Genomic DNA, 288,358 nt, shown 5'->3' with positions numbered 1-288,358 from the left:
ATAACCCACACACAAATTAAGCCCATCCTCCCGTCCTTCACCCTGAAACCTCTGATTGCACAGTCCCCAGCATTGCCTAGTGGCACAAAAGTAATTTTACTAAGTAGGGAAATTTGTTGTTTTTTGTTTCATGAAAACTGTTAATTTGCTATTAAATCTCTTGTTGAAAGACTAATAGCTTAATGAATGCATTAAACATGTGCAAATTAGGGCTTTTTTAAAATGCATTCTTTAGTTGCAGATTGAAAGGGTATGATACATCATCATTGGCTCAGTGGGAATTAATGAAGCACTAGGCCATCTTCTGTCACGGAGGCCAGACTTATGAGTGATCCCCTGAATTCCACATGCAAGCTTCATCCCAGGTCCGTTTCCTGCCTGCAACATATATCTTTCTCCCACCCTGCTCTTCCCGGTTACCGCTAATGCTCATGAAATAAAAATGCAGTTTCCAGATCAGTTTGATAATGAAAAGTAGCCCATTGCTGATGACAAATGTTGTTTACGGTCACTAGAAAAGAGGCTGGAATGGTGAGTGAATATATTAAAGGAGGAGAGGATAGCTTTTATATTCGTTATAGTGCCATTTTAGCCCACAAAGACACATAACCTTTATCTTTCGTCCTCCATCATGCAGTCAGTTTCAGATATCTACATTAAAATAAAAAAAGCTGCAGACATTGTGCTTTGCATTAGCTCTTATCAGCAAAGACGACATTTTCCACCAGTCAAATGGCACTTGTCATGAGAATACCATCGCTCTAAACATACCTATCTGTGGTCTCTGGGAAGCATCCTCTGTAATGATGGGCTCACCACTGTTCCCAACAAAACTGAAGCTGCCTAGGTCATTGGTTGAAAACCAGCACAAGGTCTTGGTCATACAAACACTACAATAGGTTGCTCTGTCCACGTTAAGGGCTGTGGAGGCACAGTGGCCAGCTCACCATATTCCAAGGCATGGCCCCTTTACAAAGAGAGTAGTTCCTAGTAGGGTCACTAGACCAAGGTGAGATGGAGGTCTCAGGGGGCCAAGTCATGTGACTCGCTATTGAGGGTTATAAAGGAAAGGTTCTTCGCTCAGTCAAGGGGGAGCCTAGCATCAGGAGATACCTGTAAGGGAGGCTCTCCTGTGGCAGAGCCAGGATGATGGTGGGCTGGGGAAGCCTGCCAGGATTCGAGCACACACCCAAGAAAGAGGGCGGTGCCCTAAGAGAAGGAGGAGTTTGAGCCCAGGAATCCTGGCTAGGAAAAGGCCTGGTGGAAGGTCTCTCCAGAGGGGTCCAGGAGCAGCAAAGCTCCCCTGTTCAGAGAGAACTGGGGAGCCAAAACTTGAAGTTTTAAAGGAGGAAGGATTTGAGCCAGCAGAAGCCAAAGGAACTGTGTTTATTTGTGAATTGTTAGAAACTGAACTCCAAAGAGAGGGAGTGTTATTTTTAAATTCCCGTGCATGTGTGACCTGACTGGAGAACCAAGAGGGGTAATGGAGGCAGGATGGCACACTCTGGGATGGAACCCTTCAACCAACCCAGAGTCATGTAATCCATCACCTTACCCTCCCTTCAATCTCTTCCTAAAACTTACCCCTGCCATGATGTCTACAAACACTATCAGGTGCTAACAGAGAGGCAGGTGGTAGATCCAAACAATTGCCTACTGTGCCAAACGTACTACCGTGTCCTCCCATTCCCTGACCTCTCAATTAGTTTGTTTCATCCACCGTTGTGCCATGTCATATACCTAGACTGGGATCTCTTTGAGGCTGGGATCTTCTTGTTACTTGTTTGAACAGGAATTAGTGCAATGAACTTCTAACCCTTGACTAGGGCCCCTGGATACTGCCCTGTTACAAATAAACAACAACAACAATCAATTGGTAGTAGCAATATTGTAGTGCCCAGGAGTTCCAGACTCTCCATACAGATCACATGGAAAACTCAACATTGCACGGCTAAGAGCAAAAAGGAATGTCAAACACCTGATGCTAAGAGAACTTTTCACCAGGGTTTCTTTGCTCGATGCACATGGTGAAGAAGAGCTCCAGAAACTTGGAATTGCTTTCCCCATCATTCAGGTGATGAATTTGGACTAACCATCATTCTAAAGAAGACAACGATTATGGCATATGGTGTGTTGACTGCAGCAGAAATGTGACTTGCTATTGCAAGACGTTGCTATCTAGGATCAACTGTACCTGGTAACTTATTTCTCGACGGTGGGCTTAATTCTTGCTACAGAAAGGCATCTGACTAGCCAAGTGTATATGGGAAAACAGGAAAATAACATTGAACACCAAGAAACGCGTCTACGAGATGTGCATTCTGAGCACTTTGCTGTATGGTGGCGAGACCTGGACCACCTACAGCAGGCATAACAGAAGGCTAAACACCTTCCATGCCCACTGTCTTTATCATATTTTAAATATCAAGTGGGAAACCAAACTCCTGACACTGAAGTACTTGAGAAAGCAAAATTAGCCAGTCAAATACTGTTCTCAAACACAGACATCTGTTGGGTTGGTTATCTGCACTGGATGGATGATGGACAGATTCCGAAGGATCTCCAGTATGGAGAAATTGTTGAGGTTCCAAGGCCACTGGGCTGACCTAGACTCAGGTTTAGGGATGTTTTCAAGAGGGACTTGAAAACTTAACATCAACCTTGCAAGCTGGAAAGATGCAGCTAGCAACAGTCCACACTGGAGGGCTGCGCTGAGCAAGGAGTCAAAGAGGCTGAAGAGAGTTGGTTGAGAGAGAGAGAGAGAGAGAGGAAAGCAAAGAGACCGAAGAGGAAAGTGCAGCAGCCCTTCGGTGCTGGTAGAGAGCTGACTTCACCTTCTGGCCCCAGCTGCACATGACACCTGCATTATCTTTGGCAAGGACTGCCGCTTGAGAATTGGACTTTCTAGCCACTTCCGCTGCTGCAGCATGACACACAGGAACAGAACTGCTTTGGCGCTTACCCAAGGGCTTTTCGAGATGAACAACTTCCATTATTATCATATCAACCAGGAGCCACAGTCATGGACCAGGACCCAGGTGTGCTGGCTACTGTACAAACACAGCAAGAAAAGATGGTTCGTGTCCCAAAGAGCTTACAATATTCCTTGCTCACATAATCTGTTTTATTGACTCCAGCAAGACCACTCCTAAGAGTAACGGCTGGCGGGCTCAGCACAAAGTTGAAAGGGAACTAAAGTTGTAACCATCGCTCTTTTGTGGCCTCGGTGAAATGTGCTGGAACATCTCAATCTAGTGCCTAATTGCGCAGGTGCACATAAATCACGACCACCACTGGCACCTCCAGTGTCAATCTCAAGCCAAGGACAGAATGGGTTACAGGATCCAGAATAGCCTCTAGCAGGCAACTATGGGAGAAATTGTGCCATACAGCCTCTGCTCCACAATGCTGCCAGTCTTGGACCTTTCCCCAGCACTGAATTACTAATGTGGACTTGATCATGCTCTTGGTGACATCAGAGAGAGTTTTGCCATAGTTTTCAATAGGAGCAGGAGCAGTCCCTAACCAGCTAAGGCACGAGTGACCAGAGAGTCTGAATAGCAGGGAGCGGACTCAAAGCAAAACGAGATTCTGCTGCCTCGTCCCTGCACCGAGGTTTAATCTGTGGATGAGATTTCTGTGGACGAAATGTGGGAACTATTTATGGATGCTTTAAAAGACCCCAGGGCAGTCTCTGTGGCCATTCAGACATCGGCAACGTCTTCATTTTTTAATTTACAAATGAAATAAAAATTTAAGTAGTAAGTGACTCCTCCTCGGCTTGAGCTGTCTTTTGCATCAAGGTGAAAGGATAGATCCTCATGCCACAAAGTCCCCTTTGGGATGCTCCAGTGGGGCAAAAGTGACTCGCAGCTGGACGTTCCCTCCAATGTCAGGCAATCTCTAGCTGGTGTAAGATCCAATGCTAATCTATGCCACCTCATCGCACAGTCCCCTCACTCCCAGCACAAGGGGGGAGGCAGGAACATGCCAGGGAAAGGAGCGTGTGGGAGGACGGGTGGATTAACTCCGGCAACCCCTGCTGCCATAACAGCCACTAAAGGGGCTGTTACAAAGTGGTGCCATTAATTCTTATTAATAATAGCTAACTCGGACGCAGCACTTTTCATCAGTAGGTCTCTTAGCATGTCACAAAGGAAGGAACTTTCATTATCTCCATTTTACAGATGAGGAAACTGAGGCACAGACAGCAGAAATTAGAGCAACAAGGCAGCACAGAAACAGGCCCCTTATTCCTGCAGCAGAATGAACAGGGTGCCTTTATGTCCTGTCATTTGTGATGAATTCAGCTTCTCCCTTCTCCCATTCCCTATAATACACATACACGATATGCTTCATCCTATGACAACTGGGATCACTTTAGCCATCAGTTTCCATTGCCTCAGATTCATGGGTTAAAATCCTGGCTGTCTTGAAGTCAATAGGAACTTGGGCGGGATTTCACTCATGGTGTTTTGCTTACAAGTGGACATGGGAGGGATCTTCTTTTATCCTGCACTGAAACCAAAGCATGGAGTGAGATGGTGAGGTAGGTTCTGACTATGGGTCCGTGTTCTTTGGCAACATTTGAGAGCCAGAAGACAACCAAGCTTCTCTTCAGGGATCCATCTACATTTCTCCAAGACCTAAGACCCAGATTCCCCAAAGGGATTTAGACTCCTAACTCCCATTGAAATCAATAGGAGTTAGACACCTAAATACCTCTGGAGAATCTGGATCTGTGTTCTTGCCTGATGTTACACCTGCCTCTAGTAAACAGATCCATTGGCGTATTACTGCTTAGTTAGTTAGGTGGTGGAGAAGCAGAGGAAAGCACTGGTCTGTGAGTTAGCTGGGTTATTAGCATATGGGACATTGCCACCCTTCTGCCTGCAAGGGGACTAGATGAATAGAAGGTTGCAAAGTGCTTAATGGTGCAGCTACACAGCGAGCTCCAGAGCCCAGGTCAACAGACCATGCCTCATGCTATGGCATTAGAAATAGCTGTGTAGGCCCCGTGGCTCGGGCTGGAGCTCAGGCTTCCAACCACGAGCTCCTGCTTGAACCTGAACATCTACTCCGCTGTTTTTAGTGCCGGAGTCCGAGCATGAGTCTGTTGACCTGGGCTCTGTGACGTGCTGCCGTGGGTCATGTAAACGTACCCTTATCAGAGACCACATCACCCAAGCACTGGACACAGGAGCATTTAGCACTTATACAGCAGTTTACACCTTGAAAGCTGTAACTGAATTATAGCTATTTCTGGTGGGGAACAAGATAGCCCTTGCACGGTACAACACAACACAATAGCTGTATAAAACAAAACACACTTCCAATAAAACCTATAGAAACGACTTGAGGGGCGGGGATTTGTCTAAGGCAACAGAGCTCTCACACGTGTTCTTCTTAACCTTTAGTAAATATGCTTGACCCAGCCTTGGATAGTGGCACATGTTGGTGCATTATTAATAGGAGAAAATGATGTAACCCTGGAACTCAAATGTAGTTTTAACGTTGCCTATTGTCTGGGTTGCTTTATTTCCTTCGGTACAGCACAGTAAGGAAGCACAAGGCCAGGGTTAGATTGTGATGCCACTTCTAATATGTAAAGAGGGAACACTTATCATTCAGAGGGTGTCTGCATATAGGCTACTGAATGAAATATAATGACCACGCTCCACTACTTTGTCCATTAGTTGGATGCTGTGTGGATGCCTATGAGGGAAAAAATATACTTTAGACTTATACTTTCCATTATGGATTATGAAGAAAACAAGGCACATCCAGGCGGACAAGTAGCATCTGACTGCAAAGGCTTGAATGCGTTTTGCAGTGTCCAGGTATCAAAGGTGCATGGCCTTCCCACTATCATTACTGTGTATTAGAATTACAGCAGTCCCATTTTGCTAAGCGCTGCACAGACATATAGTGAGAGAGCAGCCCTGCTCCAAAGTGCTTACAGTATAACTAAACAAGGAAGATGAAGGGTAAGAGGGGAAACAGAGGCATAGAGAATGGACATGACGTAGCCAAGGACACACAGCTGGTCAGTGGCAGAGCTGGAAATAAATCCCAGGTCTGCTATCTCCTAGTGCAGTATAATAACCAGTAGGAAATACTGCCTTCCTTCTTCCTCACCTGTTACGTGTGGGGGTCCCTGGAACCAAGTTGTTTTGACACTGCTAATCTCAAATTGGAAGCCCTACTTTGCCTCCTGCAGGGCATAAGTGAGGGAGGTTATTAGGAAGAGCTGAGTGTTAGTAAGGCACAGACAGGGGCGGTTCTATGTTTTTTGCTGCCCCAAGCAGGGCAGCCAGGCGGGCTTCGGCGGCGTGCCTGCGGGCGGTCCGTGGTCACAAGATTCAGCGGCGTTTCTGCGGGTGGTCTGCCAGTCTCGCGGCTTCGGCATACTTGCTGCCGAATTGCCGCCGAAACCGCAGGACCGGCCGCCGGAGGACCTCCCGCAAGCATGCCACTGAAGCCCACCTGACTGCCGCCCTCACAGCGACCGATACGCCGCCCCCCGTGACTTGCCGCCCCAGGCACACGCTTGCTGCGCTGGTGTCTGGAGCTGCCCCTGGGCCCAGAGCACTTCTCAGCCCTAGACATTAGACTAAACAGCTATTGCTGCACCGGAAGTAACATGCTACCAGCTCCTGTGGGTTATGCATGGCTCCTCCATCTGATGCAATGGAGAATGAGAATACTGCAGCCTGTCATTCTAGTCCGATGACTCCCTGCATCATTCACAATATTCACAATTGGGATCTATTAGGTAATAAGGCAAGAAGTTTCCCACTGTGGAAAGGGATAAAATGCATGGGACTTTGCTTTGCTTTTCCTAGCATTCTCTCGCTCCCAGATTCTGCCTGTGAGACTCTCTCTTGCCCCTCCCCTCCCCCCAGCTCAACCTTCTGCAGCCATGCAGAAAATGCTGAAGCTCGGGTGAAGTTTTAAGGATGCAGCAAGAGTTGAGGGGTGCTGACACAGAAATCATGTTTTATTTTAAGCAGGCCAATGCACACCCATTCCCCGGCCGCAGAGTTAGCAACCCAGCCCTTTCTGAGTGCCGTGACTCAGCATAAACAGGCCAGGCTGGGCTGGGTTCTGTCCTCCAGCCTTTGCTGTGACAGGCTGGAAGGGGGGCATTTATTCCTGGCTGGGAAGATACTAAGGCCGGCTTGATCCCTGAGTTGGAACAACCTGAGGATACTCTGCAAACTAAGGGCATCGTGGCACTGCCTGGCCCAGATTAGGGGAGGAATCCAGAGAGCAGAGTTTCTGACAAGTGGCACAGACGCGGCACGAGCTGATGGAGTCTCTCGCCAGGGTGAAAATTGTGGCGGGAGGGCTCAGGGTTGCAGAAAGACATTGAGGAAGAGAGAGCTCCTGTCACAGGGCTCTATTTGCAGCTAAACACTCATCCTTCTCTCCCGTCATGACTGAGCTGTGCCTTCTCAAGATAGGACAGGCCTGAATTTGACCTCATTCGTACCATGTGTAAGGCCCCATCCCTGGCTAGGTTATCGGCAGCAGGGATAGAACCCCGGACCTACAGGTATAAAATGACAAATTTGTATTGTCTCAGTTAAAAGATTCAGCTGCAAGCTTGAGGCAAGTAGCCCGCTAATAAACCTCTGAGATCCCACCAGCACGGGGACAGAAAGCCACACTGCCCATGGCCAAATACCATCGAATCTCAGTTATGAACACCTGGGAAATGGAGATTGTTGTTAACTCTGAAATGTTTGTAACTCTGAACAAAACATTATGGTTGTCTTTGAAGAGTTTACAACTGAACATTGACTTAATAAAGCTTTGAAACTTTACTGTGCAGAAGAAAAATGTTGCTTTTAACCTTCTTAATTTAAATGAAACGAGCACAGGAACAGTTTCCTTTCCTTGTTAATTTTTTTTTAAAAACTTTCCCTTTATTTTTTAGTAGTTGCGTTTAACACAGTACTGTACTGTATTTGCTGCTGCTTTTTATTATTATTATTATTTTATTTTTGGTCTCTGCCTGATTCCATACTTCTGGTTCCAAATGAGGCATTTGGTTGACTGCTCAATTCATAACTCTAGCATCCCTAACTCTGATGTTCTACTGTACACTGACATCAATACAGGTTAGTTAAACAATCAAAGCAAGAACAGTGATCTGGCCAGCAGCTCCAGCCACAGAGCAGCTGGTTGGTCCCAACGATTTTATCCTCAGTCCCAGAAGAGATCTCTGAAATCCTGCATTGATTCAGCTCTTGTGCTTTTTTGGGGGGGGATCCAGATAGCAGAAGGTGGGAACTGGGGAGTGAGGGACACTAATGTAGTTTCTACGTATTATACAGCAGTATTGATGTACCTACACTCCAGACTCAAACACCCCTAAACGTGGAGGCCGGGGGGACTCAGAGATGAATCCACAGAGAAACTTTGCAGACACAAAATGCAAGAGAGACTTCTCCTGAAAATGCGGATGGTCCCCATAATCTGAGATTGTTTCTATCACAGGCAGGAGACATAAAACAAACCAAATGTCATCGGTTCCAAACCAGAAAGGCTTGAGTGGCATGCCCCATACCGAGACACAAATTCCCATGAATAAGGCACATTATATGTCGCTGAGACGGCTCAGCCCATTTGCATGTTTTCAAGGCTAAACCAATTAGGACACAAAGCAGGTAGAGGCAGGAGGCAAACCCAGTGTTTGTTTATCAGACCTAAGGAACATGTAGTCTTCAAATTATAGCTTGGCTCTCTGAGTGTTCCAGCCTCCCAGTCCTTGTTTTAATAGCAGGCTATACTAATAACAGGCTGTTAGAAAACAATACAGCAGAGCACAGGGGCGCAGACGCATCCAGGTCACAAGGCAGGAGGCAGGGATCCCACAAGCTAGTCTTGGCTTTGAAGCTAATGAATGCAGTAAATAGGGAACCGCTGGAGCATACAAAATACACCTTCCAACTGCCACTGAATTAAATTCCCTCCCACTGCCATACAGTCAAGCAAAGCCCATCTGATTGCACCTGAATCAGCTAATCTCTCAATGACCATGAATCAACTGGCCATTTAAATCCTCTTCCTGCAGCTCTTAGCCATGCAAAAAAAAATCTCTCCAGCTGTTCTTGGGTCAAGCAAAACTCCTCTCTTTGCACCTGAATTGACTAGCCATCTAATGCCCTTCCAGTGCCCATGAATTAACCAACCGCCTGACGGCCAGTCACTCCTACTGCCCCAGAGTCAAATGCGGTATCTCCTACTCACTGACCCATCAAAAATTGCCATCCAAAGATCCTTCCTTTGGCTAAGTCAAGCGAAGGCCTTTTTCACTGTCTTTGGAATCAGATCTCATTGGCCACAGTCTCTCTTATGCCCCTGAATGCAGTCGCTATTCAAAGCCCTTTCTCCAGACTTGGTTCCCCCTGAAAAGCCTTCCCCACTGCTTAGGGTGACCAGATGTCCCGATTTTATAGGGACAGTCCTGATATTTGGGGCTTCGTCTTATATAGGTGCCTATTACCCCCAACCCTGTCCCGATTTTTCAACCTTGCTGTCTGGTTACCCTACCACTGCTTCAAAGTCAGTCAAAGGCCCTTTTCCTGCCTGACTCAACTCACCATTCTGAGTCTGTTCCCTGAATTGGTCAACTCAGGGCATCAAAATCAACTTCAATCCCACTGCCCCTAGTCAGCTGGTCCTGTGAAGCTCCTTCCACTTTCCAGAGGCCACTCTCCATTCAGAGCTACGTCTCCAGCTACAAATTCAACCAGAGTCCCTCCTACGGTTTCCTAGTCAAAGCTGGTGACAAATGGGGCAGAAGGAAGGGTGATTTGTGGTTATGGCACTGAACTGGGACTCAGGAAATCTGGGTTCAGTCCTTGGCTTCCTTGGGCAAGTCACTTTGTCTCAGTATAATCATAGAATAATATTTCCTTTTCCTGTCATGTTTAGTTAGACTGAAAGCATATTAGGGGAGGGAATTTCTCTTACTCTGGGAGTGTATATTGCCTACCACAGTGGCCCTGGTTTCAGTTGGGGCCTCTTGGCACTACCATATTACAAACAATAGTAACAAGTTCCTTTCCCTGTGAAGCATCCAACAGTGATTGTTCCAGACATAACTGTCAACAGTTCTGATAGACTGAAAACAAATTGTGTAGGCGTATCCCTTATAAAAGGGGGGGAAATTCTGTTTTTTTCTTCCAAACTCTAGTTTCCTTGTTGATTCCTGTAGTGAGTCGGTGTGGCTCCCCTCCTGTCCGGAAGAGGGAGCCCACGTGCAGGCACCAGAGTGGGTGGGACCACCACCGCCTGTCCCCGCCCCCCGGAAGTCAAGGGGCGGGACAGGAAGTATAAAGGCGGGCCGCCAGAGCTCAGTCGGCGGCCAGCCACCGCAGGGAGCAGACGTGTGGCCGGGAGCTCCCGGCCAGGAGACCGTCGAAGACCGAGGCCTGGACCCTAGCTGGCCTGAGCTACCCCGGGCCCGCTACGTGGAGGAGCCGCCGGAGCCCGTTCATGCCCGCCACTGGGAGAATCCCTGGGAACCGCACCCCACTAACCCTGAGGGTGAGACCGGACCCGAACCCCTTCGCCCCTGCTGCTATCCAGAGGAGCCGCCTGAGGACCATTGGCCGGACTTCCCGGCAGAGCTACCGGACTTGCCGCCGAGCCCGGGCAGAGAGGAGCCCATGCAGGTGGACTGGCCCGATCCCAGCGCGACGACCGAGGTAGGCTTTGAGGGGGGTCATGGAAGCAGCCCGGGGGTAGCCGACCCCGGTCCGGCTGTAACCGAGTGTGAGCCTATGTCAGTGTGTTGCGGTCTGGATACCCCACTGACCAGCAGCGGCAGCAACCGCTGTTAGGGCCCCGGGCTGGAATGCAGTGGAGTGGGTGGGCCTGCGTTCCCCCCTGCCACCCCCGCTCACGGGTGGCAGGCATCCCCCTCACCCAACGCTCGGCTACAGAAAGCCTAGGCGTGCCTTGCCTGGGCTCTGAACTATTTGCTCGCTCAGCCCCTGCCAACAAGGGCCTGAGCTTACCTGTGTTTGCCCCGCCCTGATCCAGGGCCTGGGCTTTGAACTATTTGCTCGCTCAGCCCCCCTGCAAACAAGGGCCTGAGCTTACCTGTGTTTGCCCCGCCCTGATCCAGGGCCTGGGCTTTGAACTGTTTGCTCGCTCAGCCCCTGCAACAAGGGCCTGAGCTAACTGTGTTTGCCCCGCCCTGAACCAGGGCCTGGGCTCTTGAGCTTTGACTGTGGTTGCTCCGACTCTGCACCAAAGAGCCGGAGTTTTGGGACTAAATGACTGCTTGTTCCCACCGTAGTGAGTCGGTGTGGCTCCCCTCCTGCCCGGAAGGGTCGAGCCCCGGCTAGGACCTACTACAATTCCTAAAGCTCTTTCAATCTTTGTTTGCTGTAGAAACAGCCATGACATCACGCATGGGAGCTGTGACATTGTTGCATGAATAATCACATACTAGAGCAGATAACAGGGGGGGGAAAAAGAAATCTTGTTCATCCACAAATGTTTCTACCATCAGAAACCAGAGTCTCTAATGGTAATTTACCACACATCATTAGTATGTTTGTTATCTTTTTTGGGGGGGGGGAGAGGGGGATGGGGAGGGCTAAATATGGAAGTTCATCGGAGCTGGAACAAACAGGGGAAGCATACTGAAATGAGCATTACAGATCTGTTGTGCTGTAGTTTATGGGCTTTTCTCAGCAATACACAGTAAGTAAAACAAGCACTGATTGAGTCAGCTGCCTCCTGGGTGTTCATTTGCTGCGGTGGTGCGGAATATTAATGCTAAGTACATCCACGTGCATCGGGAAAGGCAGGAGGAGGCAAGCAGATTACCCCGGCTTAGGGGTATTATACACGCGACCGCAACTTCCAAAGATACAGAGAGGAAACAGTCTTGTGGGTTTTTGTCTCTTATCTTCTTACCGTCTTATAGATTTTGGAGATGCAGTGCCCTGGAGTTTTAATACTCAGGGTGTTTTCTTTTTTGTTTGTTTGTTTGTTTTTCCAAATCCTCCTCTTAAAAAAAAAAAAGTGTGTGTTGAATTGATCAGGATAAAGAAAAAGACAAGAAAAAACAGATTCCAATAGAAGAAAGACCAGATTAAAAAAGGAAAGTTTGATTAAAATCCCCTCTTGTTCCATGTGATTGATGTAAATATCTTCACACCTTCCCCTTTTCCTTTGCAACCTCGACAGAGGGTTCAGCCCATCCCCGAGGGGCTGAATTCCCATCATAAGGCTTTGTAGCGACTGTTGCTCTCGCTGCTGTTGCCTAAAGGGATTACAAGCCTTTGTAAAGCCCATGTTAACATGCTAAGAGGGGAAATGACTTTCCAAACAAGCTTCTGTGTGCCTCCTTTCTGAGGAACCTAGCAGAGGGAAACTAGGGCATGGCTCATGCCAAACAGGAACAGGAAGTTCATTAGAGGGGCCATCTGTCTCTCATCCAATCTCTGTTGGTGTCAATTGGTGATATTCATAATGCTAATGAAGCCATGGCTGGAGGGCCAAACCATGAAGACAGAGCACCCTAAGTCACAGACAGAGGGACAGCAGGGCTCACCAATGAGTGACAGAAGGGTGCCTCAGATGTGGATGGAGTTAATCCCCAGAGCAGCCAGGAGCAGGCGATATAGAGGTGAGTGAACCTTGTTATACTGTGACTTGTGTTCTTGGTTATTAGGAACCTATATCCCCAAGGAACAGATTCAGACCTGGACTAGTATTTTCAAAAAGAATGGGGAGCCCAAATCTCATTGAATTTAAATGAGATTTGGGTACCTGAATCCCAGTACTAGGATCCAATGCCACAGCATCTGACTCTGTGAATCTAATGAAACAGGCCTTTCTTAAGTGGATTCCTAGCTGCCTCTCTCCACTTTCCTTTTACTTGATATTCCAGGAGTATATGGCTGTGGGTCACTCAGTATTCTCAAGGTGTTGCAGCTGTGGATTACTCAATATTCTAGTGTGTAGCCGTGAGTTACTCAGTATTCCAGGGGCAGCCTACAACTCTGCCACTCCGTATGCCAGAGGTGTACAAGCGTGGGCCTTTCAGTATTCCTACGGTGTGCGTCAGGTGTTCAGGGTTGTCACGGAGCCATTGGGTGTTTGCCAGGATGAGAATATTTTGGTATGCACATATGTGCCTCTAGTGAGGCCCACTGATATTCATTTAGTCTCTCTACTCTAGTAGGTGTTGAGAGAGTCAGAGAAGTGATGGGGACCAAGAAAAGGAGAATGAAAAACAGCAAGGTGAGAGGAGGAATGTGAAAGTGGAGGTTGTATAAAATTGCACAGACTGTTTGGAGTACCTCACAAGGTTACATTCTATTGGGGATGGGTTAGGTTCATGTTTAAAGGTGAAGGTAATGTTTCCTTCATGTGAGCACGACAGGAGGACATTGGATTACAGGTAGAGCCAATCTAATTTTTTTTTTTTTTTTTTTTTACTATATTCCTCACCAGAAAGTGCCGATTCATCAAAGCCAAAACTGTTTGTGGGAGACGGTCAGTTTTGTCAAATTTCTCATCACCCCCCCCCAAACGAGACATTGAAAATATCAAACTGGATCACTGACAAAGTAAAAATCCATTTTTTTTATTCAAAATGATTTGTTGGTTTGAAATTTAAGCTAATTATACTAAATTTAATTTTTTTAAAGTTATCACTACAAAAGGGGGCACTTGCCTCCCCCCCCCCCCCCAAAGATCTTCACAGGGCCCAAAAATGATTGTCAGAAAAATATGTGCAAAATTATCAAATGTTAAGCAGTGGAAGTCTTCATCCTTTATATAAATTAAGTCACAGCAAAATACCGATACAGCAGCCTTTATTTTATTTTTTTTAAATCTCTTTAAAATCCAAGATTTTCCAGAGATCTAAGTAGCCCCTGGACTCCTAGAAGACTGTTTTTTAAATAGCAACATCCAGGGTTTCTTAAAATACCCACTTACCCCCCAGAGCCCAATAACAGGACCCTAGAACCAGTGCTGCCTGCAAGCCTTTTCTGTATGGGATCACTTCAGTTTTTCCCCTTGTCCCTGCCTCATGCTAGGTGGTCAGAAATATCTGGAATGTGCAGTCTTCATCTCCTATCCTAACTCCATTGCTCCCCATTCTTTAGACCCTTAAAGCTTAGATCAGAGCTACATGTCTACTTTAATACCAAAAACATTATGGACCCCATTTCCCCCTGCTCCCGTCTTAGGGGATCTCTTCTGGCGCGCCCTGCAGTAAGTTAGCTGTGGAAATTCATTTACCCCATCCCAATGGCTTTCACAATGCAGGAAATCTTGCAGGCTGCTTAGAAATGCTGCGCTGCACTTCTCAATAGCATTTTATGACATTTTTCAAATCAAATTTAAAAGCATAACTGAGTGGAATTAAATTAATGCTGTCTGGTAATGTCAGCAGCACCAGAGCTGGGCATGGCTGGCTTAGTTTCTAAACCTCTTGCAGCTTATTGGGACTTATATCTGACTGTGGGGGACCAGAGTGTGGATATGTAGGTATTTGCCTACATGTGTGGGAGTATGCATGTGTGAGGTCATGAGTGCAGATGTGAGGTTTACGTCTGTGTTTATGCAGAGAGGCTTACGTGTAAAGGGGTGAGTGTGGATGTGAGCTTGGTGAAATATACGCCCAGGCATGCGAAGAGTGAGGGCTGTATGTACAGGGAGGTCTATGTATCTCCTTAAATTACCCATGTAGGTTTTATTAGAGCTATTTTCTCTATTACAGCTGCTAAGTTGTGGTCTTGCACAATGACTGCCAGAGGGAGATGCACCGCAAATAATAGTTATTAGCACTGATAAAGCAGATTACATCCTCAAAGCACTGTACAGAACTGATAGGTAAAGTGAGTTCTGTGCATAGGCTTGGGAGGATTTTGAGAACCTTCTGAAAGAAAAGGTGCTCTATAAGCATAAGGCAATAATATAATAATGTGTGTGTGTGTGTGTGTGTGTGTGTGTGTGTGTGTGTGTGTGTGTGTGTGTGTGTGAGAGAGAGTGACTAGGTGGCTGGGTAGATGTGGGTGTATTTTTGTGGCTATCTGTGTGGATTCATGTTCAATGTACCTATTGGTTGATCTACTCTGTATGTGTGGGTGTATTTGAATGGTTGTGTTCTTAGGATAGTGTAAGTGGGGGTTTGGGTATAAGTGGGCGTTTAGGGGGTGTATCTGGATACAATCCGGTGTGTATGTGAGATTTTTTTCATCCCTGTTCTCTCCACTGTGAACACGGCAGTTCTGTCATTTTCGCTGCCTCACCAAGACGTCTCAAAATGGATCCCACTCGTTCAGAGAAATATAGTACACAAAGTATTTCCTAAATGCTGAGTCAGGTTTATTACTCACTGGCTGCATATTTGTCCATCCAATTCAAAGACAGATGCCTGAACACAGTCGCTCCCACTAAGCCCCCACTGTGAGTGCTTCCCCACCAGTGAGCTATGGAGAGAAATGCTGTCACCAGCATGGTCTGGCCACAGCATGTCTTATGACTCACTCCTCCCCAAAGCACGTCACATGCCAGACAGTGATAAACCAGGAGCAGACACAGCCAGTGGTCACAGGACATTGACACAGGAAGGGGGCTCTCCCTGCAGCCACCAAGGACAAGGAGACTCCGTGGAGGAGACTGATTACCCAAGTAAGGAGAGGACAGGGAGCTGGAGGAGAGGAGAAGCTACTTACCCAAGCCAGGGGGAGGAAGAGCGAGCTCTTTGCCACTTTTAGTAGATGAACTGGATCTCTGCTCCCCTCCTCCACTCCCTCCCTCCTTGCTTTACCCTCCTGGGCACAACCGTGGCAACTTCTTACATGCAGAGAGCCAAAACCTCCCCTTAGCTGCACCCTGGCACCCAAATGAGTTATAATAAAAGCTTAACAGCAAGTGCCTCACCTGACTGGTTGTAAAAGCTCCAGTAAGTGGGTGTTACCCTCAGCTCCAGCCATGCTGCACCTCAAAGCCATTCCCCCTTGATTTCCTTGTGCCATGCTCATCTTCATGCTTTCTCCCCTGCTGCACCCACTACACAACACTTCCACCCTCTCCTCCTTCAAGTCTCAACTCAAAATGCACTTCTTCCATTGGGCCTATAAATCTTAATCCTCCCCTTCTTAGGTTAGCGTGAAAGGGTGCACTCACTATAGGCGTGCACCTTGGGTGTAACGTAGCAACTCATTCATCATCTAACATCCCCTGACAACAGCTGCTGTGGCCCCTTGGTGGTCTCTTTTCTTGTGGCTTGGTTCTCCAGCCAGGTAACCTTAAAGTCATTCCCTTTCCAGGGTATCCATGTCCTACATGATATAGGTCACCATCAATCTGCCACTTTCCACCCCTCTTGGGTTCCTCTTCCATCCCACTTTTCTGTAAGAGTAGCAGCCCCAGGCTTTCCAGGAGCTGCTTAACCAAACCACAATGAAAGCCACTTCAGCCCCTCCCATGGGCTTCAACTTTTAAACCATCCTGAGTCCAGCTCCGCTCTCTGTGCATCAACAGAACACTGATCTCAGGGACTACCTCCCTGGAGTCTTGCCCTTGTTGAGATCCAGAACTGCAGTCCCCCATTCCTCCAAAGGCTTTCTGATTGTGGACTGGCCTTCTCTCAGACTCACTTGGAGTTCCCTTCACCTGCTCCTCTCTCCCACCAGGACCAGGGTATAAACTCCCTCCTGGAGCTCCTCTACTCACCACTATGCAGACACACTAGAGGTTTCTTCTCCTCTGTCTTCTTGCAGCCTCTTCTACTCTGGACTTTCTCCCTTTATAAAAACCACCCAGCTTCTCCCCCAGCTGGGACTCATCTTGGGCCTGACCCACCCTCCAAGTGCAACCAGGTATTAATTGGCCTTTCAGGCCCACATTATCCCACACAAATGTTGAACATTAAAGTCTGGAATGGACATTCAGAAATCAATCCAGCAGATAAAGCAAAAGAGACATTCAGTTCTGGAGTAAACTGGAATAGAGATACCAGTTTACACCCCATCTAGATTTGGCATGGGGAAAAGAGAAATTGTCCCTTGATCTGGCATACCTAACATGCTGAGTTATGGATCTTGTGAGTAATGCAGTAAATATTAATACACATTTGGTTTGTTAGCATGGCTTCCTGTAAATATTAAAACACAAGAGAGCTGTACAGAGTAATGGGATGGAAGTGCCTACAATTCATCCATGCTAGCTGAAGGTGACCACCCATGGCAGGATCCTCAATGGAGCTCTCTCCTTGGGCCTCTCCTCAGCTATTTTCCACCTTTCAGGATCTTCATGAACAGAATGGGAACTCTTCCTGGCCCAGCTGCAGTTTTCAAAGATAGAGCTCCGAGTCAGTGGCTTTCTGGCTCATGGCTAAAGAAATCATCGGTTTGATTTGTCACACCAAGTTTGAGGTCATTAGGCTACATTGAGGGCGAGTTGATCTCCCTGCCATTAATCATTTATTCACAGCTAACCATACTGTTCCATGTGTACATGGTGTTCTTCTGTGTTCCATAAGCATGCTGTCCCCCTGCCACTGCCTTCTGAGTCTCCCTCCTTCCTGGCTTTCTTCTTTTCACTTTTCCCTCCTCCTACTCTTTTAGCTCACAGCTGCCCTGTAAGGAGTTTGCAGTGTTTCTGATTCCTCATCAGATGCTAATGTTACTCCAATCACCGTTTATTTGTTTTAAATCACTGATACTTGATTGAAGGAACAGAGGGTCCTGTGGCATCTTTAAGACTAACAGAAGTATTGGGAGCATAAGCTTTCGTGGGTAAGAACCTCACTTCTTCAGATGCAAGGGAAGAAGTGAGGTTCTTACCCACAAAGTGAGCTTGCATCTGAAGAAGTGAGGTTCTTACCCACGAAAGCTTATGGTCCCAATACTTCTGTTAGTCTTAAAGGTGCCACAGGACCCTCTGTTGCTTTTTACAGATTCAGACTAACAGGGCTACCCCTCTGATACTTGATACTTGATTGCTAAGTCAACGAAGCTGCATACTACTGGTGAGGCATTAGTATTACCACTGCAGAATCTGGCCTTTCTGGAGAGTCTCTTCCATAGGCCTCCTCCCTGCTCTGGTTCCTGGACTCACAATTCCTCCATCCACCTGGTTAAGGGATTCCACCGTCCTCTTCCATGGGGCTGGGCACCGACCAAAGAAGTTTTCCCTCGCCTACTAGTATCCAGGCCCACACGACAGGACCTCCCTTCTCTCTTCCAGAGTCAACTAACAACTGGGTTCTACCCTAGTCAGACGTTGCTTCCTAATTAACACCTGGCCCCTCTTCCCCAGCATATTTTCTCCCTTAAGTCCGTTTCCTTACAGGGCCTTATCCTGGCCCCGAGTCCCACTACTCCTTAAAGGGGACAGACTGCCCTGTTTAATTTCCAAATGCATTTCCAAGTCATAGGCTGGGATTTTCAAAGGAGCCAACATGAAGGAGTGACTTTTCAAAAAGCCAGGAGAGATCTCTGCTCCTGCAGCAGTGACCTCATTATTGCACCGCTGAATGGGAGAGCTGCCTGGATTGTCTTTCCTGATTATTGTGAACAAGAAAACAGTCACACATTGGATTGCCTGCCTGCTGAATGCATGACACGAAAGGAGGCGGTAAAGAGGTGGTTGAAGAATTGAGTAGGAAAGGTAAAACAATGACACACATAAAAGCCTCAGGTACCCAGATTCAAAGTAGTTCAGATAAGAATGACTAGACAGTCAGCTGAGGGAGAACTTTTCCAGCTGGCTTCATCCAGGCTAGAATGTTCTACCATTTTGAAGGATGAGCCTAGCATCACAGGGTTTTCTAAATAAACCCTTTGAGGTTAGCTGCCAGAAAGTGAGATTGAGTGAGTGACTAGAGGCAACCTGCTGCATCAGTGTACCTTTTGGTGATAGAATAAATAATGCTTTGTCTTGAAGGTGTTGTCTCTGAATCACTTTAATCAGTTGCTCTCACAGGATCCTGAAAGAATACTCCTCCAGAATCCGGACCCACTTGGCCATATTGAACTAGTCCTGGTGGGTAATCTAGGGTCTGGTTAAGTTCAGAATTCCACCCCAGGAGAGGTAAAGGCCTGAGGCCTCTGTAGGGGGCACTGGGTGAAGGTCCCATGGAGGGACAGCAGAACAGCTAGCCTGGTAATTGTGACCGATCGTATTGTATTATTTAACTAGGGACCGTGTAGAGGCAAACGCTAGATACAAATATTTGTATCAGCAAGCCATCTGGAGGCTGATGATGGTAGATGTACTGCATATCAAGGACTTGGGAATGGGGACCATATGGCCACAAAATCCATTTCTTCTGCCATTGAGTTTATAATGCCAATTTTCATAGGTGATTTTTAACAGAAGCTCACTCCAGCACAGGCAAGATTAACTGAGTGTCCTTTTTGCCGGGTCCCTCTGGTGTGACGTTTAGAGCACTTAAGATTCCCTCTAGGAAGCACAGCCAACAAGGTCTCTGTTTTTTTGACATCAGCTTTTCGAAGACCCATGTCACCTCTTGCAAAAGTTTTTGCACCTCACTGCAAGTCCATGTTATATGGGTAAGTAGCAGTCATGGATCATTACATTTCAGAAACCAGTAAAGCAGCTTGGCTCTTACATTCAATATGTGCATAAGGGGAGGCACATATACAGAAAACCCATTAAAACTGTAGCGCATGGACAGATACAGAACCATACATACATGCATTACAACTTGTGTTCTTTACAATATTGTGTTTCTGAAATGTCATCTTAAGTCTTGTTCCCAATTCAATAACATCTAGGGTGACCAGATGTCCCAATTTTATAGGGACAGTCCCGATTTTTGGGTCTTTTTCTTATATAGGCTCCTATTACCTCCCACCCCCATCCCGATTTTTCACATTTGCTGTCTGATCACTCTAATAACATCATAAGAACATAAGAACGACCATACCGGGTCAGACCAAAGGTCCATCCAGCCCAGTATCCTGTCTACCGACAGTGGCCAATGCCAGGTGCCCCAGAAGGAGTGGACCAACAGGCAATGATCAAGTGATCTCTCTCCTGCCATCCATCTCCATCCTCTGACAAACAGAGGCTAGGGACACCATTCCTTACCCATCCTGGCTAATAGCCATTAATGGACTTAACCACCATGAATTTATCCAGTTCTCTTTTAAACGCTGTTATAGTCCTAGCCTTCACAACCTCCTCAGGTAAGGAGTTCCACAAGTTGACTGTGCGCTGCATGAAGAAGAACTTCCTTGTATTTGTTTTAAACCTGCTGCCTATTAATTTCATTTGGTGACCCCTAGTTCTTGTATTATGGGAATAAATAAATACCTTTTCCTTATCCACTTTCTCCACATCACTCATGATTTTATATACCTCTATCATATCCCCCCTTACTCTGCTCTTTTCCAAGCTGAAGAGTCCTAGCCTCTTTAATCTCTCCTCATATGGGACCCATTCCAAACCTCTAATCATTTTAGTTGCCCTTTTCTGAACCTTTTCTAGTGCCAGTATATCTTTTTTTACATGAGGAGACCACATCTGTACGCAGTATTCGAGATGTGGGCATACCATTGATTTATATAAGGGCAATAATATATTCTCAGTCTAATTCTCTATCCCCTTTTTAATGATCCCTAACATCCTGTTTGCTTTTTTGACTGCCGCTGCACACTGCATGGACATCTTCAGAGAACTATCCACGATGACTCCAAGATCTTTTTCCTGACTTGTTGTAGCTAAATTAGCCCCCATCATATTGTATGTATAATTGGGGTTATTTTTTCCAATGTGCATTACTTTACATTTATCCACATTAAATTTCATTTGCCATTTTGTTGCCCAATCACTTAGTTTTGTGAGATCTTTTTGAAGTTCATCACAGTCTGCTTTGGTCTTAACTATCTTGAGCAGTTTAGTATCATCTGCAAACTTTGCCACCTCACTGTTTACCCCTTTCTCCAGATCGTTTATGAATAAGTTGAATAGGATTGGTCCGAGGACTGCCACTTGGGGAACTCCACTAGTTACCCCTCTCCATTCTGAGAATTTACCATTAATTCCTACTGTTTGTTCCCGGTCTTTAACCAGTTCTCAGTCCATGAAAGGACCTTCCCTTTTATCTCATGACAACTTACTTTACTTAAGAGCCTTTGGTGAGGGACCTTGTCAAAGGCTTTCTGGAAATCTAAGTACACTATGTCCACTGGATCCCCCTTGTCCACATGTTTGTTGACCCCTTCAAAGAACTCTAATAGATTAGTAAGACACGATTTCCTTTTACAGAAACCATGTTGACTATTGCTCAACAGTTTATGTTTTTCTATGTGTCTGACAATTTTATTCTTAACTATTGTTTCGACTAATTTGCCCGGTACCGACGTTAGACTTACCGGTCTATAATTGCCGGGATCACCTCTAGAGCCCTTTTTAAATATTGGCGTTACGGGCTCTCTTATTCGCGCCATGTGTATTGTCAGAGAAAGGGCTATGGATGTTGCCACTAAAAAGTGGGAAGATACCACTCATGTTTACTAATAATGGGCCATATTCTTCTTTCACTCACCGTGGTATTAATCTAGAGAAACTCCATTGACTTCTCTGCAGCTACTCCAGATTTACGTCAGTGTAATTGAGAAAAGAATTTGGCCCCCCTTGATGTCTTAAGGTCTCAATGCAAAGCCTTGAAACTAGGGAATAGATTCTCAGCTGGTATAAATCGGCACAAACTCTATTGCCTTCAATGGAACTGTAATTTACGTCAACACAGCAGCTGGCCCTGAGTCATTACATTAAGCATCTGAACCTGGTGTAAAAAGTTTGACTGTGCCAAGTAAAGGGTCTGACATGGTCTTATTTTTACACTTGTGTAAACTCCATAGACTCTAATGAAGTTACTCCTGACAATTGCCAGGGCACAGCAGACCCGAATCAGGCCCAATAGTTTCCAAAGGACTTTTAGGTCCTGTTTTCTCCTAGATCACACTAACTCCACTACAATAGAGCTGGACTTTTACATGGTTACATATGTGCAGCCCGACTTTACAAAGAGCTGAGAGTCAAACGTCCAAATGCTCAGCATCCACCTTTGCAGAAGATGCGAAGCTTCTACTTAGTCAAGTAAGGGTCTGGTTTTCAGAAGTTCTCAACTCCTAGCAATCTTCCATTGGGACACTTATAAGCAGGTAGTCAACAGGGACCAAAACCCCAATATGCTGCCTCCGTCTGAAAATCCTGGACGGGGAGGGCCAGTTTGACAACAGCAAGGTTTCTGCCTTGTGCTAACATTTTGCCAGAAAACCGTGTAGTGAGGGATAAATCATGTTGTACTGCAAAGGGTGTTGCATTTTGTTTCCAAATCAAATACCAGGGAATAATATAGGAAAGACTGCTGCCTTCTCAGGGAGAGGGACTGGAAGTTTCAATATGCTTCTTCCATCTCTGACAGCTGTGATTCCAAGGTTCTATGGAAGAGGTGTGTGGCAGAGACACCAAAATCTCGTGTGTCCAGAAGTTTGGAGCCAGCTCACCACTGGGGAGAGGCTTTGTTCTCATGTTCCATCTTTAATATAAATATTTCCACAAAGCCTACCTGATCTATTTCAACATCTTTCACTGCAGTCATAATGCTCTGGGATACTGTACAGTCAGTCTATAGGCCACATTGGTGATCAAACTCAAACCTGACCTCTGTTCTCTCAGCACCACTCAGAATAGAACCTGGGAGGCAGATAAACCATGTAGGAAGCCCTAAGAGTCAACAAACATGGGTTTTGTCAGGCCAGTGCTGGGGAGGTTCCCAAGTGAAAGGCCTTTCGCCCTGCAATCATCCCCACATGGTCTGGGAGCAGCTGGCTTGAGTAGCTTCTCATCCACAGCATTTCCCAGCTCCGCTAATGTCAGCCATTGTCCCTGCAGTCTGCTGAGCCGTTTTATATTCCATGTAGGAAATCCAAGTCCATTGTGGGCGTTTTGTGAGGCAGTTGGCAGAAGGAACCTCTCTCTTTCTGTTGTTTCTTGTCAATTTATGTCTGATTTGCTCAGAAGGTGAGTGAGTTGTTTGTGAGCAAACATCCAAAGACTCCATTACTCCATGTTCTGCATGAATGTGCTCCTCAGAAAGGTCTGTTTCCAAAGACCCCACTTCCCCATGAAAACACTATTTGTTGCCACTCTCTTTATGAATTATCCTCATCCCCTTCATCCATAAAGTGGAAAGCATGTCCTCTCTTTAAGCGTAAATCATCCCTTTAATTGGTGATCCGCTGTCGTGCAAGACTGGCCCAATGTTCCCACCTGGCAGGTGTCCGTTTCATCACAGTGTAATTCGATACAGCTTGCTCTGATGTACTGGTGCCCCAAGCCTCTGCAAAACGTTACAGAATTAATGTGAGCCTTAAGTGTAACTTACAAAAGTAAAGGAAAAAGGAAACCCTGCAAATTCAGAAATTTATCTTCCTCCACAGCAGTATTTGGGTGACAGCTGAGGCAGCTCGAGTTGAAAGGAATCTTAGATGCACATCAGGATGGTTGCCTGACATCAGAGGAGCTCCAAGTCACTGGCTGTCCTGCCTCATCTCTGTCAGCAGCTGGATGGAAATGGGTGAACACAGGACTTACCGCTACATGGGCTGGGAAAACAGAAAAGAGGAGCTTTTGTGATAGCTTGTCATAAAGCATCCCCAACTCACTCTATTGATCTAATGTCTATCCACTTTATCTGCTTGTTCTTTCTTTTCTTTCCCAGTCACCCATCTAGTGTGTAAATCCAGCATTCCGTACTTTCAGAGAAACGCAATTGGAGAGAATTACACTGACAAAAGCATTCAAGATTAAAAGTGAAGAGCTTTCTTCCTGTTACATTGGTACTTAATAGCTTCCAGTTCTGGGACCTACTCATTGCTCCATTGGTCACCAGCCTTCAGACCACTCACCAGTGATTCTTTAATGCAGTATTTCTTCCCACCCACTCCTCCATAATTTTTTGTCTCTGATACTCACACTGTGACTCATCAATGGATGTTACATAGAGATCCACCCACTATGGTAATTCACAATTAATACAACAGAAAAAGAGTGCTGAAAATGAAATACTCCTTGAGTCTGTAGAGGATTTTGTACCTGTAGCTGAAGAACGACTGTCCAAGAACATTACCTATTCCGTTGTTTATCTAGAAAGCAGTACCACAATTTTAAATTAAATTAGTCTAATCATCCCATTTAATAAGAGAACTCTTCTGTTACTACCACTCCCATAGTTTCCTGCATTTCCATCTCCTTTGAGCGTAAATTATCCACTTCTAGGCTTTTATTTTTTATTTAGCTGGAAAAAAATATCCTTGGAGGTATAATTAACTTTTTCATTCAGAATCCTAATTTCCTCTCTTACATATTTTCTGCAGTGTTTAAACTATTTATTATGCAAACTTGGAGAAGTCAAACTATGAATTATGTACAAATCTATGTATAGGAGCTCTCTCCTAATCACTATATCTCTGTCTGGTGGTTCAAGGTAACCCAAGTGCACAGAAAGGAAAGTATACTCAGCAGAAGGATTTATATACATATTTCCTCCTGTTAAAGACAGTTTCCCCCAGACAAGAGATTTTTGGAGTCCTTAAAGTTGGAGTCAAATTAACACCTTCTTCTCTTGTCTATCCATCTTAGGGCTTCATATTAGCAACCATCATTATACTTGTCTTCCTTCAAATCGCTCCTCATAACTCACCACTTCCATAATTAATTCAGGAGTCTGATTCCTGATAGACAGGCGAGGAGTTGCAATACTGTCCCTGATTGGATATGAACTGTACACCTCCTATTATTTTTGTTGCTTTATCAGTCCTGGGTCGCTGATTTGTCTCATCTGTCCGGTATGTCTTGTCTTTTAGATTGTGATTTCTTTGGGGCAGAGAATATCTTAGTAGAGTACTTTGCATAATATATACCCCTGATCTGTGAGTATTTTGGTACTACCATATTATTAATCATTCTTATTATCTATAGAATAAGATTCCAGGATTGTTACTCTCTGTGTGTCACTGTGAAGCTAGAACGTCTGAGTCAGTGTAAAGTGGTGGAGATAGCTACAAGCCGAGATGAGAGCTCTTTTTGTTCAGAATATCACCTACGTTCGATCACCCCTGGGCCCTGTGAGAACCAGATGGAACGTTGGAGTCCAAAGGTTCTGTGATGTTTGGAAATGTAACAGATCAGAGGAGTCAGGAAGGACAGCTCAGCAGGGTAACAAAGAGCTGGTTGTGCTACTAGCCAGGGGGCAGCTCTGTGCACAAACTTTGGGAAACATGTACAAACAGTAACATTGTTCACTACACCACAGCCTATGGAAACGAGAGCCCCCATTTTTGGCTTTTTTGCACACACGACTTTACAGATTACACCCGGCGCAACAGCACGGGCTTTCACCTACTAGTGTTTTGCAATCCGTGAACATCTACGAGCCCCAGTCATGGAATAAGAACCATTGTGCTAGGTGCTGGATAAATCCAGAACAAAAAGATTATCCCTGCCCCCAAAAGATTACAATCTACTATTACATCGAATAATTAATAACTGTGTCATAAATGTTGGCTCTAGATTGACGTATGGTGTAGAGGTTTACCCTGTGTGTGTGTGTGTACATACACACACACACACACACACACACACATTCTTGTCAGCATTAAAATGTTCAAACACCACTGGCATATTTTTCTTTTATGCAAATCTTTCAAAAGCAAAACAAAAAACACCCTATGGAATTATATTGATTAAAGATGCCTTTGCCTCCCCCCCCCCCTCCCCGCCACATCCAACATGAAGAAATAAAAGAAAAGCTTTGCTTTTTGATGCTGGATTTTAACAGCCCATTAGCGCAGAATGTGGGCTGGCACTTTGGGGCTATTTGAGAGAAATAAAAATGTAAAAGAGCTGAATTACTGGGCCAAATCCTCATCTGGTGTCAATCAGCCTAGCTCCATTAAAGTCTGGCCCATTGGGTTTAAAATGAAAGCTCTCCAAACATGCCGTCTTGTTGTTTATTTTGTCTAAAGAGAGTTCCAGAGGGGTTTATAATGGGCACTCTTAATCAACAGGAATGATAGCTGGAGAGAGAGCTAAATGTGGCCCTGATTCAGAAAAGCGTCCCTAGTCAGCAAAACACTTAAGCATGTGTGTTACTTTACCCACACGTTTAAGTCCTATTGAAGTTAATGGGATTTAAGCCCACCCTGACTTAGAGCTGTAGATAGTATCACTGAGGCTGTTTCCTTGTCAAAAATGGCGGCGGTCTTGGGCTGAAGTTTATTATAAAAGAGAAATGCAGCTACATTTCTGTGCTCATGGGATGGCAACTCCAAGTGGGTGTCTGGGGGGATCAGAAGAACTGGCTGTTGTATGGCCTGCCGCTGTTTGAACTCACTCATTTACCCCTGGGTTTGTAAACCCGGGACAGCCCATGCTTCGCAACAGCTGGCGGGATGTGGAGGCCTTCTGGAGGCCTTCTGCCAAGGTGGAAAGGTGCGAGGACTGGAGTGAGTGAAGCTGTCTGATAGCTATTGTGAGTCTTCAACATTGGCATAGACCTGCGGGGACAGGGATATTGGCTGTGTGATAAAGCAGTGCAAGAAAGGGACAAATTGGCAATGAAATTCTGTGGTGGCACTGTGGCAGTCTACCTCATATTGGAGAGCTAGGGCTGGATCCTGACCTGCTCTAAATTGGTGTAGCTTCATTGAAATCAATGGCGCTATGTCAATTTATACCAGCTGAGGATCGGGCTCAAGCACTGAGGGTGACCCAAGCAAGGGACTAAGAAGGGAGGTTAATTACCCATATAAGACACTCTGGAGTTGGTTTCCCATTGCCTTGCACCTTATTCACCATTGACACCTATGCACAGCGAGTGTGCAACGGGCGTAGGCCACTACCGGTCTGATTAGCCTTTTACATCTGCTTTGCACAAGTGTTAAAGACTCAGCACACAATCCAAGGCAGTGGAGAAGGAAGAGCCCTTTTCATACCCACTTGAGAGAAGTTGCCAGATCTCGTCATTGCAATGCCAAGCTCGAAGAGGGTCAGCAAGCAGCATTAGCACTTTTAAGCAAGCAACCTGTGCTAATGCTCAGACCTTTAATGTAAAAAGACAGCTGCTGCGTGAGAGAGAGAGTTTGGCAGTTAAACTGACTTGAATAAAATCTTGGTGGACACCACTTCTGGAATGAGTTGGGCTCTTGATGTCCTCTCCTGAGCAAAGTCTCCTTGATTAGGTCCTGGGCTGCTGGAAAGTCTATGCTTGGATGACGTCAGCACCCACTATCAAACAAAAGCAAAATAAGACCATTTTTTAAAACAGTTAGAAAAACAAGTGACCTTGGCACTGGGTAACTCAGGTGGCTCTTAATGCATGATAGAGGCTTTCAAGTCTAGGTCATGTGCTCAAATCCAGTCAGCCATAGACATGGCCAGAAATCATTGCAATCCAATGGTGGCCTCCATGAAAGTGACGGATGGTCCCAGCCTATTTCCTAGTGAAGTGTCCATATTGAAAAGCGGCTATCACATGTAGCACTAACTAATCCCTTTGTTGAGTGATCTCAGCACAGAGACCAAATAGTGAATGGGCCACGGGGAACGAACTCCACCCTAGAGGAGGTCATGGTAGAAGGGCATGGTGAAGGGAAGGGGTGAGGGAAACGTGGCCTGCCCCATCCATTTTTTCCCTGTGCTGTAGAGAGAGGAGTTCAGGATGTGTCAGTGTGGCACCTTTCACACAATGTTAATATTTTCAGGGGAATAATAATGCTGATATAGCACCAGCTGGGACACAGCATGAGAAAAGGAAGGGGAAGTTATGGCCAGGGATACTTGGCCAAGCCCCTAATCCCCTACTCCAAGGCAGATGGATTGGATAGTTTTATAGGGTTTTTTCAACAAAACATCTGGGGAAAGCATGATGGGAGTTTAGCATCCATGGTGTTAAGGTCTTGTTTTTAAGGCCCCTGCATCAGGGTTTACCTGCCTTGTCCTAGGTTGAACCGCAAAGGAATTAGAACCTCTTCACAAAGCTAAGAAGAAAAACCCATCCCATAAGCTTGGAGACAGAGGCTGGCAGCTGTGGCCATCAGTCAGTTGAAGGGTGGAGCCAACACAGAGGCCATAAACAAATGCAGCGACTTTCCAAAGGGAGTTAGGCGGTTAGCTCCTATTGAAAGTCCATGGAATTTGGGCACCTAACTCTCTTAAGCCCCTATGAAAATGCCAACCAAAGGCTTTCGGGGATTGGAAAAGTTTCTCCTGTGAAGGAATAGAGCTTCCTCCCTGGCAGACAAAAGAGGACTGGAACCTGAGAAAGGGATTGTGGCCATCTCCTTCATCCCCCTTCCCCATGACACAGGGGAGGGCAAAGATTCTCTGTTGTTCAGAAGGGTTGTTTACTGATTGCCTCTCTGTTTCCTTTTATTTGGGTTTCCCTCATTGTCTTCAGTGGGAAAGCAGCCTGGAGTGCTAGTCTCTCTGTGTGTGAGAGGGACAGTTGTTTGTTTTAGTTTGCTTTTCTACCTTAGCTTAAAAGGCCTGATCACCACAAAGCAATGGGAGCGACCCTACTGGAAATGATGGGGCACTGGCAGTGACCCAGTTACAACCCCAGTGAGCACCATTTATCTGCATCAGAAAGATAAAGAGCTGAGCGAACCCTGATGGGATTCAGGCCTGTTTCAAGGAGCCTAGGCATTTTGGACCTGTGTCTTGGGTTCTTAAGCCATCCTCTTGGTCTTAAAAGTATAAGCAAGCAAGTAACTAAAGGAAGAATAATTTCAGGAGATGTCCCAAGCTCATGCATTAACGGGGGCTGGAGGGAGGGAGTTAAAAATACTCTCTGCAAAGGTACCACAGGCCAGCAGTTCTGAAAAGCCAAATTCCTCATGTGGGATTTGCACTGTTATTTTTCTTTATTGCTTTTGACACCTGGCCCATCACGCCATGAGTTCCTGTGATCCCTCAGCCTGCTGATAGATGCAGTGTGCTGCAAATGCCTTTCCAAAGCAAGCTAACCGGTGACTAAATCAGGATGCCACCAAATCCCACCATGACAGGGGGCAGAAATGCTGAGGGAGGGGTGCAACAATGGCTGCTTGGATCCCCAGGCTGAGACCTACCTCTGGGAGACTTAAAAGATTGCCCACATTAAATAAAATACACATGGCAAACAGATCTGATAATGCCAGCGCAAATCTTATTTATCCCATCAGCAGCAACTCCGTGCTCTTTTTTTAAAAAAAAAAGTAGGCTCTCATTAACCTGCTTTTCTCTGGCTTTGTTTGTGCCTCTCTATCTGGCAGCTGGCCAGTAGAAATGAGAACTTGATTTCCACAGACCGGGTAGTGTCCCAGTTATTAAACCAGCTTTATTTCCCTGTTTCAAGTGAGTTTTTTCTCTCTCTGTGATCTTTCCTCTAGCTCTCCTTCCCCTCTACCTCTCCACCCCCAAGGAAAGCATATCATCAGATTTAGCTGTTTGGAAGCTTAAAGAGCAAGGCGCACAGTAAATGCTCCATTGGTGCCCTGATTGATGGGACAGCAGCTGCACTGGAGGGTGTCCCAGTGGAGTACTAAGGGACATTGTTGAGTGCTGTACTCAGCACTGCACTATGCTAGATGCCATACTGGGCTGACAGGTGCTTTGGGCTGGACAGTGCCCTAGCTGGGGTTGTCTGTGGTGTATTGCATGGTGCATTGGACAATATGCTGGATGGTACATTTGTTCAGGCAGCGTTCTGGATAGCACAGGAGGCAGTGTGCCAGGAATTAACACAGGGAGCCCATTTTGCAAAGGTAAGTGTCTAGGATAAATTGTCCAGTTCTGAATCTAGATCAAATTAGGACGTAGGCATCTTAAAATACCGAATTTAAGTATCTTAACTGCCAGTCTGAGTATGTGTGTGCAGAAGTGGGTGGCCTAATCTACTTGATCGTGTCTGAAAAGGGCTCCCTACTTTTATTAACAAGTCACCAGCCTGTAGAACCCCAATGCATTACGGTGGCAAGATACCTCAAGCGTCTAGCTATTGCATGGGAAATGTGCTTCCCTTCTGCATTGTTCCTGTGTGTATGTAGCTGTGCCCAATAATACCCTTTCCCTACAATGGGAGCATTACAGAATGTGGGCAAAAGGAATGCAAGGTAAAAGGAAGTGGTTCTGTCTTGTTCATGCTGCGATCCACAGGGAGATATAGCGAGACAGACTTGGTAGGGTGAGATCAATGTGACACTTCATTATGAAATCCCTTTAGGATTTTGGATTAGTCTTTTCTATGTATTGTTTAACATTTTAAAACTACATAATGTCTGAAAACATTGGAAAACTAACCACCTCCCGCTACCAGGGACAATGAAACAATCCATTACATTTCACCTGCTGATGTCTCTTTCCTAAATGGAGGTGTTAGGAAGGCTCATTCAGTCAAGAGATATTACTTAGAAATTTACTATCCATCAACCTGACACCAGGAAGATGGATGGCAGGTTCTTTTTAAAGGCATGTTAGTTACACAGCTACTCTGAGAACTGTATTTCAAATCCCGCCATTGGGAAAAAAACAAACAGACCTTGTTAGGAACTAAAATCATTTTTTTTTTTTTTTTTGCTTTTCAAACCTTTCAGTTGCTACCCTACTTAAGATCTATGGTGTTTTACAAGTAGAGCTAGATTGACACCTATCTATGGCACCCATTACCTGAGCACTGCACAATCTTTAGTATATTTATCCTCAGCAACCCAGGGGGGGAAGGGAAGGTCATTGAGCTCCATTTTACAGATGGGGAACCAAGGCACAGAGAGACTTATTGGTAATGCATTTTCCAGGAGTGTAATTTCTAAAGCACACGAAGGTGTTGCACATTAATTGGTCTGTGCAGACCCTGCTGGTGCACGCTAATGGTTCTCTAGGGTGCTTCAATGTAGTGCTGTTGGAAACAGCAACACCTTTGTGCACTTTAGAAATCAGCCCCCACCCCCTTCATGCATCTTGCCACATCCTGTAGACAAGCTGTAAGTGACTCACTCGAAGTCACACAGGAAGCATGTGGTAGACTAGGGAAATGATCGGGGCTCTCCCAAGTTCTAGGCTAACAGTCCAACCACTGGACCATCCCCATGCTACCAAATGTCCCTTTGTCCTTTCTAAAACATAAACATTCATTTGGTTTGTCTGTGTTTGCTCATTCTTTTCCTTCGCTTTCCATGTGAAACCATCCCGGTGCAGAGGGCCAGCACAAGGCTTATGCACCACTTGTGTCCTTTCAAAACAGAACAGAAGGGAGACTTAGATGGTGCACGGCCCTGGGGCTGGCCCTCTGCATGGGGGTGAATTTCCCAAATCCTGTTGAGTCCAGGATGCAACTGCAGGAGCCCATCCTGTGCATCGGGCACCTATCCCATGAATTATAATCACTATATCGCACAAAAGGGACTGCCCATCTCTGCTCTATGCAGCCTCGTGAAGCGCAAACAAAGAATTCCCTTCCCACCTGGTCCATCAGAACCCTGATTCATTAACCTTCCCGACATGTGGCAAAGCCCGACTGCTACAAGTGGCTCCCTCGCCTTTATATTAATGGGGCTCCAGCACCTGTCAGCTGATCTGATCTTTCTGCTATCACCCCTTTGAGGATGAACGCTTAGGCTTTGACATTATGTGTGTCGCGCACTGCTACCAACATGAGGCTCCAGCAGAAGGCCAGGGACAACCTACAAAGAGGTGCCACCTCACCTGAGAGCTTCCAATTGTAACCACCTTCCTTTCTTCAGCATCCATGCTTTTAAATGCAGATAAATAATGATCCTCGAGCTGCATTTCTGTGGCTCAGCGGTGACACCCAGTGACGGGTCGGTTATTCCCAGGTGTGCATTCTTGTTTCCCGGCGCTTAGCATAGCGTGTCTCTGGCAATCATGTCACATTCAAACTGGAAAATGCTTTACAACAAAATCCCTCTTTCGATTTGCATAATCACTTAATTGCTGATGCTCTGATGTCTTTTCTTCCACCTCACGCTGTGCTTTGTGCAGGAGACGATGGGTCCGTGAGCCCAGCTCTCAGTCCTAACGCACCCGGTAAGACTCTTGCCTCCTTGACAATGGGATTTAATTCCTTGGGCCTGAATTTCACAGCCAGTGGCTCTTTGTCTTTCCCAGGCACGGAAGAGATTTGAAATGTTTGATAGCCCAAGTGTGGAAATGCATTCCTGTCTGACAGAGCCAGGGTTCAGTAATGCTGTCCTGAGCTATATGGATGGAGACGCAATGGGCAGGGGTGGGCAGGTAGAGAGAAAGGAAGGGTGTGGTGGAAAGCGGGAGAAAGAGAGAGGGAAGGAGAAAAGAAGGGGAGAAAAGGGAAATAAAGGAAGACGAAGGGAAGGCAGGAAATAGATGGAGCAAGGGAGACTTGAGATGAGGCAGAGGGAGCGAGTGAGAAAGCAAGCCATTAAGAAATGGCAGTACAGTGGAGATGGCATGAATTGAATATACTCTGTCAGCACAGCAGCAACCATCTTTCCACCTTGATAAATGTCATACGCCTTTGCTGACACTTGATAAAGGTTCTGTCTATCAGCAATGCCAGCCAGAAGGAGCAACTGGCGCAATTTTAACCTTTGTCACTCTCCTTTCAAACAGAGGCACAGGAATTTTGCTCCATCTATTTCACCGCTTCCTCTTCTCAGACACGTCTCTTTTTCTCCAGCTCGTTCACACAACCGCTTTTCTCCACTTAGCTTTCAAAGGAATACAGTAAGCAGCTGAAATAAGACTCTTAGACATGGCCAGCCTTGGAAAGACAGCTGAGGGTCTGTTCTTTGGCATCCCCATGTAGAAAACTCATCTGGGATTAGCCAAGCAAGCCATTCAATAGGGAGGAGGGCATGGAAAAAGTCACGGGACTGTGAAAAAAAATTCAACCCTCCAACTTAAAATTTAGTTAGTGACTCATACTAAAGGTCAGATTCTCTGCAGATGTAACTGGAGCACGGCTGATTTACAGCAGGAAGACGTGGTTGTATATTGGGAGGTGTTCGTGTTGTGAGTACCAATGAGGAGAGATAAACGCTACTACAAAGGGATCTAAAGGCCTAGTCCAAAGTCCACTAAAGCCAAAGGGCGTCTCTCCATAAATGGGCTTTGGATCAGGCCCTGAGAGAGTTTAAAAATCTCATGCTAATTGCATAGCACAGCCCGTTTGGAGATCTCAGAGCTCTTTACAAGCATGAACTCAAGAAGCCTCCCAACCCCGCCTGTGAAGCACACCCTGTCAGTATTATTATCTCCGTTTTACAGATACGGCAAAGAGAGAGGAAGTGACTTGCCCAAGGTCACACAGGAAGTCAGTGACATGACTGGGGGTAGAAGTAATGAAATCAAGCTCAACTTGGAGCAATGCGGTGAATATCTCTGTCAATAAAACAACATCATGAAACACAACTAGACAAGGAACAAATGATACCAAAAGAGACTAAGGGGTAAAAGTGAATAGCAAATTAGTTATACCTTTGAGCTTGCAATACAAAATAGTGGCACACAATGAGAATATAACGCTATTTGGGGGATCTGGATTTAGTCACAGGCCAGGCAGTTTAGGGTCTATTTCTCTTTGGGCTTGATGAGACAAAACAGAATTCAGTTCTGAGTACTTCAACCCCAACTACATATTGACTAATTGGAGGGAATTCAAAGAACATCATTGGAACTGATTAAGCGACTGAACAGATTGATTTTTAAGAAAGATTAAATTATCGAAGTGGGACAAATTCATCTCTGGTATAATTCTATTGACATCAAAGAGACAAACTCTGCCCTCAGTTACATGGGTGTAAATCTTGTGAAACTCCACTGAAGTAAAAACATAAGGTCAATGTCTGATTTTTTCCCCTTGAAAAGTAAGGTTGATTAGTCTATGAATGTGTCTCCCAGGGGAAAGGGTGGACGCTTCAGTGCTCGTGTCATTTATAAGTAACCTAGATATACTAATCTAGAATATTAAATAGTGAACAATCCTGCAGGTGCAGGGAGAGGAACAAAATTATCTAAAGGAATATTTTCCCTTTTGATTTGTTATTGTTCTATGAACAAAGAATCCATGCCTAGAATTAACTTCCTGGTCACTGTAACAAGAGCAAGTAGGAAACAGGTTAATGCATCCCCAGAGAATAAACATCTGGATATACCTTTATTAACGAAAGGGAAAAAAGGTCCCTTTCCAGTGCTGTTAATTTTCTTTCCCAGATGTACTTTACACTAAATAAATCCATGTTCTGTAGGTGGATCTGTTATAGCACACGTATGCTTGAATCAGTGGATACTGGTGTTTGGTTTTAGGCTTTCTGGGTGCTGAATGCTGGATGGTCCAGTTATAGGATGTATCAGATGCAGCACGCTCTCTAGAAGAAGCTGGTTGATCTAGGCTTGGAAAGGAAAAAGAGGTACCACTGGCTGTAGATTTTACAAGGGGTGAAATCCTGGCCCCATTGAAATCAGTGGGGCCAGGGTTTCACACTTGATCTTGGAAAGAAGGGGCGGTGTCCCAGTGATAGTAGGGTGCAAGAGAATAAGCAGGTTCCCCAGGCTTGGTGTATTCCCTTTGGTACTGAGGGCGTTCAGGAGGCTTATTTGCTGGAATATTCCCCCAATACACTGGAGATAGCAGCCAAAGAATAACCGCATGCCTTCCTAACTCATGTCTGGTTCCTAGCCTGGGACCCACAGAGCATGTGGGAGTGATTGTGTCTATGGTCAGAGGTGGGCATAGAATATACTTGGTAGAGAGCCACCCACAGCTGTTCTATACACATGCAACGAGTGCATCCACCCAGAGGCCTGCTTTTCTGGGGGCTCTACCAACACACGGAGAGCTGGCACTGTGTACCATGCAAGTGGCCATGAACTGGGAACATGCAAGTTGCAGACATTGTGTGCTGCCTCTTCCCTTTCCCCTTGGGTCATGGTGTGATGTTAAGCGCATCTTCCCCTGCCTGAATCCTGAACCAGCAGCAATTCCCGTCACCTGCTGCTTACTGTAATTTCAGAGCCACCTTTCTGCTGTCTAGTTTGGATTCCCAAGAACCCCGCCTTAATCCCGGTCATCCAAAAACAGCCTGTCTCTCTCGCCGCTCCCCTTTAGCAATTGTGTTTGACTCCTCATAACCGTAGAGCTTTGGTTTAGACCATTAAATCCTAGAGCGCTCTCCCTTTATTCTCCAGCTGCATGGCTAGTTTTAGATCATAAACCAAGTAACTCTCCAAGCTAAACAACTGAAACAAGCTGTTATTTTCCTGAGCTCAAACAATCAGGGACCTCTGCAAGGCTCCCCTCCACCCCCACTTCTTTGTCATCCCAACAGATCTTTGTCAGCTCATATAATAAACAAAATCCCAAAGGAAAAGAGGTGCTTACGTTTCTCCCCGACACAAAAACAAACGGTGCATTTTTAGTGCACTTAGTGCTCTAGACTTATGTTAAAATCTACCAAACATATCCTGTGCTGCTCTTTCAGGAAAACTTGAAATTGCTATTTCAGGGCTCAATTCACTGCTTGCCTCATTCTGTGATAAAAGGACTTAAAAGTGCTGTTTTAGAATAGAACAGGCTTGGGGTTTTATATAGCCTCTTTCATGCTCAAGGTATCCCAAAGGGCTTTGCAAAGCCATGATTTAGACACTGGAAGTACAGTAAGTGTACGTAAATGCAGCAGCCATTATGTGCTCGGCCTTAGCTCATATATACACATCCCAGGTTTGTGCAACAGCCCTGATGAGGGACTGGGATGTTAATGAGGACATCAGGATTGCTTTAGATGGGGCATTGGGATGGGAAAGCAGGGGATTCTGTGAGACCAAGAGAGTGAGCAGGGGTGTGAGTAGGTAAAAGTCTGTGTGGAGAGGTAATTGTGGGGGACTGGTGTGTAGGTGGATGGTGGGAGAGGGGATGGTGTCTGGGGGGTGTATGTATGCAAGTAGATGATGGGTGTGAGTGAATCTAAGCATCTCTTATAGCACAAAAAAGCACGAAAGGCGAGCAGATGTGTTCAATAGCATGATGGGGAGAAAGATCACTGCAGGAGAGAAACATTAGATCAGCGGGAGTGGTTAATTTCAGAAAGCGTTCAGACTAGAGCTGGTCTGGAAATGTTCAGTGAAACTTTTTTGTTGTCAGAAAATGATGATTCTCAAAACCAATTTTTTTCACAAAAAAATGCAGCTAGAGACTAAGGGGTAACTGTGTGGGTCTTGCCCAAAGTTGCTGTTCCTCCTGGGGACATGGCACACAGCACAACCCTATGGCACACTTAGCTCCGTCCTTGATTAAAGCTGCTGGTTGCAACCCTCTGGCTTGTTCACACTTGTGTAAAGGCCAAAACGTGCAATTTGTGGTTGCCTCGTGTAGTTTCACTTTGCACTTCGTGTTGCTGTGCATTGCTGTGTATTGCATGTGTCATAACAAATCTATCTGCTGTTGATGGGACTAGAACACTGGTTTTAACAGCTCCAGAAACATAAGCATTTGCCCCTCTGGTTAAAGAAGAAGGACTTTAGATTGCAGCAATAGCAAGTCCCTTATCTTTGAGGGTCAGCCACTAGAGGGCAACATCACTCATTAACTTGCATGGTGACAGGTTTCAGTGGTAGCCGTGTTAGTCTGTATCAGAAAAAAATAATGAGGAGTCCTTGTGGCACCTGAGAGACTAACAAATTTATTTGGGCATAAGCTTTCACAGGCTAGAACCCACTTCATCAGATGTGGGTTTTAGCCCACAAAAGCTTATGCCCAAATAAATGTGTTAGTCTCTAAGGTGCCACAAGGACTCCTCGTTGTTTTATCACTCATTAATACACTCAGGTTATAGTGTATAATGGACCAGAACCTCAGTTGGTGAAACCATTGACTTCGATGGGAGTTGCATCAATATATACCAACTCTGGACTTGGCTCAATATGGGATACACGTTACTTTCCCTTTGTCAGGCCTTCTCTTCCAAGTGTGCTTTTTATCTGTATGCAGCATGTGCTCATGGAAACAAAGCTCACACACTTGCTTGGCTTGCATTGTTTTTCTCCATATCAGGTATCTATCATGTTCTTTTCTCCAGATGCCCCACAACAGAACAGATAGACTGATCATGCCCTGCACGTGTATCTGGCGACAGCAAAGGGAAATGCCGAACAAAGGAAGGCGATTACATAGGAAGAAAACAACCATTTTCCTACTTAAAAGAAGTAGTGGCCAGAAAGTAGATGAGCCATACAAGCCTAGAAATGTCTCCAGACTAAAGTATATGGTAAGCTTTGAAAATCTACCTCTGAGAGATTATGTAGGTGGAACTTTACAAAAGAAATCTCTGGGGTTTACCCCAGTGCAAGCAGTTGCTTTAAATCATTTGCTAGGCACTTGAGAATTTAATATCAGCTTTTGATATAGTACTTTTCTAAAGTGATTTTGGAGATTACGTGTGGGGGAGGAGGGAGGAGTTAAAAATAAACCTGAATGGGAGGGCTTGGTTCCAATACCAGTCTGTGTCGGAAGGGAAAGTCATGAATATCTTGTTTCAGAATGGAACCCTGACAGCACAGGATATCATTTCCTGGCTTGAAAGCACACAGCAAAGTTTTCAGTGAACTGTCCAAAAATACTGACACACTGATTCAGAGATGGGGGATGGAAAACAGCTGATAAGCTGTAGACAAAGGGAAATGCTTTTAAACATCCTTCCAAACAGATTTTTTTTTTTTTTTTTTTACATGGTGGAAATGTAGAGATGCTCTGAATCAACCCCTGGATCCAAATATCCCTCGACTCTGGGGAAGTCAATGCTCCGCTGACGGAGATCCCATCCTGGAGCCAGATCCTCAACTGCTGTAAATCAGCGTAGCTCCCCTGAATCTGAGTCTCCATAGCTGACTGAATGCAAACCCTGTGGGCCAGATTCTTAGCTAGTGTAAGTCAACGTAGCTCCATGAAAAGCAATGGAGCATCATAGGTTTACATCCAGTGAGGAGCTGAGCCTATAGCTAAACACTCATACGTCCTCATTTAAGAAAAAAAGACTACATTTTGCCCTAAATACTGTGGACTAGATCCCCAGTGGTTGTAAATCAGCGTAACTCCCTGAAGTCCATAGAGCTCCACTAATTGACACCAACCAACGATGAGGTTTAAGCATATCAATGGGGCAGTACCTGCATGAACTGCATTAGGACCTCCCTCAAGCTCTTCATTGCACTGGATAGTCCTGTTTCCCCAAAACATCTCTTGGAAGTGGTCCACAGCATTTGGTTGTGACGGTGCACCCCATAAGGCTCCCTGGGAATATGCTTATGAATGTATTTATGATATAACTGGAATACGTTTTATGCTACATATGCCATGTAACACATGCATACAAATAGGAGGATTGTATTCAGTAGATCATAACCTCTACATAGATATATTATTTTTGTACTTGAAATTAGGAATATTGGCTGTATACTTGCTTGATTTCTATTGAGAAAGGAATGTGCAAATTAAGTGCCCAGTCAAGAACCACTTAAGCCAACAATGAACTCGAAGACATCAATCCACATCGGAGCTTTCCCAGGAATGTGGCTTGGTTGGAAAGAAACTCAGTCATGCCTGGACATGTGACTTGTCCATGTGACTCCAAAACTCCATCTTGGAGCTGGACTTTGCATAGGAGTGAGGAGGGGGTCTCCACCCATAAGAGAAAGTCTACTTAAACTCCTCGGAGACCCCTCCATTTTGGTCTTCAGCTGGCTAAAGAGAGAGCCTCTCCACCCCCAAGGATACCTGAAAGAAACTGCAACAAAGGACAGTAACTACAGGGATGGGAGTGATTGCTGGACCCAGGCTAGAAGGAGACTAGTCTGTAAAAGGAAGCTTCCTGGAATTCCTCTAAGGGTGAGGTTTTATCTGTATTCAGTTTTCTTAGACACAGACTTGCGTGTTTTATTTTATTTTACTTGGTAATTCACTTTGTTCTGTCGATTACTACACCTCTACCCCGATATAACACAACCCGATATAACAGGAATTCGGATATAACGCGGTAAAGCAGTGCTCTGGGGAAGCGGGGCTGCACACTCTGGTGGATCAAAGCAAGTTCAATATAACGCGGTTTCACCTATAACGCGGTAAGATTTTTTGTCTCCCGAGGACAGCGTTATATCAGATGTTCAGATGTACTTGGAATCACTTAAATCCTACTTTCTTTATTTAATAAAATCACTTTTTACTTAGTAATTAAGCCAGAGTAAGTATTAATATTGGGGGGGGGGGGCAAACAGCTGTGCATACAGATGTTGCCTTTGAAACTATCTTGGTATGCTGGTCAGCTGACAAAGCATCCTAACTATGAAGAAAAGTGAAGTGGATGAAAGTATGGAGAAACCCATCCTCTCTGTACAGAGACAATCTTCACTTCCAAGAACAGGCAAATCTCCACTCTCCTCACCCTTTATGCAACACTCCAGCTGCCCTTCAAAATAAAGTAACACAAATTCAAATGAGATTTGTAAAAAAAAAAAAAAAAAATCTGGGAAGGCGACACATCTTTTATCACTGCAGTAACATGCCAGGTGAATAATAGCAAAGCACCAGAGGCTAAGGAAATGGCAATGGAAATATTTAAAGCCAAACACTTTCTTCTGACTTGTGACATGACTCTCAAGTAGAACGTTGAGTTGGAAGTCGGAGTTGAATGACTAGGAGCAGGGATCCTCATTGTGGTCCATAGGGACCGGTCATTATGCAAGGGGTAGGCTTCATATTTAAAGGTCATGAAATACATTAAAAGAATCAAAGCGTATCCAAATCTGGAAGTGATTCTAATGCTGGTGAAAAGATGCATAACAGCTCTGGAGACTGGAATCCTCTGTTCATAATAAAACAGGTGCAGCACAGATAGGAACTGGGCCAGCTTCCAACCCACTGCCCTGCCAATGGACCAGATCCTCAGCTCAGAGACGGCAGAACCGGGATCTATTGCCCCCGCAGTAGAAATATCATGGAGGGCTCCTCCCCTGTGTAAACTTGGAGGTGAGAGCAGGGCTGCCCAGAGGATTCAGGGGGGCTGGGGCAAAGCGATTTTGGGGGCCCCTTCCGGGCCGCCCTGGGTGAGAGCGAGAGCCAGAGGGGCTGGAGCACCTGCAGTGATACCCAGGATTAGGCCGAGCAGCAAATAGGCACGACCGGGACTTCGCTTCCTGACTCGGATCTGACTGCCCCTGACCCCCGGCTGAATCTCATAGCTCTCCTTGCTCCCTCTCTTATACCTTCCCCCTATTCAGCTGATATAAATAACCATAGCTCTATCAAAGTCAGTGTAGCAGTGACGATTTACATAGGATGAGGATCTGACCATATGCATCTAATCTGACCATATGCAGTGGGATAGCTCAGTGGTTTGAGCATTGGCCTGCTAAACCCAGGGTTGTGAGTTCAATCCTTGAGGGGGGCCACTTGGGGATCTGGGGTAAAACCAGTACTTGGTCCTGCTAGTGAAGTCAGGGGACTGGACTGGACTTGATGACCTTTCAAGGTCCCTTCCAGTTCTAGGAGATGGGATATCTCCATTAATTAATCCACAAGCTGGTTGGACCACGCCTTGGGATGAAAGGTGATTCAGTCTCCATGGCTCATTCAGTCCATGTCCGCTCTGCTGTGGCGGGCTGCTACTGCCATGTGGGACAGTAGTTGTTGCGATGTGGACACCTGTGCAGTAGAAAATTGACGGAGATCAAACTCACATGCTGCTTTACACTAGTCCCTGGTTAAATAAGAGTGATTCTTGGGGGCATTTATTGTACATTACCCCAGGATTGTATCCAAGGCATCCAGGTGTGTAGAGATTGGATAGGTTTCATGGTTTTGATAATAGGAGAAATCCCAGATGCAACTGGGTTTTGTTTGGTGTGAGCCGCGTGTTGATTTCAAAGCTGGATTTTTTTAAGAAAGTAAAATTGATAAAGTCTATGTTAGCGCTAATACTTGTAGCAACAATAGTGACATGTTTCCAGCTGAATTTTCAGATCATTCTATTATCCAGCTCACAGTGAAATTCAGTTCAATTCAAAGACTCAATAGTAATTGGAAACAGGCTCTGGAAATTGCCTAATCCACTCCTCAAAGCCCCAGAAATTAGCAAACAAACAAACGAGAACACACACAAAAATAAAGTAACCAAATTCTGTAAAGATGTAAAAAAATCATTTAAATTCATGCACAACACAATCGTTGGCTGATGGGAGAACACAAAGCGAGAGGTCAGATCCTGTTTTCAGAAAGGAGCTTCATGAAAAGGAAAACAAATGGAAATGTGATTATTGAGCATTACGATGAGAGATGAAAGGGTTCTCGTCCAACAGGCACCAAGGGGGCGAAATGTAAATTGTGTAGAAAGGAAGCAAATGAAAAGGGATGGGATAAAGCCAGTGATGGGTAAACACAGGAGGTGTGGGGTTGAGAGTCACATGATAATGGTAATGCATAACAATGGGCCTGATCCTCAGTTTGTGTACATTAGTATAGTTCCATTGACTTCAATGAAGCTGCAAGGATTTACACCAGCTGAGGATCTAGCCCAACGATAATACATAATTCTTTCATCTATACATTTCAATCACCAGACATGATCATTTCCCATTCTACAGATGGGGCAGTTAAGGCACAGAGGGGTACAGCTACATTCTGCAACAGCAGCAACTAATTTTGGGTGCTTCGAGATATGGGTGTCCAACTTCAGACCCAGAGTCTGGCTTTCCACCAGGGTTGGGCGTGCTTGGCCCCTCTGAAAACTACTCCAGAGCTTATCTCAGAACGGACACATCCAGATTGCAAAGACAACTGCAAAGGTGAGCCTGAGGGCTCAGCTGCGTGTCCAAAATTTCTTGTCTCTGAAAGACAGAGACGGAAGTTGAGAGAGAGGGAAATGATCCTATTTTGAAGGCAAAAAAAAAAAAAAACTATATCTAAACTGGGATATGTGCCAGTAATGGCTACTGAATGTCTATCTTCTAAGGGGAAATAGGGTAAAGGGAGAGTGGTAGTGATGGTAGTATAGTATTTAGGCCTGCTTATTTGCCTGAGATAGAGTTTTGGGTTTTGTTTGCCTGCTTGAATTTTGAGATTTTTCAAATACAGTTATTGGTGTCCTTATTAACACATGTGAATAAGGAACAAAGACCCTGTGTTGCTTCTGCTCACAGCCTGATGGGGTTTTCAGTACAATGAGAAAAGTTAAGAAAGAGAGTTAAAGTCTTGCTGGATATGGTGGGAGTTTAATAGACAAATGTACAATTGAAAGACAGTTCTGCCTCGACTCCCCTCCCCAGGCAAGATCAAGCAGTTGGGAGGGGCAAGGGGCGATGGGGTGGAGGGGATAAGAAACACGAAGGCCAAAGAAAAGGTGACCCTGACCAGTACAATCTCACTCCCTACCCCTGCCATGGGTACAAAAGAAGTGGTACCGAAGTCCCCAGACTCAAGACCCTCCAAAATGAATATAACCATAAATGGTAAGGGGTGGTACCAGGGGAAAGCACTACAGGTATAATTAAGCCTACAAAGGAGGAGGAGGAGGGAAGGAAGCTCTACTGGTGTAAGAGCTGTGATTATGCTTGCTTGTTAACCCCAATCAACATCGCATTGCCTGCGCTTTGGACTCTAGTCTTCTATTTTTGGTCTGTAGAACAAGAACCAGGAAGGGCAGGGGAGCTGTAAGAAAGAGTGAATGTCTCTAACCACTATTCCATTCCTGCACCATTACGTGGCTCTCACTAACAGACAACGCACAAACCGAAATGCCCTCAGAGATATCACTTTCTTCGATACGTTTATCGTTCGTGAAAAGTAGGCCACACTCCCTGCCATGAACTCTTGGGTTGCGCTGCTGGGTGTTACTAAACAGTTGCTGTAGAAGTGGCTGCCTGTCCTTTGTGAACGAAGTGATCCCCAGGCATGGCGGATGTAGGTTTATTACATTTTGTTAAATGCGGTGGGATCCATTGTGATGGAAGATGCTACATAAATGCTCGTCATCATCAAAACGAGATGGGTGAGTTAATTAGCTTTAATGGCTCTTGATAGCTCAAGACAATAGTCATTTATACTTGACAGAGAAGACCAGCTTGAGAAGTTGGGAGTCCTGATAAAACATAACTCCTAGTAAGGACAACCAGACAAGAGAGGTGATGGATGAGTTGTGTGAACTCCAGATTTGACTCTTGGGGAGAGAGGTTCCAAATCCAAGCATTGCTCACATAGCCCTTTATCCTTCCAAAGTAGGCAAATTGAGGCATGCACAAGTTACTGCCATGGGTCTTTCAGGTGAGACTTTAAGAGCAGATGAGCTGCCTGCATTGTGTGGATGCAATGAATCCCATGATGGTTTTTCATAAAAGTACCTGTTTACCCTAATTTCCTTGGCCAGACTTTTGCTCCCCTCTACCCCATAAAAAACTGTTAACCAGTATGTTCAAACTTGGATGCCTAAAGCGAGGCACCCAAAATTAGAGACCTGATTTTCACATCTACTGAGCACCTACAGATTACTGTGTCTTCAATGGGAGTTGTGAATGCTCAGCATCTCTGAAAGTTTAGTCACATATTCAATTGCCTAAGTATGAATGTAGATGCTTATCTTCTGGCATCCATTGTTTAATATTATGCCATGGTGTATTGCTGTCCTACAGTCCAGAAGATGCTGCATTTCAGTGATGCTCAGCCAATAGGCTCCAAGTCAGAAAAATCTCCCAAGCACATGCTTCAATCCATCCTTGACTGCCATGGGAATGAGGCACCCGCTTAAAATTATACACATGCTCAAGTGCCACCATGGGTAGAGACGTTTTCCTGAATCAGGGCCATCCTTTCAGAAACCCGCTGAGTTGAAAGGTGTTTTGTAAGGCATCATTATTATTTATAATTTCATACAACTGTGAAGGTTATTATTGCACCAGATTAGGTAGAAATGTTTAATTATGAGCTGCAAGAAGCTTGCCTGGCCCTTTCATAGGACAGAAGCCCTTATTGATTTTTATTAGTCAAAGAAGGTGATAATTTTTATATTAACAACCGGAGACCAATTCCTCTGTTAAACAGTGATTATAAAATATTAGCTGAAATACCACTGGAAAAGTCTGGGGAAGGTCACTCTTTTTCTCATGTCTTGTAATCATTCTTATGCCATCAAAGGCAGCAGAAATATTGCAATAATCTGAACTTGGGGAGAGATGCGGCAATTCTTTCTCTATTAATTGAGCCTGGATCAAACAAAAGACTTTGATCGGATGAACCGTAATTGCTTGCTCAATATCTTCAAACATTCCTGGCTACCTGATGTGTTTGCTAAATGACTGTACGCCTTATGCAAACATGTTTGCGGAATGCCTTGGATAAATATGTAGATGGGGGATGGACAGGAGGGATTTGAAATCAGCTGGCTTGTAAGGCAAAATTGTCCTCACGTTCCTCTGAGTTATTGGTCCAAATTCTTCTCTTGGTTTCACTAGTGCAGACTTAGGAGAGTCAATGGAATTGCGTGGTGTAAAATGGAGTCGAATTTAGCTCACCCTGTTTAGAGGTTTGGGTATAAAAGATTCAAGGGTAAACACAGGAATCACCACACTGAATAAGAACAGTAGATCATCTATTCCAACTGTAACAGGGTGACTTGCCCCAGGGGCTGGAGAACCTGGGCCTAAACCAGACCTGATTACAGGATGAGCCATACCTTGATTGAATCAGGCGATCCATGGATAAAAAGGGCAGGCAGTTGCAATAAAGGGGAAAGCTCTGGAGACGGCAACTATGTTTGTAGATGCTGCAGGGAGCACGGAAGCTCCTGCAAGGCCCTGAGCAGGCCGTGGAAAAGCTGCAGAAGCAGCAAGGAGTGGGAGAAAGCTCTCTAGGCAGGCAGGCAGGCCTGGGGAAGACCCTATAAAACAGAGGAGAGACTGTAAAGGCCAGCGGGGCTGAAGACTGTGAGTTTGTTGTGTGTTATTTTGGACTAATTAGGAGAGAGACACTGAAATGAGCTTGGGGCTTATGGGCCCAGTATGTACCAGAGGACTAAACAAATCCACCCCGTGCAAGGTTTGTTTGAACCACCTTTGATCAGTGAGTTCCTACAGGGCCCTGAAGAGGGGGAAAACAGGCAAGGCAGTGCTGAGGCAACCTAGTCTCGAGGGGGCATGCAGGAGGCAGCAAGCGGCTACCGCGCTACCCCAACCAATGCCAAATGCTACAGAGCAAGGTGCAGGACTCCCCAGAATGGAACAGCTATAGAATTACTTGCCCATAGGAGGAAGTTTCTTCCTAAGCGTCGTCGGTTAGTGGCTGGCTTATGCCCTGAAGCATGAGAATCTCTATCCCTTATACATTTGTTTTATTTTCTCTAATAGCATTTCTTATTATTCAAATTAACATCTAATCCTCCTGCAGATTCATTCTCTTGGCCTCAGTAATGTCTGTTGCAGTGAGCAGCGTACATCATATGTTGTGAGAAAACAATATATTGCCTTTTGCCAGTTTTAAATCAGGCGCCTTTTAATGTCATTGTTAAATATAGTCTGGCCATATATAGCACACTTCATCTGAGGGACGCATATTACTTTACAGTTATTAAACACATTTTGAAAATAGGTAAACTGAGGCACAGAAAGGTTGTACTTTGCTTGTGGTTACTCAGTGGTAGATATAAGAATATAACTCAGGAGTCCTGACACTTCTCTTTCATTAGGTAGAAGAGCATTCTGCCTTCCCATACACTGAAAGCTGATTTAGACATCTCAAGGTTTCACATTCATTTTCAGGAACAATCTCACTGGCTTGGCACTCGGGGGGAGGGGGAGGGAGAAAGGGGAAGATATTCCCAGCTGATTCGGAGACTGTATTAAAAGAAGAAATGTCAAGGATCAGATTCTGCCAAATCAAGTTTAGTATGATCCATTGGGACCCAAAGATAAACTTTTGCAAAACAAAAGACTAACAAGTGGAAGCAACTGGGAGTTCTCTCTACTGGACAGGATTAAAATCATTCTGACTTTTCTATTGCCAATAATCTCTCTGGGGAAATTTGAATTTTCCCCCCTCCCTATAAATAACGGTGTATGTTTTATTTGCTAATATTGCAGGGACACTGTAACAAACAAAATTGTGCACAATATAACCGACTTACTGAGATGTAAAGGAGGGTTTTGTGATGAGATTGCCCTCCTTGTGTGGGTGTAAGAAAACTGAATACAGGGAATTACCACCCAGCCTGCATGCTGTATAATGGATGTTATCATTTAGGCTTAAAAGGAGATTGGAAATAATCATTCTTATCTATCTAAATACAGTACTTATACTGCCCCCCCCCTTACCAGAATAACTGACAGTCTTTCATGCATTTATCCTCAGAACGCCCCACTGAGGTAGGGCAATGCTATTATCTCTATTTTGAAGAGGGGAAACTGAGGCACACAGTGACTAGCCTAAGGTCACACAGAAAGTCGGTGCTAGATCAGGGACTTGAACAGAGTCCTTTCAAGCTCCAAGCTAGCATCTTAACCACTGGCCTATCCTTCTGCTGTTGTGAAAGTGGTGTCAAGCAGCCCGCAATGGAACTCAAATCAGTCCTATAATGTGGTTCTTTCTTCTTTTGTATCAACATTGTAATGAACCCAACCTCCTATCTGGTTTGTGTTTTTGTTTTTAATGCTTCCGCCCCCAGCCAGACCTCCTCACTGAGCTTTTCCCGATAACTCTTCCATTTTTATCCAGGCGTCTCATCCTCCTCTTGTTTGCAATTTAATTTAAATTCGTGTTTTAATTTCTCAAATAAACAATGGCCTCTCTTATAAATGCAGTGGCTGTTGCCATTCCATTCCAGCCTCGTTGAATGGAAGGAAGGAACTAATATCACTTGAATATCAATTACCCTAAACAGTTCTTGCAGAATATACTGGAGAGTCAGCACGGTACAAAATCCTTTCCAGTGGGAAATTAGCAACTGAAGCTATAAATTTCACTTTCTATCCAAGAGTTACACTGCCTAATAGAATATAAACAGTGCATGTGTTGTCCATATTGGTGGAGAATACATTTAATTAAAAACCTAATCCCTGCTCTTCGGGGATATGCTAGGGACAGACTGTAGACAGCCCTTATTCACACTGGTGAATGTTTACTCACAAGGGTAGTGCCACTGGGCCAGTTGCCACACCCTTCACTAGCCCCGCATGCAGTTGTGGATCAGCTTGGAGCAAAGCCACTGGTGTAAGATCCCTCAATGGACCGTATACTATTTGTATCACAAGAACATCTAGGAGCCCTAGCCAAGAACCCCAGTGCGCCAGGTGCTGTACAAAGATAGATTGTGAGCTTTGGAGCAGGGGCCATCTTTTATTCTAAGTATAAGAACAGAGACAACAGATGCATACAGTATGATGGGATGTACCAGGCGTTTGCTGCCCCCTGCTGGGGACCCCGCTGCCTTGGCTCACCTCACCCTAAGCAGCTGTTTTTTAAGAAGAGAAGGGAAGCAAATCTGGGCCTCCAGGGCTTGCCCAGAGAGGCCTTCCAGGATCAGCTGTGGGTGGAACCAGAGAGACTTGGTCCTCCAGCAGGCAGAGGCCAATCAGGGCCCAGCAGGCCAAATAAAAAGGGCAGGCTGTTGCTGTCAGAGGGCAGTTCTGGGCGAAGCTGGGACAGGGGAGAGAGGTTCCTCCCTCTGCCTTAACCAAGAAGCCAGGCCTGGTCAAGGCCTGATTCCAACTGCAATGAAAGACTTTTGTTTCCCTTGTGGAACAAGGCCCACGTGGTCCTTCTTGAGTTAAACATTCATTGGCCTGCTGTAAACCTAGACGAGCTCTCTTTCCCAGAGGCTCCCTTGTCTCAAGCGAACCCATGACAGACAGACAGGGACGTACAAGGAAACAAATTGACGGTATTGATCAGCATGTTAGGCAGTGGGATCCGTGCCCCAGCAGCCTAACGCTGGGTGTGTCACAGCCAGAATAAATAACCCTGCACATTCTCACAGGTGCCAGATGAAACCCACCGTAAGGCCTACGCATCCCCGATCTATCCTCTTTACTATGATTATTACTGTAGTGCCTCAGAGCCCTAGTCCTGGAGCAAGACCCCATAGTGCTAGGTACTATACACACAGAGAACAAACAGACAGTCTCTGCCCCACAGTGCCTACAGTCTCAGCACAAGACAAGAGACAACCCATGATACAATATGGACAGATGGGGGAGTACAAGGAAACAGTATTGGTCAGCATGACAGGCAGTCGTCTCAGCACAGCAGTGCCCTTCCTAGTGTCAATTTTTTTTTGTAGGCATCACAGAAAAGGGGAGTTTTAAGGAGGGATTTGAAGGAATCTGGATGTCTATGGGGAGCTCTTCCGGGGAAGGGGGCCCAGCATGGCAGAAGGAACAAAGGTCTGTGTTTCAAATTTTAGCACGTGGGCAATGGAAGCTGGGATCATGGGCTGACAGTATGCAGGAGTCAACGCCTTGATAGTGATAGCTGATAGCTCATGAAGGCCCTTGCGAGGGAAGAGTTGTCCTAGTGCCTTGGGAAGGCTTCCCCAGGGAGAAAAGTGACACAATGAGCCAGTGTCATCTCCTGTCGCCCCCTCTCCAAAACAGCTCTGAGAATGGGATGAAGGCGCGGTGCATTCCTCCTGGATGGACCATTCAGTAACTCCCCAAAGAGGTTCTTCTACCTCAGTTCTTGCTGGCTACCTGACGCTTCACCACGCGGTGAACAGAGGCACATCCAGGTTGACTCAGAGAGTACATGTCAGAAAGCTCATGTCCCCTGGGCTGTTGCCTGCCCTCAATCCTCAGCTGCAGCTCTGAGAGTGGAAGCCAGGGGTTTGTGCCTGCGGCTCGGTTGCAGCACGTAGCCCTCAGAGAGGCTTTTCCATCTGTTATGTCCAAGCACGCAAGCATGTTTGCTGCAGTTTCCCTGCCAGGGGAGTACCAGGGGCTCATGCAACCTCTCAGGCCTTAGCCACAGAGCAGCACAAAATAAGGAGGCTGGAAGTTGGAGCCCGCGGATGACACCACTGCAATCCCAGATAAGACCAGCTCATTAAATCCCACTTCCAGGGAGATGTGCTGTGACTACTTCAGCCTGCCTCATGGGGTCTGTTGTAGCGAATGAACACTGCAATATTTCAATCAATAAAAGACAAAAAAAAGACCTGAACAGCAGGGGAAGGCAGAGACATAATTGATGCACCTATTACCGTCTGAAATTGGTCACTGTGGAGAGAAACAAGTAGCCACAGAGCAGACCCGGCCTGACTTTTCACCCTTCCACAGACAGCAGATTGGCCATTCTAGTCATTATTAGTGAAAAATGACCCTGGAATCTTCTTCCTTTGGAGCAAATGAAGCACCGTTCAGATCCCATAGCAGGACAGGAATTCAGGGGTCAAGGATGAGGCTGCAGACCTCAACCAGGGCTGTTATTGACGAGCAAGCCGAACGGGAATCTTTAAGAGCTGAACAGGCTGGTGGAGAATGAGGTTGACTTGTACCCACAGTGGGTGGGGTGGTACAGAGCAGACTGGTAGAAAGAGGAGCAGTGATACCAGTGAGCCACAGCTCATGATGGAAAGTGTCACATTCCTGTGTGTGTGTGGGGGGGGGGGGGGGGAAATGGAACAACTTTTCATCTCGATCTTATTTTAGAATTTCTTTCTAGGATACATACGCATTTAACAGAATACATTTATACACACAGACCCCAGTGTATTCTCTATCTTAATGTGCCTGGGTTCCTGTGTGTGATAAGCTTCAAGGAATAGCAGTTACCTTCTTATTACCATCCAGAGTGGACCTGGGTGGTGAACTCTAATGAGGAACAGACGTCAGAAAAGTGCTTAGGAGAACAGGTCGCAAACATTCGTAATAAATCTGTTCTGATGCACTTTGGGGAATGTAAATCGTTTAAATCATTAAAGCGTCAAGCTGTCGGGACACCGATGAGCTGAGAGTTGCTGTGGGAAACTCACAGCGGCCAGACTGCAGCAGAGGAAGAAGAGTTGAAAACCATTTTAAAATTCAAGCTGCTCTCCTTGCATTGTGGGTTATGACAGCAATTCTCCAGCTGCGCCTTTATGTATTTACTGATATGAGATCAAGCTGGAGAAGGCTTGGGGCAGGGGAACTGAGGACTGGAAACTGTGAAAGTGAGGGTGAGGGAAGGAAAAAAGCACATGATAGTTAAGTGGAGGGTGGGAAGGATTTAAGCTGCATCCTGCCAATTAGATTTTATTTTCCATCCATTGATCTTAAAACAATCAGATGTTATTTTCATTTTGCAGATGGGGAAACTGAGATAAACAGAAGTCTGAAGTGACTTGCCCAAGCACCTATATGTGAGTGGCAGAGCCAGGAATAAAACCCAGGTCTCCTGAATCCTACCTAGTTGTCCCATTCACTGGTCCACACATAGATAGAACAAAAAATGAGCATGTGCAACTAACTGAAAAAAAAGCACAAACATTTTCACATATACAAGTAGTTAGTCTGATTCATCGTTACACATCGGCTTATATTATTTGCCATTAACTAGTATTCAGACAACTACCAAAGGTTGGCAAAAAAAATGTTTGTTAATCTTGACTCTCTCTTGTCTCTTGGCATGAATGATTGATTATTCAGCAAAAGTGCACACCAGAGTGTGCTTCCTTTGCTGTTCATCATTCCGTACTTTCCTGGTTTTAAAAATTCCAGTCAAACATTTTCATGATTTTCTTGTCCCTGTTTTTGGTTAAAATTAGGAAAAAAATAGATCAGTTTTGAAATTTGAAAACTGTTGACCAGCACTGCCAAGCAAGGAACAACGAGCATCATGTGACATTAGCTGGCCAGTAACATGTCATGAATAGCAAACCGTGTACAATCAACCCATCAATCCATGTGCCTCTTCCAGAACTTCGGCAAATTCTTACAAATACATTTGTAGGAGTCCAGATCGGTTTGTGAGGGATTCACAAACAGAAAAAAGAGCTAAGTTCACAATCAATATTATTGGGGACAAATAACTTCACCAGCTCTAGAATGATCGTGTTCTAAAATTTTTGCTCTAACGTCACAACAATCTAGTGCAGAGGTCTTCTGAAAATCTGTCCCAAAGAGCGCTGCCAAACTGCAAACTTTATTTATTTATTATGAGAAACTGCTCACAACCTCGTTCCATGGTAATTTCACATTCCCGGACACTTGGAACGCATTTCACAAAACGGACTTTTTCACAAATTCCTTTTGGCTGAAAATAGGGTAAATTTCACTCAAAATGTTATCTATTTTGAAGAGAACATTTAGTCCTTTTCTTCTTGCGGGAGGATCAATTTACTTAAAATGTATTCATTTTCAAGTGAAACAAACATACTGATTTTTTGAGGCAGAGAGAGAAAAACAGGCCAGATGTTTTGATTTCACATCCTGAGAAACAGTCAAATTCCAGTTGTGTTGTGACCATTCCACACTGCTTTAATAGCAGGCCCAAACAGCTGGAAAAATAAGAGCAAGGCAGGATGACCTTGTAGTTAAGACGCTAAACTAGGATTCAGGAGATTTGTGGTCAATTTCTAGCCCTGCCAAAGACTCTCTGGGTACCCTGGGGTAAATCTCCTGGCTGTGCTTCAACTTCCCATCTGTAGAATGTGGGTAGGATTTCCACAGCTTTTCTTGTCTATTTAGATTGTAAGCTCCTTGGCCTGTTTCTTGCCGTGTGTGTACAGAGCCTAACACAATAGGGCCCTGAATGTGGTAGGGGCCTCTTAGGGCTACTGTAATATAAATAATAAGCTAGCTGTCTTATTAAAACAGCTGGATTGTGCCTCTAGAAGCCAGTGCCCCATTGAGGCAGGGGGCGCGCCGATGGGGATGGTAATGGCTTTCTGAGCCACGGAGGAGAGAAGAAAAGTACTCTTGCCCTTTGAGACGCTTATGCAGAAGCAGCAAGCACTACACTTTAGATGCACATATTCCCCCTAGTGGAGAATGGGAGCAAAGCTAGGCCTACTCCCTTTGTCTCCTGTTAGTGTTCATGCTCTGACTTCTGTCTGCCTCTTATCTAATGCTTAGGTTGTGCAAGGTGCAGGCTTCTTGCTGCCCACCTATGCTGGAGCACAATGGTGGGAGAGTCCTTGCACCTTTACTCCAACCCCCTGTTGCCTGTTGGCGCGTGTGTGTGTGTGCTCTCGCCGCATGCTGCCCCAGGCCTGCGCAGGTAGTTGGTTCAGCAGACCTCGATAGTACTACCCAGAAAGAAAGACCATGAGCACAGTTCAGTGACAAAGGCACTCAGCCAGGTTTATTGACCTCAAGGCACAGTACTAGTGCCTTGGCTCTGTGGTTACTGGTACACTAACACATGAGTGCCCAGTGGCAAGGAGGGGCTCAGTCAGCAGCAGGAGTCTTTGCTGTCCCCTCAGCCACACAAAGGGTTAAGGCCAAGTACCCTGACATTTATAGACTGAGACAGACAACTTACGTACCACCTTACGTGTTTCCTGACATCTGCTTGTTACCTCCTCGTGTATCTTGCTCCAGGTGTCTCGGGCAAAACCTCCCTATTCATCACTTCTGTCAAACCCTCTTATCTTGTGCTAGGTCAGGATGTCCCTATGCTAATCTTTCGGAGTGCGTTCACACACATGCCCAGTATCTCTTGCTTCTTAGGAGTGTCAGTGTTCTAGCAACACTAACAATACCTTTGCCAAGGTCGTGTATCGGACAGCAAACTTGTAAACAGCTGCTTTAATACTGGTCTGACTTTGGTTCACGGCATGGCCTAACATTACTGACTATGGTTTAGGCCTCAGATCTTAAACTTGGCCCAGTGCTTCAGGCTCTCTCTCTCTCTCCTACGTCCCCTTGGTGGAGAAGACAGAATGCAGTCCCTGGCCTCTTGTTTCTTTTAAAAAGACACTTTTGGTGCCCTGCGATAAGAGGCTTTGCCACTGCAGAGAGAACAGCCACCCGGGCCTGTTTGATATCTCCGATGCAATCACCTGCTTTCCATTGTCTGTGTTGCCCTGCAATTAGTAGAAGTGAGACTGTACGACTGCTTCCCCACTGGGACGCTGATGAAAAGGAGATATGTATCTCACAATGATCTCCCAGGGAGCACAACTGAAATGTCTCTGTGGCCGCTGCAGCTCTCTAATGAATGAATTAATTGATTTCATCCTCAGCTTCTTCCTCACAGGCCTGATGGCCCCGCCCTAGGAAAGAGGTTTGTTCCAGTTCCACTCCGCCTCACTGCATCGTTATGTTTAGCAGCAGACGTGGTGGCTTCTTGGTCTGATACATACAATCGATACAAGAGCTCCTGGTGAAGACGCGCACCGCCAACAGAAGGAGCCAAAGGTGCGTGCACACAAGCCGTTTAACAACTGTGGTGGCCGTATGCCGACATAAGTTCGGTTGACAATTTTGTTATGTAGACTTGGCCTTGGTCTTTCTGTGCCTCAGTCCCCCGTCTGTAAATGGGGATAATAGCACTGCCTTGCCTTCCTGGGGGGAAGGGGATTGAGAACATGCATTTATTAAAGAGTGTGAGATGACTCAGATATCGTGTGTGGGAAGGGTGGGCATATAAGTACCTAAGACATAGAGAGGAAGCAGGCTGCCTGCCTTCCCCCAACTCCTTTCTACGGTGATGGGGCAGGATAGGATGCTGTGCCAAGCCTGGGACCAGAGATGCTGGAGCCCCTGAGGTAGCATGGCAACTGAAGAAGACCAGGGTGGAGTTGAGGTGTTAATGTCCGAAAATAGGGCTCCAAAGAGCTAAATACTGCTCTCAGTTGCACTTACACAGCTGCTACTGGAGTCAAACTCTGAGACCATAATCTCGGTGCGTCTCGTACTGACCTTGGGCAGCACAGTTATTATCAGCTTCTTCTGCTATTGGTGTATTCTCCTGGTTGGGACAACCGTGCACAAAACTGTAACAACAAAAGGGTGTGGGACTCACAACAATGGGGACTCTCATATAACAGGGGACTCTCACCACAAAGCAAATGAAGATCCTGCACAGGGCATGAACATCTTCTAGTTGGTGCATTCTCATTGACAGAGCACAGGTCTGGCAGCTAAGAACTTGTATATTTTAACCCTAATCACATCAGCCACACCATCAGAGGCTCGTTTACCTGCACATCTACCAATGTGATATGTGCCATCATGTGCCAGCAATGCCCCTGTGCCATGTACATTGGCCAAACCAGACAGTCTCTACACAAAAGAATAAATGGACACAAATCAGATGTCAATAATTATAACATTCAAAAACCAGTCAGAGAACACTTCAACCTCCCTGGTCACTCTAAAAGTCGCAATTCCAACAAAAAACCCCTTCAAAAACAGACTCCAACGAGAAACTGCAGAAATGGAATTAATTTGCAAACGGGACACCATTAATTTAGGCTTCAATAAAGACTGGGAGTGGATGGGTCATTACACAAAGTAAAAACTATTTCCCCATGCTAATTTTTCCCCTACTTTTACTCACACCTTCTTATCAACTGTTGGAAATGGGCCATCCTGATTATCACTACAAATTTTTTTTTCCTCCTGCTGAAAATAGCCCACCTTAATTGATTAGTCTTGTTATAGTTGGTATGGCAACACCCACATTTTTCGTGTTCTGTGTGTATATATATCTTCCTACTGTATTTTCCACTGCATGCATCCAATGAAGTGGGTTTTAGCCCATGAAAGCTTATGCCCAAAAAATTTGTTAGTCTCTAAGATGCCACAAGTACTCCTGTTCTTTTAACCCTGGCTCTGAAACTTCTGTGCTTTGGGCAAGTCACATAACCTCTACCATGTCTCAGATCCCCTATCTCTAACATAGAGACAGTTCTATTTACTAAAGCTGATCAACATTTTTTACTAAAAACTTTTCCCGAGGAATACAAAAATATGGATTTTTGTACATTTTATTTCTTTTTTCTTTTTTGGATGAGAAGATGTTGGACTCAGTTTTCCAATGGGAATGAAACATTTTAGTTTTGAATTGACATTTCAGCATTTGAAAATGTTAACACACTGAACTGTCGAAAATGTCAGTGGTTCATTTCACTTGGAAACGTTGACATTTCTCATCTCGACAACTGGAAACTGGAATTTTTTAGAATCTTTGACTTCGTGCAAATTTTCAGCATTTCAACTTTTCAGCATGTCGCAGGACAAAAACAAATGTTGAACTATCAGGATTTCCCGTGGGGTGGAAATTCTGTTTTCTGAACATCTGTAATATTTACCCACCTTTGTGAGGTGCACTAATGAAAATTGCTAAATGGTATTAACCACTAGCATGATCCTTTTACGTGCTAGTTATTATTGTGCCTGATTCTGAATCCTGTACAAGCAAGATTCTCATTGTCTGGGAATTCTACATGAACAAATACTTCAGGATTGAGCACTTTACTATTAGCAGATGTCTCACGCCTGAGGACATGACGTTTAAAATACATAGCTGTGATGATGTGGGGATTCCGTGTGTACAACTTATGAATCCTTGCTGATATTACGAAGTTGTTTCTATGAAAATTACTGTAGCTCTGAATGCCTCTATGAAATTTGGGATCCTCTATTGCTAGTAGAACCTGCAACAGGTACACACCATAATGACAAGGGGGCGTACGTAACTTTTATGAGTATGATTTGACTGAACGATAGATGTGCTAAGGGGCATTGCTTGTGCTGGGGGGAAATACTCCATCCTCCTGGCTGAAGGGACCCTAAGCTGGAGTGGTGAGGAAACTGAGACAGGGAAATGCGTATAGGATTTGTTAGTTTGTATAGCTCTGTGTACTTCTCATTTGATTAAGTAAAGCGCACTAGAGTGTTAGGCTTCCATGTAAAGTGTCTGTGTGTGTGATATGCTATGCCTACCCCGTGGGCCCTGGACAAGGTAACCCAGAAGGCTCACACTTATAGGTGAAGATCTAGCAGAGGAGAAGAGTCCTGCACTTAGGACGGAAGAATCCCATGCACTGCTACAGACTAGGGACCAAATGGCTAGGTAGCAGTTCTGCAGAAAAGGACCTAGGGGTCACAGTGGACGAGAAGCTGGATATGAGTCAATAGTGTGCTCTTGTTGCCAAGAAGGCTAACGGCATTTTGGGCTGTATAAGTAGGGGCATTGCCAACAGATCGAGGAATGTGATCGTTCCCCTTTATTCAACATTGGTGAGGCCTCATCTAGAACACTGTGTCCAGTTTTGGGCCCCACACTACAAGAAGGATGTGGAAACATTGGAAAGAGTCCAGCGGAGGGCAACAAAAATGATTAGGGATCTGGAGCACATGACTTATGAGGAGAGGCTGAGGGAACTGGGATTGTTTAGTCTCCAGAAGAGAAGAATGAGGGGGGATTTGATAGCAGCCTTCAACTATCTGAAGGGGGGTTCCAAAGAGGATGGAGCTCGGCTGTTCTCAGTGGTGGCAGATGACAGAACAAGGAGCAATGGTCTCAAGTTGCAGTGGGGGAGGTCCAGGTTGGATATCAGGAAACACTATTTCACTAGGAGGGTGGTGAAGCACTGGAATGTGTTACCTAGGGAGGTGGTGGAGTCTCCTTCCTTAGAGGTTTTTAAGGCCCGGCTTGACAAAGCCCTGGCTGGGATGATTTAGTTGGGAATTGGTCCTGCTTTGAGCAGGGGGTTGGACTAGATGACCTCTTGAGGTCCCTTCCAACCCTGATCTTCTATGATTCTAGGATTCTAAAGGGGAGTCAGGAATCAGCACTGCTTCCGGGGGCTGGGTAGAGGGAGCCTGTTGTCTGAGCTCTCAGGATGGGGTGCTAGAGAGAGGATCTGCACTACAAGCCTATACCTAGGGATTTTAACACAGTAACGGTGCCTGGACTCTGTTTAGACTCCGGAGGCTTAAAACACAATGGCTGGATCCCCTCACAGCAATCTGGTGAAGCCCTAGCTGGGGGAGCCTGACCAGATCTATAGCAATATTCACATGGTTATTCATTATTCATTATTATTCTTTAATATTGATTCTTTATTGATTTGTCTGATGGTAGCGCCTTGTAGTCCCTGTCCCAGACCAGTGCTCCATTGTGCTAAGTGCTGTGAAAACACAAAACAAAAAACAAAAAGATGGTCCCTCCCCCAAAGAGCTTATATAAGTATGAGACAAGAGACAACAGCCGGAGACAGACAGACCGACAGGGTATACAAGGAAAGAATGCAACAGCACTGGTCACTGTGGTAAGCAATGATCCTAACACACTGGCTGCATAGTGGCTGTCAATTATGTAAAGCATCATTGTGTAGTGTGAAGTCTAGACTCTTGGGGCCCACCTCCGCAGGTGCTGTGCAGTTAGCGCAGAATGGAGCAGCGCTACTAGCTTCCACCTGAAAAGACTAGTGTTTATCACCAATAATCCTGTGGGCACCAAGAGCCGCTGCACGACAGCGAACAAGTTCCCAGGGATGCCTGTCGTGTGGCATGACAGATACAGAAGGAATATGAGTCTCAAGATGCCGAGTCTCCTCAGCCACCCTTGAACAGCTGATAACACCTGACCCGCCCCAGTGTCCTCCTCCCCTCCACTGCCCTCCGTCTCCCACCTACCCTTATCACGTCTCTTTCTCTCTCTCCCCTGGAGACGGCCTTGCTGTACGTGTGGTAGAAGGAGTTTGGCTAAAGATATGACAGATTTATGATATTTACATTTAAAAGCTGAATAAGGTAAAATAAAAGGGGCATTTGTGTGAAATAGGAAAAGAAAAGGATCTATACAATTAGCTTCCTTGAGTCCGTTCAAAGATCCAGCAACTTTCTTCCATTTCTTCATCCACTTCCACCTCTTCTCCCCTCAGCAGAGTTTGAGTTCAGCTTCCAGAACTCGATCAGCTGGGCCAGATACTCAGCTGCTGTAAATTGGCGTAGGTCTGGATCTGGCATTGGGTCTGGGCTCCCACCCTGAAAGGCAGGGAGAGAGGCACTTCATAAATGTGGCGTTAGTTATCCCAGCATTGCTAAACCCATCCCTGCAGTAGGGAGCGGACACCCTCCTACCCTGAGCAAAGAGGTGCCTCCAGGCCCTTGGGCAGCTTGAGATGCAAGTGTTCGGAATTTCACTGCACCACCACATGCACAGTTCGTGCCACATGCCCTGCATTGGCCTGTAATCTCCACTGCATGATTCCTACAGTCATATAAAGTCAGTCCAACCCAAGTGGGCGCAGAAATCTGCCTTGGGATGCATACTGCACATGGACACTGAGGCAGAAAAACAAGCACGGTTTGCACTGTGTACAGAGCTTATTCCAGGTGTGGCCCTGAAATCCCGCTCGGGTTCTTCTCCTCCTGGGAGCTATAACCAGATTCACTTCAAGGAGGGCTCAGAAATTTAATCTAAAATGCCTCATTTGGATACTAAGTGAATACATGGACCAAGTGAGCCCTCTGCCTGCCAGACACACCAAGCCCTCAGTGCTGTCCGTCGCCGGTAAATCCTGGAGCGGATGTCTGTGTGCCTCTCTGAGATTTCTAGCTGCACCCATTTGTTAATGTCTCCGAGGGAAAATGATGCATCAGTGGCATCAAGACAGTGAGGAGAAAAACAGCCTTGAAACAGGAACAGCTAATGATCTGTGGCAGAGAGACGGGGCCCGGACAAACTGCCGCATGGCACTGTACATGCCAAGCAGGTTCTTGGCAGCTGGTTCATCTCCCGATGTCACATCTGATGTTTGAATAGAGAAACACACACGCGTTTATTTCCAGCACCGTTCCTTGTTAGATGGGTGACCTTTTCATCGCTCTGGAGGGCAAAGGAGGATGCAGCCTACAAAATGTTCAGAGGATGCTTGACAAATGAAGATATGTAAACGAGGCAAGGCATGGCAGGGCAGAGGGAGATGATGGTTCTCATACAGAGAGGCCTGTCTCATTAGTGGCGGGGGTGTTTGCTTTGGCTTCCATGTTTATAAACGCCGGCAGGGGGGAAATGGCTGTGTGTGGGTTCAGATGGAGCACTTGGGATAGATCATCCCATTATTCAGGGGGAATTAAGCCAACCTGGCAGTTCTCCCTTTAATTGGATCACAGCTTTCCACATAAAGCCATTCCTGTTTCCTACAGTCATGCTCTCGGCCCTTTCATTCACTCCCTGCCGTTTCAGCACCAATCTCAGAGCAATCTTCCCCTCTCCTTTAAACTAGCTCACTCTGCCTTTTTGCTTTCTAATAATCACCCACTACCCCCCCTCCACCCCCACTTGTTTCAGATCTTAGGGAGGGGATAGGGTTGCACTGAAAGTAGATGTCATGGGGTCTGCCTGGCACCTGGGATGGATGGTGGGAGACGGGCCTGATTCAGCTGGAGTCAAGGTGGGGGAGGTGATATCTTTTATTGGACCAACTTCTGTTGGTGAGAGAGACAAGCTTTCGAGCTTACACAGAGCTCTTCTTCTGGTCTTTTCAGCTTGTCTCTCTCACCAACAGAAGTTGGTCCAATAAATGATTTTCCCTCCCCAACCTTGTCTCGCTCATATCGTGGGACCAACATTGTTACATTGACACTGTGCAACTCACCTGGACTCACCATTTACCCTTGTGCAATGTGAGTGTAGAAACCTGGCTGATATGAGCAGCCGCATTTTACACCACCTTGCCCACCCCTTGCTGTGGTGTAAATGTCGGCCCACGGTCCCCAGTCCAGGGTGTTCCATTTCCAAATCACACGATCCAATCTATTGCGTCCCATGGAAATCAATGGCAAAACTCCTGTTGGAGCAGCATCTGCTCCTGCTTGAGATGAGACTTCCCACAGCAGGTGCACAGCCCTAGAGCTGTGACAATTCACCTTTTCACGGGTCCCAGGTTCTGCTAGCCAATAGGAGCACGGCGATTTGAATTAAACCTGCATCGAGTTCCAAATTCATTAACCCGTTTGTTGCTGGATTAACTCTGTGAGCAGCATGGTCTAGTTGGTGGAGCGGGTTCTGGGCTAGGAGCCAAGAGACTGAAAAATCTCTTCCCAGCTCTACCCATGACCTACTGTGTGACTTTAGGTGAGTAACACACATTTGAACTTCAAGTCACCCGGATTGTAAAATGGAGCCAATGATACTCCCTTATGGGCAGAGTTTTGAGATCTATGGACAATACGCTCTGCATACGAGCTAGGTGTTATTATTATTAAAGCACATCAGCAGAAAAGCCAAGGAGCGAATGCGCTTTCAAATGGGTCACTGCCTTCGCAACCCTTAGAAGTTGCACCTCCGGGTCAGGTCTGAAAGACATCCAGGCAGTCGGGAGAGCTTGCATCGTGGCTGAATGCACTCTCTCGGTTCTGTAGAGCAATTCATTCTCCCGGGCTGCCATCTCACGCACTCTGTTAATTCCAAACACTATTTAAAGAAACCACAGAGGCAGCGGGTGCTAATCTCATGGGGAAAGGCATTCGGGGAGGAGAAGGGAGCCAGGATGTGAGGGGATAGAAGGGATGGGGACAGCTTTTGATTCAAAACAGCCATCAGCATGTGTGCTGCCAGAATTCAGCCGCCAACGCTCCGGGGGGGCGGGGGGCACATGAGTCTCATTTAAGTCTGATCTATTATCATGGGAAGTACCAGGGGATTGAGCTGTCAAAGCTCCCCTCAGCCAGCCCTGCCCTGCAACTAGTGCTGACCAAGAAGTTGCTCCTGCTCCTTGCAATGCCAAAGTCATTATCAGAGCCTACAAGTCAGGGCTGGCAGAGAGTCACAGGAGTACAGGACTGGGGTCAGGAGGAACCAGACCTTCAGCATGGCACCAGTATATTTCTCTAGGTCACAGCTGCTCCATACTTTAGAGAACCTGGCTCTAAATAACCTTCCCCCTTTTGTTTCCAGCTCAAAACCACATGCCTTTCTTGCAGACTCTGTTTCCCCTCAAGCTCTCTCAGCCCATATAGTTCATCCTTACTCCTTCTCACGCATCCACCTGCAGGTTGATGCCTCGTAACCATTTGCATGGGAGTCCATGCTAGAGGTGAGCCTCCGAGGTCTAGCAAAACCTTGTCTCAAAGCAGGAACAGTTCAGAGCGGGGCTCCCTTTTATCCTAACCACCAGTACTACAGAGGGGAAAGGAGATACTGGTCTAACTGGCCCCACTTAAGCCCACAGTGACATTTGAACCGTGGGGAAAAAAGCGTGAGCCTCTCTCACTTCTGCTAAAAGAGATGGAAGCGGTCGCTTGCATGGGTTATCCTAGATAGCAGGTTTGAGGGTTGTCTGTGATGGGCAAATTGGGCTGGTTTTGTATAGTAACTATGGGTTCTCTTTCTTCTGAACCACCAAAAGTTCTGGGAACATTCAGATACATTTAAGGCTAGTCAAAATTTTTCCATTGGGTTTTTTTTTTGGATGGAAAATTGAGTTTCAGATTAAAGGCAAATGGTGGAAAGTGCCTGCTTGCCTCCAAAAAAATTGTCAGAAAAGACTCAAAAAATGGTCAGCCAAAAATCGATTTTGGTTTCAGATTCCATTCCCCCCATAGCTTTAGTGAGAAATGTTCCCCCCATATATATCTTCCTACTGTATTTTCCACTGCATGCATCCAATGAAGTTGGGGGAACATTTCTCACTAAAGCTAGATCAAATCTTTTCTAATGTGCACATGTGGCCAGCGGAGCAGGTGGAAGCAAGACAAAGTCACGCCCCAAATTGGAACCAGACTTGCAGAGCCACAGGCCTTTTTGCAAGTTTGCAAACGTTCAGCTAATTGCCTTCCTCTCTCTCACTCATTGTTCTGTCTGTGCCTTTTGGGTCCAGCCAGGACCAGAAGGGGAACAAAATAGAATGAAAAAGGCTATTTTAGCTCTTGCCAGCTCAATTGGAAACAGAAAGTACTGGAAATCTCCCAAAAAAAGCCTGTTCTTGGAAGACCTCCAGTCTAGTTTGTCAAGCCCTACAGCTATGGAAGTTCTGTTAAGTGGCTGAACTTATGGGTAGAGCTGCGTACCATTCTGGGATCCCAGTTTGTAGGGGTACTTGCAACCCTTTTGGGGCTGGGACATCTGTTCATGTGGGGATGCATGCCAAGTTATACATTCAGCAAAACAGAGCTGAAGGTACCGCATTTTGCATGTTTCCCTAGGCTCAGGCTTGTCAAAATGATCGTGAACCTCGGTGAGCCTGGCTTGACTTTTCAGTTGGGTAAGAAAACTCCAACGCAGGTAAAAATTCACCTGGGTTAGGTTTCATCTTGAACGTTTTCTGCCATCCTGTCTGTAATCTTGGGTGATTTGGGCAGGCCGGAGTGTGTACCCCGATCTCTATTGGATGGGCTCAGAAACTGTACAACAGTGTATGATTGAGACCCAGATAACCGGCAGAACTAGACAGGCTGTCATTTAGTCCAAGAGATTGGGCTTTCGGACCAGGTGGAACTATGTGGCCTGCCAACGTTCCAAATGACCATGATGTGCAGCACCAGGGCCACTACACATTTCCTAGGTGGTAACAGCTTTTTACGGTTTAGAGATGCTCAGAGACTCCCAGTATATGGTGCTTAGGGACAATTAGGATTTGCAGCAGCATTTCCAGTCTGTTTCCTTTCTCTTCTGGTACTGCCGGGCTCTGCTGATCCTCCTCTGTGTTTCTAAACCCATTTGGAATCCCCCTGTCAGCCAGCCTGGTAAAGTGTGGAAGGCTCCAAAGCCACCCCCCATCTACGTCTGATGGCCGCCAACAAACAGCAGCCCTCGACCCAGATCAAGATCATGGAGCTGACATGAACTGCACATGCACCTGATGAGTGGCCTCCACACCAGTTCGTTGTCACGAGGAGGTGAAATTGCTCCCGTTCTCTGGAGCAGCACTGTTTAGTGCTGGGATAGCTTATTATAGTAATGACTAGACACAGTATTCTCTCAGCATGACAAATGGAAGCCACGTGTGTAAGGCCTCCAGAGCTCCAGACTGATTCCCGATGCAGTTAAAACTTTGACGCAAGTGGAATTATTCTTTGCCAAGGCTGACTCAGCTGCGACTCCATGTTTCCGTCCTCCCCTCCTGCGGGAGGTTTGCTCCCGGTCCCACGCTGTGTCCATGGTAACAAACAAAGGCCTCCTTACCAGGCGCTCTCCATCTTATTGATTCCCTGGGAGATTTATGGCAGAGACCTGATCTCAGTGAAGGAACTAAATCCAATTCACTAAGGAATTACAAGCCTGTTCAATCAATAATCTATTTATCTTCTTCACTTTGCCATTTTTAAACACTCCAGACCTGTCAAAGGAAATTGAAAGCTTTTAAAAAATGAAATTATTGAACTCTGGAATGGCTCGCTGGTGCGTCTCTAAAGGCTCTGGAGTCTGGGAAGTATCAGGCATGGCCTCCGGTGCCTGGGACAGGTCTGATGCAGGCTCCAGTGCCAGGGAGGTGTCCAACGTAGGCTCTGGCTCCAGCAATTGGCAAGAATCCAGTACCTGGGGGTATGCTGCCATCTGCTTCGTTACCCAGGAGGAATCCACCATGCAAAAAGAATCCAGCATTTGGGATAATCTGTGATGTGGGCATGTGGTGCCCAGAGGATAATCTGTTTGGCACTGGAACTCGTGCCCAGGAGGGCCCTATCTGGCACCTTGGAGGAATCCCGTATGGGTTAGTGTGGCCAGGTGGAATCCAGCACAAACTCAGCACCAAGGAGGAATCCAGTGTGGGCTCTAGTTCAGGTTCCTACATGTGGAGGGATCCAGTCCAGACACTAATCGTTGGGAAGAAGCTGGAACTTCCCAAGTTAGTCCCACCTGGAAGTCAGCCAAGAAGAGTGACTGGGAAATGTGGGGGAAAGTCCTGGGAATATTTCAGATCCCTCCCCCCAAAAGTGATTGAATGTAAATGGAACTGGCTGGTTGATGGCTAACTACAGGGTGACCTTTTGAAGGCAGATGCTGAGCCTTCCTGGGGAGAAGGAGTTGTTCTGTACCTCCATAAATAATAATAACCAGCTGTAATCGATCAGTTTTCATCCATAGCTCTCAATGAACAGTACAAAGGAGGAAAGTATAATTTACCCATTTTTACAGTTGGGGAAACTGAGGTATAGATGGTAATTGGTAACATGCCCAAGGTTATGCAGCAGAGGCAGAACTTAGAACTCAGGTCCTCCTGATTCCCACACCCATCAATTCCCCAGCTGGTTTGCTCTCTCTCTCTCCCATAGTGACACTTGCTTATCTTTTGTGGATTCAGGCTGTTCAGCAAAATCAGTTTGCTCGTATATGTGCATTTCTGTAATTGATCAGCAACAAACTCCTTAGGCACGTGCTTAATTTTAAGTACCATTTAGAGCTGTGCAAATAAGGGATTTTTCAGTTTGGTGGCCAAACTGGAAAAAGCAGCAATTGTTTTGGGGTCGATCTGAAATGACTTCCCCTCCCCCCCAACCAAAACAAAGAAAAGAAAACAGAATAAAAATGTTTTGGATCAAACTAAACCTTTTTGTTTGTTTGTTTGAGTGAAACATTTTGGTTCATTTTCAATTGTAGTTTTACCTTTTGGGGGTTTTTAGCTGTATCTAGATGAATTTTAAAACTAAATGTTTTGCCTTTAGCAGAATTCTCTCTCCTCCTTTTTTTTTCCAGATGAAATTCAACTAGAATTCACAAACAGTTTCAGTTGACCTAAAAATGCATTTTGGGGTGAATAAAGTGTGCTTAAAAAAATCACCCAACTCTGTGCCTAATGGGATTTAAGTACGTGCTTAGATGCTGCCCTGAATAGGGATGTGTTCCATAAAGGGGGCCTTAAGAGATTTGGAGGAAAAGTAATCAAACCCCTCCCACCCAATATCCTCTTTGCTGGAGAAAAATGGTGCAAACCTTTCCTACTACAGCTTTCAGAGTTGTAGAGGTCAATCAGAAGAAGCTCCATTGAGGTCAATGGTATCACAGGGATGCCTGTGAGAGGAGCATTAGGCCCCCAATGTCTTACCCAGATCCACCTAAGGAAGGGAGAGATTCTGCACCCAGATCATCCCATTTGAAACACTTCCCACCCATACGCTTCTATACCAGAAGCTCTGTTGCAAAAGCTGGCAGGGCGTGAGGTTCCTCTGGGAAACAGGGAGGCTGGTTCCTCTCACTTCCGAGGTTAATGAATGGAGTCATTAGGACGATTAATGTTTGCTGATGAGTTAATCATCCTCGCAAACAGATTCTCCCTTCCCCGGCTCAGAAAAGCAGGCTCCCGTTCAGATCAAATGCACACTTGGCTAGTGCAGGTGCTTTCTCCTGATGCCCCCACATGTTCGGAATGGGGTTCTGTGGGTTTGCCCCTTAAGTGGGGTGTCTCACTTCCTTGGGGGTGTGGCTTCCTAAGTGCCAAGGGATATACTTGCATTTTAAAGATTACAAATGTGGGGCTGGTAGGATTTGCTTTTTTCCAAACTCTGCCAATGTGTCTCAGCACTGCGGCAGCCTTTGCTGTGCCCATCTTGGGCTCCTTATGCAGCTCTGCCAATGAGTCTTGCACCTCACCTGCCAAACCCCCTAATATTTCTGTCTTGGGCCTCCCACCCAACTCTGCCTATGCTCTTTTGTCCTGACCAGCAGCCCCCTTGTTATTCCAGCCCTGGGCCCCTGACCCAGCTCTGCCTATCCATCGCAAGCATGGCTTGAGTCATGCTTTCTGCTTCAGCTCTTGGTCCTCCTCCCACACAGCACCACCGATGCCCTCGGTTAGCACTCATGACCTGCAAGACCCCTGCTATCCCAGCCCTAGTTAAAGTATGAAAGGAAAGTGCTGGTCATGACTAAACATGTTGGGTTTTTTTTGTGGTAGTTTGTGAGGTGGTGAAATGTCCACAAAGCTGACTCTGCTGGAAAATTTTTGCTAATGACCCCACACTGGAATCCTGGCCTGCAATTTTGCTCCCCTGAGTAGTCCCAGTGAAGTCAAGCAGGCTTGGGCGGGTGCAGATATTTTTAAGGCACAAAGGACAGTTTGACACTCAACTCTCTTTAGTGCATTTGAACATCTCCCCTTATATCATTAACTCTCTGCATAACAGGAGGTGGCAATGGGGTCCACTAGGTAGGTCACAAAATTAAGGGTCAGGAGATGTGGGTTTGATTTTCTGCCTTGCTACAGTCAAGTGACTTGCCCAAGTCACTTCACCCCTTTGTGACTCATTTTCCTCATCTGTAAAATGGGGCTGATATTGCTTCCTCACCTTTGCAAAGGACATGAAGATCTACAGAGTAAAAATAGCCTAGAAATGCTGCAAAGAATCATGCTTATTAAATTCATATTGGTATAATGACCAGCCCCCATGGTTTTGCATGCATATGCTCTTACGCTTGTTTGTTTGCTTTACTTACTATAAATCTCTCCAGGTACCTCCATAGTGTCTATGTCTGACAAGAGAAGAATTTGACACGTAAGTGGTTTATCACAATTGTGTAATCCAAAAGATAATAAAGTTGCAGAACTTAATAAATATCCCATAATGACAGGCTGTGGAGGAAAGGGAATTCAGATGGGGATCTAGCTACCCACTTCAGGGTCTTGTATAGCTCCTGTCACAATAATTTCTAAGCACTTTTTGAACCCTCCCTCAAATTCAGAGATGTTTTGATCTGGGGTTTCAGTTCAGGCTCAGCTCTCCCTTTGGAAAGTAATGGTGCTGAAGGAACATTGAAATGTCCAGGACAGTCAAGACTATTTCATGGTGCAGATTAAACTTGCCATAGTCGTACAAAGTCTGGAATCTTTCACCGAACCCTGCAAACTGCCTTCACATTTCTATCTATCCAGAAGCTGGGACAACAGTGAATGGATCACTCAAAATTGCCCCGTTCTATTCATTCCCTCTGAAGCATCTGGCACTGGCCACCGTCAGAGACAAAATACTGGGCTAGACAAATCATTGGTCTGACCCAATATGACCATTCTTATGTTCTTATCCAGATTAGACCTTTTCTCTCAGAGCTGCATATTCCTCTAGCTTGTTGGGTGATGAGTAGGGCATGTTTCTTCCCTCCTCCCACAAATGTATCATTATGTTGTTCATGTCCTATTCAGTACAGCTGCAATGCATAAGAATTGCCATATTGGATCAGACCCATAGTCCATCTAATGCAATAACCTGTCACCAACCAAATGCTTCAGAGGATGGTACAAGAAACCCTGCAGTAGCAATTATGGGATAACTTACACTCAGGGGAAGTTTCCAACTGACCCCCAAATACATAAAGGTTGCCTTAAGCCCTGAAGCATGAAGTTTATATCTCTCCTCCCCTCACCCCCCAAAAAGTTACTGATATAAATGTGGCTATTTTTGTTATCCATATCAATGTCTAATCCCCTTGTGGATTCTGCTAAGCTTGCAGCCTCCGTGTATTATGGCAATGAGTTCCACAGGCTCATTGTGCACTATGTGAAAAATATTTCCTTTTCCTAGGTTCTGAATTTGCTATGTTTCAAGATCATTGCATGTCTCCTTGTTCTTGCATTAGGAGCTGGGGAAATAGATGTTCCAATCTACATTCTCTATACCTAAGAGTACAGCTGATCAGAACATTTTCAACTAAATGTATTTTCGTGGAAATATGCTATTTTATCGAAGCCGAACAGTTTCGTGGACAAGTATAGATTTTGATGAAGTTGTCACCCAGAAGGTCTCTGATGTCCAGGGCTCTCTTGGTCACTGCTGACCAGAGAGAGAGATCAGAATCGAAAACCTGACCCTTTCGCGTGGAAAATGGATGTTTTGAGAACCATTGGGAAAGCTTTTGTTCCATTCCAAAGTGGAACTAAAACAAATTTCAGAATCGTGAAATGGAATTGTCGTCCTCTGGCCAGCAATACTGAAGCCATTGCATTTTTACGCTAGATAATCCCCTGATTTTTCCTATGAGCTTCTGTCTCTGCTCTCACGACCGAGACTTGCTCCTCAAGTCCTAACCCTCTGCCCCTTTTGCTGTCTGATGGTGAGTTTTGTTTCTGACTGCCCCCCAGACAGTCTCCACATTGGACATCCATGCATCTTGCCATAGACTTTCTTCTCGGTTTAAATGCTCCCCATGATTTACAGTGTGGCAGCAACCTGGACACTTCCCCGGCATATTATACGGCGCTAGCAGAATGCTAACGCTTTGAAACCGCAGAGGAAGCAAACACTGCTAATTTATGCCCTGCCTGTTTTATTCCCCAGCATAATTCTGCTTTTAATGTTCCGTCTACACCACATCAATATCCTTTCACCACTGGCAAGTTAAAACAAAAAGTAAATATTTCATTTCCCGTTCGTCCCCTTAAAAGGCTCAACCGAAAATGACTCACCCAGTGCGCCCTGAGGTTACACAAATAGGAAATGACTGTGGTATACCACTCGGGTGCTTTATGGCAGTGGTGCTGCCCACAAGTGTCGGTGCTAGTGGGCTATTTACAATCTACTGGTGTAGGAATATAATAAACTAAAGCATCCTCGCATCAAGCTAAATTACTAGCCTAAGCTAATACGAGGCTCTAATACATTGCTAATTTATCAGTACGGTATTGCCATTTACTTTATGTAGCTATATTCATAAAGCACATCCAAGTGCTTGGCAAAAGAAATAAATAGATAAAACCATGTTTAACAGACCATTATGCAAAGACGCTAAAAGGCTGAGATAAATCGCTTGCCGGGGCACCGAGGATGTGACTTTTGGACGATGGAGGGACAGACATGTTGCTGTTTCCTGGACTGTCCCAGGGGTCTTGTCTGCACAGTGGGTCACAATGTGAGAGGAGGGGTCTCTAGATTATTAGTATTTATTTGTATCATGGTCATGCCTAGCGGTCGCAACCACGATCAGGGCCCCATTGTGCTGGGTCCTGTACACATACCTACTAAGAGAAAGTCCCTGCCCTAAAGACTTTCCAGTATAAATCAACAAAGGAAAGATTATGATTCCCACTTTACAGAAGTGGAAAGAGAGGGAGTGTGATTTGTCCAGGATCACACAGGAAGTCAAATGCTAGAACCGGGATTTGAACACAGCTCACCCAAGTGCCAGTCCAGCACCTTATACGCAAGACCATCTTTCTTCTGCTTTGGTGATAATTGGATCTACACTGGTATCCAATGTGGAAGAGGACTTGATGTGTCTGGGAGTAAGGGAGCTTTGCACGGATGGTTGCTTTTGTGTTTCTCTCTGGCGCTCTTAATTTGCAGAGTGACGGATCTACTCTGTCACCACACCACACCCCCAGTCCTGGGCTGGACTCAGCACTCATGGGAGGGATTGCTGTGTGTGTCCCAGAGTAGATCGCCATAGGTACTGCTCGCTGGAGTAGAGGGTTCTGAGTAACTCACAGGGGTGCTAGCATCACGTAGCAGGATGAGGTCCGTGATCCATAGCTGCCTGTTGCTTGACATTCAACCGAGAGCGTGCTCCATCAGAGATCAGGTTCCTACCCTCCAGCGACTTGAGATTATAACTCGCTTATACAAAAATGAACTGCTGCAAGAGAAATACTCTGTTAAGACAATTGAAGTAGGCCACATTAGCCAGTGCTCCTGAGAGCCTGAGTCTGATGGCTTTCCATCAGCGGTGAGAATTGCTTTGCTCCTTCACAACCCTCCCCCTAGCCCTTGAAAGGGGAGTTCCATGAAGGGGAAACATCTCAAGCAAAATCTGTGCTCTGTTTTGACAGCTGGAAGAATCAATGCCAGCGAGGCCATGATTGCAGACAGCCAGCTGACATTGGCAAAGAAGCATTACACAGGAGCACTGAACAGGGGGAGGCAGCTCTGTGTGGGGATAAAGCTGCACAGGCCCCGGAGGAGCTGGCTGTGCCGTAGCATTGGGTCATGCATCATGTCATGCCAAGCACTGAAAACCAGGGCTGCTGGGGGATTTTACTAAGACTGCCAAGGGAACGGCTTTAACTTGCACAGCCACTCCAAAGGGTGCTGTCCATCACCATCCTCTAGGAATCCCGTTACTGCAGCCTCCCTGCTCTGTGCTATTCATCTCCCACCTCTAGGGGGTGCTCTGATTGCACAGCCTTTATGCAGCATGTTATCCATCCCATCTCTAGGGGAGACCTTATGGCACAACTGCCCTGGGATGTGCTGCCCATTGCCTCCTGGCAGTAATTAGCACAGCGCCACCTGCAGGCAGCTTAGGGCTATAATACTGCAGGATGGTCACATCCTGCCAGCCATATTGGAAAGGTCAAGTGAACGGTGCTTTACCTTAGTTACGCATTTTGTTTTAGAAATTAGCAGCAGGCTCCCCTAAACCCAAGCGCTGGGCACAGAATGCAAAGTGCACATCGCCAAACGTCAGCTAATAAATGGGCCACCCAGCCATAGAGTTATAACTGTCCACAGTCCATTGGCAAGAATAAGGAGAGAGGAAATATATTGCTCTGTTGAGTGAAAAAAGACACTCCCTTCCTGCAGGACTGACAGGTGGGATTTTATGGCTCCAGAGCCATAATAAAGCCCTTCTGCTCCCCTCAGTTCTCCTGAGTTCTCCTCAAGTGCCCCAGTGAAATGAAGGGCCACTGAAGAGATGGATTTCAGAGCTGAGTGGCCTTGCCTGAGTTTGCCCTACCATCAGCTGCCTCTTGTTTGTAGCAAGGGGGTGTCAGCGGCTCTGGTGAGCTGAATGGCATGGGGAGAAAGTGAGACTCTCATATAGGAAGATCTCAAGTCATCTAGAGCTTTATAGGATAAATCCAACCCCCTGATCTCCACCGACAGATTCACTGTCAATGAACAGGTCATTGAGACTCCAGCACTTGGGCAAACAGCAGCCCAATCAAACTACTGAAGGACAAAATTAATTCCCTAGTTTAAGCATTGTGTAACTTCAAACTGCTGTCTACACAGTTATTTTTAAAATGTTATCCCAGGCCCTGCTGGGAGGTTTATTTCAATGGGCTGTGTAGATGTACCCCCAGTCGCTTATCATTACTCCTAGATTTAAGGCCAGAAAGGACCATTCTGAATTGTGGAGACTTTTTGTGCTGCCCATTTATACAGCCCCTGTAAGCAGCAGTAGAGCTGTGCAGGGTCTGGAATTTCCCGTCCACTAAAAATTTGGGGATTTTGACATTTGTTTTCATTTTGAATTGAAACAACTTTTTTTAAAAGAAATTTTCTGATAAACAGAATTTTAAAAAACAAAACAAAACTTAGCCGCTGGGCTGTTTTCTTTCTTTCTTTCTTTCTTTTTCTTTCTTTCTTCTGGTTCAAGGTGGCCTGAAATACTGCCCTTCCATCCCCCCAAAAGTGTTTTCAGATTCAGTTCCAATATTACTAGGTTGGGCCCAACATTAGTTCTGGTGCTGAATTTTCTTTCATTAAAATTGGTTTTGTTTTGCATTTTAATTTTGTTGCTGGTGAAAAGTGTCAGACTGACAAGCCTGGAGCTCTCTGCCTACAGGATAGCTACAGCACAGGCAGTGGCAGTTTACTAATGTGTTTCAATCCTGTCCTAAAGGTGTTTCATGTCCCATGGGTTGGGTAATAGCATGAGATGACTGAATGTGTGTAATTCTAAACCACCTCTTTATTAAGAGAGCTATTCATAGAGGTGCTGCAACTGCAGCTAGCATTCCAGCCATGTGCACACAGACTGACTTCCTGTTACCTTGACTAAACTCTCCCCTCCTGCAACCTATGTTCCTCCATCTAAATTCTGTACCTGTTGCTACAAGAGGGAATACCTCTTGGAATGAGAGGAGCTCTGTAGTTCTGGTCCATACAGTCCTTGCCTTCAGTCTACAAATTAGTGTTGAATTAGGTGGTGCTTTTGTAATGTGGACAGTGCTCCATTTGGAAGTGAAGACCACCCCTCCATTCTTAAAGCCAACATTTAATGCTTCTCTGAAAGTGTTTGATGAAGAAATCAGCCTAGAAAGCTCACAACAGGAGATCTCCTGGACTTCTTGACTACAAAGAGTTCAGAAGTACTTCAAAACCAGCCTTTTTTGCAGTATGAGCCCAATCACGTACCACTGAGATCAGTGGAAGCTTAGCCGGTGATTTCACAGGGCACCAGTTGGATCATACCCTGTGTTTGTATTTTTTTCTGCTGCTCACCCCTAGATGCAACCAGGAAGTGCAGAACAGCATGACAAGTGTAACAACAAAACTTTTTCAAGTACCTCCCAAAAAAGATCTGTCTGGAATTTAGTTCAAAGTTTGGATATTTATTTCAGCCAAGCCACTTCACTTATTCCTAGCAATAGCTGGTGATAGCAAACTCCTCACTTGATTTTCCCTTCCCATTTGCGTCAGACTATGACAGCCATTATGGGTTATTTTTTATTACCAAACGGAGATAGGTCTGAACCAATGCCAGGATCCAAACACACAACCCCACCCCAAAACCATGGAGGAGTTTGGATCCAAACTCTACCACGCAAGTCCATCTGTGGTATCACAAAGGGTAGCCAGGAAAGGATTTTGGTACAATCCTAATCCAGAAGGGCCTGCCTCAGTTGATGGCTAACTAATCCACAGCGTAAAACCTTCCATGAAACTAAATGAAGGACTTAGTTCCCAAACTCATCCAATTAAATTAAGCATTAAGGTCAGTGGTGAGGGTGAAGCCAGAGAACTAACGCTGATTGTAGGTCTCCGAGGGACAGTTGGGGCAAGCTCAGTGTTTTGCTGCCAGTCGATACCTCTGCCAATGTGAAGCACAGTGGCGGCATTAGCAAAACATGGCTTGTGTTGTTCAATTTCATCTCGGTGCATCTGTTTTCATTAGGACTGGGGAATGCTGTTTGATGAGTATCTTGGAAAGCTGGAAAGAATTTTTCTTCACTCCCCCCGCCCACCCTTTGCCCCCCCCCTTCCCCAAAGAGCAGAGGGTAATTTGTGTACTAGTTGAAATAAAACCCGTTTAAGAGATGAAGTCCACAACTAAAGCCTGTGGACATCAGCGCACTTTAATGAAATTTCTGTGCCTGAAACACATTAGTAGGCAACAGTTGAGATTGGAAAAAGATTAAGCTACTGAATAGCTGGCAGAACTGGAGTCAAGATGACAGAGTGGAAATCAGAATGCTCAGTGGAGAGTGAGAGGGGAGAGAGAGAGAATCCTGGGAATTGGGTTGTAGCCGTGCTGCTGACCTCCTAAATTACTGACCCTCAACTCTCCTCCAGCTCCCCTGCTCCAAGAACACTCCTTCCCACTTACATGCCCCAATTTACCCTATAAAACAGTGATCTAGATCCCATAAACCTGCTCTTCCCCACTTGAATATCCCATCCATGCCACCTGACTGGAGACTGATCCAGTGTCCACTGAAGTTAGGGTGAGCCTTTCTGTTGATTTCAGAGAGGACTGGATCAAGGCCTTCCTCAGCCCACAGATATCTGGTTTCATTTAAAGTGGGGGATATGATTATTTGCTCAGGAGGGGATTTGTGTTTTTTTTTGGGGGGGGGGGTCAATTTTATTTTTTCAGCAGCAGAGACACCCCCAGAGTGAAGTGAATGTTGGGAAGCAGCCAGAAGGAAATCAGGCTGTTTAAATTCCCTTTATAAATGGGTACATTCAGTAAGCAGGACCCCAAAGCCTAGAATGTGGTCACATCAGCATGTTTCAAGAGTCTGGATTGTTTCATAGGCAACATCATCATTTAAAAAGGGCTCCAGAGGAGATCCTGGCAATTACAGGCCAGTAAACCTGACTTCAGTACCAGGCAAACTGGTTGAAACTATAGTAAAGAACAAAATTGTCAGACACACAGATGAACATAATTTGTTGAGGAATAGTCAACATGGTTTTTGTAAAGGGAAAACATGCCTCACTAATCTACTAGAATTCTTTGAACGGGTCAACAAGCATGTGGACAAGGGGGATCCAGTGGATATAGCGTATTTAGATTTTCAGAAAGCCTTTAACAAGGTCCCTCACCAAAGGCTCTTAAGCAAAGTAAGCAGTCATAGGATGAGAGGGAAGGTTCTCTCATGGATTGGTAACTGGTTAACAGATAGGAAACAAAGGGTAAAAATAAATGGTAAGTTTTCAGAATGGAGAGAGGTAAATAGTGGTATTCCCCAGGGGTCTGTACAGAGCCCAGTACTATTTAACATATTCATAAATGATCTGGAAAAAGGAGTGAACAGTGAGGTGGCAAAATTTGCAGGCAATACAAAAGTACTCAAGATAGTTAAGTCCAAAGCAGACTGTGAAAAGTTACAACAGGACTTCACAAAACTGGGTGACTGAGCAACAAAATAGCAGATAAAATTAGTGCTGATCAGTGCAAAGTAATATACATTGGAAAAAATAATCCCAATAATCCCCAAAATGATGGGGTCTAAATTAGCTGTTACCACTCAAGAAAGAGATCTTGCAATCATTGTTGGTAGTTCCCTGAAAACATCTACTCAATGTGCAGTGGAAGCCAAAAAAAGCTAAGAAAATATTAGGAACCATTAGGAAAGGAACTGATAATAAAACAGAAAAATATCATAATGCCACTATATAAATCCATGGTACACCCACACCTTGAATATTGAGTGCAGTTCTGGTCATTTCATCTCAAAAAAGATATATTAGAATTGGAAAAGGTTCAGAGAATGATTAAGGGTTTGGAACCAGCTTCCATACGAGGAGAGATTAAAAAGACTGGGGCTGTTCAGCTTAGAAAAGAGAAGACGAAGGGAGGATATGATAGATGCTTAAAAAATCATAAATGATGTGGAGAAAGTAAATGGGGAAATGTTATGTACCCCATCACATAATACAAGAACTAGGGATCACCCAATGAAATTAAAATAGGCAGCAGTTTTAAAACAAACAAAGGGAAGTACTTCTTCACACAACACATAGTCAACCTGTGGAACTCATTGCCAGAGGATGTTGTGAAAACCTAAAGTATAACTGGGTTCAAAAAAGAATTAGATAAATTCATGGATAGGTCCATTCATGGAGGATGGTCAGAGATGCAACCCCATCCTCCAGGTGTCCATAAACCCCCAACTACCAGAAGCTGGGATTGGATGAGAGGAGATGGATCACACCAAATTGTCCTGTTCTTTTCATTGCCACTAGCATTTGGCAGTGGCCACTGTCAGGAATAGTATATTGGGCTAGATGGACCATTGGTTTTGCCCAGGATGGCTATTCTTATGTTAAATAATCAAAATAACATTTAAAATAATTTTCTTTTTTACTGGATTCTCTCTTATTTTAAATGGAATAATAGTAACACATTGTTTTAAAGATTTTTTTTAAGCTGGATATTTTGACTGTTCATTGAAAAACCAACTTTTTTTTTTTCAATTCTTGGCAACAGAAAAATGAAATGCTGGGGCAATGGGCTTAATGAAACTTTGAAAATCAAAGCCAATGAATGTTAGTGGGAGTTAGAGACTTAAGCACCATTTTTGCCTTCATAAATCTCCCTGTTATTGCCTGTGAGCCACAGTTCTCCATCTGTAAGAGGAGGAGAATATTTATTTCCCTCACAAAGGCTGGGTGGATAAACTCATGAATGTTTGTGAAGCTTAGATATCATGGCGGTGGGGCTACAAATGTAGATAGACAGCTCCTACGATAAACATAAGGGTCCATGTGCTAAGTTTGAACCCTGGTTTGTATCTCATTCCTCCATAAATTCTGAGCCCATATCTAGGAAAACAACCCAATCCTTTCACTGCTGCTTCTGTAAATAATCACATGACCCCTATGGTGCATTGGGAAAGAGGAGTTGGGGGGGGGGACTACTTTTCCTCTTTCTTCAACAGTGGAAGAACACTATTCTCCAAATTGTAGGTAGAAGCAGAGGCACTAACTTGTTCTACACTGAGGGCAGGTCTTCACTACGGGGAGGGGGGGTCGATTTAAGATACACAAATTCAGCTACATTCGACCTATCAGAGCCGACTTACCCCACTGTGAGGACGGCGGCAAAATCGACCTCCGCGGCTCCCCGTCGACGGCACTTACTCCCACCTCCGCTGGTGGAGTAAGAGCGTCGATTCGGGGATCGATTGTCGCATCCCGACGAGACGCGATAATTCGATCCCCGAGAGATCGATTTCTACCCGTCGATTCAGGCGGGTAGTGTAGACCTAGCCTCAGACAAATAGACTCTGCACTTAGAGTTCAGGCTGAACAATCAAATGGGATTGTTGACAGTTTACAGTGAAAAAGAAAATAGTAAAAACCCTGAAATAATACCAAACCCTAGTCCAAACGCCAAGCCCTAAGGGCTGTGAAGGCAGAGGATGGAACCAGCAGTGCTAGGATACATTTTATGCTTTATACAACAGGGTGGGGCTGTCATATAGCCTTTCATCTCCCAACAAAGCAGGAGCTTAGAAAACAAAGGGTGTTGGCAAACTCCACTGCAGCCTCAGATGGCCGCTTTGTGGTTCTCACTGTTCTTTAAAGGGGAAGGAAGCCATTTTCTCTCTCTCTCATATGCAGCCAGGCTTGGCTGCTATTACTGCAAATTATCATCCCTACAAAGAGACAAAGGAAATTTTCACAAGGGCTGCCTTGTCCCTTCGCTGTTTCTCCAGCCAGAGTCTGTTCAATGTCAGACCTGTATCTTTGCATCTTTCTATCTGGTTATCTTTTGTCCTTTCAGTAAATGCATCTCTCTCTCTGTCCCTCTCTCTGACCTCCTTCCCACCCGCCCACCCCCCCGCAACCTCATAATAGATGCCTCTTTCTTATCTCTTTCAGCTGATTCCATCTCCACTCATCATCAGGTAGGATCAGAAATTACCTGGAAGTTACATGAGGCATTTCTGACAGACAGATTGACAGTAACCAAACCCTGCAGCCTTGGATTCCACTCTTGAATACAGATCTTTACTTGGGGTTAGATTTTGGCTTGGACTATGTGTTTACACATGGGAGTAATGAGCCCTGCCATTAAGTCCCTATGTAGGCTACCCAGACCTTGGGTCTAGGAGCAAGAGACTAAGCACTTATATCCTCCCTGAAGCAAGTGAGAGGTGAGTGGATGAGAAGGGACAGGAATTGGGCAGAGCCTTGCCTCCACTCCATTCCATAGCTGACCTGCTGGCCAGAGTAGCTGCTCCCTATAGCTTGCCTTTACCAGCATGGAACTTAGAGGGAGGAGTACAGGTTGCAGGAAGGACAAGTTCTGAGGTGGTACCAGATAGTCAGTCTGTGTGCACATGGCTGGAATGCTAACCGCAGTTGCAGCACCCCTATAAATAGTTCTCTTTAAAAAGAAGCAGTTTAGTTTTACAAGCATGGAGTCCTCTTATATTTTTACCCAGCACGTGGTACATGAAACATAAGTAGCAAATTACAGCATCCCCTGTTCCCTCACAGAAACTCAAGATACAGACAAAGATCTGGGCATTTCCCTCCCACCTGCTCAGGGTGGGTGTAAACAGGTCTACAACGCCACTTATTCTTTCTTGCCTAAACCCAGGGTCTGGGTACCCCATGCAGGGATGTAAAGGCATTTCTTATTCCCTCTTACTACCTTGTACAATCATGCAGTCCAAGTCACAATCTAGCCTGCAGATCCAGGCATATTCCTCTTTTTAGAGGCATGATCCTCAGTGCCTCTAACTCTACCAAAGACTGACGTGGGCAGGTTGCAAGGAGTTCACTTGCCAGGAGATGAAGCTGCCCCCTTGCTGTGCACATTTCCAACCGTAACTCACTCTCTGCTTGAGACAGCTTGAAAAACACAACTGGGTAGGTTTGATTTAGGAAAGAAGCCAGTGATTTAGCTCCCCTCAGGATGCCTGATGTGCAGCTGCCAACTGAGTTGGGTGCAGATGCCAATGTAGTCAGGGTAGGTAAAGGGAATGCTGCAGAAAGGAGGGAGATGTGTACAACTTATAATGGTGTGGTGGGGTGCAGCTCTGCTACTCATCTTGTGCTCTCACAAATAGAGGAATTGATGCAAGAGCACTGAGCCAGATTCTGCTCTAAGTTATACCAGTGTATATCCCTTGGGCTAGACCATAGCTTGGGTTGAGCAGCCACAAAGGAGGATGGAAGATTTGCCTTTTAACCCCTGCACAGCTTCCCTAGAACTTGTGTCCAGGTGGGCAGAGATAAATAGATGCTCCGTGTCTGCTGCTCTTCTACCTCCTCAACCAGTGCAGGAGGGATTGTTGTTTGCTACTCATCAGGGCTTGTGATAAAACCACACTTTGGCCCATAGTAACTAGAACTAGAGGGAAACAATTTTCCAATCCTGCAAAAATTTGAGAGATTTTGCAAATTTTGCCTGTCCTAAATGGGGATGAAAAGTTGAAATCTCAAAAATTTTCACAAGCCAAAAATCTCCCCATCTTCCCTCTAAATTTTGACCTCTTTTTAATATTATAATTAGCTTAAATTTCAAAATAAAAAGTGATTTTGAACCAGAAAGTGGGATATTTTGACAATGTCAAAACTTTTTTTTAATTGAAAATATTGTTCAAGTCAACCCTTTCTGCAAAAAGTTTCAGTTCTGATTAATCAGAATTTACCAGCAAATACATATTTCATTGAAAATTCCCAACCAGCTCGAATAGAAACTGCGCTGGGCCTGGGCCTGCCACCACTCCCAGCAGTGTGAATCACAAGTAATTCCATGGCTTTCACTGCAGTTATACTGGTATAACTGGTGTGAATGAAATCAATCAGGCCCATTTCCATGCTGGTGTTAAACCAGAGTAACTGAGAGCAGAATGTCACCTAATGTGCAGTTAAAAAAAAATATCCAAGATTCTTTTCACAGGTTAGCCACTGGACTACCTCACATTAGAGATTGGGTGCTCAAATACTATAGTGATAAGGGCCATACAAGTATTTAAGATAGATGGGCACTATTATATCTTATATTATATCCTATATAATATATACTATTATATTATATTTTTTAAAAGCCATTTTTGTCAAACTTTTGTTTTCAACCAATTTTTCCAACCAGTCCTGCTCACGAGTTTTGCTTTGCAACAGGGGTTGGTCCAACATATGTTTTGGTTTTGATCCTCATTTGTTCACTCTCGAAGTTTCCCTTTGAGTCCAAACAATCCCATAATTCAAAGTCAAGTTCAGTCAATACCACAGAGTTTCACTTATGTCAGAGCTAGAGCTGAACAAAAATTAGAATTTACTTCCAGTGGAAAAATTCCAATATTTGGAGAGGGTTTTTTTCATCCTGAATGGTACTGAAAACTCCATTATCCACATTTGTCACAGAATGAAACATTTTAATTTGGAAATATTGGACTATTTCATTTTGAGTCAGTTCAATATTAAGCATCTCTGCATGGGAGCACAATGCCTCATAGGAGTCATTCGTCCAGTTAGTCTCATGCCGTTATTTTTCCTATTGGCTGGCTCCATGGTTGGACTACATTTCCCATGATGCATCATGTGGTTGGGTCAGAAGGGAAAATACTAGCTTCACTTTGCAGCAGGGCTTCTGCCAGCACTTCGTTAGAGCTCCTCACATTCATGCTTCAAATTTCCCTTTGAGTCCAAGTGATCCCATAATTCAACGTACAGCTCAGGGAAAACCACAGAGCTTCACCTAGACCAAAACCACGGGAAACTGCAAAATCTACCCACCATAAACCAGCCCGATTTCTCTCACATGGGATTGTGAATCTCAGCCACACTGAACCTCTTCTATGTTTTGAGTCTGAAATACAACATTAACGTAATAGTTTTCATCACGGTTTGGGGGATTTGTTGCACATAATTCCCATAACACTGGTTAATCTCTCCCATGACAACGAGGTTGTAGCTAAAAGCTGAGGTTTTACTGAAAATCTTTACTTTTCAAGTAATAGCTGACTCTCATACAGCATTTTTCATCAGTAGATCTGGAAGCACTTTGCAAAGGGGGTCAAGTATGTTTATCCCCATTTCACAGATGGGGAAAGTGAGCCACAGAGAGGGGAAGTGAGTTGCCCAAGGTCACCCAGCAGACCAGTGGCAGAGTCTGGAATAGGCCCAGGTCTTCTGGGTCCTAGGCCTATTGCACAACTTCCTACTCCTATAGAGTTCACACCCAGCTGGTTATACACCCAGAAACACCAATTATACACTATAAGCTTCCTAGAGGTAAAAGTATGAGTCATGAGCCTATATTGTTTCTGACTATCATATATTCAGTTGACCACCAGATATTCATGAAGACGTTCAGTTGGCTCATGAATCTAAGCATGAATGGCTGGCCATCGGAAAAGGCAGCGTTAGCTATTTTTCTGTTTGAAATGTTTCAGTCATCCAACCAGAGCAGAAAGAGTACCATATGATGGAGGTGACCAACCGCAGAACCCAAGCGGAGAACAGCTGAGGTAAACAGTTCCCAGAGTCAACAAATCATTTCCCTGTGCTACTCAGTGAACATGTGACAATAACAGAAACACAAATCGGGATTGGTTAAATCTGTGCTGAGTATTATTTGTAACAAATAGCTTGACCAGCTCTAATGATGGGCTTGGTGCATCTCAAGAGACGAGTTGCAAAGGTGGTCTTTGATCATATTTGGGTGATCCTTGGCACCATGCTGACACCACTCCATTCCCCAAAGCATAAGGGAACCCCCAGCATGTCCTCCACACCACTGGGCAGAGAGAAGGATGGTGTACGATCTGCTATGGCAGATCCATGCCAGATGAGGAGTCTCTCACACTTGACTGCGGGGCAGCTTTATATGGCAGAGTGGCTCAAAGCTAGCCAAGCCTATAGGCGAAGCAGGTCCCATTAGCCCTTGAAGAGTGTTGTCATCGTGAGGAGCATGACATCACATCTTTGAGAAAGCCGTCCTGCCTTGGCTGGGTCCCTACCTTCCAGTTCCCCCAATGCTTCCCCTGGCAGAAGACAGATCCCGTTCACAAAGTGAGCATCTTCATGGACCTGAGCTGTCTGAGCACGAGGAGGTCAGAGCCGAAGTGTCGGGAGCAGCAGAGGAGTTCTTCAAACCTCATTTCCTTCCACAGCAATTACTGGATGGAGATTTGTTGAACGTGACACCTGGCTGCCTCGCATTGCAGACTCAAACAAGGAGATAAAAAAGGGAGCTAATTGTTTCCAATGCATTCAAGTTTAATTCAGTGCATTTTTAATTAGGGCTCTAAAGGGGAAGGGAATCAATTACCTCTGGCAAAGGCAGACACTGCTGGCAGGTGACAGAGAAAAGGAATTGTACTTTGTGCCAAGCACCCTGGAGGCAAGGGGACCTGCACATTCACTTGAGGGGCCACATCCTTCCAAACTTCTGGGTGGCTCCAGTGAAGCTTGCCACAAAGTTGCACTGTGACCCTATCAAAAACAAAAGGTCGGCAGAAAATGGCATTGGATTTACCAGCTTCCTAGCTGCCCTCTCTCTAAGATTCACCAACACCCCCTAACGTGGACCCTGGGAGCTCCAATTCAGTGGGTTCAGGGTGAGACAGACACAAGGCAATAGAAGGATACAATTACATTATGTCGTTCCCTGGTCGTAACAATAGTGAGAATCTGGATCCTTTTCTCTTCTAGGACACACCATTTCAAATCGGACCCAGGTCACTCATGTCCAAAAGACGCTACCACTTCATAGGTGCTTGTGGCCCATGTGAAAGGAACTGGGGGTCTCCGTTCAATTCTTAGTAGGTAGGTGTGCATATCAAAGTCCTCCATCACAGTTGGCATGGCCTGGCTCCTTGTTGGCCGACTCCGGAGAGGGATCGAAGAATGAATGAAGCTTACACACACATTCATCTCTTCCCTGACCCGAAGAAGTGACCCCTATAGAATAGAGTTGAGACACATACATAGGGAAAACTTGCATGGCTGAAGCTGATGTTCTAACTCTCCTGCCGACAGAGTACTTCACTTCCCAAAGATCTCAATCTGATGTTTTAGTCAGAATTAGATTCACTTAAAGAAGAAGCCAAGATCCTTCAATTCAATATACAATACTTAATGGCCACAGATAACTCTCAGGATATTTGATTCGCAGAATACTGGGCATTTGAATTGTCCCAGACAAAAATCAAATCTACACTGCCCCCAGTGCTTTCACCTCTTTCGTCCAAAGGGCACTTTACTTTCTTTGGGATTTAATCTATGTTATGCTATTGGTTGAAGGCACCTTTAGCTTCACCCCTGAAACTTGTCCCGGACCAATTTCTCTGCAGTGCGCAGGTAAGATGATGAGTCTAGTATGGTCTGCGCATGTTCTAACTCATCTGTAACACAAGATGGTGACTTCAAGGTCGGGCCATTATGCTCTACCAAGAGTGAAGACAGGATTTAGCTACTAAAAATAGTTGGGAACATTGATTGTGATGCTGGAGCAACCTGAGCAGAAGGCACAGAAACTCCTGAAAGGGTAAAATTAAGCAAATTCCTATCAAGATGAAACTGTGTGTGAATCAGATGAGCTGTTCAAGGAGTAAATCTGACTGTGAAATTCACCTCGCCGAAGTAGAAGGCTGAGATCAGGACCCTTAATAGGAAGAGTGGGGATTTTCACTTTCACTTTCTTCCCCTGACTTTTCTTTTCCGTGTCTTCATGTTGTCTTGTTGACTCTCTGGAAGAAAGATGCTGTTTACAGAGAGAATGGAATACGCTTCATGAAAGATTTATTCTTAATCAGAACTGCCAAATTCATAATTACTTTCTGGGCCCTGAAATTGTTTGGCCTTATCAAATAAATGAGACTATACCACTGATCATTATTTCTGGAGAAAGGAGTAGCTGGTAATATGAAAGAGAGAAAGATAGCCTGAATGGATTTAGAGGTGCACATATGTATGCATGTGTCTCTGTGTGACGTAAACAGATCAAAGCTCAGACGTCACACCTGTCCTAAATGGAAATGTGATTTGCATATCATGATGCATTGAAACAATCCGGGACTTGCATTCTGCCTCACCATGCATAGGGGTTCAAACCAGAACTTTTTACTTGACCCTCTTAATGGTAAGTTTATGAAAAAGATTATAGGCCAGGGTTGCCTGTGACAGCAGGGACTGGACTCAATTACCAGGAGGTCCCTGCCAGTACTAGGATCCTAAAGCAAAGTCAAGCTTTCCGGGTTCAGATAAAATAGGACCATCCCTGTCAAGGCTGAATCCCCAGTCACTCCGAGTACAGAAAGTGGGGCCCCACTAAAAATTAATACTGGCCACTCCAGGCTTATATTAAACTCCCAAGGTTACAGCTTCTCTCTGACCTTGACTTGGTAAACGCTGCCACCACCCAAATGCAAAAAAAACCCTTGGATCCAGGAAGGAGCACTTGGGAATTCCTCCCTGTGGGGTACCCTCAAGCCTTTTCACTCCCCCTCCGGGGAAGAGCTGAGAAAGAAACAAAGGAAATTAGCTGTGGCTACCAGCTAACCAAACAACATGCACAAACCTGTTAGGACACCAATAATCCAATCCTGTTCTTAAAAAAGGAAATTTTATTTTAAAAAAGGAAAAAATACATTTGGAAATTAGGCTTTTGCTAGATTTTAAAAGAGCACTTGCAAAAATTAAGCACCCAAAATAGCTTTCTTAGGGGTTCAGCTTAAAGGTTACAAGCAAACAAAAGCATCTGGGGTTAGCACAGAGGAGATCCACAAGCCAAAGTAAAGAATAAACCTGTTCACATTTATCTAAACGTTCCCTAGCCAAATGATTCCTTTTAGGTATGGAAGATAATTTTTCACACCTGGTTCAAAACTTACACAGCATTCCTGCTAATAGCATTGCTCCTCTGTCCCTCCTTCTTAGGCCAGGTCTACACTACACCCCTAATTCGAACTAAGGTACGCAACTTCAGCTACGTGAATAACGTAGCTGAAGTTCGAAGTACCTTAGTTCGAATTAGTTCGAACTTACCTTGGTCCACACGCGGCAGGCAGGCTCCCCCGTCGACTCCGCGGTACTCCTCTCGGCGAGCTGGAGTACCGCAGTCGACGGCGAGCACTTCCGGGTTCGACTTATCGCGTCCAGACTAGACGCGATAAGTCGAACCCAGAAGTTCGATTTCCAGCTGTCGAACTAGCGGGTAAGTGTAGCCAAGGCCTAAGGAGAACAACAGACCAAGGGACAGTTTTTTTCCCATTTTAAAAAGTTTTAGCCTTCCCATTGGCTCTTTTGGTCAGGTGCCCACTCCTTTTCTTTTACCTGTGGGCATGTTAACCCTTTACAGGTAAAGCAAGTAGAGAACAGCTCCCAAGAGGGATTTTACAGCCAACTGGCTGGCTGGGTGTCTATCAAAGGGAGCTACCCCCCCGCACTCCCCCCCCCCCCGATTTGGGATGTGCAAGACCAAACACTAGCCTCCTCAGTTCATTGAGAAGTTAATGTCAGCCAACTAAATCTTTAAGGCTTGAAAACTTGTGAGGTTCTCTCATCTCTAGCAGTCCATTTCATTGATGCAGCCTGACTGAGATTTTAGTCAGTGGAGTCTACTTCTAGTAATGTTGTGCAGGCACGTAACCTTCAGCTGGAATGCCTCCCTCAGGCCAGGAGCTGAGAATAATAATAATGCTTTGCAGTTAGGGTCTGATCCAATACTCACTCATATCAGGAGAAGGACCACAAACCAGCATAGGTTCAAGCCCTTGCATAGCACCTTCCACTGAAGGATCACTGTGCCCTTTACAAATATTAACCCTCACAAAAGCCCTGAGAGATGCAGTATTATATTATCCCCATTATAAAAACAGAGGGTGAAATCCTGCCTCCACTGAAGTCAATGGCAAAACTCCCATTGACTTTGATGGGCCCAGGATCCGCCCTAGAAAGGTGAAGGCCAACGTTTTCAGAAGTGCCTAAGAGATATTTTCAAAAGTGACTTTGGACCAGATTTCTAAAGGTATTTAGGTGCCTTAAGCAGGTTAGGTGCCTAATTCCCATGTGAAATCAACCAACCTGCTTAGGCACTTTTGAAAATCTGCGTCTTAAGGTGTTTAAATACTTTTGAAAATCTGGTCCTAAGTCCTTTTTGAAAATGGGTCTTAGAGACTTAGAATCCCGAGTCTCATTGTGACATTCCCAAGGTCACACAAGTCAGGAATCAAAGCGCTGCACTAACCACTGGACTGCATTTCCTCTTCTGTTGCTGCTTCCCAGTGCTTACTGTGCTCACCAAGTACCCCCAGAACAAGAAATCAGGTCAGCCAGAGCTATGATAAACCTTCACACCAGTTTGCTAAATCACAGAATCTTTCCGGCTTACTTTCTCCCTGCTCCCCCCACCCCCAACCATGGTGATTAAAAAAAAAGAGTATAATTCTAAGAATGAATAATTGATATTCCTTCGAAGCTATCTCTTTTACTCTACTTGTTCTCTTAATTTACTTGGTTTATACCAACTGATGACAGAAGCCTATTGTTTTGCTGAAACATTAACTTCACAAAGTCATTCCGCTCCCATCTGCAGCACTAAAATTAATGATTCCCTCTGCAACATCTGTTTAATTAACTATCGGCACCATAGAAGAGGCATCCAAATACCCCAGCGACTAAATCAGCCTCAAATTAGGGAAATACGATGTTAAATTGTATCAGAGAGAAGCAGAGATTATCCTTTTGAGCACTGACATTCATTAGCTACCAGCCACCCCCATGTATCTTCATAATGAAAAAGTGTCAGTGGCTCATCGCCGTCAAGTTTTCATTTAAGGGCTGCTGCTCCTTTTGCCATGGTGATTGGGAAGAGGAGGAGGGAAGAGAGCCTGGCTTCAGCCAGCATTCCATCATCTTCGCTGATGGATCTGTTGCTGGGAAGAAAGATAAAAGTAAAATAGTGCCGCCGTTGAACGTTCTTTACATTGTCGTTGTGTCTTCTGGAGACCGGCACCTGTTACCCCTCTCACCATAATTTTCCCATCAAGACAGCAGGATTTGTGGCCATTGCCTCCATAGTGAAAAACAATATCTCGAGGTGAAAGCCGGTTGATGGCTGTCCTCAGAGAAAGGGACTGAGGACAGCAGCAGTGGGGAAAGTGCTCTCAGGCTCTGGATGGGTCTCCAAAGCTCCTGGGGGAATTTAGAAGTCCATTACAGACTCTGCTGATAATTCAGCCGCGTGTCCAACTCTGTTCAAGCGAGACACAAATCAAGGGGCTGATTCAACAGATTTTCCTCTTTTAGGGCCTCTCCCCCTGCAGTTACCATGGCAACAAATACAGTGTGAAATCGCAAGTTTGCAAAATGTACAAAGTCAGCAAGCATCCTAAAAGCATGGTTCCAGTGAAGGAAACAAGGCAGCAGAGGGAGGTAAAGAGACCGAGAGAGAGACACATGTTGACAATTGGGAGAGCTGGGCTGTGGAGAGGCAGATGGACAGAGGGTGGGAGAACAGGAGTTGGGGGAACATGTCTAAGCCTCGGTACCCAGCATGTATTTGCACAGGGCAGTAACATATGTTACCTGGCATGCGCTTGCTGCAGAGGGAGATTTTAGTCTCCTTTTGAAGAGCCATCAAAGCATTGGGATAGTTGCTTTTGGGAACTGTTAACTCATGGAAAGTGGTGAAAGAACCTGGAAGGTTCCCTCCCTAGTGCCTGGGACACAGCTCAGCAGACACCACCTCTCTGGGAGAGCTCACAGAGTCCTGCAGGGTCTGGAGTTTCAAAAGACCCCCAGTCAGATTTCAGCCTTTCAGATGAACCCAGAGCCCAGTTATCGGCTCCTTCAACTGTGATCCTGCCCTGCAAAGTGACTGTGTCTAAATCCTGACGTCTCACTCCAACAATCCATGCCCTCGCTGCGTTGAGCATCAGATCAACTGTCTTTACTGACAAATCATTTTGACTACTTTTTTACACCCGTTAGACCCACAGGCCAACCCAGGTCTGGGAGAGAGAACTGAATTCTATGCTCTCCGGTATGTCCTCCATAACATTCCCGTTGCGTGGTTAAATCCTGGCCTCATTTGCACCTGTGCAGCCACATCGGCGACAACGGAGTCGCACAGGTGCAAATGGGATCAGCAGCTGAATACAAAAATGGATAAAATCCGTTCTCCTTTACAACCTTGCAAATCCCATGGGCTGTAAGAGAGGGGAGAATCTAGAGCAGGGGTTCTCAAACTGGGGCTCATGACCCCTCAGGGGGTAGTGAGGTTATTATGTGGGGGGTCGCGAGCTGTCAGCCTCCACCCCAAACCCCGCTTTGCCTCCAGCATTTAGAATGGTGTTAAATATATTAAAAAGTGGTTTTAATTTATAAGGGGGAGGTTGCATTCACAGGCTTGCTGTGTGACAGGGGTCACCAGGACGAAAGTCTAAGAATCACTGATCTAGAGCAGAAGGCCAGGTATCAACTGAGGGCACGGTTAATATAGATAATGTGGCTGAGAGTAACCAGAGGCAGAAGTTGGCCTGTGGACACTTCATTACTAGCAATGAATAAGTCACAAAGAAGCGTACGTCTATACTTACCTCTGGGTCCGGCGGTAAGCAATCGATCTTCTGGGATCGATCCCAGAAGTTCTCGCCGTCAACGCCGGTACTCCTGCTCGGTGAGAGGAGTATGCGGAGTCGACAGGGGAGCCTGCCTGCTGCGTGTGGATCTGCGGTAAGTTCGAACTAAGATAGTTTGACTTCAGCTACGTGAATAACGTAGCTGAAGTTGCGTATCTTAGTTCGAAGTGGGGGGTTAGTGTGGACCAGCCCAAAGAAGTCATAGCTCGACTTTCAGATCCTGGGGTGAGGTCGCAGGCTTAGCAGTTAGAAATACCACCCCTTTATTGTAAACAGAACAAGCTGGAACTGAATTTATGGAGAATAAATAAACACAGCATCCCACCAGGCCTAGGCTAAAGTCGCTTTCTAGAACAGTAAACAGCAGTTAATTGAAAAAATGAGATTTCTTATGGGGGGCTGTGATATATTGGAAACTGGTTCAAAATGACAAGCTATCGGTTTAAGAGTGAGGGATTTCCTGGTCCTGTTTGCAGGCTAGGGGGCTCTGAGGGAAGCCAGGTGACCTGGGTCATCTGTAGGGTTGCCAACTTTCTAATTGCACAAAACCAAACACCTTAACTCTACCCCTTTCCCGAGGCCCCACCCCCACTCACTACATCCCCCCTCCCTCAGCGGCTCGCTCTCCCCCACCCTCACTCACTTTCACTGGACTGGGGCAGGAGGTTAGGGTGTGGGAGGGGGTGAAGGTTGTAACTGGGGCTGCAGGCTCCAGGGTGGGGCTGGGATTTGGAATGTGGGAAGGGGCTGTGGGTTGAGGCAGGGGGGTGGAGTGTGGAAGGGGGTCTGGGCTCTGGGGTGGGGGTGTGGGCTCTAGGGTGGGGACTGGGATGAAGGGTTTGGGGGGCAGGAGAGGGCTCCAGGCAGGGGGGGTGGGGCCGAGGGATTCTAAGTGCGGGAGGGGGTGAGGGCTCTGGGCTGGGGGTGCACGCTCTGCAGTGGGGCTGTGGATGAGGAGTTAGGGGTACAAGAGGGGGCTCTGGGGTTGGGGGGGCTCAGGGCTGGGGCAAGGGGTTGGGGTGCGGGCTTACCTTGGGCGGCACCCAGTCAGCAGCGCAGAGGCGCTAAGGCAGGCTCCCTGCCTGTCCTGGCTCTACCCTGCACCCAGGAATTAGCCAGCAGGTCCGGGTCCTAGGTGGGGGGGGGCAGGAGGCTCCACACGCTGCTCTCGCCCACAGGCACTGCCCCCCCAACTCCCATTGGCCGCAGTTCCCAGCCAATGGGAGTGCCGAGCTGGTGCTCAGGGTGGGAGTAGTGCGCAGAGCCCTGTGGCGCCCCCCCGCCTAGGAGCCAGACCTGCTGGCCACTTCCGGGGCACAGTGCGGTGCCAGGACAAGTAGGGACTAGCCTCCCCTAGCCCTGCAGCACCACTGACCAGACTTTTAACGGCCCGGTCGGCAGTGCTGACCGGAGCCACCAATGTCCCTTTTCGACCGGATGTTCCGGTCGAAAACCAGACACCTGGCAACCCTAGTCATCTGAGTTATTCAGAAGACAGCCAGTCTGGAAAGAACCATCTTAAACAAGGTAAGGTAAATTGTGCTTCCCTGCCTTAGGGAGCAGCCTGTTTTCTCTCTGTGTGTGTTTTTGGGGTTCTTGTGTGTTATCATTCAAAATGCTATGAAATAAAGTAGCATTACTTTGCAACCTTCCTGCAAGAGTATTTATGTGTTTTATCTAATTTCTCTCTGTGTATGCTATGAACATAACAGGGGCAGTCCCTCCACCTGGGCTACCAGCGAGTGCTCCTTGTATCCCTGCTACTGGTCAAGCCTATTTACTACAGGACTTTAATTAACAGTCACTGACTTTTCCTTAAGTTGGTTTCCTCCACTGTAGTCTCATCCCCTCCTAAAAATGCACTAACAAGTCTTTTGTCTGGATGGAGGAGAATAAGACACAAGTTACCAGCAGCTGCTGGAGGTGGACTTGTTGTTTGATCGGGGAAGGAAAATCCAATGTTGCTAAAAAGGGGTTGCCTGTGCAGTTCAACCAGGATGCGATTTCCTCCCATGTGGAACGTATCTACATTTGTGATAGTCACTAGTTTTGACATGGATGGAAGCAGAGTCTGCAATGCTCTCAGTGCCTGGGTGCTCTGAGGTTATTGGCAGAACTCCACTGACAGGCCATGTAAAGAATGTACCAAACTCCATTTAAAAGTGTGACATAAAATTCAAAAGCAGCCTGGGGAATTACAACCCTCTGCAGCAGGATAAGATGCTTAGGAAGCATGAAACACACACCATGCTTAACGTGATTTTTTTTAAAAGGCTTCTGTTTCCAGCTACAGGCAGGCCATGAAGCCTTCTGCAGTCAAGAGTACAACACTGGACTTGAACTAATACTGGCAATAGGAGTGCAGCTGGGTATGAATAAGGGGATAGCACTGACTATGGTGGTACTTCCATATACGGGAGTGCCTCTAACATAGGGTACAACTGACCATGCAGCGACCACTGGACATGGGGAACAAACTAGGAATGGAATTATACTTCTAGGCACAGAGGTACTATTAAAGACTGTTTCCAGCTACAGGCAGGCCATGAAGCCTTCTGCAAACAAACTAGGAATGGAATTATACTTCTAGGCACAGAGGTACTATGTATGACTGTTTGAAGGACCACAGTACTGGGTTAGATAATTTAAGGAGATAGAAGGCATGAGATGTCCTCTGGCTATAGGAGGATCACCCAGAAGTGGGCTACCACATCTGGCTACCCCACAATGGGTCAATGCAGTGAAATCCAATGGCTTTGGAATTCTGAAGCTAGGAACATTGGATATGGAGATTATTTGTATTGCAATAGTACCCAGAGACACCAATTGAGATCAGATACCCAATGTGCTAGGAGCTGTACATGCACATAATAAGACAGTGTCCAGGCCCTGGAGTGCTTCAAAACTTAGTAGACAAGACAAACAAAGAATGGGAGGAGAAACAAAGGCAGAGAGAGGACAAGTGACTTGCCCAAGGTCACACACCAGGTCAGTTGTAGCGCTGAGAACAGAACCTGAGTCCAGGGTAAGGCTTACCACTAACCATGGGGTGCACAGCAGTACACCTTCATCTTCCCCACCAATCCCCTTTAGCCTCCATACTTTGGGTTATTCCATTACTTTTTTTAATGCTGACGAACGACAAACATGGTGAGAAATGCAGAGTGCACGAAAAGGCTCATAAAATCGTTTTTGTATCTTTAATCAATCATGACTAGCATGTCTGCTATACATTCTCCAAGTTTAAAATAGAATAAAGTCATACCCTCACATCATAATCTTTCTCCAGGCAGCCGTGCTCCTTACATCAGCACAATGACCCAAACAGGATGGCTGTATTAACAGATACAATCTATTCTTTAATGGAGCTCAGCGGCTGGGATTAGCTACCTGTAATGTAGTTTGGACTGTCAGGCACTATACCAAACTGCTAACATATTACAAGTTATAGCATCAATTCTTTCTAAGTGAAAAGGCATTTCAAATTCAAAACACTTCAAACCTAATAACGGCAAATTATCTTGATGGATCCCTTTCAGCTGGAAAAAACGTAAAAAGACAGGGAGAGAGGGACAGGCATCCAATCAAAAAATTCATATCAATTCTTTTTCATCTACCTGGGGCAGATGAAGTAGACAAGTGGATATGGATGTCAGGGAGGAGAAGGAATAGTGGAAACCTAAAAATGAATAGAAGAGGGAGCTAGTGAATTCCATTCTGACTGGACGAATGGGGACCTACCTCCAAATCAGAGTTTGGGGCATCTATTTAGGAGTGATATGGGTGGGATCAGCATAGCATGGAGAGTGAATCTCCTTCCTAATAAGCAGGATACAAAGGTCCCACTAGGATACAAGAGTATCCTTCTTAGAACGATGTCAGGAAACCTAGGACAGAATGAACATGGAGTGAATTAGCTCTGAATGCCAATGGAGGCATTGAATGCCAATCCTTCCCAGTTGAGTTTGATATCCGTTGGGGAAATGGTTTAAGGAATGCCAAGACTGAAGGAAGGTGGAATTTTCAAAGCCATCTTGTGGATTCAGATGCTGAATTCCCATTAGAATCGATAGATATTGGGCATCACTATCCTTTAGATGGCTCTTGAAAATCCCAGCTTTGATGACCAAGATTTTCAAAATTAATTAGTGACTTTTGGATGCCCAATGTGAGAGTTCTTAAAAGGGCTTGATTTTCAGAGGAGTGACTGCACAACAGTTTCTGAAAATCAGGCCCTTTTAAGGTGTTGGGCACTCCAAAATTGGGTAGCTTCTGAAAATCTTGGCCAATCACTCCGTTTATCCATGGTAAGGGTTCAGGTCCCTCTCTGATAAACCGGACACCCTCTGTCTGGTTGGAGTTTGGAGTCAATGGCTGAACCCTGACAGAGTGAGTCATTGATGAGTTGGATGCTATAATCCATCACTTTTAAACCTAGCCTGTCTGAAAGCTTTCTCTGTTGTCATTAGCTCAGTCATTTCTGATCATCTAAGCGATATCTTCTGAGAGACACCTACTTGATCCTTTAAAATAGCAACATACTCCTCCCGATGTTGTCCCAGTTTCACCACGCGGTCTCTCTGTCTCACGAACTGGCTGAGCTGCTGCATAACATTGACAAAGAGCGGGAAGGATAGCTCAGTGGTTTGAGCATTGGCCTGCTAAACCCAGGGGTGTGAGTTCAATTCTTGAGGGGGCCTCTTAGGGTTCTGGGGCTAAATCAGTACTTGGTCCTGCTAGTGAAGGCAGGGGGCTGGACTCAATGACCTTTCAAGGTCCTTTCCAGTTCTAGAAGATAGGAGATCTCCATTAATATGGTGGTGAAGCACCTGAATGCTTTACCTAGGGAGGTGGTGGAATCTCCTTCCTTGGAGGTTTTTAAGGCCCGGCTTGACAAAGCCCTGGCTGGGATGATTTAGTTGGGAATTGGTCCTGCTTTGAGCAGGGGGTTGGACTAGATGACCTCCTGAGGTCCCTTCCAACCCTGATATTCTATGATTCTATGAAAGAGGGAAAAAAGCTTCCCGCGGCTGGTGAAAGATCCCTCCCTGCCCCCTCCCCCCCCAAAGGAAAGAACAGGGACTAAAGACAAATCGAAAAGAAGGCAGACACACCAATAGGCAGATTTCCCTTTTAGCACATTTTCAAAGAAATCCTTGTGACCAAAGCGTTGGTGACGGTTGGATTTCTGGCTCAAGTCAGAAGCCTGAAGGAAAGAGGGTACTCTACCACCTGTCAGAAAGAATTGCAAAAGCAAAAGAATATTTAATCAGAAAACAGTGTGGGATAGTCTTGCGAGACTCCCGCATGAGTCATACAATATTTGCATACGTTGGTGGCTGAAGGCAAAATTTGACCTTCGCTTGCATTATCATACTAAAGATGATGTCTCTCTTTGGGGAGGGGGAGGAATAGGATAGAGTAGAATTAAGGCAAATGTGAGGAATGGGGCGCGGATGACTATACAATGCCACTGCAGCAATAAAAAAGGAAGACGATTATTATTTATACTGTTGTAGTGCTTGGGGGGGCAATCAGGAATAAGGGCCTCTTTGTGGTAGGTGCTGTATAAACACGGAACAAAAAGGAGTGTACAATCTAAGTATAACATGAGAGAGAGCAGGTGGATACAACAAAGAGACAAGGAATACAAGGGGACAAGGAGATGATTCCACCCACATATTTGTTAGCCTAATTCTCCCGAATAAACTCATGGCAGAATCCAGCCCTGATGTGGAACAATCATCCCGCCCTGGGTGGAAAGGAAATGCAGGATCTGATTTCCAAAGGTGCCGATACCCGTCTGAATTCAGCTGGATTTGTAGGGGCTCTGCGTCTCTAAAAAACAGGCTCTCCTTGTTCATTCAACCTGAAGTCCATCTGCGTGCAGACGGGGAGTATCCAAGGTCTATACACTGTTTGAGCTAGAACAGGCGAGTGGGTGCTGTATAAGCCTTGTGCTGGCCCTCTTTAGGGGGATGAATTTCATGCTAAGTCCTCACGCTGCTTCAGAAATGGGGTCAAACACTGACCTGGATGGGATGAGTCTGGGGGTGAAAAGAAAATTGAAATTTTGGGCTTCCCTACAGGCTTCCATTGACTGACCCCAAAGCAAGGCACATCTTGTCCTTAGCTAATAAAAAGACTTCTTTCCACTCAGAATTAAAGCTAGGGCTAAGTTCTCAAAAGTGCCTAGGTGAGTTAGGAGCCTAAGTCCCATTTTCAAAAATGACTTAGACACTTAGTGGTTTGAGCATTGGCCTGCTAAACCCAGGGTTGTGAGTTCAATCCTTGAGAGGGCCATTTAGGGAACTGGGGTAAAAATCTGTCTTGGGATTGGTCCTGCTTTGAGCAGGGGGTTGGACTAGATGACCTCCTGAGGTCCCTTCCAACCCTGATATTCTATGACTCTATGACTTAGCCCTAAGCCCTATTGACTTTCAATATGTCACAGGGATTTTTGAAAACGTCCCTCATTTTGAGTGACCTCCCATATTCTGATCTCAAATTTCCTTGCAAATCCACATGTAGTCAGTGTCTCCTCAAGTTTATTATTGAAGACCGTTTATATCAGAAATAAAGAATCATGTAACTGTGATTATAGGGAGAGGTTTTACACCACAGGAATGAATCCCACAGCATTGAGGGAGTGTTATCGAAGAGCGAGATGCTCAACTCCCATTGACTTCCAAAAGGAAATTACCTGGGCCCTAATTGCCCTTTGTGCATTTGAAAAATCTTCCTCTTTCTTCCTCAGTAATTTTTGAGTGTCGCTCATTTCAGGTTTGTGTCACACTTTGCATCCCACATTTGGGCTTTGGCAAATGGGGGTGCATGAGCTCAACTTGTGACCTCCACAGTAGAGCCAGGTGGGAACTACACTTTCTGATTTGTCGGAAAATTCACAAATTTCACATTTTTTTTCTATTCTGAAGGAACACCAAAAAAAATCAAAAATTCCTGTGAAACGAACCCCACTCCCCAAAAGAAATAATTCATTTGGGGTTGATCAAAATATTTAATTTAAATAAAAACTGAAACATTTTGTTCTGGTTTTGACCTTTTTAACTTTTTTTTTTTTTTTTTTACATAGAAAACAATGAATTTCACTTTGAAACAAAAAACATCTCAAGGATCCATTCCAAAAAGTTCATCATTATTGAAATGCTTCAATTCAGGGTTTCCCTTGCCCCCCACAAAATGTCATCAAAACCGACACTTTTTTACAAGCTTTTGAGTTTGACAGAAACAACATTTTTTTGGCCAAAAACCATTTCAGTGAAAAATTTCTGACCAAATTCAACAGGGGCCGACATCCATTTGTTCACAAGGATACTTTGGTGGGTTAAGTCCAAGTGAGGAGGGATTGTTGGCGTGTTCTCAGACCCAGTTCCTTTGGCACTGAGGAAGATTTAGCACATTCAGATATCCATTTCCTCTACAGCTCTAATCTTACACATCCACATAGTGCATGTTAAATGAACATACCGGCACCTCATAATGGAGACAGGAAATTAATTCCTCATAAAGTCCCCCCCCCACACTCACTTATTAAGACTCTCCAGTATTGTCAACAGCCACCTAGGCTTTCTCATGCCTTAACGGTGCATGTCGGCAGATTCATTTCCTCGACACCATTACTTGATGGATTATTCCAATTAATAACCTTCATATTGGAGAAGAACAGTTTCCCGGCATTAGCGAGTCCCAGTTAGCTTCGCTTGGACTGTGTAACCCTAACATAGCTGAGCAAGGTGCTGGGAAAAGTTGAGGCACAAAATGGGAATAGATTGGTGTCTCTCCCACTCTGGCCTGCATGGTCCCTTACAGGTATCTGACATGGAGGAGAACTACTCACGTAGCTAATGCTCAGTTTGAAAGATGACGCTCTGATCTTGTCATCACTGAAGCCAACGAGAGCTTTGCCATTAACTTTAATGGGGCGGGATCATGCTTCTAGGCCCCAATCCTGCAAAGATTTATGGCCTTGTAAGTATTCCCATTAACTACAGTGCTTAAATTTAAGCACATGTGCAAGACTTACAAGATCTGGGCCTTCCTATGTGTACCTTTAACATCCGTACATTGGAAAACAACCCCCTTCCTTGTAGTAACTTACCAACTTCGGATGAATGGTGTCAGCCAAATCTCTGATGGGCCTCGGAGATTCCCCAAATGAGTGGAAAATTTGGGTGACTTCCCTGCCACTGGTAGGGTCACCTCTTCTCTGCATATTGCTAACTCACCTCCGTTGTGGATGACAAGAATAAATCTGAAGGGCCATCTTTTGCCATTAGAATGGGGGAAATCATATGTACACACACACACACACAGGCAGATTTTTTTATATGTTCCTGCTTTTCTAACTTTACAAGCTCTTTGTCTCAACTCTCTTATCGACCATGTGCATGGGACTAAGATCATACAATATTATGTGGATTTCTTATTAGATGTCCTATGAATATATTCAATATATTTGTGAGGAACAAAGTGGAAACGTAGAGCTGGGGCAAAATGAGGAAGGGAAATTTACAACAAAAACCTTGTTTTTCCTTTTTTTTAAATTCAAAATTTCAAAATGCAACATTTCATGGAAATTTCAAAATTCAAAGCATTTTAAACAGCTCCAAAGTTGGTCAAAAACCAGGGAAAACATGCTGTGAACATTTTGTAAGACATTTTCCTGACTTCTTTTCCCATTTAACAAAATGTGAATTTTGAAATTTCATCAGAAAAGTTAATTTCCAAACAATTGCAACCAGTCCTAGCTGAAACATTTGTAGCTAAGTGCTGATTTGGTATCAGTTTGTTGCCTCTTTCCCTATAGATGGTTGATTTCTCAAAGTTCTGTATGTATAATGCAAAATGTGTAAGGTAGCAGTGGTAGGCTCTAGACCAAGGATCTGAACCTGGATGAGTGCTGTGCAAACGGGACAGGGGGGAGAGGAACTAACAAACCCCTCCCCCTCCATTTTGAGAATTGAGACCTTCATTGTCTTTGCTTTTATTAAAAAGGTTACAAATGCTCCACTTGAAATCTTTTGTTTGACCTGGAACCATTTGTTTCAATTTGCTGAAACTTCAAAAAAACAAAAAAACAAAGGATTTTGATTTGATGCAAGCCAAAGTTTGATTCTGATTTTCTTGGAGCTGCCAGTGAACCAGAAAATCAGCTATTGGCACAGCTCTGCTGCTGTGTAAACCCTGCTGATGACGCATAAGTGGATCAGTTAAACTCACACACATGCAAAGACACAGTAAAAACAAGTGTAGAATGTGCAAATGTCCTAATGTACAGCACCAGACAGGCATGTTCTTATACTTTAACCCCTGGTGTTGTGCCATGAACTGGATTAAAACAAACATGGACACACAATAAGAGCAGGGCTAACACGAGTGGGTAGCATGCATGTAGCATACCAACCGATATACAGTATTAACATATTTCATTGTATTTTTTCTGTCTCCTCCCTTTCCTGATCCATTTCCCTTCACAGTCTCTGGTTTTCTTCTTTTCTCAGTCTCCTCTAGAGGAGAGCTGCTGGGCAATTTTTTGACAAAATGTTTTTTCGTTGGAAAATGCCTCTTTATTTAAACCAAACTGGTTTGTGGGACAGGATTGGGTGTGATAAATTTCCCCTTTTGAAAAAAAAAAAAAGAAAAGAAAGAAATTGAAATTGTTTTGAAATTGTGCAAAGATCCTATATTGACATTTTACTTAGAAACCTTCACCTTTTAAAGTGAAAATAACTTGGTGTTTTGAAATTAAAGTTCATTTTTTTTAATTTAAAAAATAGTGAAAACTTTAAAAAGGTCAAATTTGAAATGACATATCTTGAAATTACCAAAACAAAACATTTTGATTGACCTGATCTGAAATAGTTTTTGGACTTCTGGTTTGCAAAATATGTTTGAGATTTTTGACTTTTCATCATGAGATGGGCCAGATTTTTTTCCCCTTCAAAATCTCAAAAATTCTCACAGGATTGGGGAGAAAAAACCCATAACCTGATCACCCATACTCTTGGGGGAGATTTTCAAAGGCACAAAATGCAGTTAAGAGTCCGACTCCCATCAAATGTCAGTAGGAGAGGAGTGTCTACATTCCATCCATGCCTCATGGCTGGGTGCTTCAAGTCTGTCCCCAGATGTGTGCAGACAGGGCTGGTGCTTCCATTTAGGTGACCTAGGTGGTCGCCTAGGGCACCAGGATTTGGGGGGGCAGCATTTTGCCGCCCTTGGCTGCAATTCGGCGGCAGGGGGGTCCTTCCGCGCTCTGAGTCTTCGGTGGCAATTCTGCGGCGGGTCCTTCACTCGCTCCGGGACCCGCCGCCAAAGTGCCCCGAAGACCGGGAGCGTGGAAGGACCCCCCCTGCCGCAGAATTGCCGACGACGACTGGGAGCGCAGAAGGACCCCCCTGCCTAGGGCGCCAAAAACCCTGGCGCCGCTCCTGTGTGCAGAGCAATGGCAGAGGCAATATTGCTGTGTCTGTGGTCGCCCTGGCAGCTATCGGTACAGAGAGTGGAAGCTGTGTGAACTGGTTTCTTAATGTGCACTCTTGCTTTATTAACTTCAGGGTAAGGGTTTTTTTTTTTAAAGGTCTGCTTTAATAGTTTCTGTGAACACAGGATCTGTAATTGCAGGGGGTTGGGGGTTGTCCATCTTTCTGACCTGTCACCGGGCCAAAATCAATTTGTGAGGAGAAAGGGCTGATTGTGTGTCTCTGCCCAGCGACGCCGATATATTTACCGTCACTAGCTTTGATCTACATCCTCCCCGCAAACTTCTCCTTTTGTGGCTTCTTCATTCTCCCTCCGCTTAGCCCACTGTGCATCCATCTCCCTGCTGACTTTGCCCCTAAAGGTTTTTCACATCAGGGCCAAATCAAGAGGAGAATACGGCCTGATTCACAGAACCCTCCCCTTTTTAAGGCCCTGGCTGCCTTCTCACAGAATGAGATCAGAGGGAAGACAAACAGCTCAGTAATTAAAAAAAAAGCCTTCTAACAAGTGTTTGAGCCACTGTAAACTGGTATGTGAAAGCAACAGCTGGAGAAGAGAATTTCCGACTCAAGGGTGTTGGATTATAGAGCATGCGGCGCTGTGCATCAGCCGTGTAGGCTGGAGCCTTTGCAGTTACTTTTAAGACTAGCACTGGCAGTTACAACATGTACACTAAAAAAAATAGGAGCTACCACATCTCAAGCCTCCAGTCACAAATCCTCAGTTGGGACTCAGGCAGAAACTTCTCCTCTCCCCCCTCTGCTCTGCTGACACCTACCCCAACTAGCAAAATCTGCCATCACTAGGTGTGTGGTGCTTGTGGTGGGACGTGTGTGTTTGTGGAGGGAAAGGGGCAGAAGGCCCGTCCTGTGAAGCATCCAGAATTGGCCATTGCCGGAGAGAGATTTCTGGGCTAGATATACCATAGATTGCGACAATTCTTATGTTTTTAACCTAGACCTTCTCTTTGAATCCATTTGGCTGATTCTAGAAACCCTCAAACCTCCAGTCTTCCTGCACCAATGGCTCTAGCACCTCCAGTTTGGAACCAGCGCTGGGTACTTTGTATTATATCAACAACCACCCCCGTACAGTCCCATGTCACACTTTTCTGATTAGTGTCATCCATCTTTTTGCCAGAGCAGAGAACAGGAAGAGCTCTCCCCATGCAGAGATCAACTCTCTGCCCCTCTCTCTAGAATGTCCTTCCTGTGATCTCGCTAAACTCCATGCGGGTTGATGGGCTAATTAGCTTATTAGCTTCCTAACCCCAGTCTGGCCTAGTAATCAGGCACATGCTGAATAAATTAGGCCTTCTCTGGGGGAACCTAATTTGTGCTAATAGTGACCAGAGTGCTGGCTCACGCGCTGTCTTTCAGCACTCTCTCACATCCCCATGAATTCACCTTCTATTCAGTACATTCCTGAAGCTCAGAGAGATAGCCCTGATCTCCCCACCTGTCTCTCGGACTTGGTGTCAGACAAACCTCCCCGCTTGGCAGAAGTGGGCTCTCCCTCACTAGCCAATAGCTTGTGGGTGGAGGATCAGGGGGAGAAATTTGAAGTTAAAGAATCCTTCATCTCTCGGATCGCAATAACCCTTGACTAATCCATCACGCTCTATAAGACACTGCAGGGGAAGGATGGAGCCTTGTGTGAGATATAAAAAGGATGAGACAAACAGACAGCAATGGAAGATAGTGAAGAGAGAAAGGAAACAAGGACTTAACTGATGTGCAGCAAAGAAAAAGAGAACCCTGTGCAGTCTGCAGCCTTGAGATCCTGGGAGATTTTCACTAATGGTCTCTGCAAGTCTTATTATTTCATACATATTCTCACATCTCTGACAAAGATATCGCATAAATCACTTCTCCTTGTCCCGGGCTGACCTCTTAACCTCCAAGAGATAATGAGGCACTGAACCTAGCATCTCTTAATGCTGCCAAGATCTATATCAAAGGACATTAATTTTCCACGATAACATCTCTATTTATTAATTCAAATTCTTTTAATCCTTCCCCAGTCTCCACTCAGCAGGCCGCCTTTACTTTTATTGCTAAAATTTCCTTGGAATTAGGTAAATTGGCTGACTGTCCCCAGAAGGTGGATATCATTGGGAACTGAAGTCTAAAGTGTTCCTCTCGGCACTAGCAATCGCCTCCATGCTCAGATTAGCTTTCAGACCGTTACTGTTGGCCGGGGCTACATGCTAGCGCATACCAGAGGTGCTAGAGGGTTTGAATTTTCCATACAGCCCAGCAAATCATTTGTAATGAATAATTTATTTGGCGCATTTTGCCTTTTTTGGGGGGTAATCTTTGCCAGTTTCCGGAGAGCAGATTGTGATTTCCCAAATGCATGTTATTCAGAATTATTTGCCAGATAGTTTCTGATAATAATTATTGGGCTGTAGGTGGACTTGTTGGGAGAATCCCAAACTCAAGCGGTTTCAGCTGGGCATTGGGTGCACCAGGGATTTTGGCTCTGAGGGCCAGATTCCCAGTTGGTGTAGATCAGTGCAGTGTCAATGCAGTTGGTGTAGCAATGTCAGTTTACACCAGTGGAGAATCTAGCCTGTAGTGTAAATTCCCAAGGGTTCCAGTGATCTGAGGAAGAAATATGAAGCTCCCATAAACAGGGCAACAAAGGTGGTCCGTCTTGTTTGGGATGGAAATGTTAGTCCCATGCAGTGGGCAGAAGCTGCTACTCAAGATGAGACTCTGATCTCACTCCAATATACGTCAGTAGATTTGCCATTCCACTCATCAATAGACGGGGCCTGTGTCTGAGCGTGCTGGGGCTTTTTAAGATTTGGCCAAACCCTACTCAAGCAGCAAAGTATTCTGGGGTGACTCTAAGAATGATAGGTCACAGCAAGGAATGCTGGGAAATGGAGTCGGCGTATACATAAGCTCCCTTCTCCTACAAATAGGAGAGATCGGCAGTTGCTGTGGGAGCTTGCCAGTGGCTAATGCTTGGTTGCCTTCACTGCTGTAGCACCTCCTTATACCCAGTCGTGGCATTGAAGGGTTGCTCGGCTTTAGCCCCCTGGTGGCCACTGCCTTACCCTGTGATGGCTTGTCAGATCTCATTAATATTCAGTCCAGTCGCCATCGGGGATAACCAGAAGTCCAATTAAACAGTCAAACTCAACATCCTGTAACAAATCCTGCTTCTGCCTCTCTTGGGCTGTTCGTGCTGCTTCCTGCAGTGTCTTCTCAGGGTTTTCCACGTTGCTGTCCCTCCTGGGGTCTCCAGCAGCCTCTCTCAGGGATCTCCCTGCTACCAACAAACCTACCTCAGGGCCTCCCACAAGAGCCTGTCCTTCTGCCCATGGTTCCCTTCAGCCTGCCTTTCACCAGGCCCTTCCCAGAGACAGGGGGCTCCTCTCTGCAGCTCTTCTCACCCTCGACAGAGCTCACAGCTCTCTTTACGTGGTCCTCTCTCTGATCCCCCTCAGCCAGGGTGAGTCCTTAGAATTAAGTCCCCATCACAGCTGGCTGGGGGAATAGGTCTAGTTACAGGTCAGGCTGAGCCTGGCTTGCCTTAAAGGGCCAGACAGCCTGTGATCCTAGGCAAGGTCTGCAGTGGGGCTGCAAGCTGATAGGGAGCCTGGAGGGGCTGGGTAGGAGGCAGGAAAGGCAGGAAGGAGAATAGGGAATCCCAGGGAGGGAGTTAGGATTGCCTGCACCAAGCAGTGATCATTCACTCTGGGAGCAGGTGGAGGAAGAAGCCCTGGTCAAGAAGATGAAGAGGGATTTGGAGAACGGGACCAGACATTCATTTATTTTCTTTGGGCGCAAGGCCGGCGCGTTCAGCAGGGAATAGGTCTTCAGAACCAAAGAAAAATTATTATTATTGCCAAATTTCCTGGGGTGGGATGGAACACAACATTCTCCAACCAGTTCCAATCTGCTGATTAAAACACTGGACTGGGCGTGATCTTAGTTCAGTTCCCACCTTTGCCACACAATCCCTGTATGCCCTTGGGCAAATCTGTGTGTCCCTCAATTCCCCATCTGTAAACAGGAGATTGTGACAGACCCAGACCAATGGGGTACAGGAGTCTGGTAGAGGGCAAATATACTGGTCACTGGATGAGTAATTTTCTGTTCCCTGAGTGACCAGAGCAGGGGCTGCACTAGAGTAATCAGGAACCTGCTAGAACCAGCTAAGGCAGGCCGGCTAATTAGGACACCGGGAGCCAATTAAGAAGAAGCTGCTAGAATCAATTAAGGTAGGCTAATTAGGGCACCTGGATTTTAAAAGGAGCTCACTTCAGTTTCTGGTGAGTGTGAGGAGCTGGGAGCAAGAGGCGCAAGAAGCTGAGAGTGAGAGGGTATGCTGCTGGAGGACTGAGGAGCACAAGCGTTATCAGACACTAGGAAGAAGGTCCTGTGGTGAGAATAAGGAAGGTGTTTGGAGGAGGCCATGGAGAAGTAGCCCAGGGAGTTGTAGCTGTCATGCAGCTGTTCCAGGAGGCACTATAGACAGCTGCAGTCCACAGGGCCCTGGGCTGGAACCTGGAGTAGAAGGTGGGCCTGGGTTCCCCCCAAACCTCCCAATTGACCTGGACTGTAGGTTCTTCCAGAGGGGAAGGTCTCTGGGCTGTTCCCCAACCCACATGGTGAATCTCTGAGGAAGAAAATCTGCCAATAAGTGCAGGACCCACCACGATAGAAGAGGAACTTTGTCACAAGATTAGAATTATTCCCTTTTGCTGCCCTCTTTCCTGTCTGTTTAGATGGGAATCTCTTTCGGGGTAGGGAATGCTACATGTCGGTATACCCACTAGCACAGTGGGGTCCTGATCTCGGATGTGGTTTCTAGTTGCTACAGCAATATAACTAATAAAAATTAGACAATGAAGAGAAAATGTTTTCCTCTTATCACAGGCCATTATGTCCCAAAAGATATTTATCACTTGCTAACCTGACAGCTAGAAGTGGAGAATCAAGATAAAAAACAGAATATCTGAACTCCGGTTTGTCATGTGACTGGATCATTTCTGCTCTGGGGCCTTTCTCCTCTCTCGATTCAAACATAACTCCTGTTGACATCAATGGATTTTTTTTTCAATTAGAGGTGAGAGAAAACCCTCACAAGACTGCAGTTCTATGACCTTTTCCTTCCTTGTCCATCAACTGCTGAGTAAGCGTGACCTTGTTTTCATTAGAAGAACACCTTGTGAGTGAATGCAGGATGTTGGATAGAAACAGTGGTAGATAGGGCAAGGATTTCTTAGACAGACTGTGATCCAAGTTTCAACTCCAGAGAGGTAGCTGTTCAATATTGTATAACTAGAACCTGCAATTTTAATTAGAGAGAGACCAATGAGTTTGTACACAATATACACCAAACCTTTGTCTCAAATTCAAACAAAACCTTTTCTGAGGTTCAAAAGAATTCAGTTAATTACTTGTTTTATTGCTACACTTTTCCATGTGTCCTGTTCCAGCTAGAAGGCTGGAAGAGAAAGGAAGCCTTGGAAGCTGAAACGCCGTGAGAAACACCTGTTCTCGAGAGACTCCCAGCCCAGTTTTGCAACTTCAAGAGATTTGGATAACTCAGAACATCTATCAGACTTTTGAGTGCAGAAATATATGCACTGAAATCCTCAAACACTAGGTTTGCTTTTACTAGTGGTGATATACTATGAGTTGTGTCAATACTGATCAATGAAACTGTTCTCTTGTCTGGAGCATTGGATGTTGGAGCTGGATCTCAATGCAGATTGTAATTTTTGAAATACTGGGACTGATTATCCTCTCACTAATACCAGTTAGACTCTATTGCCTTCCAATGAGTAACTCCTGCGGGGGGAATTCCATTGACTAACAGTGAGTTCCTGTGGGGGGAAAAATACCTCCTTTCCTGCAGGACTGGAGATGTTTGTGTTTTCACTATTACATGCTGGAGTTTGTCCTTGATGTGGGATATAAGAGTGAAATTCACCTTGTTGCAGAAGGAGAGCTGGTTGGGTCTTGTGTAGGAATTGAACTCAGGACCTCTAGAGTTAAAAGCACAAGTGTCTCCTGCCTGAACTAACGAGCCAGATTGCTAAAATGTCTATGTATGTGATCTAGCCACTAGAGGGGGACAGAGCCACTGTCAGCGAGAGTTAGCCGCTTAGTTTTCCCGTTGATTGTAAATTATGGCAGTGATTCTGCAACTGCTGCCAACAATGAGTAATACTTACTCATGGGCCTTCCTCAGGGTGAGAAAGGGGTGCACAACTGGTGCCCTATGTTTTTTTTGTTTATTTTGCAAAAGGATCCAGACGCTTTTTTTTTTTTGCCATAGGCATCTCTAAAGTAAATATGATGATATCTCTGTGTCCGTATGCCTCTGCATCTCCGTGTCTACATCTGTGTCTGCATGTGTGTGTGCCCGTGTGTTTGTCTTGACTGAATGAATCACTCTACCTGCTGTAGTGTAAAACAGCAAACATTAGTAAAACTGATAATAAGCCTAGTGGTGGTGATTCAACCAAAGCAAGCACATCTGTCACTGAGGAACAGGCTGCCAGGTTTTTCATCAAGGGAAATACAATTGAATAATAATGTAGTAAAGGTAAAGCAGCTTCAGCGGAGCTTTCTGCCAAATGAAACCAAGCAATGAAGAAATAGATAGATAAATAAAAGTGATATAAATACAAAACCTAACACCCTCCCTGCTGCCCCCCGAATACAAATTCCCTAATAATGGGCAGGGGGTGGCTCGCCTGGAGCCTGAGCTCCTCATTTAGATGGTGGGGAGATCAAATGTTGGGGAGGGGGGTGGGAGAGCCACCAGGGTGCCAGCAAGAACCCGGTTCTGGGAACATGAAATCTTCTCTGTGCCAATACTAGCATAAGAAATTGGATGGGAGGGGGAAGTGCTTTCATCAAATGTGTAGGGCCTGATTCTCCAGTGCCATCTGGTCACTTTGCAATGCTCTGGCCGGGAAAAGCAGCCATAATCCTGTCTGAAATGGGTCAGACAGAGCCTCGCTCGCTTATGTAAGAAAATCCTCTGGGTTCTCTCTCAGGGGTGTATCTGGGGAAGGGGGAGCCTGAGTGAGGTGGCCGAAATCTCCAGCAAGCCCTGGCTGCTACAATAGATCCTTCAGGCCGTTTGCAACCAGTATAAGAGAGAGCACCTCAGCTTGCGCCACAGACAGGGTTGGTGCCTGCTGGCCTCTTGACCCGAGTAGCCACACAACGGGCTTAGAGGCACCTTCGCTGTCCCCATCTTCTTCCATCTTCTCACGCCGTCTGGGCCATAATGTTTTACGATCGCCCCAGAGCTGGAATTCGTCTCATAAATGACGCCAGAGAGGCCCTTCATAGCTAGAAATCACCTATGTTAGGGGATTGTACAGATTATGCGTACATCTACACGGCAATAAAAGGTCCGCAGCTGGCCTGGGTCAGCTAAGTCGGGCTCCCAGGGCTCAAAGTTTCAGTGTAGATGTTTGGGCTTGGGCTGGGGCCATGGCTCTGAAACCCTGCAAGGGATTTGGGTCTCAGAGCCCTGGCTCTAGCTCGAGACCCAATGTTTTCATTGCCATTTTTAGCACCGCAGCTTCCGCCCTGCATGCCCGAGTCAGCTGATCCGGGCTCTGACCCTCAGTGCTGCTGGGGTTTTCTTACAGAGTAAATGTACCCGAGATGTCTCAGAAATGTGGTGCCATTATCGGGAGCCCTTAACTTTAGAGGTGAAATCCTGTCCCTATTGAAGTCAATGGCAAAAATCCCTTTGACTTCAACAGAGACAGGATTTCACCTCTAGGCCATGGGTTCAACTCTTGCCCACATGAGCTGAAGACCATGTAGAAACAGGAGTCTCCATCCATATCATAAATCCAATCCCACCGCAGATAGCCCTACCTGGAAGCCTTGTTTCAGGAGAGAGAAACCAAAGATTGAATGGGGCCCAGACTCAGAACCAACACTTCACTCTTCAGATTTGTCCCTTCAGGCTGGCCTTGGGAAAGTCTGTCTAATACCCTCCCCCACGGGCCACTAGTAGAGTGTGAATCTGGGACTTTCAGCACCAGAACACCGACCGCTCTCCCACTCAAGCTGAACAACGTCAAGGCTGGGCCCCAGACCCATTGAGTTCAGTGGAAAGACTCCCAGACTTCAGTGGGTTTTGGATCAGGCATGGAATCAAGCAGAACCAATCCTTTATGGACCGGCCACAGTTTACAAGTATGTTATAACTTGCATTGTCCTTTCCCACAGAGGCTGTGGGGCTGGTTCTCCTTTCACCAAGGGCTCTTTTACACTGCTCTGGCTGTATAAAGAGCCCTTTGGGGGGAGTGGGAGGGGGCATATATGTAAGTGACTCCCACTTTCAAGCCCTCCCTTTTTGCTGCCAGAGTATAAACAAAATCAGAGCCCATCGGTCTCTAAGGCTGTAATTCTAGCACCTTCTCTTAACCCTAAAAAACAGAGACTAAGTGCAAACTTATATTTTTCTCTCTCTGTGTGAGCTGTTCGGTTGGGCGAACGCTTTTGGTACATCACGTCTATTACTTCGCACAGACCTCTTTTTCCCTTGCACACTGGGCGGCTTTCTTCTCTTCTCTTCTGTTTTGTTCCCATTTGAATTACTTTTACCAGAGGGGCAGAAAAACACCTTTTAAGCATTCATGTTTAGCATTCGCTTGGCTTTTGAAACGGCTGCCAGGCTGGAGATAAAACACACACACACACACACACACACAAATGTTCAGACCCCTTCTGGCTGGAGCGGGGAGGGTGAAATAAACCTTTAGAATATTTGTAGTTGAGCCGGATTTGCAAAAGCGGCCCCACGAAACCAGAACGGCAACAGTTCTGCCAGGTTGAAAAGAAGCCCTCCTGGAAATTTCATTTTAAAACACACCTTGCCACTGCCTCTACTGAACACATAAACAACTCCTGCAAGCAGCTCACAGAGTTACCAGAGCAGGCCAGCTGACCCCCTTTCCTCCCTCTCTCCCACCCCCGCATCCTCGCAGCAACAAGATCAATACATTCTGCCCAGGTTATCAAACATGCTGCAAATATTCAGGCTGATAAATAGCCTTAGATGGAAATGGAAGACAATAAAGCTTGCATTGTTAGCACAGCAAATGCTTTTTAATTTCCCCCAAACAGAATGATAAATGACACACAGTGGTAAGGACGTGGTGTGTATATGTGTGTGCGCGTGCGGGAGTGACTTGACTGGGGGTGTGCTGGACTGAAACTTTTGATCAGCAAAAGAAAATGAGTGACCAGGCATAAAGGTGAAGAAAGGACTAAAAGGAAAAGCCAGACCAGATTGTGGGGATGTCACAGCTCTGGGTGCACCTGCTGGGAGCTTGCTGGTTATATTTACACATTACTGTGCGTTACCATTTCATACACACATACATTATCTTTTACAGCCCCCACTAAATCTGCAGGTAGTAAACCTCTCAGCTGTGCTTTGATTCCAAGGTGCTGCATTCCTCTTCTGCCACAAGCCCAGCGTAGGAGTACATCCCTTACTCCCTTTCCCAGCACGCCACATCTGTCATGGTTACAAACACTGGCCCCCACATTTTGACCAGTCCGGTCATACCCACCTACTGTTTTATAAAAACAATAAGAAGAAGAAGGGGAGGTTAGAAACGGTTCATTGATAGTTGCTAGGGAGCTGCGGGATGCAGCGGAATGGTAGGAAATGTAGAATTGGCAATGCTGAATAAGGTCATTGGTACATCATGTCTGGTATCCTATGTCCAGCCACGGCCCCTATCTGATGCTTTAGAGGAAAGTGAAAATAAACCCGTAATGTACCTTAGCCAGCTGGGTGATGCCATACTTGGGATGGGAAGATTTTTCTCTGGTAATATCCCTCCAGGAGTCACAGTCCTAGGAATCACAGTACCCCCTGATACTTGAGTCCTAGGAAAGTGATCTTCAGGCAAAAGTGGGCAATATATCCACTTTGAGAGTGTCTGCATCATGTATTGAAGTGTCCTTCCCACCAACGGAGTTACTTGCCCCTGTTACAAATGTAGAACTTCTGGGAAGCGATGTTTCTGGGAAGCGATGAAAAATTATGATAAAAAACAAATTTTGTTTTCATTGTTTTGACTAAATTTCTCTTCAAATATTGTGGGTCCTCGTCAAAACAAAAACCTGAAAATAATTTTTTTTTTTGGAAAACAAAACAAAAATCTTTTTTTTTTTTTTTGCAACAATGTCCATGTTCCAAAGCCATATGCCATCGAAAACTGTTTCAATGGTAAATGTTTCACCCACCCTAGTTACAAATGGTAAATTCATTAAAAGGAGTGAAAATGGGCACAGGGCTGAGAGAGGGGTAGTTATGCAAAAATATAAGAAAAGTTGTGATTTTCTCCTACAATTCTTCCCTAGGGGAATTTTGTGAGTTTGAATGATTCTGGATTACTAGCTTTGGAGACAAAAGTCCTCTGTCTGTCTGTTGATTATCTAATTCATAACACAGCAATCACCACAGTATCTAGGATATAGCACTGTGAAAAATTCTCAGCCCTACCTGCTAAGGTGCTTAATCTTTAAGTATAGAGACCATATCCAGGGGAAAGCAGGTACTTCAGATTCCACATACCACTTGCAGTCCTCAGCTTCTGTTCTGTGACAGCATATCTACTGGCAACAGGGTTATGACTCACTAGTTTATTTCACAGACTACCAAATATACTTCAAACACTCTTTGTCACTGCAAACCTGGCCTAGATTTGAACCAGGAATGCTGCAAGATAGAGGGAGAGTCCAGCTAGGGAAAAAAGGTCTTGCCTCTGCTTCTAGCTCGTAGAAGCCAGTGTGGGAACATTTGCAAACTAATATTTCTGCTGTCGGACATATGGCTGCTCAGTGGAGCTTCTGGACCATTGGTCCTGCCCAACTAGTTTGCAGGTGCAAAGACCTGTCTGCAAACCACCTGGGAAATAAATGTTAAAACATAGTCTTGCTTGCATCTTGACATTTGCAAGCACATGTGCACATCTACTTTCTCATGCATGCTCATAGCATCTGTGTAAAACAAATCCCTCATTCATGCACACATATTTGGCAAGTGCTCATGCAAAAGTGGCCTGCTCTTATGATTTCATCGGAAGTCTTGTGATTTGAAGTTTTTCTTAAAGCCCCGGCTCCTGCAGTCCTGCGATTAGCTGAGAATCTCAGCTTTCATTTGAAATAGGGTGCCCAGATGTCCCAATGTTATAGGGACAGTCTCGATATTTGGGGTTTTTTCTTATAGTGGCAATTACCCCCCACCCCCATCCCGATTTTTCACACTTACTGTCTGGTCACCCTAATTTGAAAAGATAAAATAGCAATGTTTCTAGCAAAAAGCAACAGAGGATCCTGTGGCACCTTTAAGACTAACAGAAGTATTGGGAGCATAAGCTTTCGTGGGTAAGAACCTCACTTCTTCAGATGCAAGATGTTTCTAGCCTTCATGATTACAGGGAAAAGCTTGAAAATGTGACTCTTAAGAGCAAAAAAAGTCAGAGGGCAAATTAGAAGGACCCAACATTTAGTTAAATCCCATGATTTTGGGGCGCCTGTATCATGATTTTTGAATGCTTCGGGTTGGTGATTCTTCAGAATGCATCTGTGATTGTGGGCTCAGATCACAAGTCTTGCTTTGGGCCAGATTTTGTTCTGTTGTCATGCCAAGCGGTACCTTGCTCCATCAATGGCCTCATTGAAATTGATTACTGGTGAAATACGTTACTACTCAGCGGGAGTGAGCATATCAGAATCAGGCCCTGTATGAAATCAGGCTGCTTGGTGTTTTTCCATACAGTTGTAGCACTGTATCTGAGCAGCACTGGGACTGTGCAATTCTGCCTTACATGCCCTTAGTGCATTTTAAATATTAAGGCACGTAATAAAAATATGTATAAGTAAAGAGAACACCCATAAATAAAGTAAGTGAATTAATTATTATTTCATTACTAGAGGCCTTTTTCTCTGACAGAGTAACTGAGGGCAGAATTCTCCTGACTTTGCTACTGGTTACTAAATTCTACCACCCATCTCTTGCAGGTCAGACCCCTTTTTTGACTAATACTTTCTGGCATTAATTTCATGTATGTGCAAGTGAGTTTTTCTTTGACTCAGGCCTTTCAGGCTGTGCATTCAGCGTATTCACAAACTCAAGGATGTACGTCTTTCTGCATCTTAGCCAGCTGAGTAACGTAAGCTCAGCCTGTTGACACATGTACAGTTTGCATCTACAAAGCACAGCAGTAGGTAATGTCCTTGCTCTTTTCCAGGAAATCCTGATAGACTTTTGTGCTGTGTGGTTATTCTTAGAGGTGGATGGCTTGCAGCTTTCTCTGTCACTGTGTAATGCAATACACTGTCTGACAAGTTGCCATAAAAACGGAGCGTTGAAAATAACGGCCGACTTTTGCAATTCTCCAGTCAAAGGAGCAAATCCACTTGAAGCCGTTGTTTTGACAGCAAGAGCAGCAGTCTCTAAATATAATTTATATAATGAAGACAGGTGTAGAGGAAGGTTGGTCTTGTGGTTAAAAAGCCGAATGACAATTCAGGTGAGGTAGGGTCAGTCCTTGGTTCTGCCCTTTGTGACTTTGGGCAAGTCAGTTTATCACTCTGTGCCTCTGTTCTGTTTCTGTAAACAAGGCATAAAGATCCTTCCTTTCTTCCAAACTTTGTCTGGCTTGTCTATTTCGATTGCAAGTTATTGGGGTCAGGGAATGTCTATTGCCCTGTGTATGTGCAGTGCCTAGCATAACAGGGTTCCAATCCCACCATGGAGCATCAAGGCACAAGTTTAAACAAACAATGAGAATTACATATACATATATTTGTCTTCACGCACACACCCCATAGCCTCATCCTGTCCTTTATGTTTGCAGAAGGACAACAATTAAATTTCTATCAATCTCTAACTTATTGAACAGGTTATTCCAGAATACTGATCTGAACAGAACATCCGAAATACAGCTGGTCAGAAAATGGAATTCAGTTCCATGGAAAAATTAACATTTCAAGTGTTTAGTCCCAATCAGAAAGAAAAGCCAAAGTTCCGAAATTTCCTGTGGAATGAAAATTCCAAAAAATGTCAGTTCAGGTCTACTGAAACATAGGTGTTGTATTGTTTCATTTTGATATGTCAAAATATTATAACATAACAACATATTAAGTACAATATTGAACATTAAATATAATTTTGCACTCAAATATATTAAATGAATATTCCCTGTAATATGAAAGTCAAAATGAAAATACTCAAAACAGGAAAGTTGAAACAAAACATTTTTACCTTATCAAAATGTTTCAACGTTTTTGAAACAAAATGAGAAAGTCAAAAACAATTCCCTCCAGCTTTTTCCCATTGAAAATTTCATTGAAATCAACACATTCACGTGAAATGTTTAGATTTCAGCTGAACTGCTTTCCAACAGAAAACTCTTCTGTCGGAAATGTTTTGACCTGCTGTACTCTGAAACATCTGGTACTAGCCACTGTCCAAGACTGGATACTGGACCATTGGCCTGACATTTCCCCCATTAATTTAAATGAGAGCAAGGTCAGGCCTTGATGAACCACATTTCCGATCCAATACAGCAATTCCTATGTCTCAAGAAGAAGGATGCTTTGGTTTGTGGCAGGTGGAGAATCAGAAAACTTCTCTCAAACAGCATTCCATTTCTACTGTCTCATTGCCCCCAGTTCAAACCCTGGCAGAATCACAGTACTCGCTTATCTTTCCGAAGAAGATGAACCGACTGCCATGTTAATGCTGTGTATTTGACTCTCTTGGATGTTCCCATGCCCGTGTTAAGGCACAAGAACCAGTCTCTTCTATTCCTCTCTGCCATTTCCTGCTGCTTCCATGTGCTCTGTGGGGTCTCCTCCCTTCTAAGGGTTCTTCACGTTTCTCTTGGCTGCCCTCATTTCCTCACACCAGTTGGTTTCCACTTGACAGTGTCTGTGTGTTGGAACCTGGAGTACATACCCCAGATCTGTCCAACGCTTCCTTCTGATTCTAGTGGAAATGAGCTGTTGGTGGCTGATTTCTTGGATCTCTTCATTGGTGATGACTAGGGACCCGTGTTTGTCACGGAGGTCGCGGAAGTCATGCCCCGGGGCCAGCCACACCAGCTGCTGCTGGAGCAGCCACGGGCGGCTGGCCCCAGGGACCACCTGAGCAGCGGCCAGTGCGGCTGGGGACTGCCCGAGCAGCGGTCCTGAGGGAAACCAGAGCAGCCCCTGTCAGAGGACCCCAGCGACAGTCCCTGTGAGCAGGGAACAGTTGCTGCCCCGCCCCCCCTCAGCAGTATTTTAAATGTATCTGGATTTTTTTTTTTAAGTATAATTAAAGGAAATTTTGAAACAAAAAACTGTTTCAAACCAAAAATTCAAAACATGTTATTGCAAAAATGGTGAAACTGGCTGTTTTGATTTTATGTTCAGCATTTTCTTAAAGGTTTGATTCAAACCGAAAAATTTGGTGAAATCAACACATTTTCAAGAAATATTTTGGTGTAGCCAAATCTGAATTTTTCACCAAAAAAAAAGTTGTGTATAAAAAAGTTCTTCCCATAACAGTTCTTATGTAATATGCGGTGTGTGGCTGCCAGCCTCTGTCCAATACTCTGTGTGTGTGTGTGTGTGTGTGTGTGTGTGTGAGGATCCTTTAGGATGAAAGGTATTATAGAAATGTGAGACTGTTGCAGCCAGAGTGCCATCTATTGTAAAGGCTGCCAGTATATCTATTCTAAACCTCGGTTTTGCAGCTCTCACAACTGTGTGTAACCCCGAGGTGACCTGCTAGAAGTTGTATCGTCCTGGGTGATCTGTTTGAACTGCGTTCTCTCATCCCTTTACTACTGGAGTGCCGCTTGTGAGGGCAATTTTCCTACCTGGTAGAATCAGCTCATGTCCACAAATCTGGGTGCATGCATGTGTGCCCTGGCTAGCTGTAATGTCTATGCATAGGGCCCTACCAAATTCACAGCCATGAAAAACGCGTCACGGACCATGAAATCTGGTCTCCCCCCATGAAATCTGGACTTTTGTGTGCCTTTACCCAATACTATACATATTTCACAGGCGAGATCAGCGTTTCTCAAATTGGGGGTCCTGACCCAAAAGGGAGTTGTAGGGGGATCGCAAGGTTATTTTAGGAGGGTCATGATATTGCCCCCCTTACTTTTGCACTGCCTTCAGAGCTGGGCAGCTGCAGAGCGGCGGCTGTTGGCCGGACACCCAGCTCTGAAAGCAGCGTCCCACCAGCAGCCGTGCAGAAGTAAGGGTGGCAAAACCGTACAGTGCCATCCTTACTGCTGTGCTGCTGCTGGTGGCGGCTCTGCCTTCAGATCTGGGCTCCTGGCCAGCAGCTGCCGCTCTCCAGCTGTGCAGCTCTGAAGGCAGCGCCGTTGCCAGCAGCAGCGCCGAAGTAAAAGTAGATGTCCTGCAACACCCCCACACACACAGTAACCTTGCAACCCCCCCCCCACACACACACACACACACAACTCCCCTTTGGGTCAGGATCCCTACAATTACAACACCATGACATTTCAGATTTAAATAGCTAAAATTATGAAAAATATTATTTTTAAAATACTCTGACTGTGAAATTGACCAAAATGGACTATGAATTTGGTACGGCCCTATCTATGCAGAATAGCTTTGGAATCCCGCTCCAGGTTGTGTATATGCACGTGTGTGCCCGCTGTGATGTGCTCATCGGATGCTTGTTTCATATGTTTGAAAATCACCAGCATTCCAGGAACAGGCTTTAGATCACAAGGCAGAGCCTTTGGTAGGGAGGGGCCAAGCAGGGCAGCCTGGTGCAATGGAAGGGAGAGTTAATAACAGAATAAATATCATAATGCCTCTATATAAATCCATGGTACACCCACCCCTTGAATACTGCATGCAGCTCTAGTCACCCCATCTAAAAAAAAAAGGAAGGGCAGATTATAGTTGGAAATGGTACAGAGAAAGACAACAGAAATGATAAGGCATATGGAACAGCTATATGAAGAGAGATTCAAAAGACTGGGATTGCTCAGCTTGGAAAAGAGAAGTCTAAGGGGGGATATGATAGAGATCTATAAAATCACGACTGGTGTGGAGAAAGTGAATAAGGAAGTGTTATTTACTCCTTCTCCTAACACAAGTACCAGGGGTCACCCGATGAAATTAATAGGCAGCAGTTTTAAAACAAAGGAAGTGCTTCTTCACACAATGCAGTCAACCTGTGGAACTCTTTGCCAAGGGATGTTGTGAAGGCCAAAACCATAATGTTGTTAAAAAAGGATTATATACATTCATGGAGGATAGGTCCATCAATGGCTATTAGCCAAGACGGTCAGGGACGCAATCCCATGTTCTGGGTTTCCCTAAACGTCTGACTGCCAGATGCTGGGACTGGGTGACAGGGGATGAATCACTCAATTTCCCTATTCTATTCAGTCTCTCTGAAGCACCTGACAGTGGCCACTGTCAAAATACAAGATACTGGGCTAGATGGACTAATGGCCTGACCCAATATTGCTATTCTCATGTTCTTATGTCTCTGTATCCAAAGTCCATTGAGGTCAATGGGAGTCCTTCAACTGACTTCAATGGAGTTTGAATCTGGGGCTAGGGTTATTGACTAGAAATCAACATGGAACATCTGGGTTGGAGTGTAACCAGAACCTGGAGATACCCAGTGCAGAAAGGTAGGGACTTGGAAAGTGCACACTTCCAGGCCCTGGATAAACAAGAGAATACCAATTTCCCTCCCCTCTCTTCTCTGAGCCAGGGACCATGCCTGGAAAAGTTCCTGTCAGGCAAGGACTTATTATTCCAGGCTTGTCACAGGTGGACACATACCGTACTAACTGAAATCACTGAGGCTTTACTGCAGGAACAGATTTTTAATAGGTCACTGCTGTCATGGGGCAGCACCACAGGGCAGGAGCTAAGCAGATGCCATTTTACACCTGATCAATTACTGTTTATAAAGCACTCGGAGGATGTAGAGCACTTTATCAGGGCTAAGCTGTGGTAGTGAAAACCACTAAGAGGCTCTGTTAGCTGGTCATACCTTGTCTAGGTAACACTGCTCTACAGCCAAAATGCTTCTGAAATAAATGTCGTCAAACTTTACTAATTCTGGGTCACTGAGAATGAAAATGATGCTTAAAATTGTTGATTGGCTCTAGTTTTCAAGATATGCTATTGGGTCAGTATATACGACCCTTGACTTGGGAATGGCGGAGGATACGTGAGTTATAAAGGGAAGGGATCTCAATTTAAACCAGAAATGATTAAAATACATCTTTGACTGGATCTATGAATAAATCTATGACTGGGTTTGGACAGTACTTGCTTTTTAGGCAAAACAATGAATGATGCAATCTGAAGCTGGTATTGTGTCATACATGATATGAATTGCATCATGTTATTCCTAGAAGTCATGGATGATGCAATCATAACGAAGCTTACATCACTCTGCTGAACAAATTGCCCTATATCAGCTCTAGAAATCATACAGTGTCGTGCTCTCTTATTTGTCAGTGTTTGATTTTGCAAAGGGACACATTTCTGTTTAGCCAAAGTGAGCAGAGATGCCTCGTACTTATGTGAACAGTGCAGATAACTTCTGCTATGTTTGTGGTGAAGTGACTTTTGCATCACAAAAGCGCAGTATAACCACTATGGTTAAGAAAGCCTATCACCTTTATTTTGGCTGCAAAACCAAAAGAGGTGGGCCCCACACTTATGCTGCAACACTTGTGCAACAAATCTTCACCAGTGGTTGAACAGGAAAAGGAAATCTATGCCTTTTGCAGTGCTAATGATTTGGAGAGAGCCAACAGATCATACCAGCAATTGTTACTTCTGCATGGTGCCTCCAGTTGGGAAAGGTGTGTCAAAGAAGAAAAAGTGGACTGTGCATTATCCAAACATTCCATCAGCTATACCTCCGTGGAAAACTTCCAAGGTTAAGTGAAGCTAAGATAAAGGAAGGTGTCTTTGTTGGTCCTCAGATTCGTGAACTTCTTCGAGATGATGCATTTGACCATGCACTGCGTGGCAAGGAAAAGACAGTATGGAAAGCCTTCCAGTTAGTGGCAATAAATTTTCTCGGAAACAACAAGGCAGACAACTACAGGTTGTTGGTGCAAAACCTCCTCAAAGCATACAAAAGCCTTGGTTGCAACATGTCACTAAAGATACATTTTTTGCACTCTCATCTAGATTTTTTTCCACCGAACTGCGGAGCAGTGAGCGACGAGCACGGCGAGCAATTTCACCAGGACATTGCAACAATGGAGAAACGCTATCAGGGCAAATGGAGCCCATCAATGCTTGCAGACTATTGCTGGACAGTGACAAGAGATGCTCCATTTAATGAATACAAGAGACAAGCCAAGAAGCACCGAGTAGACCCTGAATAGGACTAAGCTATGTACATAATAGTTTTTTGCCTTTTGTTTCATAATAAATTTTATTTATATAACCCTTTTGCTGATTTTTAAAAGTGTTACATAAACAGGACAGGTGAAATATTATCATGTAAAGCAACCATAAACACATGAAAAGACCTAGGTTTACAATTTATGATTAAAACTCCACTATCTACACAATATACATAGGCATAAAATGTAAAAACTTAAATATCTTAGAAACAGTAGCCAGTTGTTTTAATTGTCATATTTGAATTCAGCACATCAAAATACATAATAAATAGCACATTTTATCTCTGAAGCAGACGACTTCTCAAAAATTGTAGACCAGTGTAATTAGACTTGCTCACTGATCCAGCAATACCTGTTACTCTGTCCTGCTATGACATATGCAGAAATGTAGGTCCATTTTGCCCCCCACATCATCAAAAAGTACAACAGTGTCACCTCAAAGAAGAGTGCACGTATAAGACAAAGCTGGAAGGCAGACAATTAATATCTGGAGTTTCTACATGCATGATAGGCCAGTTTCATCCCTGAGAAAACTCCACAGCATTCAATGGAGTTAGCCAAAGATGACTTGGGCTCATGTTCAGGGGTGCCTGTGTTTTGATTATATGGGTTGAGGAGGGAGAGGATTGGTGGGAGAAAGGAACCACTTCCAGCACATGGTCAAAGATTATTTGTATTACAGTGACCTCAGCTAAGCTCAGGGCCTCACTGTGCTAGGCACTGTACAAATACAGGGAGAACTCAGTCCCGGCCACAAAATGCTCACAGTCTAAATAGGCAAGAGAGACAAAGCACAGAAGGGGAAACAGAAGTGACTTCCCCAAGGAATAAAACCCAGGTCTTCCAACTCCCACTCCCATGCCTTATCCACCAAACGACCCTGCCATTCCCAAAATACTTGAAGCCCAAAGTGATTCCATGCAGAGACCTCCTTTGTCAAAGGGAAATAGTCCAGCGTGAAGCAACCTAAAAGGCAGAAAAAAAGAATTAATTCAACTTGTCCCTGTCTCCCCTATGCATGTCCTACCATTGCCTCCCTCTACTTAGTTTCATCCCACAGCATAGCTATTGTCAAGCAGCCCACCCCATCGTTGTCAGGTGCTGTATGGGAAGCATGAAGGAAAGAGGATATATGTATTTTAGTTTGAATTTCTGTTCCCATTTTTTTCCACAGTGGTACCCAATGAAGCAGAGCCAGCACCGATTTGGTTTTCAGTGGCTGTGCAAACGCGTCACCTTGCACAAAGAAGGGAATGTAGATGGGAAACAAGCCGTGGAACGGTATAAGATAAAGTTCCCTTGCCACATTTCACACCCTCTGCCTTCTGCCCACTTGGGGTTGAATTGCATCCATTTTGCAGATTCCCTGGACACGAACTTGGTGAAGCTTGAACTACAAAAGCCACTTCCATTCCTTTGTTGACCATCCTGGTAGTATTTTAGCTCCCTCTGCTGAATTTGGCATACAGCCTTTAAAAGGAGGTCTTGTATGTAGCTCTCTGGTGCGTTCCCTCCCTCCGCTTCCTCCCAAACACTCATCTCCTCATCCCTGTTGGCTGCATGTTGGCCTGTGCTCCTCTGAGCCATGTGGAGGCTGCCATTTTATAATGATCATTGCGCCCTGCCACTGACCTCCCATTAGCACGTTTTACAGGGGCTGTGTTTGGCTAGTGGTCTCTGGCACACTCCCAGCTATGTCATTTGGGGTTTGATAAGAAGGCCCTCCTGCGTGGTACTGTAACCCACCCTTACTTAGTGTGGCTTTGTCCCCTACATGGCTGGACCACAGAGTTTGCTAGAGCCTTGAGCTACCCTGTTTCCCCGAAAATAAGACATCCTCCGAAAATAAGGCCTACTTACAGTTTTGCCTCTCGTTGTAATATAAGGCATCCCCCCGATAATAAGACCTCCCCGATAATAAGGCATCCACCGATAATAAGGCATTTTTCATTTCTGAAAAATAAGACATCCCCTGAAAATAAGACCTAGCGCATCTTTGGGAGCAAAAATTAATATAAGACACTGTCTTATTTTCGGGGAAACAGGGTAAGAGCTGGACCTTTTGTCTCATGCAGGAGAGGCTCTTTCATTTAGAACAAGAGGCCCTAGGGTTCAATCCCTGTTGCCAATGACCCGCCCAGGGGGATGGTGTACATGTCCTACTAAACCTCTGCGTGCATAGGATAACAGGTGCACCGGGGAGGCTGAGCGCTTCCTTAGCGCACACCCATGGACAGGTCCCAAAAGGTGTGGCTTGTCCTATAGTGCAGCGGTTCTCAAATGTTAGCAACCCGAGGACCCCATTTTGATTTTAAATGTTTCACGGACCACCAAGCCGGCTTCTAATTTCCCCCAGGGGTGCTCAAACCCTGCTCAGCTCCTGGCCCCACCCCTTCTCACCCCCACTTCAACCCTTCTCTTCCCCACCTCTATCCGCCCCCTCCCAGCGCCTCCTGCAGGCTGCTGAACAGCTGTTCTCCAGTGTGCAGGAGGCACTGGGAGGGAGGGGGAGGAGTTGATCAGTGGGGCCGGTGGCCCCGGACATGACTTGCAGACCTCCTGGAGTACCCTCACAGACCCTCAGGGGTCTGCCGACCCCAGTTTGAGAACAAGGAGATGACAGAACCAGGAGTAATGGTCTCAAGTTGCAGTGGGGGAGGATTAGTTTGGATATTAGGAAAAACTTTTTCACTAGGAGGGTGGTGAAGCACTGGAATGGGTTACCTAGGGAGATGGTGGAATCTCCTTCCTTAGAGATTTTTAAGGTCAGGGTTGACAAAGCCCTGGCTGGGATGATTTAGTTGGGAATTGGTCCTGCTTCGAGCAGGGGGTTGGACTAGATGACCTCCTGAGGTCCCTTCCAACCCTGATATTCTATGAACTACTGCTATAGTGGGGTGATGCTTGACTCAGAAATGTAATTCTGAGAGGAAGTTCAGGGTGTGCCCGTGTATCTACTTTTTTTGCATCTGGACCAGAAGGTAACTGCAGCAGCTGGCAGGGAGCTGTCTCTGAGCCCTCCCCCACTAACAGACAGACAAATGTGTCTCTTCTGCTTAATGAACTGGTGCTGGCGTCATTATCCCAGGGATGGGGCGTGCACGTGCGAGCCCAACAAGAAATAGACCGTGAGGTCATGTAACAACATTTACGTGCAGACAGGGGCAATTGGGCAGCACAAAAGAAGAAGAGAGAGCTAGACAGAAAAGAAGGAGCAAGAAAGAGGAAGCGAGAATGCTGGAAATGAATGCCCCTCCCGTCTCAGTGTCCCCATGGTGATATGAAAAGTCATTAAACACCTCACCAGGCCTGCACACTAGAGTAAACAGGGCCATCTAATAGGACAAAGGCTCTGGCACTTTATCTATTGCTTCTCTCTGGATTCACGGAACCGGCCAAGGTTATACATGTGCAAGGTGTACTCCTGTGCTTTTAATATTCTCCTATCAGCAAGATAAAATGCTTCTAGCTCCTTTCCTTGAGATTTTCTCATTGGGGAGAGAGAAAAAAAGTAACTTACTCCGGCCGCACCTAGAATTTCAAAGGCAGGGTTTTTCTGCTTGAGAAGTCTGGTTTCCAAACTAGTGGTGTGAGTGAGTGTTCTTGCCCTGCAAAAAGCCAACCAAGGAGGAGCAGGGAACACCAGGCAAATGGGGAATGGACTTGAGTGCCCCTCATCAGAAATGTACAAAGCACCCTGCGAACAGGGGCTGAGGGGGAAAAAAAGGATTTTACAAACAAAATGTGTTTCTGCATAGATTAGGAAAAGCTACAATGTGCCATCATTTTTTATTAATCATGTTTATGACAGTAATGCCAACAGACCAACCTAGATGGGGGCCCATTGTGCTAGGGACTGTACAAACAGAGATAGGAGATTGTCCCATGCCCTAAAGAGCTTGCAATCTAAACAGACAAGACAGGCCCAGGATGAGGGCTAGAATGCAGTGGTGTTTTATTTAAATAGAGGAGAAGGGAGCTAAAGTGTCCCAGGGCTCTATTGATTTTACATTAGCAGGAGTCTGAGGGCCTGGTTTTCAGTTACGTTAATGTCCCTTTGCACTTCTCATTCAGTGCAATGTAATCTAAATCCACTTTCAGGTCCTGGTATATCGCCAGAGCAGTGTGATGAGAACTGTAAGTGAGAATTCAGGACTGAATTCTTCAGCAGCAGTCGGGTAGGAACAACTCTTAGTCAATTGGGAGTTGAAGATCATGGCATTTCTCAATGGAAAGCACTGTTGTCTGGTGTTTAGAGCAGGGGGCTGAGTTTAGGACTACCAGAGCTTTGTTCCTGATTCTGCCATGGGCTTGCTTGTGTGACATAAGGCAAGTCCCTTAACATCTCTGTGCCCTCAGGAATATTTACCCTTCACTGAAAATCACTGAGATGTATAGATGAAAGATGCTATGTAAGTGCCAAGTATTACTATTATTCTTCCTAAATAAATAGGGGGAGGGACAGCTCAGTGGTTTGAGCATTGGCCTGCTGAATCCCAAATTGTGAGTTTGATCCTTGAGGGGGCCATTTAGGAATGGGGGGAAACAAAACTGTCAGGGACAGTACTTGGTCCTGCTGCGAAGGCAGGGGACTGGACTCAATGACCTTTCAAGATCCCTTCCAGTTCTATGAGATCAGTACATCTCCATATACTTTTTATTTTATTTTAATAAGGTCTTATCATTGACCTGTGATCTTGCTGTTCTAATAATTCTGGCACTCTTAATATTCCCAGTCCTTGGCTAGTTGTTTCCCCCGGGGAATACTATTTTGTTCTCCATTACCACCTGTCATCTAAAAAAATCTCAAAGAGCTCTACAATCATCGATTACCTGAGCTTTAGAACAAGCCCACAAGGAAAATGTTATTCTAGACATTATCCCCATTTTGTAAATGGGGATAAAATAATCTGAAGCACATGAATGACTTGCCCAAGGTCAATGAGCAAGTCAAAGTCAGAGAGAGAATAGATCCCAGGAGTCTTGATTCTTAGTCTCTTTCTTTAAACAGTAGGTAATATTCCTGGGGAGACCTGGATTCAGATATCACACCAGATTTACAAGGGGCTCCTTCCATTTCCTCCTGCAACAGTTTTCCTCCAGACATTGACTGGATCAAATTCCAGTTGTTTTCCCTGTGCTCACCTGGGGACAATTTTTCCCTCCTAATCATCATCCCTTACAATAGCTGGACTGAAAGTCAAACAGGGTTCCTGAGGGCAGCGTTTCTGGAATACAGATATGAAATGCCAGGAATACAGATACCAATTCAGTCTGTATGTTGTACAACGACACCCTTCTTACAGATGGTTACAAGAAAAGCTAATTTAAGATATTTAGGAGATGAAGGGATTTCCTTTTAAAGCAGGGCCCTTCCAGCTATCGGATCATGGACATTTTAGATCCATGTGGAGATGCTGCTACTAAAGGTGTCAGTTCCTCCATTTCTTTCCCCACGTGTGGATGTGGAATTGATGCTCTGTCCAGCATGACCAGCTACTGCGCAGATTACTTCTTTGGACAATGCCAAGGCTACCATCAGTTTATAAGCATGACTGTTCTCCAACACACCTGAGCTTCACTACCCTGGGGAAGAAAACGACCTACCAAGGTGGATGTGACCGAATGTGGGTCTCTTGCACCACTATGTGCAGTGCTGCTTTTAAACTGTTGTGCCAGCCTGGGAAAATCATTTTATTTCTGTGGCAGTGCGGTGCCTCTGCCCTCAGTTCTTTGCAACTGTCCCTTTGCTGCCCAGAAAGCTGACTCTGAGTGAGTTCTGCTTCCCTTCCCTCCCAAGGACATCGGAGGTTTAGAAGACGTTGATGGTCCTTGACCAGCAGCATTAAGACACTAAATTACACTGACATGGCCCATAAATCGCCAAATGAGGGAGGCCCAGACAGTAGTGTGGCGTGAGTTGAATGTACTGAGAAGGACTGTGAGGTCCTTCCTTTGCCCAGGGGTTCAAGTTACAAAGCTCAGTTTATGGCCGACATAGAAGACATTAGCCATTGCACCAACAGGTCTCTGTGGGGGCAGGGAAAGGCTCCATCATGCTTTTTCTTCCACTGCTAGAAAAGTATTACAGCAGCATGAGGGTTGGAATATTTATTCCATTATCACAGGGATTCTGGCCGCTATTACATAATGTCTGTTTTAAAGGAAATGTCTGTGTGAAAACAGACTTGGAGGGAAAGTGAAGGCTGCCACTTTCATGCCAACAGGCAGAAAGGATGGATAGATAGATATTGTTATGTATGTATTTACTATTAATTTAGATTTATAAATAAAAATAAGTAAAACAAAGGGGCACCTATTCAAGGCTGTAAGTACCTCAGAGAAAATTTTCTATTGTCTGTAGAATAATGAGTAGAACTGGGAAAAGAAAGACAGGTTTCAGGGAAGACTTATTCATGTGTTGCACTAGAGGCTTTGAAATGCAAATGATGGCTGCCATCTTGGCAGACAAACTGGGGAATGAATGGGAACTCCAGAGCTAAAAACATGAACTGCTACAGCAGGGGTAGGCAACCTATGGCACGTGTGCCAAAGGCGGCATACAAGCTGATTTTCAGTGGCACTCACACTGCCCGGGTCCTCGCCACCGGTCCGTCTGCATTTTAATTTAATTTTAAATGAAGCTTCTTAAACATTTTAAAAACCTTATTTACTTTACATGCAACAATAGTTTAGTTATATATTATAGAAAGAGACCTTCTAAAAACGTTAACATGTATTACTGGCACACAAAACCTTAAATTAGAGTGAATAAATGAAGATTCGGCACACCACATCTGAAAGGTTGCTGACCCCTGTGCTACAGTTTCAACTAAAACTCCAAGCATCCTTGGAGTTTAACAGACTCATATTTTCTATGGATTGACACAGAGAGTGTAAGAGACAGGGGTCTTGTGGAAAATATATTATATGATATGTTATCAAAGATCTGTATCCTAATGCATATATACAAGGAAGCTGAATTAAGGTTTTAAAAAGAGAGAGGGGAGTAAACTGAAAAAACAGCAATCCTATCTTGTGGCATCATATGGACCCCCACATAGGTCATCAGCAGGGTTGGAACCTTTAGATCCACCACACAGACCTCTGTCACTTGAGTTAACAGAGTAAACTTATAGCAGTAGTAGGTTGTCATTTTCTGTGTGGACCAGCACTAGAAGGGGGGGTGAGACATTTTGCCAGTGGGTTTCTCTTATATTTGATGACCACTGAGGAATGTGAGACTCAGGAATCTTGGTTTCCAGTCCAGACTCTGGACAGGTATGTGCTCTAGTGGTCACACCATCTGCCTGTTTCCTCCAAGCTTAAACCATTCTGCTATGTCCCTGTCCCATTCTTATCCAGTCTCAGTTTTTCCTGCCCAGTCTCTTTGCGCATCCAGTGTCATTTCTCCCCCACACCCTGACTTCTTATCAGATCTCTATGTGCTCAGTGAGCATAGAATATGTGGAAATTTTAGTCCTAAACTCAAAAGTATCTACTGAGCATGTGCAAACTGAGGTTTCTCAAAGGTTTAGAACTTTGCCAAATTTGGGTGGATTTCCACCAGGATAATAAAAGGCACTTCCCTGACACAAAGGCCACCTCACCCCAACCCCCACCAAATTCCAAAGTTCTTGCTCCAAAGCATGAAGGAGCTAGAGTTTCTCAAAGAAAATTCTCACCAGATTTTTTTTTTAACAATCCAAAACAAGTTATTTTCCCCTAGCCTCATCCTCAGAAATGGCTGAACTATTTTGGTCAAAACTTTCCAAAAACAAAATTCTGCCTCAAGACACTCAACATGGAAAAGTTCAGCCCAAATGGTTAAAGTCTAACACAGTGTAAGCAACTGAAAACAGGCAAGTTTTGGACAACGTTAACAACAGGGGATGATACCAGCCCTGCCTATAATATGAAACTTATCTAAAACTAATGTGCGAATACATGTATCCCTGGAGTGTTCATTATGGTTAACTATAATTGATTTCAAAGGAGCTACATCAAATTACATCAGGGATGTGTCCCCACCTAGTTCCTGCAGTTCTAGCTCTGCTGTCGTCTTGCTGTTTTATAGGGGACAAGTCATTGAGCCTCTCTGTGCCTCAGTTTACCCATATTTTCCCACCTCGTGGGGTGTCATGAGAATTATTGGTGACAAACTGCCCTCTGTACCTTTGAAAATCTCCCCCTTAATTTCTATCTGCAAAATTATTTTACTTTATTAGATGACAATATTAATTGGCTCCTTTTTCTTGTATAAGCCCGCTGTGTTTCAAGAATTCTTCAAGGAATTGTGGACTTTAATTTTTTTTTAAAGAGTTCAGCAATTTAAAACAAAAACAAACATTTTCAAACTGTCTAGAAAGAAAGGAAGTCCCAACATCACATGTCCTCTCTATAAAATATCAGGGTCTGTTGTCATTTTGACTTAGAATGTGATATTACCTGAGGATTCTGCTAGCCCACAGGTAAGAGGCATTTATGACCTGGCATATGGCTAGGAGGGTTTTTTTTTAATACTGGTGATGGTAGGAGGTGGGTGCAGTTCACAATTAATTGTGCTCAGCAGTTCAATAATAATTCAGATTATACCAATGATGCACAATAGTTCATTGTTCCTGCCTCTGTCTGCCAATAATTCAGGTAGCTGGAAACAAAGCATTTACCTTTGAGACATCTACGCACTGTCTCATATAATTAGCGCAATGGTTCTCAAACATATTTGATCACAGCCCCCTTCTTTGTGTCTGAAGTAGTTTACGCCCTCTCCCCTGCCACACAAGTACATATACCAATAAAAAAATCAACATGCAACTCTTGCTAAATATTAAAAACAGTAAGTCACTGATTCAAACAGAGCCATTTGAGAATATATAAATGTAATTTTTAAGTGAGATGGCTTACAGTATTGTCACTTACCTCTGTGCTGCTGCTGGTATCAGCACTGCCTTTAGAGCTGGGCACCCAGCCAGCCGCTGCCGCTCTCCAGCCACCCAGCTCTGCTGGCAGTGGCGTTACCAGCAGCAGCACAGAAGTAAGGGTGGCATGGAATATACATCTGTTTGAACACATCTGTGAAATTTGCTCTCTATGCCCTGACCAACCTGTGAAAAAGTGTGTGATTTCTCTGCAATTGTCTGGAGGAATCAGCTTTGCTAATTATTCAGTGCTGTGGCAAAAACATGTGCATTAAGTTTTTTTCCCCTAAAGCTTCTCATGAGCCCCCAGAATACATTTTGCACCTGCCCAAGGGGGCATGCCCCTGGTTTGAAAAGCTCTGAACCAGAGAATACTCTGTCTTGTAGCCCTCCAAAGTCCACTGTATGTGTCTAGTCCAAACTGCATGCATCTCATTTTTACTTTTAATAAGAGAAGCATCTAGAACAGGATTGGGACCACCATTGAACTAGGTTCTGTAAAGAAATGCACTCAAAACAGTCCTTGCACTGAAGAATTTGCAATCAAAACAGACAAGACAAAAAAGGGTGGTAGGTGTGAAATGGATGCAACATACAAACAGAGTGATCACAGCCCTCAAATTGCTTGTCTCCTCCCCTTCAGGTGAGAGGGAGGAGAGTCTGACAATTTAAAACTTGTGTGTATGTCCCTGTGTGTGTGTGTAATCCAGGTGCTCCCTATGCCTCATGTGTAGGGACTTTTGTTTCACAGTACTCAAAATCAAACAGATTCCCCCCCCAAACTCATAGTGAGAAAGGGAGACGGTGTCCAAGTAGCTGATAGGTGATAGAATCTGTCATCATTTACTCTGTGTACTGAGCGTGAGGAGGAAAAATGCAGACTCAATGATTTCAGCAAAAGTACCAACACAGCAAGAAAGGCAGGCAGACAGATTGCTTGGATAGACTCCTTTTTAGTAACAAGATCTATAGCAGCACAGATTTTCTGTTTGTTGGGAGGTTTTCAAAGGAATGCATTTTTGCTACAGATTAAGTAAAATAGGCATGTTTTGCTTTCCCTAACTCTCTCTTCCCGCTAGCTAAGAAGGTCGCTTAGACCAGAGAGGAGGAATAAGCTTACTTTTATGTGCCAAATTGCAGAAAGCAGCTTTCAATTTAGAAACAGCTGCTAGTAACTTCTCAAGACCTGTGTGGGCAGAGGATTTTGCAATAGCAGTATGGAATTGGGTGTTGTGGTTATAGCAAAGCCTTGGGGCTGAAGATTCCCATTGATTTCTATGGGGTTTGGATCAGGCCCCGCATCCTCCTCCTCTTTCCTGTACACTTGTGGAGCTTGCATCACAGGAATTCACACGGTGGATGAGGGCTGAAAGCTTTGTGTGAAATTTCAATGCTGTTCCTCAGTCATAATCCCATCACTGCATTCAGCTCCGACCCCCTCCTCTCCTGCCCCTAACGGCTCAGAATCTCTTTTTACGTTTGCATTCCCACCACACAGAACACAAGCGAATTAGTTATTGTTAATTGATGGGAACGCTGCCACTGGTAATATTGAGAGTGTCACCTCTCCCAATGGTCCACAGACAGCTCCATTGTCCACAGCATGTAGTTCCCTGTTTGCAAACTACTGTGGATATTTGCCATAGGTCAGAGCAGAATGTTCCATCTCTCAGGACCATGGACAACTCCTTTGGTCCAAAGACTTCCCTCTGCAGCTCCCCTTTTTTTAATCTCCTGGACACAGCACAGGGTGTCTCACACAGATTCTCTACAGAGCATCCCCTGTTAAAGGCAAGACCATATCCTACAGATTACAGAAAATTCCTTTGATAAAAGACAATCACGAGCAAGTCAGGTGTCATATTTGCTAACTAATGTGTGGATAGAATACTGCTCTAAGGAAACTACTATTTGCTGATTTTCTTAACATATGGAAAGCCTTCTTTGCCAATAATTCATCCAGGGAAAAAAAGCTATTGCACCATGATGAGTGATATTAATAACAAGAGATTACATGTCATGCCTTTCATCCAGATAGATCCCAAAGCACATTGCAAATTCTCTATATAAGGATGACTTTGCCCAACGAATGAATTTCATTCACCTCTGGAGTGGAATACAGTCACAGTTTCTGCACCCACCACACAACAAAACAGATCAAGAAAAGGTAAAGGAACAATTTACTTCTTGAATTGAAACAATAAGGGAAATATTTGAATTTCCCTACTAGAAATTCGGCTAGGACATCAATATTAACACCGCCTACCCTTGCCAAAAATGTCACCAGATCATTAATTATCCTAAGTCATAAGTGTCGTGTCTGTCATGTTAGAGAAGAGGAAGGTCTCAGCTGTGATTAGTCTAAGGGGGATTCTCCATTGAGGTTTCTGGACAGACAGACCTTATTCTCCCTGGCTCACTTGCTCCCAGAATGACTATCAGAGTCTGTGCCGCTTAGTAATCACCCCAAGTCTCCTTAAGTCCCAGCCTGGATCCAGGCACCATGGAATGGACTGATGGCTGCTCTACCTTTAGGATCTAAATTTGACATCTCATCTCCAACAACACAGAGACCCCTGTGGTGAATGTTGGGTGAGCATTAACTCCCGGAGAAAAGCATGCCCTACTGAAACACCAACCACTTCCTTGAAGACTCTCTGGGTTCTCTTACTTAGGTACTGACCTGGCTCACTCTTGCATGACTTATGAACACTGCTGACAGAACGGCCTGAGATGATAAGGCTTCAGAGAACATCACTTTCACCTTCAAGTGAAGTATAATTAAAAACTAAAATGATATGTTTCCCTAGTAGCAACATCCCTAGCATACTAAACCTATGCAAGGGCTATTGAAGAAACATTTTGGATTCCTAACAATTTTTATAACAGAAATATCAGCAAAACAAAAATACTCGTGGTATCGAATGGGATATGGTAGAATGGATGAATGTATTTGTATCTCTATACATCAAAGTGATCCTTGCTTACAATGAAGTCTTAGGCCCTGATGTGGCTGAGCATTTATTCATAGGCTCAGTGCAGGTGATTAAGCCCATTCCTGTACAACAAAGCACCAAAACATTTCCTTAGAGAGAAAGGATGATCCAGTGGTTAGGGCAGTATACTAGAAAGAGACCTGGGTTCAAATCCATGCTCTGACACGGACGTACTGTGTGACCTGGGGCAAGTCACTTAGAAAAGATGCATCAGTCCCAATTTTGTCTCCACTGTGATCCGCAAAACTCCTGCTGATCCCTTCGGTGCAAACCTCACCCATCACGTACTTTTTTGGGAGTAAAAGTTCCATAGGCAACTAATGTTCCTGCCTCTTGGCATGCGCACTGTGACTGCAATGACTATTCCTTTGTGAAGAAATACTTACAGTCATTCAGCCAGTAAGAGAGAATGGGAATGACTCGGTAGGGACTGCAGGAGCCCCACATCTGACTATCCCATAGCTCGGTGGTTAGCGCACACTTGGGAGAGGTGGCAGACGCCTCTTCAAATCTTTTCTCCCACTCCTGCAGAGGGGGAGGATTGAACCTTGAGCTCCCACTTCCTAGGCAAGTATTCTAACCTGGGCACTACCTTCTTCCTCCTGCAGCCTTTTGGGGTGGAAAGAGGCAGGCACCTAATTCATTCCCTCAAAGAGCAGTTTAGGCACCAAAGCCACCAGACTCCGGGTGGAGGGTTCCCCTTCATGGATCACTAAGCAGAGCTGGGCACCTCCCTGCAGCCGGGGCTTTGCACCTACCTCCAAAAGCGGGCGCGGCTTAGCACACGCCCCAGCATCTCCCATTAGCTAGCTTAGGCGGCTCCCCGCCTAGTGTGCTGGCTTTTGTGGATTGCATACTTAGGCACCTCCCGGCCCCCATGCATTGTACAGGAAGCCTAGGGATTGTGGTGGGTTCCTGCGATTTTCTAGACACCTACAAGTTAGCCAGCATGATGCTCAACGTTGCAGCACCTAAGTCCCTTCATGGATCCCACCCTTAGCCTCTTTGTATCTCAGTTCCCCGTCTACAATGGGGATGACAGCACTGCCATACCTCACAGGGGGTTTCTGATGATAAATTCTGTGGTAATGGGTGTCACATACCTAAGCTAGGTAGCATCTGTGAGTAGTTCCACTTGACTGTGCTGAGCCAGGCTCTCTGTGAAGAAGACTGGCCTCTTGCTTAAGGCACTGGACTGGGAATCAGTAGATCTAGGTTCACTTCCTGGGCCTGGCACAGACTCCCTGTATGACCTTGAGCCAATCATTTCATCCCTCTGTGCCTCAATCCCCCACCTGTAAACTGGGGCTAATAATACTCCACCTTCTTCCTCTACTTTGTCTTGTCTATTCAGACCAAACTCTTCCACAAATACAAGTTCACCTAGCAGTTAGGTCGCAGGAGTGATGGCACCTGTACCAAGGTTTAGATCAGATATGTACAGGGTATTATGCTAAAGTGTACACCAAGGGAACAGTTAACTTAAATACAGGGTCAGATCAGTGACAGCTCAATCCAATGCTGATCTTTGTCTCAGATACAGACTTTCCAAGGGCCAGTTTCTTTTGAAAGAAGACTTAATTCCAGTTTTATGAGGCTAGCATGAAGTGTATAAATTTGCCCAGGCAAACGTATTTGGGGCAGGAATTATCCCATGGTGTGTACCTAGCATAATGAGGGCCCAATCTCAGCCGGGGCATTAGATGCTACTGCAATAGGAATAAAATAATAACGTGTTGACCTACGTTTGGATGACACAGTCTGCTCATCCAACCTGCATGCTGTAGAAATTCAAGAGCAAGATCTTTCTGAAGCCCAGATGAGTTTACAATGAATATTTGAAAGGGTTGTGCTTCACCCCGTGTTCAATATGAGCTTTTTAAGTGTAATAAACCTTGTTTGCTTTCGGATCTCTAATAGGATCCCTGAGTTAATTTTCCTAGCTTTACCCCCCAAGGAGTTGTTAGCTTTGCATGCCTCGCATTGTTTCCCCGTCTATAGGCTGCTCCAACCTCAGAGGAGTTGTTAGGCTGAACGCGAGGTGTAGCTCTACTTTTGTATGTTAATTGATACACTTTTTAATTTTACTTTTGCATATTGTTTGAATTTGTTTCATTGTAAATTAGATTCTAAAGAGCCCTGCTCAACAATTACTGCACGCCAGCAGACCTCTCAGACAAGGAAACATTCATCAGAGGAAATGTGGATGAAATCCAGAGTCTTGCTTCACAAACACTGATGCAAAGTAAAAAAAAGAAACCCACCTTTAAGAGCGGGGTGGGAGGGGGTGTTCTTTCAGGCTGGGTCTACACTACCCGCCTGAATCGGTGGGTAGAAATCGACCTCTTGGGGATCGATTTATCGCGTCCCATCGGGACGCGACAATCGATCCCCGAATCGACGCTCTTACTCCACCAGCAGAGGTGGGAGTAAGCGCCGTCGACGGGAAGCCGCAGAGGTCGATTTTGTCGCCATCCTCACAGCGGGGTAAGTCGGCTGCGATACGTCGAATTCAGCTACGCTATTCGCGTAGCTGAATTTGTGTATCTTAAATCGACCCCCCCCTGTAGTGTAGATGTAGCCTGAGTGTGAATGCCTCATTTCTATTGATGTTAACAGGGGGTTATGACTGCTTACTGACAGCAATACACTACCCAAAGGATTACACTTAAAATACCTTCAGCAACTCACCTGATGTTTGCCTTTTGGAAATGTTGTTAGGTTTGGAAGTTTTCTTAATGCCAAAAAGGAACTCCTGGGAAAGAGGGGGAAATGCTAGAAAGAGATTTGCATTCACAATTATTCTTTTACACTGGTGCACGTTAGGAATCAGGCAATATGCCGTACGGGATCAGGCCTTGGCAAAATGGCCAGAACCTAATGCTTCCTAGGAAGGTAAATCATGTCACCTCACTCCCACTAATGCCTGTAGCCCCATGTGCAGTGCTGCACAGAGGCAACTTCCTTTGTGACCCTCCCACCCGCCCCATCACTATGTTGAGATCGAGCATCAGTCCAGAGATGGGCTGAGGAGCCTGGGCTTGGTTTTTCAAAGCCTCATTGGCCATTTTCAAAACCCAAACCAGGGGTGGTTCAGATCTGGGACCCGCTGATGGATGTTAAGGCGAGAAGGGACGATCATGATCCTCTAGTCTGACCTCCTGCAAATTGAAGGCCATAGAACCCTGCCCATTCTGGACCATCGCAGTTCAGGAGAAGGAGTGGTGGGGAAAAAAATAATCCATTTTGTCCCCTCGGGGGTGGCTTTAGTATTAAAAAAACCCTCACCAGTCAAGTGTGGGTTTTGTAAAATGAAATCCAGGGTTGGGTCAATGCCGATTCTGCCACAATATTTGAGGGAGTTTCGGGGAGACGCTTCTGCTCTTGTCCCCAGAAAGCAATAGGCCTGAGTTCTTCTGGGGATCGACCCCACCAGCAGCTGCTGGAAGCCCGCTAGGGAAGAGTCATTTGATTCCTGCTAACCTCTGATGACTGCCGTGTCTTGTTAACTCCATCCTAGCTGTAAAGGAGGTGGAAGCATCTACTTCAGCAGAGAGTCTAAGGGCAGAGTAGTCCTGATGGAGGAACCCTAGGGACAGTCCGTCCCGAGGATCAAACTCAGGCTGGAGTTTATATTGTTAAGGGGGTGAGTTTTAACCCGCATGGAGTATAGGACCGGTCTTTTGGTATACGGTGGAAATGCTACCTAGTCACAGCCCACCTGTAACTGAGACATCTAGGAAAGCTCACTACACATAGACCTGAATGTAAACATACATGACAGTGGACCCGATTCTGCAACCCAGTGGGATGATACCAGTGGATAAGGGTTGCAGGACTGGGCAGAATATTCTTTTCAAAGATGCATCTCTAACAAATAAGCTTCTAAACCAGCTTTTCTCCCTCCCTGGATCACAACAACATAAAATACATAGCAGAATAAAGTGCTGTTTACCTCCCATGAACAAGGCCTTCACTTCCCTAATGGAATCCTGTCTATTCAGACTGGCATTAGGTGCGGGGAGACAGGCATTTGCCAAGCGGGCTGCCCTCCAGGAGACCCCGCTGAGCTGCACTGATTCGCTCTGACAAGGACTCAAATAAAAACAGAGCTAGAGCAAAGTTTTTGTTTTACAGCGATTTTCTTTCCCTTATTCTCTGTCACTTCCTCTCGGCTTATAGTTTTCAAGCTCTCACGTGAAGGTTGTTGGCTTGGAAATTCTGTCCTGAGTGCTATTCCTTATCTTTGCTTGGGTGTTTTTTTTTTTTTTTTTAAAGTTTCACAGAAGAACTTTTTTTTTTAAAGTTTGTGGAGCGTGAAGGAGAGGAGGCTGAGTCAGGAAAAGCTTTGAGATCTTGGGAAGAACCACAAGCTATGTCTGTGGAAGAAAGCAAGACAACGATTCTCTGCCCATACACGCCCACACACACACACTCCATAGAATAACGCTCGCCAGCTCCATAGCTCAGATCCTCCGCTGGTGAAACCAAGGGGGCTATTCTAGTTTACACCAGCTGAGGACCTGCTCCATGATCCATTATCTAAATACTCAAAGGGCTGGATCAAGGGAGAACGTGCTCTCATTTTGATGATTACTGCATGTCCGTCAGGAATAGAGTCAGAAAACCTGCAACGGGTTGGTTACAGCTCCTGGGCTCCAGCTCAGGTTTGAGTGGAGACTACACAACGAGCACACATCGCATGGTCCTCCATACTGAACAGCATAAAGCTCAAGTCCATGGGAATCCTCTCCCTTGGACACGCAGGTTATTGGCGAATGATCTGGGGAGACAAGAGCTCATGGGTAATCTTCATCTTGCTAATCTACGGGCCAAAATTTCTGTTGGTGTAATTATGTTGGCCTCAGTGGAATCATGTCAGCAGAGAATTTGGCCATAGAAAAATCTATCTAAAGAGATTTTTGACTTTCACACTCCATTTTTAAGGTCTCACTGCTCCTGCTAGGGAGAAGTAACAAAGGCTTGGTGCTTAGGCCCAGTGGTGGAGTAGTGTGTGAGGAAATTAAACAGTGATTATCCTAGAAGAGGGTATTCCTTCCACAGATGCTTTGGTGTAACCAGTTGAGTAGAACGGTGTAGGAAATTCCAAGTATCGTCGGAGATGGAATTTGAATCATTCTCGCTCCACGGAGAGATGTCCTCTGTACAGTAGGCCTGGAAGTGTGTGTCATCTCATATGGAGAAGGAAGTGAGAGGGAAAGTCATTGATGGTGTGGGGCTTACTGGCCAAACTTCCCTTTTCCCAGAAGCAGTTGGCACAATGGGTTAATTCACTTGCCTTTCACCTCTGAAAATCTGTGTTCAGTTCTTACCTGGGTCACAAGAGAAATGAGTTTGGGGCCTCAGCCTAGTCCTTAGGAACAGTTTTTCCTCATCAAATTGGCATTTTCTTCTCTGCAGAGAGCAAGGACTGAAGTAGCAGTGGGTGCTGCAGGTGGCCAAGGGGCGGGGCAGAGGCAGCTTGCGTACTGTTGGGAATTATGCCTGTCTCTATCCTTTTCTATCAGACCTTTGCTAATTAAGTGCAATACCAAGATGATGGGTGCTGCAAAGTGCCATTAACATTCCCCTTTCTCGGCCTCCAAGTTCATCAAAGAGAAGACAGGTGCCTCCAGGTCAGGTTTAATCACATTGGTATAACATGTAATGCCAGCCCCCGTAGGTGGGTTCTTGGCACCAAGGATTGGGCCTGGGACTTCTGGATCTTATAGCAGGATTCTTTCCTGCCGGAGCTAAAAAACCCAACTCTGTCAGGCTGTAGCAGGCTCTTCAGCCTCTGTCTGTGGCCCAGCCAGCTCTTGAGGGGGACAGAGTACCACACAGAGTGGGTTGTGGATTATTATCTCTATACCCCACAGAAGGCCAGTCCTTCTCAACTAGCCTCCGTTGCTGGACCGGTGTGGGGAAAGAAAGTGAATTTTCCTCTCTGCAGATAAGAATACTCTCTGTTTCAGTGCTGCGTTTCCTTCCATTTGTTTATATGAAACAGGCTGCCTGCTATAATCTCTGCTACTTGACACAAAGGCTTTCCCTAGTATAGAAGTTTCCTTCCATGGCTTTGTTTTGACCAACAAATCACACCTGCAATTCCTTTCCACTTGACCTTCTGCAGCACAAATGCGACAAACACCCTAATTAAACCATTATTTCCTCGCCCTTCCTTCGTTTGTCTAATGTTTCTGAGACAGCCAGCTAAAGCCAGAGGCATCTGGGAATAGGCAGCGATGAAGTGAGGGAAGAACAGTCACAGAGCGAGGAGGGAAGTTGTTGCTTTCTGCTCCTGCATACCTGGCCACTACCCCCATGTGGAGCAGCAAAGAGGAGTTCTGGAGGCCCGCAGTGGTACTTTGAGTGCGGTAGCCTAGAGTCAGTCCTGCATGTACCTCTGCCGGCTTGCGTTCCACCTCCCTGTTCTACACCCATTCTCCTACGGAGCTGCAGAGCCGGCTTTCCCCCCTGCATTGGGTTATAAACACAGGCCTTTCTATTAATTTCAAATGATGCATTTCTATCTTCAGTTATGAATAAAACAGATCAATGCCACCAACATGTTTTATCGGCCCTCCTGTGAAATGAATTTGTAGAGAGACAGCCGGCGAGATGGAGTCGACATGCAGATGAGATTTGTAAGTGAGGACATATTGATTATTTCCATCTCAGTTCAGGCAGTAATTCCACCCGACGCCTCTTCCCCTGTTTCAGCTCATTATTTATGCCATAAAAACACTATCTCAATGATAATAACAGGCTTCATTTACAAGCCAGAGCATAAACCATCAACGCTTAAGATTTCAGGAGGTGGGTGAAAGGGAGAGAGACAGATTTAACAAGTCCTGGAGACGCACAAAACTGCTGAGGCCAATCTTGTGGCTTTTTATGCCCTCAAAAAAGAAGATTGAGAGCAGGTGTTAGATTACCAGACTCTTTATTAATAACTCAAGGCTTGTATGAGAGCTGGATTGATGGTGCACTCAGCACTTTTTCTGGGAATTATGCACTTTCCTCAGCACCTGATTCTTCCACTTCACTCCATCATCCTACTGTCTCTCCTCAAGGAAGAGAAAGCCTCGAGGGAGCACAGGGATCCAACTACCAACATGTTCTTTCATCACTGGATGAACAAATGCCAAAGGCTTACCAAGAAAAATCCACAAAAGATACTTTGGTGGAAAGGTCTCCATGAGTCATGTGGCTAAACCTTCTTCTTGCCATTGGAAATATTTCCATTCATGCTGAATATCAAAAACCAATTAGCGGGTGCATGACAGAGGCTAGCAGGATCTCCAAAGTTCTCCCAGAGCGCAGATTGTGTATCTTGCCTGTGGTGTTCTCTCCCAAGAGGCTGCACTCAGTGGTCCTTAATTATTTTAAGGTGGCAGTCACATTTCTCTACTGCAGGACATTCCCAGCTGAGCAGAGGTCTTTGAAAAACCCACAAAACTCCGCTCCTCCAAAACCAAAACATAAAATTCCATTTGTAGCGTGGTTTTGTTTGCTTTGTTGCTTTACCCTCCAGGCTTTCAGAGTCCTTCCATCTGTACAGAAATGAGAACTACTGACTGCATCTTCCACGTGGCTAGGGTACTGGACTGCGAGTTAGGAGACCTGGATTCGATGCCCAGGCCTACCCCGATCTTGGACACATCTCTGTGCGTTGGGTTTCCTGCTTTGTCTATAAATTGTAAGCTCCTTGGGGGAAGGGACTGTGTGCCGTTCTAGAGCATCTTCTGCAGCAATGCTCCAGCCTTGGTTGAGACCGCTCAGTGCTACTGGAATGTAAATAATAATAGAAAAGCCAGCATTGTGATTAGAACACGCCCATAGCTGCCTCCAATGCCGCTTGCACATTTTCAACTCAAAAAGACACAGCAGGGATGAGAGCGATAGAAATACATAACAGAGTAAAGAGATGCATTTTTCTTTATGATATTTATTTCCACGGGATATAATTTCTACTTATTGCATGAATCATAATCATCTTAATGTTACCTTCTGCTCCTTCCCATCTGTTGGTTATATCCAGCTCTTGTCTCTTATGGAGATTGTAGGTTTCTGGGGGCAGGGACACTTTTTGTTTCATTGTGTGCATGTCCAGTGCAGGCTGTAGCCAGACTGGGGCCTTACAAACAAACAGTAAGAATGACTTAAATCAGGTAGTTAAGCTCCTCCAGCCAGTTAGAACGGCCTAGCTCTTATATAGCATTTTCATCAGTAGCTCTCAAAGTGCTTTACAAAGGAGGTCAGGGTCACTATCTCCACTCTACAGATGGGGAAACTGAGGCACGGAGAGGCAAAGTGATGTGTCCAAGGTCACCCAGCAGCAGATCTGGGAATAGAACCCAGGCCTTGTGCACTTGTGCACTCTGTCAGAAAACCTCTGACTCAAGTTGGATCAATGGTCATTTGAGTGTCTATTTTTTTTTGTTTAATGCTAAGTAACACCAACCACTCCTCACTTGCATACATGAAGCCAACAAAATAATATTTCTGAGCCAGCAGATTTTAAACTTACTTCTAATCAATTAACAACTCCCCATCCCCCCGTGAACTGACTTATAATAATGATGCCAAGCTCAACCTCCTTCCTGAAGAACAGATGAGCAATTGGGGTTAACAGCCTGAAGGGAAAGCCTTGTGCCATCTATTCTCTCTCTAATTGGTAGAAAATAGACCTTGATCATTAATGCTTAGTGGATACTCTCATCTTTAAATCTCTATAAAGCCGCAACATAAGGAAAAAGAAGGCAGCCGTCTACCCAGCCAGCCAGCCAGCCTAAAGCCTTTGCTAAACTGGAATTAAGGTGGTGCGTATGTATTAAGTCAAGAAGAAGGAAACAGAAAAAGTAAACTGCAAGAAGCCAGGAAATTGTAAATTAAAGCAAAACTTAAATGGTTGGAAAATATGGAAATACAGAATTAAGGTGCTGCATAGGTCAGCTTGCTAGTTCCCCATCTAACATTGTCTCCCTGTCCATGAAATGTACTTATACATTTCATAAATACCAGAGAGCCTTACCTCTCGTTAATGTGTTAGACAATGTATAGATTTGTGGTCCGGGTCTTAAACTTTGTTGCTCCGATGGTGGACCTCAAAGTGCTGATAAGAACTGGCTGGGCACAGCGGGTTTAAGATATTCATAGCTATAGGGCGAAGCCGGCTAGGTAGATGGTGTGCCCAATGGTAGTGACAAAGGGCAGTTATGTGTAAGAGATCACCAGTCAGGTTGCCAGGTATTCCAGCAAAATGCATATTGTCTGGTGGTATTAAGACTTCAAGGAACTGTGCAAGTACAGAAAGTATCAGCGTCTCCTGCTCGACAGAACTTCATAAAATTGTCTTCTAAGCTATATAGTACTTGTTGATATCCTTTAGACTAGCTGGTTCTGATTAGAAGCTCCCTAAGATGCTCCAGAAGGTTTAGGAACCATACAGGAGGGGTTCTCTAGGGTTTAGGAGTTGGTCAGGGAGCCGTGACAGAAGCTCCACAGATCTTAGGTATTCCTGAAGGCTTCAGGGACCAGAAAACATGTTTTCTTTCAAACAATGCAGGGCAACATTGGAGAAATGTGAAGGGACATCAAACTTTTGGCTGGTTCTGAACAGTAGCAATGCTCCCGGGTCCATGCACAGAGCAGGAAAAGGCTCTGGTGTTTAAATCACTGGTAAAAGAAGGAAGGCTTTATCTCTGGCTGCTGGAATGAGTGATGTCCCTTCCAGTCAAATGAAGGAATAAGACGAGAATTATCCCATCTAGCGAGAAATTGGGCCCAACTAGCCAAAGTTCAGAGCCAACTCTTGAATTCCACCAAAGTCAGGGAGCCACTTGGAGCCAGAATTTTGGTTAGGGCCTTTAAAAAAAGAAAAAGGGATCCAAGGTTTTGATTTGGGCTCTTTTAATTTAAACCCAGGGAGAATGAGAAAGAATAGGGCTTCACTCCCAGAGGTTCAGTGATGGAGACAAGGCACGTCAGCTTCCATTTCTATGGAGTTCATGGGAACAGGATATTCAAAAGCTTTCTTTCTCTTTCTCACTCTCCAAAATGTCTTGGGCCAGTGAGGGACTTCAGCATGTGTCACCGACTGTGTGGCTAGACTGTATGTTGTAATTAATCAGCCTCTGTGCATTTTATATATTAAACTTATGTGCATATTATTACAGTACGTCAGCTGGAAGGCTGCCATGCACAAAGGCCAGGCACAGCTATGGGCTAAATTATTAGAGTTATTGCAGCAGAAAGGTGCCCCTCCCCAACCCGCTCCCTCACTTACTGCGGGTTTATGCAAATTGACCAAATAAAGCTGGCAGGAGTGACCCTAGTCACCGAATAAATCTATCCACTGTGAGGAGGAGGAGGAGGAAATGGGGGAGGAAGGTAGGTGCAGAAGGAAGGGAACTGGAGTGCGGAGGGGAAGAAATTGTAGAATTTATACAGAAGAAAAGTATAACACATCCCCAGATTCCATCCTGTGCATTCTGGGCTTTTCTAATTCATTAAACCTCCCATTTTGCAGCACATTTAACTTTCTCAAACTCAGCTACAATCAGCGGGGAAAGGAATGATGCCTTCGTGGAAAGGTGCAGGGTCAGCAGAAAGGGGAAAAGAATAACATTTGTTTATACAACTCCTCCAACTGATGCTTCCCTCCCCAAGGGGAGAGCTGGGGAGGAGAAGCCGGCAGGGGCAGGCTAAGTACATAGAGTTGCTGCTGCTTTCTGACCAGAGTTTATACCGCAAGGAATCACGTCTTGAGGTTAATTCATGGAGTGATGTGGTAAATGAGGCTAGTCCCATTATTATATGTATTATGGTAACACCTGAAGACCCCAGTTGAGATTGCGGTTCCACTGTGCCAGGCACCGTACATACACAAGGTGGAAGACAGTCCCTGCCCCAAAGAGCTTACAATCTAGATGACCATGGGTGGGAGGGGAAACAGAGGCACAGGGAGATGAAGTTACTTTCTGTTTTGCTCTGATGTACCCCAGAATAGCAATCCAAGCCTCCCCTCCCCCCCCCAAAAAAAAACCCCGAAGGAAGACATGCAGGTAGGTTTCAAACAAAACATGGAATAAGCATGAATCAGTTGGGTCAACAACAGTCTAAACAGCAGATATGTGGCAGCAGGCCCTGAGTATCTGCTGGACGCACACAGAGCCTTGAACAGGAACCAGAAAGCAACACACACACACACACACACACACACACACCGGCTACCACACTCACCCAAGATCACTGAACTAGTCAGTAGTAGGACTGAGGACAGAAGCCATCTCTGCTCACGCCCTGTCCAGTGCTCTATCCGCTGGACCACACTGTCCTAGCTTTTCCATTGGTCCATGATAGCCTGTATTTGTTAAACATCAGGGCGTACTTTCCTCCTTGGCTCCACGGGAAGTTGGGAAACAGGAAAGGTTAGAAAGTTTTCAGAGGGAGATATTGCAGATTTTTTGTTGTTGGTATTTTTGCTATCTTTATGTCACTGCTAGGGTTGCATTGTCTGTGGGTAATTGCTGGAGTATGTCTATTGGATTAGACAATATTTAAGAGTTTAACTTTAACTTTTTAGTTCCTGGGTTTAAATATTATGCAAAGTAAATACAAAAAGGTCCCATGTAGGTTTCACTCAGATAATCATCTGGAAATCACTGGATGGTGCTTTAAATTTATGTCGTATGCATGCAGGCTGCTCCTGTCCATACGTATACTATGAAGACATTCTTACCTGGGGATCATTGTCAAGTTCTAGGAGAAACAAGGACACTCCACCGGGGAAGTAGATTGCATATTGGAAGGACACTCCACCGGGGAAGTAGATTGCACCCAAATCCCCAAGAGAACTTGCTTCAATACAGAAAAAAAAACCCACAGGGCTGGCTCCAGTGTTTTTGCCGCCCCAAGCAGCGGGAAAAAAAAGAAGCCACGATCGGTGGCACTTCGGCAGCAGGTCCTTCCCTCCGAGAGGGACTGAGGGACCCGCCTCTGAATTGCCACCGAAGAGCCATACGTGCCACCCCTTTCTGTTGGCCACCCCAAGCACTTGCTTCCTGCGCTGGCGCCTGGAGCTGGCTCTGAAAACCCCCCCACACACCGATAGCACACTCCTAGTTGTCACCTACCACCCCACACTGGAACCTATACAGGGCATCATTAAACAGTTGCAACTCATTCTCCACGGGGACCACACTGTGAACGGAATCGTTCCCAACCCCCTCTCTTCTGGCCTTCAAACTCCTTCCCAGGCTTGACAAGCTCATCATCAGAAGCAAGCTCCCAACAGACCAGGATACACCAACTCAAAATGGCACCAGACTCTGCCAGAACAACAGATGCAAAACCTGTAGACATCTCCATGGCTGCAGAGACCAATACTCCCCAAAGCACACCTTTCAAGATCCATGGGTCCTACACATACCAATATAACATGTAGCATACCTCATCCAGTGCCCTAAATGCCCCAATAATGACTGTGTGGGTGAAATAAGACAAACACTATGCTCCTCAATGAATTCACACAGAAAATGATGAGACAAAAAAGCTTTATCACCCATGGGTGAACACTTCCCATAAAATGATCACTCCAAATCTGACCCCTCGGTCCCCGTCTTCAAAGGAAACCTGCACAACACCTCCCAAAGACGAGCCTGGGAGCTTAATTTCATAACTTTGCTAGACACAATAAAGACACTGGATTTATGGCTCATAACAGCAAGTTGTAACCCACAAACCCTCCTTTGTCCTATGACTGCAGAGGCGTTAACATCCCACTTCAGCTTGGAAGGTCTCTGGAAATGTGTGTTAATTCCAGTGGTACAAGTAAGCTGGTACAGTCAGGTATGCCATACATTAAGACATTTATTGTCAGTAAGCCATACCGGAAAGACAAATTTTCAGAACTGCAGGGCTCTCCCGAGAACCGCAGTGGGGACAGAAGCAGAACATGGGGCTGCCGCTCCCAGGAGCCAGTGCCCCGCGCCGGCAGCTCCTCCGGTGTGGCTGTACTGCCCCCAGCCCTTCCACGCAACTGCGTCTCCTGTCTGGGGTCTGTACAGCCCCACCGGAGGACAGGGATGGGGGTGGTACAGCCGTGCAGGAGGAGCTGGCTCCTGGGAGCGGCGGCCCCACCTTCTTCTCCTTTCCCCGCTGCGGTTCCCAGGGGACCCTGTGGTTCAGGGGATACCAATTTCTATCCATGGATATCTGCATCAGTGGGTATCAATTTGCATCCACGCAGGGCTCTAGTCATGGAACATTTTTTGTGAGAGGGGTCGGGGGGTCGGTACTGTACCAGTAAGAGTTAAAATCTACTTGCACCACTGGTTAACTCCTTATGCTTAACAATCTGTTCCACCTTGTATTTAGCTGTGATACTCCTCGTACATTTCCCGGAGCTGAAAAAGAGCTCTGTATAAGCCTGAAAGCCTGTCTCTGTTACCATCACCTCCCCCACCTTGTCTCGCTAAATTCTCAGATACACATTCTGTGCAGTCTCCCAGGAGTCACTGATACCTCTTTATGTTATGTTTCGTTTCATGCATGTTCTCCCCTGAAAGGAAGTGGCATTTTGTGCCCAGCCCTTGTGTGTATAATCCATAGCAGGCCCTTATTTCCACAGGCAGGTGGTGTTTCTTTGCTCAAAATGGCAAACCAGAGTCCACAAATCACACAGGAATCTCTTTTGCACACTGTTTGCTCCAGTCCCGCCTGGCACACGGATGACAGGAGGCATATATGCATCACTGCTGATTAATCCATGTCTCTGGTATCAGCAGCCATACACATGGGCTGACTGTGACTTTAAATATTGATAACCAAACTCATATATCATAGACCTGGGAGAATGACAGTTTCAGTGCCTAATGGCAAAGGCTTTCTACAATAATCAGATATTCAATAATGCATGGAAATATATCCCCCATAATCAAATTGGAAGCTATTTGGGGTAATATATTATTTAAAATTCAATATTATAATGCACACAACTTCTGCTTCTCCTGCAGAGGACCATTTCCAAATGTGATTATGTGCGGACTCTATTTAAAAGTGACAATTTTGCTTTTCATTTGTTTAACGGCTTAAATGGAGGAGCTCAGCTGGAACTAAGTCATCTGACAATGAAACCAAAGCCAGTGCAAACACCTTTGCAAAACTGCATTATGACTTGAAAAAATAAGTAGATCCAATTGGAAATATATTTACAGAGCATTAGCTGTCTGTCAGGAAGACACCAAATTCTGTCTCCACTGCTCTTGATCTGAGGGTTTCCACCACTGTGCTCTGCCATTGTGCAAGTCCTGTTGATAACTGGAGAGCATACACTGAAGAGCCACAAACACTTATTTGAGGGCTTGAAAAAATGGCTTACAGTAAGAGACTTGAGGAACTCCATCTGTTTAGTCTGTGAAGAAGAAGATAGAGGTAATTTCATTACATGGAATAAGTATCTTCATGGGGTGAAAATATGGGGTACTAAAGGGCTCTTTAATCTCCATCTCTTTGTGTCTTCAGTCTAAGATAGGAGGCCTTTCTGGAAGATGTATTTTAAGCAAACACAAGTTATTGGGCTGCATGATGCAGAGGTAAATCGATGGGATTCTCTGTCCTGTTCTGTTGAGGGCAGACTAGGGTGACCAGATGTCCCGATTTTATAGGTACAGTTCTGATTTTGGGGTCTTTTTCTAATATAGGCTCCTATTACCCTCCATCCCCGTCCCGATTTTTCACATTTGCTGACTGGTCACCCTAGGGCAGACTAGGTGATGTAATAGTCCTTTCTGGTCCTGAAATCTATGAAGCTTTCTTGCTCCCTAACCCCTCTTCCCAGAGATATACCCATCACATCCTTTTCTGTCGGGAGGAATGGCTCTTCTGATGCTAATGCTACTGCTTGGAGGTCTGCTGGAAGAAGTTACAGTGCTCCAGTAGTCACTGACACTCAGCCTGCTATCAGTCTCTGATTGGGTTGCCTCTTTCACAGCCCACAGCTCAGCTGCCTTGGAGACAGAAGGTAAGAGATACCAGTGCTTATTCCAACCACCTTGTTTCCCTGCTACATGACATTCATCACAGCTGCCAAGGCAATGCACTGACCAGAAATCTGAGAGGAAGCACCAGAAATCATATGAGAAATCCTGCTCTTGTGAGATTTCTAGCCCAGTCTGACAGGTCTGAGAAATCCAGATGGACACTGAGGCTTTTGGTGGCTTATTTAAGACAAACAACCCCAAGACCATCTGAGGTCTGTCCAGCCCTTGTCTTCATATTCAGAATGGGCCAGAAAGGGCATTGGACAATCTTCACACTATTACTCTGGCTAGATTAAACTCCATGGCCACCTAAGACATCTCAGCCATCACCATGTTGCGTGCCGTGGCCACTCAGGACATCACAGCAGGAATGGGGTGGCGGATCATTTCTACCTTCTGGCCATTGAGGGCTCATGATGGCAGAGACAAGTTGAGCAGCTCTGACTCCATCCAGTCTGAGTCGATGGTAATGTGCATATTAGCCAGTTCATTGCACTAGAATATCACAGATATACAGACAGCTGTAGATCCATGCATGTGACCATCTAGCCATGTACAGACACGATCTCCTACATTAAACAAAAAAGCAGATTTCTTCAGGAACTAATACTGTTTGCAGCTCATTGGTTCACATTTAAAAAAAAAAACATAAAAAAACCAAAGTCAATTTACAAAGGGCTGGACTTTGATAGATGAGCACCTCTATAAACAGAGCCTTTCATTTTTCTCTAAGTATTCCAATTCATTTATCCTGGTAAGGGGAAAACAGGAAGGAGGGCTGCTAAGTGGAGGAATGCCCACTGTATTGTTTACACCTTTGGGTAATCAATCCAGGCCTCTGAAACCAGCTCCATCTGGCTGATTACAGACCCTAGACCATCAGCTAATAGGCTCTCCTAGCCTTTTGCTTGCTTTCTAACTCACACTAGGGCAATAGAACAAGTGTGTTTTATATCCTTGCTCATTAACAAAGAGGAGACCTAACTTCATGGACCATCGAGCCTGCTACCTCCGGACCTTTATGGATAGGTTACAGGAGGAGAGGGGTCAATCTAAGGCCTGAATAATACCCTCAGGGATCCATTGGGGGTAGCAGTGGTGGGAACTGTAATGTAGCCAAGGCAATTCACATTTTTTTCCCCAGTGAGGTAGAGCCAGTCTCATGGTCGTGGTTAGCCTCCTGGAACCCAATCAACACAGCTGGAGTTGCCCTCCTGTGAGCACTGGTGGGGTGTTTCTCAGCAGAGAAGCTATTGTAGACCAAGCTGAGAAGAAAGCGCCATTGCCTGGGGACTGGCTTTTGATGTGGATACACTACCCGCCCGATTCAACGGGTAGAGATCGATCTTCTGGGATCGATTTATCACGTCTCCTCTGGACGCGATAAATCGATCCCAGAAGCGCTCCCCCGTCGACTGCGGAACTCCTGCCCGCCGAGAGGAGGAAGTGCTGTCGACGGGGGAGTTTGCCTGCGCCGCGTGGACCCGCAGTTAGTAAACTTAGTTCGATCTAGGAAACGTCGACTTCAGCTACGCTATTCTCGTCGCTGAAGTTGCGTTTCCTAGATCGATCCCCCGCCCCACTGTGGACCAGCCTATTTTCCTAAACTGGAATTTGCAGCTCATTAGCCCTTAATAAAGAATAAAGTCGATGGGGACTTGGAGGGGAAGAGAAAACAAATGGAAAACAACAATTACATGTTCTTTACTTTATCAACTAGGCTTACTGTGGGATCTGTGAGAGTCCCTCAAGTAAACACCATGAGCAACAAAATATACACAGAACAAGCAAGACGTGGAAATATATATTTAATGGAATAAAGAATCCACCAGTTAAGAAAGGGCCTTATTATGTATTTCCATAAACAAAACCACAGAGCCTTTCCGGTCTGGTGAATCCATTCTAACTTAGAAGCAGTACTCACTGTGAGAAGGCACTCACACGGGACTGGAGCATCAGTGCTTCTAAGGTAAAACAACAACAGAAAATTTCTTTCTGTTTCACTTGAGCCAGGACAATTGATGCAAGGGATTAAATTCAGGGTAAAAGAAGGAAGGATGGAGGCAGCAAGGAGAAAAGAGGAAGCAGCTTATTTTAGAGTCAGATGCACACAGTTCTGACTCCTGCTCTCCCACTTCCTCTGTTATCGTCTCTCCTGATATTGTTATTTTCTTTGAGCCCCAGCTCCTGGAGTCATGTGATCACATGAGAATCTCAGAGCCGTCATGGCTGCAGAGAAAAGCTTGGAAAAAAAAAGGATCCCTAAAGGCTTAAAAAAACATTTAAAACAAAATCTCATTTTCTAAAATTTCATTATTTTTAAGCCTACATCGGGGGGAGGTTGCTAAAATATTTGGGATTAGCAATACTGGATGTGGGCTGCAGCATTATAGGGGTAACACAGCCTCACTTCCTCATCTCATACCCAGGTCTGCAGCATTGCAAGATCCTCTGTTCAACTCTCTTCCCTTGGTGCTTGCTCTGCAGCTGAAATCTGCACTGCAGCATGACAAGTCCCCCTGCTTCGCTGCCTTCCTCTCCTGGACTCTGCACGACAGATCTGCACTGCAGTATTTCCAGAGTCCGCCCCCCTACCATCTCCTTTCCAGTCTCTGCTCTCTAGATCACTGCAGCACTACAGTTGTTCCCCTGCCCTGCTCCATTCTTCAGCTCAGACTTGCCTGGCAGCATTACTGCAATTCCCTTGGTCTCCCATCTCCCTTCCAGATTCTGCTTTCTAGAGCAATCTTGCACTGCAGCATTACAAAACGCCCCCTCTTGTTTCATCTCTCTCCAGAGCTCGGCAGCTCAGCCTGGCACTGCAGCAGTCAAAGAGCTTCCCCCTGCTTCCCAATTTCCCCTTATGCTCTGCTCTTAGGCTCGGTCACGCAATGCAACATTACACGCATTCCCCGGCTTCCCCTCGTGTTCTGCAGTGCATCCCTGCACTGCAGCATTACCTCTGCTAGCCCACCTCCCCATTGCTCTCTCTCCCCCAGCCCTGCATTGCAGTAGCCCAGGAAATCCCCTGCTTTTTTCCCCCCTTCTTCCTTTGAGCACAGTTTATATGTTCTTTATTTGTGCAAGAGTCTAGAGTTGCTGCTCAGGGACAATACCAGAGAATGCTTGGCAAGCACAGATTGTTTAGAGACAGTCACTCTGGATTTACTAAAGGGAGGTCACGCTTAACAAACTTGATTAATTTCTTAGAGGAGGTGACAATGACAGGGGGGCATGTGAAACAGGAGACATAATTTACTTGGACTTTTAAGAGCCTTTTGATACAGTACCACATCAAAGGCTAATTTATAAGGTTAAGATGTGTGGTATCGATAGTGAAATACTGAAGTGGCGAAAGTTTTTGGGGTTTTAATTGGCTTGCTAAGAAAGGCCCAAGGGCAATAGGAAATGGCTGTTATCAGGCAAGGAGAAAGGTGACAATGGGATGTTATAGGGCTCAGTGTCAGGGCCGGCTCCAGGTTTTCTGCCACCCCAAGCGGCAAAAAAAAATAAAATAAAAAGCTGCAGCAACACGATTGCGCTGCTCCACTCTTCGGTGGCAATTCGGCGGCAGGTCCATCGCTCCAAGAGGGACTGAGGGACCCGCTGCCGAATTGCCACCAAAGACCCCGGACGTGCTGCCCCAATAGCGTCCGGAGTGCCGCCCCTTTGTACTGGCCGCCCCAAGCACCTGCTTCTTTAGCTGGTGCCTGGAGCCGGCCCTGCTCAGTGCTATGGCCTTTATCTTGTTGACACTAACCATTGATGGCTTGCATCTGATGAAGTGGGTTCTAGCCCACGAAAGCTTATGCCCAAAGAAATGTGTTAGTCTCTAAGGTGCCACAAGGACTCCTCGTTGTTTTTGCTGATACAGACTAACACAGCTACTCCTCTGAAACTTGTAGAATTGTATATGTTGCAAGGTGTGCCATCCCTCTACTTCAGGATAATTATGATCATACCAGCTGGGGTCAGGAAGGATTTCTCCCACCACTCCTGAGTAATATCTGATTAATTATTGCATAATTAGTCTATGGAGATGCTATGCCTTCTCCTGTGGTAACTGGCATTAATGGCTTTTGAAGACAGGGGACAATGCTAGATCAACTATTGGTGTAGTCTTGTATTAGAGTTCATATGTTCCTAAGCAAGTGTGCAGAGAACATGAAACCCAAAGGTCCAAAGAGGAAGGAAACTGGATTTGAAAAGCTAGTCAGAACAATTGCTAAATGGCAATGCAGTGAGATGTGGGGGAAGTAACGACAGGTGTTCCAGAGGGACGTGTGTGCCAGGTCTTCTCTTTTTAAACATCTTCATTAATGAGCTGGCAAAGGGAATAAGCAGCACATTCTTAGCATGTGCAGATGTTAAGTACACTCAGGGCTTGTCTACACAGGGGTACTTACATTAATCCAAATTAACTAAAGGTGTGAATTTAAAGAGGATTAGTTATACTGCACTAAACCCCTGTGTGGACACTCATTCAGAACTAATTCAATTTAGTTGAATTCACTTTGGAAGTGACCAAATTAAGGCCACTTTAATTCTGAATATGAGTGTCCACACATGCATTTAATGCAGTTTAATTAATCCACTTTAAAGGCCTACCTTTAGTTAATTCAGATTAATTTGCCTGAGTTTCCCTATGCTTTTGATGTTGCAGAAAGCAGTGAGAATGGAGAGTGCATGGAGGGATCTATGGAAGCTAGAAATCTGGCAGGACTAAAGTGAGATAAATCCTGGAAAAATGCATCTACTGAATCAGGGGAACAATGATCTTAACCCCAGTCTGACTATGCACTTTGTCCTCACAGGCATGAGGAGGATCAGATGAAAGTAAGAGACAAGCACCTACAAGATCTCTATCAAGCATTCATAAAAATGAATGAGGCCTCACTGAGGTTGGGGGATTCACTCAGGCTGTGAAAGAAGCCTGTTCATTTGGGGAACCTTAAAAGCAGAGTTTCTAACAGGAGAGTGAAGGTAAACTTTCTTTTCCCTTTCACTGCAGGAATCAGGTAGACAGATTATTGCCCAGGTGGCTAATAAGCACCAGTGATGACCTCAGGAGGTCTTCATTAACATTCCACCACCAAAATGAAGGAATGTTTAGGGTGCTTTCCCTGTGCCCTCTGCTTCAGTTCAGTCCCTTTCTAGATACTGAGAGATCAACTCTGCCAGAGTTGGCTTATTTCCTGACTTCAGAACATACTTCTGAAGAGCAAGGAACTTTCCCCCTTTGAAAGAGACTAATTTGCACTAAATAGCAGAGGATCTCCAGACTATCCCCACAGAGCCCCCTATAGTGTTTCACCTCCCCTCCCACTTCAAATGAAACAAGCAGGACAGGGTGCTGTACTATCAATGTACTGGTTATTTTCCAAAAGAAAGCACCACCATTTCCCGTAAATGTTTTCATTACTTAATGTTTGTAAAGTGCTCTGATCTTGTGAAGTGTTACACAAATGCCAAGTATTATCAATAAAGTTTAGCTAAATTATGTTGTGGGTTGGAGAGTATTTAAAGGGAAGCTCTTTGGGCCGGGGGGGTGGGTGTGTGTGTGAGTGAGTGAGGCTTCTAGCCCTGATCCTTAGTGGGGATAGTAAATAATTCTTTACTAGAACAAATCACTCTATTCCTTAGTCTCTAACCTCTCCTCTCTGCAGTCACATGCACAGTGCCTGGGTTTTATAACAGTCTAAAGGGAATATGTTTGTGGAAGTTTCCTGTTAAAATATTTGCCACCTATTAGTGCTTTTCTCAGCACACTCCCTAGATGTTCCTATTGGCTTCTACTGGTGTGATTTGAGCATATTGAGATAGGTTTGTGAGCCTACTACAGGAGATAGATGAAAATTACACCTTTCTCTGCTACTGAATTTCTGTAACTTAGTTGATTAGAACTAATGTGAGATATCTGCTACCCTACTGGCTAGAATCTACCAGTTTGAAAGGGAATTACTTAGTTCTATAAGACCTGCAACAAAGCAAATAACAACCTACAAAAGATCTGGCTATTTAAGTTGTAAACAAAGTCCAAAAAGTACCTTAACCTCCCCCACAGTGCAAAGGGAACAGACCCTGAAGAGCCTAAAAAGGATAAAACCAAAGGATCTAATACTGAATAAAGCCCAATAAAAGAACTACAACATTCAGCTGCTACCTACAGCTTCCAAAACAAGCTCTATAGAGTAACAGCTGTTTCACCAGAATTTAAAGGGTCAATTTGCAAAAGAGGAGCATGCTGGGAAAGGCTGCTATAATAAAAGAGTGAGTCTAGCAGTGCCAAGATCTTATTCAATCAGGGTACAGCTCTGGCTTATATTAGGAAGAGTTAATTAACCACTATAGAGTCAGGGTCTTGGTACAAATTATCTTGTCTACTAAAAGTAACTTTGGGATGCGTGTAGTATTTAGGTTACTATTAGATAGTAATTCTAGATATCTTTGAAACTTTATCCTAGGTCAGAAGCTCACTAATGTAGCTTGCAATCATTGAGAAGTAGCCTGACAAACTAGAGATAATACTAGGAGGAAAAGATCTAGATATCAATTTTCAGTGTAACATGAGAGAAGGAAAATCTATTCATATTTTGATTATGTATGTAAAGATCCTACAGTACAGCAACATATAAAATTTCTGTAAGTGACTTTAATGAGACCACACATGGGACACTGAGGCTTTACTAAATTGGAAAAGAACAACAAAAATAACTAAAAAGAAGAACAGGAGTACTTGTGGCACCTTAGAGACTAACAAATTTATTAGAGCATAAGCTTTCGTGGACTACAGCCCACTTCTTCGGATGCATATGCATCCGAAGAAGTGGGCTGTAGTCCACGAAAGCTTATGCTCTAATAAATTTGTTAGTCTCTAAGGTGCCACAAGTACTCCTGTTCTTCTTTTTAGTTATTTTTGTTGTTCTTTTCCAATTTAGTAAAGCCTCAGTGTCCCATGTGTGGTCTCATTAAAGTCACTTACAGAAATTTTATATGTTGCTGTACTGTAGGATCTTTACATACATAATCAAAATATGAATAGATTTTCCTTCTCTCATGTTACACTGAAAATTGATATCTAGATCTTTTCCTCCTAGTATTATCTCTAGTTTGTCAGGCTACTTCTCAATGATTGCAAGCTACATTAGTGAGCTTCTGACCTAGGATAAAGNAGACAACTCCCACCTGTTTATGCTCTCTGTATGTGTGTATATATATCTCCTCAATATATGTTCCATTCTATATGCATCCGAAGAAGTGGGCTGTAGTCCACGAAAGCTTATGCTCTAATAAATTTGTTAGTCTCTAAGGTGCCACAAGTACTCCTGTTCTTCTTTTTGCGGATACAGACTAACACGGCTGTAACTCTGAAAAATAACTAAGTATCAGAGGGGTAGCCGTGTTAGTCTGAATCTGTAAAAGGCAACAGAGGGTCCTGTGGCACCTTTAAGACTCATAATACTTCTGTTAGTCTTAAAGTCACCACAGGACCCTCTGTTGCTTTTCAAAAATAACTAAGTGGTTTAGAAGGAAAGATTGTTTTAAAGTGAGCTGTCTTGCTTAAATGTAGATGTAGCCATATGTGAAAGGAGTAAACACCTAAAATGGAGAGCAGGCTTTCAAGCTGATACAAGGGGATATGACTAACAATAATGGGATGAGATGAAGAAAAGAAGAATGGGGGTAAAATATCCAGAGAAACCTGCCTGGCAGTGAGAGCTATTCAATTGTGGAGATGTCACTAGGTGAGTGATGGAAATGCTATTTTCTGAGATAAGAAAAGCAGACTAGACAAAGCACTAGAAAACATGCTGTATTATTCAAAGGGCAGTATTTTCTAAATGTGCTCCTTGAGAACAGTGTCCCATTACGCCAGGTGCTGTACAAACCCCTAGAATGAAACAATCCCAAATCTGAAGAGTATGCAGTCTAAACAAGCAAGACAGAATTATTCCCGTTTTACAAGTGCAGAACTGAGGCCCAGACACAAAGTGGGATTCACCGAAGCTCCCATCAGTACCTAGCTGGGGCTGGGATGTGGATTTATATCTTCTGAGACCTACTTTTGGGCCTGAACTGTGAGACAAAGTTTTCTATTGGAGGGATCCTTCCTGCATCTCCTGCTGTGATAAACTAGACTGGTCTGCTCCATTTCTAATGTCTATGATATATGAAAACATCATGGAGAAGGTTCTAGCACAGAGCCAAAAAACAGTGGAATTTGAAGATGAGGTTGGAACCTCATTCATTGCTCACATGCTGTATTGTGCCTTTTGTTGGGATTGTTTTCATTTCTCATGGCTTTGCCTTCGAACCTCCTATTTCTATTGTGATCTCAGCCTTTATAGGACAAATGGGAGTCCAGAAGAGGTCTTAAATCACTGTGGACTGTTTATTTTTTTTAAAAAATCCAATACACATAAATAGCTGAGACATAAAGTTGGTTCCTTCTGTTTAGCCCTGCTACTGCTAAGGGGTAGAGTTGTAATGGTTCAGAGTCACTATAGACAAGCATCCCGTGTTTAATTTGGTGCTTCCTTGCCCCGGCACCTCGGGGCTTGTCGCATTAGTTATGGAAGTAAAAAAAATTGCTTGAGCCCCAGTACCTCTTTTATTACAAATTAAGCCGTGCAAGCATTCTAATGTCCAGCTTCGTGCTCAAATAACCTGGTTTAACTGAGGAAAGACGGGCTTGTGGTTAAGACACGGGACTAGGACTCAGGAGATCTGCATTCAGCTCCCAGCAAGGACACAGATTTTGTGTCAACGTAGGCAAGCCATTTCATCTACCTGGGCTTCCGTGTCACATGTAAAACACAGACCATAATGCTACCTTACCTTACAGAGATCTTGAGAAGCTAACTTTTTTCATGTCTGTGAGATACTCTGGTGGCAGGGACCATATAAGTCCTTAGAGTGATATAGGGCCAGATCCTTAGCTCATGGAAATTAATTTAGCTCCACTGAAATCAAGGAAGCAAGGCTGATTTTCACTTGTAAGGATCCTGCAAAACTAGGCCAGAAGCGAAACCATTGGAGTTTGTAAGCATGAGTTTGTTTTTTTTTATAAATCCTGAATGAACATAAGAATGGCCGTACTGGGCTAGACCAAAGGTCCATCCAGCCCAGTATGCTGTCTACTGATAGTGGCCAGTGCCAGGTGCCCCAGAGGGAGTGAACCCAACAGGCAATGATCAAGTGAGCTCTCTCCTGCCATCCATCTCCACCCTCTGACAAACAGAGGCTAGGGACACCCTTCCTTACCCAACCTGGCTAATAGCCATTAACGGACTTAACCTCCATGAATTTATCCAGTTCTCTTTTAAACGCTGTTATAGTCCTAGCCTTCACAACCTCCTCAGGCAAGGAGTTCCACAAGTTGTGTGAAGAAGAACTTCCTTTTATTTGTTTTAATCCTGCTGCCCATTAATTTCATTTGGTGGCCCCTAGTTCTTGTATTATGGGAACAAGGTAATAACTTTTCCTTATTTACTTTCTCTACATCTCTCATGATTTTATATACCTCTATCATATCCCCCCTTAGTCTCCTCTTTTGCAAGCTAAAAAGTCCTAGCCTCTTTAATCTCTCCTCATATGGGACCCGTTCCAAACCCCTAATCATTTTAGTTGCCCTTCCCTGAACCTTTTCTAATGCCAGTATATCTTTTTTGAGATGAGGAGACCACATCTGTACAGAGTATTCAAGATGTGGGCGTACCATGGATTTATATAAGGGCAATAAGATATTCTCCATCTTATTTTCTGTCCCCTTTTTAATGATTCCTAACATCCTGTTTGCTTTTTTGACCACCGCTGCACACTGCATGGACATCTTCAAAGAACTATCCATGATGACTCCAAGATCATTTTTCTGATTCGTTATAGCTAAATTAACCACCATCATATTGTATGTATAGTTGGGGTTGTTTCTTCCAATGTGCATTACTTTACATTTATCCACCTTGAATTTCATTTGCCATTTTGTTGCCCAATCACTTTGTTTTGAGATCTTTTTGAAGTTCTTCACAGTCTGCTTTGGTCTTAACTATCTTGAGCAGTTTAATATCATCTGCAAACTTTGCCACTTCACTTTTTACCTCTTTCCACCTCTTTCCCCAGATCACTCATGAATAAGTTGAATAGGATTGGTCCTAGGACTGACCCTTGGGGGACACCACTTGTTACCCCTCTCCATTCTGAGAATTTACCATTTATTCCTACCCTTTGTTCCCTGTCTTTTAATTAGCTTTCAATCCATGAAAGGATCTTCCCTCTTATCCCATGACAACTTAATTTATGTAAGAGCCTTTGTTGAGGGACCTTGTCAAAGGCTTTCAGGAAATCTAAGTACACTATGTCCACTGGATCTCCCTTGTCCACATGTTTGTTGACCCCTTCAAAGACACGATTTCCCTTTACAGAAACCATGTTGACTTTTGCCCAACAATTTATGTTCTTCTATGTGTCTGACAATTTTATGCTTTACTATTGTTTCAACTAATTTGCCCGGTACTGCTGTTAGACTTACTGGTCTGTAATTGCTGCGATCACCTCTAGAGCCTTTTTAAAATATTGGCGTTGCATTACAATGGATGGGCTTCCTCATGAGGTACTGAGTATGTCCTACTTCTCAGCAGGGCTGGGAATGTCAGCAAAGAAATGTTCTCCATGGTCTCTCAGTCCTGGCAGTTGCAGAGTAAGTGAAAATGAAGAGTTAAACAAAGGTCCTATTCTAAAAATGGGTAAAGGTGGGGCAGGACATTCCTAATTTGCATGAGTTAGTTTACCCCAGGCACCCATTCCCTACATCTCAACCCTTAGCCTAGGGAAAGTGTCAGCCACCAGTAAAGTTCACACTTTATTTTAATCTATTGCTCCAGAGTTTGAAAGAGTGAAGGATTCCTTAAAGAAAAAATGAAACAGAAAAGCAGACTCCTAAGATTAAGAACACAATCCCATTAAGCTTTCTTTTTCCTCCAGATGAAAGCATTCCACCTCTCAGGCTTGATGGACATCCTGACTCCACTGTAGGTAGATGGTCCTGCATGTTGAATCATTTGCTTCTTTTTCAAGTGTTGCTTTCCCCTTCTTTCAATCACATTTCCTTTTGTAATTACATGGGCTGCTCCAGTTAAGGCAAAGGCTTCGGAGCTAACAGAGCACCTAACAATGGGGCTTACTGCAGGCAGCATCTCCATCGTCATTCAGCTGCCATTTCAGGAGAGAGTGTGTGGTTTAATGGCACTGGAGGTTACCATCAGTTGCTGGTGGGTTCATTGGTTGGGCTTTCATATGAGAGAGAGAGAGAGAGAGAGAGAGAGTAATTGCATTGTACCTCATGCTTCTCTACTATCATACCTGGGATGGGAACAATTCCTTGCTACCCCACCCCATTCCCATCACCCAGAGGGACCTGAGGCTTCTAATACAAACACCATACACGTAACTGAGGCTGTTCTGTTTAAAGCAGGGGAAGGCCATGGGCTTTTGTTTTAAGGATCTCGCTTCCATTTGCTTTTATCACTGTGCCTGATTCACCATTGTTACTTCAGTTTTTACTCAGGTGTCATTCCAGTGAAATTCTAGCTAGGGGCTAGAACTGTGAGTGAAAAACTCAGTTCTGAACTTCAGTAGATTTCTCCTTACTAGAAATGGGTTAAAAAAAAAAAAATCCAGTCAGTAGATTTGATGAACACATATTTTCATGTTGTGAGCAGAGGAGTTTTTGCACTGAGAAATGCATTTTGGCGTGTAGCTCAGTTGTGAGCACAGGGTGGTGAAGAACTGGAATGGGTTACCTGGGGGGCGGGTGGAATCTCCATTCTTAAAGGTTTTTAAGGCCCAGCTTGACAAAGTCTTGGCTGGGATGATTTAGTTGGTGTTGGTCCTGCTTTGAGCAGGGGATTGGACTAGATGACCTCCTGAGGTCTCTTCCAACCCTAATATTCTACGATTTGATGTTTGCACTGGGTCAGTTAATTTTGATAGGTCATGTGATCCACATGTCCAATTTCTTTTCCTTGATTGGGTGAGCCACAAACCTTACAATCAGGTTTCCAGTGCAAATACTTACTAGTGTCACTTTTCACTCTCTGGTGCATGCTTAAGATTTTCTATTTCCATGACCAATCAGGCCACTGAATTTACTGGCTGGAATATTCATAGAATAATATAAGAGATGAGAATGCAGTCGAAACAAATTGGTTTAAAAAAGTTACTATTTTCAGATCATGTCTTCAGTATACAGCCAGCTCTACTCTTGACACAGCTGAGGTGTAATTAAGGTGCAATGCCTTAATCTTTGCCTCTTGGGTTGGGGCCCATTGCTCCAACCTCTTGAACTCTGTTTTCCTATCTGTAAAATGGGAATGTTAGCAATACTTGCCTGCTGCACAGAGGTGTTCCCAAAGGGCTCTGAAGATGAAGAGTGCTATTGAATTGCTAAACATGATTATTACTGAAATTTCTCAGTGTAGACCTACCATTAGGCACAACATTGCCACAGAAGGTATACTGTAACTAGAGTTCTAGAAGTGTGTTAATAAAGGACCTGATGAAGAATAAACTCACCACTCTCATGGGGGCAGGGGGGAGTTGCCTTTGGGGAAACTGAAAATGGTAGTGGGGGGTTGGGGTATACCTCTGGAGATCAGCTGCATCCAAGCACAAGAGCAATGGACAGTGTTGTGTGTTCGTCTCACTGACAGAGGCTGTTGTGGGAGGATGGCTTGTTTCTTGCCTCAGAACCTAGAGAAATTAATAATAAAATAAAAATAACCCTCAGAGCAGCTGAATGGTACTTCCTCCTCTCTGAAGGCCTTGCCCCACTGAATCAGTTCACTGTGTACCAAAGATAATTAGGGCAACTTATTTAAAACTTACGATCTAATTAGTGGCTTTAATGGTCATTAATTACACAGAAAGCAACAAAGCCATTCCATTTCCTATCATGCTCCTTCCAAGGCAAGGTGCAGGTATTTATCCAGGGCCATAAAGGAGAGTGGATACCACACTTAACGTCTAATTACACACAATTGTCCCTAGTAATTATGAGCAATGTGATTTTTATTTATCTGGTTTAATTACTGGGGCTTTACACAGTGTTTGACCTGGCACAGTGGCAGAGAGGACAGAGGGGAGGTGAAATGACATCCAGCGTATGGACACAGTCCTGGAATAGCAGGCGTTAGGTGCCAGGCGTGGACGGGGCTGAGCAGGGTGGGAGGGAGAAAAGACATTTCCTGGGTACTCAGATGTCTTTCCTTAACAGAGCTGGCAAGAGGACAAGGTCTCTGCTTGAACTGGGATTTCACTAGCTTTGTGGGGTATGACATAGGGGAGTACTGTATAACACCACAGACGGCTTCCCGCAGAGCACTGTCAGTGGGAACGTTCAGAAGGGCCCATACACCCAGATCTTTAAAAGGTAATTAGACTCCTAACTAAGTCTGGGTTCTAATCCTTATTTCCTCCCTGTTCCTTCTGGCTTCCTAGTCTGCAAAGGGGACTCTTCTGTTCCTAGGCTCTTTCCTCCCAGATCTCCTTCCCAGCCTTCATCCAGAATTGGGACTTTGTACAAGCTTTGTTAGCTGCAGAAGGTCAATGTCTCCTCTTGCAGATGGCTGTCTCCTGCTTATGCCGGAGGAAGAAGATTTCACATATTGCCTGTATCCAAACTCCAGTCTCTCTAACCATTTCCCTTCTACTTGTAGGGCATAGCTACAAAAACCACACACAAGTACAAAAAACATAGATGCCCCCTAAGCCTCATCCACGGGGAAAGAAACTGCTGCTCCAAGCTCACAGGCCATCCACCACCATCTCAGCTAAAGGAGAAATTCCTAGTAGAATAAATACTTATATCCTCTTTCATGGAGTCTGCAAAGGGCAACAGAATCACTAGCAGTTTTGCAGGTTGGGTTCCATCCACCAGAGGGTGGTCAGCTGCCCATCCGAGATAGGCAGCATTTTGTGTTACGCCAATGCATTGTTTTTTAGCTATTGTATCTTTATCTACCAGCACTATGTTAATGAAACATGAGTCGTGGGTCTCTTGGGATTGTCCTTTAAACCACTGGCTCAGATGGGCATGTGTTAGCAGAAATTGCATCGTATGCCCCATCTCCCCATTAGCTAATTGTTCAGTGATGACAAAGTGCTGCAAAAACCCTTCAATGGGATATTTCATTTACATGGAAGAAAAATAGTTCCAATAGCGTCTGTTTTATAAAACATGAAAGGTGGCATGTGTAGCTATCCTCAGCTCATCCCCTCAGGACATTCCCAACAAATCACTTGTTCAGAGAGTCGGTAGGATTTTGAATTAGCTGTAAATACATTTTGACCTTATTTTCCTCCTGATAATTGCTCTATTTATAGAGAAGTCACTAATTTGTCATTTTAATTCTTTCTATTAGAGGATTAGACTGGCTCAATCAAAAATAATCTGGTGTATTCCCCCCCCCCCAAAAAAAAATATTTTGAACTCAAGTTTGTTTGCCTTTGTTTATTTTCTTCATTGCCAGATACAGTTGCTCTTCAGTGAATATTTTAACTTCAAGTGGCAGGTTAGGTCAGGAGTAATCAATTATTACTTGTCAAGGTCCAAATTTCTTGGTCAAGGTGTAGTCAAGGTCCAGACTCCAGAGAAAATACAAAAATAATAACACTAATGTTAATAAGTAAATAAGATTTTGCAGTCCATTCAAAAGTGCACGGCTGTCTGGATTTGGCCTGAAGTCTGCTTATTGACTACCCCTGGGATAGGTGAAGCACAGGCTTTGTGGAAGGCTCTTTAGCTGAATTTTCATTTGAAAGGAGGTAATTGGGCACCTAATTAAAGAGACATGGTCTTCCAAAAAATGGATTATAAACTGCGTAGATCTCATTGAAGCACTTGGGGGCCAGATTTTCCAGAGAACCTAGTCCCAGATTTCCAAGTCTTCAGAACCCACAGTTGAGGCCAGATTACCCAAACACAGATAAATAAGGGGCAGCCTCCCCTTCCCCCCCTCCCCAGCTCAGCACTCATTACAACAATTTTTTGCTCCGTTTTCAGAAGACTCAACATGCTACGTTCTTCTGGATCATCTGGGCCTGTTTGTGGGTGCTGAGCACTTTTGAAAAGTTGTCCCCTTTTATTTAAAAAAAAAAATCATATGGCACCATAAATATGTCTTGTGCTTCTGAAGCATTTACTTCCTTCTGCTATGAATCATGGCATGGGTTGGTGGACACTAGCTGCGAGGTCTATTTCTTTGTCAGTTTCAGCCTGGTGACCACAGCTTCCACTTCCTATTGACACAGCAGTCAGGCTGGCTGTAAATCTGGAAGGCTTTTGATTTGAGCGAGGTTGGCTGGCCTGCAGTCTGGAGAGTGATGGAAAGACCTTGATCTCGCTATGATAAGCGCCCGTACCCTGTGTGGTTGGGAGATTGCTCAGGATTGAGTCACTGCAGTTTTTATGGTTCAGTACCACAAAGCAATTAACAGCGAGTGAGCGCGCTTTCCCAACCTTTACTAAAAATCGCTGCTGTTTATCAATGTGTCAGGCCCTTGGCAGATTCAAGAAATCTAAATTTAACAGGTGACTGGTTCCTCCATGCCTGGCTGCAGCCAATGGATCTGCAGGATATGGCGTCCCAACTGGGCGAGCAGAACCAATGGAACAATCCGCTGGAGGAGAAGTGAATGAATGGGGCTAGCGCCGGAGTTCATCGTGGGGAAGGCTTTTTTTTTTACACTGCAGCTGCTTAATGACTTTTTCAATTGATTTCAGCAGGGCTGCTTTTCGATTACTGATTCCATTTCTGCCACTGGGCAGAAAAATGGGTTTAAGAAAATAATCATCATAAAAGAAGGAAAGTCCCACCCTGCTACTAAACTGCATTTATGTTTGTCCTGATATTTTATGCTACATTGGGGTGGGGAGGGGGAAGAAAAAAAGCCAGTCTCTCCTGTCATTCAGCCCATGGCCTGGAGATGAATGTGCATGCAATGCCTTGCTTTCAAGCTCTAGTTCTTCCAAGCCCGTTGACCTGTTCCTTGGTTTAGAACCAGCTGCGAAAAGCAGCTGTCATCCTCTCTTACTTGGCCAGCCGTATTCTTAAGGCAGTCATCAAGGCCTGGCAGCAAGTGAAGGCAATTCAATTAGCTGTGACGGTCAAAGAGAAACCAGGGGTCAATTGAAACCTCTTTCTCTCTCTCTCTCTCCATTTTCATCGTGAAGCATGAGGCTAGAGAGAACGTGCCCCAGTTTTGGAGGAGAGTCTTAATGGGAGGAACTTCTTCAAGCACCTCAGAATTGAGGAAGGACAAAAACAGAGGTGCCTGCCTCTCTGAGCCGCAAAGGAATCTTTGCCGACTCGATCTGCAACTACGCTGCCTCTTTAAGACACCCTGAGCTTTTGCAGCTAATCCTCAAGTGCTTACAATATGTTTCTGCTAAAAATAATAGTAGTAATTAATGTTCTCTTCGTTTTAATGCTACCATCTGCTTGGTGATACCAACCACGGTGACCATTGTTGGCTTTGATCAGCCCTTTGGGCTTATTCCCAGTGTGCCCAAAGGGATGGGGGGAGGGTAATAGGTGGGGCGGTAGAAAGTGAGAGACGGATCACAGATGCTTTCGCAGCTTCAGACTTTGCATTCCTTCTCCGCAGCTCCTTGCTAGCGTGCAAATAGTTGTAAAAATAAAGGTCAAAGAGATAATCTTGATAAATATTTAATAGTCACTGTTTTTTACGTCGCCCTGATTGTTATAGATTGAATGTCTAACACTTGTGACATCTGGTACACATTGAGCTGAAAGTGATTACATAAAACCTTGAAGGGAGAGAGAGAGAAGCGGGTAAGGGAGGGAGTGGCATGCACAGGGTGAGCCCTTCCTCTGAACTCTAGCAATGTAACACTGCGTTTCCCAGGTTTGCAGCAAAAATCTGCACCAGCCCATTCCAGAGACTATTAAGAGCTGCCCTGGAATTGCGTTTTCACCAAATGAATGTGGGCTGATCTTTTAGACCAAACGTCACAGTGCCAGCGGTGTAGGCTCTTTAATTTCCCTCTGAGTTAGTTCTCCTAAGGTGAGGGGACAATCTGTGCTTAGACACCGAGAATGGGCCATGTTGGCTGTAACTAGTGGCTGCCGGGGGCACGGAGGGTTGACGGTTTTCATTCTTCAGAGGTACAGATGGCTTCAGTGCAGTATGTTCTCCAGCCAGGTTGGAAGGAACTCCCAGAACATCCAGTGAGGAACCACTGGGAGCAATGAGCTACTGTATGATGCAGTGAGTTTAAGAGACATTTGCACAAGTAGAATTGTTGACCTTTCAGCCACGCCAACGATAGTGCCAAGGGCCCGACTAGCTGTGGCAGATGAAACTCAGGCATCGTTTTCAGACTTTTTTTTGTTGTTGTTGTTGCTCTACTGTGATTGCAGTTGCCTGCACCAGGACTGGCATGATGTTACCCATAATGCTTTGTGCAGCAGATGTACATCTCGCACAGATTTTTTTTTTGTGTCTTTGTTTCAGGGGTGGCGTGGAGGGGGGCTGGCAGGGGCTGTAGCCACCACAAAATTTGCCTTCGCTCCCCCATAGCAGCCGCCGCTCTCTGGCCACCCAGCGCTGAAGGCAGAGCAGAGAAAGCAGCAGCTGCTGGCCAGGCACCCAGCTCTGAAGTCAGCAGCGCAGGAGTAAGTCTGGGTGGGTGGCGAGGGTACCCGAGAGCATGTCCCCACCTGCCGGGGGATGGCACCCAGGGCAGGTGGAGGGTTCAGGGCTCTCCACAGCTGCCCAAACTGAGTTGCTTTGGCCCAGGCTCCTGGTCTGTGCTCCGCGTGGCCCCCCTCCCCCCCATGGACACGGCTCTCCAAGAGCTCTGCCAGCCCCAGAGCCGGGTCCCCCCACCCGGCGGTTGTTACTGGCTGCAAACAGTCAAAGGGCGGCGGGGAGCTCAGGAGCAGTTGCAGCCCCAGCCAGGGGGGCAAAGCCTTGGGGGGAGGAAGAGGAGGTGATGGGGCTGGAATTTAGGAGTGAGGGAGGGGCCACAAAGGGTCAGGGCATCATGGTGAGTAGGACACAGCCCCCCCCAATTATCTGTCTAGCCCACCTCAGCAGCCCACCAGAAGAGGCCGGTGCTGCCCCCAGGTTGTTTTTGTTTGATTTTGAGTTTGGGGGGCTTTTTTGTTTTGAAAAATTTACTCTAACAATCTTAAACTCCGGACTGTTGTGGGCCCATAACCAATAATGACCGGATCAAGTAGGAGAAATATGTTCTACCCGTGTTTGTCCATGAGATGAAGTGTGAGGTGCTGATGGTACAACACAGTATCTAGTTCATGTAGGGTGACCAGACAGTAAGTGTGAAAAATTGGGACGTGGGTGAGGGTAATAGGAGCCTATATAAGAAAAAGCCCCAAATATCAGGACTGTCCCTATAAAATTGGGACAATCTGGGACACGTGCTAATTGATGGAGCATTGGAAGGCCATGGCAATAACTGATCTCAATTTAAAATCCCTAAAGATTGTAGACAATGAATGAGTCAATCTGAAGGAAGGAAGGGAAATTGTTAGCCAGAGTTGATCTTGATAGACTAGGTAGAGACCATGTCTAACATGACACTGCTTTGCACTTCTTGAAGGGGTACTCAGGATCTAGTGGGTGTGAATGTTCCTGTTCTGATCTGGCTGTGTTTCGCAACCATTTTTCCACAACATGCAAGGCAAGGGAGACTCAAGCTCAAATACATCTTGCTTATCCAGGATTTAATTCCATCTGATACATATGAATCCAAGCGATGTTTTCAGTTTTGGCATTTAGGGGAATGTTATAATACATGTTCCAAATGGCTTAATTAACATGCTACTCGAGGCCTGATGTAAGTTATCTAGTCTTTTTAAAAATATAAAACAGCTATATGACATTGGGTGCAAGACTTGGGGGAAATGAACAACTCTGGTAATCTACTTGATTAGGCATGGATGCTGGTAACAAGAAACAACATTCTTTAGTACTGTAAACTGACATCAGAATCTCAATGTGTTTTTTGACTTGGGTTTAGTGGGTAGACCTTGTATCAAGGAAGTATGTTATCTGTGTTATGGCTAGAGCTCTTGTTGGTTTTGTACATTGCAGTAACGTCTAGAGGCCCCAGTTAGTTATAATACCTACCTCCTTGTTATAGACATTTTCATCAGTGATCTCAAAGTACTTTACAAAGGAGGGCACTATCATTATACCCATTTTACAGATGGGGAAACTGAGGCACATAGGGAAATGATTTGCCCATGGTCACTTAGCGGGCCCATGGCCAACCTTGGAGTAGAACCCATGTCTGAGTGCTAGGTCAGTGCTTTAACCATTAGGCGAAAACTGCCCCATTGTGTCTGGCATGCAGAGCTGTGCAGCATCTATCTTTTACTGATGGTGAATAATAATGAATTTAGCTCTTTGCTGTTTGTGAAATGCCCACAAACAGGCTTTGAATTTTAGAAACTTCTTTATTATTGAAAGTTGTTCACTGAACACTTCTAAACAAATGTATTTCATCCTTATGGACTGTCTGCAAAAAATTTGCTTTATCTATAGCCCTGGTTATTAGTGATATCACATATCACTAATAACACGGTGTTTCTGCTCTCTGACTAGATGACTGAAATTTTATAAACAGAGGGAAGTCAATCAGATTTCAAGCTATCGGAAGACAAATCTTGGTATAAATATTTGTGCAAACGGAATCCTGCACATGTTTGCAATACTTTCTCTTTCCATTAATATTTTTGAAACACGGGGGGGGGGGGGGGAAATCATTCAGTAAAATGTTCACAGGAAACTGGTAAAATAGGCCAGGAATGTTGTTGAAGCAAACATGTTTGAATAAAAAACAAACACCATGGGTACATTGTTTGTTGTATTTACAAAATAAGAAAATATCCGTCCATGTGAAAAAGGAGTGAACAAAAAGAGCTTGATCCTCCGCTCTGGTTGATTTCCATTTAGTGCAGGACCTACCCAGGGGGAGGGGATTAATCTGACCTCTGGTTCAAGTTAGAGCAGCCTCATAGCTGTTCTAAATTGCTCTGGATAGCAAGGACCACCAAGGGGACATTTCACCAGCAAGGGTAAATGAAATGCAACAATGCTATTTCCAAACTCCCTCCTATCTCCCCACAAAAGGCAGTCTCGCTCCCATCCATATCAGCTTGGTGTTAAGACGTAATTAAGGCCAATTTCTGCCCTCAGATATAGGCACGACTCCTAGTAAAGTCAATTGGGAGTGTTGTGAGAGTTGTAAATGGTATCTCTCACACACATACATATATATTAAGATGTAAAATTGTGCGTGCAGGTAGTATATATAAAAAATCACTACCTAGTGCTATGTAAGAATAGTATGTGTTGTACTGTACCTAAATTGGTAAGTTCAATGAACTTGTTCCAATGCATTGCAAATTGTTTCCTGTGTGGTCTTAGCAGGGAGTTTGGCATGCATACATCAGGGAGATGCTAGCCTTTTATTGCTTATAAAGGGCTTTGAGGTCCTCAAATGACAGATGCTTTCACGTGAGTCACTGTTTGTGGTGTCTCCATTCAAAGCAGAAGGGGAGCTCTGTTGTATCCTTTGTTCTTTACACAAAGGACATTATAGGAAGCACAGTAGGGTCCAAACACCCGTGCTTACCAACTATAAACAATCTGGAAGGCGGCTACAGACGTATGCTGCTGCTCTGGCAGGGTTCTGGTGGCTTCTGAAACACAGAAGCCAGTGAGGGTAACTAAAAAGCCATTATTTAAAGGGATACAACCTCATTTTTATACAAAATGAGCTCCCAATCCATGCTGCAGCTGGGATCTCCTACCCTGGGCTCTGACCAAAGGGCCGCATATGTGGCCTATAAAGTGTTACCTGGGCTGCAAGTTGACAACCAGAGTGCCTCCCACCTAACCGAACCCCTGTGCCCTCCATCCAGAGATCTCTCCACAGAGTGGGGCCAGGAGCAGAGTGCTGGGTGCAGGGTGGTCAGCAGGGATCCCAACCCTGGACCCTGCTGGGTGGGGACCCCAAACTCTGGCGCACGGGGCCTTTAGCACATCTATAGAATAGGGCTTCATGTGGCCCACAGGCTGCCAGTTGAGAATCGCTGTTTTAGCCTCCTAAAGGGAAAGAGGAGTATCTCCATTTTACAAATGGGGAAACTGAGGCATGCGGTGGTTAAGAGAACTTTGCCCAAGGTATCCCAGGAAGCTCACGGCACAACCAGTAATAGCATCCATCTCCACTGACTCTCAGTCCAGGGCCTACTCCCCATCACCGGCAGAAGAGAACTTTTAGGAGCTGATGCTAGTGAAACGCCGTCGGCCCTGTGTAGGTCATCGGCAGCGGGGATCAAACCTGGGATCTCTTGAGCTTAATGCACGAACCTCTACTGCCGGAGCTAAAAGGCATGTGCTTCTTAACAAAGGCCGCAGCCAGCTCATCTGTCTGAAGCCATCACTTGAGGGGAACAGAGTGCCACACGGAAGAGGCCTGGGTTACACTTAAGATCCCAGGCCAGGTCCTGTGGCAGATCTTTGAGTCTCTAACCCCTTACATTTTTACCTCGCGCACTTTTCCCTCATTCCTGCAGGTTCGTTCCATGGCTGAAACCCCGTGAGGGTATCTGGGCAAGGAGCTGCCGAGGGGCTCAGACCGAGTCCTCGCCTCCAACTCCCTCCGAGCCTGCTGCCTTTCACTTATTGAATTAGGATAAATTGGAACTTTCATAAACGGCGATATAAATCATTATCTCGAGTTAGCAGATGTGGTCTCACCAGGGTAGAGCTCTGTTAATAACTCCTTCGGATTAGGGCTGATTGGTACAATTTGAAACTTGTTTCTCTCAGCTTGATCAGGCTCGTTGTAACTGTGGCAATTATCCCATTTCCCTTTCAATAGCTCAGCACAGAAGAGCTGCCGCCTCCGATCCATCCTTCTTAATGAGCCCAACGCGGTGTGTTCAGTGCCTTTGCCAACTACACGGCGCCCCACCCCCCCCAACTCATCTCGAAGAAACTTACCCAAGAGGGTAGGAGAGGCAGCTCTTCCAGGGTGTGAGAGATGCTAAGTGGCCATGTACGTATCGTTCAGATATTTGGCTGCTGAAAACTCTACACTCTAACAGCAGCATTTACACTTTTTGTTTTTTTGGCAGCCTTCCTGCTTGGAAAATTAGATGAAAAAACTCGGTTGTATCCAACCACTAAAGCTGGTTGAATAGAATTTGATGACTCTCTATATATTACATGCTGGCTTTTATAGGGTTTGATTAGATAAACGTATTCAATGATTTTTTATTTATTTATTTAGTAGTCGTTAGTCAAGGTTTTGATGAGTGAACATGAAATCCTTAGCATAATATATTTGTCAGGTATGTTTTTTCCCTAACAATCGTAGGTCCCAGTTCAGCAATGCACCGAAGCAATTACTTACCTTTACAAGCGTGTACTTCCCTCTTTAGAAAGGCACTTGAACACGTGTCGAAACCCATGCCTAGTTCTCAATAAACTCAAGAGCTTTGCTGAATGCGGGCCTTGGACAGGAAGGTTTTTGTCCTGCGGTTAAGGCATTGGACTGAAGACCTAAACTCAGTTACTAGCTCTGTCCTAGACTCCCTCTGTGATCTTCCCAGAAGTGCCTGTGTGTCTTAGGAACACAAGACACATTGAAAGTCAATAGCACTTGTGCTCCAAAGCCTTCAGCATTTTTTTTGAAAATCCCACCATTAATCTCTCAGCCTTAGTTCCTGTCCTGAAAATGGGGAGAATAATTCTTCCATTCCCCCACCTGCAGTCTGTCGTTTCTTTTTAGATCCTCAACTTTTGAGGGGTGGGGACTGTCTCTGTGTTTGTACAGCTCCTTGCACAACAGACCCCCAGCTTAGCTGGGAGCTGCTGTAATAATATTCATCATAATAAAAATTGTGGTGACTCTCATGCAATATTAAAGATTAAAATACAATGGCTGATTCTTCTCTCACTAACACCAGGCTGCCGCAAAACTTCACAGATGGGGCGGAACAGACCAATCAAAGCAAGAGGAGGTTTGGAGCCGTGGTCTGATTTCTTTTCTATTGGCAGGGATATGGACATTTCCCCTTTCATTCATAATTCAAACACATTTATCCCTGGGGCCATCCCAAAGGACTGGTGACTAGGACATTGCACAGAAGAGTTGCACTGTGGTACCCAATATTTTGGCAGTGATGTGCTCTCAGGACTAGGTCTCTCACTCTTCCCCCTATTCCCTGCTGCCTTCCAGCTTCACCTATGAGTGCTCACATTCTCACTGGGGCTTGGGCTGCTTTGAATCGTGCTGCTTGCAATATGTTCTGCTAAAAATAATAGTAGTAATTAATGCTCTTTAATTTGAGTGCTGCCATCTGCTTTGGAATGCCAACCACAATGGCCATTTTTGGCTTTTATCAGCCCTGTGGGCTTCTTCCCAGCATTCTCAAAAGCAGAAGGGCGGCGGGAGGTGAAAAGAGCAGACACAGCTGCTTTCTCAGCTACAGACTATGAATTCCTCTTACGCCGCGGCTTGCTAGAGCTCAAGTGAGACTGGGATGTGGAGAGAGTTGCAAATTGGGCACATTCACCATGGAATCTGAAGCAGGCAGCAGTGGCCGCACCAGAAGCTAACTCACAGGCCTATAATTAAGAAAAGGGAAACCAGAAAGTAGCAGTCCCCAAACTCTCAAGCCTCACTGGAGGTGGGTAGAAGCTACTGCTGTCTGTCACAGGAGTACGGCACACTAGATAACTGTATGTCTGCCTGTATATAGGTAGATAGGGCCTATAAGTGCATGTAGCATTGTCCATAAGTTACTAGGTTCAGAAAAGTTGCTGCTCACGGCAAGTGACCTCCTGAGCCCAGTGCTCACATGTGATCCGCATTCATGGCTACGGCAGACTCGTCCAGAAGTTAAGACTTCACAAAGGAGCTACTCCACGTCCCAGGAAGAAGCTGCCGATGGGGCACCAGGCACTCATAAAATGTTCCCTTCTAGGTTGAAGAATAATAAACCCTCCTCAGAAGAGACTGAGGAAAGCCCTCAAATGATCAGTGCCAAGGTGGATAAAGTCCCACATTGGGGAGGCAGGGACAAAGTGTTGTGAGCGTAACATCCAACAGGCACATGCATCCCCCTTTGCGTGACTCACCATTCCCGATGCTCGTAAATCATCATAACTACCAGTGAGAGAAGGTGTAGGGTGGACTAAGCTGGCATTTGCAGTCAAGAACCTTGGTAAGGAGGCGCATCTGAGAAGCCTGGGCTTACGCTGCTCCTTCCCTTTACTGGGGAGTCCCAGTTAAACACCATGATGCAGCCAAGAATCATCCCAGAGAAGAATCAGCTTCTCACGCAGCCACGGCGTCTAGCGCTGCAGGGTAGTTCTGACTTCTTCCAAAGGAGGCTGAACCTGCTCAGAGCCACGTCTTCATACAGCGCTGGAGCACTTTGGTGCAAGCCATAGAGTAAAATCCCCTAATGGAACAATGGCTTATCCCAAAGGCAGCTGAACCAGAGGCCACGGTGCAGTGGATAGAAGGCCTTAGAGGAGAATGAGCTCCTCACACCACCATGGGCTGGGTGTGTCAGTACAGCGCTGGGCCAGGAGTGAGAATTAACAGGGAAAGAGGCAGCTTTTTAGAAAGGAACAGCGGGCCAGACCCTATGTTCCCTGTTGGTTAAAGTGGAGAGAAGCTGACAGTGGGGTTGTATTTCTCCAGGTGCATCTCAACAAAAAGAAGCTATCCCTCCTCCCTCCCCCACACAACCGCACACACACACACCTGGGGAGCATGCAAAGAGGTTTGGGAAATGTAGAAAGGGAAACTGCCTAGTGTTTAACAAACAACATAACAAAAGGCATCTGTCACAATGCATCACCTTCTGTTCCTCGGAGATTCCAGCCAGAGCCTTTCCCTTCATCTCCACTCATTCTCCCTAATTACATGTGTCGTTTACTCTCCTGTTAGCGAAAGAAAGGGCCACTTGTTTTGGCAGGAAAGAGAAGGCGCTGTTTACAAAAGAGAAACTACACCATCGCCAGCCCCACCGCCCTTTCTCCGACAGTGACAGAGGAACTATGGTACAAAGAATGGAGGAAGTGGTTGAGAGAACAGTTTAGCAGACAGGTTGGGAACCCTCTAGTTCTCCACAGAGGGAGCCTTCAAAGCGCCAATATCCTGCCGATCTGTCTCTCCCTGATCCCTGCTGAGCAAGCGGTGCAGGCTTTTTCTGTATCATAGGGGAAGAGCTGTCACACTACACCCAGCCACCACTCTTCTTCACAGTGAATGACACGTCAGGAGGCGGCCTGCTGTTCCCAGACACGGCTTCCATTATACTGTTCTCAGGCATGTGTGTTTTGATTCAGGCAAGGGTTGGGGGAGGCTGTTTGGGTGAGGAAAAGGAAAGATGGGGGGAAAAAAATTGGCAGCTCAGATTCAACATCTAGCCAGCTTGGAATGAACATGGGAAGTCCAATGTGTGCCAGTATAAACCAGTGCAACTCCACTAGGCCCCCCAATACCCCACAGTCCTAGATTCTATACACTTAAGGTATTTCTGCTGTGGCTTTGAGTTAGTGAAGAGTGCCACCTACAGAGGGACCAAACTTTTACTTATGGCATCTAGGTGTTCCTTGGGTTTGCCATCCAAATATTGGCACAACCTCTCTCTCTCTTTCTCACACACACTCAGCGTGTGAGAAATACCATCACAGCAAAATATGCCTTATAGAAAAGAATCGATGTCTAAGTCCTTCCAAGTCTTGGGTTATTTATTTATTTCTGTTGAGAAGGAAGTTTTAGCAGGCTATTCCAGGGAAGGGGGTCGTGCTGAAGGAAGCCCAGGACAGAATGAACAAATGTTAATTCATTCTGACCTGAGAAGAGGGCAGAGCTGGGGCCTGTTTGTGGGAATGGGTTTGGATTTTCAGCACTGAATGAACACGAGAATCTATTTCTCTTTGCCCCAGCAGAGGGAGTTCTACAGCAGGTGTGGGTTTCCTCTGGGAGAGTGGGGAGACCCTCAGCAATGATCACACTTAGCTACTGCGTTGTTTCGTCCTAGCAGGAATTAGGGTGATCAGATGTCCCGATTTTATAGGGACAGTCCCAATTTTTGGATCTTTTTCTTATATAGACTCCTATTACCACTCCACCCCCATCCCCATTTTTCACACTTGCTGTCTGGTCACCCTAGCAGGAATGGGTGATGTTTTCCATGACACGGGCAGGAGGAGTCTGGCTGGTACAATAACAGCACATTGTACAGCACTGAACTCCAACTTCCACGAGCTTATTACACCGACGTGGTTCTACTAACCTTCACCACCTGAACTGTAAAACCAAGTTGATCAGTGTAACTGAAGCCCATTTTATAGCTTGTAGTAGGTCGAAAATTCTCCTGCCTTTGTGCTTAGAAACAAATGATCAGGGGCTTGGGAATTTCAGACTGGTCCAAATTCCTCAGCTTCAAATGCCCCATCGCTCTTTCAACCCTAGGCTTGGGGGGAAAAATCAGCCAAAGCATTTCAATAACAAAATAACTAAGATAATTTCCCTAGAGGCTGGTAAATAGCAGGCAAGCTGCCGGAATCGAGGGAGGGGGAAGTTTGGCAGAAACTAGTTAAAAATCTCAAGATGCAGTGTGATAAACTCCTGCCTGCTCCGGCTTTTACGCTATGTTGCCATTTTCCTGCAGAATGACAGTTTTCAATTACTAGACTGTAGCTAAGAACGAATTGTGCACTTCAGCAACTGGCTGGAGTTCTCTCTCTCCTGATTTTCAGATGTGACCGGTAAAATGAACAGAAGTCGTTAATGCAGCTTTCCCTGCATTGCTAACTGAATGAGATGGAGCCGTGGTATTATCAGGGGAAGGAAAGGGGGGAGATGTGGAGATGGAAAGGGGCCAGTGGGCTGTCTGACAGCTGTACAGGGCTGATAGCTATAGCACCCGTAGGTACAACCTAGGGTGTTCCTAGCAGTTAATCTGGCATCTTGTTTTTTAACCAGTGCTTAATATAGTGTTTTGCTTGTTTTCAATCTGAGGATCCCAAAGTCTCTCACAGGGATGGGAGAGGCAGAGACTATGTTGGCAGGAGAGCATCTCCCACTGACGTAAAGCGCGGTCTACACCACGCTAAGTCTATGTATCTTACCTTGCTAAGGGTGGTGGCTTTTTCACACCCCTGCGCAACGTATATTACATTGACTTAAGCGGTAGTGTAGACAAGCCCTCTGTGTCCTCATTTTATAGGCAGGGAAGTGAATAACAAGTCCCTGGCTTGGTCATAAACAGGGATTGCACCCTGGACTTTTGACTGAAAGCATGAATCTGTACTAATTAAGTTAAAAGACCAATGTCATTAGCTTGTTAGACATAGGCAGACTCATTTACCTCTTTGTGTTCCAGCCACTGGAAGGGAATTAAAAACACACCTGGACAGTGAGTTAACATCAGGTGCACAGGGTGACATTTGCCTTTGTGCAGAGGGCAAGCCCCCAAGGATTATGCCCATTTAGTCCAACTTCAGCCCTCAAAATAGGCCTAAAGTGATACAGACCTTTGATCTGGCCTTCTGCAGGTGAATTTCACCCAGTGAGATAAAAGGCTGATTTGAGGTCAAGGAGAGTCTTTCTGTTGATTTTCACGGGCTATGGATCTGGCCCCATGTTGCTTGCTACAGGTTGCATAACTTCTGGCAGAGCTGGAAATAAAATCCCCTCCGCCTGTCTCTCAATTCTAGCTTCTAATAACCAGCCTATATTGCTTCCCTTTTTCACTGTAGAATACAAGTGATCTGCCCCACAGGTAAGAGGAGTCTGGAAAATCATGACAGGTAACAAGTGAAAGAACAAGAGCAAGGTTGATATTCTGTTTTCTGATCCCTACTTCGGGTCCAACGCTACACATCTCTGTTGCAGCCTTGTTGACTTTGCGTTCTACTCTTGTGCCCTTCAAACACAGATGAGCAGCGGGGATAAGAGATCGTCAGGGCTGAGGCTAGAACTTCATTGCCATGTCTTGTGCTCTTTATACACCAAAGGTAATAGGAAGCAACTGCACAGGCACAGTGGGGCCCACTAACAGTGTTTACAATGTGCGCGGCCTCCCTATAGATTAAAGCTGGCCAGAAAATGGAATTTACAAGCTGTAGAAAACTGATGTTTTTTGGGGGGAGGGGAATGTCCTGATTTGGGATGAAAAATAAAACCCTGGACACTTTTTTTTCTTTTCTTTTCCCCATAGGATAGAAATTCTGAAAAATTCCATTTCAGGAGCATGAGGTGGCTGCCCACCTGGAAGGCTCTTGTCAATTTCATTTTCTCCTGCAGGCGGAAAGTGAAATCAACCAGAGCCTTCCCCACCAGCTGCAGAAGGTTGAGTACCCCAGCTGCTTGCTTCCCCCAATCCAACTGCCCAGGGGCTGACAACAGGAGCACTCAGCCTCCCGGTCTCCTCCCCACCTGCCAAAAGTGAAATTAGCAAGCGTCTCCCGAGAGGGAGCCAAGGAGTGGCCCTTTGGATGGAAAATCCATTTTTGCAAAATTGAAATTTTCTCCAGGGAAAATTTGGATTTTTTTTTTTTTTTTTTTTTTTTTTGCAAGAAGGGAATTTTCCAGTGGAAAACCATTCCGATGGGAACCTCTCCACCAGCTCGAACACTGCTGCTCTGGCTGGTTTCCAAAATACAGAACTCAGCGAGCACCACTGGAGGCCTCGCAAACTATTTAAAAGGACACTCTCCAATTCTGATACACTTTGTATTCCTCCCCCTTTATTATAAGAGGACATAAAGAAGTACAAATGCATTAGTATTACTGGCACTATAGGGGTACTAACCAGTTCCTATAAACTGCAGTTATGTTGCCCTAAAGGAGAAGACTTGAGTGACAGCTCACATTCATCATCCTTGAGCGTACCGACCTCCCACTTTGGACAGCCTTCGCTGACGCAACACACAGCAGCCCCGATGAAATGCAGAATAAGGCCGATCCTGGGTTGTGCAGCTGCTGCTTTCCTACAACAAATGAATCAAGCCAACAACTCCCATTTAAACAACATTAAATGTCTCAGACAAACCCAGGAGAAATTTCTAGTCACGTATGAAAATGTCTAGAAACAAGTTGCTGCTGAATGGGGAGGAGGAAAGCATAGGGTAGGGTCAGATGAGCACGCTTAGTAGTGACATGCCATTTTTAGACATAATTATGTAAATTTACATAATTCATCTTGAAATATTGAGATTTTTCCTGTATTTACTGCAATTACGTCAATTGACCTATTTATGTTATCTGACGTGCCTATCATTAAAATGGGACAATATATCCCATTAGATCCTGTTACTACAGTGAATAGAATGATGATTAATTATATCATAAAAAGGAACTGTGCTATGCATCCTTGAACATGGGTTTCGAAGCTTAAAATAAAACAACAACCCACGTCATAATTCCCCTTCCTTAAAATGTCAGCTTCTCTGGTGAGGTAATTTCTTATGGATCCAAATATCAGGGTCCCCCCCCCTCCAAGTCCACAGTTGTCACCAAGATATTAAAATAGATACTACTTTTACGGCACCTCCAGTCTGTTATGCTGAGGAAATTACCTGTGGCCATATCTGGCAAACTCTTAAGCATGTGCTTGACTTGATTCATACAAGTCATCCCACTGGGACTTGTGCTTCTGAGGTCTTGTCTACATGGAACCTGATTGCGTAGCAAGCCACAATGTGAATCTACAGCACACCAGCTTGCCACACGGTGATGTCACATGTGGACGTTGCTTCAGTGCACTAAACCTAAGTGCTATAGTCCTAAAGTGGAATGTCCACATACGACATTACTGCAAGGTGGTGTGCTCTGGATTTGCACCCTGGCTTGCTAGGGCACTGACATCCCATGTAGACAAGCCCAGTTTCAAAGATGCTTTCAAAAACCCCACCCATTGACTTCAGTGGGACTATTCATGTGAGTAAAGTTGAGCATGTGCCATAAAGCTTGGTGAGACCTGACTGCAACTGAAGACAAGTTTTACACACACACTCACGCGCTCACACTTCTTCTCACAGCTGGTGCTGACGACCTGTTGCTAACATCACTGATGAGGCTTGTACACAACAAGGAAGTAAATCAACCAGAACCATAATAAGAAACGCAGGAGGGAAAAGCAATCAGTGTTGACCAAATGGAAAATGATGGAAAAAAGAAAAAGCAATGTCTCTCCAGAGTGCTAAGATGAAATACTAAAAACAGAGTGAAATCAACATTGAGAATAAAGCAGCAATGGGCCCAAGGTCCAAATTTACATTTTTGAACATCTGTGAGTTTTGGGGACAGTTGGCTCTAAGGATTGTTTGGACCCATTTGAAAAATGCTTCAGTCCATCTCTATTCAGCGAAGCACTCGAGCATATGATGTGTCTGACGAAGTGGGTATTCAGCCACGAAAGCTTATGCTACAACACGTCTATGAGGTGCCACAGGACTCTCTGTTGCTTTTTACAGATCCAGACTAACACGGCTCCCCCTCTGATACTTGAGCACACGTTGAAGACAAGGGAGCAGATATGCTTAAAGTTAAGCATGTGCTTAGCTGAGTAGGGTTAGACTTAATTAGGTGCTTAATTGCTTTGCCGAACTGGAGCCTATGTGACTACACAGACACAATAGGGTTCAACAAGTGCTTAATTTATGCCAGGCTTAAGCCTTGGCAGTTCAGAAGCTCTGGCACCTCTGGACTTGCCACATCAGTTATGAAAGCAAAAAAAAAATTGCTAGAGCCCCGGCACCTCTTTCATTATGAGTTAAGTACTGGGCCCAACTCACTCAAGATCATACAGGAAATGCATGGCAGACCCAGGATCTGAAGCTACATCTCCCCAAGTGCAAGTCCAGTGCTTTACTTTCAAAACCATCCCTCCCATAGAGTGGATCAATCTCTAGACTACTCTGGGGATTTCACATTCCCTGCCCCACAGTTTGACTCAAGCATTGCAGTCTATTCAGTTGAATAGTCAATAGGTTTCAAAAGCTTCTGGCCTCTTTCTTTCTGGCTACATTTCTCCCAGCGCATGGGAGTTTAATTTTACCAACTAGCCTCTATGTGTTTATTTTAGCTGACTTTGAAAGAGTTTTTGAATGTTAGACCCTGTGCAGTATGCAGTGTGGAAGCATTGAGTGGCTGCAGGAGATGTTGTTTTTCATTCTGTTTGTAAATGTCAGCTTGCAAACCAAGGATGGGGAAACCTGTTAGGTTAAAATACCCCTGCCCTTTCCTTGAACAGAACCTTTACCAAAGTTCACAACGTTCATAGAATGAGGAGCCCCCTTCTCCTGTCTCACCCTCCTGCTTCGTCTCCTCAAACTCAACGAACCTCTTACCCCTCTATGGCCTATACACCCTCCATCAGTTTCCCCTGCTTTAAGGCTCTCTTCACCAGCACCTCTTCACCACTGTGGCCGCTCAAGTAAGCTTCCCAGCCTCCCTCTTCAAGTCTTCAATGTTTCTGGCCTCCTTCTCCTTCCATATCCCCCTAGCTTTCCTTACTAAAGATCTTTTTGTGTGCTGGCCCCTTGAACCGCTGCTGACTTAAAAATCTGTCAAGTTCGGCGATGATTGGTGTTGGCCAGCTGCCATTTTGTTTTTGAGGCTTGAAGTGTCTGAACAGGTGCAGGAATCTAGGGTGTGGTTTTCAAAAGCACTCAAGGGAGTTAGGCACCCACCCAACACCCATCGATTTTTCAATAGGAGTTAGGGGCCAAACTACCTTAGGCACTCTGTGCCCACTCCCATCATCCAGTTCCTGCTCTTCTGGACAATAGTGCAGTTGGAAATGGACACAGAGGGTGCCTGTTGAGAAAGGAAAGCAGTGCAATAATAATTACTGCATATAAGAACACAAGAACGGCCATACTGGGTCAGACCAAAGGTCCATCCAGCCCAGTATCCTGTCTACCAACAGTGGCCAATGCCAGGTGCCCCAGAGGGAGTGAAGCTAACAGGTAATGATCAAGTGATCTCTCTCCTGCCATCCTTCTCCATCCTCTGACAAACAGAGGCTGGGGACATCATTCCTTACCCATCCTGGCTAATAGCCATTAATGGACTTAACCTCCATGAATTTATCCAGTTCTCTCTTAAACCCTGTTATAGTCCTAGCCTTCACAACCTCCTCAGTCAAGGAGTTCCACAAGTTGACTGTGCGCTGTGTGAAGAAGAACTTCCTTTTATTTGTTTTAATCCTGCTGCCCATTAATTTCATTTGGTGGCCCCTAGTTCTTATATTATGGGAACAAGTAAATAACTTTTCCTTATTCACTTTCTCCACATCACTCATGATTTTATAGACCTCTATCATATCCCCCTTTAGTCTCCTCTTTTCCAAGCTGAAAAGTCCTAGCCTCTTTTATCTCTCCTCATATGGGACCCGTTCCAAACCCCCTAATCATTTTAGTTGCCCTTCTCTGAATCTTTTCTAATGCCAGTATAAAACTATATATAATAATACATAATGCCTTGAAAACAATATAGATTATATATCCGTGGGGACTTGAGGCTATGGGGCTCAACCGGGGAGTGGGGAGAGAGACTGAGAGGAATCAGACATCAGATGGATGTAGCACTTTAAGTTACTTTGGGAACTGAGCAGGAGAAATACAATCTGTTGCTTCTTCGGGGAGGTGGCGAGCAGAGGATCACTTCAACACCCCCTTCCTTTGCTCCCACTCTCCCTCACTGGGCAGGGCATTATCCTCAAAGGTGTGCAGTTCCTGCTCATTCTAATCCAGTGAAAGGGCTTAAGCATGTCTACAGAGGGTTTCATCATCGTTTGTTTTACTCAATTAAAAACCTGCAGACAAGAGATTAGCTCCCTGCTGCTCGGCAGAGGAATTCTATGCCATGGCAATGATTTATGATCTACTAGGCCATGTTTAACTGAATGTCATCCAGAACCTGGAGACACTTACCACAGGGCTGGTCACTCGTGTGAATGAAAAATGGATTCCTGGTGACAGTCACTTGCGTGGTTGAATTTTGATAACAAATGACACGGTGGGGTCAGAGCAGAGGGAGCCTGTAATTAATATTACAGTAGGAGCTGGTATGTAACCAAGAGCTCAACTTAGAATTAAAATCAATATAACAACTGTTCATATGTGTCACTCCCGGTCCCTAGGCTCTGAGATATTATGCCAGACGGAGGTAGTCTGGTGGGGTGGAGATCACAGGCTGTGAATATCCATCTACCATTAAATGCAGGCAAGGTATTATGTTTAGATAGGATTCTTTTTTTTAATGTTTCATTTATTTTCAATTGAAACACCAAGCTGGGTTTTTTGCCAGGCCTCCTATAAATCAGATAATTGAATTTAGAGTGCCGGAAGGTTGTGGTTTTTCTCAAGCAGTCAAAACACTATTCACCACTTGACGAATGGAATGGTTTTTGCCTTAGGTGATAGTTACCCCATACACCATACATTGTCCTGTCCTACCTTCCCTGAACATGCATACAGTCTCTTCTATTGCAGAGAGATCACCACTGTTCTAATATAATCTCTGACATTTGCTTCGTGCTACTGTAGTTCATTGTTTCTTCAAATTACGGATACAAATCCTTGCATTTTAGAGATTGGCTTGTTCACCATGGTGATGGCCCAACTAAGCAAGTATGATATGGAGCTTAGTTCTCAAGTCCTCCTTAGGATCATGAAGTGGTAAGCCAGAAGACCCAATCCTAAGGGCTACAGAATTCCAGCTACCTTAACAAACTAGAGAACCAAGGTCCCACTATGATGGGGTTTCTACCAATGTTGTGAAAACCATAGGGAGGTGGTAAACGTTGCTGAGGTGGATCAGGGTCTTAGTGTCAGGCAGGTGTGGGAAGTGGAAGGTATGAGGGCAATAGCTATAAATCAAACTCTAATACGTTCGCAAACTGCATTTTTCTTACTTTACCTATTAGTAAATTTCAATGATTATCGATCAAAATATTTTCATTGGTTTGTTTGGGTACTGTGAAATTGACATTTAACCCATAAAAATTTAATTTGTCCAAGCTTAATTATGCACTAGAATAACCTTCATTTTGTTTGTTGGTTGGGTAATATGTGTTATGCAGGGCCCAATCCAGTATGCGAGCTCTAAATGTGCTTACTGGATCGGGCCCTTATATGCGACCTTGCACAAAATTGATGAGGATAGGGTGGGAAAAAAGGACCTCCCTCATAACTTTTTTTTTACCCTGGTGGTTAGAATGCTTGCCAGGCATGTGGGAGATCTCTGGTTCAAGTCCCCCTCTCTACCTGATGAGAAGGGATTTGAACAGGGATCTGCCACCTCTCAGGTGAGTACACGAACCAGTGGCTAAAATTCTGAGGAAAGTTTTCCCCTTCCTCATCTCTGGCTTCTTGAAAAAATGGTGCAGGCACCCCATGCCAAGAGCAGGTTTGCACCTGAGAATCCCAAGCAGAAGGAGGTGCCTATCTCCATGAGAGGGGCCGGGCATCAGACACACCCCTCTCCGTGGTATCTCCCATTGGCTAGCTTAAACGAGGAGCCGCATTCCGTGATGACTTTTGTGCATTGCAGTCTAGGGTGCCTATCTTTCCCCATTCATTGTACAGGGAGCCTGAGTGACTAACTCAGGCTTTGTGTAACTTGAGGATTTTCTAAGTGGCTAAAAGTTAGGTGCGGTGATGTTCAGCCTCACCATGCCTCGGTTTTTGTGACTCTAGCCCTGAGTTGTTTACCTTAATGCTGAGTCTTAGTGTATTAATTCAAGATACTGGAGCTGGTTGGATTTTCTGTCCCCTGGGAAACTCTAACATTTTGAAATTTTGTTTTCATCCCAATTCAGGATAAAAAGTCAAAATTCCAAGAAAAGTTGGTTTGGAAACATTGAAATATTTAATTTCAAGAATATAAGAATGGGCCTACTGGGTCACCAAAGGTCCATCTAGCCCAGTATCCTGTCTTCTGACAGTGGCCAATGCCAGGTGCACCAGAGGGAATGAACAGAACAGATAATCATCAAGTGATCCATCCCCTGTTACCCATTCCCAACTTCTGGCAAACAAAGGGTAGGAACACCGTCCCTGCCCATCCTGGCTAATAGCCATTGATGGACCTATCCTCCATGAAACTATCAAATAGTTTTGATAATACTGAAACACTACAATGTAATATAAAAGTATATATCACATTAAATGTATCTAAACATCCTATATCAATATATTAAATATAAAAATCTAAAAAAAAAGTTTTGACTTTATTAAAATGGAACGAGAGAGCCAACACAAATCATTTTGAAATCTTGTGCTGAAAATTTCATTGAAATCAATACACACCCAACTTCTGCTGGCAAGAGACATTAATTTTCAAGCTTATCCTGAGCTCTTCTTCAGATCACTCCCACAAAACATTTGGATTTCAGTGAAATTGCATTTTCTGACTGAAAACTGTTCCAACAAATTTTTTCAACTGATCATATCGAAACTTTCCTGGATTTCCTATTTCTAAATGGTGGGGATGGTGATGGCTCTAAGGGTGTGAGAGGGAGAAATGTTTTTTTATCTGGTACCCAGACTTTTCCACTCCCTTATGCATTCCTCCTGTGTAATTTAGTGTTGCCTCAATTCAAAGCAACTGTCAGATATTTAAATCCTTATTGACTATTTACTCAGTTATTTAGACAAAACTCCCCTTGAAAACCATTCTGAATAAGAGCTGGAGGCTTGATACAAAAAGGTAGACTTGTTAAAAAGGTGTTTCCATGATGAACACAATGCAGATACCCAGTGGTGATTTTGGAAGATATTAAGATATTAGGTTTTGAGGTAGAAGGAGAAAGCCCTAAACCTATTTCTTGATGTCAGAAAAGGAAGAAAGGGAGAGCATCATCTTTTTACCTCATGGAGGAACTGAGACCCTATGGTGATGAGGACCCTATAGTACCTGGATTGATAGGTAGAGGGATATGGAGGTGCAGAATAAATTGGGAACGGAAGGGCTACTACACTAGCTACTCGCCAGTAGTGAGTAGTGAAGAAAGGTATCGGATCCCACAGGGTTAATGTGACTGATGCTAAGCCACCCAAAAACTAAAGGGGGCTGGGGCAGAGGATCGGGGCACAAGACCAAGGAAGACAAGAGATTTCTGTGAGTTTTAATTTAGTGAACACAATGGAATTGAAACAGGAAGGGAAAATAAAAGGCTGAGAAAGCTCTACAATTATAGATGCAGCTGATTTTTAGACACCACCAGGTGTCTATGGCTCAGTGATTGAGGGTCTAATTCACTAGGGATAATTACCTCTGCCCTATAGGAGGTGAAGTGTGTGCTCACTCGGTGAATGGTGCTGATGAAGGGACACACGGGGAAGGCCCCAAACAGATTAGCAGAAGCAAATTGTTTCTTAATAGATTTCAGCGTTTGACCTGTACATTTCACTCACCTTACACGCAGGAGAAATGTAGTCTCTGCCACACTAGAGGTTCCAGCGGGTCTAAGGCAGCTTGTGCGGTACAGCTGCCACGCAGGAAGGCAGCACGAGGACCGAGTCTGCTGAAAACACAAGGTGCCATGGACATGATGAGAACTCAACACATGGAGTAAGAAATTAAACTCAGGGGAACAATGGGTGAAATAGTTCAAGTTAAATATTGGGCTTGAGCTGTGCAGACTGGGGTTCTGATCCAATATTCTAGTTTGGGCCTTTCTCTCGACAACCATTTCAGATTCCCTCTTCTTGACTTCCAAAGGAGCCTTTTGTTAGGTCCTAACCTGTCTGTGCCTCCTGCTGGCAAATGGCAAAGCTGGCCTGACTTTCATCACTAAAAGTCCTGGTTCCTCAGCTTGTTCGATACAGGCTGCAGGAAATTGCAGGGGGGAATCACCCACTCATCCTTTATACCACACCAGTCTTGTTAGTTTCTAAGAGTATGTCTACACAGCAATTAAAAACCCACAGCTGGCCCATGCCCCCTGACTTAGGCTTGTGAGACCCAGGCCAAGGGGCTGAACAGTCCCTTACTCCAAGCCCCATGATCTGGAGTTGTCCGGCATGAGCCAGCAGGTGTCTGATTGCAATGTAGACATACGCTCTGTGCATGAGATCAGAGAAGAGCTTCATGATGAGTTTTAGAACTGCACAAATAGTGAACAAACGTCAATTATTAACACAAATCACCGTCTGACAGGAGTCAATATGATCCACCTGTGACTATTGACATCACTGTGAATATAATATATGTCTTCACACCTGTCTTTTCTATATTCACCTTTTACATATTCTCTAAATTGTAGCTTTCTAGGGCAAGGACTATGTTTCTTTTTATGTGCTAGCTGCTATTAGTTTTTGTTGTTGTTGCTGTTACAGTAGCAAAGGAGAGACCTCAGTCTGACTATGGTTCATGACCATTTTTGTGTGTTTGGTTGCAAAATATACAAATTAAATCGGCTGAAGAAACTGGCAAATAATTTTGACTAATGTGCAATTAGAATTTTGTGATGTGTTCAGGCAATATGCGAAAGGAGGGACATTCTTTGAATAAACTATTCATTGTGAGTTATTCACTCTGCTCTACTGATTGCTAAACTCAGGGGATTTTGACATGAAGTGCTAACTAGTTAGGTAGGAAAATAGGCTATATATAACTTTATATCTATAAACCACTCTGTCTTTCAGTGTCTCTTTTTTCTTTTCTTTTCATATACAATCTCTTCTCCATCCCTTCTCTCCTCTTTCCTATCCATCTTTCTTCCAGCACTGTCCTGAGAGAGAGTAGTTTCTACAGAAGGAGATCTTTCAGGGCTATAATGGGATTAGGACTTGGAACGGAGATCTTGTTTGGATCAGCTGTTGAATTCACTGGAGTCCTGTTAAAGGCCTATTAAAATTCCATGTAATACCTCAGTAAGTAACATGTGAATCCCTAGCTCATCTTTGGGAATTAGAGTGTGCAGTGCTTGCTTGGCTGCTGTCAGGAAGGTTACTCAGATCTAGGACTTATTTGTTCGAATAAACAGAGGACGTCACCTCCTATTTCCTGAACCTACAAGAAAATAACTGAGTTAAATATTTCAAAAGGAGACTGAATTTATTCTCACACTAAAAGGGCTGGGTCTCTGAGGGGAACTGCACTGTGGAGCTGTTGAAGGAACAGGCAACTGGCCCATGACAGTGGCCTTTTCTGGAATAATATACAAGCACTGGTGACATGTGAACCTCAAAGAAAGGTTTGGGAGATTTGGGTTAATTCCGATAATCTTATCAGAATCTCTTTAGGCTAGAAATTGAACAGGGTATCTTGGAAGGAAGGGAAATAACCATCAGCAGCACAGCATCTCTCCTGAGATCGCTGCTACTTCTGAATTAGACTGTCAAGAAATACCACAAGATTCACCTCTTTCATGCTGTTTCGGTTCTTCCGCTGAGATTCGAAACCTGAAAACACACTGAGACATCGAGAACAATGCCAAAAAAGAAAAGGACAAAGAATTGACCTAACTTTTTTTAATCTTCCAGACACATTTGGTCCAGGCTTTGAATTTGGTGCTATGTTATATCTGAGCTAATTTCTCCCATCTGCACAAAGCCACTGGAAATTGCCATGAGCTGCAGGGGGAACTGGAAGGCACTAATCCAAGACCCGTTTGAAGCTGAGCCTCTGTCTTGATCTAACACCCCATTAAGGGGTTGTTTTGCACTGGGGTCTTTATAAACTACATATGCTCCATTCCCAAAGCGTTGACATTAATGGGCCTTCTATTACTGCAGAGATGACATGTCCTTCCTCAGCGCTAACACACACTTCATCATTATCATAACAATGAGGCATTAGGTTCCATCTCTCATCCATTACCTTAAATAATACCTACCCATTTTATAGAGCCTTTAGTTTCAGAAGATCTCAAAGCATGTTACAAAGCTTTATCGAGTGAGCCTCACAGTCCTCAGCTGAGGTAGATAAGTTAATGTGATTATCCTGATTTTACGAGATAGGTAATTGAAAGCACTGAGAAGTTAAGTGACTTGCTCAAGGTCACAGTATGTCAATAGCTGAGTTTGTAATAGAATCCAAGGTTCTCGATTCCTAGCCTTCGCTCCAAATGCTAGATGCTATCCCAGTGTAATTAATGTTCAAGGGGGAAATAATTACTTGGCTATTGTATGTATTCACTTAGTATTAATTACTGTTATTCTATATCACGTCATACATTGTTATTCATGAACACAGTGCATTCAATAGAGAAAAGATACACATATATGCCTATGCACGTATATGCAGGCATAGTTGCACAGAAGTGTGATACAGGGGTTGAAACTGGGGGCTGGGAACTTGGGATTCTGGGATCTGTTCCTTGTTCTTGTCTCTGACTTGCTTTGTTAATGTTGACAAGCTAGCCTCTCTGTGCTTTGCTTTCTGTTATCAGGGTTGATAATGATCATCTATCTAAGTGTGGCAGTGTTGCCTAGTGGGCACAGCACTGGATTAGGACTCAGCAGATGACCTGGGTTCTATTCCCACCTCAGCTACTGGTCTGCTGAGTGGCCTTTGGCAAGTCACTTCACCTCCGTGCCTCAGTTTCCCTATCTGTAAACTGGTCATAATGATACCGATCTCCTTTATAAAGTGCTTTGAGGTAGGTAATTTTATTATCATCTCATAGAGGGGTTCAGCTCCTCCCATTAAATGTGTCTCATGCTGGAGCCCTCTCTGTTCACAAAGAAGGGACCTGTACATAGGGTACCTTTCTCTTTAAGAAGGAAGGATATTCTAGTGATCACAGCATTAGCCTAGGGTTTGGCAGATCAGGCTTTGCCACTGACTTCATGTGTGACCTTGGGCGAGTCACTTAGCCTCTCTGTGCCTCAATTCCCCATCTATACAATGGGGCTGATAGCACTGCCCTGCCTCACCGGGGTGTGATGAGCGGAAATACATTAAAGATTGTGAGGTGCTGAGATTCTGTGGTGACGAGGGCCAGATAAGTATCATAGTTCAGAATTCACTCTCCCGTGTCCTATCCTGGGGCCTTAAGAGTCTGACTGTGTTGATATTCAGGGCATGCTTCAAAGCCCTTAGAATTGGTGTGGGGGAAAGCTGGGTTTGAGGGTTTGTTAATATATGGCAGTAAGATTTTGAGAGGTAGGGGACAGGATGGTTGGCTCTTTGAGTGTGGGGTGGCCACTCTTTTTATTACTGCTTTTGTTATCTTTATTGGTTATGGACCCAGTCCTCAGCCAATGTGGCTCCCTTGAAGTCAGTGGCGCTGTGCTGATTTGTCCCAGCTGAGGATCCATAGGCTTCTTTTGTCAGTGTTTAAAGCGAAATACACAGTGTTATTAATGCAAGGATACACCTGAGACACTAGGTGTATCCTTGCAATACTGTGCTCTGTGTACACGGAGAACAGCCTGCACTGTGCTAGTTCCACTCCGCTGGTCCTACCCTGCCCTCCTTCACCGCTCATATTTGCAAATGTGTCCCAGTGGAAAATGCCCTATTGTTAGAGAACAGGGGTTTGAGCCAGCAATAATTCGACCGAACTGACCCAGACACCACCGCGCTCTTCTTGTCTGCCGCCCGCACGCTGAACGTTCTCTCCTTTCATTTGAACCAAGTGTGAGAGCTGTGAGGGTGGATCGTTATTGGAGGGATGGAGGACTGTGACAGGCTCTCTCGCTCTCTCTCTCTCTCTCTCTTCCTTTTCCACTTCCTCTGCACAGACCCACCCTGGGTTAGTTCCAAGAAGCACCTCTGAATTGAAAACCTTCCACTGACTACATCCCTGACCCCTCTGCACCCCGTTCCCAGCTCAGAGATAGTCTCATTGGTGTTTGCATGGATTTATTGGCTTGTGAAGAATGAAGTGGACACTAGCTGCATTGACCATCTTCTACATGGGTAGAAGTCTTCAAGCTGGCTCCAGTAACTTCGGCCCCCCTGAGACAAGCAGCCAACCAAGAAGGGCTAGACGTGCTAGCTGCATGCCTGAAGTAGGCCTGCTATTCCACAGCGTAGCAGTGGACACCTGGGGAGGTTACCTAACTCTGCATGTGGGGTGGATGTGGCTTAAAGCTAACAATTCAGAAGGTCAAGAGAGACAAGGTGAATGAGGTGGTATCTTTTATTGGACCAACTTCTGTCGGGGAGAGAGAGACAAGCTTTCCACCTTACGCAGAGCTCTTCTTCAGGTCTGGGAAACCTACTCAGTGTCGCAGCTAAAAACAACACTGCATAATTCAGAAGGTGGCATTTGTTCCCTCTGAACCAATGTCCCAGCCAGGTACTGGAAGGGGCCTTTTGCTGTTGCTGCTGCTATCTCATCCTTCACTTGTGCTCAGTACAAATCCCACTGTGTGTTATCATAAAATCATACGACTGGAAGGGACCTCGAGAGGTCATCTAGTCCAGTCCCCTGCACTCATGGCAGGACTAAGGCCTTGGCTATACTTGGCAATTCACAGCGCTGCCGTGAGCGTGGGGAGTAGCGTGCAGCGCTGCAGGCGTTGATTACACTGGCGCTTTACAGCGCTGCGCTCGGGAGGGGGGGCGTTTTCACACCCCTGAGGGCAGCAAGTTGCAGTTCTGTACAGCGCCAGTGTAGCCAAGGCCTCAGTATTCTCTAGACCATCCCTGACAGGTGTTCGTCTAAACTGCTCTTAAAAATCCTCAATGATGGAGATTCCACAACCTCCCTGGGGAATTTATTCCAGTGCTGAACCACTCTAACAGTTAGGAATTTTTTCCTAATGTCCAACCTAAACCTGCCTGGCTGCAATTTTAAGCCCATTGCTTCTTGTCCTAGCCTCAGAAGATAAGAAAACAACTTTTCTGCCTGCTCCTAGTAACAACCTTTTATGTACTTGAAAACTGTTATCATGTCCCCTCTCAGTCTTCTCTTTTCCAGACTAAACAAAGCCCTGCCTCTTCCCCCAGAGATGGCGGCTTTATTTCCATCCCAGGAGAAGTCACTTTTGTTTGTAAAGTTTGAGCAATTTGGGGGGTGTGGATGAAAAGCTCTAGATAAATGGCATTTATTACTTATTAATAACTGAGCTGGGACCAACTGGACTTCACACCTTTGGAGAGATGGGTATCCAGGAAAAGGGCTCTTCATCATCTGGGACAGCAGAGGGATTTCTCTGTTGCCTGGAGCATTTGAGAGGACACATTCCCTTGCCTTACCTTTGACTGAAGAAGCAGGTACCAGCAGGTCTTTCTGATGAGACAGGAAATTAAGACACAGACCATCTACAGAGCCAGATTCTTCGGAGCTGGTGCAAGGAGGTATAAATAACACCTCTACATCAGCCTGGCCCCCACAAGAGGGGATTGGCTCCCAGGGAGACCAGGTGGTGGTTTGACTATCTACCATTTTTCTGGCTTCTCTGGGAGGGCAGTTTTAAAATCTACCAGGGCTCCATAAGGGGCCTGCCAATAGATGCACTGACTCATTCCATCCCCTGGCTTGCCCTCTCTTTGCAACAAATGGGAAATCATGACCGTGTCCAGTTTGCACCATCACAACCCACCCCAGCTTTGCCATGGAATCTTCAACCAAGATCCACACCAGCAAAAGTGGGGCATCACTCCCACAGTACTTGACTTCAGAGTCAGCAGGGGCGGTGTTATCCTTCGAGTCCTGCACAAGTTCCGTCGTCCCATTCTGCCCATCTGAATTTCCCCCCGAGTCTCAATGGGATTTGGCATTCTACTTCATTTCCTCTCCCACGCTGCTGGGCAGTTTGGTAACAGCCACATCCCATGCCAAACATGGCTGTATTTTAATGGCAGGGTACATGAGTCTTGTGTTTGAAAAGCACTTTGGGATCCTTTGTGCTAAAAGGTGCAAAATGCCTGTAAGACTGTATCTTTCTGTGGAGATGCAGCATCCGTGGAGAACATGGAAGGAGAGGGAGTTTCCTGCAGTAAGGTCTGATGTTTCCATGCATATATAATGGGAGGCACCTAAGAACCAGAAGCAGAGAGAGACATATTAGAAGATAAAAAGAGACCCAGAGGATATGCAGCTGTAAATATACCACTTGGACTCTCTGAAGGAAACCCCAACAAACTTCTGCATCTCCCTGGAATTCAAGGCTTTTCTTGCCTGTTTTCTCTCCGGCCCTTAGGATAACTTCATTCCAACCACTCTGATCCCAGACTCCCTCAGAGAGGCAACAGAGCGGCGCTGCCTGGAGAGCCGAAAGCAGACAGCGTCTGAGCAGAAAGCAGCCAAAGAGGATCTCTGTGCAGAAATGCACACTGCTAGAACAATAATTTCCCTTTGACATGTGCTTAACGCCCCGGAGTTCCACATTAACAATGGGGCCATGTATTATAACTCTGAAATCTAATCGTAAATTATTCCCACTTAGCCTAGGTTTTAATACAGCAGCTGAGACAATGAATATGTTCGGTCAAAGCTGAGCCTTGTAGGACACCTGCCTCTCCCACCTCCTCCTTCATCACGGGCTTTGCATTCCTCCGCTCCAGTTTCTGAGAAAGATGGCCCCGTTGTATGCCTGTTTCTTTCTTCCCTTCATCGCTGCAAGAGTTGATTTCCCTCTTCACTGGCTTCTCTAAAGGCTCCTGTCCCAAGCTCCCACTCAGCCCACTCCTTCCTGAGGTCCCAGCTAGTCCAAAGGGTAAGATTTCTGATGTCCCAGGAGCCAGCCAGCCATCCTGAAGAGACCTCTGGTACCAACAAAGTGAGATTTCGGCACTTGCTCCCATAGCGTTGCCAATTTTCTACTTGCACAAAACCAAACACCCTAGGCTCTGCCCCGCCCCTTCTCTGAGGCCCCACCCCCTGCTTGCTCTCCCCACTCTCTCTCACTCACTCATTTTCACTGGGCTGAAGCAGGGGATTGGGGTGCGGGGGGAGGCTCCGACTGGGGGTGCAGGCTCTGGTGTGGGGCCAGGGATGAGGGATTTGGGGTGCAGGAGGGGCTCCAGGTTGGGACTGAAGGGTTCAGAGGAAGGGATGGGGATCAGGGCTGGGGCAGGGGGTTGGGAGGCAGGCTCCGTGCAGCGCTTACCTCAAGCAGTTCCTGGAAGCAGTGACATGTCTCCCCTCCGGCTTCTATGCGGAGGCGCAGCCAAGCAGCTCTATGCACTACCCCGTCCACAGGCACCACCCCCGCAGCTCCCATTGGTCACGGTTCCTGGCCAATGGGAGCTGCAGAGCTGGCGCTTGGGGCGGAGGCAGTGTGCCGAGCCCCCTGGCTGCCCCTACGTGTAGGAGACGGAAGAGGGACATGCCGCTGCTACCAGGAGCCACGCCGAGCCACAGCAGGCAGGGAGCCTGCCTTAGCCCCACTGTGCCACCAACCGGACTTTTAACGGCCTGGTCAGCAGTGCTAACCGGAGCTGCCAGGGTCCCTTTTCGACCAGGCATTCCAGTCGAAAACCAGACACCTGGCAACCTGAGGCTCCCAGAGACTCAACCCTTACTGGTTACAGCACCTGTCCACTATGATGGCATGCAATGCTTCTCTCCACCATGCAGCTGTCTAGATTACTGCATGCCATGCTGCGCTGTGACATTCTGATCCTAAGAGTGATGCAACATTCTGTGCTAACAATTCAGAACCAGGGAAATCTGGATGGAAATGATAAAATTAGTGATTTAATATGACGCCTGCCCTGCTGTTCCCAGGCTTGGGGATTCATGTAAGTGAGGAGCAGATGGGATCTCCAGGGGGAAATTCAAGGCTGGTATTGCAGAAACTGATGTAAATTTGGTACTGCATTGCTAAAGTGCTGCTGGAAAGCCACCAGGAGTTTGAAATCCATCCAAGACTTTCACCTCTCCAGGTTGTTGTTTTTCTTTCTCCTATTCAGTGGGGAACAATTGGAGATTTCATTCCCTCATTTCTCTGGCTCCTTAAAACCCTCCTTTAAAGTCACCTTGCCGCTCTGCCTGTCACGTTTGGAATGAGACCATAAAATTGAGGGCCCTGCTCAATTGTGATCATTAAAGATCCTGTGGTGCTTTTCACAACAAAAAGGTGGGTATACAGTATCCTTGGAATCCTAACCAGCTTCCAGATTGGGTAACTCCATTCTACCTCTACGCTCCACCTGCAGTTTGAAATGGATACAGACAGTCTTCGCTTCTTGCCCATCACGGATACATAGCGTCACTGTGTACCATTAAAACTTCATCCACTTTCCACTCACAGAGATGACTGGACTTCAGTGGTACTTTAAATGTGTGTGGTGGGGCGCATAAGGAATTCTGTAAAGACCTTTAAGGTGAATAAATATAAGGTTTTATAATTACCTTCAGCAACTGGGACATCACCATTCAAGGTACCTTAAGGTTGATGGCTTTCGCTGACATACTGCACAGTCTGCCTCTCTAAGTTTCCTTCCCAAGTAAAGGACAGTATAGTTTGAAAGTGTTCCAGCCAAAAGAAATCTTGGCCCCATCCAATCTAATCTGATCAGTTCAACATGGCAGAAGTGATCAAAACCTCACAGTCCCTGACACTGAAAAGCTTTCCTTGGTTTTGTATCAGTTGTTTAAGAAGAGAGTTTAAAAAAAAAACAAAAAACGAACTGGAATAATCTGCACCCATGGGAAGTTTCTTCGTAATCTGTTAGCCAGTAGTGATTATGCCTGAAGCATAGGGGTTTATACGCCTTCTAATTTTTTATCTTATGTAATGCAGCTGTGGATGTTACTGGCGTCCTTGTAAATGTCTAAACTCTTGGGCTCAGTCATATCTTGTGGCAGTGAGTTCCACTCTAATAGTGTGTTGTGGCAAAAAGCTTCTCTATGAATTGGTTTTAAATTCTTTGACTTTTAAGTTTCACTGGTGTTCCATTGATCGTGTGTTAGCACAGAGGGGAAGCAGGAACACCTTTTCCTCCCCAGGGGTTATTTTGTGTCTCTTATTCCAGTCGTCTCCAAACTAAAGGTGGGTCTGTGCAATCCCACAGGGAAGCTTTTCCATGCCTCTAACTAGTATCCGCATCCTTCTCTAGACTACCTTCTGTAGTCAAGCCCTAACTAGCCCCCACGCTAGAGTACCACACGAGAGCTATCCAGACCAATTTACTAGCTTTAATCTGATTCCGCACAATCACACACAGATGTATCAGGCTACCTACCAAATGACTCCTCGCCTCTCAGGACCTGTGACTCTGTGGATAACCTTTCCCTTCCAAAACAGCCCCTGCTTCCCTGGGATCTCCTTGACCTTTCCATTGCCTGGAGAAAGGGGAGAGACAAAAAGACAGTTTCCTCCCCTTGGACTGAGCCGTGGAACCTTCAGCAGATGTCTGGTTGTATGCCACTCAGAAAATGTCACTGGCTGATGCTGTAGCTCTGAGCAGGTGCTTACTGCCAGGCAAAAAGTTTTCTTAGCGTCACTCCAATCCTTTGTTTATCACTTCTTAACGAAATGACAAACCCGCCCTCTTGTGACAAACAACAAATGCAAAGGCTGGAACAAGACAGAAGCAGGGGATCCTCCAGGTCTCACTCAGCTCCAGGACCATGGAGGTCTTATCTCCAAGGATAGACAGGACAGGTAGCCTAAAGGTGAATGAAACATGGGACAAATTCTGCAGTCATTATTCCAATGAGGCCCCTGAACATAATGTCTGGTCTGCTTGTCGCACTTCTTCCGCAATATGAGAACATTTCAGACAGAAGAGGTGCTCCCCAACCTAATCCTAAAATGGCCTCTCTGCCCTACCAAAATCTGACAACAGAAAAAGAGGCAAGATTTATCAAGGGCATTATTACTAATTATTTGACCACTTTGCTCAAATGCAGCCACCTCTGGGTGAATACTGCGTATATCGTTTCTGAAGCAACCTGGGATCTCTTGGAGTGAAAGGCTCTATAGAAACATAAATCACTGTTGTGCTACTAATGAGTCTTTGTCAAGGACGTTAGGGTTATTGAATGAAAGGTGCTATGTGAAATCTTCCATTTGCATCCTTTTGGGCACAATAAATGACTAAGCTCCCAAGGGATGGGGACAGGTCAAGCATAAGAAGACATGATACTGCATTAATGCACCAAGAAATATTCTGTAAGGCCCCAAGGCTGCATTGGATCCACGTGGATGGACTGCTGGACCCAGGCAGCACCCCAGTGAAGTCACTGGAGCTCTGCAGAGACAGATCTGCACATAATTCATTGTAGGCTGGTAACCTTATAGATTTTATTTTTCTTGTCCAGTAAGAAGGCATTTATTTCTAATGCTTGCCCATTTTACCCCAATGGTGTCCCTTCTCCAGGGGCTTGGGAGACATTTACAAAATATTTCTTTTACAATAGAGCAAAATAATACAGCAATTGGTAAAACACCCAGACTTTCATCCAAAACACAAACCCAATGTATTATGCCATTATATGACCTTGACCAAATGACTTGACCTTTCTGTGTGTCAGTTTCCCTCTCTGTTATCATTACTGACTTCATAGAGATGCTGTAAGGCTAAATTTATTACGGCTAGATTCTGACTCTCTCTGTCTCACAAGTAGCACCTTACTCCATGAGTAATCTCGCTGACTTCTATGGAATTATTTGTTGGCTAGAGCAGTATTGGTCCTGGATAAGGCTATCAGAACCTGACCTTACTTGTAAAAGCTCTCGGAGCTCTTTCAGGGAAAGGAACCAAACAAGGGAAGAGCATTGCTCTCTGCTCCGGACCTCCACGTCTTTTGAGATTCATCGCTACTTTCTCAAGGGTGTGTGATAATGTCCCGTTGGCTGCTTTTGGCTCACGTACTGCCGCAAGGGAGATTCCCATTGTATGACAGGGCCCGGAACGGGGTCGCTGGAAGGTGTTAATGACGGGGAAGAGAAGGAAAGGGGTATAATGGTGTGAAAAGAGGGAGAAAAGAGCCAGCAAATCGGAGAGAGGCATGACTACATGAAATATCGTCTCACAAGGGCCAGGGGCTGAATTTCAGGAGGGGAAAAAAAGAACCCTTATACAAAGACCATTGAGGTCAATGGGTGTCTATCCATTGACATCAATGGGTTTGGGATCAGGCCCTTCCTACCTTGCTTGATATGGGCCTGACTTCAGCAGTGCTCTGAGCAGGGCGATGCCCTTTTCAGCGCTCAAGAATCAGGGATGTCCCAGCACATGGTGCACTCTGGCACCCTTGAGAAGGCTTCGCTTTGATTGATACTCACAGAAAGGGCCGCATCAAACTGTCTTTGGCTGCGCGAGTCTGACAGGGGAGAGTGTTGTGGGGATGGAAACAGACACTGACCTGGAGGATCAGAGCTTTTCCTTGCCTCCACCTGCCTATCACGGCGAGATAATAGAGGATATAGGCAGAGCTGGAAATTACTACTGACACATCCCTGCTGATTCTCCCTGCTTCCCCCATTTAGGAGGCAGTGCAAAAAACCACTGGCTTTGAAAGCAGCCGTCACACATGGTTCATCTCGCCAAATTGAACTCTTCGAACTTACCCACGGTGGATTCAGCCTCTGGGGGAGCAGGGAAAGATGAGGAACCCACAGAGACCATGAGAATAACTCCACAGGCTCATGGCATTCCAAGCAGCAATACAGGCATGACCCTGTGGGCCTCATCTTCTCTCCTGGGTCCCCCACAACCTTCCTAGTATCTATACATCTTTCCCCAAAGAGAGACTATCTCTGTGCCCGCAGGGCCCCAATTGGCAGGTACACATGGGACATATTTAGAACGTGGCAAAGTAAATAGACCAGCAGGTCCCCACTGGCATCTAGCACCCGCCTTTCAGTGCCAGGCACAAATACAGTCAGAGTTTGTTGTCCTCAGGCTTCAGATGAGTTCACCGTAGCGAGCAGCCACGGTGAACTGGCAGTAGTTTTGCTGCAATTACTATGTCAACAACTAGATGTTGATTAAGGATCTTAAATACCAAGGTGATGGGTGTGACATCTGAAGAGAACCCAACAATATTCCATAATCTTTTTGACCCCATGGGTGCTCTTCAGGACTGCACTGATTCACCCTGCCCAATAAGAAGCCCCGTCATGGTCAGGTAGGCCAGATTTCCATTTGAGTAACAGAAGCACCAATTCAGTAATAACCTAGTGGCCTGCATCATCCGCCATGCAGTGTAAATTTAAATGGATCCACCTCCCTCTTCCAAATGGACAAAATAAACATTCCCTCTCATGCACAGTAAGAGGTGTAAGCATGTTGCACAGGTATCTACAATGTCTCTGACAATAAATCAAGTATCAGAGGGGTAGCCGTGTTAGTCTGAATCTGTAAAAAGCAACAGAGGGTCCTGTGGCACCTTTGAGACTAGAGAAGGGGCATGAGAGGACGAGAGTTGAGGAAGCGTTGTTCCAGGTCAGCCATAAAAATGTTGGCACATTGTGGGGCCATGCGGGTGCCCGTAGCGGTGCCACTGGTCTGGAGGTATATATTGTCACCAAATTTGAAATAATTGTGCGTGAGGATAAAGTCACAGAGCTCAGCAACAAGTTGTGCTGTGTCATCATCAGGGATACTGTTCCTGACAGCTTGTATTCCATCTGTGTGGGGGATGTTTGTGTAGAGAGCCTCTACATCCATGGTGGCTAGGATGGTGTTTTCTGGGACGTCACCAATCCAGTTTTCTCAGGAAATCTGTGGTGTCACGGAGATAGCTGGGAGTGTTGGTGGCGTAGGGTCTGAATAGGGAGTCCACATATCCAGACAGTCCTTCAGTCAGAGTGCCAATGCCCGAGATGATGGGGCGTCCAGGATTTCCAGGTTTGTGGATCTTGGGTAGTAGATAGAATAACCCCGGTCGGGGCTCTAAGGGTATGTTGATTTGTTCCTGTGTTAGTGTAGGGAGTGTCCTGAGCAGATGGTGCAGTTTCTTAGTGTATTCCTCAGTGGGATCTGAGGAAAGTGGCCTGTAGAATTTGGTATTGGAGAGTTGTCTGGCAGCCTCCTTCTGGTAGTCAGACCTGTTCATGATGACAACAGCACCTCCTTTATCAGCCTCTTGGATGATAATGTCAGGGTGGTTTCTGAGGCTGTGGATGGCATTGCGTTCTGCACGACTTAGGTTATGCTCCCAATACTTCTGTTAGTCTCAAAGGTGCCACAGGACCCTCTGTTGCTTCTGACAATAAATGATGGCTTAACAACAGAAGAATGGCCATATTTGGTCAGAGCAATGGTCCATCTAGCTGCGTATCCTGTTTTCCGACTGTGACCAATGCCAGGTGCATCATATAGCTTATTATTTGTATTCTGGTAGCACCAAAATGCCCAATCGCAATCAAGACCCCATTGTGCTAGTCCCTGTATCCAATCCACAGTGCTTATTTGTGCTGTCTGTATCCATTCGAAGGTCACTGTCTGAAAGAGAGCACTGTAGAAATAAAAAGGGTCCAGAGAAAGTGTCCGTGCTCAGGATGTGCCACCAATTTATATAAATGTCGTAAAATTTTCTCTTACTTTCTATTGCTCTCTTAATAAACCCTAGCATTCCATTCTGTCCTTTGGCCAGTGGTGTGTACTGAGCACATGTCCTCATTGGACTCTCTGCAGGAGCCTACATCTTTTTTTTTTCCCTTTTCTTTTCTTTCTCTTGTGAGATTACAACTAATTTAGAACCCATCATTGTGTCTGAGTCATTTAAATTGTTCCTCCCAAGGCGCATGATGCTTGCACCTGCTTCGGTTGGATTTCATTTGCCATCATGTGGCCACTTACATCCTTCTCGTAGGTCCTCCTGGAATTCCTTGCAATCCTCCCTAGCCTTGATTAACCTTTTTTTTTTTTAAAAAAAAGAAAAAGTAAGTTTTGTGTTGTGAGCAAATGTTGCCATCTCTGTATTCCACCCCCACCTTCAGATCGTTAATAAAGCTATTGAACGTTTGTCCTAGCCCTGCCCACTATTCCCCTCTTTCTGTGCTGAAAATTGCACACGTATTGCTGCTGTTTTGATTCCTGCCTTAGAACTCGGTTTTAAGCCATGAAAGGACTTTTTACCTCTCACTCTGTCTCACCTACTAAGTTTTCCTTAATAGCTCCTTGTGGGGGCCTTTATCAAACAGCCTTTTGAAAATCTAAAAAAATCATCTCCACCAGTTCACCTTTATCTATTATGTTGTTAACATTTTCAAAACCATTGAAAAAGATGAAGAGACCCGGCCGTTTACCATACAGACGCCATGCTGGTTTGTCCCAAGCATCTAGGGGCATTGTAACTCCAATTTCAATTATTTCTCTGTTAACTTTCCTGCCATTGAAGTAAGGCTAGCCAGACTGCAATTCCTTGATCACCTTTTGCACCTTCATTTAAGGATGGAGACCGTGTTGGCCACCCTCTAGCCCTCTGGCCTGACAGCTGATTTTAATGGAAAAAATTACATCCTTTTGTTAGTAGCTCAGCCACTTTGCTTTCTCTCATTCCTTCTGAATTGCTGTCTGGTGCCAGTGACCTGTGGAAAATTGACGGCCTCATCTTGCATTCCTTTCTCATGGGAGTAGGCCCACTATCTTCCATGGCTCCCCTATTCACTTGAAAGACTACTCATGTGAGTAAGGGTGCTCAGATCGGGTTGTACATACTCAAGTTGTTCCGTCAGCTCTGCAGTAACGTATACAATCCTTTCCATTTACCTTGTATTCCCCGAGCTTTTGGTTTGCTCATTTCCACCGGTTTCCTCACCTCCACAAGTGTAGACTTTGCAAGCTCTTTGGGGCAGGTACTATGTCTTTTTGTTACATGTGTGTACAGCACAATGACTGGCATTTCTGGGCACCAGCAGAATAATAACCCATCTCTGACAGTGTATCACTTTCACTACCTAGGGTGGGTCCTTTCCAGTCCTCCCACATGGTGAAGATGTATGTCCAAAACTTATCTACTTTTTTTTAGCCGGTCCCTTTGTGGTTGCCCCTAGGGGCTTGGAAGATCTCGTGAGCCTGATCCTCCTTGGAGTTAGTTGATATAAATCAGGAGTGACTCCACTGAAGTATATGGAGTTACACCAGAGTAAAGCAGGTGTGATTGGGAGGAGAATCAAGGCCCTGTGCTCTCCTGTGGAATGTTGCCTTCTGCTGTGTTGAAAGCATTCTAAGTACATTTTTTTATAACTTAGCTGCATCATTGACGTCTTATAATTTAGCTTAAGTTCCATTTTGTTCACACCCGGCGGACTAGAGTTTTCTTTTTGAAAGAAGGATCAAGTCCTCTTGTCTTAGACTATCAGGGTTGGAAGGGACCTCAGGAGGTATCTAGTCCAACCCGCTGCTCAGAGCAGGACCAATCTCCAGACAGATTTTTGCCCCAGATCCCTAAATGGTCCCCTCAAGGATTGAACTCACAACCCTGGATTTAGCAGGCCAATGCTCAAACCACTGAGCTATCCCTCCCCCCAGATCATGGGATATTTCATCTCAGTGGTTATGTCTGGATGAGAGCTCCAGTACAATCCTCCTGCCCCCCATCAGCCCTGCCTGTAGTATTTTTGAAGAAGCAGGGAGTCTCCGATTTCAGTGAAACAAAGGATCCTAAGGGAGTTAGGTGCTGGTAAGATTGTGGTGCCTAATTCCGACAGGATCATTTTGAAAATCTCATCCTCTATCTACAAGATGATGGGGTTGGAAAACAGGTTCAGTCTCTGACTCAGAGAATTGTTAAGCTTTGTCCATCTCCATCTCTCTAGCCTACTTCCTGTCAGATACCCACGGAGTCCACAGGATGGCACTATGCCACAGCCCCTTTAGAAATAATAACAAGGACGAAATAGCTCATAAAATCAGCGGCTAAAATATGTCACCAGCAGGGGCACATTAATCAAGCGGACAGAGGGGCTGCCAGCTGACTCTGGTTCCAAGCCCCCACCAGCTCGCTCCAACGGGCTGCTCTCCCTGCAAACAGTGGACAAAGCAGGCAACTGACAAACAACATTATAAGGGAGCATTGCGCAACTTTAAATGAGCATGTTCCCTAATTGATCAGGAACGCAACGTAACAACATTAACCGGGACCCGGTTAAGTGAGGAGTTACTGTAGTCTCGTTACACAAATAGTATATTCTTAAGAGATTCTGATGGCAATTTTATCCTTTTCCTCATAGTTCTATTGGGGCTTGGCAGAATTTGCTTTTATATATAAAATCTATATAATTTGAGCAGGTAATATCAATGTTTATTTTAAAACTTTTTTCTATTTGTATTGTTTTCAATGTTCACAATTGCATAAAATGATGGGTTTTAAGCACTATTGTATTTTTATCTATTTAAATGTTCACAGCTGGGATAATTATAGGGTGGGGGGTCAGACAATAAGTATTGCATGACAGTAGACGGTAAGATTAAAAAAAGCAAAAGCTTTCAAACCGTTAAGACACCAATTGTCAACATCACAGGTCAAAATATACAAAGTAAAGATCCTTAAATCAAACGTTGATCCATTTTCCAAGTTTTTCTTACTTTGTCTTCCTGTAAATTTTGATTGGAGTATTTTTGACAGTTTGTGAATATACAGTGAAAATCAACATTTATTGATACAAATCTCATCTTTCCAAGCCTAATTATACTCGTATCCTCAGGCGCTGCTCCACAATCTGTCCCTCTTCACTTCCTCAGATGACCTCTTCACTGTTACATCTTGGTTCAGTCTTTTTGGTGGGCCATTTGTTACACCTGATCTGGCCTTCTGTGATGCCTTCTCAGTTTAAATGCTCTCTGTGATAGCCATGCAGCAGCTCCCCAAACACATTGCTGGCATGTTATATGGGGCTGGCATAATGCTAGCTCTTTTAAACCACAGAGGAAGCAAATGCTGCTAACTTATACCTCCTTTTTAGTCCCAACATAATTTTGATTTTAATGTTCCAACTGCACTACATCAATATCCTTTCACCACTGGCAAGTTAAAACAAAAAGTAAATATTTCATCTCATGTTCTTTCTCTAAAAGGTTCACCCAAAGCACCCTGGGAGTATGCAAACAAGCTATGACTGTGCTATATCACTCGGATGCTTTATGGTACATCAAGACATTGTCCACAAGTATCAGTGTGAGATTAGCTGCATTGGGAAGTGATGTATGAGTTTATATGGTAAAGTAAATTTACAATAAGACAACAGTGCACAAGACGGCACTGTGGAATTTCAGACTTTGCTTGGCATTTCACTCTTAGGATCACAAAGATTTATTTAAGATCTAAAAATCAACCCATCCTCACCCAGGTATCCGGTGCTATTTTTGTGGGCACAGGGGTCCATTGGAACTCAGAAGTTAAGGAGTCTTTTCATATGCTCTGTTTGTACTGCACACAGCATAATGGGGTCCTTGTCCATGACTAGGGGTCCTAGTAATATAAATAATAAATCATAATAATAATGATTAACTTTAGTGGGCTTTGAATCAAGCCCAAGGCGGGGCATTAACTGAACACAAGTCAGGATTTAGGCCCTGATTGAGAAACGCAACACTGTTCAGGATAGCACTTCAGCATGGGACTTCAGCACATGCTTAAAGTTAAGGAAGTGCTTATGTGCTATCCTGAACTGGGGCCTTAATGCCTTGAAATGTTTGTCTGACGTTGCCCTCCCTAAAAGAAGCAAACTGCTCAGTGAGTCAGAAATACTAAATTGTGCCAGCTCATACCCATGTGAGCATTTTTCTATATCAGGAAATGTTCTGGTTTTCAAATGCATGCGATTAAGCTAATTTTTGGCAAATGGAAGGCCAAATTCTCTACCAGTGAAAGCAAATCTGACTCCCTGCAAATCAAGAGTGTTGCATCTGCTTACATTAGGTCAGTGGAGAATTTGGCTCTCTCTTTCAAGGTCTGTTTCTGCATCTCTCCTTCCACAGGCTGTAGATTTGACCTTCCACCAAAAGGTACTGTGTTTCTAATGGGAGAACTTGTGCTGGATTTCAGTAGCTATCTGGGATGGTCTTGAAGCAAAGCCACTTCAAGAAAAAACTGGACTGGACTAGGGTGACACCTGGAATGGGTTCTAAAAATTGAAGCACTTGGACCAGACTACTGCTGATAACCTGATTTAGGGTGTGAAATCCTCTCTCCATTTAAATTGATAGCAAAATTCCCACTGACATCAGAGAAGCCAGGATTTCACTCAGAGCCTGTAGATACAACTGCTGGCAGACAAAGAACCTGGGCTGAATTGTTGTGGTCATCTGGAGTGACCTTTTGGTTTTAGGGTTGCAGGTTCTCTGTCCCAGTAGTATTGTTACTACTTCGGTATTTGGAGAAAGCGAGTTATGCAAGTAGGTGATGTTTTCATTAAAACTAGCTTGACATGCACAAGGTGTCTATACACTCATATGGATAAACAGCCATTTTCTAGTGTGAATTAACTTGGAGAACAAGGCTGCTAAATAAATACAATTCATAACCTTTCAGATTGGCATTATTTCAGCAGGAATGAAAAAGGGACTTTAAACTGTGGGACATTTTCTATCCCCCAAATCCTCTGAGAGCCGCAATTTATCAAATGTGCAGAAATCAATCACAACATGGGAAGAATATTCACAGTAAGGAAGGGAAGTAGGTTTGAGTTTGGAACTGGGGGGCCAAAAGGGGGAGGGAAAGAGGTGTTCTGGTGCCATCTAGTGGGGAGAACGATGCAGTTCTGTCCCACTGAGGCAATCTGACAATGAGTCTCCACACTTGGTTTACATGAAAGCCTTTAACATTTTGAAGTGACATTCATTGGGAAATAAAATCTGAAGCCGCTTCACATTTGCAGTGGAAGGGTCATGGGGATCTAATATTTGATTAGTATCGTTACTTGGCTTATATACAAGTTTACTAGTTGGACAGATGGAAACACGATAGATTAGATTATTAGCTTAGATGTAAATGAGAGAGCCACTGTGACCAAGTCCCTTGAGCTGTCCGTCAGAGATCTCAGCAGAAGCCCTACACTGTTACTGAAAAACCACTGCCCAGATCTTTAGCTATATCCAAGGGTCGCACCACATAACTCAGGAGGGTGATGGATACAAAAGTAGCTTTAAGCCACTTTTATGGTCCTTGCTAATCTAGGGGTAGTTGTGCATCAGGCTGGTCCCCCTGACCCAATTGAGAAAAGCCCTCGGGTTACTGTAACTTATGCCAGCTGCCAGTTCCCCCAAGGGACCATTACTGCAGTCAGAATTTCATGGGAGCTGGTAAACTCCAGCCATGCAGCAAGACCTCTGGCCACACTTCCTATGCTGACATCTCAGGAGCTGGTGTGTTGTCGCAGCCACAAGCTAGCTCTCTGCCACTGGATGACCCCCTCCCCCCTCCACTTGGAGTGATCCTCCCATAGCTGGCTAAGATTCACCTGCTTTCGGACCCTTTGCACCAGTGGAGAAGCCCAGGGGAGAATCTGGCCTTACAATTCCAAGCCCCTCGTGGTAAGAATCCAAACTTCAGACAGCAAATGGAGATCCTGACACCCTCTTAGAGTCAGTATAGAGAGAAGGCAGCTAGGTATGTAACCTGGACCCCAGATGCCTTGTTAGTGGTATTGTGTAGAAAATCCACTTGAAATCTTTGCAGCGCAGGCCTAGAATTTCTGCAGCTCCTTAGTTGTAATGTCTAGAAAACCCAGCTGAGACCTTTGCAACATGCACTGTTGTGCTATCATGATATGCAGCATTAGCTAGACTGCTAGTAGCTAAGACATGAACAGTACTGGCTACTCTCCAGCACAGATGTGGCAGAGGGGTGGGTTCCTTGGTCTCTCTGGGGCAAGGCATTGGCTTCAGACTAGTGCTCCTGTAACATCCTGTGCGGATAGGGGAAGAAAGCACAATGCTTGGGTCTGCCAATAACACAAATCATCCTTTTTCTGGCCGGTCCTCAAGCCATAGCTTAGTTTGGCTTTTTAGGTTTCCGATACCGGAGTAATTGCCCACTTAAAGCTCCCATGGTCAGGGCAGCTGGCAGGAGGAAATGGGTATCTCGCGTCCCATCATCCACCCTGCTGCTCTTGATTAGGAAGGGAAAAGGACAATTGAACAGCAACCAGCTGTAAATGTTTTGTCAGTGCAAACGGAGGTTCACCGAGTATTTCTGAGAAATTTTCACACTCAGGAGGGGAGAGACCGGGCAGGTTTGGGACCGTGGGCATTCAGTCCTCCAACAGGGAGCAACACAGCAGGAAAGAACAAACAGGAGACGAAACAGGCTGGAAACGTGTAGAAAGAGCCACACTGCTGAGTGTGTGTGTGTGTGTGTGTGTGTTACAGGTCCCGCCCCTACACTCAGTCACAGGGGAAGCAAGTCAGTTACAGTCCCACCGAGAGAGCTTTGAGTCAACCTGTAGCAGCTCATGGAGGTCACAGTTCAATCCACAGTTAGTTAGTCAAGACGGAGGCCACTAGGTCATCATTCTGAATCAGACCAGTGGTTCATATAGCCCAGTATCCCGTCCCTAACAGAGGCCAGTGCCAGCATTTTAGGAGGAAGGAGCAAGAAATCCACAAGCTTCTTGAAGACTTAATCTGCCAATAGGCAAAGATTCTCCCTAACCTCGTTAGTGAGAAATTGGTTTATGCACTTAAGAAGTTGGTTTATATCTCTGCCCAAACACTTGTCTTTTTTTTTTTTAATTTTTACTATTGTAATTCTTGTTATCCGCATAATCTCGTCTTTATTTTAAATCTGAATCCTGCCAAGTTCTTGTCCTCAGTCAGATCTTTGGCAACGAGTTCCACAATCCTGTAATGTATGCACATATTAATTACGTTTCAATTTGCCACCCTTCTATTTCATTGAATATCCTCCTTGTTTTTTACCAGATAATCTGAGGACAACTGCAATTGGTCTAGAAGCCCAAGGAAACTTTGATCTCTTGAGGGCTATTAAAAACTTGTCCAAGATGTGTGTGTAGTGTCCTGTTGTTGCAAAAATGAAAGGGGGTAACTGTAGAGATCTCAGACAGTAACACTTTTTCTAGATTGAGTAAACAGAAGAAGCAGCATTTCCTGTTTGCATACAATAGCCACTTGGTTTCTTGTACATTTTAAATCAGGGCTTGTAATCAAATTCTAGATTTCATTGTGCAATTCACTAGGTTGGACTTTTATGTGTTTCTGTGTGTGAAAGAGATAACACTCTACAGAATGCATCCATTTGCAAAGTAAGTTTGGGCATTTGTTTTCTGTCTGTGTGTGAGAGAGAGAGAGAGAACTGTCTAGTCGTCAACATGAAAAATACTCCTGTTGCAAAGCTCAATGTACGTGCAGAGTTAAATATGAATGAAGGGAGGGGGTGGGAAATATAAAATAGGTCAGTGGCAAGCCGCTTCCCCAGGGCCTGTGAGGGGTCAGCACCAGTAGCAATGTTTGCACAAGAATGAATGCAGAGCAATGGTCCAGAATGGAAGAGAAACCTGTGCATGCGGATGTGGGGTTTAATTTTGCTCCCGGTTACACAGGTGTGAATCTGGATGAACTCCCTTGATTTCAGTGGAGTTACTCTAGACTAACATCAGTGCAACTGAGATCAAAATACAGCGGCACATCTGTACCCACACCTGGCCATGGAACTGTGGGGAGGATCTGTAGGAAAATATATAACTGACCTTATGAAAGCCTTTAGTGAGACTGAATTTCCCAAGCTCTCCTAGATTCTGTCCAGGCTGAAAGCAAAGAGTGAAGCCTGCCAGAAACCGATGAGACCTCGGGGACAGAAAGTGCTGAGGAAAAACACAGACATACGCTACAAAATGACTGAGAGGGTGTTCCAGGCAAATACCTGCAGATGAACAACGGCTGCTCAGTGCAGAATAAAAATGACTCTGGCGAGCCTTTAGCACATTACTGTGGGTGGCAGAAAGTGTGAGGAATATTTTTTTAAAGAGACTTAAAAGTTGAGTCTGCTTGCATCATTAATGAGCAAGAGGGAAATCTCTTGCACAGAGCAACGGCGGAAGAAAGAAAGGGAGGCATAGCAGGCTCTGTGCTTCATAAAATATGAGCCAACTATGACAGCTCTTCTTCTCCATAGTTACTGTGGGCCTGGTTCTCCATTGGCCTGTAACCTGTACAAACTGCTACCCAATCAGATGTTCAGAAATGGTGGCGCCGAGGTCCATGTAAGTTGCTACATACACTGACTGCTGCATATTAGGTGCATGCACTTAATTCCCTGTGCAGTTCAGGTGTGAGGGTCTGAAATGGGGTTGTTTGCTTGAGCCTACGAGAACAACTTTGCAAATAGATGTCTCTGAGTCATCCAGGCAGTTAAGCAGGCAGACAGGAGCAATGGCATGCAAAAGAGGCACTTGGTACATCTAGCATGGGCAGTTTTTCTTGTAGTCTTAAAGATTATTGGCTATTATGATGTAGAACATTTTTTCCCATTAGCTGAGCACTAAACAGCCCCTCCCTGCAGCGTGTTCTGGGATTTTCTCATAGCAGTGGGTCATTTTCTATGGTAAAGACCCCCTAAATAAGACACAAATTCAACAAGAAAAGCCATTTAGGAGGCTATAGGAGGAAGGATTCGAGTGCTAATCTGGGACTCGGGACATCTTGGATCGCTTCCCTGCTCTGATAAAGACTTTCTCTGTGACCTTGGGCAAGTCATGTGCTGTCTCTGTGCCTCAGTGCCCCATCTGTAAAATGGGGAGAATCACACAGCCTAACCTCGCAGGGGTATTCGGACGATAAATACATTAAGAATTGTGAGGCCCTACGATACTACTGTGGTAGTACCTAAGACAGATTTCGAGATGAGACACTCTCAATTTTTTTTGCATCATGTAAACATGTATATAGCCTGCTTCTGTACCTTCAAATATCCGCTAAATAAAATGGTTGATTTGGGATGATTGATTATAAGAGGCTAGCTCAGACATCCAAAACGCAGCATTTTACATCCCATATTCTTTTCATTTGTAAGGACTGATATGAAAATCCTATCTTGTCTTCCCTGTGATTTATCATTTCTGAGACTCAGCCAGTTATCGACATGGGTTCCATCTATAGCTCCTACAACTGATAACTTGTTATATTACAATATTAAAACCCAGGCCGTGCTTGGTGCTGCAGTCAAAAGAACAACAAATCCAGAGTCAAATCCTGAAGTCCTTAGTTCCTCTCCAGCCAGAACTGTCTATGGAAGTCAACAGGATTCCACATGTGCATCGTTGTTTAGGGCATGACTCCAGGACCATTGGCATCAATGGGAGTCTTTGAATTGAATTCAACGGGCATTGAATCAGGTCCTTGCATCTGTGCAAATCGAAGTGGCCAGGGTTTTGCGCCCCCTTTGTGCTCACTTGGCATGGGGTAAATGATGGCACAAAGTTCAAGCCAGTGGAGAATTGAGCCCAAGGGGAGATTTGACAGAGTAAGAACAGCAGGATCGGGACCAAAATACCCCTATCTCCAAATTAGTCCAGTGAGGGCCTGATCCATATTCCATTGCGTAGAACGCCTCACATTGACTTCTGGGGGAGCTGGCTCATATCCGAAGTTTGTTTTGTTAGAAAGGTAGAGGGAATGTTGTATTTACATTTACATTTACATTTCCAGCTCAATCAAGGCTCTGGTGGGTTTGATTTTTTTCCCCAGTCTTCTCACAGAGATCAAAAATACAGTATCTGAAACTTGTCTCTCCGTGTGGTATGAACGATATCAGTTTGCCCCAGTGGGATATAGCCTCCTGAGCCTTGCAAGGGTCCTTCCTCTAATCCATCTCTATAGAGGCGTCTTAAAGAGCTAAAATGAGTGATTAGAGGCATTCCTGCTGTCACTCGCGCACACTTCTGAAAAATCAAATCTAAGTTCAAGGTTTCCTTCATCTACGACAGCCTCTTGGTTGTGCTGGAGCTTTCGGGAGGTATTTATGGGAATATTAATGCCTACATTCTCCTTGATGGCCCTTCCATCATGTTTCCATTTTCACTTCCAGATGCTGCAGGTAAAATGCAAGTTAGCGCTGCAAAGCTCAGAGGTCAGCCTGGTTCAGCCACGCCTTGCAGACTCCATAAGATCCAGCAGTTCTGAGCACGTTTAGGCTCTGTTTGAAAAATGCCCAAAGCTGTTCTAATGGACCAGCAACATCAGGTCAATGCTTGGGCCGCAGACTAATTTCCAAGTGTATGTCACAGTAGGGCCTGGCTATTTTACTAACGTCTTGGGAAGCCATTGAGAGGTGCTTTGCTGGGAAGGAGGCAAGGTTTCTAGCCAGTGTGAGGGGAGTTCAGTTGGAAATCTTGGGAGAAGTCTAACCTAATGAGACCAGCTTCCCCTACCTGACCTGACTCTCTCCCTAGTGGCAATTACCAACACTTCCTGGAAACTAGCTGCAGAAGATGGATCATAACAGGTAACTAAGCCGGGGTGGGTAGGATATAGTATGGGGCTGGCAGTATGCAAGGGAAGGGTGTTGTCTCATTGAGAGGTGTAGCAGTGATGTAGCACTCCTGGGGGTGATAGAGGCAAGAGTGGTCTCACTGGAGTGAGAGAGGTGGGAAGAACAAGAGAGGTCAGGATGGAGGTTAGTTTTTTTCATCCCTGATCACTCAAAAAACAAAGCCCTAAAGATGAGGCAGCCAGCGGATGTACATTAGCAGAGTTCTGTTCAAGCCACCGGCTCCCACATTGACTCAGACCAGCTGAGATCTGGCCCACGGGTTTTTAGGCCAAGTCCTAGCACCTCACTGATGTCCTGTGGAGTTTTGCCTGAGTAAGGGCATCAGGATGTGGTCCCTAGCCTTTTGTGGCATGAGAGTTAGCACATTTTCAGCACTTTGCCATCCTCAGTGGCTCTGCAGTTGTAGTCCCTACTCACCTCGGAGTGATGCAGGACTGTCCAGTTGCCCCAATAAAGAGGTGCCCAGGATCTGAAAATTCTCTGCACATTTAAATCCCTACGGAGTAGCTTCATCAGTCAAAAGTACATGGGCCAGGCCCGTTTCATGCTCAGTCAAAGAGAACCTGAGGCTTTGAAAATTGAATCCAACAGGTACATCTCAGTGTAAATAAACATTGCCACTAAAGGACTGTAACTCTTTTACTGAACAGCAGCAGAACCAGTGCTGGTACCAGCAGCCTCTCCCTCACTTTAAGCAGATGGGAGTTTTAGCTATTATTCAAGAAACTACAGCTGATCAGAGCCTGCCCTGCACAGAAAGCTTCTGACATTTTTTGTTGCTGTAATTTCTTGTTCACTGCTTCCTGTACAGAACAGCCACTCTGTCCAATAGCCTGTGGCAGTAAGCAGGTGAAATGAGGCATCAAGGTGAGAGAGACCAGAACAACAACAGAAATCTCACAAGCTGCAAATGCATTAGCTCTTTTTTGATGGCTGATTTTCTTGTGAATGTGATGTGAACAGCAAATATCCCTGCATGCAGCACCCGCCTGCTGGACTCGCAACCTGGAGAGCCCTGAGAACACCCAGCAGATCCAAGCACCAACTTGGAGAAATAAGTGCCTGCAGCAGACCCTAGTACAAATCATAGAATCATAGAAGATTAGGGTTGGAAGAGACCTCAGGAGGTCATCTAGTCCAATCCCCTGCTCAAAGCAGGACCAATCCCCAACTAAATCATCCCAGCCAGCGCTTTGTCAAGCCGGTCCTTAAAAACATCTGAGGATGGAGATTCATTAGGAGGGTGGTGAAGCACTGGAATGCATTAGCTAGGGAGGTGATGGAAATAGTGTTTCCTAATATAGAACCTAGACCTCCCGCACTGCAACTTGAAACCATTGCTCCTTGTTCTGTCATGTACCACCACTGCGAACAGCCGAGCTCCATCCTCTTTGGAATCCCCCTTCAGGTAGTTGAAGACTGCTATCAAATCACGCCCCCACACACACTCTTCTCTTCTGCAGACTAAATAATCCCAGTTCCCTCAGCCTCGTCTCGTAAATCATGTGCCCCAGCCCCCTAATCGTTTTTGTTGCCCTCTCCAATTTGTCCACATCCTTTCTGTAGTGGGGGCCCAAAACTGGAGGCAGTACTCCAGATGTGGCCTCACCAGTGCCAAATAAAGGGGAATAATTACTTCCCTCGATCTGCTGGCAATGCTCCTACAAATGCAGCCCAATATTCTTCTTGCCAACAAGGGCACACTGCTGACTCATATCCAGCTTCTCATCCACTGTAATCCCTAGGTCCTTTTCTGCAGAACTGCTGCTTAGCCAATCGGTCCCCAGCCTGTAGCGGTGCATGGGATTCTTCCTTCCTAAGTGCAGGACTCTGCACTTGTCCTTGTTGAACCTCATCAGATTTCTTTTGGCCCAATCCTCCAATTTGTCTAGGACACTCTGGACCCTATCCCTACCGTCCAGTGTATCTATCTCTCCTCTCCTCTCCCCAGCTTAGTGTCAACCCAAACTTGCTGAGGGTGCAATTCATCCCATCATCCAGATCATTAATAAAGATGTTGAACAAAACCAGCCCCAGGACAGACCCCTAGGGCACTCCGCTTGATACCGGCTGCCAACTAGACATCAAGCCTTTGATCACTACCCATTGAGGCCGACAATCTAGCCAGCTTTCTATCCACGTTATAATCCATTCATCCAACCATACTTTTTTAACTTGCTGGCAAGAATACTGTGGGAGTCCATATCAAAAGCTTTGCTAAAGTCAAGATATATCACGTCCACTGCTTTCCCCATATGCACAGAGCCATCATAGAAGGCAATCAGATGACTAATGCTGCCTCGTGGGCATTGATTTAACCTCCATGCTATTTAGGGGCCAGTCGTGGTTCTGCTGTGCAGGGCTGGGTGAAGCATTTGGGGAGGCCATGTCTGGGTTCTGGACCCAGATCCCACATTTGTGGTGCATCTCTGCAAAGCCATGGAGCAGTGGTTGGAGACAGATCAGGACTGAGCCAGGAGAGGCTAGAGGATCCTTGGATACAAGGACCCTTGGTCCCTTGCTTTGACAGGATGAAGTAACAGGCCAGGAATTCTGAAAGCAGTGCAGAGTTACCTACTGAGAGCAATGCTGGGCTACCTGCACTCCCATTGCTTCTGACAGGAGTCAGTCACTCACCACCCCACGGGGACAGACTCGCAACTACAACCCTCGCTAGTGAGGGTTTGTCACACCCACAGCTCCGGGAAAGCTTCATTCTGGGTGGACACTTCCCAGACTTTTGTGTTTGGAGCCCACCTCATGGGGCCTTGTGTGCCCATTAAGCCTCCTGAGTCTAAACAGGGCCCAGGCGCTGTCCCTGGCTGGGGTCTCAAGGTGCAGAGCCTCTGTCTGGCATCTCCTCCTGAGAGCTGAGACCCTGCAGTCCAATTGCTTAGGCCCTGGGACAAGTGCTGACCCCTCAGCCCCCCGTGCCTTAAGCACACCCTCTCCCAGACCCCATGGGCTCTCTGGGTTTACAGTTTAACTCTCTGGGGGCACAGCACAGTGAGCAAACGGTCACATCTTCACACAGGATTTACTCGCTACTTACCAGCACAGGAAAAATCCAGATCTAGACAAAATAATGAACAGATCTACACACATTTCTCTGCCTCCATTTCCTCACCACTCTGGAGAGTTCTTTGGGCTTGAATAGAGTCCTTTGAGGTGTTCAGGATTCTTCCTCTGCAGCTCATGGCTTCCCTTCAGAATCATGGACCTCTCTCCCTCCTAGGTCCGCTAGCATTTTCTGACCTTGGCTGGTCCAGCAGTTAAACAGGACACCCCTGTTACAAAAGCATGCCCTTCTCTCCTTCCCAATGCTTCCTGGGAGTCTTGCCTGACCCAGCCAGCCTCTGTGGCTTGTAAACCAGCATCAACTCCTTGGTTTCTTTGTTTTGCTTCTGGGGATTTTCTACTGCCCCATCACAGAGAAGTTGGAGGGACTAGCTTCTCCCAGGTTCAATTAACCCATCGTCCCAAAGAGTTTGCACCTTCATAGGCTACCATTAAATGTTTAACGGCTGACTATTGTCCCTGGCATGGACGAGAGAGTTCTGCCAGCAAATGTTGAATCCCCTACCCACATAGAGGCATTACACGAGAGAACAATTTTGTAATGAAAACTTTCATACAATCAACCAGAATTTATAAGCTGTACAGAGGTTCCCCGAATTGTTACAGGGTTAAATTCCTCTTTGCCTTCCTGCTCATACCTTTACTCTGGTCCTGCCTTGCCTACCAACCACCTGTTACTTGAGACATAGAGGCGGGGGGGGGGGGGGGAGTTGAACACATCCAAAGTTCAATCCTACACAAACAAAAACAGCCAAAATGTGGAATCTAAAGGCATATCACAAATAAAGTACAGCTCCCTGAAACATTTGTTTAATGTTTCTCCAGTTCTGATTCTTTTTCTTGGCAAAGGGTCTGTTCTTGCCATGACATGAAAGGGCTCGGATGGCATAGCCAAGCGTTTGAAGACTTCAGAGCATTACATGTGAGATTGTATCTTAAGGAAAAGAGCGCTGTGAATGCCCTCTGCCAGTTTGCTAAGCTGCAGGTGAAGATTATTCCTGTTCAGCTAATAGAAAATGCTGGTATCTGGATTTCCTTTCAGATATACACATCCTACTTCTGCTCATCTGTTGAGAATGGAATTCTGGAAATTTTTTCCAGCGTGCCCACTAATGTAGACTCCAGGGTCTTTTCCCTTCTGTACAATCTCATAGACTTTAAGGTCAGAAGGGACCATCACGATCATCTAGTCTGACCTCCTGCATAATCCAGGCCACAGAACCTCACCCACTCCTGAAATAGACCCCCAACTTCTGGCTGAGTTACTGAAGTCCTCAAACCATGGTTTAAAGCCTTCAAGTTACAGATAATTCACCATTTACACTAGTTTAACCCTGCAAGTGACCCATGCCCCATGCTGCAGAGGAAAGTGAAAAACTCCCAGGGTCTCTGGGATTTCTGTCCCATGGTCCCCACTGCTTTGGATCTCAGGGTTCTTTTTGTCTTCTGTAAAGTTGTTACTGCAGCACTGATGGTTCAGCTCAGAATTCATGTTCCTTGAATGATAAAGTCTCTGTCGATCACGACCAAGTGATTGCCTCTTTGTTCTGTGAAATGGAGCGCTCTGTACTCATTTAGGCAAGGGGGAGAAACTGTGAATGTTTGGCTTTGAGGCATTCTATCGGCCTGTAAAAATAAATGAATATTTAAAGGGAATGGCCGCAGGTAACATTCTTAAAGGAACTTGGGTGTACTTGTACCCAGACTCCCATCCCAAAAAAAGAACGGCACACTTCACTGGCAACTGTGGTTAGGAGAAGCTCTTGCTGATAATCATAGCAGGTCAAGACCCCTTGTACTTGAATGAGTAAAGTAAAGTTAATTTCCAGAGGGAAATAAACCTGGATATGAGAAGAGGTGAGAAAGAGGACAGATTGCTATGTTAGTAAGCAGAAAGGGTAGTAGAAATGTCAGGGAAAGAGCATGGCCTTACGGGTGAAACTGGAAGGCTCAGGGGACTGAGAACGAGACAAAGAGCCTTATACCTCCAGGTCAGTGATTCAAAGCCAGTCCAGATCTAACACTGTTTGATAGTCTGTGTGAAATGAGTTGATGGTCCCAGTCTAGTTCAGCTAAAAGGGCGTCCACATCCCACCTGGCTCCTTTGATGGTGAACGCAGTGAGCGAGCCCTGGAGACTGAACTCCTCACTCAGCCCTAGCGGGATGTCCCTCCAAGTCAAGGCCAAGACACATTTGCAAGGCATGGTGAGAGAAGCTATGTGCTATATCTGGTGCAGCTCAGGGGTCAGGCGGAGGACAGCAGGCTCCAGGGCTGTCAATCTAACACCTCTACTGAGAAGTGAAATTCACAGTGAAAGGTCATTGAGTGAACAGCCTACAGTGATCAAGAGATGTCACATCAGATACCAGTACATGGCCACCCAAGGTGGTTTGCTGCTTCCACATTTTCCAGCTGTGAATGTTGAGTCCAGTTCATGGGCCATTTCACGTGCCCTGCCCCCATTCCCTCTCACCCCATGGCGTATTATAATAGTACCAGTCTCTAAGCAGCTTCAAACTGCTTTGTTTCTGCCTGCCTGCCTACCTGCCAGCCAGAGGCATGGGTCCTCCTTTACCCCCAAATTACCTCCCTGAGGCCCGGAATTAGAAAGATGCAGTCTTCAACAAAAAATAAAACCCTATGAACTCTGAGACATTCTAAAGGGATGGTGAAAGCAAAATGGATTTCAATGCACACGTAATAATCAGCTCCACCTTTAGTAAACCTCATCTATCAAAGCGTGCAACGGGGTATGTCCACACTGCAATTAGACACGCACTCAATTGTGGGGTAGACATTCGGGCTCGGGCTTGAGCCCAGGTGCGAGGACACTACAATGTGGGAGGGTCCCAGAGTTCGGGCTGCAGCCTGAGCCCGAACGTCTGCACTGCAATTAAACAGCCCCTTAGCTAGAGCCCCATGGTTGCTAGCCAAGGCACTCAGTGGATACACCTGTCCTAGGGAGAAACCTGTTGTGCTAGAGACAAAGAAGCCCAGGGAAAGAACCGACTGGCTGAAGGCTTTCGCAGAGGGGATGCATGGGAGGTGGGGGGGGAAGGCGCCTGGCAGGGTCCCCCCAACCCCGATTTGCTGCTTGGATAGTACTGAGCATGCTCACACGGTCTGAGCATGCTCAGTAACACTGCTGAAGCCGGCTGCCCTCATTCCACCACACCCACTATCGGCGGGCATGGGTCGGTTCTTTCCCTGGGCTTTGTCTCTAGCACAGCAGGTTTCTCCCAGGACAGGTGTATCCATTGAATGCCTGGCTAGCAACCACGAGTAGGGTTGGGAAGGAGCAGATTATGATGCCTGGCTGCTTCAAAGGCCACCCTGCTGCAGTCTTGAATGGTCCAGCAACAAGGACCCCAGAACAGAAGTCTGGAAGTTGGATTCTATTTGCCGCGTGTGCCACTTATCATAAGAATACACTACAGCATTTTACCATATGTGGCCCTGAAATACTGCACCCACCACTAGAGTTATTGTCGTGGATAAGGCCCTTGCTGAAATGTTTTTATTAATAAGGGAATAACTCGCTCTGATTTAGGGTCAGACCAGGAACAGATTGCTCCTGTCGATGGGTTGCTGCCTTCATAGAAGTTAGCCACAGGGACAGACTGTGAACTGTCGATTCTCACACTGGCCAGCAGTAACCCATACAAACTGTTCCACTATTTCTCCATCTGTGAAATGGGGATACTCTGCCTTTATGAAAGGAGAAGTCTTTTAATGAACCGTGCTATAGAATTGCTATGAGCTCTTAATCCAGGGACTTGCTGCAGCATGCAACAGTCTCCTGCAGGGAAACTGTGTGTAGTGATGCAAACTATACTGATCAGATACGTCACAGTGCAGAATGCTGCAACATAGTGTGAGGAAACGGTGTACCGGAACACCGATTATACTGGTTGGCTGCATGGCAGTGTGCAGGGAGACATGATAACCTCTCATGAGGCTGCTTCCCAGAACGGCGTCGTTTCGGCAGTTTATACTTCGATGCAGCGACTCATTTATTTCCGTACAGGATGGGATGCGGCCGTGCACTGCCTGCACAGATGCAGGACCCAATTTGGCACAGGCACAATCAGCGGCCTTCAACGGGAGGATTAAAGAGAACCAAAGAGAAAAGTCCAAAGGTGATCCTGATCCCAACCTCAACTCCTTGCAAAATGCTACGCCGTCACCAGTCACATCTCACCAAATATGAATCCTTAGGAAACGGACATTTATTCCTAAAGTCACTGGAGAAGGGTAAAAAAATACAAAAATCCTTTACTGAAATGACTCCAAAGCCATCCGGGACTTCATAGCTGCAGTTATGGCCACTCAGAACGGCCCAGGAGCATTAGGGTTAGAATGCAAAGCCTTTTCTGCCAAAGGAGGTTTCCATTAGTTGTTAGCAATAGAGCGTCTACCACACAGAGATGAGCAGTTCTGAGTCCAGCTGGTAAAGATAAGTAGCACACACGTGTCAGTTCATCCTAGTACAACAGACGCAAATTTGGACCCTGATTCTCCACCTCAAAACTAATAAAGGGTCTGAGGTGAGCAAAAGATATGCACAGAAATACCCCACAAAGAAGGCATTCAACCTACATCCATCGGCCCCCTCAGGGAGTGTGTCCTGCCTGTCATGTAATAAGAACTGCGAGTGGCTAACCTGGGTGCCCTTTGCTCCTATAGAGGCAAACAGCTTGTAAAATACATGCCATAAAAGGCTACGTGGCCAAGGCGGCATGTGACAACCAGAGGAGGAAAGAGTAAGGCAAATGTTTACCAAGGCAGGAAGTAGTATGCCCCCACTGCCCCCCTGTTGGAGGGAAGGGGCAATAAGAAGAGAGGGAACCTGGAATGAGCACCGCAAGAGTTTGGCTTAGCCAAAGGTGACTGGTACAAACCAGCAAGTAAAAGGGGAACGTGGAGATCAAACAGTAAATCCTGAGCATTATGTAACGAGTTATTCACATGCCTCCACGTACCCCCACCCCGTCGTTCATTGTCAGATCCAGCACAGACCAAGCAGATGGATCCCACGCTCAGGTGCATAGCTTAAAAATGGGTTTGCTTCAACTTAGACTCTCTTAGCTGGTGAGCGCCACACATTTACTTTGCTGGGGAGCATGCAGCAGTGGTCTGTCCCCCCTGGTTGTGCTTATGCATCATGGTTGTTCCTTTCCTCTGTGAAAGCAGTGCAGGATGCTGGCCTTAGTGCAATGTACAAGTAAACCCAGAAAGACTCAGGAGGTGGTCAAATAGCCTCGTGAAGGGGCCCAGACAAATACCTAGGTAGACAGAAAAGCTTTCTGATTTCCATGTACAATGCACACTTTCCCTGGGCGTGCATTAGCAATTTCCATCTCTTTTTAAACAGTTTGCCCTGTGCTGCCAACAATGCACTTGAATCCCTCGTGTTCAGAAGGCAATTCCACTGCTGATGGAGCAGCCCCTTTTGCCGTTTCTGTACCTGTATCTCCCTTTCTTTCCTTCTCTCTGCAGCAATCCTAATTAGGTCATTCTTAAATTAGGCATAACAAAGTTGTTGCCCTCCTAATGCAATGCTCCTGCAGAGAGCCAGGAGCGGGCTCTGCATAGGGAGCCAGTGCCCGTTTACTTATTAGAAGCGTGTGTGTTAACATAACAGTTGCTGAAGTGATGGAAATCCAGAACATGCCAATTGTCAAGAACATTTTTCTCCATGAGCTACCTGCATTATGTTTTCCCCTTTGCTTTCCTCCCCTCACTAACTTCTGAGTTGCAATTATCTTAAGTGAACTCTCCATACAATGAAGCGGAGGGAGAGCGGACTGCATAGCTGGGACCGGTCTTGTGATTGGACATGCTGGGGCTGATGGGTCTCTTCTTGGCTCTCAACCGTTTCTTTTTGACTTCAAAGCAAGAAACAAAAGATGTTTCAAGGACTTCTTTGGAAAATCACCATTAGATATGATGAGGCTTAGGGCTGTTTCCATGGCAATGGAGGCTTTTTACATTGTGATCATTGCTGCAAAATGGAAATTTCCTTTTGTCTTCTGAGGGCTGTTCACTTAGGTTATATATGGTCCCCCTCCCCCCCCAAAAAAATAATAATCTTGGTTAATTCCCTAAACTCAATCACCTCCTCGCCCCATGATTTTTATTTTTTTATTTTTAGTCTTTTAAGTTGTGCATCAAAGGAAGGAGCTGCATAAGGGTTTGATTTAAGGGGTATTAGTATTTATGCTATTTCTGGGGCTAGGTCTACATTACAGCGGGGGGTGGACCTAAGATACACAACTTCAGCTACGTGAATAGCGTAGCTGAATTTGCGTATTTTAGGTTGACTTACCTGGCTGTGAGGACGGCGGCAAGTCGACCGCAGCCGCGCCGCCGTCGACTCTGCTGCCGCCTCTTGCCACGGTGGATTTCCAGAGTCGACGGCAGAGCGATCAGGGATCGATTTTATCGCGTCTTCACTAGATGCGATAAGTCGATCCCCAATAGATCGATTGCTACCCGCCGATCCGGCGGGTAGTGAAGATGTGCCCACAGTCTTTTTCAGAGGGAGCCAGCAGCAAATTGTGACATTAAAGTGAACACACAGGATGAGCAGCAAGTGGTCTGCAGATCCAAACATGTTAAGAAGACATCTCCCTGCAGCCCCAACTACTACCCTCCCTGGACTATTTTGCCAGATATCCTAATATCTGTTGCTTCATCCTGGGTTTCCTCTTCCCTTTGTCACCCACGTCCATAGATCGCATGAAAAGGCATGGCATCATTTTGTGGCGTTTTGGTCTTTGGTCCTGCCAATTTTCCAGAGAATCTATAGTTCTGCCTTCAACTATGGCCGGGTAAATCAGTTCAGAGACACAGAACTCACCAAAACTCCAGCTTAATCTCCTCTTTCGATGATCCAAAAGGTTTGGCAGATGTTTGGGCTGGGGAGTTTCACAGGGATGGCAGGGTGGGAGGAGGCTGTTTGCTTCTATTTTTACAGGCACCTCTTTGCTGCCAGGATCCAGCCAGGACTAGAAAAGGAAGGGCCAAAGCACCGTGGCCAAAAGTTGACTTTTTTTTTTTGCCCCACTGGAAATAGGATGCCCTGGAAAGCGTGCATATGGTGCCACTCCATTGCCTAACATGGCCTACGCCGTGGCCTACCCATTACTGAGATCTATACATACACACGGGCTGTGCCATAGTGCCTGATAGCCACCTCAGTGGGCCGAATGGGGGCATTTATCTTCCTGCGGCACCTTTCCAAAACCCTACTGCTGCCTCCCAAATCCCCTCTTGTTTCTCTGTGCTCCGGCTAATTCAGCCTCCTCCCTCTTCCTCATGCTCAACGGCCTTTTTCTCCTGGTAGAGACTGCGGAAGCTGCCCATAAAACTGAAGGTTTATCTTCCGCCCGTTTCCCCATTTGTTGTTTTATTGTCGTTTCGCTGCCTGTGAAAGGGGGTTTCTTCTCCTCGCTCCTTCCCTTTGCATAAAACATGATGCTGTATTGTGAACAATGCAGGAATACATTACATAAATTTCCCTTTGATATCCGGCATGTTTCCTGCTGTAATGGAATCTGAGTAGAGTAACCCGTTCTCCCCGACGTGTCAGATAACTCTCTATCCACTCTGCATTAGGATAAATGTCTACACGCCTTTGAAGAGCATAAACACCATGAAGGGAGAAGAATTTATTGAAGGGTGCTCCAGTGGGTATAATAATTGGCTAGAATTAAGAAAAGGGAAAATTTAGTCTGACTAGCAAAAATAAAAGCCTGAGCGCAAGGTCTGCTAGACTGGGGAGGAGCCTTCAAGCTGTCTGATAGGCTGGGGAATAGACGCTAAAGGATGGTGCAGTCTCCATCTGGAAAGATCTGCTCCCCTGGGGGAGATTCCAGTTTTAAGTTGGACTGGATGAACAGGTCAGCAGTCAGTGATGGAGAGAATTCTGCACTGGCCTGCTTTGGGCACACCATCCTATACGGTCTTTTTTACTATGCGTTCCTCGGTTTTAATGATTCAGCAAATTAGCACCCAGACACACTGGCTACTAAATTATGCCAAAGTAGCCTCTGAATCCAGACTGTCATGCAAGGGAGTTTATTATGCAAGGCAAAGCATAGTTAGTGAGGTCATTGGGGAAACTGGCATACACAGTTGTCCAGCTGGTGCATGGTCCTTGTTCACCAAGTGCCATACATGTCCCAGGAAATAGTCAGGACACAGAGTATTAAAGCCACAAATGCTGCTCATTGACTTATATTTTCTTAGCATTCTCTCAAACACTACCCTCAGCTATGGCATCTAACAGTCTGTTGTAACATTGTTTACCCATGTGTGACCCAGAATGATTTAATGCATGCAGTAGCAATGAAAGACTGGAGGAAAAGGAGCCCGGGTCACCCAAGCGCTACCCATCATGTTTCTGATTCTGATTGGTAGGTTAGATTGGAAGCAGCTTAAGAGAATGGTGTGAGCCACCAGCAAAAGAACCAGGTGGCTTCTTTCATTTAAAACTCTCATTCATTCCTCCTCTCCTACTGTAAGTCCTCCTGACTCTGCCTCCTTGGGTCTGCTTATTTAATTCTCTATCTTTGCTCACTGGTGTTCCAACCCCCAATTCTTACTGTGTATTCCATTCCTAACCTCTGCTTGTGGTTGGCTTGAACGTATCAGTCATGCTGTCTGGAGTGGCTCATGACCATGAGTGCCTACCTCAGGGCAGGCTGTCACAAACAGGGTAGATACCCCAAACTGGTGGTGTGTTTTATAATTAGATTTCACCATGCCAGTGAACTCCTGGCTCACTATAACAGTCTTACCATGATGTCTCAGAGCCCCTCCCAGAGTCTCTGTGACATCATGGTAAGACTGTTATCTTGCCACCCAGACAAATCTTGCCATCCAAAGAAATTTGACTTGGTGTGATTTTTGATGTAAGTGACTATTTGTCACTAAGTTCAGGTGGCTTCCCTGAGATCAGTTAGTATGCTAGATCTGACACCAAATACCACACCTGTAGTCAATCCTGCAATACTCTTTCTAAAGGTTTATTAACTAGGAAAAAGAAATAAGACCTTTGTTTACTGGTTAAAGCAAGCAAACATACACCCAAATGCGTTACCATGTAAATCTTAAGAGTGACCGAGTTGAAGTGATCTGTCAGTTCAAACTGTCTTTCACAGTGGACCCAGGGTAACCTGAGTTCTTCCTCAGTTTAGAGTCTCTGGGTGGGTCAGAGTTCAAACAGGGAACAGAGAGATGGGAAATTTTCCTGTGACTTCCAAGTCCACAGGCTGAACTTCCCTGCACATAGCATTTCCAAGGTGCAATAGAGCCAATAACCAATCCTTTGTATTGTGGTGTTCCTTGATGGCCCATCTGATTTTGATAGTCCTGCTAGATGGACTATTCTGTGCCTGGGTTAAACAAGCTCAGAGCAAGCATTTTCAAAGTTATAAAGCAAAACGTACATATTTTCTTATAGCATAGAATACTGACATTACAACTGAGATGAACTCATGTGGCAACCAACTTGCAAGCATTTCATGGAATCCAAGCACCAAATACATTCTTATAAGACTAATATCTATTCTGAGTAAAACTAACATAGGTGAACTGGGCTGGTCTCCAGTTATGGGTCTGTCAGTTGTTAGCTAATGCCGGCGGCCTGGGCAAAAGCTGGCATCTGGCCTGCCAGTGTCACAATATCATTCCTGGTCTTTCTAACAGCCATCCCTGAAAACTCGACCTGGAATGTGAAAAGCAAGGTGTGCTCTTTCTGGTGTTTGATGTTTGATATCAAGTTTGTGATCAGAAAGACAATTCATCTCACCTGTTCTATCCATGTGGCATCCACAGCTCCTTTCTGGACTATATTTATGTGGATAAATGTATTCCATTTGTAAACTCAGCTTGCCGGGACTCCTGTGTGTGAACACTTCTGGCCAACAACTACATCCATTCATCTCTAATGTCATGCAGCTAAAGCTATTAGTATACATACTCTTTTGAAAGTGGCTTGCACTGGGACTCCCCATTCCCCTTGCCATCATAAGCTCTCAAAAATTCTTCTAGGTTACTGCCTTCATTCTCTCTCCCGGGTGGCCGCTGATCAGATCTTCTCAAAAACAGGCTAAGTTGTTTCACAGACATTGATGCATTGCGCTGGACTCCATCAGCCCAGCGACCTTTGGGACCAGTCCTAGGACTCATGAAGCTAGACAGCGCAACTTGTCTCCATCGATCAAGAAGCAAGACTTTATTGGCCGAGATGGAGGATACAGGTGTATGCCAGTGTCACCGTTTTAAATAAACACAATCAGTTTGCCCAGCACTGAGCAACTGTTTCTGAGAGCATGTTGGTAAATGTGTTTATAAAGCATGAGAGAATCCAATCCATCAGCCCTCAAAGAGCCTAATCAATATATTCCAATTTGATCTTAGAGAAGTTTCGCCTCTGGGAAGTTTAATTTATTTCAACTCATGACCATGAAAAAATGAACAGCCAAAGCACTTTGACAAAATAGAAAAAGCGGATGATGTTGTATCCAGCACCCGCTCCATTTCAATTTTCCATTTTACCTGAACAAATCACTCCCATGACTTGAATGACCATGAAAACTGATCGAGCACTGGAAAGAGACGGCAGGCCAAGGTGGAGACAGAAGGGATAAAATATGGATGGGAGCCCTGAGGTGCAGGGCTGCTGAGAGGCTCTGCTGTGTGTGTTTGTTGGAGGCAAGGGAACAAACGAAATAGAATGATTAGTACTTAAGACATGAGATAAATTAGCTTTTAGTAGTATTTGTATCCAGGTATATTAACATCCACTGGCTGACTAGGTAAATATACAAGGATGGTGTTTTCCATAGATATCCTAGTCCCTGCTTTCTCTTTAGAGGTAGCACAGTAGCTAAGTAGTTGAATTCCCAAAGTCTAGGAAACAGAGCCCAAGTATTTCCCCCTGCACGGTGTGAAGGTGTCACAATGTCACGGTAAATTAGTCCCAGAGATGGGTTCCTGCTGAACACTTCTGAGCTGAATACCCACCAAAAAGTGACAAGTCATTGGTGCTTAGCATCTTTGAGCCCCTTCCCTGTCCCCTCTGAAGGCCAGATCATCAGCTGATGTCAATCAGCATAGATTGAGTTCAGTGGAGTTTACATCACTTTACATTGGCTGAGGATCTGGCTTTCACTCTCTTCCTATGAATAGAGAGTGCCTCTAACCAACTAAATACAGCCCCGGTGCAGAAGCCTATTCCTTCAAAGCCTTTAGCTGTCATGGGGCAAAGAGAACTGTTTCAACTGGTGTCCCTACTTTCCTACTAGAATGGGGGGGGTAGGAAGGGGATTACAGGTGAGGCAAAACAAAGTAAAGAAAATAATATTGTTGAAAAGCCCCCTAGATATCTTCATGTGCATCAGCAATGGGGGAAAACATGCAAGAGTCAGAGATTCATATGGGGGAACAGCCAACTGTGATGGATTCAGTCACAGAGACCCCCTTGGGACTGTCACTTGTTGTACTGAGACTACCTCTGAGTCTGTTATCTCTGCCAGTTTGGGTCTCCAGAACCCTGTCTTGTTGAGCCAGATACACTAACCTGCTGCAACACAGACCCAGGATCTGAACCATGCCCCCAAAGCTGCAGACTTAACTGAAAACAGCTTAGCAAGTACTTCTGTCTCCAGCACCCAGACACCCAGTCCCCAATGGGATCCAAACCCCAAATACATCCATTTTACTCTGTATAAAGCTTATACAGAGTAAACTCATAAATTGTCCGCCCTCTATAACACTGATAGAGATATGCACAGCTGTTTGCTCCCCCAGATATTAATCACTTACTCTGGGTTAATTAATAAACAAAAGTGATTTTATCAAGTAAAAAAATGTAGCATTTGAGTGGTTTCAAGTAATAACAGACAGGACAAGGTAAGTTACTAAGTAAAATAAATCAAAATATGCAAGGCTAATACACTAAGGATCTGGTTACAAATACTAACTGCTCACCCTAGATGTCATCTGAGATAAAATCCTTTTCAGACCAATGTTGTAGTTTATGGCTTGGGTCCAGCAATCACTCACACCCCCGTAGTTACAATCCTTTGTTTCTTTCAAGCATCTCTTTGGGGTGGAGAGGCCATCTCTTGAGCCAGCTGAAGACAACAATGGAGAAGCTTCCAAGGCCTCTTGTATTCTCTCTTGTGGGCAGAAACCCCTTTGTTCTTCTGTGCAAAATCACAGCTCAAGATGGAGTTTGTAGCCACCTGGGCAAGTCACATGTCCATGAATGATTTAGCTTTTTGCAGACCGACGCCATTGTTTACATGTTAGTTTGAATGTTCCCAGGAAAGCTCAGCTGTGGATTGGCATCTCCCCAAAGTCCATTGTTAGTTAAGTACTTCCAATTACTTGAATAGTCCCTTCAGAATATATGGGTCAAACCTCCCTTATGTGTTTCCTACAGCAAACACTCCAAATACAAGCCAACGTTCATAACTTCAGATATAAAAATGATACATGCGTACAAATAGGATGAATATATTCAGTAGATCATGACCTTTGCAAAGGTATGTTACAAGGCATATCTAGCATAAAGCATATTCCAGTTATGTCATAGTTACACTCATATGCATATTTCCATAAGCATTTAGAGTGCAACGTCACACCAATATATTGGAAACTTATGAGAGATATAGCTGAAATATCCTCTTGGATCTGCACAGCTCATCTGGAAGGCTCACAAGAGCACGTTATTTCAGAAACGTTGGGATTCTTCCTGCTATCCATCAAGCTGAAAATACACCCAGGGTCATCCACCCTGGTAGCATTTCACAATTTCAGATTCTGACCCACAGCCCAGAAGTGAGTGCAAGAGCATGTGAAAAACACAAATTTTAAGACAGAGGTTCAAACCAGTTTTTACTTTTTTTTTCCAATCCAAACTGGTGTGACCAACCCTAACGTAAATTATTTTCCAGGGCAAAGCATGCCTTGGTGGCATCCAATGGATGCCGGTACACTTTAAAAATAACCCAGCATTTTAGTGGCAGTGCTTGGCGTCTACATTAGCCTGGAAGACCATGCCTCTCTTGTTAGATCAGTGCAGATGGATACATAATGTACTTCAAAGTTTATTTAACTAAAATGCCATGTAAGATAAATGAAGCATTTATCTGACTAACTCACTAAGGAGCGATGCCAAATGCTGAGCCTGGCATCCTTGCTTTTTACATGATCTTTAATGCAAGCTATGTCCTACCTAGGATCTGAATCAGAGCAGGCCACCATCTACAAGACATAAGGGGATGCCAATCTGGATGGATGCTGCACTGGAGTAGCTGGCGTCATCCCATGGGAAGAGGTACCTGACTCTGTTCTTGGATACTACTTGTGTGTGTAGCTTGTATTCCATTTGGTCGTCCCCCTGCGTGTTTAGAAGAGATGTGGAGGAGGAGGAGGTTTTGTTTAGTGCTAATTTGTTAAGACTTGGATCCAGAGTCCTCAGCAAATGCAAATCACTTGTTTATACTGATGCCAGGAAATGTAAAATCAGAAATGAATGTGTTGATTTTTCCTTCCTCCAATGGCATTTCAACCTAATGCTTTCTGCTTTGATGTTTCCTCCCCAATCTTATTTGATATAGCATCAGACCATCTTTTTTATGTCAAACATTTGCTTCAAAGCTCCCTGTAGCCTGTGCTCATTGTCAAAAGTTGGAAGGAACACGTTTTAAGCATTCAGCAAGCATTCTTCCGAAAAGAAAACCACTATTTCTAATGAGCGTTTGAGAGCACGGTGCATTGCAGAAACTGTTTTCTAAGATCTGTCACAAATGATTTACTTTTATTAGTTTTAATGGCCCTTAGCTACAGGAATGGAATATAAGTGAAAATTAAGATATTTTTCACAAGATGAAAATAGATTTCAATGAGAGATGGTGGGCTTTTTTCCCTCCCCCATCCACTGCTTTTTCTTTTTCTGTTTTTTTCTTTTCTGACAGACAATCCTGGTTCTAGGAAATTGCTCGACGATGCTACAGCACACAGACATCCCTCTGCAAGGCACGAGCTCTGCTGACATCAGAGGCAGTTTTGCTAATTGTACGTAGTGCTATTTGCCAGCATCCTTAGCATCATCTTCACAGAAGCGGCCTAATGTGTTTTACTGAGATCTGATCATAGATCAGAAATAGCAAGTCGTTCCTAGCCATAACTGCAGCTTTCTGTTCTCTGCTACTGAGCTGAAGAACTCATTCAAAACCAACAGTTATTAGTTCCCATTCATAATCCTTGTCTCCTTTCATGTCGCTCTCTCCCACTGTCTCTCGAGTTGTCTCAGATGAAAGTATTATAGTCTAATTTCCTAGTTTGCATTTTGGCTTTAGAATTTGCCCCTAAAACCACTCTGGCTTTTTTTTTTTTTTAATGTCCATGCAAAAGTAGGACCAATCTCATAGTTATTATTATTGTTTATTTTGTGGTAGAATCAGGAGACTTCAGTGAAAGGTCATGGCCCTCTGTGCTCGATACTGTACCAACATATTACACAAAGAAGGTTCCGGCCCTGAAGGCATACAGATCTGGTCCAAGAGGTGAATAGAGCTCAACTGCTTGGTGACAGTGGCCATAATATATTTAAATGATACCAAAGAAATGCACCACAGTAGTGCTTAACTTCAAAAACGAGGACACTAATTAAATGGAAATGAATAGGAACAGTCAAAAGAGTGAAATTGTCTGCAAGCTGGATGGAAACTATTTAAAAACACCATAATATAAGCTTAAACTAAATAGATACGCCAAATTAAAAAAAAAATTTGAGGACCAAATAATGTCACTATGGCCAAAAAATAATGTATAGAGCAACTAGCAAAAGTTATAAGTTGCTCTATAAATGTTTGTAAGTACGTCAGAAGCAGGAAGTGGGCCACTCGAGGATCGAGGTGCTAAAGGAGCACCCAAGGAAAGACAAGGCCATTGCAGACATGCTAAATCAGGGGCGGGCAAATTTTTTGGCCTGAGGGCCGCATCAGGTTTCGTAAATTGTATGGAGGGCTGGTTAGGGAAGGGGGTTGTGGCCCGCCCTCCATCTCCTATCCACCCCCCCCCCGGACTTCTGCCCCATCCACCCCCCCTTGTTCGCTGACTCCACCCCCCTGCCCCGTTCCCTGTCCTCTGACTGCCGGACCCCTGCTGCCCCATCCAACCCCTCCTCTCGTTCCTGACTGCCCCCCAGGACCCCTGCCCCCATTCAACCCCTTGTTCCCCCACCGACCACCATCCATACCCCCGCCCCCTGACCACCACCCCGAACTCCCCTGCCCTCTATCCAACCCCCCCTGCTCCCTGCCCCCTTACCCCGGTGGCTGGCGGTGCTACAGCCGCGCCACCCGGCTGGAGCCAGGCCACGCTGCCACCACCACCGCACAGCACGGAGACCGGGTCAGGCCGAGCTCTGCAGCTGCGCTGCCCCAGGAGCTCACAGCCCCACCGCCCAGAGCATTGCGCTGGCGGCGGAGCGAGCTGAGGCTGCGGGGGGAGCGGGAACAGCAGGGGAGGGGCCAAGGGCTAGCCCCCGGGCTAGGAGCTCAGGGGCCGGGCAGGATGTGGTCTGCGGGCTGTAGTTTGCCCACCCATGAACTAAATGAATTCTTCGTATCAATCTTCACTGCAGAGGACATGAGCAAGATTCCCTCAACTGAGCCACTCTTTTTAGGTGACAAATCTGAGGAACTGCCCAGATTGAGGTGTCAATAGAGGAGGCTTTGGAACATATTGATAAATTAAACAGTAATAAGTGACCAGGCCAAGACAGTATTCACCCAATAGTTCTGAAGGAACTCAAATATGAAGTTGTAAAACTACTAACTGTGGTATGTAACCTATCGCTCAAATCAGCCTCTATATCAGATGCCTGGAGGATAGCTAATGTAATGTCAATTTTTTTAAAAAGTCTTTAGAGGCAATTCTGGCAATTACAGGTCTGTAAGTCTTACTTCAGTACTAGGCAAATTGGTTGAAAGTATCGTGAAGAACAGAATTATCAGACACTTAGATGAACACAATATGTTGAGAAACCGTCAGCATGGCTTTTGTAAAGGGAAATCATTCCTCACTACTCTATTGGAATGATTTAAGGGTATCAACAAGCATGTTGATCACACAAGGGTGTTCTAGGGGATATAGAGTGCTTGAACTTTCAGAAAGCCTTTGGCAAAGTCCTACACCAAAGGTTCTAAAGCAAAGTAAGCAGTCATGGGATAAGAGGAAAAGTCCTCTCATGGATCAGTAAGTGGTTAAAAGATAAAAAACAAAGGATAGGAATAAACAGTCAGTTTTCGTAATGGAAAGAGGTAAATAGGGGTTCTACAAGGATCTATACTGGGACCAGAACAGTTCAACATATTCACAAATGATCTGGAAAAGGGGGTAAACTGTGAGGTAGCAAAGTTTATAGATGATACAAAACTACTCAAGATAGTTAAGTCCCAGGCAGACTGTGAAGAGTTACAAAGGGATCTCGCAAAACTGGTGACTGGGCAACAACAGGGCAGATTAAATTCAATGTTGATAAATGCAAAGTAATGCACATTGGAAAACATAATCCCAACTACACATACAAAATTATGATGTCTAAATTAGCTGTTACCACTCAAGAAAGAGATCTTGGAGTCATCATGGATACTTCTCAGAAAATATCTACTAAATGTGCAGTGGCTATCAAAAAAGCTAGCAGAATGTTAGGAACCATTAGGAAAGGGATAGATAACAATAAGAAAAATATCATAATGCCACTATATAAATCTATGGCAAGCCCACACCTTGAACACTGCATACAGTTCTGATCACCCCATCTAAAAAAAAACCCAGAATAGAATTAGAAAAGATACAAAAAGGACAACAGAAATGATTAGGGATATGTAACAGCTTCCCTATGAGGAGAGATTAAAAAGACTGGGACTGTACATCTTAGAAAAGAGACAACTATGGGAGGATATGATAGAGGTCTATAAAATCATGACCGGTGTGGAGGAAGTGAATAGGGAAGTGTCATTTATCCCTTCACATAACACAAGAGCCAGGGGTCACCCAAGGAAATGAATAGGCAGCAGGTTTAAAACAAACATAAGGAAGTACTTCACACACCACACAGTCTCCCTGTGGAACTTGTTGCCAGGGGACATTGTGAAGACCAAAAATATAACTAGGTTCAAAAAAGAATTAGATAGTCCATGGAGGATTGGTCCATCACTGTCAAGATGGTCAGGTGTGCGACCCAATGCTCCAGGTGTCCCTACAGCTCTGACTGCCAGAAACCAGGACTGGATGACAGAGGATGGATCACTAGATAATTGCCCTGTTCTGTTCATTTTCTCGAAATCATCTGGTACCGGCCACTGTCGGAAGACGGGATACTGGGCTAGATGGACCATTGGCCTGATCCAGCATGGCCATTCTTATGTTCTTAGATCAATGTTTCTGTATGAGGATTTTCTCCTGCCATGCCTTTGTGCTGTACACTTGAAGTTCAGTAATAGCTTTATATTCTATCTGCAACCCACAATAGCACAGTGTAGGTCTGTGTATCCCTCTAGGGCTGGTCTGTATAAGAGAAGAGCTGCCAACTGATGGAGTCATTCCTTTAGCTCCAGCAATGGAGGCACTCATGCTTTTAGCCCCAAAAAGTCAAGATTCAAACCCTGCTAATAACCTGAGAGATGTCAGTTACAGATCTATGTATCTATCTATGTCATTTTAAGGCACCTATCTACATGGTACGTAAGCAACCAACCCAATCAGCTGTGAGAATCAGAGACCATAAAACGGGTATTGTGGGCTTTCATATTTCTTCTCTGACTTTTGGCTACTATTGACAAGCCAAATGCATTGTTGGTTTTTTCCTAAGAGCCGGTGTTGCAAACTCCATCTGGAACGTGCTAATCGAACTGGGCCTTTTGCCTGTTACACCATCCTCGGTAATAAAGATTCCGCAATTAGAAACTAATTGATGATTTTATTGATGATGCACAAGGCAGCCCATCTCTCTCTCTCTCCCACAACTTTATTGGCTGTGTGGTGCTAAGAGCAGTAACCATTTGTTTTCGTCAGTGAAGTAATCAGCTATGATACAAAGACACACAAGGGGCCAAATTAAGCTTGCTGGTACTCCAATGGAAATCAAGAGTAATTCTATTAAGTCAATAGAATTACTCTGGATTTACATCAATGTACATCGGAGCACAAATTGGCCAAGGGAGTAGATTAGTGGAATAAGAAAATGCTGTTTTACGCAGTTTCTTTTCTGATTTCAGCCACATTTTAATAGTCACCTATAACTAGTAATAACTCATTTATTACTATTAAAAAAGCTTTTCAATCCTTATAAATTGCCTAATAAATCTGTTAAACCCAGCTTCCAACATCCAGTTTCCTTGGGCATATGCAAAAGTTGAACTGCATTAAAAGATGAGCAGAGGGATTTTATATGTCCAGGATAGACTTGCTAGTTTCTAAAATTTCTTGTGCCCTGATGAGTAGGAGAAGGATGGACAATGCTCCGTGATGATGTTTCAAATGCAAAGGGTTCCATCATAAAGGAAACAACCAAGGTTCAGTCTGTTGATATAGTCATTTGTGTTAAGATTATAGGGCCAGGTCCTCTGCTGGTGTAAAGTGATATAGCAGCATTGAGTTCAGTGGAGCAAAGTGGATTTACGCCAGCTGAAGATCTATCTCTTCTTATCCACGAATAGTTCCAGATATTGGATCGCAAACATCTCCCCGAGCTAAGGTGCTGCAAAGTTTCATTTACAAAAAACCCAAACAAACATAGCCGATATATTTGAAGTTTAGAGGATTGCAAGAGAGTGTCAAACACCAGGAAATACACACCATTCTTATGGCTTCTTTCTTTCCCCCTCCCCATCCTGGCATAGAGAGCACAGAATCAGGGGCATTAGTGGTGGTAAAACCGTAAGGTGGATCTGTAGGGTGGCAGCTATTGCATCTGTTTTACCCAGAGAAGAACCTGGGTTTGATTCCCTAGTGGAACCAGCAGGTCCTCATGCTTCAGGGTTTAAGTCAATCTCTAATTATTAGGAAGAGACCTACCGTAGGGGGCAGGTTATCCCACACCTGCCTACTGCTGGGTTCTTTGGCCTTCCTCTGCTGCATCTGGTACTGTCCATTGCTGTAGAGAGGGTACTAGACTTCATGGACCATGTGTCCCATCCATTCTGGCAATGACTATGTTCATGGCTTGTTGTTGTTTTTTTAACTCCATCTTCCGGGAGCTCCCATTGACTGCAGTAACACAGGAATGGGCCCTATACATACAGGAATTGATTCCCCTCACCCACAAGGCAGGGAGGAGCCAGGGAGCTGGTAATTCCGTGTCAGATGGCCCTGGTGTGAGTTAGGGTAGCCTCTAGACTGCTTTATCTTATGCCAGCACAGCAGAATGGAGCTCTGCCACACACCCTACGTTCCTCCACCCCGCCCCCTCCCTTCTTTGTCACATCTGAAAGGGGCAGAGCAGAAATGAGAATCGGGCCTTTAACCCTGAAGCAGGAATTAATAGAGGGAAGTCCTATTACCTGGGAAATACCGGAGGTCAGACTAGATGATCACAGTGGTTCCTTCTGGTCTTAAAAGTTATTCGCCTTTCCTGCATTTCTATATAGCCTCTTCTCACAGCGGCCCTGGAGGCCCGCAGCTTTCGACAGCACCCGTTACACAGTCCACCAGGACTCATGACCCAAAAGCAGCAGCCAGCAGGCTCCAGACTCTTCCGCTCCAGTAAAAACAAGTCCTTTAAGCTTAATTGGGCAGCTGACCAACTACAAATGCTGGAGATGCTGTCGAAATTCTAAACACACACAAAGACAGCTGAGCATTATAACGTTTGCTGCTCTGCTCTGAATTCCATGGCTCAACAGAGCAACTGAATAGCAAGGGAACAACCCTCAATCTGGCACTTGTACAAATCTCCTAAATCCTACCTTAATCCAAACTGTACGCTTAGAGCACACTGGATTCATTGACTACGCCGCTTTCTCTTTTTAAGTACACACGCAAGACATGCTACCAAAAAGGCAGTATCTCAAGTGGCTGAGTGGGGATGGCTACTTAATCCATACTTGAAACTCTTTGTATATCAATATATAACATCAGAATAAAAGTTGCTAGTTGTTTTGTTTTGGGAGGGAAGATCATGTCCCCAGCCAATTCCCTCTCCCCTTCCTCTTCCCCCCAAAGGAAGATGCAACAGGGGACAGCAGGAGAGCAATACAACAAACTGTATATCACATCGTGTAATTGAAATGGACCATAATCGCTAGTATTAAAGACAGTGAATCATTCTAATCGAGGCGCGCTCAGCAAACAATGAAAAATTATGTGCCAGAAAAGCTAATGCTGGTTTTAAAATGAACAGAAATGAGGCGAAATGGAACCTCACTCTTTATTCATGAAGGTCAATTTAACGTGATTATTTTTTTCCCTGCCATCACAGCTTCGTGATTACTGTTGTATACCTCAGTGCTATTTTCTAACCTAATAACAGTAAAAAATAACCAGCTGGTGATGATTCTGTTTAAAGCAGAGACTAAATGCTCGCAAAAACCTGCCACTGAACAGTTGCACATGCTAATCAGATAAGCTCAGCCGCATTCCCAATAGGGGCCATATTTTGCAAATTTCAACTGGTTGACTACATAGAGAAATTAGATTGTGCCTCGGACATACAAAACTCAGAGAGATCTGCATTCACTCAATCCTCCTGGGTGAAATCAAACCCTCCATAGACTCAGCCAGGCACTTTTAATTCACCCCCTCCATATCTTCCCATAATATTTACCATCATGCAGCACAATCACTTCAGGGACTCAGAGTTCCAGTGGAGAAAAGCGGTTCTGATTCTCCTCTGGCTCACGCCAATTTTACAGTGGTGCAACTTCATTGACTTCAGCAGAGTTACTCCCAACTCCCGCCCGGGAAAATCAGGGGAGAATCTGTCCCTAGTAGTGTATATGCCACTCTCCAATAAAGGCTCTGCTGAAGGCACTCGGAGGAAAGCTGACACTGCTAATAATTGATAATTTCTAGTCTTGCCAATGAGAGCTTCGAAATTCAAGAAGGGGACGAGGGGGGAAAAAGTTAATTAAGGAGAAGGGGAAAAAAAAGCCCAAACAATTGCTCAGAACTAACCAAAGAAAGTGTTGTTTGTACTGGGAAGAAAGTAATGTCTCTTGTTTTGTTTATCTCTCAGCTGTCAGCAGGTCCCATCAGCAATGTTACTGTGGGTTATGCTTTACAAATCCAGATCTTCTTTTTAATATTTTTTGCACTTACTTCATTTTTTAATTTCACCAAAATCCCAGAGAGACATATTAGGAGAGAGGCAGAGCTTTGCCAGAGAGCCTTCATTAGATCAGCGCTAATAACTTCTTTCAGCAACTATGGATAGCATCTGACATCACAGCCCAAGCTTGTCCGAAAGCTAATTATTTTCCCTGTTATAAAACAAAGGTTCTGTATCAAAGACCCATAATATGACACAGAACACACTCCAGATGCACTGATTTGCAAAATAAATCAACTGTGTCAGGGTGGAATTTGGAGGAGAAATTACAACAAATTGCAATTATACTTGCAGTGGTACACTATTTAAATGTATTGTCAATTTGTTGTGTCATTTTCCAAATTTCTTGGGGGAATGAAAGGGGGAAAATTCTCATCAGTCTGAGGAAAATACTTCCCCCCTCCCCCTGTACTGCCTCATCCAGTCTACAGATGCTATTATAACAGGCTTTATAAAAAATTTAAATGGTGTCATAGGAAGGCAAACATAACTACCAGGAACAAATGGTTGGAGACGGTCCCTGGCAGAACAAATGGAGACATGTTTAATAACAGAGAGCATCCAAAACCCCACTGATTTTGTTTTCTTGTTTAGGCTGCTATTGGAGCATAGCACCGAGTAACATAGTTGTGTGTTCGTTTTTATTTCTTCCTCGTCTTCTTTCTTCCCTGAGTGGGTGTTTTTTATTCAACGCTCCAGTCTCCCTGAGCAATGCCCAGAATGTACCAATAACCTCCCCTCCCAACAGTCACACAAGTCTACCCACAAAGTCATCACCATTCCTCTTAGACACTGAGTGAAAAGTTTAGAGGGATCCTACCAAAACTTACCCTCTGTAACTGACTTATCACAGTCTGGAATCCTTCCAGTTCTAGCAGTCTAGCTAGCTACAGGGGAATAAAAGAGTGGGGTTGGTAAGTTATGAGGAGAACGTCAAGGTGACTTGGAGGTGTGCAGATCCTTTATTTCGAGGGGATGATGTATCTAGAGAACCCTCAACACTGGCTGTGAGCAAATGGAAGGGGAAAGACCCCCAGAGGACCTCTTGGCACTGGGAACTGGCTTTGCATTCTTAAAGGCGCAGGGACCTCAGAATCAGAGCAGGTAATTAAAACCCTCTCAGCTCCTGCCCGGAATTCATTTTTCTGACTCCTCCTGATTGCTCTTCGAGATCACAGTTTTTGTTTCCTTACACTTTACCCCCTTTCCTTTCACTCTTTAATTTGTTTGTTCAGTTTCTCCCCTTTTATCTCCTCGCGTCTGCGCGTATTCATCCTCCAGTTTCTGCCAAGCTTCCTGTTTGAACTTCTCTTGCTCAACCCTCTTTTCCATATTAATGTCATCCATTTGCTTTACTCTTTGCACGCACTTCTCCTTTCATTTCCAGTGTTTGTTTCCCTTGGTTTTTATCTCCATCCTTAGCCTTTTGTGTTTCAGAAACTAACCTGCCCCAGGAGTCGGTTTGTTATTCCAGTCTCATGCTTTTTATTGAGTTATTTTCTTTGCTGCAATCAGTCTCTAAATACAATCCAGTAAAGATACAGCAATGATTTTTGACAATCTGACCTTTCTCTGCTTTCTTACACTTGTTTAATTAGGTACTACGTGCAGCTGCGACTTGATCTTTACAGTTTTCCACCCACCCCACCCCCACCTGAAAAAAAAAAAGAGAGATGTTGTTGAAAGAAGGTCATTTTTGGCAGGTCTGCCAGTTACATCAGACACTGGAAGGCTAGCAAGTCCAGTAGGGTTTGTCAGGCGGTGGTGTTTGTTTTATGTAGTAAGTTTTAGAAAACTTTTGACTTGAGGAGGAGGGGGAGTTGGATGGCTCACAGAATTGGTGATGGGTCACAGAGATTTTGACCGCCAGGCTTCCAGATCAGATTCTAGCCCAAAAGGTGACTAAAAATCCCCATCATCAAGAGGCTGCTCTGTGGCCCATGGGACAGGCGTTTCTACTGTTAATATCCAGCCCAATACCCAGTAAAGTCAAGGGTTTTTTTTCCCCCAGTGGATGTTGGATCATGCTTCTAGTCAAACTCCTGGCAGACAAGTGTCCACCACACAAACTCATCAACCCACTTTGATGCTAACCGGTGACCTTGTCAGAAACAGCAAGACCAAATACTGAGCACAGAAAACAAGCTTCCCTGCCTGCCCTAGAGGTGGTCTCTTCAGAATAAATGCTCAAACCACAAGGGGAGGGGAGAAGTTTGACAAGCTGATGTCCATGAGCACTTTTAAAAGAGCAACTTTACATTCACACATGATAAACCCTTCGTTGTCTGGCAGAAGAATCAAAGGGCTTTATCATTGCCTTGTGCTCAGTGGTGAAGGGACAACTCTGTACCATGGCCGTTTCTGTTGACTCATCCTAAGAACATGAGAACAGCCATACTTGGTCAGACCAATGGTCCATCTAGCCCAGTATCCTGTTTTCTGACAGTGGCCAATGCCAGGTGCTTTCAAAGGGAATGAACAGAACATGGCAATCATTGGGTGATCCTTCCCCTGTCATCCACTCCTAGGTTTTGGCAGTCGGAGGCTAGGGACGCCCAGAGCATGGGGTTGCATCCCTGACCATCTTGGCTAATAGCCATTGGTGGACTACCCTCCATGAACTTATCTAATTCTTTTTTGAACCCCGTCATAGTTTTGGCATTCACAACATCCCCTGGCAATTAGTTCTAGAGGTTGACTGTGCCCATGATGTTACTCTTCACTCATACATGTCTACAGTATGATCCTTGCTCAGCATAAATGTAGATTTTTTAAAATATGTGTATTCATTTAAACATGCATCCTGTCTCATGTTGTATTCCCCACCCCTGATTCAAAGCCCATGGAAGACAATGGTAGTCCTTTAGCCTTCCTACAATACTGCTGTCCTAATGCAGGCAAATCTCCCATTGACTTCCAGGTGCATGAGTTTCTCGTATTTAGGCATGGATATTATTTGAGCAAAAGGACATGACAAACTGCCTAGCAGTGCTGATTAATGTGTGCCCTGGGGAATAGTGAGGCATGAGGTGAAGTTAAATACCTCCAATATGCATTACTCAAAGCTGCCACGCCACCTGAAGTGTCTCATTGTGGCTAAAAAATGGATTCTCTTTTAAAAAGGAACATTTTTAATGTTTCACATTAATTTTCTCAGCAATCCTTACCCCATGAAAAACAGTCCCAATGGAAATCCCCAGCCCCTCACCTTCCAACCGCCTATCGGTGCCCTACAGGCATCCAGTGTATCTTTGACAAGGTGACATATTTTGGTGCACACATTAATTTTGAGAGTGCATATCATTTAAATGATTAACCATGTGGCCACTTGGAGTTGTACTGCGCACATGTGTTGTGGCACTTTGAAAACCAGTGGATTTCTGGCCTGAGATTAGACCAGCTGTGAGAACCTCTCTCACTGCCCGGACCACCATACAATTGTACGGGATTCTCCCGAGCCCTCGAGCTGCATTCTCAGCCAGTGTAAATCATTGTGGCTACATAAAATCTATGTAAGTCAGCTGAGGATCTGGCCCCTCAAGTGCTCTGCAATATTAATATTGCTACCTATTGCTAAACTCATCCTTATGGTGGGGGTGACTTCCACTTAAGTCAATGGAATTCTGCATGCTTAGGTGGCCAGATCAGAAATCAGTCTTTACTCCGGCAAATTTGCACTGAATTCAATGGGAATTTGCCTGAGTATGGACTCTGTGGTTTTTCTAGTGACTTGCAGGATTGACTTCAGTGAGATTACTCACATGCTTAAAGTTACTCATGTGCTTAGCTTCCGTTCCAGTGAAGCATTTAAGTCGGCATACTCAAAATCCTCCGGCAGCTTAGTTAGACATATCATGCGCAACTAGTAGACCGTATTTCTTTTCCTTCTAATTTTATTTTTATTAAGATGTATGGATTCTAAAGCTCGAAGATTTAATACGTGGAAATAAAACAGCATCCTCTGAATGTATTCACAACAGATACCGGCTACTGCTATTCATTCCTCCAGCACAAAGATCCATGCACAGATACAAACAGCTTGGTCATTCATAACATGCTGGTCCTCAGAAGACCATACAGATAAATAGGGAAAACAACATTTTCTAAAAGAAATAACTCTCCTTTGAAATGTATTCACTCTGTAAAATATTACTCCAAATGGTGTGCTAAGGAGCATTAATGCTTCAATTTAAAAAATGTTGGTGTTGAGTTATTGTAGCACAGAAAACATCCTTTTCTCACAGAAGAAAGCATTTTAAGATGATTTTTCGGCCATAGTGGGGTAAATTTTCAAAGGGGCTGATGTTTGGCTTATCTTTTTGAAGCTGTCATTTGTGCTCTTTTTTTGTTGTTTTTGTTTTTGCATGCAGAGTGAACTCTGGGTATAAATCGGAGTCCTTGGACCTGATTGTGATCTCACGGACACCAGCACAAATCAGAAACAATTCTACTCAAATCAGTGAGGTAGCAGTGGTGTAAAACTGATGTGATAGGGGAATCGTGGCCCTGTGATGCGAGCTGCCTGATTTTCACCTTCAGTCAAGCAGTTAGCGATACACCAATTCCAATCATCTGTAACTCAACTGCAGAGACACTAATGCAGGTGCAAATTCTGCAAGCACAAAATGCATCTGCCAATGGGAGATCGCCCTTCTACAATGTATCCCTCAGGTCAGTAGTGGAATGCTGTGAATAACAAATCCGCAGCCTTGCACCAAGGCTAATGGCTTGCATGATGAATTTCAAACCAGAGCAAATTTTGACATTCTCACTAAGCCCCTAGGAAAGGGAAATTTATACTGTAAATGCTGCTGCGTGTGCCTGGCACTCTCATCCAGGTGACATTCTTGACTCTTAATGGCTTTCTTTTCTCTGGCCCCTCTGGCAGATGTCATTGTCTCTTGAGCTGGGGACTGCTTCACCGTGATAGCATTGAAGAGAATAATCAAACTCAAAGCCACTTGGGTAGAGCCAGCCTTAAGATTTTCAGGTTCCTAGGAACAGCCTGGTCCCAAGGAGACAGATAGGAAGTAAGGGTGTGGATTCAATTCTCTGCTGTATTCCATCTGCTCCAAAGGTGCGAATCAGCACTAAACTTGTAGATCCAGCCAGAAGAGGAACCTTCTTGTGGAGAGAGATACATAACTGCTCTTGCCGCTCCTACACCACCCACCCTCCCAACCCTTGGTTTAGGGGCCACAGCTGGGGGCCCAGCTGATTGCTAGCTGCCAGAAAGGCCCCTCAGGCTATTGGCAAATAGTTTAATTTAGAGCAACCCTCGGGCTGCTCTAATTCATGCTGGAGCCAGACCATGGCCTGGATGGGGAGCACAGAGATGACTTAGAACCACCTTTATGTGGGTATGCACACACACATACCCTGAGTTGTGCCATGAGCTCCTCGGTTGCAGCCCAAGATCTGAGCCATTTTCCCCCTCTGGTCCAATTGCCTAACTGAAGATCTAGCTGTGGGTTGCCTTGATCTCCAGTACCTTTTCCAGAGTGGAAAATGGGGCCAAGAGTTGTTCTGGTCCCAAAGCTGTAGGAGGTTGTGGAATCAAGCCAGGAGTTGCTTCTTTCTTCAACCCCATTGTCAGAGGTTAAAAAGGGGATTACACCATGAGCTGCCAAGACTTCATGAAACATATGGATTCAAGCTGCTGCTTATCTTGCCTTGCTCGAAGTCAGCTCTGCACTAGAGGCTAAACTTAATTTCCTGCCCTCAGTCCATGCATGAAATATCTGCTGATGTTGATGGGTGGTTCCGTGTATGGCACCAGATCCTGAGTCCATGCTCAGTTTGTATTCTGTTCTTACTCATTGAGGTCAATGGGATTTTTGCCTGTGTAAGGACTGTAGGATTTAGCCCAACGCTAGAAAGCTGGATATGGACCTATTAAGAGCTGCTGTAAAAATACAAGATCGAGGAAGTCATGTGAAATGCACAACAAATGTTACTGGTCCCACAAAACCCTGGAACTATGCAACAGATTCTTCATTGTCACCTATTGGCCCCTTATCCGTTGACTATTTACCTGTATAGAGATGCAGAGTTCTCGGGTGACAGGCTCTCAGAGAGGCCCCATGAATGAGTAGCCCAGAAGCAACAGTGACTCTGCCTCTGCAAATACACACACACACACACACACACACATATCCGCATGCCAAAAACTTGAACACACTGGTTTTAAGGCTTTGAGAAGCAATTGGAACTGGCATGGGGTTTGTGCATGGCTGGGATGGGTGATCATAGCACTACCAAATGCTCTATGTGTCTGCTGAATGCTCCAGGCAGGTCTTCAAGTGTCTGCCAGATGCTGAAACTATATATCAGAGATTGAGTTACTCCAGTAATTATTAAACTGGACACCACTCAGATCAGTTCTGCTCTTTATTATAGACAATGATTCACCATGGATAGGGCCATCGATTCATTTGAAAGGGGGGTAGTGGCTCCATGTAGGGAAGTGAGGCTGACGTCCTGTCCAAAGGTCCATCTTTTCCCAGCCCCCTGACCTGTTGATCATAGACTATCAGGGTTGGAATGGACCTCAGGAGGTCATCTAGTCCAACCCCCTGCTCAAAGAAGGACCAATCCCCAGACAGATTTTTGCCCCAAATCCCTAAATGGCCCCCTCAAGGATTGAACTCACAACCCTGGGGTTTAGCAGGTCAATGCTCAAACCACTGAGCTATCCCTCCCCCTTAATGGTAGCCAATGAGCTGGACTCTGGCACTAGAGGTTGCTGACACGCAAAGGACATATTGTAGTGGCAGAGAGGGGTTAAAAGACTAGACAAGGATTTGCAAAGGTGAGGAAAATCAAGACCTTCCCAGGATACCAATCTTCTGTATGTCTATACATCTGCTGCTTCCTGTCTAGCTGTCTGCCAGTCTGTCTAGCTGTCTTCCCTCTGCCTAAGGTTTTATTACAGCTGGTTGGGAAATGATTATCTTGCCCTGCCCCAGGAATTTTGTTGTTGAAAACTTTCAGATTTTTCCTCCAAAACCTGATATTTTTTGATGAAAATGGAAAATTTCCTGGAAATTTCTAGTGGACCAGTGCTACTTGGGGCACCAATGGGCTTGAGAGCCTCAGCAGAGGCCAAAAGCCACAAATGGGCCAGTGAGTCTCTGAACCACATTTCCATAGCTAGTGTACTTTGTAAATCTGGATTTGAGTCTCATGAATGAAGCAAGGTGGTAGATGCATGCATTGCTGCTACTCTGCATACCTTGAGTTTGTCTACACGGGGACACTCAGGAAAATTAATCTGAATTAATTTTGAAAGTGGATTAGCTAAACCATATTAAACCCCTATGTGGACACTCTTACTCAGAATTCAAGTAGTCTTAATTCAGGGCTGGTCTAAACTGAAAAGTTAGGTCAACCTAACTACATTGCTCAGGGGTATGAAAAAATGCAACCCCTGAGCAATGTAGTTATACTGACTTAACCCCGGTGTAGAATGCACTGTAGAGCTTCTCCTATCAAAATAGCTGCCGCCTCTTGCGGTGATGGATTAACTACGCCGACAGGAGAAACTCTCCTATCGGCATAGTAGCATCTTGACTAAAGCGCTACAGTAGCGCAGTTGTACCGGTGCAGCTTTTTATGTGTAGACCTGCCATCCAAGTCTACACTGGGGCTTAATGCAGTTTAACGAATCCACTTTAAATTCACACCTTTAGTTAATTCAGATAATTTTTTCTGTGTCCCTGTGTAGACAAGCCCTTATTGTGTGAATGGGGAGTCCTCAGTTTTCAAGGTTGTCAAGCTAGTGGCTTTCACCAGTATGAAATTCATTTACAAAAATTCATGTCAAGAAAACAACGAAAATATTTTCTTTTTCGTTCTTCAGTCCCTGCTTTTGTTGGGGGTGGGGGCAGGGTGTTGTTTTCAAGAAAGAAAAAAGCTGTTAATGTTCCCCCTGAGAATTCTAAAAGCCGTTGCTTGTCAATGACATTTTGCAACACTGTTAACAAAAATGATGTAAAGGTTTTTTGCCAAATTGAACATGGAAAGTGCTGATTAATTTGCAGATTGGATGAAATTCTGTTACATTTTGCACCATGAACATGAAACCCTCAATTTGGCTGCAAAAATATGTTACGAAGTGAAAAGCAGATGCTGCTTTCCAGCTCTGTCACTCACTTCTTAAATATATTGCAGAGCCGTCATTTAAATGCAGTGTTTCCAGCTATTAAAACATCTGGGGCATAGTGTCTGTTTTAACCCAGATCATGGCAAAACCCTGAATTGATACATCAAGATTAATATAAAAGACTGGCAGCTTTACTGAATTCATCCACTTTAGCCAGATGTGTACAAACCACGGAAACTCTAAGAGCCAAATCTTCAACCAGTTACTTTTTTGTGTGTGCACAGAAAGTGGGCATGTTGCAGGAGTGGTCTATAAAAGGGGGCTTACATGCAGCTCTTAGGGTGCACACCCATTTTTCAAATGAGAAGTCTTCATTTCCCCATGCAGAAAGGGTGACAGCCCACCTAACTACCTGATTTGTGTGAGCAATTAAGGGATTTGCACCCACAAAGTGGTTGCCCTGGCAAATTTTGCTCATGCAGGCCTGATGAAAATTTGGCCTGCAACATCATGCCTCTCAGACACTTGATCTTGTCTAAAACCCGGGCTAAAATTCTTATGCGCCCTTGTACGGTGGTTGTTCTGGGATGCTAGGCAAGATCTATCCAGGACATGGCAATTTTCAACTCTGGCAGCATCTCAGTGTGGGCCACTGCAGTAAATACGCTTCCTTCCCTGCCCCCGAGTGCTTATCTCAACATAGTCTAGCACTGTTGTAACCCAGTCAGAGCCGTGCAAGAATCCCGTACAAAATGAAGAGCAGACTTTAGAAGCAAGCCGTTCACCGTTCACTGATTGTACATTAATTAGTGTCCGCTCGTTATGCCCTTCTTTTAAATAAAACTCTCCTCACGTGTTTAGTCTGAGGAAATGCTGTTGTACGGTTCTGGCAGTCCTGTTCCCCCCATCCCCCCGCCCCCTAATTTGAACAAAGTGGACTTAATTTGAATTAAACTGTCAAAAACCTTCCACTTAAATTGATTTATCTTCCTTCCCAGCAGAAATGGATTCATTTCTGCACAATGTATAAGAGGAGTGTGTTGATGGATTGTATTTCATGGAAGGGAAGCATTTTTTATGCATCTCCATTAGACGCAGCTCAGGTATGCAAAGAAAAGAGAAAAAATAGGGGGAAGGGGGAGAGAGAAAGAAAGAAGGGGTGTGTGTGTGTGAAAGAGAGTGAGAGAGCTGTGTGTACAATAATGAACACGAACCCTCTTTCACTGATTTTCTGTGGCAGGGCCATCATTCTTAGAGTTGGAAACAAAGTGCCTGAGCATTCTTCATACTTTCCCCCTGGCAGATTCAAATGGTGTCACTTCCAGCATGAACTCCACAGCCCTGCTCGCTGACTTCTTCAGGTCACCGAAAGCTTCTCACTCTCAGCTCCTCTCCTGCACTGCTTAGAGGGAACCTCGCCTCCCCCCGCTGCAACCATCTCTTATATTATAATGATCCGTTGAGAGGCTATACACACACGTGCTAAGAGACAGGCCTGACCCTGCCTTGCGCTCTCAATAGGCAAGCTAGACAAAGGGTGGCAATATTATCCCCATTTTACAGATGGGGAGCTGAGGCGCAGAGACATTAAGCGACGTGCTGAAGAGCAAGATGCTACTGTTTGATGGGTTGATCACAGTGTTATCTTGTGCTTCCCGGGTCTGCTGTATCTACCTGTTACACTTACGCTTAGATTGTAGCTCTTTGCAGCAGGGACCATCTCTTTCTTACGTCTCCATCCAGTGCCTAGCACAATGGCCTCTAGGATATGTCTACACTGAACTGTGCATCTGTGTCTAGGGGACCTGGGCTTGTGGACCTGGCGTTTCCAAGCCTGCGCTTGACCGTCCACATTGCTTTGTAAACCTGGGTTTTCAAGTGCTGGACCCAGCTCTCATAACTGTGCTGGACCCAGGTCTTGTAACTGTCCATATTGCCCGGCACGGCCCTTCTCACTCGGGTCTGAGGCTTGAGCTGCATCCATGCTGCAAACTGACAGGGGTTGGACCCAAGTCACAGTAATACTCAGGCTTGGACCCACCCCCTGGCTGGGTCCGCTGACCTGTCTCCAGAGGGCTTTTTAGCTCAAGTGAGACTGATCTGAGTGTGGACAGAAGTGGGAACTTGGGCTTAAACCTGGGTCAGAGCCTGGGCTTACTGTGCAGTGTAAACATACCCCTAGATGCTTCCTCTCCGTAGTGCCCTCCCCTGCGAAGTTCAGAGACTAGAACCCCTTCTATGGCCTCGCTAACCTGTCTACACTGCAATTAAAAACCCGTGGCTGGTTCTGTGCCAGCTGATTCGGGCTCATGGGTGTCACACAGGTGACTGCCCGGTTTGGTGTGCAGCCTCAGTTCTGAGATCCTCCCACCTTGCAGGGTCCTAGAGCCTGGGACCCAGCCTGAGCCTGGAAGTCTCCACTGAGCCCCACAAGCCTGAGTCCACTGGCACAGGCCAGCCCTGGGTATCTAACTGCAGTGTAGACATACCCTAAGAGCCCACCACCATTCTAACACCTTACAGCCCCACATGTCACAGCTAGCTAGTGGGACAAAGCAGAAACCACATATGGTATTTGGGGCCCTACAGGGCCAAAGTTCCCCCTGGGGTAAGGTCACATTTATTGCGCTAAGGATCGTACCCACAGGCTGGTCCTAGCAACAGAGGGAGGGCAGAAAACCAGAGTCCAGCGGGCTCCCTCCCTTTGTCCAATTCATCTTCCAGGGTCTGCATACACCTCGGAATTAAGAGTTCACCCGTGTCCCCGCCCCTTACCCATAGGACATTGGAAGGAGGAGCCTTTTGTAGGTTATTTCAAAGTCGCTGCTCTAACATATACCCCCAAACCCCAGCAGGTTTAACCCTACCTATGCCATGCAGAAGTCCTCTGCAAATTCAGAGTTCCTTTCTGACAGTGGATCTAAACCTTTTTCATATTGGGACTCCCATCTGCACAGCAGGGGCCACCCTCCCTCCGCTCTAGCTGGGACCTCCCTCCCCTGTAGCTATATAAGAAGATCATTGTAGTCACGACCTCCTGACACCTGTTCGTGACCCCCACCCCAGACTGAGAGGCCGAGCTTTAGGAGAGATTCATCCTGGTGCATTGGGCTGGCAGATCTCAGGACGATGCCTCCCATCCTGAGACTGCAGTGACAGCAGTGTCTCAGAGGAACATCTGGCACAGTTGTGGAAATGTAGCAATCAGGGCCCTTCACGGTAAGGTGCCTTTAAAAGAGGCAGAGTGGGTGAAAAAAAATATTGGAGAGAAAAATGGAACGCTCCAGCTAGCGCTGCTAAAAGCTTTTCAATTATAAAAAAAATGTTATTGTCTTTATTTCTGCTCGTTCCCTGACCTGGAGTGTGTTTAATGCAGTCGGAACCATTCGACAAACTCAATTAATTTCCACTTAGAATAAGGTGCTGTTTTTTTCTATCTGAAGAGTTTTAGATGAACTGGGGCAGGTGCGCTTTGCCTCTCTGATTGAATTTGGCTCCTAATCATGCGGGGACCAGAGAATCTTTGGAAGCTTCTTTCTTCTGCTCCTGTTGTTTGATGCCTTTTCTTTCCTCCCTTCTGGAAAGAGGAGCAGAGGAGGGGCATGGACTGGACTGGGTTTCAAAGGTCACTGCTTGCAACCCTGCAGCATGATCACAGAAGATCTCAAAGGCAGACGCATGAGTGTGAAGGTTCCCAGCTGTGGAGAAGCCAGTAGGGAAATCCTCACTCCCTGGATGCGCTCATAGACTTTAAGGTCAGGAGGGACCATCATGATCATCTAGTCTGATCTCCCGCACATTGCAAACCCACAGGCCCTCACCCACCCCCTCCTGTGATAGACCCTAACCTCTGGCTGAGTTGCTGAAGTCTTCACATTGTGATTTAAAGACTACAAGTTATAGACAATCCGCCATTTACACTAGTTTAAACCTGAAAGTGATCCATGCTGCAGAGGAAAGTGAGAACCCCCCAAAGTCTTTGCCAACCTGACCTGGGAGAAAATTCCTTCCCGACCCCAAATCTGGCGATCAGTTAGACCCTGAGGATGTGAGCAAGACCCGTGAGCAAGACACCTGGGAAAGAATTCTCTGTAGTAACTCAAAGAGGATCACCATGGTCCCTTCTGGCCATAGAATCTATGGATATCAGAGCCTTTTCTAGGTCCACAGGGCTGGAGTTTTCACAGTGGCTCAGCACTCTGGGTGTACCTTAAGATCTGAGATCTGCTGCTGAGATCTTTTGAAAATCTGGGCTCTGCTTTGGGTACCAAGTGTCACACTGGCTGGAATGGCTCACGAGCAAGAATACCAACCTCAGGGCAACCTGTGAAGAAGCAGGACACAAACCCCAAACTGTCTCTGAGTTCTACACTTAGATTTTACCCAGCAGGTAACAAATCCCCAACGGCCAGAGGTGGGGAACTAGATGGGGAGGGCTCTGATTTACTTTGGAGAATATTTTCCCAAGTGTCGGGCTGGTTGGACTTGCCCACATGCTCAGGTTTCAACTGATCGCCATAGGTGGAGTCAGGAAGGAATTTTCTCCCACGTCAGATTGGCAGAGATCATAGGGTTTTTTTGCCTTCCTCTACAACAAAGGTATGGGTCACTTGCTGGTTTAAACTAGAATCAGTGGTGGATTGTCTGTAACTTGAAGTCTTTACATCATGATTTGAGGACTTCAATAACACAACCAGAGGTTAGGGGTCTATTACAGGAGTGGGTGGGTGCGGGTCCATGGCCTGCAATGTGCAGGGAGGTCAAACTAGAATATCACGATGGTCCCTTCTGGCCTTAAAGTCTAAACTCCACAGGCACGATACAGCCTTAACATGGAGTCACAGACAGTCCCCTTGGGCATTCTGATCTTTCTTGTCACGCAGGCAAGCTTGACTCTGTAATAGATGGTCACTTTACACCAAAGATCACAAAATATTCAGGTTACTCCCAGGTCAGTTTGCACCCTAGATCTCACACCAAAGACCATGCTTGCTGGCCATCCTATAAGAAACAAACTAAAGGTTTATTAACTAGGAAAAAGAAATGAGAGTTATTTAGAAGGTTGAAGCAGGTAAGCATACACACAAAGAAGGCATAATCTTAAGGTCAAACAGTAACAGAACCTTCTATAATAATCAAGTGTTTATGTCCTTTGGGGCTAACCCAAGCCTTATGCTTAGGAATCTTTGCCCCCTAGAGTCCAAACATCCTAAAAAGATCTTAATTCCTTCTGGTCAGGGATTTTTATCTCCACCTCCCTAGAGTCCAAGCTGATGGGACGAGTGCTTCTGCAGGTAACCTCTTCATGGGTGTGGGGGAAACAATGACAAAGTCTTTGTTTCACAAGGGTCCATTTGTATTCAGTAGTCCTTCCTGATGGGAGGGAGATAACACCTTCCCTAGGCATGCAGCATTTTGCATTGGTTGAAGGGTTTTTTTCATGTTTGGAGAGTTACATTGTTTCAGAATAAACATTTTTTACTTCTAGAGCAAGGATACAGATATTATAAGTAGGATTAATACATGCAGCATGCTACAAGCATTCCATAAAATCTAAACACATTCTTGTAACACTAATATATATTTTAAATGTACTAACACACAAGCAAACCAGACGGGTTTCCAGCTATTCATTTGTCAGTGTTCCGTGAGACCTGGGGCCTTGGCACCTGGTCTTCCAGAGTCACACACAGCACCTGAAATCTGGCCCATCACAGCTCTTTTGAAAAAATATCTCCATGTGCCTAAATTAAAGCTCATCTAAGTCAATGGGAATCTTTCCACTGACTTCAGTAAACTTTGGATTAGGTCCTATACCAGCAGGAGTTCAAATTCTAGTTGTGAACATCTGGATAATTCTTGTGCAATGGAGCTGGGCAGAGGCAGGATGGGATGAGTATACCAGGGCTTTCACTGTCCCTGGAATCTCCTGTTTCATGAACTATGCACTGTGTAATATTATGAGAGGACTGCAAGTTTATAAAACTAAACTGGATCTTTGCTAAGAGAACTATTCACAGAGTTGCTTTAATGGCAGCTAGCATTCAAGCCATGTGCACACAGACTGATTGTGTGGTGCCTTAGCCAACCCCTTCCCTCCTGCAACCTGTGCTCCTCCCTCCAAGTTCCATGCAGATTGTTACATCTCCTTCTTGACCACAACTTGGTTGAGCATCACCCTATTTTTTCTCTCTCTAGGCCTGACCCTGCACCACTGAAATAAGAGAGCTTTGCCTTTAATGCTAGAGGCAGGAGAATTTGACCTCATGTTTGGAATCCACCCATCCCCTTGTGAAATTTGCTATAGGGAGATCCCAGTATCCCGCTCCCCCGTCACCCCTGCCATGATCCCAGCAGGAATATGAGCCAAGCCCTGAAGAGAGCTGTCAGCAAGGGATGATTTTGCTGTGATTATTGCTCAGGTGAGAGATTATGTCTGTGGGTGTTTTTTTTTTTTTTTTCCAAACTGCCTTATTTGCAGAGCAGAACACGTTGGGCTCATGTCCTATTGATACATTTGTCTTCAAACAGCAGATCCAACTACAGAGCAAGATGCAAATTTAATTATTCCACGTGTAGGAAACAGAAACAAAATCTCATTGTTATATTTGTTCTCCTACATCGGAAAGATAAAAACTAAAAAGATGCTGGAGCGGCCGATGTGCACGGAATACATTTCACTCCACAGTGCTGGAGTGATTTTTTTTTTTTCATTTTTCTTCTTAAAGAGTTCCTTCCTTTTCTATCCTGTGTCACAATAAAAGGCTAAAAACCCCAACCACACCCCTAGCTTGCAATGGGTTTATCGGCACTACGTTGCTTCCTGTCAAAACTGATCTCAAGGGATCAGAGCTGAGCTATGTAGCGTGAGTTGGATCTTGGAAAGGGGGCCAGCCGAGCTCAGAGCTCAGGCAAAGAGTGTTGCTTAAAGGATTTGTTCCACTTGCTTTCACCAAGTTAACAGCTGCTTTGGAGAGGGTCATGTAATCCAGAGCCCCCTGCTTCCTGACTGCCATTAAAATGTTCCTGTGGAAAGGGAGGACTCTTTCTGCTCCTCCTCCTCTACTAGGCCTTGAAGTCAACATGTTTTGGAGAGGCTGGGGTCTGATTTGGAAGTGTGGTGCACTCTGCCTTTCTCTCTGAGCCTGATAATTGCCTCGGAGGGCTTGAGAAGAGTTTCACTAGGATTGCTGCAGGCCCTTCACCCCTAGGTTAGGAAGCTGTAATTGGACTAATTGGATGGCAGCAGAGAAGTGCCAGGGAAGTTACAGATGGAGAGATTTCCAGTAGGGAGTGGTGAGTTTTTAAGCTGTTTAAGTCATTGTCTCACAGGCTTCACTCAGTGTTTCAATAGGTTTCTCCAAGGTGTAGGAAGATGGAAGCCAAAGAGAGCACCTCTGAATGCAAAGGGAACCCAGCCTGCCCAAGGTCTGCAGGGAGGCATGGGCCAGCCAATCCAGCTCAAATAAGAACAGGCCCAAACTTAAGTTTCAAACAAGGTCCAACCCTTTATTTTCCATTTCTGTGATTCCAGGAATTTCCAGGTTCCAGGAAGGACCAGGAGCAGAACCGTCCAAAAAGTTGCCAGTAAGGTGGTGGTTGTGGCATTTTTGCAAGGGGGTCAGATTATTTTAGGGACACCCCCTCTGAACTTTGGAGTGCATATGATCTTAGGGTAAGAAACCATCTTTACCAATATGTGTGCACAGTGCCTAGCGTAATGGGGGCCCGATGCCTGAGTGGCACCTTTGGACTCTACCGCAATACAAATAGTGACGTAATTATAATTCAAACCAAACTCAACCTCCAAGTCCTTGGAGGTTCGGCCATTATGAGGTAAAATTCACATTCATTTAATGATTCGTCTTGGTGATGGGGAAATAACATGCGTCGCGGGGGGGTGGGGTTGCCATTTAACCTCTGAAGTTCCACAAAGGAAAATGATCATTTCACTATCTCGAGCCTCCCTTCCTTCTGCATCCAGATCATGTGTTCTCCCTCACATTTCCCGATTCAGTGCACAGAGCACTGATCTTTGCAAGCACAGGCCTCTCCCTCCATGCATGGGTGCTGGAACTAGGGGGTGCTGCTGCACTCCTGGCTTGAAGTGGTTTCCATTACATACAGGGTTGACAGTTTGGTTCAATGGCTCTCAGCACCCCCACTATAAAAACTGTTCCAACACCCCTGCCTCCCTGCTCTCTTTCTCTGCCCACCCACACAAGACCGTGGGGCCAGAAGAAGCTCAGTGCCCCCTTCACACTGGAGAAAGGATGGTCAAGTGGTTAGGGCACTCGGTTAGGATTTGGGAGATCTGGATTCCAGTCGCTGTTCCCCCATAGGCTTCTGTGTGATCTTGAGTGAATCACTCAATCTTCTGTGCCTCAGTTCCTAGCTGTAAAATGGGAACAATGGCACTTCCCTACCACACAGAGGTGTTGTAAGGAGAAATACAGTAAAGATTGTGAGGCTTTCAGCGACTGCAGTGGTGAAGACACATGAGTACCTCTGTGTGAGAGACAGAGTTGGCCTATCAGGAGAATAATGGAGCCCAATGTCCTGGCCACTGCTTCTCTTCCTTTTGGGATTCACTTAACAAAACCGCCATCCTCTGTATTAGGGATCATGTCAATGAGGTGTCTTTAAGAGGCCTAAAAAGGCAGCTCTGTGAAAGCTACTCAATTCAGCTATTGAAATATGGCACCCACCAGGACTCAGAGACATTCCTCAGCCCCATCCCAGCTTGTGTCCTGCTCGCTCTTCATTGAGAAAGGAGCGAGATAGGTCCTAAACCCAAGAGGAATGATGGCCCAGTGATTAAGGTGCTAACCTAGAATTTGGGCGACTGGGTTTGAGTCTCTGCTCTGCCACAGATTTCATATGTGACCGTGGGCATGTTATTTAGGGCCAGATTTTAACAAGTATTTAGGTGCCTAAAGATGCAGAAAGGGATGTTCAAAAGGACCTAAGCACCTAACTCTCCTTGATTTCAGTACCTAGATGCTTTAGAAAGTCCCAAATACCCTTATAAACCTGCCCATTAGTCTTTCTCTGCCTCAGTTCCCCATGTGTACAACAGGGATAGGTGCACTGCTCTCCCTCTCAGGGGTGTGGTGAGGATAAAGGCATTGACAGAGGGGGAGGTGCTCACATACTACAGTAACCGAGGCCATAAAGTATCTAAGATAGATAGAGACATGGAAGTGGGTCAATATGCAGAGATTAACCAGTCAAGCAGTTCTGTATAGTGCACCTCTAAAGGGCGATTCTATTCATCTCCGGCCCCATGCTGGCTGATGGCTAAAACACACACTGCAGCAGGAATTGGAAACTAACGATGGTTGGGACATTACATTTTTTTTCCACAAAAAACGTCAGCTTCCTGCAGAAAAATTGAAAAGCCGATCAGCGTTGTTTGTTTGTTTGGGTTTAAACCCACGCGTCCCCTATTTTCATGAAATGTCATCGGAAATAATATCTGCCTGCTCGATCGGCTCCGTGTCTGGGAATCATGGCCCCACTTTTCTACTGCAGAGCATCGCTAGGAGGCCCCTTCCATTGACTTATTGGCTTTCGCCCCGAGCCCGTGGGCCATTACAGGCCTGATTCTTACTTACACCTCACGGCGGCTTTACACAACTCTAGCAGGGTGAATGCAATTTACTCCCACTTGGAGGCCCCTTTATGCTGCTAGAGTGGCATAGCAGGGCTTTAATGTAAATGAGCATTAGGCCCTGCATATAGACCCACCCGTTCAGCTGCGCACAAACTGCGGCAAAATACTGCAGAAAAGGCAGGAACTGAAGAAGAGTGCTGTACCCATTGGGGCCTGCAGGGGGATTTTAAGAGCGGCAGAATGTAATCACCTGTGTTGTTATTTGGTCATGACCAGGGCCGGCGCAACCCGTTAGGTGACCTAGGGCGCTAACATTTGGGGGGTGGTGACCGCGGCAGACGGATCTTCGGCCGCCCCGATCGTTGTCTGTATTTCAGGGGCGGGACCTTCCGCCGCCTCTGTGGGGGGCGGCATTTCGGGGGCGAGACCTTCCGCCGCCTAGGGCGGCAAAAAAGCTGGCGGCGCTCCTGGTCAGGACACATTTACTTTGGGGATTATTAAAAGCACTACAGGCTGTGGCCTGGAAATCTCATCTCACAGGACACCCCCGCCCGCATGCCAGGGAGAGCACCTTCCTCTGAATCACTGATAGCTGCTTGCATCACTTTTGGTTATCACTGGAGGTCTGCTATCCAATAACTGAGCGGGCCCAGCGCTGCATAACTGGAGAGACTGAGCAGGTAGCCACCTGGCGCACTGCAGCACGAGCCCACCTGGCTTAGACTGACTGCTGCCCAAGTGCCAGTGGCGCCTGCCTCGCCAGAGATGGATCAGCATTATGAAGTTCGTTCATTACCGCTCAGATCTGCTGATAGCCAGGATAGATCCTCTGTGCTGTCACTCGGAGGAAAACGCTGTCTTTTATCTCCCATTGCATCCCTCATCGCTGTAAGCTATTGAATAATATCAGTGCTCCATATAGAGGGGATAAATGCCCATGAAAAGATCCCATGTAATGGATTACACATCACCCCACAGAGCGGAGGCACTCTTGGGGCATTCATCTCCTCCTGCTGTTAGTTCACAGCCTGACTGCAGGATCATCTTTCTCAGTCAGCTGCCTGGTAATTTACTTCCGGTGGAATTCGCTCTCTCTGCTCAAACCGCAGCTTTCACTTATCACCTCCCCCTGCAGAACGGGGGGCTGGGGAGCTACTGCGGTACAAAAGATGGGGCTGGCCCTGACGTGGGCTGAGCCTGTGCGGCTCCTAGTGATTCAACAAGGGAGCTTAGCAGAGCCAGTCAAAAAAAGCCAGGTGTATATTTTGTGAAAATTTTCAAAAGAAAGGGGGGGAAAATTGTTCTGTTTTAATTTTTCTGTTAAACGTTTTGACAGTCATGGCCCAGAGCAGTGCTTCAAGTCAGGCCTGCATAAATGCTGATCTTTGAGAGGAGGACATGGGAACTCCTGGCTACTGTGTGCCTGGCTATCATGGGAGACCACCAGGATCTCCCTCAATCAGAATGTATCATACCTGGACCACTGAGTCCTTCCTGGAGGGATACACCCAGCGAGCAAAACTGCACCTCCCTCACTTATGGAGTTCCACAAGGATCAATTCTCTCTCTGGTCTTTTTCAACATCTACACGCAACCACTACATGAGCTGGTCAGATGTCAAGGACTCCAGTGTCAGCAATGTGGAGATGATACACAGCTCTACATATCCTTCCCGCATATGACCATACCATTACGACCACGATGACCCAGTGCTTGGATGAGATCAGCTCACAGCTGGGTGAAGCTGAACCTAAGCGAGACAGGGGTGCTGCTGGTGATCAGAGAAAAGTATTTGGAAGAGTTTGTTGCCATGGTGTAGTCCCCTTTGGTTGAAGGTTCACACCCACAGTTGCTCAGTTCAAGCCCATAGTTTAGGAATACTCCTGTATTCCTTGCTGATGCTGACTTCTTACATAGCAGCATCTGTGAGTAACAATCTCAACCATCTCCAGTTGGCTGAGAGACTCTGTCCCATCCCGGCAGACAAAGGTCTGGCCTCAGTTATTCATGCATTCATCACTTCTAGGCTGGACTACCACAGTGCAATGTACCTGGGTATGACGTCTTTAGTCCTTAAGAAACTCCAACTAGTACAGAACACTGCAGCAACACAGGCTACCGGGAGCACATCACACTTGTCCTCCACTCTCTACAGTGCCTTTCCATAGCCCTGCAAATCAAGGTCAAGGTCTCGGTCCTTATCTTCAAGACTCTCCATAGCCTGGACCCAGGGTACCTAAAAGGCTGTCTAAAGCCCCAGGATGAAGACACTGATGGATGGCTTCACTCCTCTGACAGATGGAACTCTCAGCAATAAGGATGAAGCTCATCTGTGCAGGAGACAGACCTTCCTTGGGGGCGGTCCCTGGACCTCAGGCCCATCACAAACCTTACCAATTTCTGCTCCAATTATTAGGTGCATGTCTTTGCCTTGTCTTCGCTAACATAAACACAGACCAACAGGGATATTGATATACAAATCAACCCCCAGAAACCCTACCAAAACAAACCACTCCACTGCACATGCTTCTCCCCCTGGGAAGAGGACGGGAGAACAAACACCACGGGACAGATGTGTAGTCATGTAATTTTAAGGCATTACTGGAGGGTGCTCATACCCAGATTCACAGAGGTAATTAGGGGCTTAACTCCCATTGATGCCGTGGCAGTGAGGTGCCTAGGTTCCTTTGTGAATCTGGACCTCAGATACTCTGGCACTGAGCACAGTATAAGTACTAGACTAGACTAGAATAGATCTGCTGCCTCCAGTAAGAAAACTTACTCACTAAGGAGAATCAATGACATTGCGCTGGAGTACAGATTAGATCAGACCACTGCCGGAGCCAATGTGCAATGGATGCAGCTTAACTCCCTTCGACCTACCTGCAGCTACCTGCCATAAAACGTGCCCAGGTTTCATTGGTAACCCTGATGCGTAGCCCCAAGGCTGGAGCTCGGTACAGGGGTTTGGCTTCATTGTCTCTTTCCTCTTGCCAGAGATATCCAGAAGCCCGCTGTGGTCAGTGCTTGGACAGAAATAAAGGGAAACCCTAAAGACTTGGTGTTCAGAGTGCCCCTTCATGGACATTCCCAAAGGTAGTAGAGATACCAGCTGCTATCATAGAGGTGCACGGAGATAGGCCTCCAATAAAACTCTTATCTGCTACTTCTAGGGCCTCCATCACCATTGGATCTGAGCACCTCACAGTCTTTAATCTACTCGTTTCTACTCACGACAGCCTGTGAGGTAGGGAAATGTGATCACCCCCATTGTGCACAGTGGGCTGTTGTTAATCCGGAGAACAGTGAGCCTGTTATTATGGGAAGGTTACGAGCCCAGGCGCTCCTGTCCCTTGTTCTAGTCCAGCTCTGCGAGGACGCACCCCAACACATTCCCAGTGCGGGGAGGAGACACCAGCCCTGTTCCAGGAACGTCAACGAGCATCGAGACGGACACATTTCCAAACTATGGATCCTCCACATTGCATACCTCAGGCCCGGCGCCACATGCTTCATGGGCCGGAAACGCCATCCAGACGAGTGCGAACGCAGGGTCATGCTCACCATTTACATCCAGGCCTCGCCAAGCTCGGCTTAATCTCATCCCCCGTTGCCCTGAGAGGAGTGCAGCCATGAGTCCCACAGCCTGCTTGGGCTCCAGAGAGCCCACCTCAAACTTTACTCACCTGCTGTGGCCCCCAGGGCTAGCCCTCCATGGCCTCGGTAGCAGCATCTCCCTCCTGGCCTCCCTCTGTCTGCAGCCCCTCTGCTGAATTATTAATCACGGAGCCTCCAATTGAAAGGCTCCTGCGTGTTAATAATTCATGCCCGCTCGACAGAGCTGCAGGCTGGCAGGCCGGGCAGCCCCGGGGCCAGGGCTCTGGTGAGCTAGGAGGAGTGATGCGCAATAAAGAAGGAAAGAAATCAATAGCGTATCGCAGGCTGTCCACATCCCGGAGACTCTTTATTATATCTGAGAATTGCTTTCTGTGATTGCGACCATCGTTACTTCTGTATTTATTGTTAACTTCTCATCCATCATGGGACCTGTGACACAACGCAAAGGCCAGTTGCATTAAAACAGTTCAAGTCCTTTTCATGCTTGGTGTGGAGGGCAAGGGGAACGAATCTGTTTCCTTCTCCCTTCCTCTTGGGATGGATTTCTTCCCATCAGAAGCAAGTTTCGTGACTGCATGCTGGTGAGAATATGCCAACCCTCTTCCCCTCTAGAAAGTGTATCCCTTGATCCAGTTCATGGAGGGAGGTCTGAGATCGGGCGAACCCCAGCTCAGTGATTGAAGCAAGCTCACAGGAGCTGGGAGTCCCAGTGCAGCTTTCCAAGTTACCAGGTGCCATCAGCTGTCACAAGACAAGCACAGAAACCTGAACTCAAGACCAGAAGGGAGAGGGGATGGGCTATGGCAGTATTTCCCCAGGCGCGGGATGTGCCTCTAAGGGGAGGGCATGAGGATGAGCCAGGGGGCGTTGAAGATGAGGTTCAACAAGGACAAGTGCAGAGTCCTGCACTTAGGACGGAAGAATCCCATTCACTGTTACAGACTAGGGACCGCGTGGCTAGGCAGCAGTTCTGCAGAAAAGGACCTAGGGGTTACGGTGGACGAGAAGCTGGATATGAGTCAACAGTGTGCCCTTATGCCAAGAAGGCTAATGGCATTTTGGGCTGTATAAGAAGGGGCATTGCCAGCAGATCGAGGGACCTGATCGTTCCCCTCTATTTGACATTGGTGAGGCCTCCCCTGGAGTACTGTGTCCAGTTTTGGGCCCCACACTACAAGAAGGATGTGGAAAAATTGGAAAGAGTCCAGCGGAGGGCAACAAAAATGATTAGGAGGCTGGAGCACATGAGTTATGAAGAGAGGCTGAGGGAACTGGGATTGTTTAGTCTGCAGAAGAGAAGAATGAGGGGGGATTTGATAGCTGCTTTCAACTACCTGAAAGGGGGTTCCAAAGAGGATGGATCTAGACTGTTCTCAGTGGTAGCAGATGACAGAACAAGGAGTAATGGTCTCAAGTTGCAGTGGGGGAGGTTTAGATTGGATATTAGGAAAAACTTTTTCAGTAGGAGGGTGGTGAAGCACTGGAATGGGTTACCTAGGGAGGTGGTGGAATCTCCTTCCTTAGAGGTTTTTAAGGTCAGGCTTGACAAAGTCCTGGCTGGGATGATTTAGTTGGGATTAGGTCCTGCTTTGAGCAGGGGTTGGACTAGATGACCTCCTGATGTCCCTTCCAACCCTGATATTCTATGTTGTAGGAATTAGGCTGGGGAGGGTTTTAGCAGCACTTGGTGGAGTTGGAAGGGGAATGCAAAAAAGATTGAGAGGAGACTTAAGTACTGTTTATAAGTACCTTAATGGGAGGACAATACCTGGTACTAAAGGGCTCTTCAATCTAGCAGATAACGGGCATAACAAGAACCACTGGTAGAAAGTTAAAGCCGGGCACATTCAAATTAGGAATAAGACACACATTTGTAACAGTGAGAGTGATTAACCATTAGAACAAACTACCACGAGCAGTGGTGGATTCCTCATCTTTTGGCGTCTTCAAATCAAGACTGGATGATTTCGGGAGGTTCTGATTGAGTCAGACACAAGATATTGGGCTCAATGTAGATGTAACTGGGTGAAATTCTCTGGCCTGTGTTATACTGGAGGTCAGACTAGATGATCATAATGTTCCTTTCTGGCCTTAAAATCGATGAGGCTAATCTTATAATGCTGAGGGTATGCAGGGCTATGGGATGAGCTGTGGATCAACTCAAGTCTATGGACGTTTGTGGACCTGGGCAGTTTATGACAGGATTAGCTATGATTCTCATCACCCTGTGGGGAAAAGTTGCACTGTTTTAACGTAAGGTGTGCTTTTAAACTGATTTAGTTAAACTGGTGCTAGAGGCTATGTTAAGACTCTCATTTCATTTTAAACCAGGCTTACTTCAGTTTACCTTCAGTCAATTAGGAGTCAGTTTAAGCTAAACTCTGGGGCAGTGTGGTGGGGTCCTTTGTTTGGTCAGCAAGCCCTAGCAGTCTGGGCCTCCATCTCCAGTCTCTTTCAATCCAATGTGTCCTGAGTCCCCTGGATAAGGTCCAAGCTGGGTCAGCTTCCTCGTTGATAACCCATTGTCCTGCCTGTCCCTGGGCTAGGAGTAGGGGGATCTGGGATGAGCAGGGGGACCCTGACCCTCCTCTTCCCCCAGGTCCTGGCCCAGGGTGCAAGAAGTGTAATAGTGTGGAATGGCCAGGTTCAGCTCCCCTCCTGCTCACCTTCCTCTGAGCCACTTCCTATCACACCCAATGCCTCCATTGGAGACATGGCTGCTGTTGGCTTACCATCTTTTGCTTCAAACCCACACAGGCTGGGGCCAATGCAGATAACTCTCTGGTGCTCCCAGTTCTCCCTCCCTCTTGGGTACTGTTGAAAAGGGGGTGGGAAGACTCACAGTTGGACCTACCCAATAGGGCCTCTTCTTCCACCCACTGCAGAGGTCCTCCTCCAGGTAATGACTTCTCTCTCCCCGCCTGGACTGGGCTAATAGAACTCTCTTTACACAGGTCTTTTCCCCAGAAGCATGTCTGGCTGTGCCTCTGGGGCAGAGATTTCCTGGCCCAGTACTGCTCCAGCCCTTCCCTGTCTTGGCCTTAGTCTGTAAACCTCATCACAGGCAGAGACTGATGTTTCATTCTCTGTTAGGGCCAAGCACTAGGCACCATACAACCAAAATATTACTGCTATAATACAAGCCACTCTTACACTGAAATAAGAATGTCTACACAAGGACTTGCACCTGTTCAATTAAATTGGTTAAAAAACAATGTAAGTGCAACAGATGCAACTTTATCATGTAGACAAGGATTCAGGGTTGGTCCTGGGTTCTAAATGAGCCTTTTGCAACTGCCCCAAGATATAATCATTCCTAACGTGCAGTGTACAGTGTGGTCTCATCTTAGACTTGAATCATCATCTCTGTGTGGCAGAGACCTTCTTTTTGTTCTGTGTTTGTACAGCTCCTAGCACAGTGCGGCCCTGGGACTCAACCATACTACAGATATATAGTATTGACATGTGCCACTCTGGCTGGGTGTGTGTGGTGACTGAGTTACAAGCCCTAAGGCTAAGTGTGTTCAACAACCCAAGAAGAGAGTTATCTATTTCTTTTTAGCGAGCTCAGTCCTGGATTGACAGCTCTGGGGATAAGAGGGGAGGTCAGTTTCCATGGCCCATTCAGCCCCTGGTCTCGCTGCCGAGGCTTCCAATTAGTGCGAATTGGATGGTGGTTTCTGCGGTGTGGATAACAACGACCTCTAATCCCCAGCTGATCAGGCAGTGCAATCCGGTGGATTGTTTCAATGGACGGTAAAATAAATTGGGACGCTGCTGCCACTGATTGGCCCTTACTTGCAATGGCTTCCCGTGCCCCCCATATCCTTCTCCCTGATCCGTCTGCTCTGAAGGTGCTTGTGCTGACCTCTGTTCCCCCATGGTCTCCGTTACGGGTATTGTTTGAAATTCACAAACCAAAAGAATTTCATTTTAACAGAGTTCAGGTTGGATGTGTGTTTCAGCAGAGCACAGCTAGCAGCTAGAAACAATATTAGCCTTCATTTACCAACATCCTGTGACATTAAAAGACACCAAACACTAACAAGGCAGGAGATGATTAGCTAAGAGAGCCAGCGAGTTCTCCTCCGCCTTTATAATTCTCCATCAGACACTACCCACCCACCCACCCAACAAAAACAGAAGGCTTTGTGGATTCTGTTGACCATCTCTATTTTAGGGTGTCATGAGTCAGGAACCCTTTTTTCCAATTCACTTGAAATTTGGTGGAAAACCTCTGCTTTGACCCTATACCTAACTTACCAGTTTGGAGGCTGACAGTCCTTCATTTGTGGATTTTGAGGGTTGGGTTAGGTCAAAATCAGGTTTATAATCAAAATTCAGTTGCAAACTCAACTATGGAATAATTTATTGCCACTCCGTAATATGAGCCAGCTCCTTGGCCCTAAATAAGTCCCTTTTGTAGAGCTCTGGATGCATAAAGAGGACTTACAAATGCAATTAGCCGGCAGCTAAAGATTCTGCCAGCACGGGGGAATGCTCATTTGAGGTATTCACAGTCAAGCTGGAAGGGTATATTGAGTGGGGTGCCACCGGGATCTGCCCTGGGTCTGGTTCTATTCAATATCTTCATAAATTATTTGGATAATGGCATAGAGTACACTTATAAAGTTTGCCGATGATACCTCGCTGGTAGGGGTTGCAAGCACTCTGGAGGACAGGATTAGAATTCGAAATGGTCTTGACAAACTGGAGAAATGGTCTGAAATAAATAGGATGAAATTCAACAAGGACAAATGCAAAGTACTCCACTTAGGAAGGAACCATCAATTGCACAACTAAAAAAAGAGAAATGAGTGCCTAGGAAGGAGTGCCTGCAGAAAAGGATCTGGGGGTTATAGTGGATCACAAACTGCATATGAGTCAACAATGTAATACTGTTGCAAAAACATAGTGAACATCATTCTGGGATGTATTAACTAGAGTGTTGTAAGCAAGACACAAAAAGTCATTCTTCCGCTCTACTCAGCACTGACAAGGCTTCAGGTGGACTATTGTGTCCAGTTCTGGGCACCAAACTTCAGGAATGATATAGACAAATTGAGAAAGTCCAGAGGAGACCAACAAAAATAATGAAAGGTCTCAAAAATAAGACCTGTGAGGAAAGATTGAAAAAACAAATCGGTTTGTTTAGTCTGGAGAAGACAAGACTGAGGAGGGACATGATACCAGTCTTCAAGTGTAGAAAAGGTTGTTACAAAGAGAAGGGTGATCAATTTATCTTCTTAACCTCTAAGGAAAGGACACGAAGTAAGGGGCTTAAATTGCAGCAAGGGAGATTTAGGTTAGGCATTAGGGAAAAGTTTCTGTCAGGGTGGTTAAGCACTGGAACAAATTACCTAGGGAGGTTGTGGAATCTCTGTGACTGGAGGTTTTTAAGAACAAGTTAGACTAACACCTGTCAGGGATGGTCTACATCAGTGGTTTTCAACCTGTCCATGGACACCTGGGGGCCGCAGAGATTTCCAAAGGGGTCCGCACCTCCATTTGAAATGTTTTAGGGGTCCACAAATGAAAAAAGGTTGAAAACCACTCATCTAGATAATACTTAGTCCTGCCTCAGTGCAGGGGACTGGACTCGATGACCTATCGTGGTCCCTTCCAGTTCTACATTGCTATGACTTTGTGGTTCTATACAGCTGTCTGTGATGCCTTTACACCACCTACTCCCTCCCTCCAGCAAAGGGAGTGTGTTGGAGGCACACCTGGGGCAGAGAATGGCAGCTGAATGGTCTCCAATGGGCTGATTTGACTTACACTGAGGGGAGCATTTGAATGTCACTTCAGATCAGGGAAGCGGGGGAATCAGAAGGGTAGTTCAGAGCTCCCTCTGCCTCCTGCCATACTCACACTGAGCTCATTGTATCTGAGAACCCAGCCCTATATCTTTATATTTCCCTCATTAGAAAAACCCCAAATGTACGGCTACTCAGCAAGGCCAACAAAGGCAAGAAAGCAAAGCTGGTTTTTGTAGGCCGAGGTGTTTGGGAGCCAAAAATAATTCAGGAAAAACGTCAAAGCCGCTCTCTTGGCCAGCCCACAAGGGTTTGGACTGAGGGTCTCCAGAGCTAAAAGCGTGATCTTGTGTTCAAGAGCCGGGACACAGCAGGTGTGGGCTGTAACAGCTCATGTTCTCTGTGAATCAATACGGAGGAACGTCTGTAATGCACGCCTACCAGTGGGTTACATTGTGGGGGGAGGGATAGCTCAGTGGTTTGTGCTTTGGCCTGCTAAACCCAGGGTTGTGAGTTCAATCCTTGAGGGGGCCATTTAGGGAACTGGGGTAAAAATCTGTCTGGGGATTGGTCCTGCTTTGGGCAGGGGGTTGGACTAGATGACCTCCTGAGGTCCCTTCCAACCCTGATATTCTATGATTCTATAACAACAGTATCTAAACAAGATAGTGGAGAAACATCTTAAAAAAAAACAAGCAAATGTGTATTAAGTCGCACACTCGTATTTATCAGTAGGCAACCGTAGAAAAGGAAGGTCACACTAAGTGTGGAAGGATGGCAACTACAAGAGAAATCACTATTAGAACCAGCACTTATATGTAAGAGGTACCAACCAAACACCATGTACAACTGTTAGTACGATACTCAGGTCCCTAGCTAGCACCATGTACTATGTTTCTTTCTTCCTCCAATCTCTGTGTTGACAATGGATGAAAGATGCCTCTTTGTCACTTCATAAGGCAAATCCACAACCTAACGTGCTAGTCATTCCCTTGGAAGGGCAACTGAGCCTTTAAGCTAAATATTCAGGTTGGTATTTCCATAGAGTGAGGCACTCCAGTTCACCGGTGTTGGAAGCCCTAATTGCATTAGGCTCCTCTGAAAATCCCAACTCAAGGTTTTGGCTACTCATCAGGTGATCCTGGTGTTTTGATTCTATTCCGTTCAGATCCCCATGGGTACTTGCCCTCTTGGAGTTAGACTGAGGGCCACCTCTTCTAATCTAGGCTATATCGGTTTTTATACTGTGCTCATCACTGGTAGCATCTGAGCTTCATGTCGTATAGACCACCAAACAGCAATGAGATTCAGAGTCTGAGCCACCGTCACCTCAGACTGAATTCAAACCAGCGACCTACGGTTAGACAATACCAAGTGCCTTTTCCAACCCCGGGAGCCAGCCTGCCCCTGGGAAGGGCACCTATCCAATACAAATGCCTGTCCCAAAGTACATTGTGGCTTTAAAACATACAATCTGTTAACATTTTGTACACATGTTGCTGATGGGTTCCAATCCATAACGCAATAGCAGCAATCCCCAGAGTCACCACCTTCATCCGTCAGTTTGAGTCCTCTTTAATACATGCGTAGAGCTGATGGACGTTTTTGGCAACAATTTGTTGTTGTTTGTTGCTGAAAAATGGGGTTGCATCAAATTGAGCCTTTAACCTAAGCATTGTTTGGAATGTTCTGAGAGGCCCAAGGGAGGTCTGAAAGATCTTCATGAATATTTGATTTCCCCCCCACACTAATTTTTTTAATGGGGGAGAGGGGGGAATCATTTCCCACTCAGCTCTGCGGCTGAGTTCTTTGGAAAACCTCAACCCTAGCAAACAATAAACAGTCCAAGATGGGCACAAACCAAAACCCTGGATGCAAACTCTTCTAGGGAAGCTCTGATCTAAATCCAGATCCAGATCGAGAAGCCCTATGTTCAATAATACGATTTTCCACTTGGTTTGCCTTCTGCTGTTTGCTTTGTGTGTCTGTTAATACACCATCCTGGTTTGTTGTTTCTGCTTCCCCGCTAAATACTAAAATGTAGTGCCTGCATTGTGCTTTTTCTGCCACCTGTGATCTGTCACTTGATTCAGAAGCTTTGCTTTTGCAGCCTATGCAAATATTTTCTCAAAATTTACAAATATTCAGAATGTCAGTAATATATGGGGCCTTTGTTAAAGCACCTTGTTTTATGGGCTTAACAACAGGCTGCGACGCAGGATGATGACATGCTATATGTACAATGCACACACAAAAAAAACCCCAAACCCTCAATGCACAAATATCAGCTCTGCCCATAAATATCAAACCCAATTTTTTAAAAAGCCTAACCAACCCCAAAAACACCTATAATCAAAGCAAAATGTGACCATACTTCAGTTAGGAGGTGGCACCCCCTTTTCCACGCAGGTGGGTGGGAAAGAAAATCAATGCAGAGACGCATTTCTGGATCAGCACATTTGGAAACAAAATGTGCCTTTGTATCTAAAAATCTGAGTGCCATGAATATTTAACGTGCAGAGAAAAGAATGATTTTGTCAGCGTATAAAGCAGTCCCAGTGAGGCTAAATTCTGCCTGCCTTCTATTAGCTTTCCTTCTCTGTCAACAGAGATGGGAGGGGGACGGGGAAAGAGAAAACCGTGCGATTTGGGATGGGAAAGGGATGTATCTGGCTGGGGACAATTAAAACAAAGAGGTGCCTCTATCCCCAGCTAACGTGCTGTGTTACTGTGGATATATAGCCAGGCCTGGTAAGGCTCAGCTGTGTCACAAGTTTCAAAGTCCTTCCACACAGCTAAAAAGGTCTCAACCATGGCTGGGTCTGCCTGAGAAATGTCACATATATCAAAGCAGAGGCCACAGGGGGAAATTTCATGCAGCGGAGAACACGTGGCGGAGAAAGTAGCGGTATTATCATCTCCCAAGCCAGGGCAATTTAAACCTAACCTGTCCCCTGTCGAAGGGACTTGTCTGTTACAGGAGCAGGATTGGTTCCTAGAAAATGTTTCCCTCTGGGCCTGCAAGCCACATGTACAGCATGAAATCTACGTGCTACAAACATATTGAGCAGGAGGTATGAGAATAGACTCTCATCACGTCCTAGAACAAATGGAATAATCAGGGAATGATGCGGGAGGGCAGGTGGGGTTATTTTTGCACCCAGATTAGGGCCTGGTTCAGGAAAACATCCCCATTCAGGAAATCAGTGAAGCTCATGCTTCACTTGAAGTCGAGACCTAAGCACATACTTAGAGTTAAGCTTCAGTGAATCAGGGCCTCAGTGACTCCCGTTTGTTGACTTTCCCATTATCCAGCTACACCGCTACCTCGATATAACGTGACCCGATATAACATGAATTCGGATATAATGCGGTAAACCAGTGCTCCGGGGCGTTGGGGCTGCGCACTGCGGTGGATCAAAGCAAGTTCAATATAAATGCGTTTTCACCTATAACGTGGTAAGATTTTTTGGCTCCCGAAGACAGCGTTATATCGAGGTAGAGGTGTATTACTTTTGCCAATATCTGGCTGCATGTTAAATGTTTAGCCCTGTCTTTGGAGCAAAGTGGGATTGGGGCGGAGGGGGAATTACAGTCAGTCTATGCCAGCTGGATGCAGTGCAGGGCATTGCTCTGTGTGTGTTTAATATCCATACCACCTTTTTCATATCTCTCTCTCTGTCTCTGTCTCCAGATTTTTAAGCCAGAAGGGGCACACTCCCCGAGGGCTGCTAATGTATTCCAGCCAGACCCAGTCCCGCTGCTCTGGGAATGGAGCTAGTTTAGAATTAACAAGCAGTTGGAGATTTGTATCTCTTCCTTCCAGTTTTGCATTCCCTCCTGCCTTTTCCCCGCTGAGAGATGGTTAGGCCCTGAGTCAGAGCCTTTGAGATGGGCTTCCTTTAGGCCACCATCCGGTAGGAAAAAGGGCATTGGTGTAAACACCAGTCACATGGCAACTAGGGAAGAGTTTCAAAGGGGCAAATGTTGTATAGGAACAGGATTTTAGAAGGAATAGGATGCTTTTAAGCACTTCCTTCCCTGTTTTCAAAACAAATGCTATTAAAAAAAGGTCCTGAACCAAATCCGTGGCTCCAAACATCTAGAAACTTGGGGGGTGTTCCAAGTCTGAATCGAGATCTCAGGCTGCATTTTCCAAATGGCCCCAAATGAGGCCCCAGATGTGAGCCTGCCTGTCTGTTACACATCTGGACCTAGAGCTGAATTTGAAGCATGAGTCTCTCCGGATGTAACTACTTTAAGGCACATGTGCTGGTCCTGGTAATTCCAACAGTTGTTGGTGCTCTGACTTGGAATGGAGTTTCACCAAACCCCAATAGCTCCCCAGTGTGAGAGCAGATTAAGTGGAGATGGGACAGTTCAGCACAAGGCAGCAGCTGCTGGTTGGTTCCACCATGGCCTCTGTGATGTCCGTTGGCATAGTTGCCCCAAAAGGGTGGAAATCATCTCACCAGCTCATATACCATGTCCCCCAACTCTACCTGAATGAGTGAGATTTAAACAGTCCTGGGGCAGAATAGTCAATGGGTGGGAATCTGTCTCTCTCCTTTGAATCAATGGAGATTGCTCCAATGGCCATTTCCACCAGCTAAGGCTGTGACTCTCAAATGCTGGCTCTGAGTCAAATGTGCCGCACACATCAGGCTGGCGCAACTCTCCCTCTGGTGCATCAGCTCACTGGAATTACAAGCTGTATTTCTCCTTTGGGTGGCATGCTGGGCCCCACTGTAATTCATCCCGACCAATGCAGTTCAGGTGATGAACTTGGAATTCTATCATCTGAGATGATGACAAGGCTTCGCCTTTTCATTTTTTGGTAAGGTTTCCTGTTGCAAAATGATCAAATAGCAGTTCCACTAGAGGAGGTGGGCAAAGTGCCTTGCTAATCTGATAAGTTCACAGGAGCCAAATCCTTTCTAATAAAACCTTTTACAACCTTTGTAAAAGTTCCACCGTAAGACCAATTTTCCTAGGAGACCTGTAATTATTGAGAGCAAGGTGAGACAAGTATTACCAGCCTCTTTCACATTAACAAGGCAGAGACAGAGACACAGCGCGAGGCCTGGGCATTCAGGGGCCCGGATGGAGACACCCTTGCATGTAACACCTGGGCGTTCCCCCACAGCGTTTAGGATTAAAGATGTCTAATTGTTTATATTACAGCAGCATGCTCTCATTGTACTAAGTGCTGCACAAATGCATTGTAAAAGACAGTGCATGCGCCCAAAATGTTTACATTCTCAATAGACAAGACAGGCAACGGGCGGGAGAGGACAAAACGGAACTTGCTCAAGGTCACATGGCAGCTTAGTGGCACAGCTGGAGTTAGAACCCTGACTGCTAATCCAGTGCCCTTTTCACATTGTCTATGGGGCATGCAAACAAAGAACAATGGGTATGGTTTGCAGGCATGGGCTGGGGGAGGCTGAGCGGAAGAGTGAAATAAGGAGCATGCCCTCTATCTGCCTGTGGGAGGGATGCCTATCCTAGAGTGCTCAGACGTTCTGCAGTCTTTGGGTGCCAGGCTGGCAAAGAAAGCCAGCCCTCTCCTGTGGCATGCCCAAATCCCCAGAGAGTGAGGAGTGCATGGTGGGAAAACGACATGGAGAATCGTCGAGCAAGGGAGAGATTGTTCACTTCTTAATAAGTCAAGGGACTGTTGTTTCTGTGAGGCCTTCTGCCAATGCCAACCCAGGCACAGCTTCATCGATACCGTTCAGCAGCACGAATCCAGGGATGGAGGAGAGAGGAAGAAAGAGAGCCGCGGGCTATGTTAGGTTAAACAAAAGGATCTTCAGTCTCCGGCGCTAATGCATATGGAAGGGGGTGTTACGTAAGGACACTCAGCATCTTTCCTCTGTGTTAATTAACCTCCCTCACCTCTGCACTGTTATAGACACAAGCAGTTCTTATTCCTGCGTCAAGGGTGTAATTAGCACAGGCTGAACAAACTGCACACACCGAATGCAAGTGTGATTTCAAGATGGCCAGGAGTGAGAGCCAGGCACCGGCGGGGGGACAACGAGACACGGTACTGGTGGCCAGATGCAGCGGGAGGGCTTTGCAGAGAAACACTGGAGGGCAAGTCAAGGCAGTGCCGGAGCTGCCCATCTACAGCTCACCCCCACTCCGCAGTGGCCGGGCACACATGGGTGGGATGTGCCCACCTGCTCCGTGCTCCAGAGGGATGAAGTGGGAAGCTCTTTTTCCGAGGGGGGGGGGAATCTCCTTTCCACCCTCACCTCCGTGATCAGCTCCCTCTGCGTGGGTTAGTGAAGATCGCTGCATGTGCATCATGACCAGGCAGCCTCCAGCGACTCTCCCTTGGCTCCCATTTACTCTGAGAAGTGAGCTTGGAGCGTCTGCGCATCCCAAAGCATGTCTTCCTCAAGCCCTGCCAGGGGACACAACGCTCTTCTCCTCTGGTATTCGGCAGCTTCCCTGTCTCCTACACGGCTAGTCTTCCCATTGCAGAAATGGAGCTCCCACCCACCTGTGCAACTCCACCCTCAGCCCTGCCCCTCCTGCTCCCTCCATGCCTGCGGCCGCTATTCCAAATCTCTGTGTCTTACATCTGCCCCCCACAACGCTCCATTCCCCACCACCAACACAGCACTCCCCTCCTGCCTCTCCAGATTTGACTGCGAAGGCTGACTCTCGGTGGGAGGGCTGGTCCAGTAGCTAGAGCGCTGTGCTAGGACTTAAGGGACCTCGCTTCAGTTTCTTTGTGTGTGAACTTGTGCAAGTTGCGTGATCTACGCTGTGCCTCAGTTCCCCATCTGTAAAATGGGGATCATACCATTTCCTCACCTCCCAGGCACATAGGGAGGATGGAATTCATTAATGATTGGGAAGTGCTGAGATACTAAGGCGATAAGGGCCAGAGAAGTACCTAGACAGGTCAACTGAAAATGCCCAATGTTCCCAGAGGGGACGTCTCCCAGGATCTGCACAGGGGACTGTAACTTTGCCCCCACTGTTCAACTCATGAGCAGACCTTTTTCTCTAACTCCGGAGCTGATGGGGAGGATGGCTCCCCAGCATTGAAACAGACTCACAGCGACCAACATCTCCAGTCCTTGCAGGGAAATAAATGGAAGAGCAGGCAGTTAACAACGAACGGGCCTTGTTCTTCTGTCACTCACACCCTGTGGACTTCTGTTTTGCTGTCCAGCTCTGTGCACTGTCGTATCCTATCCTCCCACCCAGTTTGTCTGCTCTGTCCTCCTGTCTGTCATGTAGGCTGTGAGCTGGGCCTGGGACGGGGCCTATCTCCTTAGTGACCAAGCTGCACAATGGGGTCCTGATCTTTGCCTGGGATTCCTAGATGCTACTACAATGGAGGGCACGGAAGTGGTGGCAGGGAGGGGTAAAAATCTCCAGCCTTCCTTGGCTCTCTCCTCCAGACTTTGCACCCAAATCCTCCCCTTCTCTGGATGCGCCCCTCCGCCCCCATGTTCCCAATTTCTAAATGCTGCTGTTTTGGAGAAACATAGTGCCTGATCCAGCTGCAGGCACTAAATCATCCCTCTCTCCCGGACGTGTGCTGAGGCAGTGAGGCCCGTGATGAATGGGGCTGTCCATATTTACATTGGGAGCAGAACAGCTGCGTGAATCTCAGTGCGCAATGAGTATTCTGTGCAAACTCGGCATCCCCTCGTCCGCGCCTCCCCCACTGCTCGGTGACAGTGACTGATCATCCACTTCTGCCGAGTACTGCCCGGCAGCTCACACCAATCCCCGCACCACAAGGGAGTGGGGAAAAGCCTCCTCCCGAAGCCGTTGGGGCTGCCGCGCTCCTTTAGCGACTCTCACTTGCTGTGGTGACCTTGCAAACTAGGTGGCCATAAAAATACAGCGGGGAGGAGATGTTATCTGTAGGTGCATGGGAGAGGAATTCAATGCTTCCTGCGATGAACTGTATCCAGTCTCGATAGCACTGCTCATCCCTTAGCCAACTGGTCAAGGCAAATGCTAATCCCACAGTGGTCTGTGTAGTGAGACCATTTGCCTGCAGACAATCAGAACCTCCCGGCAGGGTGAACTCCAGCCCCCATGGCTCTCGGGATCCTATAATCATGGCTAGAGGATCTATTCAGGCTTCCCAGATTCAGCTCCACTGGTGCTTCTCCGTCTTGACTTGTGTCACTGACTGCTATCCCGATTCGGGGTCTCCACACACAGCTCTGCTAATGCACCTCAATCCTAGCCTGAAGCAACCCCGCTGTTCTTGTATGGAGCTTCCAGACCGCTCTACTAATGACCCTTAGTCCTTACCAGCCTGCCCCAACCGCTATCTGCTGTTTTTCCCTCAGTCCTAGCCTGGAAACATCCCGCAAGCAATGCACAACAGCTCTCTCAAGGATCCGTAGTCTCAGCCTACAGCTGAGGCCCTGGGGTGCAGATTAAACCAGGACACTGGAGGGGGTGATGGATGGAGGTTCATTGCAAATGGGGTCTCCTAGGTTGCACTGGGTTTTTTCTCACTGAGAATAGAGCACAACACTATGAATGAGCCAGAGAGGGCAGGGAATGAGAGATCGTCTCCATCAGATGGACATGAGAGGAATTTCCCTCTCTCGCTGCACTCCTTTGCCCAACCCCTCTTCACCTCTGATGGGCTTGCTCCGGTGGTTGAACAGACTTGCAGAGAGGAAGAGAGACTATTCTGTTTGGTACCAATTCCTTCATCCAGGGGCCTCAACATAGCCAGATTTTCGGGGGAGGGCTAGCTCAGTGGTTTGAGCATTGGCCTGCTAAACCCAGAGTCGTGAGTTCAATCCTTGAGGGGGCCATTTAGGGATCTGGGGCAAAAATCTGTCTGGGAATTGGTCCTGCTTTGAGCAGGGGGCTGGACTAGATGACCTCCTGAGGTCCCTTCCAACCCTGATATTCTATGATTCTATGATGCCAAGGTAGGACACCCTGGCTAACAGCACATTCTGCCCCAGAGTCTGGGAGGGGTAGCCATAGCCCCAGACCCATCCCTGCTGCTCTGCACAGCATGCATGCATGCTGCAGTTTTTCTGTAGGTGTAGCAAGAGCCCTACTCACTGCACAATGCCCTGGAACCATTAGGCCTTATACAGGCAGACGCCTCCCTATATTTCTGTGTGGATGAAATATCCAATGTCCTATCTCCATGTGATGGGGTGCCTGCCCCACACTGGGCTCTATGGGGTTAATAGAGCCCTAGGGAGGCTGTGCAGGAGGCAGCCAGACAGAGAGAGGCTGAGGGGAGCAGCCAATCAAGGCCCAGCAGGTCCCTATAAGAAGAGCTGCAAGGCAGAACAGCTTCAGTCACTCGCTGGAGCTCGAGGAGGGAGGAGGACCGGCTGCCTTGCAGGCTGAAGGCAACTAGCATCCTGGACAGAGCAGTGGTGCAGGCAGAGACCTGGGGAGCTAAAGGCACCTCCTGGCGGGCTGCAGGGATCTGCAGGCTGAGGCTCTGAGGTGAGGGCAAAGAGGGTGCTGGTGCCACAGGAAAGTGGCCCAGGGAAATCTACTGAGGAGTCGGAGGGTACACAGCAAGCAGTGGCCTTCTACAGGGTCCCTGGGCCAGGACCAGGAGTAGTGGGCAGGCCTGGGTCCCTCACCTCTCCCCACTGGGGAGGTCGCTAGACAGTAGACTGCCGTCACCACTGAGAGAAGTGGCTGGACAGGGACTGCAGAGACGTCCTCTGAAAGCGGGGGGAACCGAGTGGCACGGCTGGAGGGCTGTGTCACCGAAGAGGCCACTGCGCTCCTTGGAGGAATGTGGGTCCAGGAGCAGAAATGATGGTGGCGAGACACCACCAGCTTTGGCTACCAGAGCTAATTCCTATATCGACCACTAGGAGGCGCCAGAGTGGTAAGTGAGTCCCCTTACACTCCCAGAGAGGGGTAAAGCGAGATGAAACTCTCGCAGCAAGTCAGTTGTGGATCTGAGATTAGGACCCAGGCGTCCTGACTCCCAGTCTTCCTGCTACAATCCCTAGATAACATTCCGTGCTGAATACTGCAGTTTGCCCAGCTGCAATGGGGATCATGATGCTGTGAGATCTATGGATGAAATGGGCCACAAAGCAACTAGAATTATTATTATTATTCCGTTCAGCGCCATGTTTGTGACTGATCTGGATGCAGAATAACCATCATTTTCCAGTCCAGTGCTGGCAAATGGATGGAAATTTTGCTCTAAATGAGGCCCATTTGCTTGTAAACATGACTTCCTCACCTCTTATAGGGTCCCTGTTCTGAGGTAAAAACCCGGGGAATATGCAAGTTGGTTAGATAGGGCCCAATCAAGCCAGGAGGGGCCCTTTTGTGCAGAGCTCTTTTGTCTAGTTTTGTGGTGGGGGCGATTGAAAGGGGGGTGTTATTGTTTTTAAGGGAGCCGGCACCTTTGATGTCTCCAGCTTTTTCTTTTAACTGTGTTGACAGCAAAAGAAAAGGTGCCTCGGAACTGAAATTTCTTTATTTTGGCATCAGAGGTAAACAAGATGTCAGTGTCTTTGTGAGACAGCAGGGGAGCGAGAAGTGAGGGGGGGGAAAGGAGCTGGTGGAGACGCCAGGGAGACAGTTACACGGAGAGAGTAAGATCAGGGAATCCTGCGTTCTCCTGTTGAGGAGAGAACCTCTGGGTTGGAGGAGACATTAGGGTGAACATAAAATGTTGCTGTTTGGGCAGGGTTCAAACACATCCCCTTTAGCTCGACACGCAAAGATCTACTGCTTGTGTTAAAGGAGTAACTCCATTAACAGAATTGTAAACCCCTTATGTGGCCCAGTCACTAAAGGGCAATAATGACTCTGTCTCCTAATGGAGTCTACATTTGCTAATTAAAAGCTTATCCAAACTTGTTAAGACCCTCTCCTTCCACCTTTTCTACCCCCATGAGCCCAACCTGGTACCATTCTCTGCTCCACCTCTTCTCTCAACCCAGCCAGCTCCTTCTCAAATCCTAAACCTTCCTCCTCCAGTCTTATCCCTCCCCTCTCTGCTCACAAGCAGCTGATCTCATGTACATTTCCATCCTTGGAGCTAGTCGGGACAATTTCATCTAAAATTGTTTTTTGCTTGTTTGCCTTGGGAGTTAGGGGAACAAAAACAGGAAAAAGTTTCAGGGAAAAAACTCAATCTTCTCACCTTTCTCAACCATCTTCCCTTTCCTCATCCAGCCCTCCCTCCCCGCCCCTCAGCAGGGCCTGCTTTTTTGTTGTCAAAAAAAAAAAAAACTTTGTATGGAGTCGGGAGATTCATCCAATCAAAACCTCTTTCACAAAAACGTTTAGTTTTGATGAATCATCATTTTCTTCAATGAAGAACAATTCCCAGCCAGCTCTTTCTAGCGCTCACTTCATACAGAGGCCTGCAAAGAACGCAGCGGAGAATGATGCCCACAAGCAGTCACTCAGCACAAAACAGACAGGAACCTGGGACCCCCGAAGGCCCTTTTGCTGAGTTTAGAAACGAACGACAACGATGCTTCCAATGCCCTGCTCTGTTGGAGAGTGCTGAAGGAAGCCAGTGTAGATGGATATGTGGATTATGGCACAAGTTTGGAAATGTTTCTGTCCCTTATTCCTATGCTGCTCCACTCGGCATGTAGATAAAGTGGTCCCTTTTCTCCAGCCTTCTCCTTTCCAGTCACACACACAGCTGGTTAATTCTCTCCTCTCTGAGATCAGAGATTAGATAGAGCCTGGATTTATAGCTAGTGAAAATAAAAAGAGCTGCTCCTATCAAGGATTCAAATGATTAAATATCCCACCATAGAAATACTTTTAACTTCACTTACAGTACAATCTCACTTTACACGTTGGAGCAGTTGACAGCGCTAACAAAAACTGCTTGAGTAATAAGGGGCCTGAAGAGAGAGAGGAAGGAAGAAGCTGGGGAGAGAAAGCGAGAGAACAAGGGATAGGAACAGAAATGAAGAGAGAGAGAAATGAGATCAGACAGAGATGCGTGGAGAGGGAGCCTGGGTCCCTCAGCCTGCAGCATGAAAAGTACAAGGGCTAAAGCAATTAAACAATGAAATAAAAGGAAAGGATTAAATGAAGGGCTGTGTAAAACAGATGCTCTAACCCAGCTCGTTTACTGCTCTTTACTTTCCATTTCCTCTCACGTTGATCCCCCCGACTCGGCATTACCACAACCCTGCTGAGCCCCTGAGGGGACTCTCATCTACCCCTTTAGCCATGTCCCCCCGCCACAGCCTCCCTCATGCCCCACGTCAGCAGCCCAGGAAGGGAAGGATGGGCTTGTGGTTAAGGCACTGGCTTGGAACTTGGCACCTCGGATCTTCCATGGACTCCCTGCGTGAGTGACCTTGGGCAAGTCACTTCATCCCTGGGTTCCCACATCTGTAAAATAGGGGTAATAATCCTGCCCGGGCTGTTTAGATGAGAAGCACTTCAGGGGAGGCACTGTGCCTCGTTAAGTGCACTGGTGCAGTGTGCTGTACAATGGAGGCTCGATCTCAGCTGCGGCCTCTAAGTGCTCCCGGAATACAAATGAGCATGAAGACATCCGGTGCCTGTATGGCGTTCTCACCTCCCTGGTGCAGCCTGTTCTTAATCTCCTGTTTTTCCCCGTCGCCTTCCTGCTGCGTCCTTTGCTCTTTTCACAACAATCACAGCATGAAAGACTCTCGCTGGCATAGATGCATGTGTATGTATACACCCAGACCCACAACATGTAATTCCTAACTACAGACACACACCGCTGTCTGGCTGGTTTCGAAAACAAAGCACACAGTGAGCACCCCTAGAGGGTTCACAAACTACTTAAAGGATATGACCCAATTCCCAGACACTACGTTTTTGGTTCTCTGTTCTTATGTCCATTTTTCTCTCTCCACCCCTGGCCTTTCATTTTCCTCTCCTGCCACTTCCATCTCTGCTTCCCCTCAGTCCCATGTGGGATAATTTCACTTTAATTCATGTCCGACACTCCTAATTCAATCCGATGCCTGCTTTGACACAGAACATCGTTGCCTTGACCCTCCTCTTTGGCATTTGCAATCCGTCCAGAGAGCTGAGGCAATTTTGTTTCTCCTCTGGCTAACTCTCCCAAAGCGTTTGATCTCCGCCTATGGAGAGAAGAGAGAGAGGGGTCAAAGGTTGGTGAAGGTGACACAAGAAGGGGCCTGGGAGGCATGGTTTCCTTGAGGCGATTTGCCCTTGCTTGGCGTTTGTTGGCTTGAGGTGCTGTGCTGCTTGGAGCTGATTTTCCCCGGCACTCGGGAGGAATGGATTATTTGAATTCACTCTCGCCTTTCCATCCAGCAGACCGAAAGGCCCAGCAGTACTTGAAATGAGACAAATGCTTACGGAATTGGGGGTTGCAAAGCATTTTTCAGTTGTCTTCTCCACGGAGCCATCTTGTGTGAGCTGCCTAATAAATTGATGGCCCTTTCTAAGGAGGGGGTGATACAGCAACTCCATATCTCAGCCCGAATATTGCCACCAAGCCAAACCAGAAATGTCTGCCTCCTCACAAGCCTGTAGTCACTCACATGACAAAGAGAGCCCCATAATATTTGAGTAATTACAGTCTGACTACCTGAATTCCATGGGATACGGTGTTTTTCTTCACTTTCTGCCCTTAAACGGTTGCTCATTGTTGCTGGGTGCAGTTAAACAGCTGCCACACACCACCCAGAGGTGGCTGCATTTTGGAGGTGGGAGAAATAATTACTGTTAAAAATCTTTGTGGTACTTAAGTATGAAAGGGGCAGTACAATACACAGTGCAAAGGCAAAAGACTGTGATACACTGGGGAGTGTGTATGTGTGTGTCACTGACCCCTACTGTGCGGCATCAGGACTGCTCACCTACATGCCGTAAGCCCTCTACTGCTGCCCATTAAGGGACATTCTTCTTTACCTCAAGTGTTAGAGGCCTGTGCATCTGGATCTGAATTCTTTCCCTGCTACAGCCATAAAGTAGCCACAGCGTGAATCACGGTGACAACCATGCGTTCCTAGATGGCTATGAATTATAATATTATTATTACCTTGCTGTCGCTAATATTTTACTGCCCATAGGCAACAGCCCCTTCTGACTGCATGGCTCAGCTCCCTGTGCCTCACATCCAAGCTGAGTTGCCCGCAGTCCTCTACCCCACCTCCAGAACCAGAAAGGGATATCTATGCAATGGTTGCACTGGGCTCTCATCACGACAATTTGGTGCAGCAAAAAAATTGCTAGTGAGAAGAGGAGGGGGGCTACATATAAACATAAATATAAAATATTAAAGAGAACTATTCAACAGAGGTCTGGTCTAATTTTTTCCCCCTTTCCCTGCTCTCCACTTGTCAGCTCAGGGTGAATTACAGGGTGTGAGAGAGAACTCTTAAAACATCCTTGCTGAAATTAACATGTCTGGAGTGGTGCTGACTGCACCTCCCAGCAGCCTATGCCTCTCGCTGGGTAATTTCGGCTTGCTGAAGGCACCTTGCAGGGCTGTCGAGGGACGTGTTGAGTGCGTCTGACAGGAGAAACCTACTTATCACCTCGTGCGCATCCTATCAGGGCACCTGCCCGATTACAGTCAAATTGCCAATGAATAATTAAAAGCTAATTTGCATAAAGTGATTTTCCTTCCTTTACTGCCTTCCAACATGCCCTCCAGTGAGAGGCTCCACTGAGAGAGACAGCCCAGTGTTAACCACTTCATGACCATGAGGAAACTGGGAGGGGGGCATCATGCAAGCAAGGAGCTGGAAGTGCCCCTGCATGGGAGAAGGCTGCACAACGCTGCAGCAGGGGAGATGCTGGATTCTCATTCAGAGACGTAGTGGGGAGGAAAGAGAGCAGATCGCTCTAAGCTGTGAGGCGCTGGTCATGCAGTTTCCAATGCAATTGACTGCAGGTAGGCTGGGGACTTGTCCACATGGGACCTTAGTCCGCAGTACAGCCTTGTAAATTCTATTGTGCACTAACGTGTTGAGCACAAACTGGCCTGTGTGGACTCTAACATGCACTAGTGAACTATTGGTGCATGCCAGAAATATGGTATTGTTTGAAACAGGACTATATCAGTGCAACCTAGGGAACTTAATGCACACCAGCAGGAACAACACATTTCAGTTAGCACACGAGACCCTAGTGCACACTAGAATTTACATCCCTCTAATGTGAACTAATGCACCATGTAGGCAAAACTGAGGTGGTCTTTGTGTCTCCAGTTACTGGCCAAAGCAGGGTGGGAACTGGATTTCCCATTTTGTGGGAAATTCTGCATTTTTTAAATTTCTGAAACAGAACAAAAATAAAACCTTTTTGAAGTGACATTAGAAAAAAATATTGGTTTGGGTCGAGCAAAACATTTCATTCTGAGTCTGCCTTTTTGAAACAAAATAAAAAATTGTTATATGAAAGCATTTTTAAAAAGACATTTCAAAACAAAAAATCAAAACATTTTATTCCAAAAAGGATATTTTGACACTGAAATGAAGCATTTTGATAAGTTTTTTTCCCCTCAAAATATTTTGTCAAAATTGACACTTTTAAGAAAACATTCTGATTTTGAAAAAAAAATAGCATTTTTGTCAATATCCCATTTTGCCAATCTGTCTTCATTGGCAGCATCAATCAAGTCTGGATGTCCACAGAAAATGCCTTCCCACAATGTCCTACCGCAGCATGGGATGGATTCTTTGATGACTGCCTCTGTTTTGTTATTCCAGCACGGTCTGGATTGCAGGGCGAACTCTCCAATGTTTTCCAGCTCATGACTGATTCTCTCTACATGGGAATGAAGGATTTGCCAGACTGGATAAAAGCAATGGGCCATCTAATGCAGCATCCTGTCTCCAACAGTGGCCAAGTCCAGATATTTCCTAGGAAGATCCAAGAAACCCCGTAGTCTGACAGTTAAACATCTAAATGAGAACATGTCAATCACAAGCTACTTCATGGTATAAGCTGCTGCTTGACCAAGTGCTTCCTTTTATTCCCCAAACACACACACACGCACGTGTATCTTTCCATTGCCGTGGGTGGCCATGCTTTTAATCAGCATTTTTCTTGTCTAATTGCCTCCTTGCAAGCTCCTCCCTGAACTTGTCAGACACAAGCTCACACTTACTGTCTTACTTGTCAGAGGGAAAATATTCTTTTAGATGTGTTTTGGCAAAGGAACAGGGACGCTGAGTGTCTGGTTAGACTCAACGCAAAAGCATGTTCCCCCATATGGAGAAATGGGTCAAGTAGTGAATTTCTATGATTATTTATTACATATTCTTTCTGGAAGTGCTCACAATGCACTTGGCGCTGCACAAACATAAAAAAGCCAAAGTCTCTCCCTTAGAGAATTTACAAAGCAAAGTACATTGAAGATTAAAAGCCACCATGGAAATATGGATTATTATCAGTATTATGCCAAGGAATGCATGATACAAGAGAGGATACACTGCCTAGTGGTTAGAGCAGGGGGAGTCAGAATGCCAGAGTTCTGTTCCTGGTTTTGTATCTATCTATCTATCTGGGCTTTCTAGAGCACCCATCTCCACAGTATCCACTGAGAAGGTAGAAGAGAAGGTAGAAGAGAAGATCAGCTGCGGTAGAAGGGCTTCTACTGCAGTGCCCTAATCCTGTAAGAAATCTCTGTTCTGTTGGTGAATGGATGTGGCAGGATTTTACTCCAACCACAGTCAAATATCTGCCTCTGCATTTCCTCTGAGTTAGTTCGTTGGTTCACGCCCGGCGTAAGGGGAGGGGTTGTCTTCAGGGAGAAGGCATGGATGGTTATGGTGATGAGATGGTTGTCGTGTTCTTCTTGCTCCTTGGCCTTGTCGTTGAGAGGTTTGTTTACCTAAAGCATACTGAAAACTTGAAGGATTCTGATGTTTTCATGGCCCAGATAGCTTTATCGCTTCCTTTCCCTGATAAGATCAAAGAAAGATCATGATCTTTGCCTGCACCTGGTGTTATTCGGACCATGTGAGTGCAATGCTTGTGACAGACTGACGTTTGCTTGTTGGCAGAAGATCAGGTCCAATGCATGTGTCCAACAGAATGTATGGGATCTGAGAGAGCTTGTACAAGCCCCGGGATTTTGATGCACATGCCACATGCCACATGCAGAGGCCATAGTATCATTGGTATTATGTAGTTAGATGCTGCAGCCACCAGGAAAATCACGATTGTTATCATGGCAGCAGCTATGGTCCCTAGTCATCCCCACTGTGCTAAGCACTATACCCATATATAACTCCCACGCAGTGCTGTAGTAATCAGGGCCAGCTCCAGGGACCAGCCCACCAAGCATGTGCCCCCCTGGAGGGGGGCGGCGCGGCGGGGCGCTCCGGCCCGAAAGTGGGGCCACGACTGGGCTCGCCGCCCTCCCCGCGGCGCTCTGGCCGCCGGGGAGAGCGGAGCTGCAGCGGGCTCGCCGCCCTCCGGCTGGTCGGGGAGAGCGGAGAGCCGCGGCGGGCTCACCACCCTCCCCCCAGCGCTGTGGCCGCCGGGGCTCTCCACCTTCCCCCCGGCACTCTGGCTGCCGGGGAGAGTGGAGAGCCCCGGCTGGGCTCTCCGCCCTCCTCCCGGCACTCTGGCCACCGGGGGCTCTCCACCCTCGCCCTGGCGCTCTGGCCAGTTGCGGATTGCGGGCCCGCGGCCGGGCTCGGCGCCCTCCCCTGCCCTGCTGGGGGATTGGGGGGCGGGGGGCTTTTTTGCCTAGGGCGGCAAAAAAGCCAGAGCCGGCCCTGGTAGTAATTACTAATGTTGTTTAAACTCTGCCTTAGTTTTGTCATCTGTAGAATGGTGATAATAATGCCCACTTGTTTCACAGGAATGTTGTGAGGATCAGTTCACCTTTGTGAAGGGCTTTGAGCTGCTGAGGCAGAAAGAACTACAGAAGGGTAAAGTATTACTATTGATTATATACCTGCAATGGATTCTATATCCCTTTTCCTGGCTCCTATTTAAAGGGGTAGAGTGGTTGGTCAGTGTGGTCTAGTGTCTCGGGGACTGGGAGTCAAGGGCTCTGGGGTCTATTCCCAATGTTGCCAGTGATCTACTGGGTGACCTGCGGCAAGTCATTTCCCTTCCCACCCTTTGCCTGCCTATTTAGATGGTCAGCTTTTGGGCACAGGGTCTGTCCCTTCCAGTGGAGCCAACAGTTGGGACCTCTAAATTCTACCCTAACAGAAATCGTCACCATAATGTCACTGTGTGGTCCTGATGGACACCCCGGGGGAGAGATCCATGGCTCTACTTGCCGGTTAAAGGTGGCACAGTGGCTGGGTAAATTAATCTCCCACTTAATTTCCCCTGGTTAACCCCAGTTTCTGCTTCCACACAGCTTGTCATTCACCAGTGTCCACAATTTGCCTCACCAGCCTTCCCGCTTGACCCCGTTCTCTGCATTCCCACCTCCACGCTTCCTTCCAGCCTGCTCCGGCAAGATGGATGTCACGTTACAGCTCTTACGGTGCCAAACACCATTACAGCTTTATTTAGACATGTGGAGGAGCCATCTGTTCCATTTTGCAGGAGTCTTGACTCTTGCATGCAGCCCTTTACCCTCCAGGTCCTGTCGCAATGGCTTATGCAAGGGTTCGCTGACGTGACAGCTGAGTGAAAGCTAATGACCAAGGACACTGCAGTTTTGTATGGGGATTTAAAAAAATAATAATCCAACATGTATTTCTTTGCCAAGGTTTCTCTTCTTTCCACAGCGTCCAGCTCTCCAGGGATGAGATGGGATAGGTCTGTCCTGCCAGAGTGGCAGACTGGAGACCTAGTGCTTAGAGCTGGTCAAAAAATGTTCAACAAGATATTTTCCTGTGCCCAAATGCCATTTCATTAAAACCAAAATGTCAGCAAGAGCTGTCCTTCTACCGCCTTCATTTGTTGGCATTTTCTTGGGGCCAGGATGGAATTTCTGGTCAAAATGAGACACTCTCTAGCCTGATGGTTGAAGCACTTGGCTGGGTGGGGACACGCAGGTACAAGTCCCTCTTCTGAACCCGGCGAAGCAGGGGTTTGACTCTGGGCCTCCCACATCACAGGTGAGTGCCCTAACCAGTGGGGTAATTCTGGGGTGTCTCACTCTATGAAATTATTGTTTCCCAGGCAGCACTACTAGCAGTCTCCATGTCTAAGGGTGACAAGTAATGGAAGGAGGTCAGGATCTGTCCTGGGTGATATGGCAGGGGCAGTGCTATCACATAGCCGGCACTGTTGGAATATTTCTATAGCGAGGCTGTTCTTGTGGCTAATGCTCTGGGCTGCACAAGACCAGGGTTCAGTTCCTGGTTCTACCACCAACTCCCTCGGTGACCTTGGGCAAGTCACTTAGGGCCAGGTTCTTTCATCTTTACAGTAAATTGTCCACTACTTCACAAGTAGCCACTTTCAAATCAATGGGGTGACTGACGGAGTAGAGCACCACTCACTCCAAGGTGGGGTAACAGTATCTGGCCCTTAACCTCCCTGCACTTCAGTTACCTGTCTGCAACATGGGGATGACAACGATCCCTTTGCCCATCTCGTCTTCCTTGATGGCAAGCTCCTTGTGTCAGGGACTGTCTCTTACAGCATCTAGCACAATGGTGCCGTGATCTCAGCTGAGGCCTTTTGCTGCTCTTGCAAGACAAATCATCACAACAATAATATTTGCCGGGCATTGGTTGGCGAGAGTTGACACCGCTGGTGGGTCCCTGCTGGACTCGATAGGTTGCAGTAGGGCTGAGGGCCATGCTGCCACACACCTAGGTGGCACTCATAATGCCGTGACTGGACCAGCCAAAGCCCTTAGCAGTCTGTGTCCTCACAGGAAGCTCTGGGTCTCATCATTAAGGACTAGGAGTAAGTAGCTAAGAGAGGGGACAGATGCCTGCTAGCATGTGACAGATATGTCCCTTTAGATGGAAAGACTGAGATATTAGCCGGGAAAGGGGGTGGGGGAGAGAAATTCTCTACAGGCCATGGCCAAGTATTTTACCTGTCAAAAAATTACTTTAACCTGCACATTTAGGCTATAAAAATATTTCTTCAATCAAGGGAAGCTCTGTAGCTCTCAAGGACAAAGCTAAGGCAGCATCTTCTACCTGTCTCGCAAAATTAATTTAAAATAAAAAAAAACGTGGCGAACTCTGCAGCAGGGGAGAGAGAGAGAGACCTTTAATAACCTCCCCGTGTCCTGGGGGATTGGAATGGAGCTGTGGCAGAGCCCTTTCTTGCAGGGACGGCGCGTGAGCCCCGAGCCCAGACCAAAGGGGATTCAAGGGGACTGCACAGGACAGGTGCTTAGTGCTGGCCTCGTTGCTGTGACTCTTTTCATTGCAATTACCTGCAGCTAATGAGAACTAATGCTCTAACGTTCCCACCTAAGCCTAAAATCTAGCCCGTTTCTTTTAGACGAGGCTCCATATGACCTATAATAATGGGTCCGAGTCTGAACTGTCTTCTCCCAGTCTTGAAAGCCACCCACAAACCATCCCCCAGGAGTCCTGCTGGCCCAGCCTTCTCAGGAGAATTTAGTCTTGGTTAGTCCTACTTAATCCTATGTGCCAGATGTGTTGGCTCTCATCCTTCCCCAAAAGTGCTCTCTCTCTGACCCAGGTCTCCTCCCATCTCCCCCTCACAAGGAACCTATCATTATAGCTTCCAACTCTCCATGTGGACCTGGGCCATCTGACCCAATTCAGTTGCCTTCTTGGCATTTAGAGCCTGGTCCAAAGCCCATTGGAGTCAATAGGAGTTCCTCTCTACCTGGATCCGCCAATTTGAATCCCTTTATCGCATTCTGAGGGGTAGTTGTATCTCCTAGCCTCTATTTGCCAGAATCTGAGAGTGGGCAACAGGGGATGGATCACTTGATTACCTGTTCTGTTCATTCCCGCTGAAGCACCTGGCATTGGTCACTGTCAGAAGACAGGATACTGGGTTAGATGGACCATTGGTCTGACCCAGTAGGGCCGTTCTTATGTTCTCCCCATCTGGTGTCCAACATTCTCCATTGTCATCACACCCTGAGAGCAGTCAGCCTCAACATCAGTGCCTGCATGAAGGACCTCAGCAAAACTGGCTGGGCATCGGCCTTGTACACGCTCCTCTTCGCATCCCCTGGTGGGTCATTGCTTCTGTGTACTTACTCCAAATTTACACCCGCTTAACTGAGCACAGAGTCTGGCCCGCTATGTGTTAATATGAGTCTCTTTGTATCCTTCTCAACTCCTCTAGCTCAGGGGTTCTCAACTTGTGGCCCAATCAGCACACAGCTGTGGCCCATGGGATATCCTCAGGGCCATACAGGTAGTATATCTATTGTGTGGATGTGGCCCACATAAGACATAGAGAGCTGTATATGCAGCCCACAATGGTAAATAAGTTGACAACCACTGCTCTAGCTACTCTGCCTGCAGAATACAGACGAATAAGCTCCTCCTCCTCCACGGGACTTTCATCGCTCTATGCTCATCCTCATCACACTGGTCTGATCCTGGTCCTTGGATAGCTTCAATCACCAATTTAAAAACAAAATATTTCTATCTTTCAGAACCAAAATTGTTCACAATTTCCATTCCATGAAACATTTTTAAATTTCAACTTTTTGCCCTAATTTGGGATGAAGACAAACTCTGAAATATTGGAACTCCCCATGGGATGCAAATTCTGAGTTTCATCCAGCTCTATCCTTTATGATGGCAGTGAACAAACAATCAATGAGAACAGAAGCAGGAAGTAAAATTCTACTCTCAGGTACTGACCTCAGTGGCTACCACGCTGAAACCTGACCTCAGTGGGTTGGCAACAGTGTTTTTGACCAGTATTTGGCCAGTGGTCTGCCAGTTAGGCTCCTACATCACCTGGTTTTCGGACAAAAACAACTTTAACCAACTTCTAACTAATGGGAGATAGGAAGAAACTTTACCTCTGGGCAGGGTTCTTGTACCTTCCTTTCAAGCAGTTGGTCCTGACCACAACTGGGCCAGATGGACCTCTGTCTGATCCAGGGTGGTGCTTCCTGTGTTGCTATGGCTACGCTCTCGTTCTTAATGAACATCATAGTCTAACTCTCTTTGCCTTGTCCATGAGTCCACTAAGTAAAGGTCTGATATAGCCCCATAGGCTTTCTCCTACATTCTCCATGACCGCATACTCACTACACCTGGCCTTCTTGCCACCCAGCTCCCTCAACACTGAACAATTTAATTTTCCCACTCCAAGCATATTCCAGATAAACACAACAGGATCTAATATGATCTTTGCATCTGAAGGCATTTCATTGCCAGTGGGATGCATATTGATTTTGTTCTTAGACGTCATTGTCTAGACTCCAGGGCTGGAGGTCCATTGACATCACCTCAATCCATTCAGCACTCCTGGGCATACGGTGCCCTCTTTTCAGTTCTTTTTTCCCTGCTCAAGGGAGTTAATAAGGAACAAAATTAATTCCATCTCTGATTTATGCCCAGAGCAACCACAGCATGTTCCTTCAGCTGGGATTTGATTGGATTTCATTTGCTTCTTTACAATAGTGGCTAATGTTTTTCCACCTTCTTAAAATGGGGAAAAAAATCGGCAGTAATTCTCAAACAGAAAAAGGGTTGCATGGTTCTTTTTTATAATTTATATACTTGTTTTTACATATTCAGACAAAAAGTAATAAAATCATTTTTAAAGTTGTAAATACACAAGGTAAATAAATAGAATTACAGAACCACTTCACACATGTAAAACTTATGCTTATAAGAGATTATTCTATAGATAGATAGATGGATACCAACAGGTGGGTTGCTCTTGATGTCTATCTATCTATGTTTCTATATAAGCATCCATCACCATGGTAGCTGAGTAACTATTGGCAATCTTATATCATTAACTAATATAAAAAAATAGTTAATTATGGCACATCCCATAATAGGAAGGAACATACTAACCTGCCTGATGCTTCCAATAGTAATTAAAATAAATAAACGCACCCAATGGATGCCATCCCCTAGCCCCGCACCCAAATGCTTTAGGGAACAGATAGGCTATATGCTCTGTAATAACAAATATGTTATGTTGTCAGAGACAGCACCCATTGCAGAGTGTGTACAAAATGCATTCAATATAAAGGATCTGTCTCTAATCTCCCTGACACATGACTGATTCAGAAATCGCTCCACCACAATCAATGGCGTTACCCCTATATCAAAGCCGTGTGAGAGCAGCATCAGGCCCCAAAGAACTGAAACATGAGACAAGAAAACAAAAAGCTAAAGAGAGAAAAGAAATAGGCTGAGGCAGAACTAGGGGAAAGGATACCACCAGAGGATAATAGAATTGAAGCTGACCCAGATTTGATCCAGGAACATTTTCCTCAACGACAGTAATCAGCTGCAGCCCACGGAGCTGGTGGGAAGGCACAGAGCACAGAAGATGGTTAAGTGCCTGCAGCATTTTTCTAACATTTTCAATCTTGTTCTTCAAGGACCCAAGACCTGCATGAATACTAACCTGTTGCCTTAACCACCAAGTTTCCGCTCCACAGCCAGGAGCCTTCCCCTGGCACCCCTTTCATGCTCCCTCGTCTCATAACGAGGAGAGGAATTTCATAGACATTGACAATTTCTTTAAGGCCCGAGATCACAGCTTGCTGCTAATTATAGAAATAAATAACTGCTGACTTGAACCATCTGTTCTTTTTTTGGCAACACATTTCTTCTTCAGGAAACTAGTGCCACCTGCAACCCATAAGTCCCCCTGCAAATTGGTCACTCTGCCCTCTAATTCCACAGATGAATTTTCATGAGAGCTTTCTGCAGAGACAACCCCTAGTGTTGCCACTATCCTCCTCCCCCTCCGCAAATGTGGGTTATGTCAGGAAATAGTTATCCAGCTCCACAGTTCATCCCTTGATATAAATTCAAAGGGTGGGAAGTTTATCTATCTCCACTCTGCAGGCTGGCATATAATTTCTTCCTATTCGAGTACTGCCTACTCTGATATGGGGCACCATTGTGCCAGGTGCTGTACATAGTGAGTGACAGTCTCGGTCCTGAAAGGCTTACAACGTGACAGGTAGAGAAGCAGAAGTATAGGGCGAGATGTCGGAGTGCAGGAAGCAAGTAGGTGAGCCTGCACTCTGATTACTTGGAGGCTAATTAGTGCCCCAGGAGATGCTAATTGGGGTAATGATCTAATCAGGATAGTGGGCTGGACAGGGGGTAAACATTCAATTGGCCCCATCAGCCCACAGCTGATAAAAAAGGTACAGAAAGGAAGTGCAAGGTGAGGGAGAGAGAGGGGGACTGGATTAGCCAAACAGAGGGTTCAGAGTAGACCCATTCCCCTCAGGTCTTGCTTAGAGGGCCTAAACTTTGGCAAGCACTCTAAATAGGTGGGAGTGTGGGGGACTGTGGTGATATTGGTGAAGGGGACTTGAAATAAAGCTTAACTGAGTTCACACCCGCTGGACTCTGCAGTTTCTGAAGGGATGAGGATAGGGGTGGAGGCAGGATGGGAAGTAATTTTTCCTTAAGGTCACACAGCAGGTCAGTGGTAGAACCAGGACCAGAATGCAGGTTTCCCACATGGCAGGCCAGTGTCCTGTCCATTAGACCACACTGTACGCAGAAAGCACATGTTAACTTACCATGGAAGGAAAATCCTTCTTGCATGCTTACAGGGGATGATCTCTACACACCCATTAGAAACCAGGTCCAATGCTGAGGGAAGGCCAACATTCAATGAATGCCCCTCTGGGGGCAGCCACATGACAGATCTCCAGAGCAAAAAATGCCTGGCAACTGCAGCAGCCAGAGGTAGAGGATTGCTCTGGGCTGCCCTCTTCTGCATTCAAGACTAGTCCCCAGCAGCCCTATATCCACAAGGCACCTCACTGTCTCCTTCAGGGATAAAGCCAGACCACCCAGGAGTGCATTTCCCAGACCTGAAGAAAAGATCTGTGTCAGCTCGAAAGCTTGTCTCTCTCACCAACAGAAGTGAGTCCATCAAAAGATATGACCTCACCCACCTTATGACTCTAATATCCTGGGCCTAACATGGCTACAACAGACTGCCAGGAGTCGGACAGCCCAGCAGCTGCTGAAGAAGTGACAGGGTGGTGGCTGGGAAGGTAGGGAGAGCACCTTCTCCCACATCTAGGAGCTGAATGCTGGGATGTGAGCGCATTCCACCCATTCCTGCTGGACTTACAGAGACCTCTGCGGACTCAGTGTACTGCTGGGAGTTTTAACTGCTGAGTCTTGTTTTAAAGGAGTGGAGGGAAATAACTATATATATAAATAAAGAATTGGAAAAAGTAAAAAGAAAGGCAACAAAAATTATTAGGGGTATGGAATAGCTTCCAGATGAGGAGAAACCAGAAAGACTGGGCCTATTCAGCTTGGAAAGGAGTCATCAAGAGGGGATATGATAGAGGTCCATAAAATCATGAATGGTGTGAATAAAGAAGGGTTATTTACTCCTTCGTGTAATACAAGAACCAAGGGTCACCCAATGAAATTAATAGAAACCAGGTTTTAAAAAACATCAGGACGTACTTTTCAGGCAATGTATAGTCAATCTGTGGAACTCCTTGCCAGGGGATGCTGTGAAGGCCAAAAGTATAACTGGCTTCCAAAAACAATAAAATCATTTCATGGAGGATAGGTCCATCAGTGGCTATTAGGCAGTATAGGTCAGGGATGCAACCCCGTGCTCTGGGTGTCCCTAAACCTCTGACTGTCAGAAGCTGGAACTAGAGAACAGGGGAGGATCACTCAATAAATGCCCGTGTTCTGTTCACACCCCCTAAAGCATCTGGCACAAGACACTGTCAAGAGAGAGGATACTGGGCTCGATAAACCATTGGTTGGCCCTTGTATGGCCATTGTTATGTACTTATGGAGGCAACGTTCAGCATTTGCTTAAGTGTTTTTTCTGAGTCAGGGCCCTGACCCCCTTAACTCTTGTTGAAGTCAACAGGCCAAATTTTGCAGCCAGCCAAGTATAAATCCAGAGTAACTTCTTGACCAAGGTTTAGTTAGCTCAGTAACAGGCTGCCCATAAAGCCATTAGTTAGACAGGAAGGGAGTTACTCCGGATTTACACCTAGCTAGGCTGGGAGCAGGGTTTGCCCAGCGTTCTGGACCTGGTCAGCGCCTAGAACAGCAACATGTGGGATCCCATGGCTGAATGACCCACTAGTCGCAGCACTGGCAGCTTTACTTTGTGTGAGGGGAATGGCATTCCCCTTCCTGTCCATATAGCCTCTAGGCTCAGGGGCTGTCTGGGAAGTCCTGGGGCCCTCAGCACTCAGGGTCTCCTCAGTGCTGGTGCCTGCAATCTGAGCCGACTCCAGCCAAGTCAATGCAACACCTGCCATAAAGCCCTTTCACAGCCTCTAGCGTGGCCTCCCATCCCACCCCCTCATTCCTGTTTCTGTCACAAACCATAAGGGCGAGCACTAAGATCTGTGTCAAGTAAACAGGTGTCTTTCCATTGTCTTCAATAGAGTTTGGCTCAGGCCCTTTCACAGTAAAATCCACCCCCCCACACACTTTGTTTTAATCTTCCTCTTCTAGGTGTTCTCTTACACCAAAACAGACATGGAAATGAATTTAAAGAGGATTATTAATATTTTTTGTGCGCTTGACTTTTAGCTTAAGCTCAGAAATATTTCAGGTCTTTAGAACCATAATTAGAAATATTGTCCTTAGCCAAATGCCAGGTAATTTGTACTCACTTGAAGTAAATCTTTCTGCAGAAAGGTAGGCAAATATTGAAATATGTAATGAAAAGGGAAGGTGGCATGAATGAAAAGCCCCAACTATTTTAAATCTTTTAAATTACTTTCCTTTCTCCCTCTCATTAGCAAATATTTTAGTTAGTCTTGCATTGAACCCTGCTGTCAGGGTCTCTCTCTCTGTGTCTTTCTCGCTCTCTGTCTTTCTCATTACGGTTCTTTTTTATATAATTTTTAACAAGTTGTAAAAATCAAGTTATTTTTAAAATTCACACCCTATATGATCTAGATGCAGGGACTGGAAAAAAGGAGAAATACCAGCATTTTAATTCATTCTGGTCTGCTTTTGTTGTTTTGGGGGGGAGTTATTTGGGTTTTTTCCCTTTCATATGCGAAGAAGGAGCTTTTGTCTGGCAGAAAACATTCAAGTACGAAAACCACTTTGTGAAATAGCGCATAAAAAGAGTTTGGGGTGAGGGCATGACAATGAGGGAAGAGTCTCACAGTGACAAAGCTAATCAGAGAATTTACAAATTATTTGTTTGTTTATTTATTTATTTACACGGTGTAGACAGCTAGGAGACTGGCTTCCCTTTGGAGATAAGTCACTTGTCATTCCATTAGGAGAAGACAAAGGAAATGTCAGGAGGTATTTGAAATGTAAGGTACTGTTTTTAGCTTCTTTTTCTTTTGTTATTGTAATAGCAAAGTGTTCTCTTTGTGTACTGAATGAAGAGTGGAAAAGACAAAGGCAGGGATGGCCATGGAACCAGGGATTTTTGGAACATCGGGGAACAGAACCATTAGGATATGGGGACCAAGATGTAACATGGAGAACCATGAGGACATGAAGAATTGAGGACGTGGGGACCAAGGATTAATATGGGAAACAGGAACTGCAGGAATTGGGGACAAGCAGGAGATCTAAAATAGTGACCAACATGGGAAGCATCCGGACAAGTGGCTCAGCATGGAGAAAGAGGAAATCCATGGGACATGAAGGCATTAGGACCAAGGACAGCATGGGAAATTGGGATTATATGGACAGGGCTCTATCAGGAGAGGGGGCTCAATATAAGGACATAGTTTCATCATAATATAGGGTTCTTGGGACTCAGTGACCATCATAACATGGAGACACTGGATCTTAGGGTCAAAATCCTATCATGTAAGATTGATGTCAGCACAACCAGGCATTTAAGCCAGAGCGTAATTAGCTCTTGCTTTGCAAGGGCAAGCCCCCAAATTGACTCCTGGGTCTTGTCCAACCTTTCTTATCCCTGAGGGCCTGCAAAGATGAGTTTCTTAAGCTCCCTTTGTTTTATTTATCTTTTCTAGCAGGGAGAAAGATTTCTGCTCTTCCCAGCTGATTCATCCCCGGAGGCACCCCTTCTGCAATGCTTCCCCACGTTCTCCAACACTGCTCAGAAGCATCGGAGAAAGGGAATTTGTGATCAGCTTCTGTGAGGAGCAACATGCCAGGAAAGCAGAGGGCAGCATGCTCGCAAAATAGCTTCATTCTGTAATTTTTCTTTTTCCACATGCCCTGACCTTTTCAAAGCAATCCCGCTGTCAAAATAAAATGCTAACATTCTTTCTCTGGGTATGTAAGATATTCTCCCCCTATTTTTATTTTATTTTATTCAACAAACTTCAAGTCAATTTTACATTCAGGGCCAGGCCTGAGTAAGCCGCTGCTGCGGAGAGGAACTGCTAATAGACTCCAAGCACACATTACGTGTATTTACTCAGACTGCATGAACTCAGCAGCCCTGAGATAGTTGGTTCCCAGCCCCGCTGGAGAAAGCACTCCCTGTCGCTCACTGTGGTTCTCTCGCTCGCTCTGCACAGGTGAGGGTTAGCTGGGGAGTCAACGCTTTGATGTCCACTGCAGATTTCAGCCTTGTCTCTTTAGCCCCTCCCTGTAATGGATGCAGTTAGCAAAATAGCACTGGGGACAGATAAGCATCTGGTAACCCGTGGCAACCAACTTCCCTTAGAAAAATGGGCTTCCTGTAATTTCATAAATGTAGTTTTTTTCTGGAGCGGGGGGGGGGGGGAAGAAAAAGAGAAGGAAAAAAGGCTGAAGGGAGGGGGGGGGGGGGGGGGTGTATAGGCAGGTACATGGGGATAACTGTCATATGCACACAAACACACAGCGTATGCTAGTAAATCCTACTAGAAATAATCCTCTTGTAAATACATAGGCACTACGACAGGTAGACGCCCACAGCTAATAATTAGAGGGTCAAGCCAATAGATTAGATTAGCTTGACATAGACAGGAATGCAGACTGTGAGACAGACACCCACGTGAGTTGGGGCTGCAAGATCAGGCCAATATATTCTATTTTAGATTTGATTAGATTGGATAAATAGACAGACCATGAAAAGTGAGTCGCCTAGCAGAGCAGGGTATTTAACTAAAGGTCAAACAAAATTGCACTGGAGAGCTGTGGATACAGAGTAGTGGTAACATAGACTGGTGGAGTCATCAGGGCAGTTTCACTGAGGCAGAAAAGGGGAGTGAGGTTTAATGGATGGAAGCTTGAAAAGCAATTTGGGAGCCTCACAGAAAAAGTGCTTTGTACACACACACCCTCACTACACACACACACACACACACTGCAGCATTCACCCCAGCACACCATAAACCCCCACCACACAGGCAAACAAACACCATAGCCTACACCTCCACCATACCGGCACAGACAAACACACTGCAGCCTAAACCCACTCTCCCCCCACCATATATACACACACAGGGGCCCATTTAATGCTTAGGCTGGCTCTCAGAGGGTTCAAGACAGGCATAAACCCGCCTCTCCCAGAGAGTTCCCCCACTCAGGGAGTCCTAGGCATGGGGGTGTACCAGCGTGGAGAGAGAATGGAGTAGGAGTGGGCTGGAGTTAGAAGAGGGTGTGTAGGGGTGGCCAGCGAGGACTCACCTGGTCATGCTGCATGCCTGCACTAGCCCATAATGGCATTACAGTAGGGGTGCAACTTAGAGCAGTCTTTACGGCTGCTCTAACCTTGACTGGGCCACACCGGCCCCCCACAGCTCTTGCATTGTCCTGTCGCACTGATGCCAGCTCAGGGATGAACCCAGCCAACAATATTTTAATTGCCAAAAACACCATCTACTTTTCCAGCCCATGTACGTAAATGGAAACAATCAAACAGAGCCAGACCAGAGGGAGACTGACACTAACAGCTTGTGCTGCCAGCATCTGTGTGATTTTATATATGTATTTTTTTTTTAAATTAACTTTTCCTTTACATATATTTTCCAGCAGGCCATCTAATTGGATTTTCCTTCATTAAAAGAAGGGAACATAAATTACTCCTGTTGGGTACAGATTAGGTTATGGAATTTCTTTTCTTCTGTCACCATCAGTGCCCTGGTGTCAGAGCGCTTTAATATTTAATGCATTCCTAATTAGTCTTCGTTGGCCCAGGGCACTTAGCCAAACCTGACACCAACTATAGAGTCAAGTTCATTTAGCGAGCACAATTACCCAGCCCTCATTTCCATACCGCAGCCAGGGCACCCATACCGCGTTCACCCCCCACCCTCCTATTCACAAGTTAATTAAAAATATACAAAAAAAAGAGGCTTGATTTCCAGTGACAATGGACACAAATTATCTCATTTGGTCGGGGCAGTGACATTTCGAAGACTGCTTTAATCGCTAGGAAACCGTGGTGCATTGAACAACGTTTACCAAAGGAAATCGTTGCTTGTGTCACTTTGACGGCTGGTGCCTTGTTGCTTGCATGCTCTGAAGATTGAAGTTCACGCTTCCCCGCTGCCCCAGCTGAGCTTCTGAAGAAAAAAAAAAAGTTTAAATAAACTGTCTGCCCATGGAAATTTTAGCCTGCAATCAACAGGCAACCCAGCAGGGTGCACCGAGGAGATTAGCTCACAGTCACTGAGCCCCCAGTGCTGGGCTGGCAATGAGACCAATTAGAATTTGCACAACCGGAGAGCCTAGAGGCCCAAATGAGCTCAGGATCCCGTTGCGCTAGGAGCTGTGCAAACCCATTGGCAGAGAGTCTGTCTCTCACTAAGCGTTGACACTCTCACTAGACAAGACAGACAAAGGGTGTGAAGATGGAAGTAGCATTATCCCCATTTTCCAGGCGGGGAACTGAAGCACAGAAATAAAGGGCAAATATGCAATGGAACTGAGCAGCTATAATCAGGACCAGAGCTGCAAAGGAACTCAGCACTCTGAGTGCTCCGCACCCGCAGTGCGGGTCCACTTTTCATTCTGGTCCCTGTGATGTGCTGAAGGTTGCACAAGAAGTCTGTGCTTAGAAGAGCTGAACAACTGGGCAGGTAGAGCCGAGAACTGAGCCCAGATCTCCCATGCCCCATTCCTTTGCTTTAACGACAAGTTCAGCTTTCCTCCACCACTCCGAGGTTTTGTTTCTGCAGGGTCCTTTCCTGCAAGATCCGCAGCAGAGCTGGTCATAAAACTTCCGACAGTGGCTCCAGAGATCAGGAAGTGCAGATTCCAAGGAGATTAGCTCTCAGCCACAGTCACTGGAATGAACATTTCAGAGACATCATTCATGCACAAGCTGATGCTGTGAAGTTTCATTCAGCCACAGCTGGTAGAAGAGCAGGGAACCTGATTCACAAATAAAAGCATCGAGTTCAGTTCACTGTGATTGGTGGGGTCATACAACTCTGGTGATATTAGCATGAGTTTTCTTAAAGCCCCTAGAGGCCCAGAGATAGGGAATGTAACAGGCATGGGGGGGCGGGGTAGCCTGCAACAGAGGATATCATAATGGCACTATATAAACCCACACCTTAAATACTGAGTCCAGTGCTGGTCACCCCATCTCAAAAAGCAGAGTGTGGAACTGGAAAGGGTTCAGAGAAGGGCAATAAGGATGATCAAGGGTCATATGAAATGGTTTCCATGTGAGAAGAGGCTACAAAGATTAAGGCTGTTCAAAGAAACAATTAAAAGGTGATATGACAAAGGTCTATAAAATCATGAATGGTGTGAAAAAAAGAGAATAGAGAAGTATTATTTACCCATTCCCACAATACAAAAACCAGGGGGGTCACTCAATGAAATTAAGAGGCAGCAGGTTTAATCCAAACAAGAGGAAATACTTTTTCACACAATGCACACTTACCCTATGGGACTTACTGCCATGGGATCTCGTGATGGCCAAATTATAAGTGGGTTAAAAAAAGAACTAGATAAATTCATGGAGGATAGGTCCATCAATGGCTATTAGCCAAGATCGTCAGGGATATAACCCCATCTTGGGACAATGCTAAATCTCTGCTTGCCAGAAGCCAGGAGTGGAAGATGGGTAGATACCTTGCCCCATTCTGTAT

Source organism: Trachemys scripta, chromosome 17 (assembly GCF_013100865.1).
Source record: "Trachemys scripta elegans isolate TJP31775 chromosome 17, CAS_Tse_1.0, whole genome shotgun sequence".
Lineage (NCBI taxonomy): Eukaryota > Metazoa > Chordata > Testudines > Emydidae > Trachemys > Trachemys scripta.
Note: the sequence above shows the minus strand (reverse complement) of the source record.